The sequence below is a fragment of the Mauremys mutica genome, chromosome 3, assembly GCF_020497125.1.
Source record: "Mauremys mutica isolate MM-2020 ecotype Southern chromosome 3, ASM2049712v1, whole genome shotgun sequence".
NCBI classification, from domain to species: Eukaryota; Metazoa; Chordata; order Testudines; family Geoemydidae; genus Mauremys; species Mauremys mutica.
The window spans coordinates 22,779,791-23,035,036 of NC_059074.1; the positions used below are offsets into that span (position 1 = coordinate 22,779,791).

The following is a 255,246-nucleotide window of genomic DNA, read 5'->3' on the forward strand; positions in this document are numbered from 1 at the left end:
GGTTTCTGCATAAAGTTAAAATGCGGAATAATATGATTCCTGTATGACAGAAATTATGGCACTTACCATTTTCAGTCAGGGAAGCTGTTTCAGAGGAACTTAGAAAACTTGTTCAAAAGGACATTATTGAAGAGATTAACTCCTCAGAATGAGTTTCACCAATAGTAGTGATGCAGAAGAAGGGTAGAGGCATTCGCTTTTGTGTGGACTTAAGGGAGCCAAATAAAGCTATTGTGATTGACAGCCATCCTCTTCCTCACATAGAAGAAGTATTTGCAGAACTCTGTGGAGAAAATATGTTTTCTACTCTTGATTTGCAGAGCGCATACCACCGGGTTATGTTGCATGAAGATAGCAGAGACCTCACAGCATTTATTACACATGAGGGACTATTTTGTTTTAAACGTGTTCCATATGGTCTCGCATCAGCCCCAACTGCCTTCCAAAAAATGATGTCACTGATTCTGAAGAATCAACATGGAGTTCAGTGCTATTTGGATGATATTATCGTGTTTGGAAATACTACTGAAGAGCATGACAATAACCTGCAGTCTGTACTAAACTGCATCAGCAAAGCAGGCCTCAAACTCAATAGGTCCAAATGCAAATTTAGACAAACAGAACTCTCCTTTCTGGGGCATACAATTTCACAGGCTGGACTAAAACCTGATCCAGATCATATCCTGGCAATTTCAAATGCTCCTCCTCCAACAGATTTGCAAACCTTATGTTCCTTCTTGGGTCCTCCTGGTACGCAAAATTCATTCCCAGTTATGCTTCTGTCATTGAACTGTTATGAGAATTACTACAGAGAAGTTCAACCTTAGTGTGGACAGCGGATGCACAAGCTAGTTTCGAAACGGTGAAAGACTTGATTGTACATAGTCCAGTACTTGCACTATTCAGTCCTGCATTGCCCACAATTGTAACTACTGATGCTTCTGATTATGGACTTGGGGCTGTCCTCACACAACTTCATGAGAACAACACAGAGAGGACTGTTGCGTTTGCTTCAAGGACACTAAGTAATGCTGAGAGAAAATATTCTACAGTCGGAAAAAAAGCACTTGCTTGTGTCTGGGCTACTGAAAAATGGAGAACGTACCTGTGTGGCCACACGTTCAAGTTGAGCACAGACCACAGCCCTTTGATGACATTGCTCACCATGAAAGGACTGGGAAGAGCAGGATATCGTATTGCTAGATGGTCTGCAAGACTACTCTCTTTCAGTTATGAACTGGAATATAAGCCTGGAAACAAAAATGTGGTAGCTGATTGCCTTTCTTGCCTGCCTTTGCCTTCACCAGATGGTCCACCAGAGGATGAGGATGTAGTAGTAATGCCTTATTACAAGCACTCTTACTGCAGTTACAAGAGAACAATTTCAAGCTGCTTGTTCAGCGTGTCCAATTCAACAAAAACTACAGGAATTTCTGACAAAGAGATGGCCCAGTAACCCTAAAAACCTTGATCCAGTTTTGATGCCTTATTTTAGAGTTCGGGATGAACTTTCTTTGCTCGATGGCTGTGTGCTACGAGGTTCACACCAGCTACTTGTGCCAGAAGAATTACAGGCAAAACTCATACACCTGGCACAAGATATTCATCAAGGAATTGTCAGAACCAAACAACGACTATGGGATCTGTATTGGTGGCCAGGGATGGACTCTCAAACTGAAGCATTCATAAAATCCTGCGTCACTTGCTAAATGCATAAGACAGCAGTAAGAAGAACAGGAGTACTTGTGGCACCTTAGAGACTAACAAATTTATTTCAGCACGAGCTTTCGTGAGCTACAGCTCGCTTCTTCGGATGCATAGAATGGAACACACAGACAGGAGATATTTATACATACAGAGAACATGAAAAGGTGGAAATATGCCTACCAACAGGAAGAGTCTAATCAATTGAGATGAGCTATCATCAGCAGGAGAAAAAAAACCTTTTGAAGTGATAATTAAGATGACCCATAGAAGGTGTGAAGAGAACTTAACATAGGGAAATAGATTCAATTAGTGTAATGACCCAACCATTCCCAGTCTCTGTTTAAGCCTGAGTTAATTGTATCTAATTTGCATATTAATTTGAGTTCAGCAGTCTCTCTTTGAAGTCTGTTTTTGAAGTTTTTTTGTTGCAAAATTGCCACCTTCAAGTCTGTCACTGAGTGGTTAGAGAAGTGACATGTACCCCTCCATTACAGCCTGTTCCTCTTCCTGAATCTGCATGGGAAAAAGTGGCGATTGACATTGTAGGACCCTTTGATACTGCTCCAATTGACAGTTGTTATGCCATCACTTTAATAGACTAGTTCAGTAAATGGCCTGAGGTAGCGTTTACATCGCAAATCTCTTCTGCTACAGTAATTAAGTTCCTCTATTCAGTTTTTAGCAGGGAAGGTAACCCCAAAGAACTGGTTTCAGATAATGGTCATCAATTTACTTCCCTGGAGTCTGAAACTTTTCTAGCAGAGAGGAACATTTTACAAAGAAGATCATCCCTATATTACCCTCAAGCCAATGGGGAAATCGAACGGTTTAACAGAAGTTTGAAAGAGAGTTTGCAAATGGCTAAACTGGAAGGGCGATTGTGGATACCCTTCATTACTGATTTCTTGCAAGCATACCGGGCTACACGACATGCCACAACGCAAAGATTACTTGCAGAGTTACTGCATGGCAAACAGATGAATACTAAACTGAACATTGCTGGATTGTTAAAGGCACGACCTGAGGCCCCAACCGAGGATGATGTGGGAAAAACAGTTGAACAGAACCAAGCAAAGTATAAGGCTTTCACAGACAAGCGGCGGGGTGCTAAGGAACCAAAGTTTGAGTGTGGTTCCTTCATTAGAATATGAAAACCTGGAATTTTATGCAAAGGGGACCATAAATTCACAGCTCCTCTTAAAATCATAGAGAAGAAGGGACCTTCTGATGGGTGGGTATGGAATGCTTCTTGTCTTGCACCTGCCTATGCACCAAGAAGAGATTATGCCAACACCCAGTCTGCATTGGATGACTTCATCGTAGTATCAAAACAACAAGACATTGCATTGGAACCGGGGCTTAAGAGACGGCCTGTCAGACCCAGACGACCACCTGTCTGGACTAGAGACTATGTTATGTAGTATCTACAGTGTTTTCAGTGTAATATTTCTGCCAATAGTATAGTGTCTTGTTTCCTATTTGCTCCTGTGGTTAGAACAACATTTATTTTAATTGGGAGAGTTTCTTAAGAGAGGAAGGAATGTGGTGTTTAGATGTTGCTTGTGATTATTAGAACTGGGAGCACTGGCTGTTGGGAGTCTGAAAGGACAGGAAACAGGAAGGAGGGAGGAGGAGTTGAGGAGGCAGAGTGAGAGTTACAGAGGGTGCAGCAGCAGGTTGGTAAAGAGGTTTCCACTGTAAACATAAAGTCCTGTTGAAGTTTGTTAGTACCTTGCCTGGTTGATGCAACAGTGTGTTGGGATCTTAGGTGGTACCAGGTTAGGCAGCAGCTGAATAACAATTTTCAGAATGACAATGGTTCCAAAATGGTGGAATTGGACACCTGAAGAGGTGGATAGGCACCTAAATACCTTTGAGGATCTGGACCTACATGCCTAAGTCACTTTTGAAAATAGGACTTAAGCACTTAAGCCAGTTAGGTGGTTTTGAAAGTTTCAGTCTAAATGTAGTTGTGATATAATGTGTGGGAAGGGAATAAATACTATGAAGGGAATGGAGTGAGGAATATGATAGTTATAGCAATAATATCATATGTTTGGTTTCTCTACTTCAGTTGTCAAGAGTAATTTATCATATCAAATGATGGGCATGTATTCTGAGATTTTTTGCTTTTGGTTGGAGTTTATACATACAAACTTTTAAAAATAAGTAGGTTTTTAAGAATAATTTAAATAAATGAACATATTAAAACAAAGTACAAGCTTCACTCATAAGTACATTTTATAGGACATGTGTATATGTAAACATATATTGTCCTTATACCTTGTGCCCTGCAAAGATATTCTTTAGTATGGAGCAGTGAAAACATATAGAAAACAAAACCAGAAAAAGAAAGACCAGACAAGGAGAAGGAAGTGATACCAACTAAGACCAATGCAATCAGCAGTATATTAGTCTACCGCCCATTATTCAACCTAGGAGCATATTCCACTATAGAGTTATAAATGGCTGGCATATTCTATGTCTAGGGTGATATGATTGGAATAAGTGGGTAGAACTCGGTCAGTATAGAGGGCTAGTCATATGTATAAATATTTGCCTTGAAGAGTTCAGTGTGCAACATTTCCTGTTTTCAATAGCAAGCTATAATATTGTACTATGCTATAGGTTTTTAACTATAGATTTTATCCAGAATGTTGTGTTTAATGTTCTTCATGATAGGGAGAGCAATGTAGGTACAATATTTTAGCAATGTTTCAACTATTCTTTTTAAGGAAATACAGGTGCTGTTTCCTGTATTTAATATTCTTGCACCATAACATCTTCTGGAAAAAATATGTCTCTCTTAGCTGTTAGCTTTCCCATTCCCAAGAAAATTATTGGTTTTTAAAGTCTGTCTGGCTTAAGTCACAAGACAAAGGAGGCTAAGTGCCCATGTCACTTTTGAAAATAGAATTCAGATGCATTTGCTGGTCTCAGTAGAGCCTCTGGTGGATGTTTTTTCACACCACAGAAACACTGTGCAGCTGCATCCTCTGCACAAGACAGTCCTGCCACTCTTTGTAGACCACGAGGGAAGCTCTATAGTCTGGGTCCAGCTAATAATTTTTATTTCTTCCTTCCATGAACACTTCAAATGTTATTCTCTATGTGGTACAGTCTCCACGCACTGTGTACATGTACTCCTCTCCTGTTATGCAAGTATTGAAAGAATATGTCTTTGTCTTACATTTTAAGGTGTTGATAATGAACCTGGATCTTGTTCATGATAGATGTAGGAAGGAACCTTTGTTTTAGCATAACTATAGCTCTGCTAATATTTGGAATTATTTTTCTCACTTGTGAGAAGTCACATCCCAAGTCAGATAACTAATTAAGGCTCCACTCCTGCAATGAGATCCGAAGAAGTCAATATAAGTTGGGTGCCTGGTGCATCTTTAGACGGTGATATACATTGAAAAATCTGTCCCTTACTGTTTCCTATGGCTGTGGGTGATGGCCTTGAATAACCTTGTGAAAGTGAAAGTAAAGGTTTGCAAGATTAGGTCTTTAAAATGTTTAGGGGATCCTTCTGGATGAAAAGAGTTTTATAAAAGTAAATAAATCTGCATCATTAGATGGTTTTCATAAAATACCTAGAAGTTTATAGGTAAGAATAATGATGAAATGTTGGTGTGTTGTGTTCTATTTGGTATTGTTGTGAGGTGGTGCAATTATATGCCAAATGCACAGAAAACCTTTTTTGGTTATTATATTCAATGAACAAAGTTTATTTTCTAAACTGTTCAATATATGTGAAAAGAATTAATTAATCCTTTCTTGCTACGAGTCAGATTTTCCTTAGCAAATATCTATTGCCAGCTGTGCATGCTCCAAAACTTCTTTCGTAAGAAGTCTTTAATACCTAAAAACAGAAGATTAATATGGTAATTTCTATTCTATTTTACTACCTCTTATTCTCTTTCATTCATCTGTAACTGGCCAGTCATGCAGTCTCTGCACAGGTAAAGGCAAGAGCATCTAGAAATCACGACAAGATCATGCTTGTAATTAGAAAATAAGAATGAGTGAGAATTCACTGGCAACTAAGAAAATACAGTCAATCATTTTTTGTTGAATACATTTTTGGCGTTTTTTTGTTTGTTTTTTGTTTTGTTTTTGCATATCTACATTCTGGCATTTCAGCTCTTAATTTTTTTTAAATTCAAGCAACCTTTAAAACAAATAATTATGATTTTCAATACACTATTTATTTTACTTTGCATCATAATTAGGATCTTTTATTAATGATTGCACATTTACCAAGCGGAATTTTTTCCCATGCAAATCAACTGATGCAGATCCAAGCATCCCCTGCACAGAGCCTGCAGAAAATCTTTTGCACTTTATGTACAAGACCTACTCAAACTCAAAGTAACGTGTACAATGCTGAATTCAAAGGCACAAATGCCAGGAACAACAACTGCACTTCATCAAACTCAGGAAGAAGTAATGAGACTAGAAAGGGAGATTTTCCAAAAAAGAGTTTTTATTTCATCTGTAATATTGTTGATAAATTGAAATGCTACCATGTGAAATCCCAAAACTTTTTTGGCTAGAAAGGCAATCATACTTATATAGCAAGCCTGGGTTATAGTGGCTTGCCAAGCTTAGATCTTGTACAGATTAGTAAGGATATCTTTTAATGTCCTAATGATCTCTTAATGAAATACGCTTATAATCTTATGATTTGGTAAGGACTCACTGAACATCTTTCATATCATAACATACTGTTTGAAGCATGTTTCTTAACAATAATTAGTGCATACACAGTGCTTTTCTTCTTCGAGGAACTTTACAAACATTAACCAGTTGGTTAACTATCTAAGCACCCATCTGATGGCATGTACTATTTGTCTGGGTTCCAAGACACCCCTGGCAGCTTAGCTGAGGCCTGCCAGATAGAGTCCAGAACAGAAAACTCATTTTACCTACAAATTCTAGAGCATCTTACAACAAGGCAGGAAGGAGATGCCATGGAGTACATTACACCAAGGTTATGGCCACTTTGTACAAAGAATGTTTTACATGACATACAAAAATAGAATATACTTTTAAAACTTATCCAGAACTTTATACCTACATGAGTTCCTCTGCAGTGGGGGGAGATGGGGCAGCGTACCAAATAAGAACAAAACTAGAGATCATCCCTTCTTGACAAAGGCCCAGATCCACAAAAGCACTTAGGAGCCTACATTGCAGTTTTAGACTCCACTGCGATCCACAAACCCCACATTCAGCTGCCGCCAAACCCTGTAGACACCTAAACTTGCTCAGAGACTAATTTTTTGCTGTTAAAGTTTCCTAGGTGTCTAAGTTTCTGCCTCTGGGCAAGTACACTGCTGTCTAATGCTAGGCACCTGGGCACTATTTCACACCTAAACTGTAGTGTGATTCACAAACCAAGGGAAGATGGATGGACAAACTCCTATCTTCCCTGCAGGGACTGATCTAGGAGGTGGCCTGTGTGCACAACCTACTGGACTGGGGGCCATTCAAAATCCAGGAGGAGAAGTAGATGGTGGTGGTATCACTGCCCGTCTTATAACTTTTAGCCCAGTGGTTAGAGCATTCATCTGGGATGTGGGACACCTGTAGACCTCATTCCCCCTCTTCCTAAGAGGTGAAAGGCTTCCAACAGGGGTCTCTCCTCTCAGAAGAATGATCTAACCACTGAGCATTGGAATGTGGGGCTCCCTTAATCTCTTCCATTGAAACTGTTCCACTATGGATAAACAATTGAGAACCATTGGAGCAGGGGGACTGGACCTCTGGTGGGTGCCCTAATCACTTGGCTATAGAGTCTCTCTCTCTCTCTCTCTGGCACAATGACTATTTATACACAGTGGAATAACTTCAACAGGAAAGACTGAGGATGCCCCACATCAGAATATTCCATAACTCAGCGGTGTTGGGGTACCCTTAAAATTAACTAAAAACCAAAGCCTGAAAACCAGAGCACCTCAAAATTTGTAACAGGAAAAGCATTGATCAAACCGGGCTATAGAAAATTACAAAGGTTTTGGACTTGAAGTAAAATAAAAATTCCCTGATAAATTTGTGTTTGCAGAAGATAAGAAATGTTGAGATTAATCATAGTGTGCTCTCCAAAATACCACTACTAATAGATGAAGGGGGAGGATAATATACACATAGTAATCTTTAGCATTAAAATGAAGGATTGCTAACGATAAGATTACAAGCTTTGTTAACTATATTTTTAATAAATTGTGGTTATGGATAGTGAGTAAGTGATTAGATAAGGTAACACACAGGCCAAGGCTTTGCCTTGCATGAGTGTATTTTTGTTAATTTCTCTTTGATATAATTTCTTGATTTGTTTAAAATGATATTGCTGGCAAGATAAGTAATGTGCCGTGTTGGAAGATTTAAGCAAGAGACACAAACATGCAATGGTGAACTGCAAATTCAGCAGGGAAAATGTGGACATTAGGTAATTGAAGCTTGCACATGGGTAATGGATGGGTTATGTAAAAATCAATAGATAATGTGCTGAATGCTGATTGGAGGAAAATTGAGTAATGGCGAATGTGAAAATCTATGAGAATACAAATGAAAACAAGCCCAAAGCTGGCAATGTGCTGGACCAGAAACTGCAGAACACGGCTGAAGTGCCAGACCATGAGATCAGGTGAAATGACAACCATCAAGAAGGAAGGAAGGTCTTTTTGGTACCCCAGAATGTGGTAACTTGGGCCTATTTATCTGTTCTGTCTTGTCTGTTAGTACCTGTTTACCATAAATGTATGTCCAGTTACTGTAAGTGACAATTATTCTATCTGAAATTGTATTCAATGCAAAATCTGCTTAATCCTAAATTGGGTAAACTGTGACACAGTTTCCCACTCTACACTCCCCACAGTGGTTAAAGCACTCTCCTGAGAGGTATGGGGGAATCCCAGTTCCAACCCTTTCTTCCCATCAGGCAGAGAGAAACTGAACCTGGATCTCCCACTCCTAAGTGAGTGCTCTAATAAAAGTTATGAGACACTATCACCTTCTGCCATTGTGGGTGGAGTGAAGCAGGTGCCTAACTTATTCTCATAAGAAACAACCTGACTCTAGGAGAGGGTTCCTGGTTGTGGTTTGCAAGCAGGGATAAGTGCCTCCCTCCAGCCTTCAGAACCTAGGTGACAAACTCAATGGGAGAGACAAGGCTTGGACACACCCCATCTCATCAGCATTTCCCATTGGCTAGCTTCAACAGCTTCCAGCCTAGCATGCAGGCTTTTGTGGATCCCATTTTTGGGTGCCTACCTCCATGACTGTATAGAAGCCCAGGCTCCCACCCCAGACTTTGTGGATACCAGTGAATCCTGGTATTGTCCCAATGATCTTTTAGGTGTCTAAAAGTTAGGCATTGCAAAGCTCAGCGTCACAATGCCTAAGTCTCTTTGTGAATCTGGCCAAAAACCCTACTATTTTCATTTCTACCGGAACATCCAGAGTGAGGCCTTTTCTACTTGAAAGCAGAGCCAAAACTGCTCGCAGCTGAAACAAGTCCTCTCATTACTCCACACCAATGAGCCACTAGATCCCATTCTGTGACAGACATGCCACATTTCGATCAGATGCAGGTTTGAGCATTTATGACTGAAGGATCCCAGGAAAAGGGCTGAGCTGAATTGCTCTGCTTATGAAGTGAGACAAAGTCTGGGCCTGTATAAGAGAAGGAGAAAGGGCACAAGATGTTATCCATTACAGAGAGGACACTCTGCCAGCGTGAAAGTCTGGTGAAATCTCTCTGGACTGAACAGGTATGGCATGGACTGACCACTGGGTGAAAAACACCTTATTAGACAGGAAAGGAACTTATTAGCAAGTATAATCTGTAGATTGTGTTTTATATTTTTTCTTTTATCTGTCGCTATGTTTCCATATCCCTATATTTGCTTTTATATGAATTTTTATCTGAAGCTTTGTTAAATAAACTTCAATTTTGTTTCACTAGAAACACATGTTAGTACCTCATGTTAATGAAAGCATTGAACTGAGATGAAAGCAGTTAATTGGGTTGCACTGCTTCGGTGTACACTGCAGGTGACCAGAAGCCAAGGCACTGGGCATTCGAGTGTAACAATGTTGGGTGTCTAAATCGCTAGCCTGTACATGGAAAAAGCAGGACTCACAATAGTCCAGTGTGGTTTGTTTGTGTTTCCTGCTGCTGGTAGTTCAGGGCAAGTTTCCCCTGGTAGGCAGACAGGACTCCTTCATGCTGTAAGCAGGTGGTAACAATTCACTCTAGATACCATAGATATCCCCAAAAAGTGGGGATACCCAAATAAAAATGGACACATATGCTCTTGTAGTTTCATTATAGTTGATACTCAGCCTTAGAGGGGTGAAGAGAGGCTGTTGCTGGGGCTGGCTAATCCACTAGGCCTCATTGGCTGGCAGACATAAAACAGAAGGGGGCTTCTATAGCTTGGAAAAACTCAAGTTGAATCAGAGTGTACAGAGAATATATTCTGGAAAGGAAGGTTTTCAAAACTGGGACCTGTTTATACCAGAAAATGTGGAGAACTTTCTTTTGTGTTGTGGAGTTACTCCTTGCCAACATAAGTCTGTGGTAGGAGGAAAGGCTAACTAACTCACAGGAAGGTGAGTTAAGGGACTTGGATTAGATTTCTGGCCATGCCACAAAATTTTTGTGACCTTGGATGAGTTGTCAAAGGTGGTAATTAATTTTGGAGGACTTGTGCCTTTAGTGTGTTTATAGGGAGGAAATAGCGAGCATTTAAAATAGGTGATATAAAATTTTTATATTCTAAACTTTGGCTAAAAAGTCCATCCTGGTTCTGTGATTTAAAAAAAGCAATTTAACAAATGGAAAAAAAGGGGAAATAGATAGCAATGAATATAAATTAGAAGTTATGAAGTGTGGAAAACCAATAAAGGAAGCAAAAACATCAGGATAAGATCCGTTGCTGGCAGGACTAAAGTGTAAAGGACCAGGGCGTAGGCAGTCTTGCCTAGTGGTCACAGCTGGGCTGGTGTCACCAAGCCAAGGACAGCCAGGAGTCTGTAGTCAGTGAGCAGGTATCAAAGCAATTGTAAGTACAGAGATCGAGAATCAGGGTCAGAGTCAGGCTGGGATTGAAGACTGGAAATCAGGAGTAGCTATCACACTGGTGTCAGGAGGCAAGAGTCTGGGCAGGGACAGAGACTGGAAAGCAAAGTGAGGTTTGGTGCTGCAGCAAGCCAGAAGTCTGTGTGGTTGCCCAGACAGCTTCCTGGGGCACCATCAATGTTAAATAATTAGTGTGGGCCAAATCAGAGGGCTGCAGGATGCTGTCACTCTGGCTCCTTCAGGCAGTACCTCCTGTAGCACCTAATAGCCAGAGTGCTCTTTGGCTGTGGCTCTACATAGCTTCCCAGTGAGGATGTAAGGTGACCCAGGTTCTAGACCTATAGATCCTTAAATTATCCTCTTCCCTTCAGGTGCACCCTTCTTCTGGGTTGGCACCAAGCCCCACTGATCTTGATGAAATCCTTTTACTGAGTCAGAGGCATGGACATGGGGAGCAGGTTCCCAGGAGTACTCTTTGGGACCATAGCCTTTCCATTATATGAAGTAGGGCAGTTTCCCCCTCTACAATCTAGAGTAGAGGATAGCATGGACTATGTATCTCTCATGACCTTGTACCTGGACCAGTGGGGGCAGCTGTTGGGACCAGTTGGGAAAATGGTCCTTTGTGTAAAACTTCTAGAGTGATATGTGGAAAACAGGGTGTACCTTAAGGAAACCGGAAAGCTGTAATCTGAAAGTGATGGGACTGATTTCCTGACAAATCCAGAAAGGTCTGAAGAACTGATGGTCTAGCTTGTGGGACACCCTGTTCGTATGGAAATGCTTTGAGATGAACCAGACCTTTTGGCCCAGTGCAAAAGGTTGGCCTTCCTGGTGTCAATGGCTCACATATCATTTGTAGTCCTTTTTTTCCATGTTCAACGGGGTCCTTAAACTCCTCCTGGATGCACTGAATCCACTGGATCCAGTCAGTGACTGTTGGGTTCAAGGAGGCTGCTGGTAAAGCCAGATGGAAACAAGGGTGGAACCTATGATTTGAAAAAAAGGGACTCTGCCCCATGAGGTGTGGTCAGCATTATACAAGAATACAGCACAGGGTAGGAGGGAGGACCAATTTTCTTGATAGAGAAAGCACCTTAGGTATTGCACCTTAGGTATTGGTTCACCCTCTCAGTCTGCCCATCTGCCTAGAGATCATACACAGAGGAGGTAAAAGCATGAACGTGCACTGACCACAGAATTTTGTGCCAAAAGCCTCAGACAAACTGGGGGCCTCAGTAAAAGGTGATATGGTCCGGAAGCCCATGGAGACAGATAACATACACCACCAGGATTTGATTGTTTCAGAAGAGGGCAGGTGGTCTCAGGAGATAAAGTGCAGAATTTTCATCGATTGGTCTACAATGGTCAAGACCACTGTGTGGCTAGAGTCTGGGAGTTCCACTATGAAATCCAGGATAATCAAGGCCCAAGGATACCAGAGTACGGAGGAGCTTAGCAAATGGCATCTTGGTGTGTGCACACGGGTCACAAGTGTCAACATTGTCCTGGATTTTGCCTCACATACGAGATCACCAGAACAAACAGGAAGCTGTGCAGAAAGTGTTAAGTAAGCCAATGGAGTATCAAGGTAGAGGGGAAGCACCTCCAGCCAGGGATGCCCCGATTGAACGTATATGCACCTGACAACATATGTGATTCCATCCTGTATGGAGCATTGCATTTTGGTTCTGGTTTGCTCAGGTTGTTCCATCACTTCCTGGGCTAAAGGGTCATCCCACCAGGTGGATCAGATTAGATCCATCAGCTCTTGGTGTACCATGGCACTAAGGAAGTTCCAAGGTTTTAGGAGATTGGGTGATTCTTGGTTAGGCTCCTCACTGTCTTGGTAGCATTCCCCCTTTTGGGATAAGGCATCACCTTTCCCATATTTGAGTGATAGGTGATGATGAAGTCAAACAGAGACGAACAATGCCCACCTCAGCTGTCTTTGCTTCAAGCCTTGAGCCTTACACAGACATTAAAGGTTTTTATGATCAGCCTTTAGTGAAGGGCTCCCCTGAGGTGATGGCACCACTTTTCTAGTATTTTATAATTCTATTCTGTGTGGATGTGTGGATGAGTTTTCAAGGGTAGTACACTCAGGGTATGTCTACACTATGAAATTAGGTCGAATTTATAGAAGTCGATTTTTTAGGAAGCAATTTTATACAGTCAATTGTGTGTGTCCCCACTAAGCACATTAAGTCGGCGGAGTACGTCCACAGTACTGTGGCTAGCGTCGACTTCCAGAGCGTTGCACTGTGGGTAGCTATCCTATAGTTCCCGCAGTCTCTGCCGCCCATTGGAATTCTGGGTTGAGCTCGCAATGCCTGATGGGGCAAAAACATTGTCGCAGGTGGTTTTTGGTACATGTCGTCAGTCACCCCTCCCTCCATGAAAACAACGGCAGACAATTGTTTCATGCCTTTTTTCAGTGTGGGCGCTATGGCTTTCAGCAGACGGTCCAGTAGGACTGCTAACTGTCATCATCGAATGACCACTTCCGCTGCCACTCTGCTCTCCTGCTCTGGCTGCACACGGAGCAATAAGTTGGAAAAACTGGCATTCCAACCACTGCTTCCACTGCCACTCTGCTCTCTTGTCTCGATCAATAGCAAATTTCTCCATGTTCGCTGTCATGGGCTCCCACTTCTGCTGCAACTCTCATGAAACCACCTCGCAGGTCCTCTCATCGTTATCTATTCTCGTGGCATCTCTCTATAAATATCTATTCCATCATCCACCGCTTCTACTGCAACTCTGCTCTCCTGCAGACGCCATACCACAGCAAGCACGGAGCCTGCTCAGATTACCGCGGCAGTTATCACCGTTGTAAACACCTCACGCATTATCCTGCAATATATGCTAAACCAGAACCTGCAAAAGCAGGTGAGGAGGCGATGGCAGCACGGTGATGAGAGTGATGAGGACATGGACACAGACTTCTCTCAAAGCACGGGCCCTGGCAATGTCAACAACATGGTGGTAATGGGGCAGGTTCATGCCGGCCAACACCAATTCTGGGCCCGGGAAACAAGCACAGACTGGTGGGACCGCATAGTTTTGCAGGTCTGGGATGATTCCCAGTGGCTGCGAAACTTTTGCATGCGTAACGGCCCTTTCATGGAACTTTGTGACTTGCTTTCCCCTGCCCTGAAGCGCCAGAATACCAAGATGAGAGCAGCCCTCACAGTTCACAAGCGAGTGGCGATAGCCCTCTGGAAGCTTGCAACACCAGACAGCTACCAGTCAGTCAGGAATCAATTTGGAGTGGGCAAATATACTGTGGGGACTGCTGTGATCCAAGTAGCCAATGCAATCACTGAGCTGCTGCTATCAAGGGTAGTGACCCTGGGAAATGTGCAGGCCATAATGGATGGCTTTGCTGCAATGGGATTCCCTAACTGTGGTGGGGTGATAGACGCAACGCATATCCCTATCTTGGGGATGGAGCACCAAGGCAGCGAGTACATAAACCGAAAGGGGTACTTTTCAATGGTGCCGCAAGCACTGGTGGATCACAAGGGACGTTTCACCAACATCATTGTGGGATGGCCGGGAAAGGTACATGACGCTCTCATCTTCAGAAACTCTGGTCTATCTGAACAACTGCAGCAAGAGACTTACCTTCCAGACCAGAAAATTACCATTGGGGATGTTGAAATGCCTATAGTTATCCTTGGGGACCCAGCCTACCCCTTAATGCCATGGCTCATGAAGCCATACACAGGCACCCTGGACACTAGTCAGGAGCTGTTCAACTATAGCAAGTGCAGAATGGTGGTAGAATGTGCCTTTGGACGTTTAAAAGCACGCTGGTGCATTTTACTGACTTGGTTTGACCTCAGCGAAACCAATATTCCCATTGTTATTACTGCTTGCTGTGTGCTCCACAATATCTGTGAGAGTAAGGGGGAGACATTTATGGCGGGGTGGGAGGTTGAGGCAAATTGCCTGGCCGCTGATTATGCACAGCCAGACACCAGGGCAGTTAGAAGAGCACAGCAGGGTGCTCTGCACATCAGAGAAGCTTTGAAAACTAGTTTCATGCCTGGCCAAGCTACGGTGTGAGAGTTCTGTTTGTTTCTCCTTGATGAAAACCCGCCCCCTTGGTTCAATCTACTTCCCTGTAAAACAACTGCCCTCCTCTCCCCCCTTCGATCACCGCTTGCAGAGGCGATAAAGTCATTGTTGCTTCACATTCATGCGTTCTTTATTAATTCATCACACAAATAGGGGGATAACTGCCAAGGTAGCCTTGGAGGGGTTGGGGAGGAGGGAAGCACCAGGTGGGGTGGAGGAGGAGGGAAGGACAAGGCCACACTGCACTTCACAACTTATGGAATGCCAGCCTTCTGTTGCTTGGGCAATCCTCTGGGGTGGAGTGGTTGGGTGCCCGCAGCCACCCTCCCCGCGTTCTTGGGCATCTGGGTGAGGAGGCTATGGAACTTGTGGAGGAGGGTGGTCAGTTACACGGGGATGAAGCGGCAGTCTATGCTCCTGCAGCCTTTCCTGCAGCTCAACCATACACCCGAGCATATCAGTTTGATCCTCCAGTAGCCTCAGCATTGCCTCCTGCCTCCTCTCATCATGCTGCCACCTCCTCTCCTCTTGCTCCAGCCATCTATCCTCTCGCGCGTCCCTCCTGTCCTTGTGTTCATTTTGTGCTTTCCTGGACTCTGACATTGTCTGCCTCCACGCATTTTGCTAGGCTCTTTCAGTGCAGGAGGACTGCATGAGCTCAGAAAACATTTAATCGCAAGTGAGTTTTTTTCGCCTTCTTATCTGCACTGGCCTCTGGGACGGAGATGATAGAGGGAGCATTGAAACATTTGCAGCTGCGGTAGGAAAAAAAAGGGAGAGTAGTATTTAAAAAGACACATTTTAGAGAAAAAGGTCACATTTTGCCTCTTATATTGAGGGCCTGCTGGTTTGGTGTGAGAGATCACACACGCAGGGCCGGGCAACAGAATTTGGCTTGCAGGCAGCCATGGTAAGCTACAGGCTTTTGGTTTCTTTAAGTCTTCAGAGCAAATTAATCATTAAACACGCTTGCTTTTAAACCATGGATTATATTTACAAAGATACACTCACCGGAGGTCCCTTCTCCGCATTCAAGGTACAGGAGCCCGCCTTGGGAGGGTTGGGAGGGTATTGGCTCCACGGTGATAAACAGTTCCTGTCTGTAGGGGAAAACGGTTTCTCCGCTTGCTTGCTGTGCACTATTTTCAACCTCCTCCACCTCATCATCATCCTCATCCCCAAAATCCTCATCCCTGTTACGTGAGACTCCCCACTTGCAGGACTCCATGAACAGCGGTGGGGTAGTGGTGGGGGCACCCCCTAGAATGGCATGTAGCTCATCATAGAAGCAGCATGACTGGGGGTCTGACCCAGAGCAGTCATTTGCCTCTTTGGTTTTTTGGTAGGCTTGCCTCAGCTCCTTAAGTTTCATGAGGCACTGCTGTGGGTTCCTGCTATAGCCTCTGTCCTTCATGCCCTTGGAGATTTTTTCAAATATTCCGGCATTTCATCTTTTGGAACAGAGTTTGGATAGCACGGATTCGTCTCTCCATACGGCGATCAGAACCAGTAACACCTGTTCAGTCCATGCAGGAGCTCTTTTGCGATTCTGGGACTCCATGGTCACCTCTGCTGATGAGATCTGCATGGTCACCTGTGCTGATCAGCTTGCCACACTAACCAAACAGGAAATGAAATTCAAAAGTTCCCGGGGCTTTTCCTGTGTACCTGGCCAGTGCATCTGAGTTGAAAGTGCTGTCCAGAGTGGTAACAATGGAGCACTCTGGGATAGTTCCCGGAGGCCAATACCATCTAATTGCGTCCACACTACCCCAAATTCGACCCGGCGATGTTGATTTTAGCGCTAATCCTCTCATCAGGGAGGAGTACAGAAATCGATTTTAAGCACCCTTTAAGTCGACAAAAATGGCTTCGTCGTGTGGACGTGTGCAGGGATAAATCTATCTAAGGCTGCTAAATTTGACCTAAACTCGTAGTGTAGACCAGGGCTCAGGGTACTGCACTTGTTCTGGCCCATGCCTCTGAGAAAGTATAATCCCAATGGCTACATTGGATGCATCAGCTTCCGCTGTGAATGCCTGGCATTAAGGGTGTGCTTCCGTAGTCTTTCCAGGATGAAACAGACATGGTAACAATGCTGCTCAGGATTCTCTGAAAACACAAGAATGTCATCAAAATAAATGACTACATACAGGTCCAGGATGTCTCTAAACACATTGTTCACAAAGTGTTGAAAGGTTTCAGGGGCCTTGGTCAGACCAAATGACATTACTTAGTAGTCAACATGCACGTAGGGGGTTTGGAAGGCAGATTTCCATTTGTCTCCTGCACTAAAGGGCACTAGGTTGTAAGCCCGGAGAGAGCCAGTTTGGTAAAAATTCTAGCAGATAACGCATAATCTAGCAACTCCAAGGTTAGGCAGGGATACCGTGTTAGCAGTCCATTGTTTTTCTTAATGAAAAGGACCAGAGATCCTTCTGAGGGAAAGGAGCATCAGATAAAGCCTTTGGCCAGGTTTTCCTGGATGTATGCCACAAAGGGCTGCCAGGTATGGCGTGGACATTGCATAGATTAGTCCAGCGGTTCTAAAACTGGGGGTTGGGAGCCCAGAGTGGGTCAAAACCCCATTTTAAAGGGGTCGCCAGTGCTGGTTTAGACTTGCTGGGGCTCGGGGCCCAAGCCAAAGCCCAAGGGATTCAGTCCTGGGCAGCGGGGCTCAGGTTACAGGCCCCCTGGCTGGGGCTGACGCCATTGGGCTTCAGTTTTGACCCCTTCCCCACTCGAGGCGGTGGGGCTGAGGCTTTGGCCCCCTACCCAGGGTGGTGGGACTCGCATGGGCTCAAGCTTCGGTCTCCCCTTCTGGAGTCATGTAGTAATTTCTGGTGTCAGAAGGGGGCCGCAGTGAAGTTTGAGAATCCCTGGATTAGTTCATAAGAGGCAGTGGTAGTGTTGGTACAGAGATAACATGTCCTCATTTCCTCCCACCCCCCAGCATTCACATAATCCTGGTACTTATCAGGGAAATGGGGACTGACATGGGAATGGTTCCTTTTGGCTAGCTGCCACCATCCAGGGTTCCCTCACAGGTGGTGCCATCTCTGATCAGGTGCAGGAGCTTGGGTCCGGAGGGCTGGGACCAGCAGCATGCGTGCAGACCCTTTGGCAACATTCAGAGGGGAAGCCGATTCTCTTCTCGCTAGGAGATGCAAGGGTTGTGCAGGTGAAGTTGAGAATCAGGGGTGTAATGTAATGTTAAACCTAGTTCAGCCACTAGGTGGCGCTGTGGTTAAAAGATCTTATTTAAACAAACCTCAGTCATACCTAGTAGAGCATTAAAGGATCTTATGATGAACACATCTGGTATGTATAAGCAAGCTCTGTCGCCAATCCATATATCCATTTCTGCTGCAGAAGCACATAACCAGGGGAAAGTGTAGAGAACAAATCACACTGAATTGCAGCACTTCCCAGCATCCCTGGAGTATGGCCTCTAGGAGTACTGTTTCCTGTGTCACTGGCCCAGAGGATAGAACTGACCCATCTATCTTCTTCACAGGAACTGACATAGGCTTTAACCAGAGGGATTGGTTTTGGTGTCTATGAAATTATTGGTGGCCCCAGAATAGATCGTGGCCCACTGAGGAGGGAAAACCACTTGGCCCTATCCATGGTACATATAGCTCTGAATAGTGTTCAACACAATGAGACAACTGCTTGCTTTTATCTGTTATGATTTCACTGTTGTGTGATTTGAGAGGGCAACCTTGCTGACAGTGGGACCAAGAGCTTTCTTCAGGCCGTCATACATGACTTTGAGGTTTCCTGTGTCTGAGGCTGTTTGTATCTCTTCACAGAGATTGATCAAGTGACGACTTGCACAGCATCTGCTTGCTCACTGTACCTTGTTTTTTGTATGTCAAATTCTCACATTGATACTCTCTGTTGGCTTCTTGTTGTGTTCCAGCTAGGCTGTGTTCTTAATGTTGATGAAAGGTAATAGTTCCACTTCATTTTCTTCAAACCAGTCTTTTTTTGATGGTCTCTTTCCCCCAAATGTAGCTAAAGCTGTTTCATGGATTGTTGTTCTTAAATCTTCCCAAAATTCCTCTGCCTTCTCTGGTAACAACTTCCCATGCATGCTAAGTTCAAAAGCCTTCACAAACTCCGGGCATTTCCTCTGGTTTTCAGTGTTAATAACATTGATTTTGGGCTTGCTCGTAGGTTTTGTTCTATGTAGTTTCTTGGCTGGGATCATAGAATCATAGACTATCAGGTGTTGGAAGGGACCTCAAGAGGTCATCTAATCCAACCCCCTGCTCAAAGCAGGACCAATTCCCAACTAAATCATCCCAGCCAGGGCTTTGTCAAGCCTGACCTTAAAAACCTCTAAGGAAGGAGATTCCACCACCTCCCTAGGTAACTCATTCCAGTGCTTCACCACCCTCCTAGAGAAAAAGTTTTTCCTAATATCCATCCTAAACCTCCCCCACTGCAGCTTGAGGCCATTACTCCTTGTTCTGTCATCTGCTACCACCGAGACCAGTCTAGAGCCATCCTCTTTGGAATCCCCTTTCAGGTAGCTGAAAGCAGCTATCAAATCCCCCCTTCATTTTTCTCTTCTACAGACAAAACAATCCCAGTTCCCTCAGCCTCTCCTCATAAATCATGTGCTCCAGCCCCCTAATCATTTTTGTTGCCCTCCGCTGGACTCACTATATGCCCTCCACTGGACTCTTTCCAATTTTTCCACATGACCCTGTTTGAGGGGCAGTAGCCCAACTTGAGCCTGGAGTACAACCTTCTCTTCCTGAGACCGTGCTAGCTGCTCACAAAGTGTCTGATTTTCTGCTAAGAGCTGCATCACTTGGGCCCACAGCATGTGGTTCTCAGTTTGGAGTTGGGCTACTTGCTCCTGCAGATCCTGTACCCTAAAGGGTTCAGTGGGTGATGACAGACCCAACCCTTTCCATATCTCTGTTAAGGGGCTTCCACTGAGGGGATTGAAAAGGGTCTGGGCCAAACTGTAAGGAAAGGGGGCGTAGGGGTCTGGTCTTGTCTTGTGGTTACTGCTAGTCTGGTGTCACAGAGTTAAGGATAGTAAAGAGGCAGTAGTCAGCGAACAGGAATCAGAATAATTTCTAGAGCCGGGATGAAAAGACCAGGGTCAGGGTCAGAGATTGGAGATCAGAAAACTAGGTCTAGACCAAGCCAGAAGTCACAGTTGCCCTGACAGCTTTCTGGGACACTCTCCAGGATTAAACAGTAAACATGGGCCAAATCTGAGTGCAGGGTACTCCCCTTCAAGCAGTACTTCCTGTGGCATCTAATCTCCAAAGTGCTCTTTAGCTGCAGCTCTGCATGGCCTCCTGGTGGTGATGTGGAGATGTAAGTTACCCCAGGTTTCACAAACTCAGATTCTAGTCCCATGGACCCTTACATAAGGACATCTACAAGGAGTTTTAGATCTGTTAGGAACAAAAAGAAATCCTAATAATGATATGGGCACATTACTAGCTGCAGATGGTAAAATAATGAATGATAGAGAAAAGACAAAAATGTTCAAGGTAGTATTTCTGTTCTATATTTGGAAAGAAGCATGATGATGTACTTATATCGTATGAGAACAATGACATACATTCCAGTCTATTAGTAACAGAAGATGATGTTGGCCATCATATACTGAGGATAAATATTTTTAAATCAGCAGGCCTGGATAACTTGTACCCAAGAGTCCTAAAGAGTTGGCTGAGAAGCTCTCTGACCCGCTGATGTTAATTTTTAAATAAATCTTAGAAGCAGCAAAGAATCCTGTGGCACCTTATAGACTAACAGACGTTTTGCAGCATGAGCTTTCGTGGGTGAATACCCACTTCTTCGGATGCAAGTTGCCTTGCATCCGAAGAAGTGGGTATTCACCCACGAAAGCTCATGCTGCAAAACGTCTGTTAGTCTATAAGGTGCCACAGGATTCTTTGCTGCTTCTACAGAACCAGACTAACACGGCTACCCCTCTGATACTAAATAAATCTTGGAATATTAGGGCAATTCCAGAAGACTGGAAGAGTGCTAATGTGCCAATATTCAGAAAAGGTTGGTGGAATGATTACCTGGTATGGGGTTCAACTGACAAAGAATCAAAGGATAAAAATATAATACATGCCAGTCATCATGGTTTTATGAAAAATAAGTCTTGTCATATAAAAATGATTTCATTCTTTGATGAGAGTACAAGTTTGGTTGATAAAGGTAACTGTATAGATGTAATCTTCTTCTTCTTTAAGGTGTTTTGCATTTAGTATTGCAATATTGTCCATGGGAATCATTATCAAAAAGGGTATTACAGGTGGGGTTCTGCAGAGCCTAGTTCTAGGCTTGATGCTCTTCAACATTTTCAAATAATGATCTGGAAATAAATATAAAATCAGTGCTGATAAAATCTGTAGCGGACACAAAGATTGGCAAAATGGTAAATAAGGACAGGGCAGTCATAATGAGCTATCTGGATCACTTGGTAAACTGGGCCTATTCAAACAACATGTGATTTACTATAGCCAAATGAAGATTTAGGAACAAGGAGTAAGGGGCATGCCAACAGAACGGGAGATTGTATCCTGGAAAGCAATGACTCTGGAATGGATTTAAGGGTCATTGTGGACGAGCAACTCAAAGTGAGCTCCCCATCTGATGCGGTGGCAAAAAAGGCTAATGAAATCCTTGGATGTATAAACAAGGGAAGTGATATTACCTGTGTGTACAGCATTGGTGAGACCAATACTGAAATACTGAATCCACATTTTTAAAAGGAAGTTGAAAAATTGTACAGGGGCTAGAAAAGAACCACAAAAATTTGAGTGCTGGAGATTCATAGATTCCAAAGCTAGAAGGAACCATTTTGATCATTTAGTCTGACCTGTTGTATACAGGCCATAGAACTTTTCCAAAATAATTCCTAGAGCATATCTTTTAGAAAAACAGCCAATCTTGATTTAAAAGTTGTCAGTGATGGAGAATCTACCATGACCCTTAGTGAATTGATCTAATGGCTAAGTATGCTCAGTGTTAAAAACATATGCCTTGGTTCCAGTCTGAATTTGTCTAGATTCATGTTCTAGTGATTGGATCATGTTCTACCTTTTTCTGCTTGATTGAAGGGTTTGTTATTAAATATTTGTTCCTAATATAGCTATTTGTTCCTCACCTAGCTAGTTGGAGGTGAGGGATAGCTCAGTGGTTTGAGCATTGATCTGCTAAACCCCAGGGTTGTAAGTTCAATTCTTGAGGGGGGCCATCTAGAGCAAAAATCAGTACTTGGTCCTGCTTTTAAGGTGCCTTCCAGCTCTATGAGATAGGTATATCCCCTATTTTTTTTTTTACTTATAGACTGTAATTAGGGCCAGCTCCAGGCACCATCTTAGCAAGCAGGTGCTTGGGGTGGCCTCTCTGGAGAGGGGTGGCACGTCCAGGTATTCAGCGGCAATTCGGCAGAGGGTTCCTTGCTCCTCAGAGTGAAGGTCCTCCCGCTGAATTGCTGCAGATTGCGATCGTGGCTGCTTTTTTTTTTTTTGGCTGCTTGGGGCAGCAAAACCCCTGGAGCCAGCCCTGACTGTAATCATGTCATCCCTTAACCTTCATGTTGTTAAGCTAAATGATTGAGCTCCAAGTCTATCACTCTAAATCAGATGAATTAAGAAAATGCCTTAAAGTGAGAAACTCAGATTGTTTAGATTATCAAAAAAGATTGAGGTGACTTGATTAGTGTCTAAGTACATTCATAGTGTGAAAATACTGGGTACTAAAGGGCTCTGTAATATAACAAGAACCAGTAGTAGAAAGTTGAAGCCAGACAAATTCAAATTAGAAATTAGGTACTATATTTAGCAGTGAGGGTGATTAACCATTGGAACAAGCAATCAAGTGACTGGGTGGATTTTCCATCTCTTCAAGTCAAGATGGAAGATATTCTTTAGCTCAACGCAAGTTTTTGGCTCAGCACAGGAGTGCCTGGGTGAAACATAATGGCTTGGATATACTGGAAGTCAGATTAGATGATCTAATAATCCCCACTGGCCTTTAACTTTATAAACTATAGACCACTGACAACTCTGGACTTTGCTGCATCAGTTATTGGGCTCAATGAAGTTGGTGGCACTGGGATTGGAGAGTATTTAGGGACAAGGAAATGTGTAGGGGATGGAATTGGAGACACCATGTTTCTACCTAACTCTATTACATAATTATTTTAATGATTTGGGTAGTAAGATTTTGAATCCTTAAATGTTACCGCAATGCTCACGATGCTTCTGCACTGATGTCTAAAATGGAAAATGGATGAAAATAATCTTTGAAATCCTCTTAGACACTTCTCGTTTTCCAACCAAAGTAGCAAATCAGAGCGATTAAAAGTGGTTCCAGAAGAACCATGTTAAAAATAAGTCATTACTAATCTAGGGAAATATCTTGAGAAAGACTGGGCTTTTACGCAACATGTGATGATTTCTGGCAGGTCCGACCCTACTGGGAGGCAAAAGGAGCAGTTACACCCCCAAACAATCTTCAGGAGCCCCCAAATTATTTTTAGAGAGGCCAAAATATGTACAAACTTATCGAATATTAAGCTGTGGAAGTGACAATGATGGGGCTATATATACCCATCTGTCTGCTAAGTCATTTTTGCAATTGACAACTCCATGTTTTCATGTTTGTTTTTTAAATAGCAACATCCAGGACCCCCAAAATACCCACTTGCCAGCCCAATAAGGAGACTCTAGAACCAGCGCTAATACCCAATACAGAATAGATGATCAGCATCAAGAGAAAATTGCATCAGAGTCTCTCTACTGGCAAAATGTTCTGAAAAGGCTCATTGCCATTGTGAGAATGCTTGCTACCCAAAACCTAGCACTCTTGGCACTTCAGATCAGCTATATGTGCCAAACAATGGAAACTTCCTTAAAATTGTGGCGCTGATGGCTGAGTTTGATGCTGTACTCCAAGAGCATCTAAGAAGAGTCACCACCCAAGAGATGTACACACATGACTATCTTGGAAAAACAATTCAAAATGAGATCATACAGTTACTGGCAACAAAAGTCAAACAGAAGATTGTGGCAGATCTGAAGTCAGTAAGATATTACTCTGTTATTCTGGACTGCACACCTGACATCAGCCATACGGAACAAATTACTTTAATGGTGCATTTTGTAACAACAACAGAACCTAGTGAAAATGTCCCTGCAATGGTGACTGTCAGAGAGCATTTTCTAGAATTTATTGACATTGATGATACTACAGGAGCTGGTATGACAAATGTGCTGCTTAAAAATCTGAAAGATATGTGAATTGCGATAGTTGACATGGGAGGTCAGGGCTACGATAATGGTGCCAACTGAGAGGAAAGAACAGAGGAGTGCAGACATGGATCCAAGAGTTAAACCCTCAAGCTTTTTTTGTCCTATGCAGTTCTCATTCATTGAACTTAGTGGTCAGTTATGCAGCATCAGCTTCTAGTGAGGCTGCTGAATTTTTTAATGTAATTCAAAGCATCTATGTATTTTTCTCTGTATTAACTCATCAATTACAAATTTTGAAGCAACATCTGGGAACATCCTCTCTGACACTGAAACCACTGAGTGCCACATGATGGGAAAGTTGAGTGGAGGCGATAAAGCCTATCAAACACCAAATTGGGAAGATAGATGGTGCAAGAGTTGCCATTATGGAGGATAATGCTATGACAGGAACTGTTCATGGGAGAACTGTGGCAGAGGGAAGAGGGAAATGGAATCAGCAGAAACATACATAACTTCAAATTTCTGCGTGGCTTAGTGTTGTGGCATGACATACTGTTTGAAATAAATGTTGTAAGCAAGAAACTCCAAGGTGTTGACCTTGATATATCTGGAGCAATGGAACAACTGGACAAAGCAAAGTCATACCTACAGTCTTACCAGTCAGATGAGGGATTTCAAAACGTTCTGAAGAGTGCACAGAAGTTGGCAGAGGAACTTCACACTGAAGCTATTTTCCCACCCATTCAAGAATACAAGAGTCACCGAAGAAGAAGACATTTTGATTACGAGGCACGGGATAATCCCATAAGAGACCCCAAACAACAATTTAAAGTTGAATTCTTTAACCAGGTGCTAGATTGTGCAATACAGTCAGTTGAAGAACATTTCATGAAGCTCAAGGAACACAGCAGTATATTTGGGATGTTGTATGATATTCCAAAACTCCTCACTATACCTGAAGAAGACCTACACCAGCAATGCAGGGCACTAGAGACAGTGTTGACAGATGATGACATGCACGATATTGATGCGAGTGATTTAGGTGATGAACTGAAAGCCCTTTCAAGATACATTTCAGCAGGATCAACTCCAAAGGCTGTTCTGGAATATATGTGCACAAATAAGATGACCACTCTCTTTCCAAATGCTTTTGCTGCTCTGCGCATACTTCTAACACTTCCTGTAACAGTTGCCAGTGGAGAACACAGCTTCTCCAAGCTGAAGTTAATAAAAACACATCTACGCTCCACAACGACACAGGAGAGGCTGGTCAACCTTGCAATCATCTCAATAGAGCATGAGCTGGCCCAGACTGTTGACGTTTAGGAAGTAGTTCGAATCTTTGCAACCAAGAAGGCACGGAAAGCACCACTTTGATTATTCAAACAGATAAAAATGCCAGTGTTTACTATGGAGACAAGAAAAGTTATATTTGCTGTTCAGGCATTTGAAAGTTAAGTGTTACTTGAAATTTTTGAACAAGGCATTTTAAGTTGTTAGTTATTCTTTATTGGGGTAAGTAGCAGAGCAGTACCATGAGAGGAGTAGAACAGGAAGAAGGCAGAATTGAGACCTTTCAAAGTTTTGGCCCAAGCGAGGGGGCATGAGGGCATCATTTGAGCTCCCTGCCTCAGGTGCCAAAATGTTGTGGGCCATCCCTGGCTAGATGGACCTTTGATCTGACCCAGTATGGCCATTGTTATGTCAAGCATACTGACAAATGGATCTGGGAAGCATGTGTGATGGCTTTAAATATACTTCTTTCTGCCTCTTAAGATGGCAATTGTCTGCCCTGTATTCAGACAAAGTGTCTGTCCTAGGAGAAGTCTGCAAAAATCACACGTCTCCTAAACTGAATTCTTCAATATATGAAAATAGGGTAATGACAATATCTATCCACCAGATAGTTAAAGACTTGGAACTTCTGTATATTACCCCACGACCACTAGGAAAGGTTTGTTTCCTGTTCCTTGGGATTCAAAATGACTAAGAAAAGCCCAGTAATCTATTAAGTTAATGGACCAAATTTATTCTTTCTGTTACATGATGTAATTGATGGAACTAGAAACAGAATGTTAGTTATATTACATATTAGCTTTATATACACTTAAAACTGAAGATGTTATGATTAAAAACAATAGGTAAATTGCAACCAAATTACTTTTTTTGAATAGCTACACTGGTTATAAATTTTACACCTGCTTCCATAACTTCTTCACACAACTTCAAATTCTAGCTTTTCATTTTAGCTCAATCACCTCATTTATGTCAGCAATTGATCAACAGATTTTGATACCATTTTTTTAGAGACTGCTGGAAGGGTGTTTGTCTATTTTGTTTATCACTCCTGAAACCCAGCTATGATTCACTAGTTCAGCATTCTTTATATTGTATTAGACTTTTAAGACATTGCGCTAGGAATACATACGATGCTGAATGGTACAGTATACTCTTTATACTTCTATATAACAAGTGGATTAGTAATCTATTTTAAGAGCAAGAGCAAGCAGCTCTCCAATTCCAATCCTGATTCACTCTGGCCTTGGTTAGCCCAATTTATCTTTTTGCCTCAGCTTTCTCAGACTGTAAAGTAAAGGTAGTATCCTACTGGACAGTGTTGTCCAGAGGATTTTATAGCTTGGTACAAAGAAGAAACATCTGCATAACTGCTAAATATGATAGCCAATATTTTCAAAAGTTAGTTATAAAGCTAATCTCCCAAATCCATCTGATAATGTGACTTGATTTTCAAAACTGCTTAGCACCAAACAGTTCTCATGGATCTCTGATGTTCCCCATTTTAAAAATTTTGTCTCATTCTGCTTAATGAGCAAACTTAGCTATCAGAAAATAAAACTCTGACACTGTTTACACAAACTGCACTTGCATTTATGAGCATCAAGAATGAACTGCAGCTGCACATTTTTCCTGTAAAAGGGAGACAACCCTTCTGAAAATTTACCCCTTACATTAAGGCATTGTTATATCACAGGGGTTGGCTACCTTCGGCATGCAGCCCATCAGGGTAATCCACTGGCGGGCCGTGAGATATTTTGTTTACGTTGACTGTCCACAGGCACGGTCCCTCACAGCTCCCAGTGGCCACAGTTCACCGTTCCCAGCCAATGAGAGCTGCAGGCAGCAGCAGCCAGCATGTCCCTGCATCCTGCACCACTTCCTGCAGCTCCCATTGGCCGGGAATGATAAACCAAAGCCACTGGGAGCTGCAGGAGCCGTGCCTGCGGACGGTGAATGTAAACAAAATGCCTCGCGACCTGCCAGCGGATTACCCTGATGGGCCGCATGCCCAAGGTTGCTGACCCCTGTTATATGAAGACTAGTGCCACTTGCTATGATCAGAAAAGTGCTTACACTAAACCAGCACCTTTCTACTCTGATCTTCTCCATACGTGCTGGGTCATATGTATTTTGTTTACTGCTCTCTCCTATTAGTGTTAGTGTTGCTAATTCTTGTGATGTTTGGTGGTAGTCTTCAAGCTGCTGGAACTGTATGACTATATGAGAACCTCAGCTTTCTTTGAAAAATCAGAGTTTCTAACTCTCATGGTTGGAGAGAAACATTTAACTGTGAACGTCAGAAGACTTGAAAACTATAAGGAAAATACAAACCCATAGTTATTTATAATCTCATGATCTGGGGGGGCCTGACTCATTTTCAAATGCTTGGGGTTGGCAATGATGTAGTGTGCAAGAGAGGCAACACAGCTGTGAGAAAGGGAGAAATTATTTCCAGTCTTGTTCATCAGAAGAACTGTTGTCAACTGCCTGAATGCAAAATCTTTAGTGCTGGTGCTGAACGGCCCAAAAGAATTGGCTGTCAGATTGTAGGTCATTCTGCATCAAGCAAGGGGTGTGCTTAAGTTTACTACTGGTGTTCAGTGTTTTCCAAGATATTGTTAATGCCCTTGGGAGCCAGTGATTAGGACCCTAGTTTTGGATTTGAGAGATCCAGGTTCATTTCCCTGCTCTTTGGAAAGTCCCACCAGGCACCTATCTGCATCTTTAGGGGCTTAAAATACATTTAAAAATCTGACCCTTGGTGTCTTTGTGTCTCCACTTTCTATCGTGAAAAAGGAAATACTACTTCACAGGACTGTAGCAGGGATAACTACATTAAAAAATAGGAGGCATTCACAGACTATGGTGATGGGAGTCATATCAGTACTCAAAATAAGCAGGTAGATTCATTGAACTGGAATCATGGAAGATGAGGTGGTGTGCTCATTAGTACTTTCACTTTCCACAAGCTGAAATAGTATGGAAGAGACCTGCTGCCGTATTACTTCCAGCATTTTAAATGGCTTCATGGAATTAGGTGGGTGGAAACTCAAGGGGGGGAAAAAAACAGCCAAATAACCCAAGCCTCTTGGAATTTGTTAGCTGAGTTTTGTATGTAAATGCATGGTCCAAATAAAAAAGTTTAATATTAATTGATCCTACCTTTCTTGCCATTTTTCACCACTGCACAATGTTAAACACAAAGATTGCCAGTTCAGTTTATATAATGTTGTACAGATAAAATCTAAATCATAGTACTATGTTTTGAGTAAAGCAATTTTCCTCTCTCAGCTGACAAAATGAGGAGGTTGTGGTGGGTGGGGAATTGGATAGTCAAAAGAAAGGCACATCATATTTCAAATCTTCAACGAAGAATTGGTTGCAGCAAAAGGAAATGCCTCCAGCAAAGAGCACAAGCAGAAAACATGCTGATTTACACCTTGCATACCCCTGGACCCAATGCTTAATTTGTGCCATGGCACCTCTAAGCTTGGCAGTTCACAGCCCTGGCTCCTGATCAGCAGCCACCAGTCTCCCGTCGCCCAGCTCTGCAGGCAGTGCCACCACCATGATGCCACCTTTACTTTTGCGCTGCTGGTGGCGGCGGCGCTGCCTTCAAAGCTGGGTGGCTAGCCAGCAGCTGCTGCTCTCCAGCTGCCAGCTTGAGCCCTGGCACCTCTTTCATTACAAATTAAGCACAACCTGGGCCTCTTCCAGCCATGTATTGGGACCTCGCTGTATTGTGCATTAAACTACAGGCAATATATACTTTGATACCAATGAAGGACTGGGAAATCTGATAAAATTCTTGAATACCCACATTTTATTAATATACAAGTTGCATATCAAAAATGGTGGGGAAGGAGCGTCCAATGCGAGGTTACCCAATACGAAGCTGCTGATTTCTGAGTCTGAAGTAAGGAGTGCTCAGTTTCCATTCTTTTTCTTGGAAGCTTCAGCAGGGCAGAATTTCATAGAACTGACCCTGCCTTACTTTAGCCATCTCCCTCATGTCTGTTGAACGAGTCTCCCCAATGAAGTGAGCAATTCCAGGAGATCTGCTAGCAGGAAATTCCTTTCAGCAGAGTTGTCAGCAATGGAATGATTTGTCAAAATATCCTCCCAGAGGATTTCATGGGCAGGAACTCTGTATCAGTGGATTTGAGAAACTTCTGGGCTTGTACTTGCACAAGACCTGTAATCGCACCTCAGGTTATATACAGGGTCATCTTCAGACATTCATTCGTATGGCACCCTAAGTAGGCTCAACACATCAAATACAGGCCTTCCAGTTCAACAATACATACATATATTACATATAAGAATCAACTTTATCTAGACACACTCTAATTTGTAAATTGAATTAAATTCATTGTTAACCAAGGACATTCTCTTCTGTCGCATACTTACATAAACTTCTTATTCAAGTTGCATAGCCTTTATTCAAATAAGCTGAATTTTTAGGATTATTTCCCTGTCACAAAACCCACTGTATCCTGAATCCAAATGGTAAAATTAGGGTTAAAAATAGAATGTGATTTTTTTTTTAGCTTTCCACATGCAGCAGCCACAATCTCACCTAAGGGGTTCGCTGATGTTCTACTACATACTAGAAGCTCAGATCAGCAATGATTCCTGACAGCCAGCAACCTTGCAAATAAAAGGCCTTCAGACATGGAGGATAGGTCCATCATAGGCTATTGGTCAATGCGGTCAGGGATGCAACCCCATTCTCTGGGTGTCCCTAAACCTCCAGCTGCCAGAAGCTGGGACTGGATGACAGAGAACAGGTCACTCAAAATAGCCCTGTTCCGTTCACTCCTTCTAAAGTATCTGGCACTGGCCACCAGTGTTCCCTCTAATTTTTCGCACATGTGGGTGGAATGAATTTTGTTATGTGCACCAATATGGAGGAGATGTGTAACACATCACCTTCATATTGTGCACATAACAAAATTCATGTGGTGGAGGTGGGGCCGAGGGATTCAGAGTGTGGGAGGGGACTTATAGCTGGGGCAGAGGGTTGAGGTACATGGCTGGGAGTGTGGGCTCTGAGGTGGGACTGGGGATGAGAGGTTTGGGGTGCAGAAGGGTGCTCCGAGGCTACAGCAGGGAGAGAGAATGCCCTCCAGCTCTCTCTCCCCGCAGCAGCACCTGGGCTTGGGGGGAGAGGCACCTCTCCCCACCGCGGCAGCTCCAGGGCTGGAGATGCGGGATAGGTGCTCCTCCCACAGCTGCGGCAGGTCTGGGCTGGGACTGGGTTTGGGCTGGGGGAAGGGGCACCCCCACCCCAGCTTCAGCAGATTGGGGGCTGGGCTAGGTTGGGGCTGGGGGAGGAGTGCCTCTCCCCCAGCCACAGCAGGTCCCTGTTCGCCTCTGTGGTGCTAAATAGGCTGCTGCACAACTGCGCAACCGCGCAGCTTACAGGGAACTTAGCTGGCCACTGTCAGAGACAAGATACGGGGCTAGATGGACCACTGGTCTGACCCAATATGGCCATGTCATATTGTAAACACTGTTGTTGTTTTTTTAAAAATAACTGTGGATCTTAAATGAAGAAGCTTTTCAAAATGTTTGTGGAAGAAGGGTTCTCATAAAGGGATTCTGAAGTGAAGATCAAAGACTCCATAAGGTAGAATAGTATTGCTGAAATAGATTTTGTCTGCATCTGTCTCAGGGTGATTCCCAATACACTAGGACCCCATTTAGAGTGAGACCGATGTGGACCATAACGAGTACAGAGCTGTTAGGCTATTTTCTTAATTCTTAAAACTGAAACATATCTCTGGCGAGGGAGTATGCAAGCAGAGTTCCAAAACTGAAAATTGCACCTGCCACTGAGTAGACCAGTAAGATCAGTTTACCTTAAAAAGAGAGCTTGTCATGCTGGAGGGGCCATAACCCAGCTTCAAGGAAATGACTGGAGAAAGCCAGAGGGAAAGCCTACCATCTTCTGAAGTTTGTCCAGGACAAAGAAGGATAATGTTCTAATAAGATGGGGAACTTATGCTCCTCTGAAAAATACCTGCACAGAGAGAATTCTGAAGGAAGCCATGTAGCAAAAGTCAGTCAGCATTGCTAATCTGGAGGGAATACAAGAACCCCGATGAAATGACAATGTCATACTGATCCTGTCAAAAGTTGGAGGCAGTACTGCAATCCAGAGGGAAAGACAGAAGTCCTGTGAAGTCAGATGACAAAGAAAAGAAAAACGGTAGAAATCAGCTGGACAGAGCTAGACAAAGTGAACCAGTTAGTCTACATGTCCTAACTGACGCTATACAAGAACCAGAAGTTCCACATAAGAGCAAGCTCTTAGAGAAGATCAAGAGACAGAATTAACCAGAGGGAGCACTTGCGACTCTTGTGGAAGAAAGCAGTTCAGTGCTCAGAGGAAGCAAATGACATACAAAGAGAAATTGAAAAAGCAAATTTACTGCTTTACTGAGCACTGCATGCCTAAGCACTTATACTGTGCCCATCACAGGGTTATGTAACTTCACTCAATATCTTTCTCATCTCTGAGTTGAATTCCTGCTCTTAACAAACCTCTTTTCTGAATTGTTCCATTTCTTTGTGGACCCTTGACTAATATGGTTTGATTATTTAAGGTGAAAAATTGTTCCCTGTAACCGTAAAAAAAACCAAGTATTGGTTTTGGAAACAACAGAAGGGGTTGCATGTTTTAATCACTAAAATCACATTGCAGTCTGGCAGTAAAAAAAGTCTGAATTCACAAGAGCAAGGACACACTGTGGTGGGTTATATAACCCCCAAACAGGCTGAGGAGGTTTAATAAGGCACCAATGGGTCCAATCAACCCCACCCGGCTACACCTGTCATGTAGCATGTGTCAGGAGTGGTGAGAACTAAAAAGAGAGGGCTTAGGTCAGTTGAGGGATCATCAGGAAACAGAGCAGACCTCTGCTTCTCCCTGTGTGCAGGAAGCCTGGTTGCAGCCAGGAATCTGAGACAGCGCACCTGCCTCTCTGACGAGGTGAAGATGACTAAGTGACCCTTTGTTCACAGGCTATGAAGAGAAAGGTGAGGTCCTGCTGAATGACCCTCTTGAGGTCCATATTCTCTCCTATTTTAGGACTTTGATACCCTGGAAGGAGTGGAAGTGGAGCGTGTCTTAGCTGGAGGGCTAAGGCACTGGTCCTTGTGAAAGGTGGTGGCTAATTATCAGAGACCTTGAGGTGGGGGTATAATGACATGTTGAACTACAATTGGGTGCTGCAGAAACTGACCTTGCCACCTACAGCCAAGCCTTTAGTCTATTTCTGATGGATGGGAGTGGCAAGAGCTAAAAATACATTTAAAGGGGTGAAATTTGGGTCCCAGTAGGAATATTAATAGGCTTATTCACATAAGAGAAGTCAATCTGCTGTCAATTTTGCATTAAATGCTGAAAGGTACAGTTTACAAAGACCAAAATAAAGACTTGCTTCCTCCATATTTAAGCTGTTAAGATCAATGCTTATGTCCCATATCTCTGCATAAGGTAAATGGATGTTCGGTTCAACTTGACCTATTTTTTCTTATGTATGCCTAATCTTTGCATTTGTTTTGGCCAAAACTCACTAAAATAGCATCATTTCCCTAAATTATCATTTTCTAAATTAGAAAAGACAAGCCAAAAAAAATAAAATAAAAATCAAAGCTATCAATTCAGCACTGATAAACAATTGCACTGTAACAAACTAACATTAATATAACCAGAAAAAAACAATTATGCTATATCTGATTCATATAGCTCCTTTAATTATCAGATGCTTGAACTGAAAATTGTAGGACTAAACCTGCAGACCTTGTTCTAGCAGAACTCCCATTGGCTCAGACCTTATCTCTTCATCACTATTGAAATGCAGCCATCCTTGCCGTAAGAAAAGATTAAGTAGGGTACATCATAGGATAGAAGGGGTTTTGGCTGAAGAAGCTAGTGCAAACCCCCTTATTAGAAAAATGCTACTGTGATCATTGTGCCTGCTGCTTCATACTTTATGAATAAGGCTGCAAATCTTCCACAGAGGTCACGGATTCCATGACTTTCTGAGCCTTCTGGAGCGGCTGGTGTGGCTGACCTCAGGGCTGCCTGAACAGCTGGGAAAGCCCGAGGGTCAGCTGCACTGGCCGCTGCTTGGGTGGCCCCAGGCAGCTGGTCCCAGGTACTGCCCCAGAGCAGCGGTCCAGGAGCAGCAGCATTGCCCTGGGCCCCACCCAGCAGCAGGGCTCCTGGCTGCCCCCAACCTGGAGCAGCTGTGGCGGTAGCACCCTGAGCCACTCCTCCCCAGCAGCAGCAGTGGGGCCCTGGGCTGCCCCCTGCCCAGAGCAGCAGTGGCGGTGGGGCCCCAGGCTGCCTGGAGCAGCAGCAGCAGTAGGGCCCAGACCTCCCGGAGCAGGAGCAGCAGCATCCCCTGGAAAAAAAAAACCCACACAGAGAGCAGCAGCATCTGTGGGAGCACTCCTACCCCACAGCACCTAAGATGTAGTCACGGGTATTTTTAGTAAAAGTCACGGAGAGATCATGGGCCATGACTTTTTGGTTATTGCCCCTGACCTGTCCATGACTTACTAAAAATACCCATGAGTAAATCGTAGCCTTATTTATGAAATTAGACTTTACCTATTCAAGTCAATCTAATTATTGCATTGCTACCAAATGAAATATACAACATATGGCCTCTTCAGAGCCCTAACCTAGGCTAAGTGTAACAGTCTCACTATCCCAGAGCACCCATTCCTAGTCATGTTTATCTTCTGTAGTGGGATGATTGGCCCTCTGGAGTTCCACTGCGTCTAGGGCTGGATGTCCTTGAAGTTCCAAATAAAGTCCTTCATAAGCACTAAAGCACCAATATTTAACTCATGTCTTCAGCCCTGGTTGTGGGAAGGTGCATCCACCCTGGCAGACAGGAGGTCTCTGTCCATGTTATGTAGACACTGACTTACAGAACTGCTTCTGTTGAGGTCCTTTAAGGCTCATCAGTGGAGCTAGTGCTCCCCTGCAGATTGTCAGAGTTCCCTTCTTGGGAGAGGATCCCAGGCCTGGTCTTCTCCATTTTTACTCCCCTTTCACATACCACACTCTCCCCAGGTGTAGCTGGTAAGGTCAGTTAAGCACTTCAGGAGTACCAGGTGAGGTTACCACAACACTCCAACTCCTTTTAACCCCTTCTGGACCCAAGTGGAGTTAATACATCCCATCATACAAAAAAAAATATAGAGAATACGTTCATATGTTTAAGACATGACTGGAAGAGAGAGAGGTTATTTTGACTTTAAGTCTACTGGGAAACTTGAACAAAAGTTTTATTACAGGAGGCCTTTGCTGCATATTTCTCAAGACCAGTGTAACGATGCGGTTCTGGCGGGACCCAACTGAGAGTGCCAGTTCAGGACAAATTGCTTAAAACAGGGCAGTTACAGCCCAAGGCTGAGGTTTTTCCACCTCTAAGGCAAACCAAACCAGCCAGACAAAGGCTAACCACTGGCTAACCACAAGTCACACAAGCAATTCCCTTAGACACTCCAGTTTCCCAGTATCACCACCAGTGCCACTCGTTATGGGTACAAATAGTTATGAAAACCAATACCCCAATAAAGAAAAAAAAGGGTTCTCTCGATCCCAAAGAATCAAAGCCCCAGGTCAATATACAAATCAGATCTTACCCACAAATCATGCTGTTGCCAATCCTTTAGAATCTAAAATCTAAAGGTTTATTCATAAAAGGAAAAAGATATAAATGAGAGTTAGAATTGGTTAAATGGAATCAGTTACATACAGTAATGGCAAAGTTCTTGGATCAGGGTTGTAGCAGTGATAGAATAAACTGCAAGTTCAAATCAAGTCTCTGGAGTACATCCCCAGCTGGGATGGGTCATTCAGTCCTTTGGGTAGGGCAGGGGTACGCAACCTTTCAGAAGTGCTGTGCCGAGTCTTCATTTATTCACTCTCATTTAAGGTTTCGCGTGCCAGTAATACATTTTAACATTTTTAGAAGATCTCTTTCTATAAGTCTATAATATATAACTAAACTATTGTAGTATGTAAAGTAAATAAGGTTTTTAAAATGTTTAAGAAGCTTCATTTAAAATTAAATTAAAATGCAGAGCCCCCCCAGACTAGTGGCCAGGACCCGGGCAGTGTGAGTGCCACTGAAAATCAGCTCGTGTGCTGCCTTTGGCACGTGTGCCAGAGGTTGCCTACCCCTGGTGTAGAACTTCCATTTGTAGCAAAGTCCCTCCAGAGGTAAGAAGCAGGATTAAAGACCAGATGGAGATGAGGCATTAGCCTTTTATAGTCTTTTCCAGGGGTAAGAACACCTCTTTGTTCATACTGTGGGAAAATTACAGCAAAATGGAGTCTAGAGTCACATGGACAAGTTCCTGCATACTTTGCTGAGTTACAAGGGGTATCTGCCTTCTCTCAATGGGTCAGTTGTATAGCTGATGGTCCTTAATGGGCCATCAAGCAAGCTAGGCAGAGCTAATACCAGCTTGTCGGGGATGTCACCCAGAAGCATAGCATAAGTTTGAAGTACAGACAGTATAGAGCCAATATTCATAACTTCAACTACAAAAATGATACATGCATACAGGCATCATAACCAGCAACCTATAACCTGGTCTTAGACACCTCATTTGACCCCCTTTATACAAGATTTGGTGCCACTACAGGACTTTAGTTGCAACCATGTTCTATATGGTCCCAGATTATGTCAATAACGTCACAATCAGGACATAGGCTGCCTGTGTACACTGAGTTTTTGGCCTCAGGAGAGGAGTAGCAGGGTCAGAATCAAGCAGGATCAGGCTACCAGGAAGTCAGAGTCAAGCACCAAGTTGCAGGCAGCAGGCAAATAGAGTCAGGGACAAACCAGGATCAGAAGCCAGAGTCTAAGGTCTACTGCAAAGCAAGATCTGGAGTAGAAGCAAGCAGGCAGTCTGCATTATTGCTCAGACATGACCACTCTCTGGCTTCCTGGTTTATATACCAGCATAAGCGAATCAGTGGGCCATGCAAGCGCCACCACTGAGGCCCTGCTGGGTGGTACTTCCTGCAGAGCCTAGTTTCACAGGGTCCTCCAGCAGAAATCCACTCTAGGCTTCCAGTGGTAATGCAGAAGTGTCCACTTCTCCTCCCCTCCTCATAGCTTAGGTTCTAGTCCTGAAGGGGTTTTACAATATTGATCTTAAGGGAAAAAATGTTGTCCTAGTCAATCACATGACTGATTGGGTTAATAGAAGTGTTTGGAACATATCTAGTTTTTCAGTAGTATAGAATTTCACTGTCACACAGGCAGGGATCAAGATTAGAGCCAGAATGGTTGCCAGGACCTTTACCTTCCTGTGTCTATGCACAGTCACCACAATAACAGTCCGTGAATACAAAAATGTATAACATGAGCAAAGTTAAGCAGCACATGTTCTCAGGATGAACTCCATGGGTGAAATTCACCATTGTGCAGAGGTTCAACATAAAGCTTATTCAACACTTAAGCATTCAAAGTGTGACTTAAGCAATGCTTGGGTCTTGTGCTGGCCCTCCACGTAGAGGTCATGTCAGCACCTGAGCTCAAACCTGCACTTAATCAGAACATCTCTGATGAGAACTCCTGATTGTGGGGAGCACTTCTGCCCACACCCGAACGTGATTTATGGTTTCAATCTCACAGTATGATCCTCATTGTTCAGTTTTAGATAACAATGTGTTGGGGCAGGGAAGAAAATAGATCACTATTTGGATAGTTCTCAAACCTGTTTAAAAGTAGAGTTGTTTTCAAGACATGCAGTAATTCAATGTCCTATTTCATTCTGTAGTTCTCAGTTATTAAATACAGAGCAGTTAAAGTGTGAGTTATTCCAGTGCATGCAGCTGCATGAACAGTCATCTCCAGATATGTTTTATGCTGCTGGGTGCTTTGAAGAACCAAATGTCTCTCCAGTAAGTTTTACCAGCTATTTTCTCATGTGTTTAGTCAGTTCTAGCTAATTCTGTCTGTTGCTCTCCATGTATGTGCACTTTTTTTCCTTGTCTATGCTGTTTTAAAACTTATTTCCACTCATCTATGGGGCAAGATTAACAAAGACACTGCCATCTGTTCCTAGACAGAGTTTTCTGTCATACAACTGTTGACATATAAAGGGTATTTTATATTTTAGTTGGACACTAATTGTGCTTTCTTTGGATTAAATATTTTAAACTGAACTATGAAAATAGAGTTAAATGTATAGGTCACAGCAATTATTGCATTATTTACATTGCTAAACTACAAACACGCAGCCTCTGGCCCCCAGGGCCCTGGCCAGAAGAACCCATCTCCCATAGATTTATTTGGTGCTTTGAGATACTACCAACAAACTTCTAAAACTTTTCTGTATGCCACTGTGCCTGTGGTTCATTGCCAGGAAAAATATTCAAGGCCTATTTGTTTGGACGCTAATATTTCTCAAGCCTTCCTTGGTATCGGAGCACATAAAACGTACATATTTAGGGCCTGGTCCCAGTGAAGTCATGCAAAACACTTAGCAAACAGGATTGAACCCTTAAATAACTACACTGTTTTCATAGCATAAATTTTGTTCTATCGTTGTGCTAAATAAATGTGTTCATTTTGGAACCAATCCAACAAAGCACTTAAGCATGTGATTAACTTTAAGCATGTGAATAGTATTACTGGTTTCAATGGAACTATTCACACTTAGATGTAAGCTGTTTTGGCAAGGACCATCTTTTTGTTCTGTATTTGTGGAGCCCCTGTGGATCAGAGTTTTAAATATTTTAAAATGACAAGCAAATGAAAGTGATATTACGTATATTAAAGTTCAAAATCCCCTAACTTTCATTTCAAAAATTCCTGGAGCTAACTTTAACTTCATGTTAATGTAGAAAAACACACTAAAATATTGTTAGTGCCATTATTTGTATAAAATGAAATACTCATTTCAGTGCATACTTGTGGTGTACTCACGTATTATATTGTGTAGAGAAAGCTAACGTCGTTGCATCAAATTCTGTTTTCTCCACAATGATGTGGAATAAGAGGTCATTCCCACTTAATGTTTCCTTTTTTTATTTTAAATTTCTGAATTTTTGTCCTGTGAAGAGTTTTGGCCTTATATAATTCCTGCACATTCCATCATTGGGACTGTCAGACTTGTGTTGGGAAATTGGGCAATACATTTTTGAATCTTTCCACTGCCTCTAGGACAGCATTGGCAACCTTTGGCACGCAGCCCATCAGGGAAATCTGCTGGCGGGCCGGGCCAGTCTGTTTACCTGCAGTGTTCACAGGTTTGGCTCCCACTGGCTGCAGTTCGCTGTTCCAGGTCAATGGGGGCTGCAAGAAGCAGCGTGGGCCGAGGAATGTGCTGGCCGCCACTTCCTACAGCCCCCATTGGCCTGGAACAGTGAACCACGGCCAGTGGAAGCTGCGATCGGCAGAACCTGCGGATGCTGCAGGTTAAATTTTGAGCAATGGCATGCACAGGTAGACTTTTTCAAATAGATTTGTGTTCTGTAACAGATGCCATTCATTTATCATTAGAGAGACAAGATGGGGTGAGGTAATATCTTTTATTGGATCAACTTCTGTTTTTGAGAGAGACAAGCTTTTGAGCTACAAGGAACTCTTCTTCAGGTCTCAGAAAAGTACTCAGAGTGCCACACCTACATACAAGATTGAATAGATAGTTTAGCATAAGTAAGGGACATTCAAAGGTGAAGTGGCCCATTAACACCTCTGTAGTCATAAGACAAAAAGGAGGGTTTGCGGGTTAAGGATTATGGATTGTTGTAATAAACCATAAATCCAGTGTCTTCATTAAGACCATGATTTTTAATGTCTAGCAAAGTCATGAATTTAAGCTTCGAGGATCATCTTTTGAAAGTGTTGAGCAGGTTTCCTTTGACAATGAGAATGGATAGGTCAGATATAGAGTGATCACTTTGTGAAAGGTTTTCACCCACAGGCGACATGGTGTTTTTGTCTTTGATCGTTTTCCTTTTTTGAGTTCATTCAAGAATATAGTGATTGTCTAATTTAACCCACATAGTTATGGGGCATTTAGTGCACTGGACGAGGTACACCACATGTTGTGATAGGCATGTGTAGGACCGATGAATCTTGAAAGGTGTGCACTACAAGTGCAGCCTGCTGGCTGTCACCCTTATATACAATTTCCAGCCTACCCAGTTGTCTCTGATTGGTCGCTTTTCAGTGGTGTGACTTTCTCTCAGCCTCTGATTGGTTGGTCTTTCAATAGGGTGATATTCTCTGAGCCAATCAGCTACCAGCTACCTAGCTCACATGTACCTACATGTGCTTGGTGACACATACTTACATGTGCCTTCACCTGTTATGATGCCATCTTGGCTTCTAGGAGTTTCTAGAAGGTCCTAGGAAGTTCTAGAAGATCCTTCCCCACTCCTATGTCATCCTTATATATGCCATCTTGATCCACTATATTGGATTTTCTAAATTTAAACTATCATCAATTTCTACCTAACCAAAGCCTCAATTTTACAGCCAATTACTGTTCCATACAAAACAAAGTGTCCTGATACTGTCATCATCTTAATTATTTCAAATTGAGATATGTATTTTATGATTTTTAAACCCTTTGTTGATGCTTTTCTCTGTAAGGTGCTGTAAGATTTTTCAAAGCATAGATTCATAGGACTGCAAGGGATTGTGAGAGGTCATCTAGCCCAGTCCCCTGCACTCATGGCAGGACTAAGTATTATCCAGACCATTACTAACAGGTGTTTTCTAACCTGCTCTTAAAAATCTCCAATGATAGAGATTCCACAACCCCCCTAGGCAATTTATCCCAGTGCCTAACCAGGCTGACAATTAGGAAGTTTTTCCTTATGTCCTACCTAAAGCTCCTTTGCAGCTATTTATGCCCATTCCTTCGTCTCCTATTCTCAAGGTTAAGAAGAACAATTCTTCTCCTTCCTCCTTGCAGCAACCTTTTATGTGCTTGAAAACGGTTATCACGTCCCCTCTGTCTTCTCCTTTCCATACTAAACAAACTCAATTTTTTCAATCTTCCCTCATGGGTCATGTTTTCTAGACCTCTAATCATTTTTGTTGCATTTCTCTGGACTTTCTCCAATTTGTCCACATCTTTCCTGAAATGTGGCACTCAGAACTGGACACAATACTCCAGCTGAGGACTAATCAGTGTGGAGTAAGCGGAAGAATTACTTCTTGTGTCTTGCTTACACAACTCCTAATACATCCCAGAATGATGTTCACTTTTTTTGCAATAGTCGTACATTATTGATTCATATTTAGCTTGTGGTCCACTATGACCCCCAGATCCCTTTCTGCAGTACTCTTTCCTAGGTAGTCATTTCCCATTTTGTATGTGTGCAACTGATTGTTCCTTCCTAAATGCAGTACTTTGCATTTGTCGTTATTGACTTTCATCCTATTTACTTCAATTTCTCCAGTTTGTCCAGAGCATTTTGAATTTTAATCCTATCCTCCAAAGCACTTGCAACTCCTCCCAGCTTGGAATGATCTAAAAACTTTGTGTACTCTCTATTAGCTAAATCGTTGATGAAGTTATAGAACAGAACTGGACCCAGAACTGATCCCTGTGGGACCCCACTCATTATGCCCTTCCCACATGACTGAAAACCACTGATAACCACTCTCTGGGAATGGTTTTCCAAACAGTCATGCACCCACCTTATAGTAGCTCCAACTAGGTTGCATTTCCCTATTTTTTTTATGAGAAGGTGATAAGAGACAGTATCAAAAGCTTCGCTAAATTCAAGATACTACACTTATCTTAGCCAAAAGGCCGATGTCTACCACTTCCCCCAATCCACAAGGCTTGTTACCATGTCAAAGAAAGCTATCAGATTGGTTTGACACAATTTGTTCTTGACAAATTCATGCTGACTGTTACTTATCACCTTATTATCTTCTAGATGTTCGGAAACTGATTTGCTCCATTTTCTTTCCAGGTACAGAAGTTAAGATGACTGATCTGTAATTCCCCAGGTTGTCCTTATTTCCCTTTTTATAGATTGCCACTATGTTTGTCCTTTTCCAGTCTTCTGGAATTTCTCATGTCTTCCATGTCTTTTAAAAGATAATCGCTAATGGCTCAGATATCTCCTCAGTCAGCTCCTTGAGTATTCCAGGATGCATTTCATGAGGCCCTGGTGACTTGAAGACATTTAACTTGTCTAAGTAATTTTAACTTGTTCTTTCCCTATTTTAGCCTCTGATCCCACCTCATTTTCACTGGTATTCACTATGTCAAAATAGCAGAGACAGGGATGATGTAGTTTAGTTAGAATAGAAAATTCCAGAAGGTTCCAACAACGTATGTTTCTCTGACAGAATCTTTCATTTCTATTTCCCTATAGAAAAAGTGTTATCTTAAATGAAAAACATATACTGTCTTGAAATGTAGCCACCGTATGACAGTGATTGGGCCATTATTTGGGCCGAGGGTGAAGAGGTAGATGGTGTGTGTGCGCTGGGGACTGAACTAGGGTGGCCAGAGATTTTGTTAAATTAAAAGCGCTATCATAGATTAATGTAATTGGCATCTATGTTTTAGGGTAACAATGCCATGCAATTTTTAAGTCCTGTACCATATTTACAAAGTACACCCATGCAATAGCATAGGCTTTTAACTGATAGTATTTTCAATGTATATCACTGCATCTAGCTTTCTGATGACAGTCAAGATTTGTAACCCGGGGACTACAAGATAGTATTTTGATCAGCAATACACTAGGGCCCAGGCTGCCCTTTGAACTTTTTGATAAAAATGGAAGCAAGGTAATGCCAGTCATCACACTATGGATTCCAGAAAGGGAAACTTTAGTCAATGCTGCTCATAATTCTCAAATTATTGAGCTATATTGAGAAATAATAAGAAGAAATAATCCCTCATTTGAAGGAATGTTATTAATTATAATCCCAAGATTACTCCAAATTTTGTGTCCACTCTCTTTTATTGCTAAAAATAATTAACAATGAATAACAAATTACAAAACTGAAGATATAGAAAGAGGTCCTCATATTAAAGGAAGGAATCCCACAGCATTTTAAGTTCCCTGCATGAATAATTTTTGTGTTCCTCTTTTTGAGTCTGTCACACAGCGTTTTTGGGCCTTGACAGCTTAAAAAGTACTGCCAGTCACCCTGGGGCAGGTCCCAGCCAGACCGGACACCTTCGGGCACTGCTAGTCACGGGAAAGGGGCATGCAGGCTGCACCAGTGCGGTTCCTTTTCCCCTGTGAGGAGATGCAGGCAGTCAGGCCATGCTGACAAGGGCTCTTTGCAGGGGGGCAGCAGGGTCATGCGTTGGGGTGCCAGTGTCCCTGTGTGGGGTATGCAGGAGGGTGCCAGGTGCCTGCTGCTGTCCCCGAGGGCTACGCCAGCCACCCTGAGCGCAGCCTGCTGCCACCATGGGGGCCCTATCCCAGGGACCTAACTCCAGCTGGCACCAGGGCGCCCTGGTGGGGGGGGAGGGGGAGGCGCCGGCGCCACCATGTCCCTGGGCGCCGATCCCGCCCAGAGCCTCTGGAGAGACGCTGCGCGCGCCAGGCTCCCCCGCCCCGGTCTCTGAGCTTCCGCTGCCGGGCGGAAGAAGCCGGGACGCACCCTCCTTCCGCCCGGCCTGGCAGACGCCGCTCGGCTGCCGGCGCGTGCAGCCCAATGACCGCGGACATGCGGGGCGCCGGGGAAGGTACGTGCCGGGGGGGTCCGGCCCGGGGCTTTCCATCCCCGCTCGGCGGCTGCTGCCCAGCGCTTTCCGACTAGGGCGGGGCCCTGACCGGGGATAAGGCAATGGGAGGTGCCGTGCAGGGGACCCTGCTGCCTGCAGGGTGGTCAGTGCAGGGCTCCGGAGCTGTGCCCGGGATAACGCTGCTGCTCTTCTGATAGCTGATCAATTCCACTTCCAGATAATAGCCAAAGAACGGCGCGCGCCACGCACTGCTCGTGCAAAGAGCAGCGCTTCTTTGCAGGCTGGTTGCTGCAAGTAGACTATTATCATAGCGCCAGAAGCAATACTGCCTTACCGAATGATGTTGCATGCAGTGTATTCTCATACAACAAATAGTACAAGAAAAAATACTAATTGGAGCAATGTATTGCGTGCAATAATAGTGCTGGAATAATACATTATAGAGTAATATTGTGTACAGTAATTCTTACAGAATGATGATGCAGCTATACTAATTGTAGAATAATAGTGCATTAAATTTCTCATGTTATAACAATATTGCAAGAACTAATTTTATGCAGTTAGGCATTCAGAAAAATTGATGTAGTAATAATATTACCAGTTGTAATATTTTTTCTGTGATATTACTAATTCTAAAGGTAAAATCTCTCAGAATATTTATTATGTAAGTAGTCTCTTAAATGTACATGATGCCTCTATAAAACAAGAAGAAAAACTCCATGGCCCAGGTCCCTGTAAACAAAAGGTGGGACTGACAAAGGGACTTAGGCGTTGCAGTGCTGAGCATCACCCAGCATTTTACTTTTAGATGCCTAGAAAATCACAGGATCAGCACTGAGATCCACTAAGCCGGGGGTCTCAAACATGTGGGCTGCGGCCTGCCATAGGTGCTGACTCCACCAGCAGCCAAGCTCTCCTCCCCTCCTCCACCTACCCTCCAGAGCTTCCTGCCACCAAACAGCTATTTGGCAGCACTTAGGACTTTCCAGGAGGGAGTGGGGAGGAGGTGGAGAAGGGGCGGGGCTGGGGCGGGGATTTGGGGAAGGGGTTGGAATAGGGGCAGAGAGGGCCTGGAGTTGGGGCAGGGCCTCATGGAAGGGGTGGAGTGGGGGCAGGGTGGGGGGCAGAGTGGGGGGCTTTAACCGAAGTAATTCTAAAAGAAAATGAATGTTTTGTCATTTGAGTGAGGTGCATTACTGAGTGTTTATATTTTATTAAACCCCCTCTTCACATTACACTTTTTAAAAAGTTAATACATTGACTTTTAATAGCATACTATATTATCTTCATTTTTGACTATACTTTTGTATCATTGTATGAAAAGCTTTTAGTGATGCGGCCCACAGGCCAATGTGGTAGTCCTCATGTGGCCCTCATGGTGATTTGAGTTTGAGATCCCTGCACTAAGCCAAGTCAGGAGCTCAGGCTCCCTATACAATGCTCAGGGAGAGAGAGGCAACTTAGAATGCAATGCACAAAAGCTTGCTCACTAGGTGTGGAGTCCTAAGCCAGTAGTTTTCAACCACGGGTATGTGTTCCCCTGGGGGCTACTCAGAGGTCTTCCAGGGGCTTTCAACTTATGTAGATATTTGCCTAGTTTTACAACAGGCTACATAAAAAGCATAGCTAAGATGATCTCCCTTGGCCCACACCGCTTCCCGCAGCCCCCATTGGCCTGGAATGGCGAACCACGGCCAGTGGGAGCTGCGATCGGCCAAACCTGCGGACGCTGCAGGTAAACAAACCATCCCGGCCTGCCAGCGGATTTCCCTGATGGGCCACGTGCCAAAGGTTGCTGATCCCTGAATTAGTGCATGAATCCTGAAGCGGAGGTGAGTTTGTGCTCAAAGAGAAGGGCAGGGAGTGGAACGTGTAGTAAATGAGAGAGGGAGGAAGGCTTCAGCTATAGGATAATTTAGAGAGAAGGAATGAAAACTAAGGTTGAGAATGAGGGCCACATTCTCTTTTCCTGAGATAGGAGAGATTGATTTGCCACCAGGAAAATAATTGCTAATGAAGAGGGATGGAAGTTAGGCCCAAAGTATGAGTTAAATTGAAGCATCTATAACTCTTCAGTATGATAATTGCTTCCCCTCCTTGTAAACCACCATCCCCTCTTAAGACGGAGTGAGAGAAGAATTGTCTTCTATCCTTTGTGCTCTGAACTTCCTCTCTTAAAGCATTGACCACTCTTTCACTCAGCTCTCTCCATCAAACACATTTTTCTCTGATAGAAACTTTCATTTCTGTTTCCCTGTAGAAAAAGTGTTATCTTAAATGAAAAACACGCACTGTCTTGAAATGTGGCCATCGTATGACGGTGATTGGGGCATTATTTGGGCCAAGGGTGAAGAGGTAGAGGTGTGTGCGTGCTGGGGACTGAACTGGGGTGGCCAGAGCTTTGTAGGGTCCCTGTAACGGGAGGAGCCCAGTGGTTGTGCCAAGAAATTGGTACTGAAAGGGCTTTCCATCAGTGCAGCTGGCTTGGTGTGCTGGGAAGCTGAGTCATCAGCTTCAAGCATGGATACCTGGGCTTGAATATATCGCACCCAGAAGCAAAGTCCTAGGAGTTGAGAGTCTCGTTGCCAAGGTAGCGGCATGTCAACCACTCCCAGTGACATTACTGTCTTGAAGTGCGAAGGAGACCCTTCAAGCAACAGTACCTTAGTACAGAAGCACTGAACTACTCTCTACTTCAGGCCACCTGCTCAGCCTCAGTATTTCCACATAGTCTCCCTTTACCCCCACCCATGGATCATCAGAGCAGATAACTTCTCTCCTCCACCTCTCATATACACCGCCCTCTTCAACTCATATCCCATTTTCCTCCCATCTCTGTCATGCACGTCCCTGTTAGTTATCTGTATAGTGGTAGTACCTAAAAGCTACAGTCATGGACCAAGACCCCATTGTGCTAGGTGCTGTGTGCCCTCACAGCTCCACTGCACATCATATTTCCTCTTCCCATAATTCCAACACAGGTGGTCTCAGGGCCCACAGCAACCCCACATGCTCCCTGTCACAGGGTGGCTGGCCCCTCTCTATGAAGTAGGTCCAGCATCCCTGTACCAGAACAGTTCTCCCATTTGGCCAGCTAAGAGGGCGGGCTAGCACCTGGGGTCTATGGAGTATCAGAGACACAGCTAGTGAATAGAATCAGTGAGGAAAGGGCAGCTGAGAGCTTCCAGAGACTGTATGTTTGGGACCTAGGAAAAGGCTGAAGGTAGGAGAGCAGCAAGAGGGGTTTACTGAGTGGTGGTCCCCAAGTCAGAGAACTAGAGATAGAAGGATGAAGGCAGGAGGACCAATAGCCGAGGGAGGTGCCTGCTGGTTCTAAGCCAGAGAGCTGGAACCAAGGGCCAAAGAGGGCTGAATGCAGAGCAGCAGCAGAAGAGTTCACCTGCTGATCTCTTCAGGGGCGGAGAGCTGAATCCAGAGGAGCTATGAGAGGGCAGGAGGGGTAAGGGATGCTCCCCTGGCAAGGAGGCTCCCCAGCAGAGAGGCTGTGAGGGTTCTCATTGGGAAAAGTGAGGTTGCAGTCCAGTTGGAAGGGTGAGGGTGGCTGTTCTGGTACAAGGACAGAGGAGGATTGACAGAGAGTGTGAGCATGTTTGAAGATGCCAATGTGTGATGTATGGGGTGTTACTGGATGAGATGTTGGGTGATCTTAATGACTGTTTGCACTGGGGTGAGAAATGAACTATATGTGTTGAGACTTCATTCAGGATTAAATGACCTGTGTCTGGTAATAAACCGTGCTGATGGACTACTCGTGGATAAGCTTGCATGGAGTTATTGGGTTATCTGAGAAGGGAAACTGAGGCACAGATGCCTGTCAGGCTGTGTTCTGCCACAGGAGGGTGCTCCAGATGGGGCTGCCCAGTCACACTCCTCTCCCATGTTTAGCACTTTAAACGTTTAAACCAATCGATTCTGGTATTTACTAAGTCTGGGAGGGAAGTAGGAGGGGCATGGTAAGCAGCAAGAATATGCCCATGTTTGGGATGAGAGTGGAAATTTGTGGGTGGTGGAAGGGGAGTTATTTGAGGCTTATGAGAGGGGTATTGGATGCGTTTACTGCTTATTTCTTTGCTTCTTATGGTGTATTTGGTTGATATGTGGGATACAACATAATTTGACACCACACACAAACAAATACAATAAAAATGGTTAACTTTCAAGGCTTTCTTCATAAGTACAGCTCCTCTTGTAGTTGTGGGACTGAAAGATGTGCAGAAAGAAATCCCCTATTTGTCCACAGGCAGCAACAATGTGAGCTTTCCTGCTCTGCTTTGTCAAAGTGCTTTTGTGCCCATTCAAACATTGGCCTCTGCTGAGACTGCCCAAAGAGAACCACTGGTAGTTTTTTTCACATGGACATTTGTTCACAAGAACTGGAGTGAGACCAGCTACTCATTATGGCCCTGATAGTAATGGCTTTATTTCATTCATCGCTGATCTTGGTTGGATGTGAACCAATAATTGAAAGGTGAAGAATCTGTATTTGGTTGAAAATCCTCTGAGTGATTCTTGCAAGTTAAGTCTGCAGCCAAGTAATGGCATCACATAGCAGCTTGACTGTAATTAGGGTGACCAGACACCAAGTGTGAAAAATCGGGATGGGGTGGGGGGGTAATAGGAGCCTATATAAGAAAAAGACCCAAAAATTGGGACTGTCCCTATAAAATCGGGACATCTGGTCACCCTAACTGTAATACAGAAATGCCAGATAGAGGGGCAGTTACTATACGTGGAAAGGGAGATTGTTAGGGCATAATTCTTATTTCACTTACACTATTGTAATTTGGACTAGATTAAAGGTGCATCAGTGTAAATGGGAGGAAAACTGGGTAGATAGTAAAAATGACAATCTCCTCCCAGTGGGTAACTGGATGCACTGATTCCCCTAAATACTATAATCTGTCATCTAGAGACAGTGGCATCAATGGAGCAATCCTGATTTATGTCAGGTTTGTTTTTTGTTTTTGTTTTCTTTGTTACAGAACCAGGTTAAAAAAAACCACCCAAATTTCTTCGCTGACAATATTCAGCAGCCTGGAGCTAAAACCCTGGGCTCATGCAATATTATTACTGAGGATTGTTTCACAGGCAGTTTTTATTAGATACTAATTACAAGTGTTTGGTATAAGTTCTTATCTGCTTCATTGTCTTTCCTTCTAGCATCCATTTTTGCTTCCAAGCTGATACCACAGCACGCATGTGCTATAAAATCAAAGTCTTGCTGTATTAAAACTGTAGCAAAAAAGGCACTGTAAGCAACAAGACATGTTTCTGGCATAACAATCCAAACTAAATTTGTTGCATTCCTTCATTTTTGGTCTGATTTATGGACTGATCCCTCAAATCCTATTCATGTCAGTGGTCCTCATTCATGTCCCATTGGAGTTCTCAAGTGAAATTCCAGTCCCAGTGAAGTCAAAAGGAGAATTGCAATTGAATTCACTGGGTCCAGAATTTCACTGCTCCTGTGAGACTTGCTTCTGTGAATAAGATATTGTAGGATCAGATTATATGTAAACTCTTCAGAACAAGGCAGTTAGACCAGATTTTGAACTCTGTTGCCCAAGTGTAAAGCCCAGCTAATACCACTGACTCTCTAACAAAGCAACTACAATTTACTGAAGTTTGTAGATTTGTGAGTATTGAGCAATTTAATAAAGCAAAGGTAATGCATCCTTTATTTTGACAATCATTAGGTTTAATTATTTAATTACTATTTCTATTTGCATATTTGCCAAATGTTGATTAGCAAGGGTCTGCTGTAATTAAAACATTTGTCAAAATAAATGAACAAATTTATAGTTCAATATCCTTGTTCCACTTGCCCCATTTTTTCACAGATTTTGCAAAATTCAATAATTTGCAAAGGGACTTCCAATCATTACTATGAATTTGTAAGATCTGTTTTATTTCTCAATGATTAAGTCAAACCCAGAAAGTTTTAAACTGAACCATTTTTTAAAACAAATAGTTTTTCTTCACTCAAACTCTTTTGGTCTTAGGCAGTTGCTTATTGTGTCTTGCAACTTTATTTTAGAAAAATGTGTATTGACACAGTTGTTCATTTTAAAATAAGTACGTGCAAAGCATTGCATTAACTCTCACTATAGAGGAGATGTAAGAAAATGACTGGGAAAATCAGGTTTTGGTCCTACCAAATCTGTTAGGATTCCTTAAAGTAAACTGTGAAACAAAAACCAAGAAGTGTTGACTGTGCCTTTCACTGCACCTTGGATACTTAAAATCAACTTCATTATCTTTTGTGGGTAAATCAGGGCCTGGTGTTGGGAACTCTGGGTTCTATTTGTGTCTTTTAATGTAGGATTCTTCTGCCCTTTAGAAAGTCATGTCTGCCTTCTATTTTACAGAGAGAGAAACTAACACCACTCACCTCCTATGGTTCCTATGAGGCTTCATTCATTCATATTTGTAGAATGCTTTGAGATCCTAATATAGAAGATGCTGTATGAGAGTAAAATGTACAATGAATCTGTAACCCCTTGGGCCTTCATGCTTATCGCTGTGCTGCTTAACACACCCACACAGAAATTCAGGACAGCAGTGGGGAACAGAGCTCAGATGCTATTGCTGAAAAAGTATGCAGGCCACCCATACCCCTTGAGCTATCAGAAACTCTTGATTAATGCTATTTAAAAGAAAACATCGCATCCCCTCCCCCCATTCACTGCAATGAAAATTTAATTTGCTTACAGTCTAGTTCTGGTGGAACTCTGGACCTCATATAATCTGTATTGCTGACTCATTGTTTCAATTTAAATTGGAGCCTACAATCTGTTTTTCTACTTATTACCCTCATTTTCTTTTGATATTATGCTTTATATACAGTACTTAAGTACTCTGAAACAGCACTTTGTGAACATTTCAGTAAGTTTACATTTCTGTATCACTTTTTTTTTCTACTTTCAGGTGTATTTTTTTTCCTCCATCCAGATCTTGGCCTTCTCTACACACAGTTTGAACTGTGATTTTAATTAAAATCCAGTTCAGAAATTGATGTAGTTAAATTGGTGCAATGCCCCTGGGTATAGATATTCTTATTTCAAATTAAAAGTGTTCACACAAAGGGCGGCTGCACCAATTTCACATAAATTGATTTAGTGCTCCAACTGTGTTTAGACCTCTTCCTTAATGTTTTAAGAAAGGCCTGAGATCTGGATCTTAGACTGGAAGAATGGAAGGCCTAAACTAATGCCCATTGAAGCTAATGATAGTTTGCTCATTGATTTTGGTGAAGCCTTGACTGGTTCTGTTGTATTTCAATGGAATGTATAGGACCAGCATTAAAGGTATTAACATGACTCTGTAACTGTCCAACATTAAACAGTTTTAACCAAGGTTCAGCATTTGGTATACAGAAACCTCAGCCTGTTCAGTGTCATGGCAAATACACCATTAAAAATATTTAAAAACCTTTATTAAGGTTACAGAAAAAAGAGGGAGGGGAGAGAAAAGGTTAAAGTAGTGATCCCCAACCTTTTCGTCTAGCGGGGGCCAGACGAAGGACCGTGGCGGCAGTGGAGCATCCGCCGAAATGCTGCAGAATTTCTTTGGCGTTTCGGCGGCGATGCCTCTCGATGACGCCACTTGCTGCCGACAAGTGACGTCATTGAGAGGCATCGCTACCGAAACGCTGCAGAAATTCGGCGGCATTTCGGCAGATGCTCCACCGCCGGCCAGGATGCGGGCGCATTTAGATGCCCTTGCGGGCGCCGGGTTGGGGACCCCTGGGTTAAAGCATTTGAAATACAGAGTATTAAAAGCAAAACTTTTATTTTAACAACATCACTTGTTTCCTTTCTCTTTAGCTTCAGATGGGAAAAAACCCTTAGCTGGTAATAACTGTCCTTTTTTGGGGAAAAAGAGAAAAAGTTAGTTGAGATGGGCTGAAATTGTTGTTATCGCTATTGTTGTTTAAAGTCTGATTCCATTTCCTAGAGGATAGAACAAGGCAAACACGCATAAGAGGGGAGAGAAAAGAGCAAAACAGCAAAGATAGAAAATGCAGCTTCTGCCTCTGGTGTTGACTCTTTGTAGCAGCGAAGGTGTAGTCAGATACAGGCACGGTGCAAGGTTTTATCAGCCATTCTGATACCTGGCAAACTTGTACCATTATCGAGCTATTTAAGACATTTGGTCATAGGCTTACAGCAATATTGCAAAATATACAGGCTGTTTTGGCTAAACCGGACTTCTGTTAAACAGGAGGCAAAAGGAGAGAGATAGGAAAGAGAAGAAATAAGGTGGGGAAGGAAAAGGACACAAGGGGGGAGGGTGGGGAGAGTGACTAAACCTCACATGTGAGATGGTGTTTGGGATTTAGCCAGAGCTGGTGATGTCAATTGAGTTCTCTCTTTATCTCGATCTGGTCAAGACATCTCCTGGGATTAGGATGATGAAGGCCCAATGAAGTTATGTTGGATCCTGTGGTCCCAGGAAATGTTGAGGGGATGAGATGGGCCGTCATAATGGAAAGCTCACTCCTTTCTATTCTTTCAGTTGATAATAGTTGCATTCACCTCCCAAAGTCTCTCTTTTTTAAAGGACCCGAAAAGGGAGTGATGGCTGGAATTGCCCGTCCCTTCATTATTTTGTTCACCAGTTAGGCCTCATTTCCGACTCATCATATTTGGTTCCCGGATTTCCATTTCCACACTTCTTTTGTTTATCAGACATCATCTGAACACAGTCCTTGAGTTATCTCAATAGGCCTTTTCATTTGGATTAATTCAGTCTTTGTCTCACTTTTGCACCTTTTCCCATCAACATTCATTGTTATAAGTAATTGTGACACTTTATGAACTTTCACTTGTTTTTCACAGTTGAGCTTACGTTTAGGGTAAACTTGTAGGCCCATTTATCACAGTAGCCCCTGTGATGGTTCTCAGGGAACCCAAGATTCATTGTCACCTCTGCTTATAGTATGAGAGGGTCTTGCTTGTGTTTACCTGGGTGTTGGCTCCTTGACACTACCAGCTTGTTAATCACCCAAGCACACTCTTCTGAGCTATGCCAGCTCTTTCTTTGCCTTTTGGATTAACAGTGGGTGCACCCCAGTCCCTGAGTTCTTTTGAAGTGTTTCCCTGTAGTGTTCAGCCCTTTCTCCACTGAACAAAAATACCAGGTCTGCTGTCCCCAAAAAACCACTATACACACCAGCTTGTAGAATTCAACTCAGGATCAGCACCTTGCTTAATGTTACAGCACATAGATATATGAATAGGGAAAACAAGAATAGGTTTATTATCAAAGATTTAAATGTTAGTGAGTCAGAATATTGGCAGCAAAAGGTTGCATATGAAACAAAATCATAACATGCTTTCTAGAGACTAAACTTTAACAGGTTTAAAAGGAAGTATTTCTTCACACAACGCACAGTCAATCTGTGGAACTCCTTGCCAGAGGGTGTTGTGAAAGCCAAGACCATAAAAGTGTTCAAAAAAGAACTAGATAAATTCATGGAGGATAGGTCCATCAATGGCTATTAGCCAGGATGGGCACGGATGGTGTCCCTAGCCTCTGTTTGCCAGAAGCTGGGAATGGGCAACAGGGGATGATGGATCACTTGATGGTCACCTGTTCTGTTCATTCCCTCTTGGCACTGGCATTGGTCACTGTCGGAAGACAGGATACTGGGCTAGATGGACCTTTGGTCTGACCCAGTAGGGCTGTTCTTATGTTAGGTTAACCTCCTATCTCAAGAAATTTATCTCACCCCCAAAAGTCCTCTGCAGCATTTCGACCAAGGTTGGCTGATATCCCATTTTCATCAATGTAAACGCATTACCTATGTAAGTGTAGGAAAAGAGCGTGTCTTCTTTGCCTTCTCCTTATACTCCCCAAAGTTTGTCTGTGCATAGAGACAGTATAACCCCCCAGGGCTTCTTTTTCCTGAGTGCTCCTTCTCTGTTGACTTCATCTGTAAATGGGTATCCATTATGTTAGTTTTCAGTGTTTGATTTACATCTGACACAGAGAGAGGTGAATAAAGATATCTTTTCTGACAGAAAACCTGTGTTTTTTTTTAATTCTTGTGGTGGCTCATACCTTGATACATTTAAGACCTCACATGGCATTCTTTGGTGAATCAGAATATACATACCAGAATCAGGACATTGCTGTAACCTCTTTGCCAGTTGGCATTAAGGGTTTCTTGGGTAACAGCCCCCAGTGATGATATATGTATAAAATAACATTGAAACAGGGCCAAGCTTATGACTTTACAAGTCTTTTGGTTTGACAAATGCACCTGCCACTTCTTGATAAATGAGCCTTCTGGCAGACATTCATGTGTGTGTCATAGTTCATGTTGATGACAATTTTATTCATCTTAATTATCACTTCAAAAGTTTTTTTTCTCCTGCTGACGATAGCTCATCTCAATTGATTAGACTCTTCCTGTTGGAATGCATACTTCCACCTTTTCATGTTCTCTGTATGTATAAATATCTCCTGTCTGTGTGTTCCATTCTATGCATCCGAAGAAGTGAGCTGTAGCTCATGAAAGCTCATGCTGAAATAAATTTGTTAGTCTCTAAGGTGCCACAAGTACTCCTGTTCTTTTTGCGGATACAGACTAACACAGCTGCTACTCTGAAACTTATTCATAACTAGTGAGTTAATGAACACACACATCTTTTTGACTAATATTACAGATGTGTCTAGAGGTGAACAAAAGCTCCTGGTTAACAAAATTATCCAGTTCCCAGGTGACAGCCACTTGGATACTAGAAAGTGTCTAAATGATGAATATACATATTGGTTGTTATGTTTGTATGGCCCTTATATTTTCATATTATAGTGCATTGTTTTCTTTTCTATTGCTGTATTCAGACAATTAAAGAATTAAGAAAACACATTCAAATTAAATTTTGACACAGATATATAATTTCAACAAGCCAATGTAGCTTTAGATGATGAAGACCTTTCCTTGCATCCTATAAATATTCCCAGACAAAAACGACATTATAGTGGAAGTGAGGTTGAGGGTACACACAAGGGTGGGAGGCAGGGTACTGGACTGTGGCCTAAGAAATGTGGATTCTATTTCCAGTTTGACCACTGACTGGCTGTGATGTTGGGCAAGTAACTTCTTTGATGCTTTCCTCTGCCACCCGTTATCTGACTTGTCTATTTAGATCAGAAGGTCTTCAGGGTAGGGACTGTCTTTTACTATCTGTTTGGACAGCACCTACCACAACGAGGGCTCTGATCTCAGTTGGGCCTTACTTGAATACAAATTAGGGATGATGATGATAACACACATCATTATATCATGCTGATATCCCCTCCCATTCCGTGTTTAGTAAAACTGGTATGTTAGTCTTGTTGAGCCTGTCATGGGGTCCACTCACTGCAGGTGGAGCGCTGGAGATTAGCTCTTTCCAGATGTGAGGCCCCCCTTCTGCTGCTCACTGCACGCCTGGCTGCTGCTTTCTCTCTCTCTCTGGGGCTCAGTGTGACTTGGCTCTGCAGTCACCTCACTGTGCATGTTTCCCCCTTCTGGGGTCACAAAGCCTTTCCTTACCAGCCGTCTTCCCATTCACTTCCCCAGCGGCTGGTAGGGCAACCCAGGCCCACCCTCTATTCCGGGTTCCTGCTCAAAGACCCTCTGATGAGCAACTGAGGTCTGTCCCATTCTGGACCTTACTGCCTTTCACCTGAGCCTTTTCTAACCTTCTGGCTTCCCTCCTTTCCTGGGTTTGCCAGACCCAAAACTCCCTCTTCCCTCTAGGCTACTTGTTTCTGTAGCCCCAAACAGACCTCCCGTCTCCCATAGAGTAATTGCAGAATACTTCCCTGCAGCCCCTCTGTGCTATCAGCTCCCTGGCTTTATAGAAGCCCTGACTGTTGCTGCACAGGTGAGCTTCCCCTAATTAGGGCCTTTCTCTCCACCTAAATTCTTCCAGTTTGTAGCCGAATAGGTTAATTGGCTTAACTGGCTTCCATGAACCTCATCAGGGTAAGTGTGGGGTGAGCACCCCATCTCAGAGCTGCAGAGAGTAATTGTTATTCATAGTGAGGTTAAATGGGGGGGGGAAGACATAATTTTTACTACCTTACCATTGTTTCATGTAATGCCTAAGGGGGAAAATATTCTCTCTCCTTTTTTTTTTTTCCTTCCAGTTTGTTTTTAGTGTGCAGTTGTGCCTAATCAATGCACTGTTTCTTTCCTTTTAGACAAGGATCTGCCCATTATAGCCACCTGGGTAGAACCTTGCTCCCACAGAGAGCTCCCTGGATTTCCATGGCCTGCTTGCTTGGATCTGAATACAGGACCTGGTTCTTAGCTAGTCAGTTTTCCACTGTTAGTTTTGTTTTGGGTCTTTGCACTCAGTTTCAGGGGAGAGGAAAACATTCTTTAAAAAGTTAGGAATATGTCATGTAAAATCCATAATAACTGACAAAGGGAACTCAGAGACAGAATCAGTAACTTAAAGTACTTAAGACCAGATTTGATGCTGACAGCTTCACTTAAACGGTGATGCTGTGTTACGTCTGTTACTTGGTCAGTAGTGTCCACTTGCAATGATGTCTTGTCTTGTCTTATACAACATGTAGCATCTTCAGTATTAGTGTCTTCCACTTGTGGCTCTCAAAGCACTTTATAAACATTGTCATTTGCCACAGCTCTCCTTAACTTTCCTTATCACCATTTTATGGTGTGAGAAACTGAGGCACAGAAGTTATTGAGTGATTTGTCCAAGAAGTCACACACAGAGTTTGGAGCAAAGCATCTTTTGTGCATTAGCATAGAACCCAGTTGTCTTACTATGGCCACAGTTCAGCAAGGTACTTAAGCACATGCCTGGCTTTAAGCATCTGAGTCAGTGGGGTTACTCACATTGTTGAAAGTTTATCTTGTTGAATGAGGACCTCCTTGTCCTGTTTTAGTAAATATGAAGTAATACTTCTCTGTTATGTTTCTCCTGCTATTGGACCAAAAGTAAAAACTGTAAATATATAGCTTTGGGGGTGATTTCTCCTTGTCCAGAACGCCCCCTGTCAGTCTTTGCACTAGCAGCTTTACAATATGAGATGTATTGCAAGATGGAAGGACCCAGAGGTGTAGCAGGTGTAACAGCTGTACTGCGTTATAGCCTGATTGGGGGTGCATGACTCTGACATACACATTGATCAATTTAATGGCCTCTGTATCTTTATACAAATGTCTACAGTATACTAAAGCAGCTGTCACTGAATCAGGCCATTGTTTAGTTGAACACTGGACATGGGAACTGGGTTTCTTTGGTTATTTATGGTTTAATGATGGTGTGTAGTGCTGTGGTGCTAATCATACATAGATAATTACTGATATGTTATAACAGCCTCTTGTTCTGTTTAGCAGAGAGCACAAGACCAGGATCAGAAGAGCAGGTCCCTCTGTATGAAGAATTTATTTACTGTTGTGGAGCTGCTACTCAGGTCTTAAAGTGTGGGCCCTGGAAAGACCTCTTGGAAACTGAAAGTAAAACTCTCCCCAGGCTCTTATTTCTGATTATTCCAGGTAAGTTTAGAAAAAATGCAAAGCTCTAATTAAAAGGACACTGTCAGGTTAAAATTAAATATGACAAAATTACTCAATTTGTCACACAGGGAGTTTGAGGTAGAGGCAGGAATAGAACCCAAACTCCTGATGCTTTAATCACAAAAACATCCTTCATCTGGTTTCTTATGATCTATATTACAAGTAGTGCTTTACATGAATAAAACTGAAAATTTACGAAGTCTGATGTGCTCCTTATGCTATTTATTTGCTTTCTGCATCATATTTATCTTGAACAGCTGAAGCAGGAAGGCCAGTTTTGCTTCTCTTCCTGGTCTTTTTCACTTTGCAGATCTTGTCCTTTAGGGTAATACTGCCTTGTCAGCCTTGCACATATGTCCAGTGGATGATTAAATTCACAGGGAAGAGTTTCAGTTGCAATTTAAAAGAAAATAATTGATTACAATTTCTTCTTATGTGAGCTTTGTAATATTTTTCTTTAAGAAATCCTAGATTTTGAGCCTAAACTACCCTTTAAATCAACTGATATAACAAATATCCAAGATTATTACTTAAATTACATTATTAAATTTTGTGCAAATAAAACTGTTAACACTTGCCAGATTAAATAGAGTTAAGATTTAAGAGCCAAAATCTAGCTTCATTGAAATCAACGGGAGTTTTGCCATTGACTTCAGTGGAAGCAAGAGTTGTCCTCCAGTGATCCAGTATAGCACAACAATTATAATTATGTTGAGTGACTTCAATAGTGATTGCGTATATTGGGCTTGGGGGGGCAACTATTTTGGTACTTTTAACTCTCTTCTCTCCATCACAGTACTGTATTTTAGAGATAATGTTAATTGCCTGAGAAACAGTGAAGCAATGAATGACCCTTCTGGTTTTCCAGTTCCTTTTCATGTGTTTGACTAAAATCTTCTATCTGTAAGTATACTCTGGTGCTATAAATAACTACTCGGGGCAAGTCCAAAAAATTAATTGTTTGGAGTATGGTGTATTTGGAAACAAGTTGCATCATTAAAAATAGATGCTCTGATCTTACTTCAATGATAGTTGGCCTCTTAGCATCAGGCCTGTAAATGTTAATTGTGTGAAAATATATTAAACATGTATTAATTCTGGACTGTGATTGGCGAAAATCATATTGTATATTAAAAAAACCCACCCAATGCCTTAAAAACATTGTGTCCATTTCTATAGCAAAAAAGCATGCTGTTTCCATTGTTGGATTCTTATGCAAGGTTTTGGAAGCCTCCCCAAAAGTTGTGTGTATTTGATATTTCTGGGCATATCTCTTTGGGACTTGGGCACTGCATTTTGTGTGGTACCTACTGGAGTTGGATAATCATGTCATTTTAACACATCAGCTAATGTTAAAACTATCACTATTTAACTGATAGTTGAGAAATAATGCTCCTAATTAATTAATAAAAATCAGACAGCCACCTTTTCAAGGGTGAAGTAAGCACCAGCTAACACAAGTAAGGGTGGCAGAATCTGTTCCTGCAATGACCTCTGTATGGGCAGACCCCCACTGAAGTCAGCAGAGCTCTTCAAATGAGCAGGATTGGGACCAAAGTCTGTAGCATGCAGTCTGCTTTCAGTGGATATACTTCTGGAAGGCCAAAACAGATCTGCTGAATTAAATAAGTGTTGTCCCATCTTGTAGATGCTTTCCTGAACATTGCTCCTGCATTCAAGTGGTGAAGATGGGAAAAGAATTGTTATGTGTGAGGCAGTGGAGTGGCAGCAGTACATTGATATAGTTTCCGAGAGAACCATTCTGCAAAAACTTTGTAAACATCTTTTGGCCAAAGGAGCAGAAGTGAAATGTTCATAGCAACATTTGTCCTTGCGGTCTGGGAGGCTTTACTAACAGCTGATTCACGTTTTTACCATTTATTTTCAGTACAAATTGGAAGTTCCCCTGACTGTGAAAACAATTTTTTTTAAAAAGAAACAGGTTGCTAAACAAAATTTTGGACTAAGGAATAATGAATGATGGTGAGGGCATTTCCTGGCAGTCAGTAACCAGCTGGAGGAGCTGAGAGCCCTTGGCTCTCCCCCAGTCCCATAACCAGATGATTGTTTTTTCCGTTTTCACAGTTTATAGTAGCAATAATGACCTCCTGGTTCCTAGCAGTTAACAAAGTACCTTCTTACGTGTTAAAAAGTTAAAAATTGAATGACACTTTACCATGGATACAGTGATTTGTTTACAGGGCTAATCTTTGCTGTAGCAGTTAGCAGCTGTAGAGTAACCAACCAAGATTTGATTCTGATTAAGTATATACTGTATGTATTGTGGCAGAGCTCTGACCTTGCTCCCGTGGGTCCTGCGCTTCTAGGCAGTTTATGCTAGCGTCAGTGGCTTACTGTGACCTTCCACGTAGCCCTTCTCTCTCTAAGGCCAGGGTTACAGTCTACTGAGCCCTTTTCATCGTAGGCCTGCAAGGAGGTTGGTGAGACAACTCCCACAGTCTCTGTTGTCCCTGGGAGCTTATTTCAGAACAGTTTAGCCTCCTGTCCTGACAGGGGCCTGACTTCCCCTTCCAGGAGATGTTCCTGTAGTGGTGGGTTGGGGGGAACCCGGGCCCGCCCTCTACTCCGGGTTCCAATCCAGGGACCCTAATGGTAGCAGCTGTTGGCAGCCAACCTTCCACTGCCAGAGTTGCTACATTTCCCTGGGCCACTTCCCCACAGCTCTCCTGCTTCTCCCTTCTTCACCCTTACCTTAGGGCTCCCTTAACAATGGTTTGAGGGTGTGTTCATTAACCAGCCCTTCAGCCGTACTCCCTCTCCCCTGCCTGACTGGAGTGAGCCCTTTTTATAGTATCAGCAGGGCCTTAATTAGAGTCAGGTGGTCACATTAACTTAATGGCCTCACCTGACTCTTTGCAGGTTAATTAGAGTTAGGTGTTCTCATTAGCCTGGAGCAGCCCCTGCTCTGGTCAGTCAGGGAGCAGAAAACTGTTAATCCAGTGGCCAGTATATCTGCCTTCTGCTATTCTGCTGTACCCAACTGGCCTGGGTCTGTCACAGTATTAATTTCTCTTCAGGTGATTGCTAATATTTTTTTGACCTGAGATGTTAAATATTGACTGAAGCAAAGCAGATGTCGAGTTTTTCCTCCAAGCACTCAAAAGTTAGGAAATGCCGGAACTAAGGTTTCCTGTGTAACCTTCTTTTGTCCTCTTGTGAGTAGTATTATGACAGTCTTTAATTATGTGATTAGATACTATTTTTCCAAGCCCCTTTTCACCCCTGCTTCTCCCTTCCCCTTCAGCACTAGCCTTAGCCTGTCTCATGCACCCCTTGTTCCCATCCGTGTTCCTTGCCCTTTCCCAGCTCCTAGCTAGATCAGGAAAAAGTTTTCCCCTCCCATGAAATGTTTAGATTTTTCAGAAATGTTCCCATTCCACATCAGAATGAAACCAAGACCTTTCAATGTTTTTCATGAAAAACCAGAGGGAGATCTGCCCTAAAATAGCTGATAGCCAGTGGTTAGGGCACTCACCTGGGATGTGGGACATTCAGGCTGTGCTGCTCTCCTCCATCCCAGGCTATTCTGGGGTGGGTTTTAACCAGCAATTACATCCTGCACCTGGAAAGCCTTTCCCAATGGAAGTTTTTCGGTACATTCCCATGAAGAGTTTGGGGTTTTGACAAATTAGTATTTTATGACCCCCCCCACCCCCCAAAAAAGTTTTGTCTGAAAATTTCCAGCCAGCTCTATTCTTGACTCCTTTCCCCACCAACTGTAATTCTCCTCCTGTGCCATTCTCTCACCCCTCTGCATACAAGTCAAGGTGTTTCCTCTTCTCTGCCTGGGCACTAGCAGGGGGAGCACTGAGTGCACAGAGGAGACAGTCAGCCTGCGCTCGGTTCTGGCACCTAGCCCCACTCTGGCACACAGCAGCGGAGAGGAGCAATTGCAGGAGAAGCCCTGCTCAGTCTTGGGATGGGACATGTTCATTTGGTCTGTGGGGATGGTGCATGCACCGTCTGGTTAGTATATAGAGGCTGTGAGGGGGAGAGCATATGCTTGATGCAGACAGAATCTTTAGAGAAACTGTCCTCCAGATTCTTAATACTGAGCATATGCAAAGTGCTTTTTTTTCAGAGATTTATAACTAGGAATGATTTGGGCTCTTTTTTTTTTTTTTTTTTAGGACAGAAAAAGGCACATCGCTAACACCAGCATGACCCTCCTGCCAAATTTTAAGTCCCTGCTGCAAAGCATGGAGGCTCTAGAGTTTCTTGCCAAAACAATTGTAAGGTAGATTTAACATGGGCAAAACAACGCATTTCCCCCTCACCTCGTTCTCAGAAGCAGCTGAACTGTTTTAGCTGAAACTTTCCAAAAAGTGTGGAAAGTGCCTTAGGCCGATGACCAACATAAAACATTTCGGCCCCAACAGTTTGACAAAATTTTATATGTATACAACTGAAAACAGTCTTACAATTGAAAGTGTCTGGCAACTTTAACTATAGATATTGCTGCGTGAGGTGCCTATAATAGGACTCCACATTTTGTAGATTATTATATTCTGAATGTCTACCTGTTGACTCTTGTTTGTACCTCCGCTAGCACAGTGGCCCTTGATCCATGATTTACTGCAATACCAGACTTGCCAATCCCCAGTAATCAAAACTCATGTCAGCCCTCCTTCCCCCGCCACACCCTCAAATCATGAGATCAACTTAAAAAAAATAGATTTTTTTTTTAATGAGGTCTTTTGATTTGCCTTCTGATTCTTGGTCTTTGAGGTTTCACACTGTCAAGCATTTCTCTCCAACCATAAGATTATTTTTTTTAATGAGCTGAGATTCATCCCTCCAGGATCTAACACCAAACATTCTGAGAGACATGGTAAAAACCTGAGAATTGGTATAACTGCAGAAATAATCATCTGAAATATCTAGAAATCTTTCCATTATCGCTGTAAGCTTTTAAGAAATGTAACAGTTTTCCATTTGTAATTAACAGTAACAAGCTGGCATTGTTAGCATGAAATGTCCCAGTCTGGTAGCAGGGGCTGATACTGGGCTGACCTACTGACGCATGTGAATTCCTTTTGGGATCCAGGAGGTGGGCGGGCTCTGGGACCTCCCCCCAGTCTAAAGGAAGGATCCACTGGGCCTGGAAACCGAATGATTCCGGGGGACAACTAATGAAATAACAGGGACAGGAGTGAGGTCAAAGGGTCAAATGAAGGGAACCTGACGAGGACACCGAGCAGAGAACCCCGGACAGCGCCCACTGCTCCTCAAAGGCATCAAGGGAGCCAATGGACGCCGCCCAGAGGAACTCTGCCCGGATGCGTGAATGGACAGAGGATCGGAAATAGGCCCCACAGTCATAGGAGACCCCATCGGCCAACCGCCTCTCCCTGGTTTTATAAATTGCCGTTCTAGCCAGGGCCAGGAGGAGGTTGATCAGGAGGTCCCGTGGCAGTGTGGGGCCACGGATCGGGAGTGCATATATAAGGAGGTGAGGGGAAAAGTGCAACCAAAATCATAACAAAATATTTGTGAGGAGCCGGAATAGGGGCTGCAGCCTGGCACACTCCAAGTAAATGTGTGCCAGGGTTTTCCTCACGCCGCAAAAGGGGCAGGTGTCCAGGATAGGGGTAAACCGCGCTGGGGAGTATGAGACCTGAAGAGCCTGGAGAGCCTCATGCGCTGAGCGAGCGTCAGGGGATCCAGCCAGTCTCCCCGGTCGTAGTCCAGGAGGTCTCCAACTCTGGTGACTTCTGCCGGGACCAACCTCTGGCGCACCGCGGGGGACTCCGCCACCTGCACACAGAGCTGGGGGGATGTGTAGCAGGGGCTCTGCGAGGAGATCTGCCCCCTCGGTTGCCGCCACGGACCTGGTCTCTGAGCACAGCTTTCAGGTTCGGAGGAGGTCCTGGTAGAAGACCTGCAGCCCGGAGAGGTCTCGCGGAAGACCCCTCGGGTCGAGATAAAGGAGCTGCCAGTCGTATCGGAGCCCTCGGAAGCGGTGCAGGAAGGCGTGCGCCAATACTGTCCACACCAGACTTCCTGCACCATACAGGAGCCTCTGCAGGACCTGGAGGCGGAAGACAAGGGCCTGAGTGTGTAGACACTTCAGGCCGTGCTTTTTCTCTCCCCCCCCCGCCCCCCCCGGGGGCAGGTGGAGGACACCTGCAGGGACCCAGTGCAGCCCTGGCCAAAAGAACTTCAGAATCACTGTCCGGAAGTCGGCCAGGAAGGCCGGGGCCGGGACCAGGGTGTTGAGCCTGTACTAGAGCATGGACAGGACTAGTTGATTAAGCACCAGTGCCCTCCCTCGGAGGGATAGGCACCGGAGTAGTCCTGTCCATTTCCGGAGCAGCTCCGTCACCCTGCCTGTTAAACCGTACCAGTTTTCCGGTGGAGACGGATGCGTGGCAGAAAGGTAAACGCCGAGATAGAGCAGTGGACCTGTGCTCCATTGGATGGCCTGAAGCGCAGGTGGGAGGGAGCTTGCCTGCCACCCATCCCCAACCACCAGGCTAGAGCTCTTGACCCAGTTGACCCAGGAGGAGGAGGCTGCCAAGTAGACGACCTGGCAAGCCTCCACTCGTGCCAAGTCGCCCGAGTCCTGGACTACAAGGAGCATTAATCAAATACTAAAAGCATTAAGAATGGTAAGAAAATCTTATATAGTAGTCACAAGATTCAAAATAAATACTGATCTTCAAAAAAAAAAAAAAGTTGATTCCACCTCCTTACAGCACGTGGAACCCATATATGTATTTTGGACAAAACATGAAGAGTTCCACGGACCACAAAGCATTTGAGGTGTGGATGTCAGATAAGGTGGCTACATTCCATAGACGTTAAAGTAGTAACTCTTCGAAATCTAAAGGCATGTGAGTTGTTAGGCAGATGTTTCTCTCTGGGGGAAGGAAGATCTAGGGCAGCGGTGGGCAAACGTTTTGCCTGAGGGCCGCATCAGGTTTTATAAGTTGTATTGAGGGCTGGTTAGGAGATGGGGTCATGTCCCGGCCTATCTGCCCCCGCCACCTCCCGGGACTCCTGCCACTGACTGCCCCAACCCTTCCTCTCATTCCTGATGGCCCTCCCGTACCCCTGCCCCATCCAACCACCCCTTCTCCCTGTCCCTTGAGTGCCCCTCGCTCCCTCATCCAACCCCCCCTTCCTTTCTGACTTCCCCCCTGGCACCTCTGCCCCCATTCAACCCTCTATTCCCTCCCCTGACCGCCCCAACCCCTATCCACCCTCCCACCCCCTGACCACTACCCCGAACTCCCCTGCCCTCTAACCAACCCTCCTCTGCTCCCTGCCCCCTTACCGCGCTGCCTGGAGAACTGGTGGCTGTCGACGCTACAGCCGCGCCACCCAGCTGGAGCCAGGCCACGCCGCCGTCGCCGCTGCTGCCACGCAGCACAGAGACCGGGTCAGGCCGGGCTCCGCAGCTGTGCTGCCCCAGGATCTCACAGCCCCACCTCCCAGAGCATGCGCTGGTGGTGGAGCAAGCGAGCTCAGGCTGCGGGGGAGAGGCAACAGTGGGGGAGGGGCCAGGGCTAGCGTCCCGGGCCAGGAGCCCGGGGGCCGGGCAGGACGGTCCCGCGGGCCAGATGTGGTCCACGGGCCGTAGTTTGCCCACCTCTGATCTAGGTCTGAGTAGTCCTGAGAGAGGATCCCTGGGAAGAGAATTTATTGTTTTTGTTTAATAAAGCAAAACCCCAGGAAAGGAGTGCTTGCGGTACTTGCCCACGCTGTTCTTCCAAAGGAGAGCTCTTATCCTGCTGACCATGCAAATTGGATCAGGAAGGGTAGTCTGCTTTTTAAGGCATTTACCTGGGGTTTGGGAGACCTGGATTCAGTCCCCTGCTCTACTACAGACTTTCTGCATGATTTTGGCCAAGTCACTTAAATTGAGATCTTCAGAAGGTGGTTATGAGCCTAATTTCCATTGATTTCAATGGGCATTAGGCACCTAAATACCTTTGAGGATTTGGGCATTAGTCTTACTTATAACTTTTTCTTATAGTTCACAGTACACTAATAATAGTAATTATTATTAGCCTCCATTCACCACCTGTAAAATGGGGATAAAGGCATTTCCCTGCCTCACAGGGCTGCTGTGAAGATACACTGAAGGCTGAGAAGTGCTAAGATGCTACAGTATTGGGATCATATGCATATCTGAGAGCAAGATGAGAATTCCCCTAAAGTTGGGAAAGCTTTACTTTGAATCTGAAATATATCATGTGGTCCTATCTATGATTAATTTTTAGGATGGTTTTCATTCTTCGTTTCCATTAGCTACAGACTGGAGCAGGTCGAAAAATGAAAAAATTTGGCAGTATATGTTGAAATCATCTTTGTTCCGTGGATTTAGAAATGGAATGATGTTTTGGTGCCTGAAACTTTTCTTGAAGATTTCTCTCAATATGTTTGTATCTTTTGATCTTTCAGTTTTGTTTTGTTTTATTTTTTTCCACTCCCCACTGCTTTTCCTCTTTCCTTCTTTTTAATTTTACTGTTGGATACAATAGAATAAATGATGTCCAGGGGTTTTTTTCTTTCTTTTTTAACAAGCTGCGGGTTGTCCAAAGTTGAAGAAACTGTTTCAAAAAAACAGTTCAAAAGCTGCAAAAGGAAGAAAGAAAATGAAACAAACAAAATTCCCCAACATCATTCGTTCTGTTGAATTCAGCAGGAAAACCCAGGGGGTGGGGGGAAGGGCAGAGAGGAGAAAGGATGGGAGGAAAGAAAAAACGTGTGCGTGCAGGGCAATGGGTACTGTAACAGTGTACTGGCCTAAGAGGCAATGGACCAGCCCCTGTTAGCTTAGAACCCGCTAGTACAGCTGCCATCAAGGGGAACAGGAGGAGTAAGGAGTGAGGAACTGCTGCTCCTAGCTAGCAGTAGGAACAAGCTGTCCCCTGGGTGGCTACTGAACTCCTATTGAATTGTACAGAGTTGTATATAGATGGTGGTGGGAATGAACACAGGGAAATAAAAAGACACTGGGGTTTGCAAAGTAAGAGGTCTCTGGCTGATTTGTACCGCGAGCGATGAAGCGCTCGTCAACAGGTACATTTTTCATACCCAATTTATTGAAAAACATTTTTAATCTAAATTTTTTTTGACCAGCTCTACTTATAACTTTTCCTCCTTGGATTATTTTCTTTACTTTGTAGTTTATAATGTTCCAATAGCAGTAATTTACAATTCTCTACCTTTCATCCAAGGTTTTAAAAACATAAATTAACATCACAAAATTCCTGTGGGAAGTTTATAAAATGGTATTATATCCGTATCATAGATGGGTAAACTGAGACATGGAGAAGTAAGTCAGTGGCAAAGCCAAGAACAGGAGACACACCCCTGGCTCTGACCACCTGTTCAATGTAGTTAGCTGATTTAATGTAATATCAATTTTATTTTTCATAATTCAACCTTTCTGTCACTGTAAGTTCTTCTTCGAGTGATTGCTCCTATGCATTCCATGTAGGTGTGCGCGCCGCGTGTGCACGGCTCTTCGGAACATTTTTACCCTAGCAACTCTGGCGGGCCGGCTGGGCGCCCCCTGGAGTGGCGCCACCATGGCGCTGAATATATACCCCAGCCGGCCCGTCCGCTCCTCAGTTCCTTCTTACCGCCCGTGACGGCCAGTTGGAACAGTGGAGTGCTCCTTTACCTCCACAGCCCTAGCGTTTCTCTATTTCCTACGTGTAACATAGTTGGTTAAGTTAGTTTAGTTGTTAGATTAGTTGAATAAGTTTAGTTAGATATAGTATAGTAAGGGAATTAGGGGGGTTTAGCCCCTCTTCTTCCACAACCGGTGCGGGCTCATGCCCAAGGCACCGGGATTTAAGCCCTGTGTGGCTTGCCAGCGGCACATGCCTGTCGGGGACCCGCGCGACTCCTGCCTGTGCTGCCTCGGGGAGACCCATCGTCCAGATAAGTGTCCCATCTGCATGGCGTTTAAGCCGAGAACTAGAAAGGACTGGGACACTCGCCTAAAGCAGCTCCTTATGGAGGCGACACTTCAACCTCCCGCGCCAACCCCAGCGGCACCGAAGTCGTCATCGGCGCACAGCGCACCTGCGGCCCCGAGCCGCTCCGGTACCGAGGCTGCTCGAGCTCCGCAACCGGCACCGGCGTCCCGGCACCGTTCCCTCTCTCCAGCGAGGAAATGGAAGACGGCGCAGACGGCCTCTAAGCCGCATGCTCCGGGACCGCTTGCCCAGCCACCACCGGCACCTCCGGTACCGGCTGCGGCGGTGCACAAACCGTGCACGGTATCGTCGACTCCGGCGCCGCAAGAGCCGTTGAGTCCGGTACCACCCTGCTCCCCGGTGCCAACCGCGGTTGAGCTACAGCTCCCGTCCACGCCCGAGACCTTCTCGACAGCGAGAGAGCTCATCGAGCTCACAGAGGCACCGAGCCCCCGGCACCGCCGGTGCGGGCCGTTCAGTCAGCGGGCAAGCCGGCGATGATGCGGCCGCCTCCCCCTGACGGACGAGGTAGACGACGCTCCCGCTCCCGGTCCCGCAGACAGTCACCGCTACGCCGATCCAGGTCCCGGCACCGTTCACCATCGCGGTACCGCTCCCCGTCTCGGCACCGGTCGTAGTCCTGGTACCGCTCAACATCGCGGTACCGGTCGCACTCCCGGAGACGCTCCCGGTCCCGGTCACCCGACCGTCGGTACCGAGGGAGGTCCGGATCCCAGTACCGTTCCTGGCACCGCGACTCCCGAAGCCGCTCCCGACGCCGTCGGTCGAGGTCACAGTCGAGCTCCCGGCACCGGTCGAGCTCCCGGCACCGCAACAGTCGCTGGTCCCTGTGACGTTATTGATATAAATGGGGACCATATAGAACATGGGTTGCAACCAAGGTCCTGTAGTGGCACCAAACCTTGGGTAAAGGGGGTCATCTAAGGTGTCTAAGACCAGGTTCTGGGTTGCTGGTTATGATTATGCTGTCTGTATGTCTGCGTATCATTTTGTAGTTGAAGTTATAAGTATTGGCTCTGTAATGTCTGTATTCTGTATTATGCTCTGCCTCTGGGAAGTGTCCCAGACAAAGCTGATGTTAGCCCGGCATAGCTGGCTTGATGGCCCATTAAAGGGCCATCGGCTACACAATTGACCCATGGAGGGAAGGCAGACACGCCTTGTGACTCAGCAAAGTATGCAGGGACTGGCCCATGTGACTCCAGGCTCCATTTTGCTGTAATTTTCCACAGTGAAGACAAAGGGATTCTTACACCTGGAAAAGTCTATATAAGGCTAATGCCTCATCTCCATCTTGTCTTCAATCCTGCTTCTGACCTCTGGAAGGACGTTGCTACAAACTGAAGCTCTGCACGAAGGACTGTTGACCCATCCCAGCGGGGGATGTTCCAGAGACTTAATCTGAACCTGCAGTTTACTCCAGCACTGCTGCAAGCCTGAACTAAGAACTTTGCCATTACTGTATGTAATTGATTCCATTTAACCATTCTACCTCTCATCTCTACCTTTTTCCCTTTGTAAATAAACCTTTAGATTTTAGATTCTAAAGGATTGGCAACAGCGTGATTTGTGGGTAAGATCTGATGTGTATATTGACCTGGGTCTGGGGCTTGGTCCTTTGGGATCGAGGGAACCTTTTTCTTTTATTGGGGTGTTGGTTTTCATAACCATTCATCCCCAGGACGAGTGCACTGGTGGTGATGCTGGGAGACTGGAGTGTCTAAGGAAATTGCTTGTGTGACTTGTGGTTAGCCAGTGGGGTGAGACCAAAGTCCTTTTTGTCTGGCTGGTTTGGTTTGCCTTAGAGGTGGAAAAACCCCAGCCTAGGGCTGTGACTGCCCTGTTTAAGCAATTGGTCCTGATTTGGCACTTTCAGTTGGGTCCCGCCAGAATCGCTCCGTCACAGTCCCGCTCTCCATCCCGGCACCGCGATGACCGGCACCGATCCTCGGCACCGCCCAGGGACATACTGCCGGCATCCACGGCGCAATCTTTCAGCGCCTCTGCCCCGCCTTGGCCTTCTCGTCAGCCCTCAGTCACCTCTCAGGCGGGCAGCAGGAGAGATCTCCGGGCCGACCCCCAAGGCCAGGACCACGGACCGCAGCAGTGGGGTTTTTGGGTCCCCTGGGCCTACCACGAGCCTCAAGGACTCCCCTTTCCCCCGAGGCACGTGGGCGCCGAACATAGAGTGCCGGAGGCCATGGTGAGCAGGCCTCCCCCATCACCACTGGGCGAGGCCCCATCGCCACCTGGTCCAGCAGAGCATCCAGGGTCCGAGGCGGCTTCACACCCCCTGGAAGAACCAGCTCCAGAAGCTGTGGTCCAGGGTCTGTCCTCATCATCCTCGCCGGATGAGGCGGTGGCGGGGGCTTCTACAGCAGACCCCCCTCCTATTGACTTGCGGGCCCACCAAGACCACCTTCGCCGGGTGGCGAAGGCTATCGATCTCCCCGTGGCGGAGGTCCCAGAGGATGACGACCCGGTGACCAACATCATTGGAGCTGAGGCCCCGCTGCGGGTGGCCCTGCCCTTCATCTGCACCATACAGCGGAATGCCACTACCATCTGGCAGTCACCGGCGTCCGTCCCTCCCACCGCGCGTGGCGTGGAGCGCAAGTACTCGGTCCCGCCCACCGGATACGAGTACCTCTATACGCACCCGACTCCGGACTCCCTCGTGGTACAGTCCGTAAATGACCGGGAGAGGCATGGGCAGCCCGCTCCGGCGCCAAAATCCAAAGATGCACGGCGCATGGACCTGTTGGGCCGGAAGGTCTATTCGGCGGGTGGCCTCCAGCTCCGGATTGCCAACCAGATGGCTCTTCTCGCTCGTTACACCTTTGACATCTTGGTGTCCCTGGCGAAATTTTCGGAGCTGATCCCAACAGCATCACGTCAAGAGTTCTCGGCCCTCTTGGAAGAAGGCAGAAAAGCCTCCCGGTCCTCCATCCAGGCCGCTCTGGACTCGGCGGACTCAGGAGCCAGAACCCTGGCCTCCGGTGTGACCATGAGGCGTATCTCCTGGCTGCAGTCCTCCACCTTGCCGCCTGAGGTGCAGTACACCCTACAAGACCTCCTGTTCAACACTCTGGGTCTTTTCTCGGAGAAAACGCACTCCAGAATTCAGACCCTCAAAGATGGTCGAATTGCCATTCACACCTTGGGTATGCACACACCGGCTACCCAGAGGAGGTCATTTCGGCAGCAGCCCTACCGGCCCTTTACCCAGGCCAGGTCAAGGCCGTATAATAGTCGGCGTGCTAACTTGATCCGCCGTAGACCATCGGGCATCAGACGCAACCAGGCCCAGGCCCCTTCCAAGTCCCCTCAAGGGCCCAAACAGGCCTTTTGATGGGACGCCCGAGGACGGCCCATCAGTCTCTCTCCCGGATCCTACCCCATTATTTTACAACCACCTTTCCCACTTCCTTCCGGCGTGGTCCCAAATAACATCGGACAACTGGGTCCTTCGTACTATCCAGTATGGTTACCGCCTTCAGTTTGTTTCGCCCCCTCCTTCCCACCCACCTTCCCCGTCCCTCTTCAGGGACCCCTCTCACGAGCAATTCCTCCTACAAGAGGTCGAGACTCTGTTGAGCTTGGGTGCCATAGAGGAGGTGCCACACGACATGTGGGGCAGGGGATTTTATTCCCGATATTTTCTCATCCCCAAGGCGAAAGGAGGTCTCTGACCCATACTAGACCTCCGGGAGCTCAACAGGTACCTGCTCAAGCTCAAGTTTCACATGGTCACCCTGGGGACCATCATTCCCTCCCTGGATCCGGGAGACTGGTTTGCCGCCCTCGATATGAAGGATGTGTACTTCCATGTCGCGATTTACCCTCCCCATCGACGCTACCTGCGCTTCGTGGTCAACAGCGCGCACTACCAGTTTCGGCCTGTCTACCGCGCCAAGGGTCTTTACCAAGTGCATGGCAGTGGTTGCCGCAGCCCTCCGCCGTCGTCGCGCGCACTACCAGTTTGCGGTGCTACCCTTCGGCCTGTCTACTGCGCCAAGGGTCTTTACCAAGTGCATGGCAGTGGTTGCCGCAGCCCTCCGCCGTCGTCGCATACACGTCTACCCGTATCTCGACGACTGGCTGGTTCGCTGGACATCCCGACAGCTGGTAATGGACCAGATGACAGAAATACTATCTCTATTTCGGTTCCTGGGCCTTCTCATCAATGCCGAGAAGTCCACTTTAACTCCATCGCAACGAGTGGAGTTCATCGGAGCGGTCCTCGACTCCAGTTTGGCCAGGGCCTGCCTCCCTCGATCTCGGCACCAGACAATGGTCTCCATCATCCGGGACCTACACACCTTTCCCACGACGACGGTTCGGTCCTGCCTACGCCTCCTGGGCCACATGGCATCCTGCACATTCGTGACCACGCACGCCAGGCTGCGCCTTCGCCCATTTCAATCTTGGCTAGCGTCGGTGTACCGCCCGCATCGCGACCCCATAGACATGGTGGTCACGGTCACGAAGCCTACCCTCGATTCACTCAGCTGGTGGCTGGACCCAGAGGTCGTGTGTGCAGGAGTCCCGTTCCGCCCTCCTCGCCCATCCGTCACCCTGACCACGGATGCCTCGGCGTTGGGATGGGGGGCTCACCGGGGCGACCTTCACACCCAGGGTCTCTGTTCGCCCCAAGAGCTCTCCCTCCACATCAATGTCCGGGAGCTGCGAGCGATCCGCTTGGCATGTCTCGCCTTCCGCGCCCGTCTGCAAGGCCACTGCGTGGCGGTGTTCACGGACAACACGACGGCGATGTTCTATGTGAACAAGCAGGGCGGAGCCCGCTCCTCCCTGCTCTGCAAGGAAGCGATGCTCCTGTGGGACTTCTGCATGACCCACTCGATTCGCCTGGAAGCGTCTTTTCTTCCAGGAGTGCAGAACACGCTGGCCGACCATCTCAGCAGGTCGTTCCTCTCCCACGAGTGGTCTCTTCGTCCGGATGTGGTGCACACAATTTTCCGGAGGTGGGGGTTTCCCCAGATAGACCTGTTTGCCTCCAAGGAGAACAGGAAGTGCCACCTGTTTTGTTTGTACCAGGGTCGCTCTCCAGGCTCCCTGTCGGACGCATTCCTCTGCTCCTGGACGGATCACCTCCTCTACGCCTTCCCTCCGTTCCCGCTCATACACTGGGTGCTACTCAAGCTTCGGAGGGACAGGGCCCACGTAATACTCGTCGCTCCGGCCTGGCCGAGGCAGCACTGGTACACCCTGCTGCTCGAGCTCTCCATTCGGGATCCCATTCCCCTTCCGTTATGGCCGGACCTCATCACGCAGGACTTCGGCAGACTCTGCCACCCGAACCTACAGTCCCTCCATCTTACAGCTTGGTACCTGCGTGGTTGACCCATGCAGAGAGGGACTGTTCGGCGGCAGTACAGCAAGTCCTACTTGAAAGCAGGAAGCCTTCCACTCGCTCCACCTACCTCGCGAAATGGAAACGTTTCGCGCTCTGGTGCGATCAGCGCGGCCTTAATCCCTTCCTAGTCCCTATCCCTACAATCCTGGACTACCTCTGGTACCTTAAAGAACAAGGACTCGCGGTCTCCTCCTTGAAGGTGCACCTGGCAGCCGTGTCCGCCTTTCAGCCATCCATGGGAGGTCGGTCCATCTTCTCCAACCAGATGGTTTCCCGCTTCCTTAAAGGCCTGGACCGCTTGTACCCGCCGGTGCGCCGTCCTACCCCGACCTGGGATTTAAATCTCGTTCTGGCCAAGCTTATGGGACCGCCCTTCGAGCCCCTGGCCACGTGCTCGCTACTCTATCTCTCCTGGAAGACAGCCTTCCTCGTCGCAATTACATCGGCAAGACGAACTTCTGAGCTCCGTGCACTAACGGTTAGTCCACCATACACCGTCTTCCACGGAGACAAGGTGCAGCTTTGACCACACCCGGCCTTCCTCCCTAAGGTGGTGTCGGCCTTTCACCTCAATCAGGAGATCTTCCTTCCGGTCTTCTTCCCGAAGCCGCACGCCTCACCTCGTCAACAACAGCTTCACACCCTGGACGTCCGCAGTGGACGAAGCCCTTCCGGCGTTCGACCCAGCTGTTTGTAGTGGTTGCCGATCGCATGAAAGGCGAGCCGGTCTCCTCGCAGCGGATTTCCTCCTGGGTGACGGACATGCTATGAGCTTGCGCACGTGCCACCATGCCGCCTCACCGCTCACTCGACGAGAGCGCAAGCCTCGTCGGCCGCCTTCCTGGCCCATGTCCCCATCCAGGACATCTGTAGAGCGGCCACCTGGTCTTCTGTTCACACCTTTGCTTCCCACTACGCGTTGGTGCAGCAATCCAGAGATGATGCAGCCTTCGGCTCCGCAGTCTTACACTCTGCCACGTCTCACTCCGACCCCACCGCCTAGGTAAGGCTTGGGAATCACCTACATGGAATGCATAGGAGCAATCACTCGAAGAAGAAAAGACGGTTACTCACCGTTGTAACTGTTGTTCTTCGAGATGTGTTGCTCCTATCCATTCCAGACCCGCCCTCCTTCCCCACTGTCGGAGTAGCCGGCAAGAAGGAACTGAGGAGTGGACGGGCCGGCTGGGGTATATATCCAGCACCATAGCGGCGCCACTCCAGGGGGCGCCCAGCCGGCCCACCGGAGTTGCTAGGGTAAAAATGTTCCGAAGAGCCGTGCACGCGCGGCGCGCACACCTACATGGAATGGATAGGAGCAACACATCTCGAAGAACAACAGTTACTACGGTGAGTAACCGTCTTTTTTCTGCTTTAGTGTTGGCCTATGTATATAATTCAACAAAATCTCTATTAACTGTGGAACATCTAAGACACTGGAGCAGGCCTTGAAAAAATCTGGGATCTCTGATCACCTTGCAATATATTCACAGACATAAACATTCAGAATTAGGTGAGTTCCCCCCTCCACCCTGTTCTCCCACTAGCTTTTGTAAACTGTTTGAGCCACAAAATGATAAATAATTATTTCCCAGCACTGGAATTTTCACACTTGAAAGGTTTGTATTTATTGTTCGGTTCCTTTTATAGGGTGAGACAGTGCAAGAAAGGGCAAAAGGGTGGCTGAGTAGTGGGTTGATGAAAGGAAAATCCAGGCAAGAGCTGAAGGGTGAGTCTCGCCCTAGAAGCAGAGGATATGGAGCCAGGCACTCGCTGGTCTGAACCGAATATAGTTAGTTCTAATGTAGATGATGATTCATTGTTCTGCTTATTAGAATGATCTGGTGCATACTTTTCCAGTCTAATAAATTTCCAGCATATGACTTGTTTTATGTGTAATCAAATCAAACTGTTTTTAGAGTACAGAAAGGAAAGATACTAAAATGCTAAGGACCCTGCTCCTGCTCCCAACGGAGTCAATGGCAACTGGCCCAAGCTTTGCAGGGGATTTGGGAGTATGTCCTGTATATTTATTTCCTTTTCATTGTTTAATCAAAACCATACATAAAGAGTCAAATTGCTCCCAGCTTTGACTTGTAAATATGGAAGGTGATTCAAAAATACTGCCTGATCCTGCACTCATTGAGGTTGATAGCGAAAGTTTCATTGACTTCAGTGTTGCAGGATTAAACCCATGGACAGTGTCTTACAGCCGTTAAAATACATAGACTTTAGTGAAGTTAATCCTAATGTAACCATGACCAGCTGATGCATTTTTAAATAGGATTGTCCTTATCCACATTTGGTGCAAAATTTGTTTAATGTCACGTTAGGTTAGTTAATGCATTCTCTAACTCAGTACTTTTCCCCACTGTAGGCAAAGCCCAGACTGTTTTAGTATGAACACTTTTACTGCAGTATACTCTTCTGAAAAAAAGACACAATTAGACGTAGATTCTGCAGATGCTTATGCATATGTTCAATTTTACTACCATATACCTGTCCCATTGAAATCTGTGAGATTCACAGTAGTAAAGTTATGTATATTTGCTATCGCTCATTCTAGGGGATAGCATCAGACAAAGTCATGAAAAATTTATTTTGCGGAGTTGGTTTAGTGTAAAATTAGCAGTGGCATGTACCATCTACAATAGCAATATTTAACTCATTTGGCTTCATTGAACTGGGGCCCACGGAGTTTGATGGAAAGTTCTTGTTCTAAGAAAATCTGTCTATTTATGCATGTGTATTTATAAAACACGCAACTTAGTAAATAAATAGATTACAAACTTACATAACCTCTATGCTGTTTAGCTCAGACTTCACAAAGCTTTCCTTACATTTCATTGCAGGAGTACTTTGTAATAGCTCCATTCCAAACATCCTAACTCTTGATTTCATTGATGTAAATAGGGCAGTTTTGTCATCTTTGTGGTTTTATACCAGGAAGTTTAATTCATGGTTGATAACGCGTAATGTAAATCATAACATTTTTTGTGGTAAGGTGTGCTTGCACAAGTTTAATGCATTAATATACAAGAATCTTTTCAGATGTTTATTCTTTGCTGTGCATGTAGAATTCTCTCTTACTTGCCAAGTTTCCTGATCTGCTTGTTTGCAGTTGGATTGCTCCTAGGTTATTGGATCATGATATTGTTTTACCAGTACATGCAGTGATTTGGTAGTATTAAATTTCTTTTTTCATTGTAAGATTTAGCCTTTTAGGGAGCTCTTCTTAATCCAAGATTGTCACATGACAGCTGCTTATGGTTTTCTGTGCAACAAAAGATTGACATTCACTGCAAAGATGTTTTGAGGGCTTAGATCCTCATTCTGCTAGCACTTAGGGATGTGTGTAATTCTACTCGTATTAGTAGTCAGTGGGAATATTCACCTGAGTAAATTTGTCTTTGCAGGATTGAGGGCTTTAGTCACTTGTCATTCTCAAAGTAAAATGTTTTTAATTTTAGTAAATTCTCATTTAAAGTGAAGTACTTTTTAAAGCCTTCACTTCCATTCGATAATGTACAAAAATGGAAATATATTTCAATACAATTTGAATAACCTTTTATTTTCGCTTGCTCCGGATTTCAACTTTTCAAAGAGGAAAGGGTAAGGAATATCAGAGATTGCTGGATAAAATCCAGTCAGCTGCTTTCACAAATTATTCATTATATGAAGGGCTTTAGTGCACTTTGAATCAGGCCCCTGTTATCCCTGATTCAGCAAGACACTTAAGCACATGCCTAATCTTAAGCATATGAGGAGACCTATTGAAGTTAAAATGTTTTTTCTCACGTGATTAAAGTTAAGCATATGCTTAAGTACTTTCATCAGCCAGGGCATAGAAAAGTGAATAATAATCAGGGTGAGTAAGGGTGGCAGAATTGCCCCTTCATGCTATTTGGGAGTTATATCAATATTTTTTTCTTGAGCGCTTGTTGTTCTGACAACTGTCTGTACAATCAACCCTCGGTGTTGAGCGATGAAAGTGAAGTTTCTCTTTCCTTCCCTTCAGAGATTGCTACAGAAGCACTCACAGTCAGATGTTTATTGTTCACAGTTCTCACCATATGTTTTGCAGACACCGTTTATTACAAACCAAACAAAATTAACAACTGATAATAAGTGAGTCATGATTTTTGAATGTAGTGTTGAATGGATATGCCAGAAGATGGAGCTGTTTGAAAGATTAGCATAAATATATGTATCGTTTTGGGAAACTTTTTTGCTGCAAACAAAGAGAAAATCATCTCTAGAATGCACTACACGAGGTGCAAGCAGTTACTGAAGGCATATATAAACTTAATCAAACTCTTTTTTTGTAATAGTTATACTTCATGAAAGTCTGTTTTCAGACATTACCAGTGGAGTGTAAGGAGGCTGAATGTAACAGAATGGTTGATTGGCTTCAGGCTATTTTATCATGCCAAATGGACTCCTTCCTTTATTCATATTGTGCCTTAAAGTTTCTCTGCAAAGCATATCTATTGCCCAATTCTCAAGTGTGATATCTAAGTTGTAAATAATAATGTTCAATGACAATTAAGTAACAAATTAAAAATAAAAACATAATTCCCCCAGTACAATATAACATTAACACATCTCTCCCCTCCTCCAAAGGCATCTGCTCTGCTGATCCCAAGATTGGATTATCACCCATGTTCTCATGAAGCTGTTGTGTAGTGTATTGTCTGACTTTTTTTGTAGTAGTAGCAGAAGATCCTTGGATCTGTGAACAACACCAGATACGCTAAAGGCACTCAGTAAAAATAGCAGTAATCACAGTCCTTTTGTGCTTCAACTACTCAATCCATAAAATAGGGATAATAATTATCTGTGTGGCTGAGTTAAATAATGTTTGTAAAGTGATTTTGAGAGTCTCTGATGAAACCTACATAAGTGCAGTTGCTGTTGATGTTTAAATAATTTACGGATGCTTTGCATTTACAGGGTAAAATAATGTCCTGTTCTGTTCAGATTTTTATATCTTTGGCTGAGTAAATGTGAGGCCAAAGGAACATGCTTGTTTTTATATGGACACGTGCTAACTGATCTCTCAGCACTGTGCTCTCTGTATTTACCCTAAGTACTGACCCCTCTTACTGTGATATCCGAGTGCCTCACAATCTTTAATGTATTTATTCTCACAACAGCCCTCTGAGGAATGGAAGTGCTATTATCCCTATTTTACACAGGGAGAACTGAGGCACAGAGAGGCTAAATGACTTGCTGAATGTTACTCAGGAAGTCTGTGGCAAAGAAAATAATTTAACCCAGGTCTCCCAGATTAGCACCCTAACTGCTGACTCATCCTTCCTGACTGGATATACTGCTGAGACCGCCACATAGATATCCCATCATTAAACATGGCTGACTCGACTCCTAAACCTCAGTTCTTTTAATATCCCTATGAAGCACCTGGCATTGGCCACTGTCGGAGGACAACATACTAGATGGACCTTTGGTCTGACCCAATATGGCCGTTCTTATGTTCTTTCCTTCTGGTACTTTTTTGGTGTTTACTGCGTACCCAGAGAATTATGTTGGGGACTGGCAAGGGGATTCTCCACACAGTAATGTTCAGGGCAGTTAGTATTTCTGCTGTGATTAATCTGCTGAGCAGTCATAGATCAGCTGAAGGCAGTGTAATGACTCTGCCAAGAATTAATCTCTTCTGCTGTGCGGGGATGGATGGTGATTCTCCAGAAGAAGGGAGGTTCCTTGCCATGTGGGGAGGAGTGTGTCACAAAGGGTCTGGTGGCCCTGGGAGAAGTGTGGCATTTGGAAATAGTTGGCATAGTGGAGCCGAGCTGATGCTAGAGCCTAGAGATCCTAGCGCTTGGAGCACCTACAGTACTTGCCTTGGAACCTGTGGTGCAAAGACACACTACCAGACATCTAGAAGGGATGGAGGAGGCAGGGATGACACTATAGCACTCCAGCATCCCACAAGAGGGCAGTGATTGCTCCAGTTCTAGCATCCCTCGTGGCTTCTGCCAGAGAAAGTCAACTTTGGTTTGGTTTCCTCCAGGGCAGTTTTGCTAGTGGATGCTGTACCTAGTACATGACGCACTGTGGGGCACCAGAGAGGTTGAGACCATATTATGCAGCCCCAGTTGCCCCTTAGCAGGCTTCCTGATGTTTGTGGACCTTAAGAAAGTTGGGGTAAATTTAGTCCATTGGCTCTAGTGGTTTTGCTGATATCAGAATGTGGCTCTTCTTGTGTACTTTAAACATAACGTGCCATTACTAGTACTGCAGAGGAGCGACAGGAAGGGACTGATTGACAACGGGAAAAGAACCCCTACTGTTCTCTGGCATTTTGATATTTGTACTTAAATGAAACAACCAAAGGGAACGGATGACTCAGCACAGTTCAGTGCTTCAAGTTAATGACCAGAGAATTCATGCTGGTCAAATACCCCCGGGGGAGGAAAATAACTTCCTCCCCCTTCTCTCCGCCTTCCACAATTACAGTTGAGGGAAATAGATAGTTAAGTTATTAAGAACACAATTCTCTGCTACTGTGACATATACAGTACAGATAGCATCCTGCTGATTCCCATGCTAACTGAGAGGTATTGCAAATGATTGAATTTTGCAAACTTATAAATGAGGGGAAACAGACAACAACAAAAAGCCAGGGTAATTCTTCATTCTGCCCCCAAGCAGCAACGCTTCATCATTTATAAAGATACACCATTAACATGGCGCATATTAAAGCTGGCTAACTGATAGCTCTCAAAATGTAATTGTGGACGAGGAATCACCATCGAACGGGTGTGTTTCTAGTGGGGTCCCACAGTGGTTCTTGGTCCTGTGCTATTTAACATTTTTATTACTTTCGTAAAAGAAAACATAAAATCATCACTGATAAAGTTTGCAGATGACACAAACATTTGGAAGGTGATAAATAATGAAGAATACAGGTCACTAATTCAGAGCAATCTGGATCACTTGGTAAGCTGGGCTCAAACAAATAATATGCATTTTAATATAGTTAAATGTTAAATGTATACCTCTAGGAAAAAGGAATGTAGGCCATGCTTACAGGATGGGGGACTCTATCCTGGGAAGCGGTAACGCCGAAAAAGATTTGGGGGTCATGGAGGATAATCAGATGAACATCAGCTCCCAGATTGATGCTGTGGCCAAAAGAGCTAATGCAATCGTAGGGTGCATAATCAGAGGAATCTCAAGTAGAATTAGAGAGGTTATTTTACCTCTGTATTTGGCACTGATGCAGTTGCTGCAGGAATACTGTGTCCAGTTCTGGTGTCCACAATTCAAGAAGGATGTTGATAACTTGGAGAGGGTTCAGAGAGGAGCTAAATCTATGTAGCTTAACAAAGAGAAGGTTAAGGGGAGTCCTGTTCAGAGTCCCCAAGTACCTCCGTTGGGAACTAATGTATAATAATGGGTTTTTCAATCTAGCAAAGAAAAGCTATAACATGATCCAAGGGCTGGAAGTTGACACTAGACAAATTCAGACTGGAAATAAGGTGTAAATTTTTAACAGTGAAAGTAACTAACCATTGGAACAATTTACCGAAGGTCATGGTGGATTCCCAATCAGTGACAATTTTTAAATTAAGATTGAATGTTTTTCTAAAGGATCTGCACTAGAAATTATGTCACATGCGTTTGACAAAGTGGGTATTCACCCACAAAAGCTCATGCTCCAATACAGCTGTTAGTCTATCAGGTGCCACAGGACTCTGTTGCTTTTTACAGATTCAGACTAACACGGCTACCCCTCTGATATTAGGAGGGTAGTTCATGATCTATTATACCTATTTTCTGTGCCAATTTATATTATTTTTAATCAAAACAATGTGCTTTCTTTGATCAGCTTTTCCACAGTACAACCGCGGGTAGACTTAACTTGCATAAATATAATGACACAATACTCACTTTGCAGAACTTTAATAAGCGTTGTGGACAGGTAATGGATTGAGAAACCTGAGTTATGTGCCTACTAATGCCATGACTTGTTATGAGGCCTTGGGCAAGTCACTTTACGTCTGTCCTCATGAGTAAAATGGGAATAATTACACTTATCCTCTTGTATTAAGTGCTTTGAGAGCTACACATGACAAGCACTGTATGGGCTTCACTGGAAAGACTCCATTGAGTTCATTGGCTTTTGGATCAGGTCCTAAGAGTGCTAAATATTTGAGTAATACTGTATAATCTGACTGTTGCTGTGCTTTGTTTCAGCTGAGTCATCACACCGGCTTCCACTGCGTTTCAAGACAAGAAAAAAATCTTTCATTAAAAATAGGCTATGCATATTCCATGTTTCCTTCTTCCTCGGGCAGAAAGAGGCCTCTGTCAAACCTGAGTTCGGGATGCTACTTTTGTTTCCTTCCCCAGTGCTGCAGAAATCCTTCTGATGGGGCCCTGCAGAGATTGGGCTTTGTCAGGTTTGAGAGGGCAGGGCAGTGACCAGAAGGGTGAGTGACATCTGTGCTTTGCCAGGTTCTCCTCTACCAAATCTGAGGGATCCACATTTTGCATTGAAAACTTAATGCATTTTCTCCCTCTGCAGTTTGGATGGCCTCTGCCAATGGAGTGGGTCCTTGACTGTGGAACCTTTGAGAAGGATAGCTGCTGCAGGATGGGCTGGGCAACACGTCAGAGACAGGAGAGGGAAAAGCCCCTTGATTATAATATAAAACTTTAAGAATTTTCGAGCCATCCTTAGCCAGGGAGATGTTTTTTAAACAGTGGAATTTGTCCCATCAGTTGGCCCGTGAAGCAGAAGGAAAGAGGAAACTACCTGCTGTTAGATCTGGCTGTGGAGGGAATTCAGTTTTGGTGGAGTCAACATCTTGCATATATAAGAAGTTTAAAATGTTAGTAACTGCAGTATCAGTATATAATGTAGTTCTTCCTTCCTGGTCACTGCTGCTGGAAGTGCCTGAGCTGATACAGATCTGAAGTGACATTTAATACTTTGACCTGCTGATCTCTTTAAGTCACAGAAAGTAAACATGTCTTCCACTCACTGAATCTAATTAATGCATAGACCAGCCCTCATTCATCCCCTGGTGTAAGCCTGTAGGAGTCATGGAGTTATGCCTGGGATAAATCTGACACATTATTTTTTTTTAAATGTTCAAATTGTGAAATACTGATGAAGCTAAAAATTCAAAGTCAAAGCTGCCAATCTATTCTTTCCTTCTCCTGTACCTGTGTGTTGCAGTGCTCTCCAATGACTATGCTAGTATATATAATGGACAGCACTCCATAGTTATTCCTAAAGAAGTAAAAACTCTCATAATAAACAATAACTTGCATTTTCATCATGTCTTTCCATCGCTCAGTTTTAGGTTTTAGTACCCATTTCTAGTACCCAGGCTTCATCAGGTCAAAGGATTTCACAAGCACTAATAAGTTTAGCTTTGCAATACTCTTGCATGGTAGGGCAGTATTACAGATGGAGAAACCAAGGCACAGAGAAGTTGATTGAGATGAAAAAGATCACTCAGGAAGTCTGTGGCAGAGCCACTAATAGGAACCATCTTTCCCCCCAGTCCTTTGTCTGAACACTGATGTCAGTGGGAGTTTTGGCTGAGGTGAGTCAATAAGGAATACAGGTGTGAGTCTGTTATTAGACTTTAGGAAGCAAAGCCTAAGCTATTATCTTTTCTTTAGGACACAGGAGTGAGAGAGGATACCAAATTGCCTTTTGAGATCTCTGTAAAAGTACGGTGGTCCCTTGAAAGTTTTGAATATCCCAAAGGAATCTTCTCTTTTTTTTTTTAAGGAATGCAGACATAGTTTTTCTAACTTTCTTCCACTATTAATGTTAGTCCTTCTATGCATGTGCTTACTTTATGTCTATAAACTGGTTTATACTGAAACCAGGGGCGGCTCCAGGCCCCAGCACGCCAAGTGTGTGCTTGGGGCGGCAAGCCACTGGGGGCACTCTTCCGGTCGCCGCGAGGGCGGCAGGCAAGCTGCCTTCGGCGGCACCCCTACGGGAGGTCCGCCAAAGCTGCGGGACCAGCGGACCCTCTGCAGGCACGCCGCCGAAGGCAGCCTGCCTGCCGTGCTTGGGGCGGCAAAATGGCTAGAGCCGCCCCTGACTGAAACTATCAAAAACACAAACACTTTCCAGTTTTTGATATTCAGGCCCCTGGTACAAGGTTGGGAGACCTTCAGTTTACATTTGAAAACTTAAAATTCAAAGATGCAAAAAAATTAATTGCTTTCTCCCCCACCTCCACGAATTCCACACCAGTGGTGGATAAAATAATAGAACCATTTGCTATGCAATGTATGATAGTCAAATAAAATTGTGAGTACATTGTTTTTTAATGTTTTTAAGCCATAACTTTATTGCCTTATGCCATTCGGTGGAGAGAAATATAAGAGTTTGTCTGCCCATTTGTAGTATGTCCAACTCCATTTGGATTTATCTTGCCCTCTTCCGTTGTATTGGCTGCTACCAGTTTTGTTTCATTGGGTTATTTTTTTTTCCAACTTGCTCCATATACTTTATTAAAAATTATATTATACCGTATAACCAGATTCTGCCCAATATTAATTTTTGTGCCATTTGTGAGTCTCTTTTCTTCATTTCTCTTTTCAAGAAGATTGATTTCCCTTAGATCTGATTCGGCTTCATTAAAGCCAGTGGCAATGCTCCCACTGGCTTAGGACCCAACAAGTTTGGGAAGACTCCCATTGGCCTCAGTGGATTTTGGATCAGGCCATTTGAAAGGAGTAGGATCTAGCCACATCCTAAGTAACACTCTACATCACATTTACTGGCCTCCTAATTTTATCTTTTGTGTGATGATTTTATTTTAAAAAACAAACAGATAAACTGAGTTCTAGCTTTGAAGTCAGTTATTGTGCTTTTTGGTTAGGGACTAGTAAACCTAGAAAAGATTATCTGGAAATGTTTAAAGGGCATTCACAATTAGTCATTTGGAATATTTTTCCAGAATGCTACAGTAGAACCTGAGCGTAACGGACACTAGAGTTACGAACTGACCAGTCAACAACACAAGTTCAGTGGTTTGAGCATTGGCCTGCTAAACCCAGGGTTGTTAGTTCAATCCTTGAGGGGGGTCATTTAGGGATCTGGGGCAAAAATCTATTTGGGAATTGGTCCTGCTTTGAGCAGGGGGTTGGACTAGATGACCTCCTGAGGTCCCTTCCAATCCTGATATTCTATGAAAAATCATTTGGAACCAGAAGTGCAATGAGGCAGCAGCAGAGACCCAAAAATAATAATAAAAAAAGCAAATACAGCACTGCATTAAATGTAAACTACTTAAAAATGAAGGGAAAGCAGCATTTTTCTTCTGCATAGTAAAATTTCAAAGCTGTATTAAGTCAACGTTCAGTTATAAACTTTTGAAAGAACAACCATAATGTTTTGTTCAGAATTACGAACATTTCAGAGTTACAAATAACCTCCATTCCCCAAGTGTTTGTAACTGAGGTTCTACTGTATAAACAGATTAATTTCATAAGGTCATTGTCCTGCAGAGAATAAAATAGAAAAGTAATTGGATTACCTCAATACAGGTTGACTAATGTTTATTATATACATAATAAATATGTGTGTGTATATGTATATATGTGTATATATATATATATGTATGTATGTGTCTGTGTGTGTGTGTGTCTATATATATATATAATATATTTTATCAAATATCTGGGTGGTTTTGTTGGGTTTTTGGGTTATGTGTTTTTTTTCTTTATCTTTTGTATATTATCTGACTCAAAAAGTAATACAGAAACTAATATTAAAAATACCTTGGTCATTCAGCAGGGTGCCTGACTTATTTGAAAACAAGACTTGAATTTGACATTGTTTTAGATTTCAAATAGGAAAATTACAAGTTCATTAATTTCAAGGAAAAAAAGTTTATACTAGGATTTATTAAACCTATTTTCCCCTTATTCTTGTGTCCATAAAAGAGTATTCGTCCTGGGCCAGGTCTTCAGCTGGTATAAATCAGTGTAGCTCCATATCGAATGTTGCATTTATACCTCATGAGGATCTGGTCCTATATCTTTTTATTTAAGTTACATGGTACATTGCTACCTTGATATAACGCCACCCGCTAAACACGAATTTGGATATAATGCGGTAAAGCAGTGCTTCAGGGGGGCGGGGTTGCACACTTCGGTGGATCAAAGTAAGTTCAATATAACACGGTTTCACCTATAACACGGTAAGATTTTTTGGCTCTCAAGGACGGCATTATATTGAGGTAGAGGTGTACTATTTAGTGTCACCATCTGACTTTTGAGTGTTTACATATCAAGTCATTCAGTGGCCCTTTGGGAAGTTGTGAGGATCACCTTAAGAGACTACTGCATCCTGCTAAACTTTTATGCTGTCTGTCAGTCTGATAGCTTCCTCTTAACTTTTTTCTGCCTCTAATAAATATGAATTTGGAATATTGCAAAAGTTTCAGAAGGAATCAATTTATTAATTTACATCCCATGACTTGCCATGTTTATGTACATTTAAAATCTGGGTGAGTTGAAGGTAATTATTGAAATATGACATTGCACTTGATAAATGTAATGCACCTCTTCAGTACTGCTTACTAATGTCTATGTCCAAAGGTTTTGCAAAGGCATATCTGGGATTTCAAACTTCAGTTATCTGTAGCCTACAGTGGCATATGCTCTTACTCATACATGGAAAATCAGGATGCGCTGTTCTGTTGTGATTTCTAGCCCTCAGTCCATGGAATTGATTCACAGGCACAATTGGTTAGCTGGTTAGATTCAGGCATGTTAGTTAGGCTGGCAATGAGATCTCTCACAGGATGGTACAGACCTGATTCATCCTACAGATGGAATTTAAATATGTAGGCTTCCTACCGTGACCAGGTGTCCGGTTTTTGACTGGACCACCCACTTGAAAAGGGATCATGGCGGCTCTGGTCGGCACCGCTGACCAGGACGTTGACTGTCCGGTTGATGGCACCACACAGTGGGGCTGGCAGGCTCCTTGCTAGCCTCCGCGCAGCTGCCAGGAAGCTGCCAGCATGTCCCCACTCCGGCTCCTACGTGGAGGGGCAGCCAGGAGGTTCCCCATGCTGCCACCACCGCAAGTGCCGCCCTTCCAGCTCCCATTGGCTGGGAACTGTGGCTAATGGGAGCTGTGGAGGGTGGCACGTATGGACAGGACAGCACACAGAGCCACCTGGCTGTGCCTCTGTGTAGGAGCTGGAGAGGGGGACATGCCACTGCTTCTCAGAGCTGCTTGAGGTAAGCACTGGCGGGAGCCTGAACCCCTGACCCCCCTCCTGGGCCCCAGCCCCCTCCCCCAGTCCTGATCCCCCTCCCGCCCTCTGAATCCCTCAATCCCAGCCTGGAGCACCCTCCTGCACCCCAAACCCCTCATCCCCAAAGCCCGCACCCCTAGCTGGAGCCTTCATTCCCAACCCCGTGCCCCAGTCCTGATCCCCCTCCTGTCCTCTGAACCCCTCAGTCCCAGCCCGGAGCACCCTCCTGCACTCCAAAGCCCCAGCCCCACCCCAGCCCCGGCAGCCCCAGCCGGAGCCCTCACCCCCTCTCGCATCCCAACCCACTGTCTCAGCCTGGAGCTGCCTCTTGCACTCTGAACTCCTCATTTCTGGCTGCACCCCAGAGCCTGCACCCCCCGCCAGAGCCCTCACCCGAGCCCTCTGAGCCAGCCAGGTGAGAGTGAGTGAGTGAGGGTGGGGAGAGTGAGTGATAGAGGGGGGAGGGATGGACTGAGTGGGGGTGGGGCCTCAGAGAAGTGGCGGGGTGTGGGAGGGGTCCTGGAGGAGGGGCAGGGGGAGGGGCATGGATGTTCTGTTTTGTGCAAATTGAAAGTTGGCAACCCTAAGGCTGCCCACTGTTCTTTGATTACTTTGCCATGTGGGTTCTACATGCCTCTTCACACACAAAATAGCCTGATTCTTATCGCTATCTGGGCAAAAATTCAATATGTTTAGAGTTCAGGAGGGGAAGAAGTGGGAGCTTGGGGAATCTCAGGGACATAATAAGCTGTATTTACAGCAGGTGCTTGATAGAATCCCTTTGAGTTTTCCACTAGTCTGTAAATGTGGACAAGTGACTGTAGCCGCAAAATGCAGATTAGGTCCCCTGTTTACATAATGGAGGCAAAAACTATAAGGTACACTTCAACCGAGTTCATAGCGCCATAGTTATGATGGGTCAAAATGAAGCCCGCTTGCATGTGTTTCTGCTTAAGATACTTGCAGTTGCCTGCACTTTGGCTGTGTTTAAGGGAAAGAATAAAGGAGAGAGATCATCATGCCCTTGTATGTGCATACAGGTAAGAAATGAAAGTTAATTGACAAGAGCTAATTATGATGATCATTTGCATAAATATAATATACATTTGATATATCTTATTTGCAAGTCCTTTGCCCAGCATGTCATGGAAACCTCTGTTTCCCTTTAAGGCCTGATCCGTTTGTTTGAGGTTGTGTGGCAGCATTGCTATTGTTTATCAACAAAACATTGGGGCAGAACTCCAGATGGTGTAAATTGTCAGACCTCATAGCTAAATACCATGGGGAGAAAATACCAGATACTAAAGGGCTCTTTAATCTACCGGAGAATGACATAACAAGAACTCATGTCTGAAAGTTAAAGCCAGACAAATTTAAATTAAAAATAAAGCACACCTTTCTAACAATGCGAGTGATTAACAATTGGAACAAATTACCAAGGGAGGTGATGATTCTCCATCTCTTGAGATCTTTAAATCAAGACTGAATGTATGTCTGGATGATAGGCTTTAGCCATGCAAAAGTTTATTGAGCTAAATGCAGGGGTAAATGGGTGGAATTCTCTGGCCTGTCTTATACAGAAGGTCAGACTAGATGATATGATAGTTCCTTCTGGCCATAAATCCTATGAAACTGAGAGTTTATTTCTACTCCCCCAGTTTTTGTGCCATCTGCAAACTTTATCAATGGTTTTGTTTTCTTCCAGGTCACTAATAAAAATGTTCACTAGCGCAGGACCAAGAACTGATCCCTGCAGGACCCCACTAGAAACATCCATTAGATCAGTGTTTCCCAAACTCAGGATGCCGCTTGTGTAAGGAAAGCCCCTGGCAGGCCGGGCCAGTTTGTTTACCAGCCACGTCCGCAGGTCTGGCCAAGTGCAGCTCCCAGTGGCCGCAGTTCACTGCTCCAGGCCAGTGGGAGCTGCGGGAAGTGGTAGCCAGCACATCCTTCGGCCCGTGCCTCTTCCAGCAGCTCCCATTGGCCTGGAGCAGCAAACCACGACCAGTGGGAGCTGCGATCGGCTGGACCTGCGGACGCGGCAGGTAAACAAACCATGCCGTCCCGCCAGGTGCTTTCCCTACACAAGCGGCATCCCAAGTTTGGGAAACGCTGCATTAGATGATGATTCCCCATTTGCAATTACATTCTGAGGTCTATCAGTTAGCCAGCTCTTTATTCATTTAATGTGTGTCAATTTTATATCGTTCTATTTATTAATCAAAATGCTGTGCTGTACCAAGTCAAACATCTTACAGAAGTCTAAGTATTCCCGTGAACAGTGGTACCTTTATCAATCAAACTTGTAATCAAATCCAAGAAAACAAAATCAAAATATTTGTTTCTGTTGTGTTCACTCCTTATCAATAATTGATTTGATATTTTTGAAAATATAAAAACCATAACAAAGAAAGCACAGTTGGGGACATCTGCTTAATATGTACTTCTTCCTATTGCTTAGTCTTTGGAACTTGAAACTACCACCATACATGAATGATTCAGTTGCCCTGAGGTGGTTGAGAAATGATGTGTTGCTCAAATAAACTTGAGTACCCCGCAAATGGTGAAAGTTGATACAGCATATTGCATTCACTCAGGGTTTCCATTTTTCAACTGTTACTTGCTGGGATAAAGAAATTGAGATATGCTGCATGGTTTTTGTTTTGATGCTATTGGAAAATCTGTGGAATGGACAAATGAGCAGTAGTGCATTGCTCCAGGAGCATTTATCGTAATAAACTTTGGCAGTTCATCCCACAAAGTAAATAAAATTTAAACTGTTTAATTAGATAATATTTTGGTTGCAACAGAAGAGCTCCTAAAACTACAATTTTGGTCACAAACCAATGCACAGACTAAAACTCATTGTCTTTCATTGATATGATACTCCTGCCTAGGAAACATTTGTTACCTTGTAATTGTGATGCATGAAAATGCTTTGCTTAGATTCCTTTTGCACTAAAAACAACAACCCGGTCCCCAAAAAATCCTCCTTTACTGACAGACACCTGACTAGGTAAAGCTGCTGAACATTATGCTGGGGTGTAGAAGTTTGAAATACAATAGGTAATAAACTCCACTGGCTTGGGGATTGCAAATGTTACCCTTAACTGGATGCTTAAATTTGTCTCCGGTGAAGCTGGGAGTGTGCTTCCCTGTGTGGGTAGACAGACACATGGTAGCTCTGCTTGAGCTAGCATGCTGGATATAACGGTGTAGCTGGGGTGTCATAGGTGGCAGCTCAGGCTGGCCACCTGAGCATGAGCCCTCCTCGACCCCCTTGTTATGTACTTGAGCAGCTGGCCCAAGTTACTGCCTGTGCTACCCCAGTCATACTGCTATACTCAAGCATGCTAGCTTGAGCAGAGCTAGTGTGTGTCTGTCTACCCGTGCTCGGGCTGTAGACGTGCTCCGTGTGTGTCCGTCTACCCAGCTGCATTGTAGACATACTCTGAGAGGCTTCCATTTTGCACCACTTCTGAGGCTTCGGCATTGTGGCTTTTCGATCGTGAGTGAGGTGCTATTGTCTGCTGGCAGTTACACTGCTGCAAATCTGGAGCAACTCCATTGGAACTGAAAGCTCAGTAAGCATTTTGCTTATAACTATTCTTCAGTTTGCTATGGAATTTCTCTACTACTAACTACTAGCTGCTAACTATTCTCAGTTTGCTTTTTGTTGGTTAAAACCTTGACATGCTGTTGATTTCTCTTATTAAGAAGCTCACTTTGTGGCAATGGTTCTCATTTCTACCCTTGCAAGACATTTTTAAGTATCAGTAGCTATTTTAACAATTGACTGCCAGTATTTCTTTTATCCTGAGCAGGTGCTTATAATGAGCGTTCGGGGTGGGGCGCAGTTGCCTGCTTTTTATGAGTCTTATCTCTCTTCTCTGTCTAAAATAAACTTCAGGTAGCAGCTCCATTTATCAGAGGATAGAAATCTCCTTTGTCTCAGAAAGGCATTAGTCACAGGTGCCATGAGCTATAGAGAGGATTTAACACACAGCCTGACAACAACCCTATAAACACTTCAAACTTTCACTATTCTTCAGCGGGTGACTGAAGCATGAGAATACTTTCATACTAGCTGCCCTAGTTGATGATGGGAGAGAATGTGTAAAAGCTCTGGACATTGTAAGATTGTTTTTTTTCTCTTTAGTTGTTTTTGAGTTAATAAAGAAAATAGAAACGGGTTGAAAATGGATATTGGAAGCATTCGGAGAGGAAAATATCTGCTTTGAGGTTAACTGGATTCCTTGACCATAAAACACCTTAATGCATTGTATTTCAGAGTTGAAGTATAATGCAGGAACATTTCTCAGTGACCAGATACACTATATCTTTGGGTAGCTTCTTTCATCTTCCATCTTGCTGAAAGACAGGCTTCCTTTTTTGTAACGTGAGTTCAAGATGTTTGTCAAGTGGTGCCTAGAGTCCTTTTCAATATCTTTCTACCTCTCTACATGAAGCATTTTTAAGGAGTGCTGTATAATTAAAGCATTTCGGTAGTATGTATTTTTGCATCTTTTTTTATTTTCTCATAAATAATTGTTTAATCAAAAATCCTTTTTTTTGTTTTGTGTTTTGTGTTTTTTTGTTTTACTTGACATGTATGATGTAGCTCAGTTGTATAGAATTGAGACATTTAGAAATGGACACATTTTTAACTTTTCCTAATCATTTTTTCCAGATGCTAATATAAACCTTGTAGTGCTTCTTTGATTATACACACAATATTTTTATCGGTTTGCATTGTAATTTTGCTATTGAACATCATGGGCTTGAATACACAAAATCGTGTTGAGTGAAGTCTGTTTAGATCTGTACAGTTTAGTAACAATACATTTATTTTTAGAATAGTACTTCTATTAAACTTCAAACAGTCAGACCTAGCGCAAGCAATTAGCTAGAGATAAGTCAAAAAGAAAGTGCACATTCAACATATTTTCTAGGGAACACCTCTTTGCAGGGCAGTGTATTTACTGTATAATACTTGAAGAATAAAAGGGCTAACGTGAGAGCTTTAAAATAAATGAAAATATGCAGCACAGAAAGAAAAGGAGATGGAATAAACTTAGATCTGATCTACACACTTTTTTGTACCTGTAAAACTATTTTGCTTAGGTGTGTGGGTATTTTTATCAGAATAATTGTACAGGCACAACCCTTAGTGTGCACGCAGTTATGCTGATATAAAGGAGCCTTATACCAGGATTATTTCCCTTCCGGTGCCTTTATACTAGCGTAACTGCATCTATGTAAATATGGCTGTACTGGTATAACTGTACTGGTATAGTTACTGCTGTACAATTTTTGTCTGCAGAGAAGCTCTAAGTGGTGTTCTGCTGATAGCACCCACACTTTAAGTGCTACTGAAGGAAAACTTGCTGATATACCCTTAATGTCATGGTGCACTGTACACATTTTTAATGGGCTGTATTCTGAATTTCTCAGTCACCAAAGGCTGGAAGTTTAGCCTGAGAAATGGAATTAGTGAATGTTGAGTTTGGGTTTCACGCTATGTCCCTAAAAATAATAAATATTGTGAATGGAATTTTCAAAGGCCCCCTCAGGGAGTTAGGCATCTAAATCACATTCAGTTTCAATGGGAGTTAGTCCCGTGGAGTATTTGAAAATACCAGCCTGTATTTTTAAATAAGTATTGGTGATAATTAAAAAATATATATTACGGTGCTTCATCTTGAAATATACTTGAAAGCTGCTTCTAGTTTATAGGCATTGAGGTGCTGCATTGCCATCCCCAAGCAGCGACATTCATCTAAATAACATAACCCTTCGTGTGAAATAATTATGTTAATATAACACAAAAGTTGCAAAATTAATCACTGAAAAGACAGGAAATACCAAAGTTGAGGTTGCATGCCCAACAGATTTCATGCAATCTAATGAGCTGCCAGCGTGGACATGATCTAAAAATGTCTCATCTACTGGACCAAAAAATACCTTCACATTCCCAGTGTGACACATCAGCTTTTAAAGAGATAAAGGAATGTTATGAAGTTTCAGAGAATGGAGTAGCAGAACGTCTGGTATCTACATCAGTGTGATATGGAGAAATCATTGTGATGTTTTCATTCTGCACTCATCAGTGGGTTTCCCCAGAGCTAACTTTATATTGTCATTGGTATTTGTTAGTATATAAGGTAGGTATAATTTATATGAGTTTTCAGACACAGTTAACCGAAATCAAGAGGGTGGACAGGGAAAGCAGCTTGACCTTCAATGGAAATAGAGTTATTGCTTTCAGGGTGGGTAACAATGCACTTTTCACTGTGGTTACTCTCTCAACTTGTCAAAATATACGGTACCCATGGTCTGTAGAATTGAAGCAGTTTGGTACTGTAGTGAAATAAGGTGTACAGAAATATCAGAGGTACGAGACATAAGCAGGGGCGGCTCTAGGTTTTTGGCCGCCCCAAGCAGTCATGCCCGGGAGGCGCCCCCGAGCCGCGGGAGCAGCGGACCTCCCGCGGGCATGACTGCAGAGGGTCCACTGGTCGCGCGGCTCGGCTGGACCTCCCGCGGCTGCGGGCGGTTCGCAGGTCCGGCGGCTCCGGTTGAGCTGCCGCAGTCATGCCTGCGGGCGGTCCAGCCGAGCCGCGGGACCAGCGAACCGTCCGCAGCCATGCCTGCGGGAGGTCCACCGGAGCCGCCGGCCGAGCGTCCCCTCCGCAGTCATGCCTGCGGCAGGTCCGCTGCTCCCGGGGCTCCGGTGGACCTCCCGCAGGCATGACTGCGGCAGGTCCGCTGCTCCCGGGGCTCCGGTGGACCTCCCGCAGGCATGACTGCGGCAGCTCCGCCGGCCCAGCCTGCCGCCCCCCCGGGAAAGGGCCGCCCCAGGCAGGTGCTTGCCCCGCTGGGCTCTGGAGCCGGCCCTGGACATAAGAACATAAGAAGACGCAACAAATGTTTGTTTTGTACAGAACTGTGTTGTCATTTGTCAGTTGTTCTAAGATCAACATGAACACACTTGTGTGTTTTTCTTGTCAGGTAACCCAGGACTGGCAGGCTATTACAGGACCTTCATACGGGCATTATACCATGGACTAAACCGGCGGTACCCAGTTTGGGTTGTGAGCCATGCTGGGCACTGCAAGCCCCCTAATGGCATGGGAATGACACAAGGTACTGTACTGTAATTTGTAACTTACACAGATTTTACTATAGCAATGATTTGTCCTGCAAAACCTATGTTTATTAATATCACTTAACACTCCCTTGGCACTATTCATCTTTGGAATGCCCTGCAGACATTCCCTCAGAACAGCCTTGTGAGGGAGAAAGTACTGTGAGTGGTCTTATTATCGTCTCTAGGCTCCTCTACATGAGATAGCTGCTGTGGGTTCACTGAAACTGATTTAAACTGATCTTAGTTTTATTGTCGCAAGGAATGTAGACACTCTTAGTTCAGTTTAAAGCAGATTTATTTTGGTTTAGCATAAATCAATGAGGGATGGATTTAAGGTAATTGGAAATATTTTGGTCAGAAACCAAAAAATTAAAATGTCTATACGGTGATTTGCGCTGGTGCCACTAGATTTATCTTAAAACTGTTTTTAAATTGATCAGGGCAACTCTAGTGTGTAGACAAGACCTCTGTCTTATAGACAGAGGGAGGGATGAGAGAGAAGGAGCACAGTGAAACAGCCCTAGGCCATGGAAGTAGTATGGCCATATCCAAAACCAAGGACAAGGGTTCCTGGCTCCCAGGCCTACACCCTGACCAGTAAATGGTACTTCTCTGGTCTTAAATTACTTTCTTAACTCTTAGACAAACCTGAGCATTTGCTCTTTGTATTTACACCTGCATGAAGCAGTTTTCAGGATCAGGGACTTAACAGCAGAAATGTTTCAGGCCGCTTTCCTTACCATAGCATTTGCACCTGAGCTTTTGAGCCTTAGTATTTGCTTCTGTAATTTCAAGGTTGAAAGTGAAATCTGAAACCTAATGGTGTTTTTGTCAAATTGCTACTAATCATTCCGGTCAAATGTCAAACTCTAAGCCAAACATTAGCACTTTGGCAGTGGGAGATGAGAATTCCCCATGCTTCCAACTACTAGCCATACCATAATATATGTTAGGATCTGCACTTCCTGGTAAGCCTGCAGCACCATGGAGTTAATGAAAGTATAGAAAACTGTTGAGGGATGGCTACAGAAAAAAATTAATGAAACGATGCAAGGTTTTAGTGTAACTTCTTGTTTATTTTATTAGGAGCAGGAAGTTCAAATCTTATCAGTGTGAATTTAAAATTTATTTCAAAATATTCCTAAGGCAGCTTTTTCAAACTAGTCTTCTAGGAAATCTAAAAATGTTAATAATTTTTTAAAAATTTGTATTACTAAACTGATTTCTTGAGTAGGGCTGCAAGCTACACTCTGTGATAACACATTAAGAATGTAACAACAAAAATTCAGTTAATTTCTTATTAACCCGAGGGAAAATGCTAAACAGCTAGAAGTCCTCGAGTTAATCTCATTATCATAATCATAAACTGAGTGCAAGTGGGGAAACAGATGTTGGTCAGTGTTGGGAGAAAGGAGGAGAAGAGGAAATAATAAAAAAGTAAATTTTGAGTTATTAGAAGCTGATCCCCTTTCCTGCATTTGTTTATTGCAACAAATGCAGTGAACTAAATCATGAATTAATTGCAACTGCTTTATCTGAAAACTGCAAACTAAAGCCTCAAATGATGGATTAAGAAAAGAGGAAACCAGAATGAATCTCTTAAAAAAAAAAAAAAAAAAACCATTTGCGAAATGTATCTGAGGTGCTGCAGTGTGAATAACCCACCAAAGTGCCTTAAAGAGTCAGCACAAGGAAAATGCAGTCAGATCACACCTGCAAGTGTACAGTGCAAAAATATAAAATACTCATATTACACAATACACTCATGTTACACAATACACAGTTGAAAACTGAGGGAGGTGGGAAACCTCAGAAGAATGAAAATTCCTATTCATTTGTCAGGATGCCAAAAAAAAAAGTGTCTTCACTGCTGTGTAACACACACATGCAAGCGCATTCCTCTCTCAACGCTAGGGTATGGGTGACTTTTCCAGTGATACTGAGTTTGACTTAAACATCCTTACTGTTTCTTCATTGTGTTCGTTCAGTTTTCAGAAAACAATATTTTATATTAAGTTTGCTCTTTTCCAAAGAGGTCTAAAAGCCCATTAGAAATTATGGGGCAAATCCTGACTTCCTGTGTAAGGCTCAAGTAGCAGGGTGCCTTGTTTGGCCAAGGGGAATGGAAGGCTCTCCATAGACTGTGGGTCAAAATGGCTGCAGTCTCCAATATGGTATCTAAATCTTTTCTGCCCCTCACAAAGGGGTTTGGTGGGTACAGGTGATGGACCTGTTTTCTATGACCCTCCCCCTCTCATGCCTCCTACGTCAGCCCCCAACATACATCTTGCAGCATTCTGGATAATAAAACCCCTGAGGAACACAAATCTATAGGCACAGGCGGAAAGGATCCTGCTCTCTGCTGCTGTTATCTATTGGGCCCTGAATTTCTGGAGAGTAGAGTGCTAGAAACACAATTTAAGCCTATATAAATGCTGCAGGAGGATGGAAACCAGGTGGATAACTGACACACTACACAGCAATGGAGGAAAAGGAGAGTTTGCCCAAGAATACTAGGGCTTAGATCTTTTTTCTGTGGACTTTTTCACATCCCCAATAAGCACCAACAACCTCTAGTTTTAAGTTCTCATTTGAAAGACCCACACAAAGAATTTCAGGAAACCCAATTTCAATACAGACGCGCCTCGGGTTACGCAAACCTGACTTACAGAAATCCACAATTACAGAAAAAGTTCTGTAAGCTTTTTTTTTTTTTATATATATATATATTTTTTTTTTCAGAGATACATTCCCGACTTATGCAAAATTCGACTTACGCAAGGCGTTCTGGAACAGAGCGCATGCGTAAGTCGGGGAGCGTCTGTGCTTGGGGAGGGTGAAAGGATAAACTGATTATGCTAGTAATTAAACATGTGGTTCAAGAGTCTTTCAAATCTGAGCCTTAGAGCAGTAAAAAATGTGTTCTTTTCAAAACCTCACGCATCCTCAGAAGAAAGGAGGCGCCATCCCCTTGTTGCTCAGCCTTTTACACATAGAGGACAAAGTCTACCAGAGTATTTGTCGCCTTAGTGGAAAGATATTGTGGTCAGGCTGTAGTCTCTTAAAGAATCTCAGAAAGGATCTAAGGCTGTATTTTGCTCTGCTGTCAGCTGTCTAATCTTTCTCCCTTTCATGGGGCAAGGCCCCATTCCACAAAAGTGCAAGCAACATCTATGGTATTGCTACAAGAAGTTCTACTTGATATCTTACATGTTTGTAAAACGTTATGCTTTGGTGTAAGATTCCTCCGCTGATGTATCCTTTGAAATGGTGGTTCTTCATTCAGTTCTCCTCACACCCTCCTCCTACTTGACTGCTTGTCAGTCACCCATAGGGACTAGTACTTGAAGAAGAAGAGACCTTATAGTAACTGAAGGTTCTTTTGAGATCAAAGAACCTTGTGGTTCTTGTCTGTGTTCCGCTACCTATCCTCCTTCCCCTCTGCTTCGGACCATCTTTTGGATCGTGACAGAGAAGGAACTAAAGAGGCTGTTGGTCTGCCCCTTCCTGTATCTCCTAGGTCGGGGGCATGAGGTGAGTGAGGACATATATGTGGCCCAATGGACACGGCTTGCAAAATTTCAAAATCCACATGCTCCCGGCATGTGGAGTGCCTGCGTATGCCCAATGGAATACAGATCGGGCCATGCATGTTGAAGAACCTCCAGTTACTATAAGGTAAGTAACTTTCTCTTCCCTTTTGTAAGTTTCATTCTCTGTTTGTTTTCCTAATAGTCTAAGGAGAGCTGACAGATGCACCAGCATTCTGTACTTTCGAATAAGAGACACCGATGGTAACAAAATTGTTGTTAGCAGTGCATGTTGCTTAGCAATTTGATTGTGAATGAGATGTTAAATAACCCTGGCTGAGATGATTTAGTTGGGTTTGGTCCTGCTTTGAGCAGGGGGTTGGACTAGATGACCTCCTGAGGTCCCTTCCAACCCTGAGATTCTAACCCACCATTTGCTGCTATGGCTTCATGTAAAGCAGTAATCATATGGCATCTAGTAAAGGAGTTGTCTCCTGTTATCCTTGCCTCCTGATATGGATTGAAGCAAAGAGGCTTAGCATTGACCAATTTGCATGATGCTCCCAGTTCGGAGGTAGATATGTTGAGTTTTAACTGATTTAAGTTATATGTTTCTGAACGTTGAGTTTAATCAGTAATTCCGTATTATAATTCTACTTTTAGAAACCAGTTGTGCATAAATTATTCATAATTTTGACTTTCACTTAGCCAGAAATCAGTCTTCCCTCTTAGTCAAAAAGAGTGGCTCATCTTCCGGCTCAGCTGTTATAAAAATCCTTGTAGGCTGCACACTGCTGTGATTGTTCACTATATATAGCACCTGATGCTGGAGTGTTTAAAATTGCAAAAAGGAGAGCAGCTTATGAGCACTTTCTTGGACACACTGTTTAAAAATCAACATAATCTATATATGCTGTATAAACGTTTGCAGAATCTTAAAGGTGTTGCTTTTTCCTTTGCAGTGCCTAATATTGACACTTTGACTCATAGTTTTCCTAATGGTTAATGTGCTTGAGTCAGTCACACAGATGCTACCTATGAACGGCTTCTTTTATAATGTCATAAACACTGACTACTTATTTATCCTGGCAGTTTTGTCTGCTACGTGAAATGTATTATGATGCCTTTATGAGCTGTAAGTTTTTGGACATCAGTTGGTTAATTTCAATTTAAAATACAGGTTTGTAAGAAACAAAGGGGGAAAAAAGTATGAACCCAAACAGATCATAATTCAGATATAGCAATGTCTGCCTTTAATTTAAAATAAACAGTGAAAGTATACCCATAATTAGTTTATTTGTCCAAGTTTGTATGGCTTCTTTTAGCATGTCACTATTAAAAGGGATTTGCATTACTTTTCTTTGAGATTTCCGGTCACATTTTGATGAGAAATGTAATCTTCTACAGCTCACAGAGTAACATGTTAGGCTTTGAGAAAGTTTATTTAAACTACAAGTTAGTGCTTTTCCTATAAGAGGCTTTTAAAAATACATTGCAGCTCAAAGCCCTGGCTGTCAAAACAGAGGCTACTGCCTGAGAATGGATGTCAGTTTGTATTTTCATAGGGATTAAATAGGTGGGCCTTTGAGTTACTAGCAAGACTAAATGCGGGTAATGATGGTGTATAACTGGCATTTAGGGAGCAAATAGAGTAAAAATGTGCAGTGCTTGATATATGGAAAATGTTTACTCTGAAAAAGAACAGTGGGTAATTAAGAAAAGAATGGAGGGAAATGGTTCTCCAGGAAACAGTTAATTACTGAAAGAGAATAGTACAGATACTTTAGCATAACTTTGTAAATGATATGTAATTATTTTCAAATAACTTCTTTTTTAAAAAATTACAAAAGTTCACCAAAGATGCAAATGAGAATTGCTTGAGGAATGAGGTACCACTGCACATGAGTAAGTTGTGGCAGAAACTGGCTCTGTTTATACCTTGAAATGTCCATGCTGCTACCAAGAAATACAACCTGATTCTGATCTCACAGCATTGTAGCTCGGGAGCATCTCCATAATGTAAAACCTATTTGGGATCAGAATCTGGCTTAAAATAGTCTTTGCAGTCAAATTCCTCCTCTATTATTTTTCTTAAAATTAATTCGTATTGTTTGGAAAATGAGAGATGAATCTATTTATTTAGAAATGGAATTCCCGCCATCTTAAGTAGTTCAGTGGTCTTTTGTTTACTTCGTTATAATTTTCATCCACATTTTACAGGCCAGGATCTGGGGCACTGAGTCTTGTCCAAGTTCACGCTGGACGTCTGTGGAAGAGCTGGGAATTGAACCAAATCTCCATAGTCCCAGCCCATTGCCTCTGCCACTGTAGATCCTTTCTCCTGCATGCAAAGTGCCCATAGTGCTCCATAAATAATAACAAAAGGTGCAGACAGTATCAGGGTTGGTAGGAAAAAAGTCTCTTCTAAAGCATTCAAACTAAGTGCTTGTTCGTTCTTTTGAAACACTCCACTCTGCTTGGATTTTAACCCTGTCTTTATCTCCAGATACATTTGTATAAATAAAGTAGACACACATAAGCAGCCGTGCATTACAATTGCGTTCCACAAAGGTGTTTGATGACTTGATCAACAATAAGGAATACAATGTCCCAGGCCAGAATATGAATAAAAATCCAGTGTTTCTTCTTCCCAAAACCCCAAATGAAATTGTCTTCTGCAGATACTTTTCTGTGTTGCATTATAAGGTCAGAAAACTTCTATTTGAATTTTAAATCTTTAGCTTCTTTATTATTGGTTTATTAATGTATGGTAGTACCCATAATATGTTAGGTGCTATAGAAATATAAAGTAAGGTATGATCCCTGCCTTAACGAGTTTATAATCTAAGACATAAAGTAGACAGATGGACAGGTGGTACACCAAAGAGGTAAAACGGGTAAAGTGGTTATTGGTAAAACAATGTCTGATTGTCTATATATAAAACCATTATGTTATCTCCTGTCAACTATTCTATTGAAAGATGAATCTAGGCAAATTCAGACTACAAATAATGTTTCTTTTTTTAACAGTGTGTAATTAACCATCAGAACAGGGGTCGGCAGCCTTTCAGAAGTGGTGTCTTCATTTATACTCTCTAATTTAAGGCTTCGCGTGCCAGTAATACATTTTAACGTTTTTTTAGAAGGTCTCTCTATAAGTCTATATATTATATAACCAAACTACTGTTATAGGTAAAGTAAACAAGGTTTTCAAAATGTTTCAGAAGCTTTATTTAAAATTAAATTAAAATGCAGATCTTATTAGTTTAGTGTGATCCTTGCCCTTGCTTTTCCTTGCTGAGTTTTCCAATGTCTGGCGTGTATTTGGATACTTTAAGCTGCCCACAGGCTTCTGAGTGATCAGTTGTTAACCAGCTTCGAGAGGGATAGAGGGCAGATTTCATGTGTGAAAATACCTGTTCACACAGGTATGTAGATCCAAATGCTGAAAGCAGTTTTCTTCAAACAGTTAAATTTCATTGGCAGGGACGTCCAGCAGGTCAGAAGAGAGGCCCCACGATCTCTCTCGGTAGCTTCAAGTGCGCTCCGCAGATCCACAAACTTTGATGTCCACACTTCTGAGCTTTATAACTGAATGAGTTGCATTTTGAAATCTTCAACACCCATCCACTGAAATACAGACTTTTTTTTACAAGTCACTTTTGTTGAACTTTTCAGGTTTAATTAGAAAAGAAAGCATTGGGCCAAATTGCTGAAAATCTTGAAATCTCTCAGAAAATTCTGATTCCAGATCTTGCATGTACTTTGCAATCTCATCGACATTGACAGTGCAATGTGTCAATAGCTCTTTTATGAGTTGGAAGTAGCAGAAAGTAGAAGTTTGAATATCCCTCGAAAAAACTGCTAGTTTCACAACAAATGCTTCCAGGCTTTATAAAGATCCAGAACTGTTTGCCCTGCACCCTGGAGACAGAGGTTGAGTTCGTTTAGGTGAGCAGTGATATCAGTTAGAAACATGAGCTTACACAGCCATTTGTCATCATCCAGTTCGGGGTAGTTTTGTTCTTTTTCTGACAAAAAGGCCTTGATTGCATCAAAACAGTTTACAAAGCACACCAAAACCTTGCCACAACCTAGTCACCGAATGTTGCTGTGAAGTGGGATGTTGTTATAAGCACTATCCATCTCTTCTAGCAGTGCTTGAAATTGTCTGTGAGTCAAAGCAGATCGAGCAACAAGGAAATTCACAATTTGCACCACTGTATTCATCACATTATTAAGCTCTGAATTAGAAATTTTAGCACACAGGTTTTCTTGGTGGATGATACTGTGAAATTTGACTGTCAGATGGCCAATTTGATCTTCAAGTAACTTTACAAATCCCTTCTGTTTTCCTACCATGGCAGGAGCACCATCTGTTGTCTCACACAATATTTTTCTGATGTTAACTCCTTGTTCTTCAAAATGGTTTACAAAACTTTCCAGTATATCTTCCCCCTTTGTTGTGCCATGCAAGGGTTTTAGGCAGCAAAGTTCCTCTTGGATTTCATTGGAAGGACAATATCTTGCAACAACTGCCAAACGTGGAACATCGTTTATATCCACGCTCTCATCAACTGTAACACTAAACACTGCTGTGTCTTTCAATGCAGTCATCTGCTTTTCCTTAATGTTTTCTGCCATTTCACTTATGCGTCTCTCAAGTGTTCTGGCAGAGATGGGCAGTTCTTTTATTCTAGATATGATTTTATCATTGTTTGGCAAATCATTGAGCAAAATCTCTGAACTGCTGAGAAACTTTTTATATATTCCCCATCTGTAAACGGCTTTCCGTTTTTTGCAATGCACTGTGCAATCTTGTAACTTCCTTCTGTAGCTTGATTTTTACTTACACTTAAGCTTTTAAAAACACTGCTTTGCTTCTCATAGGCTGCTACTGCCTTTTTGATCGATTCAGTCTTGTCTGCTTCGTCAAGAAAGGTTTTCTCGTGCTTCGTTTCAAAATGTCGAACACTTGATGTGCGACAAACAACACTTTCATAACAGAAAACACAAATAGCACAGTCCTTCTTTTCAGTAAATCCAAATGTGACTGTCCAAGCAGGCTGAAATGATTGGACATCTAGCTTCGCTTTCTTAGGAGCTGCCATTTTGTCAGTTGTTCACTTAAATTCTCAGTGGGGAAAAAAATGGTGATAGAAGGCAGGCACAAGGTCAGATGCAGCGTGGTCTGAGAGACCCAATTTTAAGATGGGGGTGCAGAGCTGCACCCCCTCTTGCCTTGTGTGCAACCCTCACTGTCCCAGGCTGGGGACAGTACGCCACAGCAGGGAGGTTGCAGAGCACTGATCCAAGGCCAGAAGCAGAGCCCAGAGTGGCCTGCTGGGACTCCAGGCCGGAAAGCAGGCTGAGCAAGGCTGGAGATCCAGACCCCGGCTGGCAGCAGGTCAGTGACTGGAACCCCAGATCTGCAGCTGAGGTGAGTGGAGCTGGCTGCTGGTAGGGTTGAGCAGGGCCGGAGGCCTGGACCCTGTCTGGCAGGGGGCCTGTGCTGGAACTCCAACTGAAGCAAAGTGAGTGGGGCTGCGGCGGGGACCCCGGCTGGCCAGGGGCCAGCAGCGGGAACCCCAGAGAGGCGGCGGGCTGAGCGGCTCAGCCCACCTCCACTCTGGGGTTTCGGCTGCTAGCTCCTGCCAGCCGGGGTCTCAGCCAGCTGCCAGCCTGGGGTTCTTTCACCCAGGCGAGCAGCGGGCGCTGAGTGGGACCGGCGGCGGGACCCCGGCTGGCAAGGGGCCAGCAGCAGAAATCCCAGAGCGGCGGCGGGCTGAGCGGCTCAGCCCGCTGCCGCGTGCCATCAAAAATTGTCTTACGTGCCACAGGTTGCCGACCTCTGCATTAGAGCAATTTACCTAGAGATGTGCTGTATTATCCATCACTAGATATCTATTGTCAAGGGTTCCTTCCCCACTCTGAACTCTGGGGTACGGATGTGGGACCCATATGAAAGACCCCCCCTAAGCTTATTTTTACCAGCTTAAGTTAAAAAGTTCCCAAGGCACAAATTCCACCTTGCCTTGAACAGTATGCTGCCAACACCAAGTGATATAGACAAAGAATCAGGGAAAGGATCACTTGGAGTCCTATTCCCCCAAAATATTCTCCCAAGCCCTGCACCCGCCTTTCCTGGGGAAAGCTTGAAAATAATATCCTCACCAATTGGTACAGGCGAACACGGACCCAAACTCTTGGATCTTAAGAACAATGAAAAATCAATTGGGTTCTTAAAAGAAGAATTTTAATTAAAGAAAAGGTAAAAGAATCACCTCTGTAAAATCAGGATGGTAAGTACTTTACAGAATAACAAAACACTCAAAACCACAGAGGATTTCCCCGTTAGGCAAAACTTTAAAGTTACAAAAACAGGGATAAACCTCCCTCTTAGCATAAGGAAAATTCACAAGCTAAAACAAAAGATAACCTAATGAATTTCTTTGCTATTACCGGTACTTACTATTTCTGCAATATTAGATGCTTAGCTTAGATATGGCTTAGGGCAGGGAAAATACATCTCCCTGGTTTCTTGTTGACTCCGAGACACAGACAAAAAACCTTCCCCCACAGATCTGAAAGTATCTTCTCCCCTTATTGGTTCTTTTGGTTAGGTGCCACCCGGGTTATCTGACCTTTTTAACCCTTTACAGGTAAAAGAGGAATTAACCCTTTACAGGGTAAAGAGGGATTTTATGCTACCCTTAGCTGTATGTTTGACATCTATGAATCAAGATTGATTGACTTTCTTAACGATATGCTCTAATTCATCCAGATGTTATGGGTGAAATTCTTGATGCAGGAATTACTGGATGAAATTCCGTGGCCTCTGTTATGAGGGAAGACAGCTAAATGATCATGAGGGTTCCTTCTGGCCTTACAGTCTATGGATTGATAATCAGTCAGTTAATTTCATTTAAACTTCATGGTGGAAGAGCGTATTCATGAGCATGTTAAGGGTTGAGCCAAAGCCCTTGAAGGTTACTAGAAATCTCTTCATTGATTTCAGTGGGCTTTGGGTCAGGCCGTTAATATGGATAGGGTAGTCCAACACATTCAGAAAGTAGGTTGCATGCTTAAGTGGCAGCATGGAAGAAGGCCCAGGAAAGGATAGTGGGAGAAGCAGACAAACAGCACCTGAAGATATGGAGAGCTTTAGGTTACATCCTCCAAAATGGTAACGTTCTGATCAGTGTAAAACAATGATAGTGAAATGGGTTTGTATGTTCTCTCTTGCTCTATGGGAACATTTGGAAACTCTATGCTATGTTATTTCTTTGGTTAATTGCCTCTTGGCTCTGTTTTAGGATTTACTATCTGACAAAATGGAGTTTATGGGTCCATTTGTAAATCCTCTCTGTGTAACTAATATTGGAACAGATTCTGCCTTCGGTTACAATGATATAAATCCAGATCAACCCTAAATTAAGTCAACAGAGTTACTCTGGATTTACACTAGAGTAAATCAGGCGGAATCTGGCCTATTGTGTAATATGTTGGATCATTGTTTGTCTGCCAGATGACACAATATGAGGGTGTGCATGAATGACAGAGAAGGGCCATTCATTTGTATAATCCTATGATTAACTATTCTGCTAGGAAAATGGCTAAAATAGTAGTCTGAAGAAGACAAGGAACACTGTGTGCTATAATAAGGGAGTTGCATATTATTTTAGGATAGTGATTCCCAAACTGTGGTCTGTGGGCCACTGGTGGTTCCCAGGCACTTGCTGGTGGTCTGTGGAGAGCTGGTAGATCAGGCAGTGTTGGCTCTCACACTTGTTTCTACTTGCTGAGCTGTAGTAATGATAGCTAAGAATACATGCAGTACTTTTCTAATAATATTTTTGTGTGTGTAAGCAATTACCATGGTGGTCACTATGCCACCGCTAATGGGATTGTGGCCTGCACAATGGAAAATGTCAAGGGAAGTAATCCAATGGAAATGTCATATTACAGGAAAATCTAAATAGTAAATCAGTTGTAATAGTGACTAACTAACTTTGCTCTCGTTATTGTCTCTGTATAAGCAAGAAGGAGGGAGTTTATGTAAAAGGGTTTTAAGTCAGAATACATTGGCGACTTTATGGTTTTTAACGTATTTGGAAGCATGTCAAATGTTTTTAATGCTGGCTTGTTTTGAAAAATACCATCTCTTTGGGGTGACTGGGTGCTATTGACAAATTGTGGGTCCAGTGTTGAAATAAGTCAGCTAGACAACTCCTGAAACTTTAGTGACTCCCCTTCTGTGCTTCAGCAAAGAGTATATTTGAGATGTTGGATAGCAAGTGCAGTATTTAAAACATGTGGTCAGATTCAAAGGCTAAATATAAGGTGGTGTAAGGTCCACAATTGGTAGGTAGGTATAAAAGAGTTTTAGGTGGGTGATTTGGGTACTTAGTGGGCAGAAGACAGGGAAGTAGCAGAAGAAGCAACTAAAAAGTCTAAAAGTGTAAGGTCTTGTCTACACTACACAGTTTTGTCGTCAAAAGTCAGCTTTCATCAACAAAACAGTGGAGGTGTACACACAAATGTTCCTTCCACCGATGTAACTCCCCTGCTAGGCTGACATAATAAAACCACCTTGACGAGCGGCATAGAGCTTTTTGTGACGTAGTTAGAGTGACGCAGCATCAGTGTAGATACTGCGCTTGGTTATGTCACCCTAATTGGCCTCCAGGAGGTGTCCCATAATGCCCATCCTGACCGCTCTGGTCAGCAGTTTGAAATCCACTGCCCTGAAGGTACACAAGTATGTGCCCCTCCCCCATTTAAAGGCCCTGGAATTCCTCTTCCTGCTTGGCATGCACAGTTCACATAGCATCTTTCCAGCCAGCTATGCTGGCTTTCTGCAGCAGATGCTCTCCTGCATAGAGCATACCGGAGTTGCTGAGTCTATGGGGAGAGGAGGCTGTGCAGTCACAGCTTCGCTCCAGCTGTAGGAAATTTGATACCTACAGGCTGATTGCTAGTGCCATGCAGGAGAAGGGGCACGAGTGGGACACACACAAGTGCCATGCTAAGATCAAGGATCTGAAGCAGGTGTACTAGAAGGCAAGGGAGGCCAACCATCACTGTGATGCAGCGCTGAAGACATGCTGCTTCTATAAGGAGCTGGATGCCATCCTCAGCAGTGACCCCACCTCCACCCCCGAGAGCCTCGTTGATACTTCGGGGGGATTGGAGGCAGTGGCCAGCAGACTGAACCTCAGTGACGAAGTGATGGATGAAGTGGAGCTTGAGGATGATATGGAGCAAACAGCAGGGTCATCTGGTGGTGTGGCGAGTCAGGACCTCTTTTCCAGCACTCTGGCTCTGGCACGCAGGATGCAGGACAGGGAGGTCCGGTAAGTGCTCACTTTGCTTTGATACTGAATGGTGAAAGGAGTTTGAGCTCTCCTATACTTTGTTGTATGGTAGAAGAGGAATAAGGGACTGAAATTAACAATGGACCCTGTGCATCTTCGCAGTGGGTCCATGGGGGAAAAGTTTGTTAATAATGTACACAGGGATGTCCCTTTAATCCTCCATAGGGATCTCTAGGAAACTTTCCTGTAGGTATTCTACAATCCTCTGCTGAAGAAGGTTCATTGGTAGAGCAGCCTTGTTTCTCCCTCCTGCAGTAGGAAACTTTGCTGCACCACCCGGCAATTAATTCTGCAAGGACCAGAGCAGCGCACAGGCGAGCAGTGTACGGAACCGGTCTGGAGCCACACGCATGCAGGAGATGCCCCCTTGCATCCTGGGTTACCTTTAGGAGATGCAATCCCACCATTCAGTGCTTGTTTCCCTAGCCTATTACCAACAGTCCACTGTGGCAAGCTGCTCCATGAATGCCAGCAGTAATCTTGAACTCTTTGTTTCCATGGCACACAACTGGGCAGGCATCACCCATTCAAACTCTTGTTTCACAGCTCATGAAGTACTGCAAGACCAGCCATGTTGTGTTCATAGCGCCAAGGGCGGCTCTAGGTTTTTGGCCGCCCCAAGCAGTCATGCCCGGGAGGCGCCCCCGAGCCGCGGGAGCAGCGGACCTCCCGCGGGCATGACTGCAGAGGGTCCACTGGTCGCGCGGCTTGGCTGGACCTCCCGCAGCTGCGGGCGGTTCGCAGGTCCGGCGGCTCCGGTTGAGCTGCCGCAGGCATGCCTGCGGGCGGTCCAGCCGAGCCGCGGGACCAGCGAACCGTCCGCAGTCATGCCTGCGGGAGGTCCACTGGACCCGCCGGCCGAGCGTCCCCTCCGCAGTCATGCCTGCGGCAGGTCCGCTGCTCCCGGGGCTCCGGTGGACCTCCCGCAGGCATGACTGCGGCAGGTCCGCCGGCCCAGCCTGCCGCCCCCCCGGGAAAGGGCCGCCCCAGGCAGGGGCTTGCCCCGCTGGGCTCTGGAGCCGGCCCTGCATAGCGCTCATCACCATACTGGTCAGCAGCTCAGCATCCATGCTGTTAGGCAGAGATGGTTGGCACACAGTTCACAAGGACAGTTGAAAAATGATGCAAAACAAAGTAGGAAGCCCATGGAGTGATGGGATGGGAAGAACTGCATCACGGGACAGCGAGCACGTCCTAATGATGTACTGTGACACAGGGTGTTGAGTTGCACAGAGGGGTAGCTACCGACAATGCAACACTCTCGATGCTAGAGCACCAACTGTGGATGCTGTCCACCAACACAAAGAGCATTGTGTGGACGTGCACAACCAATGTTACTAAAGCAACTTATGATGGTCAACATAACTTAAGTCAACTTAACTCTGTAGTGTAGACATGGCCTAAATTAAACTACAGTGCCTAGACACACACACTTAATTTATGCCTGTTTACAACAACTTCTGCCCCCTAGGCATGCAAATTACATCAGTTGAGACCCAGATAGACTCCCTTACACCAAGATATATATCTGCAACTTAATTTATTGCTCAATTTAGCCTCCAAAATTTGTTCCCCAAGTTTATATTAGGACAGTTTTTTCTTTTCTGATATTGGTCATCATGAAAGCTGCTTATTCCTAGAATTGTGGATAGCATTGTGTACAAAGAAATGCAGCCAGGACCGAATTCTCGAATAATGGCATTTTTTGGCTGTGTTAAAGAAAACCAAATCATGAACCTGTTATCCAGGCAGAGTTAGGCAGGCTTCATTTGTGAGCATGGATTTTAAATATAGGTAGACGTTGAGCTTCCTGTTTATGTAGCTAGCTACTGCAAGTGATGATTCACTTTGAGCCCCTCACATGGGATTCATCACCAGTGAGCTATCCCACATCAATGCCCGTGCAGAGGAACTGGTGGTTTTCCCAGGACAGGGCAGGAACTGCCTCAACACAGACTAGTCATGCTGCCTATCTTGATGCTGCAATCTCTGTTGCTCAAAAAGCTTGTACTTCTCAGCCTTTTGAGGACTGGTTAAATCCTAAATGTACATCATGAATCATTAGAATTGATATAAATGTTGACATTTTTGTCATTGCTTGGCAATACTTATATTTCACTTTGTGGTTTTATTACTGGATGCTTATTTTAGGGAAACAAATGTACATTTCATTTTATGAACCCACTGGAATGTATTAAATTGAAATGTGTGAAAAGCAAATAGCCCTAGAGATGCTGCAAGGTTTTATTTACTGTGACTTTTTTCCCTTTGAGCCGCATGCAGTAAATTATTAATAAAGACCCAGATTGAGCAAGATACTTAAGCACATGCTGAACGACAATCATGTGAGTAGACCTAATGGTGATTCCTGGCACCCAATTAAAGTCAATGGCAAAACTCCCATTGACTTCCACAGAACCCCTTAGATGCTTAAAGCTCGGCAAGGGCTTAAGATCCTTGCTCAATCATGGTCAAAATGAATTAAATGGAATTTTGCAGCATGCATCAAGGAAATGTGTATCTTCATTTTCCTGTTTATTTTCTTAGCATCCCACCCAAACATTTAGTAACTTTAATGATAAAGCCAGATCTTACAATGTTGCGTATGTAGTTATTTACTTACTTGAACTGAAAGGCTACAGACTTGATTCAGATATTATTTGATATTGTGTGGACTTCAATGGAGTTATGCCCAATTTGTACTGGTGTGAGAAAAGACTCTGACTGTCTTCACTTGTATTGCTGCCATGTGAAAGATTTGCATTCTTGAGCTGTCTGTATCAAGGTTTTCTCCAATGTCCATCACCATAGTATCTTAGGGCTTATTTCTTAAAGAACGTCAACTGGTACATTTCTAACGCATTATTCAATATTTCACTATTTGTTAAAATAAACCTGCACTATTCATCCCAAATTACACATGAGCTTAGTATGTTTATATTTTTAAAGAATTGTTTGAAAGTGACAATTCCTGAATCCCTAAAATACTCTTTGAGATTCTTGTGTAGAAAATAAGAGGCATGTTAAAATTTGTTGATATCCATCCACTGTGGAGTTTAAACCCTTCACTGACTGCATTCCATGGAGCTTTGGAGCTAAGTTTTAGGATTGTTTATGGATCGTTTTCAGCCTTTCACCCCATGACACAGGTATGTTCTCCAGCTGATACCATCATCTCTAATTAGATGCAGATGGCTGTTTGTGCATGCACAAAAAAGTTTGAACCCTAAGGAACCCCATGAAAAGGTAACATTTGTGTCTTTGGTGTCCTGCCTTAGAAAATATGCCACAGTTCACTGAGTTGAGCAACAGCGTGATGTTTCAGTATATTTTGTTTGTGCCTTTACTGGCTTATTGTTGTTTTAAATGGATTAAGAATGAAATTTTGTTTAAATATAGTAAACAAGAGATTGGGGTTGGTGCGAAAGCATGTTGTTTCATTTTGATTTTGAGAACTTTCTCCCGGAAATCCAAGGCAGTTTGGACAATATATTTTACATCTGTAAGCAGAATGAGCTTGGACTATCCCCATTGCTCAGAATCATTCCAGGTGACTGAGATACACTGTATCTGCTTTTGTTGTGACTATTGTCTCTTCGTTCCCTACACAGGCTAGGTTTAAAATAAGAATCATTCATCAAGAACTCTGACTTATTAGCGTAAAGTTTCTATTTCGTGACTAGGACATTTAGATTTTTTTTCTGTTACCTGGTAGGTTGGGCACTGGGAATAAATAATGTTATAGAGACTTGATGGCATCAGTTCAACAACTGCTAATAGTGGTTTTCTTTTTATTTCACCTGCTCTACAGTGTCAAGAACCATTACAATATGAATTTGGAAATCTCCGTCTGTTAGTGCAAGAAACATTGCTTGATATATAATTGTTTGTTGGTAGTTATGTCTCTGAATATAAACCCATAACCTGTTGGGGGGGGGTGTTGGGGGTCATGGAGTTGCAAATTAAATTCAAATCTGGACCAATGCAAAGGAATGCATGCTGGAAGGAGTAACTCCAAGTAACAGAGAATTTATTGCATCCCTTGGTCGTCTCTTCCAATGATTAATTACTTTTACTACTAAAAACTAATTAGATAAACTACTAAAGGGGATTCTTTTAGAGCAGAGTTATGACATATTGGCAGCAGGGCTGCTGTCAGAGAATGCAGGAGGACAAATGGAAACAGTGTCCCAGGCTCAGACTGAGCAGGTTGATATTGCGGCTGTTCTGCCTGAGCTTTTTTTTTTTTTTTTTTTCTTTCTGATGCTTGACGGAACTACTACTAACCTGCCTGAAGTTACTTGCTTATGTGTTTTGCTGAAGAAAGGAGTCTGGGTGTCATAGTAGATCACAACTAATCATGAGTCAACCGTGTAACACCGTTGCAAAAAAAGCAAACATCATTCTGGGATGTATTAGCAGGAATGTTGTAAGCAAGACACGAGAAGTACCGTATATACTTGTTCATAAACTGAATATTTTTGGTAAAAAAGTGACGCATCAAAGAGCGGGCGTCGGCTTATAAAGGGGTCCATACCAAAATTTGATGATTTTAAACTCTATGGGAATCATTGAATTGAATATCTAATACATTGTCGTTTTGTTTACCTGGAGCGTCTGCAGGCATGGAGCCCCTCATCTCTCTGTGGTTGCGGTTTGCCATTCCCAGCCAATGAGGGGCTCCATGCCTGCAGACGCTCTAAGTAAACAAAACGTCCCAACCTGCCAGCAGCTTACTCTGACAGCCGGGAGCCAAAGTTTGCCAACCTCTGAAATCTAGGGTTGGCTTATGAAAGGGTCATACAGTTTTTGCTATTTTTACCTAACCATGTTGGGGGGTCGTCTTATAAATGAATGGGCTAATGAATGAGTATATACGGTAATTCTGCTCTATTCTGCACTGATTACGCCTCAACTGGGGTATTGTGTCCAATTCTGGGAGCCGCATTTCAGGAAAGATGTGGAAAAATTGAAGAAAGTCTAGAGAAGGGCAACAAAAATGATTAAAGGTCTAGAAAGCATGATCTATGAGAGAAGATTGAAAAAAATTGGGTTTGTTTAGTCTGGAGAAGAGAAGACCGAGAGGGCACATGATAACACTTTTCAAGTACATAAAAAGTTGTTACAAGACGGAGGGAGAAATATTGTTCTCTTTAACCTCTGAAGGTAGGAGAAGAAGCAGTGGGCTTAAATAGAAGCAAGGGTGATTTAGGTTGGACATTAGGAAAAACTTGCTAACTCTCGGGTTGGTTAAGCACTGGAATAAATTGTCAGGGATGGTCTAGATAATAGTTAATCCTGCCATGAGTCTGGATTAGATGACCTCTCAAGGTCCCTTCCAGCGCTATGATTCTATGATTAATGTACTAGAAGCACCTCAGAATCTTTAAAGATTGTGAGGTGCTCATATGCTACTGTATTGGGGGGTTGAGGGTGGGGGGAGCGTCAGCTAAACAGGAGGAATTGTCAGAGGTGCTCAATATTCACCTAATTTTTTGCTCCCAGTGAAGCAATGGTAAAACTCCCAGTTAGTTGGGCCTATGCTGAGCCCTTTTGAAAATCCTACCCGAAGCTTTACCTGTTTAAAATTGCAGACAACTGAATAGCGGACATAACTGAATTTTTAAAGTAGCCGTGAAAGCCCTGAAGTGATGTAAATGAAACTAAGTGTAGCTAACTAGCTACTGTAATACAGTTACTACGGTAACTGATTTAGTTAAGTTAGTTAAGTATATGTTTAATTCCTTTAAATACTAAACTTGGGCAATATTATATTAATAAAAGCATACAGAAAAAAGGCTAGTGGTGTAGTGCCCTCATTCATCTACATGTATTTGCTATTAAGACACTACTTTGTTAATCCTGTCTTTTAAGAAGATGCCTCCAGTAATAATAATGGATCATGCAAAAATTATTAATTATACAGTATTGTATCTGTTCCTTTTTTATCGGGGGACCATCACCTGCCCTTGCAGGCGATGCATTTTTCCCCTCTCTCTCATTGCAATTATTCAGCACTGGTGGGATGGTAAAGGAGTCTCTAAATGCCATAGCTCAGATCCTCAGTTTGTGTAACTTGATGTTGCACCATTGACCTCAGTGGATCTATGTCAGTTTGTACTCGCTCACAGTACTTCAGTAATGATTTTAGCTATGACCTTTTAAAAAAGTTTAACCCCGGTCTCTGCTATGACTAAGTGATGCATATAGTGTAGCGTGTCAGACAATGGAAGCCAGCTGGGAATCCCTGATTGCTGACCACTGCTCCCCTAAGGTGCCTACTCTAATGCTCACTGTTGGCATAAGTGGCACAAAATGAATTGAGCAGACTACAGAATCTGGCTCTCAGGGTCCAATCTCCCCTGCTTTATACTTTGTGTAGTCATTTATACATGTGCAAAGTGAGTGGAAAAACCACTGTTTTGATTTGGTAGCATTTTACACTCACTTTGTACTCACTTTGCATGGGTTCAAATCAGGGTGGATTTGATTTAAATCACTAGTCAGGAAGACTCCATTTAATCATGGATTTCTACATAAAAGTGCATTCTTGTTGGTTGTTATATCCTTAATACATATTCTTCACAACTCAGAGATAGATGTAGGTTGCATTTTTAGAAGGTACACACTATACATTTTTAAGTGATTTATTTTGAAAACTTTTCAGATTAGTTTTATAGCTATATTGGAAATGAATGATTGTTTGGTTATTTCATTGAACCAAAGGTAATTGAAGCAGATATTTATGAAGTTATTCAACAGGTTAATCATTAATATTTGGAGGAATTTCTTGCCATGCTGTAGTAGGAGGAGAACATCACCAGACAGACATTTAAATTGTTTTATTTACCATATATACTAGATCATAAGCCCATTCATTTATAAGCCGACCACCGCCCCCAAGATGGATAAGTAAAAATGGAAATTTTTTATGATCCATTCATAAGACGACCTTATAATTCAGGGGTCGGCAAACTTTGGCTTCCGGGCCATCACAATAAGCCGCTGGTGGGCTGAAACGCTTTGTTTACCTCAAGCGTCTGCAGGCACGGAGGTAAACCTAAGTAAACAAAGAGTCCTGGCCCGCCAGCAGCTTACCCTGACGGACCGCGACAGCAACTGGTGGGGGGAGAGAAGCTGGGCGTCAGGGGAGTAACCCCTGTGACCACCCCCCACATGACCCCACTCCTAGCCTGGGACCCCCACACTTTCCCCATCCCATTCCTTCCCACCTTAGCTGGGGCGGGCCAGGTGAGGATGTCTCTGGCCTGGCCAGAGCTGCTCCAGCAGGCTGGGCAGCGCAGCCACAGCCTGCTCCGGCAGGCTAGACCAGGCGGCATGGCTGCAACCTGCTCTGGCGGGCGGGACTGGGCGATGTGGCCGCAGCGTGCTCTGGCGGGGCCAGGCGACTTGGCCGCAGGCTGCCAGCCCTGGAGCTGCAGCTGCTTCGGAGGCTGGGGGGAGAGCAGCGTGGCCAGAAGCGGAGAGAGACTGGCCCCGCCTCTTCCCTTCTGGCTCTGCTGCCTCTCCTTGCTCCCTCTGTTGGAGGGATGGGCTGAGACCCACCTCTCCCTCTCTATACCCATTCATAAGCCGACCCCCTTCTCTGGTGCTTCCCTTTTTTACTAAAATAATTCGGCTTATGAACGAGCATATATGGTAACTAAAACAACGTTATGTATTCTGGATTTTTTTCTTCAACAGCAAATATATAATATTTTAACAAAACAAGCATATGAATTTTTGAATTTAGTTAAACATTCAAGTTTTTTAAAATCAGTTTTGTTTTTGTTAAAATTGTTTTTAACTAAAATAGTTAAATGAAATATTAAAAAAAAAATTTAATTGACTATGTCAGCCAGTTCAGCATGAGAAACTTAAAATATTGGCAGCAAAGAATCCTGTGGCACCTTATAGACTAACAGACGTTTTGGAGCATGAGCTTTCGTGGGTGAATACCCACTTCGTCGGATGCAAGTAGTGGAAATTTCCAGGGGCAGGTATATATATGCAAGCAAGAAGCAAGCTAGAGATAACGAGGTTAGTTCAATCAGGGAGGATGAGGCCCTGTTCTAGCAGTTGAGGTGTGAAAACCAAGGGAGGAGAAACTGGTTCTGTAGTTGGCAAGCCATTCACAGTCTTTGTTTAATCCTGAGCTGATGGTGTCAAATTTGCAGATGATCTGAAGCTCAGCAGTTTCTCTTTGAAGTCTGGTCCTGAAGTTTTTTTGCTGCAGGATGGCCACCTTAAGATCTGCTATTGTGTGGCCAGGGAGGTTGAAGTGTTCTCCTACAGGTTTTTGTATATTGCCATTCCTAATATCTGATTTGTGTCCATTTATCCTTTTCCGTAGAGACTGTCCAGTTTGGCTACCCCTCTGATACTTAAAATATTGGCTTCTGCAGCTAACTCAGTCGTCTTCACCTTCATTTTGCTGTTTGTCCATAATCTGGAAAAGAAAAATAAGCTTTCCTGCTTTTTCAGGTCCCAAACAATTTCTCAATTTGGAATGAATTAGTCCAAAGGAAGAAAATATTCTTTCTACACCGGCAGAAGAAGCTACTGCTGTTAAAAGTGAGATTATCACTTCAACAATCTCTGAATCCAAGTGCTTAAGTGACTTCCACCAGTTCACTGGTGTGATTTTCTTTAAAACATCATCAGCAAACATATTTCTTGAATGGTTCTTATTCCCAAACTGGGTCTCTTTTATGGCCTGCTGCCATTATAGATTTTCCCGTCTAGTGAGAGAATGATATGGTAGACCTCAAATCAATGAAGGCTACACTCACAAAGCCCTCAAGACTTCTGGAATATGCTGCTCAAACAGTTTCACTTTTGTTTCTACTGCCTGTCCCTCCCTTCTCATATTTATCTCCAGACTTCTTCTCCTTGTAAATCTATTCCACCCCAACAATCTTTCATTCATTGAACTATTTGAAACTTTGCACTTTTAGAGAGAGGTAAGGGATTGACACTGTGTACACAAATTTGCAGAGGGACAATAGGGTTAAGGTCTGTTATTTCTCATCTCTATATATGTATTATTTATTTATTTAAAAACATTTTTGCAGTTAACAAGCATGTTATCTCTGGAGACACAAATCCACAGTTTGAGAACTGCAAAACTAAGCATCTCTGATGGTATCTTCTAGACTGAGCACTGAGTCCCATTGGGTAGATAGAAAGATTAACCTAAATAATCTATACAGAAGCCCCTGGAACCTCATAAAATTGGGTCCCTAATCCATGATCTATTGGAACTTGTTTACAAAACTTTTCTTAAACATTAAATGAATATACTGTCTCATACTAGGGAATTGGAATGAATAATCCCTATTCCAGCTTACTTTGAGCTATAATGTATCTTAATTAAAACTATCTTTTTTCCTCAAAAAGCATTTTATCAAAAAAATCCAATTTAAATAAAAAAAATTCAAAAAAAAATTTAAATCATTGATTTTTATCCACCCTGGTTTAAGTGGCTACACATAGTGCAAGGCAGTGGATAATTGGAGTCTGTGGGTGAAATCCTGGCTCCATCAAAATCGAAGTCAGAATTCCCATTTATATCAGTGGGGCTCGGGTTCCAGCCTGTAGCTTATTTAAACAATGTAGGCTTATTTATTGATGTTTTATCAGCCTCTGTGTATGCCATTTAAAACAAGGAAGCATTCCAACCTTCAAATTATTATATAGCTTAGGGAAACAAAGCAATTTATGTTAACAACCAGGACAGTGCAATATACATTCTTCTACTGCCAATAGTTTTAAAATAAGGTGGCAGTGTAATCGAGAAGATTGCCATCCTGTTACCAAGAATCCAGTTCTTCTTTCATCATCCATGAAGAAAGAGCTGGTGGCTTTCAAGTGTCTGCAAAGATTCTTAGTCCTCTATCTAAGCTATAATGCTGCAGGTATGGCAATGCGCCAAAGACATTAGGATGGATTTATTTTTCTTGGAATTCTGCATTATGCCTGAAAGAGAGACCTAAGTGCTACTGTTGCAAAGTTGATCTTTCGTTGTACTTAACTAAGGGCTTTTGTTTTCATTCTACCAAGGTGAGGTATGCTACACAGAGCTCAGTTGAATTCACCTATGAATCACAAACGGTAAATCTGTAACAGGTTTGTGTTTGTACAAATGCAGACTGTTTTATTCATTCACATAAGCACACACTTTATGGTCATGCAAACTCCTAGGCATTCCCTGTGGTCTTGCAGAATCACAGTCTATTATATTGACAGAGCATTACTGATTCTGATCTTTGTTGTCCATGTCACAGGTCCAAAGATGAGCATATTGTTAGAGTTCTATGAAACACTAATAAAAGAGAGGTGTCAGCAGTAGCTATCCTGGCCTTGAATCGACTTCCTCTCAGTTCGTCGCTAGTTTCCTGTCTGTCTTGTTTAAAGAATTTAAAGTTCAAATTCTGTGTCTTCCCTTTATAGGCACTGCACAGTTCAGCTCTACCTGAATCTCCTCTCCTTCATCCCCGCCATTACTCCTGTGCGCTCATCTTCTCACAGTGTTGCTGTCCTTGCCGCTTTTTCCCATTCTCTCCATGGCTCCTCCTATTCCACGCCCTCACGATGGAGACGCGTCTTTTTTTCTCACCTCTCCTCCTGTCTTGTTTTCTTCATTCAAATCCAACCTGCAACTTTTCTCTTCACTTTCTGCTCTGGGGCTCTCTACCCCTCTTCCCTACTTCCATCTATTCAAACATATCAAAGCTTATAAGCTTTGTTCTTTATGGTCAGATTCTGCTAGTCTTATTTATGTTTGCCTGGTACCTTATTTACTGAGTAACCCCATTGACTCTGTCCTAAGTAATGCCACTCATGTTACTTTTTTTTTGTTTTAACCTTTATCCGATTACCCCCCTTCTTTCCTTTATGTGTTGTTCTCATGTACTGTCTGCCTAATTTAGGTTACAAATCCCTTGGGTGCAGGGATAGCCTCTGTTTTATTCTCTGTAAAGACAGTGCAGAAAATTTTAGAATTAATATCAGAGGGGTAGCCGTGTTAGTCTGGATCTGTAAAAAGCAACAGAGTCCTGTGGCACCTTATAGACTAACAGATGTATTGGAGCATAAGCTTTTCGAACTAACCTCATCATCTCTAGACTGATTCTTGCCTGCATATTTATACCTGCCTCTGGAAATTTCCACCACATGCGTCTGACGAAGTGGGTATTCACCCACGAAAGCTCATGTTTAGTCTATAAGGTGCCACAGGACTGTTTTGTCGCTTTTTAGAATTAATAATAGCTCTTGGATGGAAGTCACTATGGAAATACAGTACAAGGTGTTATTAAAACTGAAGTTTTTCTGCCTTTCCCCCAGTGAGTGATCAAACTTTGCCTGAATCTGATGGCAGAAATTTCCCTTTGTAAAACTGGAAGATATTTATGTCTGGCCAAATATAGGTAATAGGGTAATAATTGGAGATATACCAATCTCCTAGAACTGGAAGGGACCTCGAAAAGTCATCGAGTCCAGCCCCCTGCCTTCACTAGCAGGACCAATTTTTGCCCCAGATCCCTAAGTGGCCTCCTCAAGGATTGAACTCACAACCCTGGGTTTAGCAGGCCAATGCTCAAACCACTGAGCTATCCCTCCCCCATATTAAATGTTGATTTTACCACTATACAGAAGGAACACACCATTTTGTACGCCTCTGTCCAGGAATGCTATGTTACACCTCAGGCTGGTGACCCAACAGACTCAGATATCAGTGAAACAGTTTTCTCCTTTAAAACTGGACAGTACTTATGTTGTCCAAATACACAATAAAAATAAGACAATTCCTAAAGGCATAAGGTAAGAAATGTACTAGATTGCTGCCTGCCAGAGTCCAACTCAGGAGCTAGGGCTGGGAGGACTTTTGGGAAGGGCCTTTTACAGCACAATCAGATTGCTCAGCTGAAACATGGCCTTTCTCTGTGAGAAACCAAATAAAGATGGCTTCCGCTAAGCAGGTGGATCCTCCTCATCACATGGAGTAGACTCAGCGAGTTAGTGATGCCAGAAAATTGCAAGATTTCCACCATGTGACTTCCTCATTATTATTATTGTAATATATTATTTGTATTGTGATAGTCCTGAGAGACCCAGCTGAGGTCAGAGCCCTATTGTGCTGGGTGCGGTGTACCCATAAGAGACAGTTCCCATCTTGATGGTCTTGCTGCCTTCATCACTGACTTGGTTACATCTTTAAACAAGCATTTTCCTGCTTTATCTCTTGCTGCCCCCTCATGTTTGAGAAGAGCTCTCTATAAACATCCACAAAGCTACTTCCTTCTCTGCCTTTAAATCGCTACTTACCGCTCACTTTTTCCATGATGCCTCTAAAGAAACACGATGACAGTCAGGCAGCTGGTGTATTGAAACCACTGGATATTATGGTGACCAGTATTGTCTCCTTATGCTCCTGTTTGTCTGTGTCTCCACCTATTGTCTCTTGTCTTATATTCTTAGGGTGTAAATTCTTTGGGGCAAGGACTGCAGTGGGTTGTTTTTGTCCAGTTTGTACAGCAGGGACCTGATCCGTGACTGATGCCCCTAAGCGGTATGAATAAAAAGTCAGGATGAAATGAAGTATGATTGTCTCCATTTTCAAGATGAAGAATTGGTGCACACATAGATCAAGTGACTAGCTCATGATCACACAGGAAGTCTGGCAGAGCCAGGAATTGAACCCAAATCTCGTGTGTCTCAGTCCAGGCTCTAGAACCACAAACTGACTATCTGAGTTTTCCCTCCTCTATACCAGTTAACCTTCTGAGGTCAGTATGAGCTGCAACTTGATACAGTTTACAGGCATCTAAAATCAAAATCATAACTGGCTTCTGTGGACAGTTTGCAGAGAATGACATTCACTCAAAATGCCATCGGTTCATGTACATGGTTGGAACTCAAAGCAGCATTAAAAAATTCAGACCAAAATGTTCCAAGAGCAGACCTCTGTCTTCACCCACTGAAGGCCACTGTGCTGAGTAGGCAGAAGGCTTCCTCTGGTGTCCATGTAAAACAGAGAGAAGCTCTGGCAAGGGAACACAGGCAGCAAGCAGTGAATTGGCAATTTCCCATCAACAGCATCTGTTCCCTTTGTCCTCCTCTATTGCTGCAACAACAACTGGAAGGTGATTTGGGGGAGGGGACTGACTCATGATCAGTTGAAGCCAAACCAAGAGATGGGTGGAAACAAAAATGCCCAGCCGCATGTATGCTGTACAAAGAAAACGTGGGGCAAAGTCCCATACCTCTAAGGACCAGAGGGAAAGGTAGAGGCATCCTAAAATTGTTGGAGAAGGGGCAAATACTGATCCGTTGTCCTCCTCAGAGTTGCATAAAGGCATCAATGGGGAGTTTCAGCCTGGTGTTCTTTTGTGAGATGGCAGAGAAGATGGCAAGCCACTGGGCCTTCTCCCAGGAAGACTCACTGGTAGGAGGAAGCTTGTTTGGAGGTGGGGAGTTGTATATGAGTGTAGGATTGACTGAGGGACTTCATGTGATCCTTCATTGGAATTCTGACGAGTGTTCATGCCTCCTACTTCTAATTGGCTCAGGCCTCATTGGCCCTTTCAGTACTCTTTGAGGTAATTTTATATTAGCAGTTTGGTTTTATGTATACACTTCAGCTCCTCTTACGGTGCTGATGCTTGCCTGCCCTCCTCCCCACCAATGTTTATTTTATGGCCTTGAAAGCTCTAATAAATTATTAGGGCCTGGCTCCTCACTCTCCTACACCTTATGTAGTCCTATAACTCTTATAAAATTGGTTATAGTTATATGTTAGCTTTTTATACCCATATCCTTGGTAGTCCATCGATCCGATGATGACAAATCTGTGCAGATCATCTATTGTTGGTCTCATGGTGTGCCCTCTGATGACTGTACAAGCCAATTCTAGAGGTGCACATTTTGCTGCAGATGGTGCATGGGAAGTTCGCGGTCAGTGGATTGTGCGCTGCTGATGCTCTGTGACATCGTTCGCGTGCCTCTTGTAGACGCCGGCAGCGATCTTCCTCAAAGGCGATGCAGGTATTTCTACCTGTTGCACGCCACTGTGTTCTGTCGCTGGCGGCGTCCTCAAGGTCCCTAGGTTTGATACTGCTGTACTGCAGATTGGCTTTGATGGTGTCCTTGTAACGTTTCCGTGGGCGACCTATATGCCGGATGCCCTGGGAGAGCTCACCATGGAGAAGCTGGCGGGGGATTCTGTTGGAATCCATGCGGCTGACATGACCGGTCCAACGTAGCTGTGACTTCATGATCATCATTTCGATGCTTGTCATCTGGGCTCTCTTGAGGACCTCAAGATTGGGCACTTTGTCTTGCCAGCGGATCTTCATGATGTTGCGGAGGCAGCACATGTGGAATGCTTCGAGCTGCTTGATGTGACGCCTATATAGTGTCCATGTTTCGAAACCGTACAAAAGATATGAGAGAACAACAGCTCTGGACACAAGCAGTTTTGTTGACATCTGGCTGTTGTGGTGGTTTAAAACTTTGACACGCAGACAGCCAAGTGCCTGGCTTGCTTTGGATATTCGTGCGTTTGATCTCATTATCCAGTGATCCATCACTAGATATGACACTACCCAGGTATTTAAAGTTCTCCAATACTTTAAGCTGAGTGCCGTCAATGGAGATACTCGGGACAGAAGCATTTGATCCAGGTGCAGGTTGATGAAGAACTTCTGTCTTTTCGAGGCTGATAGTTAGTCCGAAGAGTTGTGAGGCCTCAGCAAACTTGTTGACAATGTGCTGAAGATCATTTTCAGTGTGAGCCATGAGGGCACAGTCATCGGCAAAGAGTGCCTCAAGAAGGAGTTTCATTGAACAGAATATGCACCTGTATGCTGTCTTCATAGATCTGACAAAGGCGTTTGATACCATCAACAGGGAAGCCCTTTGGACCATTCTAACACGACTTGGCTGCCCAAGAAAATTTGTCCAGATTATACGCCTTTTTCATGACAGCATGACAGGCGAAGTATTGTCTGCTGGAGCCACATCAGCCCCCTTCAGCATCACCAGTGGCGTGAAACAAGGATGTGTTCTCACTCCTGTCCTATTTAACCTGTTGTTTGCATGCGTCCTTAACCATGCAATGAAAGATCTGGACCGAGGTATATACTTGAAATACCGGCACGATGGTTCACTTTTTGACCTCCGTCGCCTGAATGCAAAGACTAAGACAATACCCATATCACACTTATTTTATATGAGGGTAAGTGATTATGCAAGGTGTAGGGAAGCACAGAATTGGACCACCAGAACGAATGTAACAATACCTGTACTGACTTCCCATTTGGGCAGTCATGGAGATTTAGTGCTCCAGAGGTCTGTGTTTTTATCTCTTAGGTCTTGATGTTCATCTCGGCAAAAGTAGCTCTCTGCTGATTATTAATTAGAGACGTTTTAAGTATGCAGAGCAAAATAGATACTAATGTGTATGCCTAGTTAATTTGTTTTGCTGTAATGAATTTTTATTTTAAAAAGAAATCTTTTTTTACTGCATTTGTTGTGATCACACAAATATGATTTATTTTTAATACAAGACCCGCTGAAAAACAAATTAGACAATAAAGAATATTATTGCAGATATGGAAAGCAAATATTTGGGAACAAAATGTAGATAGTCAATTTTATAAATTAAGATTCATATTATTTTTCTAATAAAGAAAATAATGCACATAAATCAGTCCTGAAAAAATGGAAATTTATTTGTGGAGGATACTTTTACAAAAAGTAATTACTCCAATAAACACTAATGAATGGTACGTTTATCTTAAATGTCTCATGAACAGTTCCCTAGGGGAGGAGGGCCCCGATTAAGATCTAAAGGTCAATCTAAAACACCATGCTTTAAGAACTTGTTCCTCATGTCAATAGGTTTTTTAAAAATATTTATTGAACATTCTTTCACGCTTCCCCCTGCCGTTACTTTGGCATTTTACAGTTTGCTAATATAAATTAGCTAGGGTTCAATAATTGAATTGGGCTGGGTAAAGCGTGCAGGCTTTAAGCAGTAGATCTATGGGGGATATGTTTTCCAAAAATGTGCCTGTATTTCACGTGCAAAGCAAAAACTGGCAGTTCAGTTTCTGAGTGCACAGTTCCATGGCTTTTAACATTTTTATTTTGGGTTTCTCAGTGGCAATAAATAAATAAAATCCTAGATTCCACGGCCAGAAGGGATCATTTTGATCATCTTGTCTGACCTCCTGTATAACACAGACCACAGATCTTTCCCCGAGTAATTCCTCGAGCACATCTTTTAGGAAAACATCCAATCTGGATTTCAAAATTGTCAGTGATGGGGAAGCCACCATGACCCTTGGTAAATTGTAATTGTATGACTAAATAAGAGCAAGAGCAGTGGGGTGGGTTAATGAGAAGGGAAAAGTTTAGGATTATCGACCTTGGCATCTAATTATGTAGCCAAACAGTGCTGATGTGTTTTCCCCATGTAATTCATATTTAGGGCTCCTATGGGGGGACCAAAACTTAACCCCTCACATACATTTCTGTTCCATAGCCAGTCATCATCACAGTCCCTGCCCTCTTAGCATTCCTTGGGTTTCACATTATCCCGACAGGGGCAAAGGAAAGGCAGGCTCAAAGTTATATTCTCCTCACGCTGGACTGGTTAATAAAGCATGGAAAGGGGAACACACTGTAACATTCAAAGGGAGTGGAGTTGACATATATCCCTCTGAACTAGATAAATTGTCCCTCTCTGAAACTCAGTGGCTCTTGGAGCAACTTTAGCTCCTCCCTCATGTTGTAGCACAGCCCTCCATTACTTTAGCATAGTTGCAAATAGATGAGTCTCTACTTGTGCTATAAGAGGACCTATTTCCAAGTTCTTTTTTTCCTTCTTACAGTGATGCATTAACCCTTTTTCTCCTTTCAAAAGTAGTACATTTTTTCCTACGTGATTTGTTAGCCCTTCATCACAGCTATGTTCTCCTGGATCCATGCTACCGTTGACCTATAGGGGTAGGCTTGTGACTATGGGAGATAGACCCTTCACCAGAGCCAGACAAAGAATATGGAAGTCACTGCTAGATGAAACATGTCAATGTGTTCAAAGCCAAATATAAACTCCACCTATTTGCCCACAATAGTATCCTACATTTCCAGAGTCATTCATTAAACAAAAGCCAAAGCAAAAATAAAACCAAAGCCTGCTTGATAGGAGGGAAGGAAACGAGAGAATATCATCATCTTTGGGAAAATGGGAAGTGCTCAGTGACGAAGGCCATATACATAGACTCAAAACTGAATAACATAACTGAATGGGTGGCTGAACTGGTTGATTATCTTAAAAGTAAAGTAGCTGATAGTATCTGCTTTTGTAGATATCTGACACTCTTTACTCTTCTATTTAAAAAAAATGAAAAGATAACTTTTCTCACAAGTGGCTGCCTCTAGCACTCCCCTAGATTATCTTCCCTTTATTTCAAAGAAAAGTCTATATTGTGTTTTAGCAGACCATGACTAAAATTTGGGGGTTATGGAATTACTGTATGAAGTCTTCAACTATGAATAAACATCCTGGGCCAGATTTCAAAGTTTGACCCTGGCAACTGCACAGAGATATTCATAGGTACCCAACTTAAGTGTTCAAAATCCTGTTGCCTAACTGGCCATGTGTGCATGAAAGTCCCTTATTTGCATGCACACTTCAGGGATTTACATGCAGAAATTAGGCATGTACAAAGGTAAGTGTACGATTTCATCCCTGCAAATCTTGCCTGCAGTGTCTTTTATGAACAACTAGTTTAAAAAAGATCCAGGATCTTGTAGACTTTGTAATGATATGCCCCTGTTTATGGTCTCTGTGTCAGTCTCATGGGAGTTGTTACTGTATGCTCATATGGCTGTATCAATTTTCTTCTCATCTAATTTCACTCACATACAACACCACCCCTCTTTCCCCCTCCAAAAAGGCTATTTCAAACCCAGAGTCCCATTCTTCTTAGCAAGGTTAACCAGACAACTACGGTAATCTCTGAACAAACACTTGAATTTAATCTATCATTATTTTCTGACTCTCGGTTTAATAGAGGTCAGAAAAAGAGATTCTTTAAAGCAATCACAAGCTTATTTTTCCAAAAGCACATCAGTAGATTAACATTTTGCCAAAGAAAATGCAGAAATACAGTATTTCTTTTAATACATTTCAGCTAAATAAAGTCTTAAGACTACATGGCTTGGCTCAGATAGGGTGTATTCAGCATAAGGTACAACTCATGTAACTTCTGCTATCTAAAAATTCAGCTTAAATGAGCTCCACTTCAGCCGTGCAATTTATTCCACACCTGAGGTGAAGTAGCTCGTCCTTTGCTCTCTTCTCTGATGTAAGGCCATTAGAGAGGGAACTGCCAATGTGTTTGTGCAAATCTCTTTGCTTATATAAAGATCCCATGTAAACATCACCACCCAAGAAATTCATTTTGATTTTGGACAATCCCTGGATGATTTTATTCTATAAAAATAAATAAATAATCATATAAACCAATGATATGACCCTGCTCCCATAGATTTCATTCCATTATAAAGGTAATGTTTGCACTGGAGAGACATTTTGAGATAACATGAGACAAACACAATTTTACATGGGGCCAAAAAAATAATAATAAATATAAATATATATGGGGATACATGATGATGTGGGATGGTTTAGAAGTCTTGGAGTTTGGAATGTGTGGATTATTCATGATTGGCAAAGCCGTGAGTGATTTCAGCATCTGCCAATAGGGGTTTTATGGGTCCAATCCAGTAAATTTCTTATTTGTTCAAATGCTGTTAACCATTGATTTGCGATTTTTCTTATTCAACTGTGAAAACAGCTATTGAAATCAGCAGGATTCCACACTGGCGCACATCTGCTTGTGGGATCAGGGCCATAGTTATTTTCCATGATGAAAGCAGTTTCATATTTCTCCCTTGTACTATTATGTTTAGAGATGAAAGTTACTAGAATAATCACTGCTGTTTAAACAAGGGAAGAAAATCTCATAGAAAAAATAGAAAATTTCAAACTGGTTTGTTCTATAGGTCACAGTCCTGCCGTCCTTAGTTCGATTTTCTATTGAAATTAATAGGTGTTTTACCTGAGTAAAGTGCAGGATCAAGGCATAATCTGTAATTTATTGAAAGTTAGCATATGGATCCTAGAAAACTCCAGTACATGCTTATCCTCCCATGCTGTGTTTGTCATACTTGTGTAATTTGGCTTCACAATATACCCGTGTTTTGAAAAGAAAAGAACATGCTTGCTGCCTAAAATTAGGCATCTAAATAAGTGGCCATCCTTTCAGTGGTTCTGAGCAGCCACAGCGCCTACTGAAATTAATGAGAGCTGTGGGTACCTTAGCAACTTATAGGTCAATTATTTGGGTGACTGAATATGGATTTAGGTGCCTATCTTTGGGAAGGCTAGTTTGAAAATGTTAGCACTATGTTTGCCCATAGTTGTTGATGTTGTGTGTATTACACAACTGTTTTAGTATGTCCATTGTATCAGGTAATGTACATATGCATGGTGAGCAACTTTCCCTGACCTGAAGTTTGTAATGTAGAAAGACACAGTATCTGAACCCCAAATGCTCAAAAATCATGACTCATGCCCCACAGAAAATCATGAGATAAATGTATTATTATTATTTATGCATGTTTTCTATTTGCCATCTGGTGTTTTGAGCTTTGTGGTACATATTTTTGAGCTTTTCTCTACAATACCGAGAGTTACAGATTTATTTTTATTTTATTTTATTTTATTTTATAAAATGAAAGCTGAGATTCACATAAAATCACTTCTTTCTAGGTACTGGGCCTTTAAGTAAAGCATCCGATATTACAAGACTCTCAATAAAATCTACAGAGCGAGCAACACAAGACAAATAAAGGATGGGATCAGAAACAGGCTTATAGAGAGAAACTGATTTGCTTAAGGTCCCACAGTAGGTTAGTGGAAGAGCCTGGAATAGAACTCTGGTCTACTGAGTTCTAGTGAAGTGTCACTCCCTACCCATGAACCACGCTGCTATTCTGCATCTGACATGTGCTGTCTGTACTTTTACTGAGATGAGTGAGGCGGCCAACTATCTCCTGCATGAAGTTAGGCTGCCGAATAAACAAAAAGTAGTAAAGACAATTTTTTTGCTAAAAACAATGTTTTGGCCTTAGGCCCTTATTTGAAGTTTTGGAAAACAGAACAAGCTTTTTCATTTTCCATTACCTGCAGAAAGCCTCATTGGCAAAACATTGCTTCTCATCTAATTTTCTGTCCCTCACATGTGTTTTAATAAAACCTTTTTTTCTTTTTTCATTTAAAGCAACCTAATATAAATCATACCAGGACAAGACCAATAACAGTTTTACTAGGAGTATTAGTTTGGTTGAACAAAGCCCTTTCTGTGGCAAACTCTCTGGTAATTTGCTTGAGGTTTGGGGCGGGGGGGAGATATTAGTATACAATATTTTCTTTTAACAATTATCATTTTGCATCAAAAGGTCATTTTATATAGGCAACCAAAAAGGTAGTCTAGTACAGTACCAGCTCATTCCATCTAAGAAAGTGGCTACTGCATGCACAGTAGCTACAGTACTTTAATGTGAAAAAATATATAGTATTTAAAACTGCTGACTGTGATTGACAAGAAATTGACTATATGTGGATTTAAAACTTTGATGGCAGCATTAGATGAACTATATTCTCATTTATGCTAAGCCCCCTTTATATTGTGGAAAGGGCCCTTAAAGAGGGTATAAATGTCATTTATTCTATGTATATTATTGTAAATGAATATTTGGCCCTGTTTACGTTTGTCTCTCTCCCTCTTTCTCTCTCTCTTTGGTAGTTAAATATATCTGAGTGCCTCACAGTCTTTAATGTATCTATCCTCACAAAACCCCTTCATGGTAGGGAGTTGCTACTATCCCAGTTTTACAGGTGGGGAACTGAGGCACTGAGACACTTGCCTGGGGTTACACAGAGTCTTTGGCGGAGCAGAGAATTAGCAGTGATTGGTGAAGTCTAAGAACTTGTGTAAATTTATTTACAAGTTTATTAAAGTGGACTTAAAACAGTGTGTGTGTGCGCGTGTGCATGCCTCTGTGTTTTTAAATGTGAGATTTTGGTAGGGTTATTTTGAAGGTGGGAAGCGTGGAGTTGAAGAAGTGGATTATATTATATTATGCACTGAAGGCCCTAAGGTTCATGGTCATTCTGACCTTTTCTGGAAAAAAAAGTTCCACAGCTGTGGTCTGTTTGGAGAAAAAGTACTATCTTGAGTGTGTTAGTTTTGATCCTTAGGTTGCTGGTTCTGTTGTTCATGTGGTACACCGCTGTTGTGGTAGGTCATGATCATACAAGGTAAATTGTCCCTGAGGAACCTGAGTCAGTCCATAGAGTATTTTGAAGATCAGGACCAAAGCCTTGAATTTAATCTTGAATTGAATGAAAAGCCATTGAAGAGAGAGGAACCGGGCTGGGGTGTTGTGCTCTCAGCTCCCGAGGTTGCTGAGTCCTTCCCTTTCCTCAGTTAGACGCAACATTTCACATCCTGTGGAGGTCATAACGAAGGTCTAAGTTTATCAGTGGGTGATCACTCAAAATTACAAATTATTTTCATTTCAGAGATGAGTTAGTGGAAATGCCCTTAAATAAAAGAATGTGTATTTGTTTTATTTTTCAGACACGGATATTAAAGAACTAGAGGATGTCTTTGGACTTCACGGACAAATTGAGCACAAGTTGGATTTCCTCAGAAAGAACGTGCCAAAAGATATGAAGCTTGTGCTGATTGGTCATTCAATCGGTTGCTACATCACCCTTGAAATGATGAAGAGGGCATCAGAACTTCAGGTATGTCAGCCTTGGGGAAGGGAAGCTGTATCGCTCAGCAGAGCATCCCCCACGCTTAGCATTTGATTGATCAACAAAGACGATAGTCGGATTCCACATCCTTTGTGTAGAAGCAGCATCCTCCCTACTTTCAGACCAAATTCTTATTGAAGTAAATGATGTTCAGTTATTTTTTGTGAGTGTCTGACTCCAGAAGAGAGGAGAGTGATACAGAAATATAGAATCTGATTTTTCCACTGTAAAGCACCGTGCTTAGCAATTTACACCCCTGCAAAAGCAGTATGGAGAACTGCTGCCAACTCAGAATAGTAGTAATTCCCTATTTGTGAGATGAGGTAGGTATTTGTGCAGGACTGATCTATCTCAAAGGATGCTGTGAACGTTAATTAACTTGAGTAGTCCGGTTTAGTAATTCATTAGTAAATGTCATTATTGGCAATGATGCAATTTGATATGTTTACATTTTAATAACATTATGCAATATATAATTTGAAGGGAAGATCACATAATATATTATGCGGCTGCATGTCATGGATAAGGTGGTTTTTTTTATTAAAAGGGATACTGCTAGCCAGTTTCAGGATCAACAGGCACCTAATTAATGTGTAAGGTAATATGTGTCAAAATGTTTTCATAATTCTTTAAAATTTCCTTGAACATTTATTTAATATTTAAACATCCGCTATCAGTGCCATGAATTCAAATAATAACCAATAGAATAATAGCCTAGTAAAATGAGGGCCTGATTCAGTCTCTAATTGCTACTGTAATACAAATGTTTAAGAATAAGAATACTTAGGGCTTCCATGGCGCTTTCATAACTTCAGAGCAATTTGCAAACATTAAACCTCACAAAATCCTAGTAAGCCAGAAAAGTAAATATTTCCATTTTACAGAAAGAGAAATGAAGGCCCAACAGTTAACTGGTTTGCACAAGGTTAGAAGGAGGTAGTGATGGTGCTAGGGTTAAAATTCCAGAGTTCCTTGCTAATAATCCTGTGCTGAGACCACTAGATATTTGACATCTGCATTGTGTTATTGCATGAGAACCCAAAACTGAAACTAGCTAATAACAAAAACTGACATTTTTTTTAAGGAAACTATTATAGATTAATCTGCTCTGACTGTCTGAAGATGAGTAAAATGCTAAATGTAAATGAAAAAAACATAAATTGTGAAAAATGAATTAGAGATTTAAAAATGTTTAATTATATCAAGTGTTAGTAGTAGAGTTAAGGACATTCTTTCTTTTTAAATGAAATACAAATGTACTGAAATTCTTGCTTTTGTGGCTTAGACCTAAGGTATGTCTACACTACAAAATTAGGTCGATTTACTAGAAGTCAATTTTTTAGAAATCGATTTGATACAGTCGATTGTGTGTCCCCCCACTAATCGCATTAAGTCGGCAGTGTGCGTCCACAGTACCGAGGCTAGCGTCGACCTTCGGAGCGTTGCACTGTAGTAGCTATCCCGTAGTTCCCGCAGTCTCCACCGCCCATTGGAATTCTGGATTGAGCTCCCAGTGCCTGATGGGGCAAAAACATTTCTGCGGGTGGTTCTGGATACGTTGCCAGGCCCCCCTCCCTTCCTCCCTCCCTCCTTCCGTGAAAGCAACGGCAGACAATCATTTTGAGCCTTATTTCCTCGGTTACCTGTGCAGACGACATAACATGGCAAGCATGGAGCCCGCACAGCTCACTGTCACCGTATGTCTCCTGGGTGCTGCTGGAAGATGCGGTACTGCAGTGCTACACAGCAGCATTGCCTTGCCTTGCCTTGCGGACAGCAGATGGTACAATACGACTGCTAGCCGTCATCGTTGTCCCATGGGTGCTCCTGGCCGGCCTTGGTGAGGTCGGTCAGGGGCTCCTGGACAAAAATGGGAGTGACTCCAGGTCATTCTCTTCTTTAAGCTTCATCTAATGGAGATTCAGTCCTGCCTGGAATGTCATGCCAGCTGGAGGCTTCTTCCTCAGGCTGCTCTCCCAGTCGGCAGCACCATGCGGTCGCACCTACCCCAGCCTACCCCTTGCTCCCTTGGCTTATGAAGCCTGGACAGTAGTGAGGAGCAGTTCATCTATAGGCTGAGCAAGTGCAGAATGGTGGTAGAATGTGCATTTGGACGTTTAAAAGTGCACTGGCACAGTTTACTGACTCGGTTAGACCTCAGCGAAACCAATATTCCCATCATTATTACTGCTTGCTGTGTGCTTCACAATATCTGTGAGAGTAAGGGGGAGACGTTTATGGCAGGGTGGGAGGTTGAGGCAAATCTCCTGGCCGCTGATTACGCACAGCCAGACCCCAGGGCAGTTAGAAGAGTACAGCAGGGCGCGCTGCGCATCAGAGAAGCTTTGAAAACCAGTTTCACGACAGGCCAGGCTACGATATGAACAGGGGCGGCTCTATGTTTTTCGCCGCCTCAAGCACAGCAGGCAGGCAGCTTTCGGTGGCGTGCCTGCAGGAGGTCCGCCGGTGCAGTGCCATCGGTGTCCCCGAAGCCGTGGGACCGGCAGACTGCCCGCTGGCGCACCTCCAAAAGCCGCCTGCCTGCCTGCCGCCCTCACAGCGACTGACAGGGTCCCCCCACCCCCGCTTGCCGCCCCAGGCACGCACTTGCTGCGCTGGTGCCTGGAGCTGCCCCTGGGTATGAAAGTTCTGTTTGTTTCTCCTCAATGAAAACCCGCCCCCTTGGTTTACTCTACTTCCCTGTAAGCCAACCACCCTCCCCTCCCTCCTTTGATCTCCGCTTGCAGAGGCAATAACATCATTGTTGTTTCAAATTCATGCGTTCTTTATGACTTCGTCATACAAATAGGGGAGTAACTGCCAAGGTAGCCCGGGAGGGGTGAGGGAAGAGGGAAGCACAGGGGTGGGGTAGTTGTAGGGGCACCTTCTAGAATGGCATGCAGCTCATCATAGAAGCGGCATGTCTGGGGCTCTGACCCAGAGCAGCCGTTTGTCTCTCTGGTTCTTTGGTAGGCTTCACGCAGCACTGCTGCGGGTCCATGTTATAACCTCTGTCCTTCATGCCCTTGGAGATTTTTTCAAACGTTCCGGCATTTCATCTTTTGGAACGGAGTTCTGATAGCACAGATTCGTCTCCCCATACAGCGATCAGATCCCATACCTCCCGTTCGGTCCATGCTGGTGCTCTTTTGCAATTCTGGGACTCTGTGGTCACCTCTGCTGATGAGATCTGCACAGTCACCTGTGCTGATCAGCTCGCTACACCTGCCAAACAGGAAATGAAATTCAAAAATTCGCAGGCCTTTTCCTGTCTACCTGGCCAGTGCATTGGAGTTGAGAGTGCTGTCCAGAGTGGTTACAATGGAGCACTCTGGGATAGCTCCTGGAGGCCAATACCGTCGAATTCCGTCCACACTACCCCAAATTCAACCCAGCAGGGTCTATTTCAGTGCTAATCCCATTGTCAGGGAGGAGTACAGAGATTGATTTTAAGAGCGCTTTAAGTCAACAAAAATGGCTTTGTCATGTGGACGGGTGCAGGGTTAAATCGATCTAACGCTGCTAAATTCAACCTAAACTCATAGTGTAGACCCAGGGCCTAGTTTAGGCAGAGAAGTTTATATGTGTGATGGGGGGAAGATCTCATATCTGATGTTGACTTTTTCCTTTATATCACAACATTTACAGTGAGCTCCTTTGTGTCTAATGTTTTCTAGATAGCAAGTGACTTCAGGCAGGGACAGTGTCCTTCCTTTGAATGTGAGTGCCTTAGCACACTGTCAACACTTAGCAATATATCATAAGAATTAATAATAGTGAGATTCTTTACTTCCCCTCCTCCCAAATATTCACCTCTTCTTTTATATTAACTCCCTACCAGGACAGGAGAGGGAATACAATGCTTATATATATATATATATTATATATATATATATAAAATCCATTCACTTCTTCATAACCATTTCCCCTGCCATTCAAGATTTTTCCCCCTCTAAAAGAAACAGCAATTTTTTTCAAAAAATGTAACATTAACTTAACCTGATCTATTTCCACAGGCATAACTCATTCTGTGATTATAAACAAAGTTTTCTGAAGGCACTTGTGTAACTGTTTTTTTCTTTTCAAGAAAGGAGTGTTCTAGAAAATATCATCATGTGCAGTAATTTTTCCAAAAATATCAACTTTTCTTTGGTCTCCATATGTATGATTTTTTTTTTACTCAAATTGTTTTATCTGGTTTCCATTAACTATGAATTGTTGAGTAATTTTTGTTACACCTGGCCCAGTGGATACTGGCAGCATGATATTTGTCAGTGTGTTGAAACTTTGGTATCTTTAGGACACTCGGAAACGGCACTGTGCAATGTGTGCTTGAAGTTAATATATGACACGCTACATTTAAGATGCATTTAACAATAGAAAAATATTTGTGTAAGCCAGAGTGTTGTGCAACCTTTGTCTTTTTGCCAAAAATAAGTTAACTGTTATGTTTTATAACGTATGAAGTGTGATAATAAGAAACTTGTGTTTCCATCTCCCTTTTTATTTTTACTGGAATATTTGATTCCCACAAGATTTCAAGCACATATGTGTAGTTTAGTAGCTAGATCATTTGGTTTTATTTTTGTATAGTTCTTTTGTGATATTCCTTTATTATATAAATTTTTGGTTTGGTCTTAAATTCACTGCTTTTTATGAACCTTTCATTGCTCATGTTTTACTGTTCTGATCTGGAGCTTAACATGTTGTATATATTCTAGCAGTTCACTAGTTTTTATATCCTTAGTGAATATTTAGCAGGTTTAATTTTTGGTACTTAGTTTAAAACACTCATAATCTAACCCAATGTTGTCCTCTTTATGAACAGTGATGAGAGAAACCTGATAGAATATGCTGGCAGGCATGAAAGGGAAGAAGTGAAATCTCTGTAGCATTGCCCTTCTGCCTCTCTTGCACTCCATGGTTCCTCGTCATCCAGAACTCTGGAGGCTTTAAGCTGTGCTAGAGTTTGACATCAGAGCTAGGAATAGGTTGGGGGTATTGTCAGAGATCACCCTATCGCCAGAGCAGCATCCCCTGCTGGCCTCAGTCCTCTTGTCAGCATTCCAAGTAGGAGTTTCTCTCTGTGTGATTGTTACTGTGTAGTACGGGAGACTCTACCAATGGTACCTCCAATGAGAAAAGGGGCAATGCAGGGGTGGGAATGACCCTCCAAAGGACTGCATTTTTCCCTTTTCTCCAGATGCTGAGTATCAGTATAAATGGACAGACAGTTAAATGAATGGCCTGGTTTATGGATATGTATTTAAGAATAGTCAAAGAGTACCCAAAGCAAGGAATAGGCTTTCCTTGTTAATGGATGGATGTATAAGTCTAAACAAATAAATATATTTTTTTTAATCCTGCTAATCTCTCAGCCTCAGTGATACTTTGTGATGGTGAGTTCCACAGGTTAATTGTGCACTGGGTAAAAAGAAAACTGATTCCTTTTAGCAGTTTGTTCTGCTGCCTCTTCTTTTTTTTTTATTTGGATGTCCTTATATTCTTGCATTAGGGGAGAGACAGAAAATGAGACAAGCCAATTTACCTTCACTGTGCCAGTCATTCCTTTGTGTTCATAGATTCTAAGGCCAGAAGGAACCACTGTGATCATTTATTCTGACCTGCATGACACGGGCAATAGAACTTCTCTTTGAACTAGAGCAAATGCCTTTACCGTGACCCTTCTTGGTAGTCTTCTCCAAACAAAAATGTGTGTGTGTGTGTGTTGACCAGAACTGAACACAAGTTTGAAGGCATCATTGACTGAAAACATTGTTATCCCATTCCATGTGCAAATTACCCTCAGCTCTTTATCCTGAGTGGTTACAGCTCATTTAGAATCCAGCAGCGTGTCTGAGTATTTCAAATTCTTCCTTCCAATGCATCTTGCGTTACATTAGTCAACACTGAATTCACCCACCCTGATGCAGTCCAATAACCCTGCTTTGTTGAGTCTCTCTGAAATTTATCATTATGACTAACTTAAATAATTTTGTGCCATATGCAAATTTTGTTGCAGTTCATCCCCTTTTTCAGATCATTAATAAATATATCAAACATGGCTAATATGGATTGTTGGGCACCTCACTGTTAACCTTTTGCCATGTTGAAAATTGATCATTTTGCCCATTCTTTGTTTGCTCTTTCTTATCTAGTTTCCAATACATGAGTGAATTTTGCCTCTCACCTCATTATTAGTTACGTTTCTTCACAGTCTTAGGGACTTAAAATCCCTCACTCTGTGACTATTATCTAAGACTTTGAAAATCCATATGCATCATTTCAACCAAATCTCCTGTGTCCATTCTTTATGTATGTATTTTATTTATTTTTTAACGCATCCAGAAAAATCGAGTAGATAAGAGAGACACAATTTTCCTTCACAGAAGTCACTCTCTGATTATTTAGGACCATATTGTGCTCATACAGATATTTTATCATTCCCTTTCATTTACGTGGTACTGAAAGAAGGCTTATTGGCCTACAATTCCAAGGTTGTTACTATCTTCTTTTTTCTTTTTCTTTTTTTTAATAACAGGATATATATTACCCTCCATTCTTCCACTTTAGGATCTGCCTTTAACCCCAAGAAATACAGCAATTCTTAAAGTTCTTGAGAGCATTTAGGATTAAAATCAAATTTGGGCAACCAACATGAATTCTTTCAAGTGGAATCTTCTGTATCCAAAGATTGGCCAGTCCAGCTGCCATGCAAAACAGAATGCCTGGTGTCAGCTACATTCCCTTCAGATCTCAGTCTCTCCTTGATGAAACTTTTCCTCTTGTATGTGCCTGCCCTTTTGTGACACGTTTCATTGAAAGAGGACACCTTTGCTCATGCCCCATCTGATGAGACCTCCAGAACCTCCTTAGCCTTTGCCACTCTCTTTAATGGTGTAGGGTTTTGCACGCTTTTACCTGTACAAGAAACTTTATTTAAAAATACGGAGAAAATTATAGTAAAAGAAAATAAATGGTTCGCATAACAATATATATAGATTTGCACTCATAAACTAAGTCAAAGCATCAATTAGAAGCAGATGGGGAAAAGGGGGAAAAGCAATTACCGGTCATTTAAATTAGCAACTATAAAGTATAGAAAATTGGGAAGCTGAAGATATCAGAGAAGAATGTGTGGCTGGGAAGGCTAAGGCCAATGAAGAGGAGTTTTAGTGTATTAGAAGCAACAGAAATCTTAGCAATGGTTTAGGCCCGTTATTAGATGGAGACGGTAAAAAGACGCAGAAAAGGCAGAAATGTTCAGTAAATATTTCTCTTTTGTATTTGGAAAAGCAGAATGATGTGCTTGTATCATGTGAGGATGATGTACTTTCCAGTCCATCAGTAACCAAGAAGGGTGCTAAACATAATCTACTAGGGATAAATATTTTAAATCTGAGGCCCCTGGTAACTTGCACCCAAGAATCTTAAAAGAGATGGCTTAGGATCTCTTATCTGCTGATACTAATTTTTTAATAAATTTTGAAATAACAAGGAAATTCCAGAAGACTGGAAGAGTGCTAATGTTAAATCGGTATTTTAAAAAAAGAACAAGTGGGATGACCTGGGTGTGAAATCATTTCCAGGAAAAATTATGGAAAACCTGATACAGGGTTTTATAAATAAAAAATTAGTGCTGTTGATTAATCGCAGTTAACTCACGCGATTAACTAAAAAAAAATAATTGAGATTAAAAAAATTAATCATGATTAATCGCAGTTTTAATCACACTGTTAAATAATAGAATACTAATTGAAATTTATTAAATATTTTGGATGTTTTTCTACATTTTCATATATATTGTATTCTGTGTTGTAATTGAAATTAAATTGTGTATTTTTATTACAAATATTTGCACTGTAAAACAATAAACAAAAGAAATAGTATTTTTCAATTCACCTCATACAAGTACTGTCGTGCAATCTCTTTGTCGTGAAAGTCCAACTTACAAATGTAGATATTTTTGGTTACATAACTGCACTCAAAAACAAAACAATGTAAAACTTCAGAGCCTACAAGTCCACTCCGTCCTACTTCTTGTTCAGCCAATCACTAAGACAAACAAGTTTGTTTACATTTACAGGAGATAATGCTGCCCTCTTCTTACTTACCATGTCACCAAGAAGTGAGAACAGGCATTTGCATGGCACTTTTGTAGCTGGCATTGCAAGGTATTTACGTGCCAGATATGTTAAACATTTGTATGCCTCTTCATGCTTCGGCCACCATTCCAGAGGACATGCTTCCATGCTGAGGATGCTCATTTAAAAAAAAAAAAAGCATTAATTAAATTTGTAACTGAACTCTTTGGGGGGAGAATTCTGTCTCCTGCTCTGTTTTACCTGCATTCTGCCATATATTTCATGTTATAGCAGTCTTGGATGGTGACCCAGCAGATGTTGTTTGTTTAAATAACATTTTCGCTGCAAATTCAACAAAATGCAAAGAAGGTACCAATGTGAGATTTCTAAAGATAGCTACAGCACTTGACCCAATATTTAAGAATCTGAAGTGCCTTCCAAAATCTGAGAGGGACGAGGTGTGGAGCATGCTTTCAGAAATCTTAAAAGAGTAACACTCCGATGCAGAAACTACAGAACCTGAACCACCACCAAAAAAAAAATCAACCTTCTGCTGGTGACATCTGACTCACATAATGAAAATGAGCATGCGTTGGTCCACACTGCTTTGGATTGTTATCGAGCAGAACCCATCATCATCATGGACGCATGTCCCCTGGAATGGTGGTTGAAGCATGATGGGACATATGACTCTTTTAGCGCATCTGGCATGTAAATATCGTGCAACACAGGCTACAATAGTGCCATGAGAATGCCTGTTCTCACTTTCAGGTGACATTGTGAATAAGAAGCGGGCAGCATTATTTCCTGGAAATGTAAACAAACTTGTTTGTCTGAGCGATTGGCTGAATAATAAGTAGGACTGAGTGGATTTGTAGGCTCTAAAATTTTACACTGTTTTATTTTTGAATGCAGTTTTTTTGTACATAATTCTACATTTGTAAATTCAACTTTCATGATAAAGAGATTGCACTACAGTACTTGTATTAGCTGAATTGAAAAATACGATTTCTGTTTTTTACAGTGCAAAAACTTGTAATCAAAAATCAATATAAAGTGAGCACTGTACACTTTGTATTATGTGTTGTAATTGAAATCAATATATTTGAAACTGTACAAAACATCCAAAAATATTTTAATAGATGGTATTCTATTATTGTTTAACGGTGCGATTAGTCGGAATTAATTTTTTTAGTTGTGCGATTAATCACGATTAATATTTTTAATTACTTGACAGCCCTATAATAAATTAGAGGATAGGAATATAATTAATGCCTGCCAACATGGCTTTATGAAAAATAGGTCTTGTCATACAAACCTGATTTCATTTTTTACAGGATTACAAGTTTGACTGATAAAGGTAACTACTTAAATGTACTATGCTTGCACTTTTGTAAGGCATTTGACTTAGTACTGCATGAGATTCTGATTTTAAAAATTAGCCCTACACAGTATCACGGCACACATTACATGAATTAAGAACTAGTTAACCGACAGTTCTTAAAAAGCAGCCGTCAGTGCAGGGAATCATCATCAAATGGGGATTGTTGTGGGGTGTGCCTGTCCTGTAGAGCCCCCATGTTGACTTAATGGAGTGCTTGTCACAGAGCCCTTTAAGAACTCCATATAATCCAGATGGTTGTAAAACAAAATTTCCCTGCTGGGGTTCTACTTCATTAAATCCGCAAATAACCCCTCACCCCCCCTTGGGCTTAGGGATCACACAGCCCTCTTCCTTGGGGCCTGTGGTCTCTGGGAAGAGTTCTCTCCCAGGAGAGCTTGTCCGTCTCTCTGAGCACCCTCCCTGCAACTGAGCCCTGGTGGCCTTTTTCAGGCCCAGATGGTCATTGTTTAATTCAAGTAGGAGTAGAGAGGTTATTTTACCTCTGTATTTGGCATTGGTGTAACCACTGCTGGAATACTGTGTCCAGATATGATATCCACAGTTCAAAAAGGATGTTGATAAATTGGAGCGGGTTCAGAGAAGAGCCATGAGAATAATTAATAGATTGAAAAACTTGCCTTATAGTTATAGACTCAAGGAGCTTAATCTGTTTAGTTTAACAAAGAGAAGGTTGTGGGGTGAGTTGATTAGTGTCTGTAAATACCTACACTGGGAACAAATATTTAATAATGGGCTTTTCAGTCTAGCAAACAAAGGTGTAAGATGATACAGTGGCTGGAAATTGAAGCTAGACAAATTTAGACTAGAAATAAGATGTAGATTTTTAACGGTGAGAGTAATTAACCATTGGAACAATTTACCATGGGTCGTGGTTATTCTCCATTACTGACCATTTTGAAATCAAGATCGGATCTTTTTTTCTAAAAGATAAGCCCTAGGAATTATTTTGGGAATGTTCTATGGCCTCTCTTAGACGGGAGGTCATACCCACAGAATGGAGAACTGTACCCTGAGAAGCAATGAGTCTTGAAAGAATTTAGGAGACATGGTGGACATTAACTCAACATGAGCTCCCACAGTTGTGCTGTGGCAAAAAGGAATAATGTGATCCCTTGATGTATAAAAAGGAGTAGGAGAAGGGAGATGATTTCACCTCTGTATATGTTACTGATGAGACAATACAGGACTACTGTGTACTGTTTCAGTGTCCACATTTTAAAAAGGATGTTGAAAAACTGGAGAGGATGCAGAAAAGAGCCGCAAAATTAACCAAGGGCTGCAGAAAATGTCTTACAGTGATAGAGCTCATTGTGTTTAATTTCTCAAAAAGAAGATTGAGAGGTGAATTGATTGCACGCTGTCATACCTATTTCTGTCTCCACACACAGAACTGCTCCTTTTGTTCCTCAGTAACAGCCTGTGGTAAACTTCCCTTTGATTTCAGTGGGAGCAGGGTTGGGTCATAAGAGAGGTAAATAACAAGTTAGTCACAATTTCTTTGCCAGGTGATGCATTATGATACAAAATTCAATCCACTGACCCCTTGAGTTAATAATTTAGATTCAATTGTGTTGAAAGCCTGATTATGAAGTTGGGAAGTATTTTCATAATGACAGGAAAGAAAGAAGTCACCAAAATATTAAATAAGGGCCTCTTAGAGAAAACAAAATTCTTTAGTATAGAATTGCTGGAAATCCAAGAGAGATGATGGGATCAAAAGAGGGAAATTTATTAACAATACATGAACTGCTAGAACTATCCTTATGTGAGTGTCTGACCTTCGAAATAATGAGAGACTGTTATCAGCAACATGGAAGGATAGGCGGAAAGAGTGAAAGGGTCATGAGGTTTTTATTTTTCTGATGAGATTATGACCCGTGAACATAAGCCAACAGGCACGTGGTGCCATCATTATAGAAAACACTTTCTGAAAGGAAACTTTAACTTAGCCGGTGTAAGAGTTCTTTGAATGAATTATGTAGTTAGAGAAGTAGACGGCAGATGAAAACCTGTGAAAGAAGCAAAGCAACGTCGTGACTGACAGAAAACACGAACACGGGTTTTGATCCCACTTCTGAGGTTTTCACTTCATACAAGGGGTTTGTAGTCACTGCATAGAGTCTAATTCAGTTATGGTGATCATCGCTTACAGTAGTCCGTTGTAATGATCACTTTCAGGAATCTTAGACTGCATTGACAGGTTTGCTTTTGATTGACAATTACAAAGCCTCTATTGCACTCACAGAACACATCTATCTCTGCCCGATTTTCTGCCTTTTGAACAGTGTCTCTGCCAGGAGTAGGCCAGTCGCAGACTTAAAGCATGGCAAAGAGTTCTGAGTAAGCATTTCCCTCAAAAGAAGCATCTCCTCTTACGCTGGGGGAACATGCCGTCTGTGATGTGTGGATCTGTGCGTCATGTGCTGGAACACTGGCACGGGAGAAACAAATTAATAGATTTTCTTGGCTTACACAGATTTGTTATATTTGATTTATACCTAAATGAGAAGTGGTAGACTCCTAACCAAGGACCATAGCGGATAGGTAAGAAAGAGACTTGACCATTGGTGCTCAGACCATTGTGAAAGGCGTGGTCTGAAAATATAGGGTGAATAGATAAGGAGACTGTAGTTTCATATTGATTGTTACTGGAATATTACAAAAAAAACAAATTAAGGAAAATGAACAGGGGGGAAAGAAAGCATCAAATGAAAAGGAAAAACAGAAAACAATAAGGAATAGTTTAACACAAAGCCAGTGACAGCAGGCACAGAACTGTTGCACAGATCAAAGTAGAAATAATATTTAACAAAAACAGTTCAAGAGGGGGGATTGTATAAAATAGCAAATAAAATTGCAATTGGAAAAACCCAAATAAAACATAGTGTAAAGCTAGACAAAGGAAAGGAGCATTTTTATAATCCTTATCTCCATCATGCCAGATAAATTCAACATATTTTAAACCATTAATGTTTGGCTGCTATATACTCATCCCCTTCCCATTATCAGCAGCCAGTAGGAAAATGAATGAGGAAAAAGGGGGAGAAACTAACATAATTTGGCCCTGATTCAACAAAGCACTTAAGCAGAGACTTAGGCACATGCTTAAGTATGTTGCTGAATTGGAAACTTTTTGTATTATAGCTGTTACTTTTCAGCAAAACCCGTTATCAAGTCTGTGTAAATGACAAATCTTTGAGAATCCTTGAAAGTAGGTGCAGGTGGACTGAGTCTGTCATTACACTAAAACTTAGTAGTTTGCGACCAACTATCACATCTGCAGATGCTGCAAAATCTACTTTGACAAAGGTATGAGGAGTATATTCTCCCACAGAATTCGGTTTGTTTATTTTGCCCATAAGCAGCAGAATAGCTGTGCTGAGAGGAACAGACATTCAACCAAGCTATAAGATCCTAGCGCAATCCTTCATCTATCTGGAAATAGCAAGAACTAATGTTAGATGATTTATTAAATCTGCCCAAATATAACAAATAAAATGTTAAGATCCTTGAAGCATCTAGGGAGTAAAAGCTCCTGCAAAAGTTTGTGGAGGAATTTGGACAAAAATTATGGAAGATGAGGGAAAATTCGGGGCAAACCTAAAGTTATCCTATTTGGGGAAAAAGCCGAAAGCAAGAACAAGCTATAGAGAGCTCACAACCAGCAAAGACTTCTTAGAGAGAGAGCATCTGCTGACCAAAATGGATAAATTTATGAGATCTCTTTCAATGGTATTAGATTGCAGATCCTGAAACCTTAAAGGCCTCAATCCTACTCCCTTCAACTAAAAAATGTGTCAGGGAATTTGGTGTGTTTTCTCATATTTACAGTCAGCAGTCATGCAGGGCTAGTTATGTAAGCGTCAGTGAATACAGATTCTCTCTCTGGGTGAATATGCATAATCTGAACTCATCCAAATTACCACATTCTCTATATAGCTCTCTCCATGAAAAGACTCTCTCTGTTACAAAGGAATGAAAAAATTGCAGTCAGATGACAGAAGAATGTGAAGTCAGTAAACTCCTTCGAGTATATGAAATAATTTCAGAGGACTCCAAATGTGGCAAGAGATACACAGACCTGTTAGAAGAGAAATGAATACATACTGATACTGTACATTAGGTAATATGCCTAAAGATGGAGTCAGAGAGCCAAATGTATCCCTAGTGCTTTCATTAGGGAGAGGTGTGGCTCCAACTCCTGAGACTCCTCGAAATCAGAGTCACGTGATCCATTGTCAGTCAGGAAATTAAGCCTATTGAGAACAGTTCCCACCTGTTCCCTATGGAGGTGTAAGAACATTGCATAGCAGCTCATTGGTGTCCTTAATGCTCTCAAATTCTATCTCTAGGCGGGGAGAGAAGACTTAATTCTGATATATAATGCAAGCATTAGTCACTAAACGTAGCACAGGCAAGAGTTCACAAATAAACTGGCCAATTGTATTTAACTCCCTATTATTTCAGTTATGCACACTGGTATATTATCTGATTTCTTCTAAAATGGGACAGGAGGATGTTTGCTTTAAAATTTCTAAAGAATTTAAACCAATGCTGTTGCCTAAAGATTTGCACTTTCTGATGTGGCAAACTGTAGCTCAGAGAGCTTTAAAGGCATAGGTCTCCTTTCTATTTGAGTACTGCATTAAAATGCTAATTTGGGGCTTGTTCTCATGAAGTGATGCTCTGCCAGTGCAAAGAGAGCTACTGTGTAGCTCCATCCACATGCTTCTGGAGGCAGGAATACACAGATTTTGGCCTGGTAAAACCCAGTTTTGTCATCCCAACTCCCAGGCTTCCTGTTTTAAGCTGCTTCTACAAGGTTGGAGTTTCCTTCAGTCTTTGGATTTTCCATCTTTTCTTCCTCTCCCATGATGAAGGGACTGCTGGGTCACGGAATGGATAGAGTATCCTCCACAGGGTGGCTCTAAAACCCAACAAGATAATTTTTTCCCTCTATGTCTGCACTAAGTTTGCCCAGCTCTCAGTCAGGTTACTCAGACTGGGCACTAGGCAGCGAGTTCATCCTTCATGCTATCCATACAGCTGACTGGAACTCAATGGCTGTTTGTTGAGCGGCAGTAGTACGTACTGTTTTCTTAGGTTCAAACAGTTCTCTGTAGAGACCTTAGTATGCATAGGTATCTACTATCTAAATCTGTTCATGCCTGGAACTGAGTGTTGGCTAGAAGCAGTGGAACATAAGGGTCAAGTGACCATGTAATAAATTTCAGTATAGTTTAGAAATACAAACCATTAAGACTAGGAGTATCTAGAACTCTTAAAGCTTCATATTAAGAAGGGATTACCTGTTTCAACTGTCCCTTTGTTGTATGCCCTCTGGGTCTTGGCTGACAAGATCTTAAACTTCTAACCCAAATCTCACTGTCCCCACAAACATAAAGTAAAGAGTTGAGGTAATCTTTGGGGTTCTTCAGGCTACTTGTCAGATGTTCTTTCCTGATTCTGTGTTCCAAAGAAGGGTTTCTTAAAATTAATCTTGACTCAGAATGATTTGTTTTATTCTCCTCACTAATATTTCAAGCTGTGTTTCCATTACACATAACCAGAACACAATTGCTCTGATTATGCTGTCCACATGGAAGCTGCAGTTCATCATGTTGTCAACACTTGAGGTGAGCAATTTAGACCTGTATTTGCTTGGTTGTGTTTAGTACCAGAACAAAAGAAATTTAGGCCACGTTTACACTTACCTGCTGGGTCGACGCGGCGAGTTTGACTGCTCGTAGTTCGAACTATCGCGTCTGATCTAGACGCGATAGTTCGAACCCCGGAAGCGCTAGTTCGAACTCCGGTACTCCACCGTGGCAGGAGGAGTTGCCGGAGTCGACCTTGGAGCCGCGGAGTTCGCTTCCGCGGCGTCTGGACAGGTAAGTAAGTCGAACTAGGGTAGTTCGAATTCAGCTACGTTATTCACGTAGCTGAATTCGCGTACCCTAGTTCGACCCCCGACCTTAGTGTAGACCAGGGCTCAGATAAAAAAGCAATGAGGATGAAGATGGCAAAATGATTGTAAATGAGTGGACAGAAAAGATAGATATATATTTTTAAAAAGTAAAATAGACACCCCTCATGTTAAATCCATTCCTCTTGCAATGCTCTGAACTACAACTATATGTCTTATCACCTAGTTCCTAGTCCACCTCTGTTGAAAACCAAGAAGGTAATCCAGGGGAAGGTTACAATAATGTGGAATTAGGGTTGAAAGGATATGGGTGTTTTAAATAAATTTTGAAATGTTAAGTGACTAGTTCCTGGATATTGCTCTATGCCTACAGTTGAAGACAGTAACTGCTTTCTAACCTACGCTGCCAAACATCTCTTCTTGAATGTTTTTTAAATTGGTGAAACAGCTTTTCAATCTGTACCCTGTCCTGCCAAGGTAGTGAACACCTCCTACAGTGTTGAGTGTCCTCGAATCCCAGTGAGTACTACTCTGAACCTTGCATAATCAGGTCCCAAGTTAGGAAAATGTATAGCTAACAAATCTTGAAGACGAAATTAAACTGATATCTGACAGGGTGATAATAAAAGACGAAGCTTGATGTGTTAGCTAAAGGTGATGCTAAATGCCAGGAATAAATGTGTAAAACAGATTAACAGAAAGCTACAATTGTATCCATTAGAAGATAACTAGGATGGGAGTACAAGGTTTTGTTTAACTCTTAAAAATGTTATGAGGGATAAATGTGCAAGGTTCTGAGTAGTAATCTATTTATTAATTTAAATCATCAGGCTGCCTTTGGTAAGAAACCTTGGAAAAAATAGAGAGAGGTTTCTTTAAAAGGACTTTCATGGGCATTGTCTTAGATTCATTAGGGTGACCAGATGTCCCGATTTTATAGGGACAGTCCCAATTTTGGGGTCTTTTTTTTATATAGGCTCCTATTACCCCCCACCCCCATCCTGATTTTTCACATTTGCTGTCTGGTCACCCTATAGATTCATAGACTTTAAGGTCAGAAAGGACCATCATGATCATCTAGACTGACCTCCTATACATTGTAGGCCACAGAACTTCACCTATCCACTCCTATAATAGACTCTGGCTGAGCTACTGAAGTCCTCAAATCATGGTTTAAAGTCTTCGTTACAGAGAATCCTCCTAAACCTGCAAGTGACCCATGGCCCATGCTGTAGAGAAAGGCAAAACCCCCCAGGCTCTCTGCCAGTCTCACCTGGGGGAAAATTTCTTCCCAACCCCATATATAGCAGTCAGTTAGACCCTGAGCATGTGGGCAAGACCCACCAGCCAGACACCTGGGAAAGACTTCTCTGTAATAACTCAGAACCCTCCCCATCTCTTCATCCTGTCCACTTTAAATTACAACCTGTACCACTTTCTGTAATCATGGCTATGGTTCACTTCTTTGTGTGTAGAAGCAATGTGATGAGCAAGATTTGTGTGTGTGTGTGCGCGCGCGCGCTTACACACAGTGTAGAAACATTGGAACAATACTGCTAAGAGCCTCTTAAAATCTAATTTTTGAAAACATTTATGTTTGTTGCATTGCTAAGGGAAACATCTGATTTCAAATAAATCTAAAAAACCAATTCTGGAATGTTACAAGACACTGAAATAACCAAACATAAAAACAGAAAAGGAGTAAAAATAGGAACTGAAAAGCAGAATCTGTGATCACTCATCGAAAATCCAGCTTAAACCTAATAGTGAAGGGGAAATGAAGAACTGAAAATAAAAAGAGGTCGAGAAGGGCAAATGAGAGAACAGGATTTATTAAGGCCTGTAGATTTGTACAGGTCTGTTCATTTTTGATCTCCCAATATTTGGATCCATGTTTTAATAACTAAATCAGATAGTTCCACAAAAAATGAAGGTGTCCTAAACACAGAGCACGAGGGGAAAAATGTGACAGACAATTAGAACTTTATGGCCAAGATTTTCAAAAGAGCACAGCACCCAAAATTGCAGCCAAATTTCCGAAAGAGCCGCTTATCCTGGGGTACTGAGCCTTTTTGAGAAGTGTCACAATGGGAGCTGCTGGGTGTTGAGCTCTTTTGAAAATCTGGCCCTATGTCTAGTAAATGCTCAAAATTCAGTGTTGAGACATGCTACCTATGTCTGGGAATTGTTGTTTTTCTGCATTTAGTATGTTTTCATAGAAATCTTAACAGAGCCAGCATTCTGCACTTTTTATATGAACTTGATTTAAAGAGAAGGGGGGAAAGGCAATTAAGACAAAATTCTCCCAGGCACTAAAACTCACACACACACAGGCACTTTATTTTAATGCTCCTAGCGCATAGCCTCTGAGCATATAGGGCATGGCCATTTCAGCGTGGCCAGTGAATCCCCAGGCCAGAACCTGTACCTAGAAGCTACACATGAAACCACGATTGCTTCTGTAGCCCTGAGTCGGGACCAAAAAGGTGGCACTGGTGCATCATGCTCTGCCCTTAGTTCCATTTCACACAACCCATTTACTTAAGCTGTGCACAGGGACCTGGACAGAATCTTCTAGCCAGTAGGGATCTTTAGGATGGGCATAATACTGTAGATAATTCTCTCAAGGTGTGCTAGGATGTTGCACTAGCAGTACTGTAAGACAGGAATCTGAGAAAAAAATATTAACATTGTCCACATCTGCTTATTACTGAACATGCTTCTTTGATTAGGAAGAAAACAAACATGGCATAGTGAAGAACACAAAGAATTGATTCCAAGATTGAATGATATGAAGTGTCAGGACACATTTAATTGTATTAATCTCTGTGCTATTGAAGAAACACTTCCTTGTGTTTAAAGAGTTTTCTGTCAGTGTTTCTGAGGTTCTGCCATGGAGGCCGGCATGTTCCCACTTACCAGTAGGAAGCAAAGGAAACTCGGGAACAAACTCATTCTTCATAGAAATCAGTGAGAAAAGCTCTGGACTTTGAATGTTGCATTTAGGCAAATTTTCATATATGTTACTGAAAATTTTTCAGGTAAATGTAATTTTGTTTTAAATTAACTTGTATTTTTTTCCTTTATTGGTACCTGATTTCCAGGAATTTCTGATGACTTTGACCTCTTTCTCTTATAGATCTTAAGGCCACAGGGATAATTAGGACTCTGTAGTCTGACAGTTTGCATAATGCAGGCCATAGAATTTCACCCAGTAATTCCTGTATGTATTTATCTATGATACTAACATGGCCCCACAGTATCTGAGTACCTCTCAGTTTTTCACATACCTCCTGTGAGGTAGGTGAATACCATTATCCCCATTAACACATGAGGTGCTCAAGCACAAAAAGTACTAGGACCCCTAGAGAATCCTGGAAACATTGCAATTCACAAAGCCTTGATTAGGCACTCAGGCTCCTATGCAATGAATGGGGGGAGAGAGAGAGACTGCGATTCACAAAAGCCAGCACGCTTGTCTGCCCCACCCCTCTCTCTGAGTTAGGTGCCTAAGTCCAGGCTGCACGAAGGTGCCTATCTCTGTTAGCCAGAATCCCTCTTGGGAATTAGGTGCCCATGTCGTTTTTCAGAAGAGGAGGCGAACCGTCTCCCTCATATCTTTTACCCCCATGGTGAGGGTATTCACCTGCAATGTGGGAGTCATCTGAGAGATCGAAGAGAGAGAGCGAGAGCACAAGCATGAGAGTGACTCTGTAGCCTGGTGATAAGAGCATGCACCTAGGATGTGGGAGACTGAGGATTTACTCCCCCTGCTTCAATGACTCTTTCATTGTTTATCCACAATGGAGCAGGTTCAACAAGGTAGACTGAGAGAGATGTGCATCAGAATATCCCATGATTCAGTGGTTAGGGCACTCACCTGAGAGGTGGCTGATCCCAGTTCAAATCTCTTCTCTTCCTTAGCTGAAGGAGCGACTTGGAGAGAGGATCTCCCACATCCCAGCTGAGTTCTGTAACCAGTGGGCTAAAAGTTATGAGGGAAGTCATCCTCCTCTTCTCCCCGACCTTGGCTGTTTTGTGACTACTTGCTTGAGGGGCCACCTCTGGTAGGTAGCCTCTGAGCACAACTACTAGATCAGGCCCCGCACATGATCTAGGCGGCCAAACGCCTATTTTCCCCTGGTTTGTGACTTGAGCTAGGGATTAGGTGGGAGAAAGGTGTCCCAGGCGTCTAGTATGCATCCTGGGAGGCAGAAACAAAGGCGCTGAAGGAACTTTTGGCAGCTAAGATTTTGCAGTAAAGTTTGTTTAGACGCTAGTCCTAAATGACTTGTTTAAAGTCACTCAAGAAGTCTGTCACAACAGGAAATTGAACCCTGACTTCTCGAGACCTAGATTAAAATCTTAACCGCTTCACGATACTTCCTTCTATCAAATCATATAACTTGTGATTGAAATAGAGCATATTGCGACGTTGCACTCCATAATGTTTTATGGAAATATGCTTATGAGTGTAAATATGATGTAACTGGAATATGCTTTATGCAAAAGGTCTCTCGTAAGGTATCATTACAAAGCTTATGATCTACTGAGTGTGTTCACCCTACTTGTATGAATGTTTCATTCTTGTATCTGAAACTAGGAATATGAAGTATAACTCTGAGATTCTATTGTAATTATGCAAAGTTGTGGGCCATTCATGGTGGTTTAGAATCTTGATGGCTCCCATCAGTGATGAGCTGCCAAAATCTTAACAACCGGTTCCCTATAAAAAGTTCTGATTTAAGGGGGGAGTGGGGGAGGGGCTGGGGCAGGGGGAGTGGGGGAGGGGCTGGGGCAGGGGGAGACATACCCGTGGGGCCGGGGGCCCCTGCAGGGCCTGGGGCAAATTGCCCCACTTGCCCCCCCCGGCAACCCTAGATCTTGCAGGCCCCCCCCCTTACCTTGCCGGCAGCTAAAAGCGGCAGCAGGACGACTCAGGAGCACAGCTGAGCTGCCCAGCTGGTGCTGGCGGCTGGCCCCGCTGCAGCTGGGGGAAAGCGGGGGAAGGGCCGGGGGAGCCTCAGCCTCCCCAGCTGGGAATCCTGGGAGCAACAGGATGGTCCGGCCCATGGACCGGAGTTCTTTGCCCACTCCCTGGCCCTTTAACAACCGGTTCTCCACGGAGGTCTAATTTTAGCAACCGGTTCTTGGGAACCTGCTCCAGCTCACCACTAGCTCCCATTGACTAGGACAACTGGTTGTAAATGGTCTGTTTACTTGCAAACCTTCCTGGGTACATGGGGCCCAGCCCTGGAAGAATGGAGGGGGTCTCACAGGACATGTGAACATGTCACTTGACATGAGAATCCATCTTAAACCTGGTGCTTTTCCATTTAGAAGGAGGGGTGGGAACCCAGAGAGACAAAAGATTCCTGCCTTGTGCCAAAGCTATAAAAGGGGGTGGAACAGAACAAAGGGAGTCCCAGACATGAGAGAGCCCCTGCTTTTACCTAACATGCCTGTTGGAACTAACAAGGACTGTACCAGGGGAAAGGATTGGGCCCAGGCTGGAAAGGAGTTTGGTCTGTGAAAAAAACCTATTGAAACATTTCTGAGGGTGAAATTTTCCTGTAATCAGTTACTTAATGTATTAGGCTTAGACTTGCATGTTTTGTTTTATTTTTCTTGGTAACTTACTTTGTTCTGTCTGTTATTACTTGGAACCACTTAAATCCTATTTTTTATATTTAATAAAATCACTTTTGTTTATTGATAAACCCAGAGTAAGTGATTAATACCTAGGGAAGCAAATAGCTGTGCATCTCTCTCTATCAGTGTTATAGAGGTCGGACAATTTATGAGTTTACCCTGTATAAGCTTTATACAGAGCAAAACGGATTTTTTGGGGGGTTTGGATCCCATTGGGAACTGGGTGTCTGGGTGCTGGAGATAGGTGACCTGCTGAGCAATTTTTGGTTAAAGCCTGCAGCTTTGGGGGCGTGGACCAGACCTGGGTCTCTGTTGCAGCAGACTAGCATGTCTGGCTCCACAAGGCAGGATTGTGTAGTCCCAAACTGGCAGGGAAAACGGGCTCAGAGGTAATCTCAGCACATCAGGTGACAGTCCCAAGTGGGTCTCTGTGACTGAACCCATCACACATATGTTTTAGAACGATATTCAATCACTGCAGGTGACTAGGGACAATGTTGTAAATTCTGCCACAGGCAGGATTTTCCACAGGCAGGGGTCATTGAAGCCGATATCTCACTATTGAGGGTAAGCAAGGGTGCATCTCCTGCATGCGTGCAGCTTCAGAGCTTAGTCCCTCTGCTCCTCACCTATGTGACACTTTGGTCCCTGCACAAGTGATTGCTGACTGGCTCGAGAAAGTTTCCTACAATGGGGGGAGGAACCAATCAGCTCTGCCAAGGAACCTTTGGCAGAGGATTGCCGAGTACGTCCAGGAAAGTTTCCTAAAGATTTCTCTGGAGGATTCCCATGAAATCTCTGTGTGCATTAACACACTGTTCTGCTGCACTGCTTAGCTACACAGGGGAATGTGAAGCACACGCAAACACAGCTAGTCTTATACATTTCTATCCCTTCACGCACTTCTAGAATACACAAAGCAAAGGCCAGCTGTACCTCATATAACCGAGCAGCATCAACTCAAAAAGGTCACTTACCTGGTCTCTCCTCTCCCATATCATGTGCCGGGACTGGCTAGACCTCTCCAGAGTGGAAATGAGGTTCTGACTCGCTGTGCCACCGGACGACCCTGCCATGGGCTCCACGTCATCCTCCAACTCGACCTCCTCATCCATGACTTCATCCTCGGGGCTGAGTCCACTGTCCACCATCTCCAGCTCTGCAGAAGTATCCATGGTGCTCTTGGTGGTGGCCGAGGATGGCATCCAACTCCTTATAGAAGAGTCAGGTCTTTGATGCAGCACCAGAGCAACGGTTTGTCTCCCTTGCCTTCTCATATGCCTGCCTCATAGCCTTTATCTTCAGATGGTACTGATGTATGTCCCATAAGTAGCCCTTATCCAGCATATCACGAGAAATCTGACCATAGATATTGAAGTTCCTACAGCTGGAGTGGAGCTGGGATTGCACAGCCTCCTCTCCCCACAGTGTCAGCAGATCCAGCGACTCAGGTGTGCTCCAAGCGAGGGAGCGTTTGCTGCGTGGAGCCACCATGGTCAGCTGGGAAGATGCGACATGAGCTCTCCACGCCAAGCAAACAGGAAGTGGAATTTCAAAAATTCCTGGTCCTTTAAAGGAACAGACGCCTCTATACCTTGGTGTAAGGCAGCGGAGTTCAAACCGCTGACCAGAGCAGTCAGGATGGGCATTATGGGACACCTCCTGGAGGCCATATGTAGCGACATAACCAAGTGCAGTGTCTACACTGACACTTTATCGGTATAACTTTGCTGCAAAAAGCTCTACGCCTCTCATCAAGTTGATTTTATTTTGTCGGCCCAGCAGGAGAGTTTTGTCAGCAGAAGGAGCATGGCAGTGCGTATACTTCCACTGTTTTGTCAATGAAACCTGACTTGTGTAGACAATACTTTATAGTGTAGACAAGGCTTTAGTGTCTAGCAGCTTTATGAATTTAAGCTCCCAGGCTTGTCTTTTGAAAATGTTATGCAGGTTTCCTTTGAGGATGACGACTGATAGGTCGGACAGAGTGAGCGCTTTGTGAAAAGCATTCACCCACGTGTGATAGGGTGTTTTGGTCTTTTATCATTTTCCTTTGTGGGTTCATTTGAGAGTGTAGTGATTGTCTGGTTTAACCCACATAGTTGTTGTCGGAACGTATAGTGCACTGGAGGTGGTAACACCACCTGTTCGTGGTAGCAGTGAAGATATGTCTACAGGTTTTGCATCAGGCAGGATCTGGTGCCACTTCCATATTTAGCCATAAAATAAGAAAATATAAGTTAAAAGAGAAATGTATTTACCTTCAAAATAATTTAAAATACATGTTGAACCTTGCCACAAAAATGGCAATATAAGTCCAATGTTTTTCCCTTTGATTCCAATGTTGTATTATTTAATTTTTAGCACCTCGTGGTTTGCTAGGTACTTAACTGTAAGCTCTTTCAGTCAGGTTCCAATTGTAGTGTCATATGAAAACAGAATGTCAATGTGCAATGCATTTCTTCCTCTGCCAACTTCTCTTAATTCCTGCCTGGTAGCAGGAAAATAGAAGCCTCTGAATAAGTGCTTTATTTTTTTCTCTTTAAGTGTACTATTACTTTGTTTTGCTTTGTTTCAAATGACAATTCCTATTGTTCGGACACAAGTCTAGTTAACTCTGACATTTTGAAAAACACTAGCATTTTCCCTTAATGTGGAATACAGCCTGAAATATTCTTTTAAGTGGAAATCCAGAAACCACAAATGTATTTAATGAACTTGTTAACTTTGGAATCATGTGTGAAAGTTCAATTAACACTAATGAAAATATGCTTCTAATAACAGTCATAGCATTTCTAGTCACTGGAAAATTTCTAAGCACACTCCATTTAATTTCGGCTTCTGCAATGAAGCATCACCCTTTATAGAAGTGGAATGCACTGAATCCTAATTGTTCTTGAAAGCATTAGCATGAATGTCTCCCCTTTAATAGAATTTAAAGAGCCTTCTGGTGCCTAGTCAAAGTAGGTATTTTCCTGAAAAAGAAAGTACAAAATCAAGGTTTTGATAAATCTTAAAAGTTAAACAGTGGATTTTTACATTGGAACGTATAGAGCTCAAACCTTTTAGTAGGTTATTCTTGTTTTCCTAGCTTGCGCAGCAAAAAGTGAATTCAGCACAAAACCTTTGTACAGCTGACTGTGATTTTAATTCAAACAGTGAATTTAGATGTGCTGTTTTAGCGTATGCTGCACCTTTTCCATTTAACCTGATAATTGAAGGTTTGAGTAGTCTGTAAACTTCCTTAGGAAACAAGCTTATATTTCCCCCTCTCCTGCATGCAGTGCTTGCAGTCCTGGGAAAGTCAATGGAGGGGTGGAAAAGGCAACTTAAAGAGCTCCACGGTGCAGCCCCTCCTTGTTCTCTTTCAAGTGTTGGCAATATTTAGGGTGTAAACTTTGTCTTAGGCCACGGTCCATGCTCTTGTTTTCTTTCTCCCTAGAACGAACTGCTTGAAAAACAGGAAACAGCACAAAGTTTTAGTTTTTACCCCCTTTAATTCTCTGTGCACACTTCCTGTCTCTCTCTCTCTCATATCTGAGCATAGCACAGATTTCACTAGTCAGGACTTGTTTTGCCGTTTGACTGGAGAATAAAACCCCATGTCGGTTAAATTTTAAAAATGTCTTAATGTACTAAGCTTGTTCTTCTGGAAGATGTCAGCTAATGTTTTCTCATAAGCTTGTTAAACTCTATGGCTGAAAGAAACTACCGATTTTGGTGACCAACCTCAACTGGGCCTGATCTTCAGGAAGTGCGGAGCACCTGCTCTCTGGAAATCAGGTCCTTTTAAAGTGCATCAGTGTGAGCATCTAAAAACGGAGGCATCAGAATCACTGCTCATTTATGGAAAATCTTGGTTTACATTTCTTAGCTGCTTCAGGAGATTCAAATTATAGGGCAGTCGTCCCCAAGCTTTTTACGTTGCCCTCCCCCATCCTTGTCCGTGCCCTCCACTTCCCTGCCCCACACCCCGAGGAGCTGCAGCCGGGAGTGGGGCTACAGTCAGAACCGAGGCTGGGGGTGCAGCTGCGAGTGGGCCAGGAACCAGGGCTGCCGCTGGGAGTGGGACTGGGAGAGGAGCCACAGCCGGGGGGCATGGGCAGTGGCCAGGGCCAGAGCTGGCAGCAGAGTGGGGCTGGGTGGCACTCCCTCCCCACCCCCCCTTGGGGCTGGCCTGGACCCCACCACGCCCCACCCCCTGAAAGTTCCTCTACACCCCACAATTTGGAGAACGCTGCTATAGGGTAAGGTTCTCCATTGTCCCTAATTGTGTATTCATTTACAGCAGTATAAAGTAAATACATTGCCATTGTGATTTAGTAGCCTTTTACACTCTCTGCTCTACGCCTGGTACTGGGCATCAAAGAATGTTTTCTTCATGTGGAGCCATCTCTCCATTTGTGAGCATTAAGGACACACTGTAGGGTCATCCCAAACAATAAGTCTACCAGAATATGGGTTGCAAGGATTGAATTTACCAGTGCATATACCTTATGGGTGCCTTGCAAACACAATGAAGTGATCTTGTGGGAGTGCTACACTATCCTACCCCACATTTTCAAAATGAAAATGGAAAGAATGTCTCCTGGAAAGTGGCAGCTGCTTTTTGACATTCATGGAATGGGAGAAGTGAAAGCTTTATGGTGTGTAACTGTGACACTGCATTCCAACATAAGCTTCTCCCTGTCCTTCTTCCAACCAATAAACCAATCTTCCTCCCTTTTCACTCTCTCCCCTCCTAAACTTCTGCTGTTTATGTGTTTTAATCATAATAGCAACAAATCCTTCCTTGCCGGCATTATCATACCGTTACAAATTTTGGCTGTCGCCTCTGGCACTTTCTTCAGAGTCAGGATGATATTGCCCGCTTTGATGGGACTTAATTCTGAGTGTAAAATACTGCTCTGTCAGTGAATATTTTCTACATTAAACTTTTCGGTCCAACAATAAGATACAGATTTTTGGGAGAACAGTTTTCTCATTATTACCAAAACCCATAAAAAGCTTTTTAAAAATGTTTTTAGGCGAGTCTTCACAGTTACCCAAATATTTATAGTACAGAATAATTTGCATTTCAGCCCTGCGAGACTTATAAATGTAATGCACAGTCTGTGAGTTTAATATTTGTAAAATACATACTTTAATAATTCACAAATAGTTCTGTATATAGTGTTAGCCCATAGAGTATTAACCAAAGGAGAAATATTTTGTACTGTCTATAAATTGCATTAAGGCTAGAACTCAAAATTGCATAGTGCAATTCCACATTCCATATGGCAAAGTTCTTGTTATGAGTACTTGCTTTTGGGGGGAAAAAATCAACCAATTTCAAAATACAGATGACCATTTTTTTTCCTGTTAAATTTCCCAATAGAATATTCTACTTAAATCATATTCTTTTCCTCCAGATTGACAGCAAATCAGATTGAAGTCAGTGGGGACTAATCGTTTGAGTAAGGTTTTTCATGTGCATAAGTAGGTTTTCACTCTTTGTCAGTGCAATTACCTACCCTCAGGTAATTGGTATTGAGATACAAGTTCTTTCCCTTGGGCTACAGAATCCAGCCCTCATCCATTGTAACCAAAGTCTTTGTCCTGTGATGTCCTATGGTGACCCATGTGAAATGAGTTGATGGTCGCAGTTCACTTTCCATTAGACAGGTGTCCACATTGCAAAACCATTGCCATAGTTGGCACTGACAGCCTTGTCGGGAGCTGCATCTGAGGCCCATGGACTCAGAAACTGATTCAAATCCCACTGACATCAGCATAGACTGAAGTAGTCACACCTCTACAAGAGGTGGTAATTGAGGGTGGGCAAAACCTGGTTTGCTGTTGCCCCTTCTGTACCGATTCTGTGGTGCAAGAGAAGATCTTTGGTGCTGTCAGCCTCTTGACTTGGGTGAGCTCTGTATTGACTCTAAAATATCCTAGATGGTAAGTCCTGTATTATCCTGGTAAATTATTCTATTAAATATATTTTATTCATATTGGTCTTGATTCTGCCCCACTGGAGGCAATGGGAGTTTTGCTGCTGATTTCAGTGGGAGCAGGATCACACCCATAACCACCATACGAAGAGTTGTGTAGCATCGGAAGCATCCTACGGAACAGTAAAGTCTCCAGTGTCCTGATTACAACTCAGCCATGTAAAGTCAATACACATTTATACTTACAGTTATTCTGTTGTGATTAGAAATACTGGCAACAAGTAGTTCTCTGCTGTCAGAAGCCAAAATGAGACACAGCATAAGATTTCTCTGCCTCTGGATTTTTTGCCCCGAAAGATACATTGTTACTGATGCTCATTTAATCTTGGATCTTCTATGAGATGACTGAGCTACACAAAATGGATGTTTCATAAAGTATTAGAAATTCCATGATAATGTAAGCGGAAAAGTCCGATGGTATTCAACAGATCTGGTGCAAAACACCACTGTACACAAGTATTACCCTGGTGTTTGGGACAGTTAGTGTAGCTATTGTCGTATGTTTTTAATAATGGTATGAAAAACAGCATCAGAGCTAAAACGCCAAAGACCTGATTCACATTTACCCTCAGGCCTCTTAACACTGTCAGAAAAATAAATAAGAATCAGGACCCAGGCTTCCAGCCTTCGTGACCAGATTCACGTTTACACTAAGGCAGCAGAAAGTGACATTAAAATGGACATACATTTTTTATCTCACTTTAGTGGAAATGAGAATCAAGAATTAAGAACTGGTTTTCTACCTTAGCATGTAGTCATTGTGCACTGCACAATATTCATTGTTATACTGAAGAGCTGCAGTCTAAAATACAAATACCTTTTTTTAAAAAAAAATGTTTGCCCCTGAGGTTTGTTTCTATCCAGGTGGAACTGCCAGGAAGTACTGTAGGCATAAGGCATGAACGACATACTTCAAATAAAATTGAATAATCTGGTGATGATCTTCTTTGTGTGTCCTCTGCATAGTGCCAGTCTTGGTGTTGTGCCAACCAGTTCATTCTGAACAATAGAATTCTAGCTAGCTCACATGCCTCCCTCGCCCCTCCCCTCAGTGAGCATCAACCGTTCCAGGGCAAGAGTATAAAAAGGGTATTGAGCTCCAGCCAGCTCAGTTCCTTCCGGTCATAACTATCTGAATGGATTAGGAACCACTCTGGGGTATTCCTGGACCTATAGCTGGTTTGGTTTTAGTTTGATAGTCAGTTAAATAGTTTTAATATTAATATTAGATCAGAGTAATTATAAGTTTTTTGGTGAAAGGAGGGTGGAACCAAAGAATAAGGCCCAGATTTAAAAGGTGCATGTCATACCTGTCTGTGTTCCCAGTGTCTGACAGACATGCCAGATGCCTGGCATGTTTGTGTGAGGGACACTCACTGCTGAAATGCTTAATTTGCTCAACCTTCAAAATATGAGCAAATCAGCAGAGGCAGAACAGGCTTCAAGCAATTTTACCACAAGAGGCTCAGTCAGCAAAACTGGCTGGAACCATGTGAGTGCAAGGTTCAGAAAAATCTGAGAGACCAGCTTCAGCTCTGTGAAGTTTTAGGGTTCAACTCAGACCAGTAAGGGGCTGTGTTACCACTTGACCTGTAACCTTGGGTGTGTTAAATGCTCTGCTGCTGCAGCTCACAGCTTGGATACCAACAGCCAGAACACAAGCAATGCCGTTCCAGCGTGTCTGTGTGCTGTGCAGCCCTGGCTTAACACTCTGACCCCAGCCAACACAACAGTCTGGGTTATTACTTGCAGGATGAGCCCAACACACTCCCAATCCCAAATTTCCCCAAAATCATCTGCCCTGAAGTGTCCAGCCCTCTCCTCAAACATTCAGAGACACAATGAGGTTTGTTGCTCCTTTAAAGAGACAAAAGTGCAGCTAATTATTTTAACTGCAGTTAATAATCTCTTCAATTCAAACACAGCGCTGGGTGGTTTAGAGTAAATGTAAAACAAGTTTATAAACAAAAAGAGAGGGGTTTTAAGTGACTTCAAATAAAAGGGATAATGACAAAAATGGCTACAAGCAAATAAAAGTAAACTGCTTTCTAGTGGTTAGGACTTAACAAGCTACCGTCTATGTTCAAGGTAGATCGGTGAGAATTTTTTCTTCTTTCCAGCCATGGCTCACGTTGTCTCAGTCAGGACCTTCCACAGAACTATAAGGTGCTAGCTAGTTTCCCCTTTCTTCCTAGGTGAAGGATAATGTAGGGGCATGCTGCCCCTCTCTTTGTAGTCCAGTAAACCTTTGAAAAGTCTCTCTCTCAAAGTTCATTGACCCTGCTTCAATAGGCAGGCTGATCTCATACTGTTTTCCCCTTCCTGTGGATTTCCCAGCCCCCTGCTGATTCATATGTAAATGAGGCTTCCAGTATTTTGATTCCATAATGCTTGCTTTACAGTGGAGACAGGTAAATAGCTCCCTTCCCTCTTGTCTGGTGGAAAACCTGTTTTCCTCTGTGTCTGGTCACAGACTTTAAAGCATAATATTAGTGAGTATCCATAATTCCTCATATAGTGTTAATGCATATATTTCATAATGATATTCATCACTAGGGTGTCAGAAGCTTTCATAGAAGATGTTACTCAATACACTTTTATAATACAGTAATATTGCATACAATCTGTTGATTCATTTATTTAGCATATGAGGTTCATATCTCCCCCACTTATTAGGTTGATAGCTTTGTTTACTATTTATGTATATGTACCTTCATTGTCTCTGCCTGACGACCAGGGTGGTCAAACAAGCATATACCCATTCCTTTGTCTAGGGGAGACTGTGCATATGCCTTGGAACCAAACACATTTAAGAATATAATTCTGGCACATATTCATAACTCTTTGTACACACCTTGAAAATAAATTACTTAAGAATATTAATGATTAGTGAGTTACTAGTTTTCAGTGGTATGTTACATGCCACCTTTGGGGTATATATTATGACAACAATGTGTCAGGTGTAGTGTGTGTGTCAGGCCTGAAAAGATATGCTGACACAATAGTGGACCAGCAATGGGCCTCTGTGGCATAGGCGCCACGCAAACTCACATGGAAAGAAAGATAAAGCCTCTCCCTTGATGTGCAGCACCAAAGGGTCCAATAGCAGGATGGATCCAAAGAGGAAAGCCTTTTCTACTGTTGTGTCAGCCTCTGTTTCTAGCACCAATCCTTTTCTCATGGACTCAGATATTATGGGGAACATGAATGCTCCATTCTTGTTGGTGTTGGCCTCTTTGAAAAGTGCCGATCCACAAGAGGAGGATCTACCTGGCTAGAGGGTCTTTAAGGAACCCACTGTGAGACCAGTGTCTCATGGTAGAGGCAGGAAACATTCTTCTTCATGTTGGATCCAGTTTCTGAAAATGAAAGCTAAGGAACTAATGGTTTGAGAGAGAGATAAAGATCCAATAACAGATATTGACATGACATTGCAACAAATAGCAGTTAGGGAACAGGTACTTAGATTGGCTCTGTCTCAGACTCTGTTGGTGATTACCCCAGGCATTGTAATTGAGCATCTCAATTGGATACTTCCCCAGGAAGAGAAGGAGACTTGAGGAAGTCAGGATTTTTCCATTATTCCCACCCTCCAACACTCCTGGATCTCCAGAAAAGAATTTTTCTCTATTCTGCTTTATTCAGCTTTGAAGATTGATATCTCCAGTTCCATCCGAACCGATCTGGCTCAGATCGCAGCATAGGCATGGATGAGAGGTCAGATCTGGAAAAAAACTGTTACAAGCAATCTCATACATCTGCATCAGAACTGTACGGACAAAGATATTTCCATCTGGCTTCAAATATGGGCTTTTGGCGCCTTGAGTTCAATGGTCTCTTTGACTATCTCCTGCTCCTTATCAAGATGTTCCTATGTACCGGAATAGAATTTTACCGATGCAGTACTGAGAGGGGTCACACTCCCTTTATTGGAAGGATTGCTGTTGCTGGTTGGGACAACCTGGAATGCCCCCTCAGCCTTTCAGCCTGCATCCAAAAAGACTGACAAATTGTACCAATTTCTTCAGGAAGGCTTTACATACTCATCCCTCTACTTCATTAGTAGAAGGGGCTGCATTACATAAGTCAAAGGATAGGCAAGTTCACTCTACTCCTTCTGATAAAGAAGGGGAAAGACTGGATGTCTTTGTGAGAAAATATTTTCTTCAGCTTCTTTATTAAGCATGTGAATAGCAAAGTATGAAGCTGTCATGGCTAGTTATCAATATCATTTATAGAGGGAAATGGTAACATTCCTGAATGCTCTGCCAGAGGAAATAAAATAAATAAATTAATGGAGATATCCTATTTTATCTCCTAGAGCTGGAAAGGACCTTGAAAGGTCATCAAGTCCAGCCCCCTGCCTTCACAAGCAGGACCAAGTACTGATTTTGCCCCAGATCTGTAAGTGGCCCCCTCAAAAGGATTGAACTCACAACCCTGAGTTTAGTAGGCCAATGCTCAAACCACTGAGCTATCCCTCCCCCCCTGAAAAGATTAACGAATGCTCTTTTAGAAGAGGGGCAAAATGAGGCTAAATACTAATTGAGAGCAGCATTTAACTCTTCAGATGCATCAGGTAGAGCAATAGCTTCAGCTATTGCATTAAGAAGACATGCTTGGCTGAGATCAGTGGGCCTTAAGAGACAAGGATGAGAATTCAGGAAGTTCCTTTTGAAGGAAATGGTTTATTTAACATACAGGCAGATGATGTGCTAGAGAAAATGAAGAATGTCAGATCTACAGCTACATCTTTGGAGGAATTTAATCCAACAAGAAGATCATCTTCAGTTCCATTTTTCCTGTATCAGAGACAATACCCACTTTCTTCATTGTTGGTTCCTTGCTTTTATCACCAGCCTCAGCAACATTCCTCCCAAGAACACCAGAAAAGGTAATTTAAACCTCACCGTAATAAAGGGAAATCTCACTCCTCCAAGATATCAGATTCAATATAATGAGATAGAGCTACCAGCCAGTCTTGTTATCCCTCTGTTTAGGGACCACCTGCCTATTTTTGCCATCAATGGGCATTAATAACATAGGAAAGGTAATTATTGCATGTGGTTATTTACTAGAGGTCAAATCCCTTTCTCCCACCAACCTTCCCTTCCCACCATCCTCATTTTATCATCAAACAAGGACCTGGTTCATTTGGGTTTGCTCAGAGAGGAAGTTCAGTCCCTATTATAATTGGGGTGATAGAGGGACAGGGAGGGATTTCCATTCATGTTGTTTTCTAATTAAGAAAAAAAAAGATGGAGGCTATCACCCTCTTTTGGATCTCAGGAGATTAAACACCTTTACAAATCATTTTTGTTTCCTCAAGTCATCTCTAACTTCTATAATCCCTTCCCTTTCCCTTCAGGATTGGTTTGCAGCTCTGGATTTAAAAGATGTGCATTTCCACATTGAATTATGGCCACATCATTGAAAATATCTCTTTTTCATGGTAGGAGAAAACCATTTTCAGTACAAGTTCCTCCCTTTTGATTTAGCTACAGCCCTGAAAGTGTTTACAAAATGCCTCTCTGTCATAGCGCGTATTTGAGAAAACAGGAGATTTATGTATATCCTTGCCTAGATGACTGGTTAATAAAAATGTCATCTAAGGAAGAGATCCTGTTACGTATAAAACAAATATGTTTAATTTTTGCCAAAATGGGATTATGCATAGATTTGGAAAAATCACTCTTAAATCCAACTCAAAGGATCTCTTTCATAGGGGCCAAATTGGACTTAACTGTAGCAAATTTCTTTCTCCTGGAAAAGGGTTTATAAAAACAAAATAGTCTTTACAGTTTCCTCAGCAGTAAATACTCTTCCTCCCCCTCCCCCTCTCTGGTTAATGGGTCTCTTTACATCAGTCTTTGAATGTGAGGTCTGCAACACTAATTAGCAAGAAATTACAAACCAGGCATAGATAATATGCATTGTAAATTGGTAATTCTACAGTATGTGTTAACAACACTGATGTGGTGGACATACAGTCTAACTGTGATGAAGGGTATGACATTCAATTTGCCTCTGCCACCAGTCATACATCTGATGCATCTGCTCTGAGATGAGGAGTCCACTTAAACAACAATCTTGTAGTCAGGCAGCACTGGTCACCAGGAAAAATGAAACTTCTTATCAGTGGGTTAGAACTGAGAGCAAACAGGCTGGCTCTCAAATCATTCCTACTTCAGGTCAGACAATGAGTTGATCAGGTGCCAACAGACCATATGACAGCATTATATAATCCAAACAAACAAGCTGGGGCTCATTCTCTATAATTGTCCAAAAAGGCAAGGAATCTTTGGTGTGTAGAACAAAGTGTTCGCTCAGTAGTGATTTGCATATCAGCAGAAGAAAAAAACTTTGCAAATCATCTGAGCAGATCAACTTCTCAAATGCACAAATGGTCTATAAAAGACAACATGGTAACACACCTCTTCAGGTGGTGAGGAAAGCCTGTAATGGATCTTTTTTTATCCAGCAGCAACAGAAGTGTCCAAAATTTTGCTCATGTGCAGGCAAAGATAGAGACCCAATAGCAGATGTGTTTCTGATAAGTTGGGGTCAAGGCCTCATGTATGCATTTCCCCTCATTCAGGGAGTGACAACCAAGACAGAGCCAGGGTAATTTGATTGCAACAGCTTAGGCCAGATAAAAGTAGTACCTGGACTTGATTCACATGTCCAGAGGGTTAATCAAACCTCTAGCATTAGTACTAGACATAATAGGGGAAGGTCTATCATCTGGATCTTCAGTCTCTTCATTTAATAGCATGGGGAATAAAACTCTGGGATTGTTAGCAAAGTCTTGCTCATTAGAGGTGGAAAATGTGCTGATAAATTCAAGGAAAAAATCCACATAAATATGTGATGGTCATAAATAGAAAAAGGTTTTGTTCTGGGTGTCCATGTATGATATAGATCCTTTTACGGCACCACTTAGTTACATACTTATTGTACCTTGAGAGTGGATACTTGATTATCTTCAGAGAAGGCTCACCTTTCAGCTATCGCAGCATACCATGACCTGTGGATGCTAAATCGGTCTTTTCTCCTGATGTTGTCAAGAGGTTCTTAAACAGTCCTAATAATCTCAATCAGGCATCCTACAGCATTTTTGGATTTGAACATAGTGCTTTCACAATTGATGACACCTCACTTTGAGCCTAGGAAAACCTGTACATTTTCCATCTGGTCTATTAGGATAGTTTTTTTGATAACTATTACTTCAGCAAGACACACAAATGAATTGCATGGCTGATCCACCATTAACTGTTTTTCATAAACTAATTCTTTGTACACGTCCAATGTTTTTACCAAAATTGGTTTCGGATTTTCACCTAACCTCTATCTAGATGGGTTAGACTGTGTATTAATGAATTTTTTAAATCGCTAGGTTTACCTCACCCTGAGGGAATTAGGGCATAGTCTACTAGATCAAAAGCAGTCTCTATAGCTCTTTAGGACATATCCCTTTAATAGAGATATGCAGAGTAGCAGGGTGGAGTTCAGTCCACACTTTCACTAAACACTACTCTTTAGATTTGGAACCTGATGCAAAATTTGACAAGGAAGCGTTACAGTCCTTATTCAGTTAGGACTCTCTGATACCAGCATCCTGGACCTAAATTACTGCTTGTTAATCTATCCCAAGAGTGGGAATATGCAGAGATACTCAAAGAAGAAATAAAGGTTACTTACATGTAACAGTTCTTTGCTATGAACTCTGCATGTTCACACTCCCTGCCAACCTTTCCCCATTGCTTCGGAGTCCTACTTCCAAAGTACCTGGGCCATAGGGCCATATCTTTTTTTTCTACCAAAACCACTGATACAGATTCCATATTCAAAATCTGAGAGTTTTGTTGATGGTAAAAGTTGATGCTGAAACTGAATTTGTCTCTTTCTTCTGTACGTGAACTGGCTGCACAGTCTTAACAGAAGCAAAATGTTGCTCCTTTTCAATAAGGTAACAAGTTTGGCTTGAAGACAATAGAGGAAGGATGAATGCTGCATAAGAACAAATATTTGTGCATAGTCATATTAACTATTATCATTACATATTAAATACCCTGTTTGAGTTTTCTGCCGGGCCTCCACATCTGTGTGTGCAAAACTGTGGAACTACATACATATGCCTGTACTTTGTGCAAATACATGTGGGGTTTGTGGGTGCAAAATCTAACACTCTTGTAGGTGACAGAACTGTTCAGTCAGGAGTGTTGGTGTTTACACCTGTGAATTATGTGTGTAGATATGTGCATGACAATTTTACATGAACATAAACGGAGGCTAAAAAAGTTATAAGGCATTTTGACTGTGTGTGTAGCATGGTCTCAAAAGAGGTGGGCACTAATTCTTCATGCCACTACCTTGGTTTTATTGCCAGTGCATGTCAGTCTCACTGAGGCTACAGTGCAAACTGAGAACCATGGACATAGAGGATGGAAAGCAACATTGTCCAGCACTTCCACATTCTTGCAATTGTATATAATAATGTGGGAAACACCCACCCAAGTGTTAAAGAACAGTCCCTAATGAGCGCTCCAGCGCATGGAAAAATCTGTGCTATATCTTCAACAATATGTCATAAGGAAAATTTCTTCCTGTACCCCACTTTTGGCCATCAGCTTAATCCTGTGCAAATAAGCAAAACTTACTGAGGTTAAGTTTTTAACTGGCGCTTTACCTTGAGCTATTACTATCTAATGAATTGTCTGTTCTTTTTCTCTGGAGTGCCAATGATGTGGATTCCCTGGAGAAGAGAATAATAAGCAATAATTTTCTCTCAGAGGGAAAAAGCCCTTCTTGTTGATGCTGAACTATAATAACAGTAAAGTATAAACAGCATTTTTACTTTCGGAGTTTGTTGTTTTACACTGTTACCGCAATAGCGTATAATTGTTGTCTTTCAAATACTTTTGCTTTCTCAAAGGAAGAGACTTAAAATAAGGAGTTTACAGACCTGTTTTAAGTGTACAAAACCACCTCTCTGAGTCCTGATCTTAACTGTGGCAATATGGCATGGGGAGAGTTGCAGTTTTTCAGGTAAATAGGTCTCTTAGTTCTGCTAGTGCCAGAAAATCCCCTGGGCTAATGGCCACGAGGATAGATCTCAAGATTCCCATTGTAAATTTCTTGAATCAAATGGCTTTGTTTTAGCCACTTGCTGTCCAGGATTTGTCTTGCTCCTTCTGTTTTCTTGAAAACTACAAATAAATGTGAGCCAACTCGAAGCTTGTGAACTGAGGGGCCTGTTTCATTGCTTAGTCACAAGATCATTCTTAGTATGATGAAAACCCCTGTCTTAAGTTACCTTATGTGTCATTGAGGCTGAGAGCTTAGTAATGTTCAGAAAAGGATTACACAGATTGATATGGCTAATGAGAACATCCACAGTTACAGCGGACAGGTTTTAAAAATAGGGATATAAACTCTCATGTCTGAGGCCAGAAGACAGTAAATAATTGACAGAAGTTAGAAAGAAACTTCACCTGGAAGCAAACTATTCCCTCATTGTCCATTGGGAAGCTTCTTGTACCTTACTCTGAAACTTTTCGTACTGGCCACTGTCTGAGATAGGAGACTGGACAAGAGGAGTCACTGGTCTGATCCCCTGTGATTTGTCGACAACAGAGCCCAACATTCCAAAACAAAATGTCTGAAAGCATTCTATGGATCCAAGGAAACTACTTTTTTGAAGTTTATAATTAGAGATGGACCCAAACCAGATCTTCAGTTCCAAACCAGCTGTTAATTTATTTTATTTATATTAATAAATCCATAGATCTGTATAATTGTTTATAATTTAATGTCTAGGTCCAATCCAAAATCAGGAAGAGCCTGTTTTCTGGTTCCACTTCAGATGTGACCAACATCTGACCATGACTCTGTCTTGAAGATGTACGCTAGCCTCAGCCCAACTAGATTCAAATATTCTCATCAGTGATAGGAGTACTGACTGTGACAGCCTAAGTCCCTTACACAATGAATAACTGTATACAAGAAGAAAAGTGGCATATATGGTTGATCTCGATAGAAAATATATTTGGGAATTTATTTGGAGACCTTTTCCAGTTGGGAGACCTGCCTCTTACCTCGGTGTTATAAATCTTAGCTATCTTATACAGTTAGACTAATGGAAACTTTTCAGGTTGTCTTTGAGAGTTGGATGTAGGGGGGAAGTAGAGAGTGGGGCTAAGGTTCAGCTGTGGTAGTGTAGAGAAGTTGTAGTAATGTTATGAGACCCTTTAATTGCAGATGTGTGTATATACCCCAAGGATATCCCAAGAGATACAATAATGGTCTCCCTTCTGTACAAAGAGGGAAGTTGAAATGAAACCAAACAGTATTACCTTCCAGAGGAACAAGAAGAGAGACTGGGTGTACGATTGGGAATGAGTCATAGAGTTTAAGGCCAGAAGGGACCCCCAGATCATTTAGTCAGACTGCCTGTTTATCACAGGCCACTGACACCACCCAGCACCTGCTCACTAAACCCAACAACCGGAATTAGGCCAAAGTATTTAAGCCCATTCCATTTTGATGGTTTTGTAACCCCTTGGATTATTTAACTAGTAAATGTTTTTTTGTTTTATTGAAACCTTTACTGATTGATTTTGAAAAACAAACAAACTGCCTGTAGTTGGATGAAAATGGTCCGAACAGATTTACTTTTGGATCAGTTGTCATCAGAGTACAGTTTTGTTGATCTGTTACCATGTAGTGATAACTAAATATGATTGTAGGATGCTGGTGGTTTTATTTATTTGCATAGTGGTAGAAGTATACTGGATGTTTCCCGTAGGCCTGGAAGGGATCTCCTGGGTCATCGAGTTCAGTCCCCTTCTATTGCAGGCAATCCCATCTTATAATCAAACACACATAAAAGAAGGCACCTGCAAAAAGAATTTGCGGTCTAGATAATTTGGGCTCCCATCTTGCAAACACACATGCTTAATGTTATTCATACAAGTAACCTCATTGACTTCAACTAGACTACTTACGTATAGAACATGCATCAATGTTTGTAGGATTGGGCCTGAGTTGCCAGATACTAATACTTAGTACTTGAATAATGTTTACATTTTAAAATTAATTACAAACATTAATTAGCTCTCAGCACTCTTATGATGTTGGTTATTATTATGAGTGGCACAAGTAGCAACACACAGTTTGCTCTACACTTCCCATTATATTAACTGTTTTCTTTTTCTTATTATGTCACCTAACTTTAATCATTCAGACTGAAATTTTTGCTACTGAGTGTCTGAGGCTGATTTTTTATTTTTTATTTCAGCAAAAATGGTTCAGCCATTTCTGAGAATGAGATTAGGCAAAACATAGTTTTGTCCTTGTTAACAAAGTGGTTGTAAGAATTTTTTAAACTCTGCCACGACCAAGCTTTCTAGCAGGGACTTGAAATTTGGCTGTGGGGTTGCCCTATTGTCAGAGACATGCCTTTTGCTCTTCCTGTGAAAAATTATTTGGATTTGGCCAAATTATGAACCTTTGGTGCTGGTGGGGGGAATCTCAGTTTATACATGCTCAGTAGAGGCTTGTATGCAGTGTTTTTGTAGCCATGTTGGTCCCATGATATTAGAGACTTGTTAGTCTAGCAGCTAAATTCTCTGAAGATTCCATCTGCACAGAGCATGCTTATGTCTTTTGCTATGTATATCAGTCTGTATGTGTACCATCTGCACGGAGCAACTGAGCACGCTCCATCTCGGGACTTCAGGGACGGAGCAGGACTTTACCTGCAATTGCTGCTCTAGGCTACTGTCACTCAGAACTGATAGCTGCAAGACCGTCTCTCCTGTGCTCTGTGTGCCCACCAAGGAGCAGGGGTAGAGGACAGCGAGGAGGAGGAGGAGGAAAGCGGCCTGATTTAGAATGAAGAGGGGTGAGGAATTGGGGTGGGTGGCAATGTGTGATGGTACCCAGAGTTGTGAGGAACCTTGCTACTACTTGCCCTTAGCATGAGGAAGCCTTGTCTAGGCCTGCCAGGGATCAGCTCCCTGACTACACCAGCCATAGGCAACACAAGCACTCCCCTCTCAGCATGCACAGGCTCTGCTGTCCCTCTGCAGGGATAAGCACATTCCAACCCCCAAGTCCTCAGAGCATCCCCCTTGAGTGTCCAGCTCCTGTTCTACTGGACTTCACAGATCTGCTGTTCCCCAATGGGACACCACTCCCGCTGACCAGTTTCACCTCAGGAGCAGCACTTCGCCCCACTCACAGCACTTCAACGTGTTTATAGTGAAAACAAGTAACAGTTTATTGAATAAAGAGCAGAGATTTGAGAAGAAGCAAGTAGAATTAATGGGAAACAGTTACATTTATATATTATTTGTAGAGCCTAAACTTAACTAACAAGACATTCCCCTGGCTTATAAAGATCGGCTCACCTGAAGTGTCTCTCCCAGCATTAAACAGCCAGCCCAGCTGTATTCTTCTGTTCATAAGATATGACAGCTGGCAACTTGTCCCCTCAGTGAAGGATAACCTGTGCACCCCCAGATGTAGATCTGACCAGCCACGGTCTTCACTTGTTTTTTCCTGTATAGACTCTGACCTAGAGTCTTTGCAATCACTTGATTAGCATTTTGCTTAGATTTAAACAGAAGTTCGTTGTGAATATACAATACTCAGTCTACATGTAGCCAGACAGGTAGATAAGTGAACCTTACCTGTAAGAAACTGGTTTGTCACCTTCAGGTAACCAGACCCAACTCACAGACCTTAAAACAATGGTCACCAAACTGTGGGGCGCACCTCCCCCAGTGGGGCCCAGAATGAGGTGCGGGGAAGAAGCGCCACCCAGTCCCGCTCTTCCCCCACTTCCACTCTGGCCAAGCTCCAGCTCTTGCTCTGGCCTCGGCCCTCGCCTCCAGGCCCTGCTCCCTGCCACGGTCCCAGGTGCAGCTCCGGCCTTGGCTCCTGGCCCTGGCTACGTGCTCAGCCCAGCTCCTGACCGCGAGTCTACTCCCACCCCAGCTCCCACCCACAGCTCCTTGAGGGCATGGATAGATTTCATTACCAGTAAGGGTGGACATGACAGAGAAAGTTTGGGGACTACTTCCTTAAGAGCATAATTTTCAGTATATATACACAACTCCTTAAATATTATCTGTATATAGAGTTTTGCAATGATTATGATGACCAGTGTGACACATTCTTACAGGACACTCTTTGATGAACATTATGTAGAGACCGGATCCAGGGGATCCCTATAGCACTGTGCCCTCTGCCAGTTGGTTCCTGGGTCACACTAGGGACATGGGGAGAGTGAGAACCCACTAGAGGATACAGAAAAGCAGGAGATGGATAGTAACAAGAAGGGGAAGGGAGACAGGAGCTGCTGAGGACAGGAGGCAAAGGGCTGGATAAAGGCAGAGGAAGGGGAGAGGTCTGGTGGGTATATAGTCAAAATATGTGGGGGGGGGGAATACGAGCAGATATTGGGAGCTCCAACAAGGGCAGAACAGGAGCAGAAGGAGATGGAGGCAGATGTGGGGGGGGAGGCAGGGACAAAAGCTTCTGATCACTAGACCATGCTCCCCCCCTCACCCCTCAGATCCTAGAATGGAACCAAGGAGTTCTGAGTTCCTCTGTTGTCAGCAAATAACTGAGAAGGCTACTAGCAAAGTGTGTATCTTATTCTTCTCTTGTGCTTGAGCCTCATATTATTGCTGCCAGTTATTCCATTAGCTGAAGTGGCAGAAGTCTCTTCTCTGGCTCTAAAAGTCCAAACTCTGCTGATGACTCATGTTACCATGCTTCCAGGTGATGGAATTTCTGATTTTTCAGTTAATTTCCTATGTTTTTTAAAGAAAACAATGTTAAAAGAATATTATGCTTACAAAGTTAAGTACTAAAAAGATAGAAAATATCAAACTTAAAGTTGCCTGTGCAAATAATAGCTGGTAAAATTTGCAGATGACACATAAATTGCTGAGGAAGAAAATAATAAGGGGGAAAGGCCAATTATACGGACTGACCTGGATCACTTGGGCTCATTTGAACAATATGATGGTTCTTGGGGTGCCCAGGACTGCAAGGTACCTTATTACCCTGTGATTGTGCTTAACTGGGTGTCAGCTCCATGACACCTCCAATCTGTTAGCCACCCAAACAATTGCAGGTTAACTATAGATGTACCCCAAGTCTCTTGGAAGCATTCCCCTGTAGTGTCCAGCCCTTTCTCTGGTGAACACTCACACACTTACCAGGTCAGCTGTTCCCAGAGGGACTGCATCCACATCAACTTGTATGATTCAACTCAGGATTACTGTTTTGCTTAACACCACAGCACTTAGATATATTTGTAGTGTAGAATAAGTTTATTAACAAAGAGCAGAAATTGAAAGATTCAAGTGGCCAGTGAGTAAGAGTATTGGAAACAAAAATAGTTACAAACAAAATCAATAGAGACTAAACTTAACTGGCTAACCTCCTGTCGTGAGCATTCTTATCTCATCCAAAGCCTTTTGCAGCATTTCCAACCAAGGCTGATTGTAGTATGGTTTTCATTAATGTAAAAGTGCTGTCCATTTATTTCCTAGGCACAGGACAAGGGGGTATCTTCCTGGTCTCCTATATATACCCCCAAAAGTTCATTCATTGTCTTCGCACACAGCCAGGCTAATCTCCACGGCTCGTTTTTTTCCTGTATACTCCTTTCCTGTTGACTCCATATGTGAACTGGGTTTCCACTAAGTTGACTTACAATGCTTAATTTACATACAGACAGAATGATACACATATTACCTCTTGTCTGGAAGAAAATCTGTTTTCCTCTTTGGTTGGTGACAGACTTTAAAACATCTTTTCAGTACATATGAACAACTCCTTAAATATCATCTGTACGTGCATCTTGCAATGATTACAAGGATTGGTGTGACATAAGCTTTTGTTAGAGACTTCACATGACCCTTTTTGGCAAACTAGAATGAACATGCCAGACCTGGTACATACCTGTAACCCCTATGCCCTGCCTTCTGTGCCCCTTTGACAGCTGGCATTAAGAGGTTCCTGGGTCACACATGCATTTTAATACAGCAAAATATAAGGTCCTGTTTCAAGGAACACATGGTCATGGGTAACAGTAGATTTTTTTTAAAAGAGAAAAACTTGAAATTTGTAATTTAAATTAAATACAGGTTTAGTTAAATAAATGTATTTAAAATTAAATTTGAATTTGACAGCTTATGTTAAGACATGAACTTATCATATATTAAAATCATTTAAATGAAATACATAAAGTAATTTTAAGCAGTAAGATCTGAGGCTTTAAAGAAAGTCACAGCTCTGACTAAGCCCCTGGAATCAGTTTTTTAACGTGCTAAACCAGCTTTTGGCAGCAGTAGCCTCTTCTACAGGTGCAGACAAAATATTTTCTTCCTTTCAGTTTATTCAGCTAATTCAGTTCAATGACTAATTCAAACTTAAGAAACAAGCTGGGAGTTGAAAAGCCAGAAAAGCTTGTTTTCTTCTTCCAGTTATAAAAATTAAGTGTGAGAGGATGACCTCTTCTAGTTCTAAAATCTTGCAGAACATGGTAAAATGAGTTTAGTTCACTAGCTTCAGATAAAACTTTAATGTATCAGTAACTTTTAAATGCAAAACATATTTTGATAAACTTTTTAGTAAACTTTTTTTACGTATCTACCACATTTGTATTAGTTTTATTTAATAAAAAATAAAATGCTGTTCTTGTACATTTTTAATTGAACTTCCATCTGAAAGGAGTTTGACATAAATCACAAGTAAAAATTAATCTAGTAAATAAAAAATGCATCATTCACCATGTTGTAACATAATACAAGTGTAAAAATTAAGAATCTGAATAAATATAAGTAGGGCTGTCAAATGATTTTTAAAATCACAATTAATCATGAGATAAAAATAGTCATGATTAATCGCAGTTTTAATCACACTGTAAAACAATAATAGAATACCAATTTAAATTTATTTAGGGCTGTCAATTAAAAAAATTGTGATTAATTGCACGATTAAAAAATTAATCATGATTAATTGCACGATTAATTGTGCTGTTAAACAATAAAAGAATAACACTTAAATATTTTGCATGTTTTCTACATTTTCAAATATATTGATTTCAATTACAACACAGAATACAAAATGTAGAGTGCTCACTTTATATTTATTTTTGTTACAAATATTTGCACTGTAAAAAACAAAACAAATAGTATTTTTCAATTCACCTAATACAAGTACTGTAGTGCAATCTCTTTATCGTGAAAGTTGAACTCACAAATGTAGAATTATGTTAAAAAAAAACCTGCATTCAAAAATAAAACAATGTAAAACTTTAGAACCTACAAGTCCAATCAGTCCCACTTTTTGTTTAGCCAATCGCTCAGACAAACAAGTTTGTTTACATTTGCAGAAGATAATGCTGCCTGCTTCATGTTTACAATGTCACCTGAAACTGAGAACAGGCATTTGCTTGGCGCTGTTGTAGCCAGCATCTCAAGATATTTACTGCCAGATGCGCTAAAGTCATACGTCCCTTGATGCTTCAACCACCATTCCAGAGGACATGCATCCATGCTGATGACAGGTTCTGCTTGATAACGATCCAAAGCAGTGTGGACCGACGCCTGTTCATTTTCATCATGTGAGTCAGATGCCACCAGCAGAAGGTTGATTTTCTTTTTTGATGGTTTGGTTTCTGTAGTTTCAGCATCAGAGTGCTACTCTTTTAAGACTTCTGAAAGCATGCTCCATAGCTCATCCCTCTCAGACTTTAGAAGGCACTTCAGATTCTTAAATCTTGGGTCAAGTGCTATAGCTATCTTTAGAAATGTCACATTGGTATCTTCTTTGCATTTTGTCAGATTTGCAGTGAAAGAGTTCTTAAAATGAACATGTGCTGGGTCATCATCTGAGGCTGCTGTAACATGAAATATATGGCAGAATGTGAGTAAAACAGAGCAGGAGACATACAATTCTTCCCCAAGAAGTTCAGTCAGAAATGTAATTAACACATTTTTTTTAATGAGTGTCGTCAGCATGGAAGCATGTCCTCTGGAATGATGGCCGAAGCATGAAGTGGCATATGAATCTTTAGTGCATCTAGCACATAAATATCTTGCAACGCCAGCTACAACATTGCTATGCAAATGCCTGTTCTCACTTTCGGGTGACATTGTAATTAAGAAATGGGCAGAATTATCTCCCGTAAATGTAAACAAACTTGTTTCTGTAATTGAAATTGATATATATTTGAAAATGTAGAAAAACATCCAAAAATATGTAATAAATTTCTAGTAGAATTCCACTGTTTAACAGTGTGATTAATTGCAATTAATTTTTTTAATCGCGATTTTTTTTGTTAATCGCGTAAGTTAACTGCGATTAATCAACAGCCCTAATTTTATTATAAATAATTTTGGATGTTTTTCAACATTTTCAAATATATTGATTTCAGTTATAACACAGAATACAAAGTATACAGAGTTCACTTTATATATTTTTATTACAAATATTTGCACAGTAAAAAAAGATAAAAGTAGTAGTATTTTTTAGTTTGCCTCATAGAAGTACTATAGTGCAATTTCTTTAACATGAAAGTGCTTTACAAACGTAGAATTTTTTTTACATGACTGCGCTCAAAAATAAAACAATGTAAAACTTGAGCCTACAAGTTCACTCAGTCCTCCTTCTTGTTCAGCCAATTGCTAAGACAAACAAGTTTGTTTACATTTACGGGAGATAAATGTGCCCGCTTCTTATTTACAATGTCACCTGAAAGTGAGAACAGGTATGCGCATGGCACTGTTGTAGCTGGTGTTGCAAGGTATTTACATGCCAGATATGTTAAACATTCGTATGTCCCTTCATGCTTCGACGCACCTTCATTTTCATCATCTGAGTCAGATGCTACCTACAGAAGGCTGATTTTCTTTTTTGGAGCTTCGCATTCTGTTGTTTCCGCATCATAGTGTTGCTCTTTTAAGACTTCTGTAAGAATGTTCCACACCTCGTCCCTCTCAGATTTTAGAAGGCACTTCAGAGTGTTAAATCACCCTAAATGCTGTAACTATCTTTAGAAATCTGATATTGGTACCTTCTTTGTGTTTTGTCAAATCTGCAGTGAAAGTGTTCTTAAATCAAACAACATATGCTGGGTTGCCATCTGAGACTGCCATAACACAAAATATATGGCAGAATGTGGGTAAAACCATGCAGCAGCAGACATACAATTCTTCCCCAGGGAGTTCAGTCACAAATCTGCAGGGCTCAAGTAGCGTTTCTAGCTTATGCAGTTTTTCAAAATCGCTACCTGTTGGCACTGATAGATTGTGCTTTTGAAGAGCTAATGTGGCTGTGATAGTGACTTTATTTCTAAGCAGGCAGTGAACCATACCCAATGTGGAGTTCCATCTGGTTGAAATATCTTGTACAAGAGGTTCTTGTTTCTGCCTATTTGCAGCTTGTTGTATTTCTAACTCTGTACTGTTAGCTGGACTGTATTTGAAATGACCCACATGTTTTCTACATTTTGCCAGCACATTTTCAAAGTCACTATCACTGAGCGCTACTATAATGTCTCTCTTCAGTATGTGTTACTGTTAAAACAAACTGCAGTGTCCATGCAGCATCAGTCAGGTATTCCATGACTCCAAGATAGCTTTGATTGCTCAAGGATGTCCAGTGATCACCAGTCAAAGCAACAGCTAGTGCATTTTTCAGAAGCTCTAAATTTGTAGTCTGCTCAATGTGATATAGGTCATGTATTTGTGTTGCAAAGGGTCCTCGGGAAGGCAAGGTGTATGACTAATTGGAAGATGCAATTTGAATAACATCTCTCAGCCTTCTATCATTTACAGTGTTAAGTGGTCTGCAGTCCATAGCTATCCACTTTGCAGTAGCATTGGTTAAGCTGCTGTACTTTGTTTGATCCATGGGCTTGCAGCGATCCTGAAACTCTGTAAACGTACGCTGTCATGACTGGTGGGATTCATTTGCTGTCAGTGGGTTATCTGTAACACAAGAACTGGAGGCAAAAGCATATTTAGCACATAGCTGGTACTGCAGATTTGAAGTACTTTGATGGTATTGAAACTCAGCTACAGATAACCGTCTTTTTATCCAGAGAACCTTCCAGAAGTTTTTTTAAAATAAATTTCCCATTCAAAGGACCTGAACTTTTGCTGCTTTTCTCCATTAACTTTTTCTGATATTTAATCACTCTAAATCATGAGAAAACAGTAGAACTATGCCAATGTCCATCAAGCAATGAAGTACAGTAAGTGAAGATGGTCAAAACAGAGGCGTGTGATTAATGCTTGTTAAAAAGAAGCATTAATTTGTTTTGTGTTAATCATGTATGTTAACTGCAATTAATGACTGCTTTAAAAAAAATTCTACATTTGGAAGTTGTACTTTCACGATAAAGGGATTGCACTACAAGTACTTGTATGAGGTGAATTGAAAAAATACTATTTCTTTTGTTTATCTTTTTTACAGTGCAAATATTTGTAATAAAAAATAATATAAAATGAGCACTGTACACTTTGTATTCTGTATTGTAATTGAAATCAATATATTTGACAATGTAGAAAAACATCCAAAAATATTTATAACAACTTTAAATTGGTATTCTATTATTGTTCAACAGTGTGATTAAAGCTGCAAATAATTGATTTTTTAAATCTAATTAATTTGTTTTGCTTTAATCACTTGAGTTAACTGATTAATTGACAGCCCTAAATATAAGTTAAGCTATATATAAGAATGGCCATGCTTGGTCAGAGTAGTGGTTCACCTAACCCTGTATCCCATTGCCTGACAGTGGCCAGATGCTTCAGAAGGAATGAATAAAATAGGGCAATTTCAAATGATCCATCTCCTGTCATCATTTGAAATAGTTGTGTCTGAGGATAAAGGCACAGAGCTCAGCAACCAGTTGTGCTGTGGCATCATCAGGGATACTGTTCCTGACAGCTTGTATTCCATCAGCGTGTGGGATGTTGGTGTAGAGAGCCTCTACATCCATGGTGGCCAGGATGGTGTTTTCTGGAAGGTCACCAATGCATTGTAGTTTCCTCAGGAAATCAGTGGTGTCACGGAGATAGCTGGGAGAGCTGGTGGCATAGGGTCTGAGTAGAGAGTCCACATATCCAGACAGTCCTTCAAATTTGATGACAATATATATCTCCAGATCAGTGGCACCGCTATGGGCACCCGCATGGCCCCACAATATGCCAATATTTTTATGGCTGACCTGGAACAACGCTTCCTCAGCTCCCGTCCACTCACGCCCCTTCTCTACCTACGCTACATTGATGACATCTTCATCATCTGGACCCATGGGAAGGAGACTCTGGAAAAATTCCACCACGATTTCAACAGCTTCCACCCCACCATCAACCTCAGCCTGGACCAATCTACACGGGAGGTCCACTTCCTAGACACTATGGTGCAAATAATTGATGGTCACATTAACACCACCCTATACCGAAAACCTACCGACTGCTATGCCTACCTTCATGCCTCCAGCTTCCATCCTGGGCACACCACAAGATCCATTGTCTACAGCCAAGCACTGAGGTACAACCGCATCTGCTCTAACCCCACAGACAGAGACCAACACCTACAAAATCTCCACCAAGCATTCTCAAAACTACAGTACCCGCACGAGGAAATAAGGAGACAGATCAACAGAGCCAGACGTGTACCCAGAAGCCTCCTACTGCAAGACAAACCCAAGAAAGAAACCAACAGGACTCCACTGGCCATCACATACAGTCCCCAGCTAAAACCCCTCCAGCGCATCATCAGGGATCTACAACCCATCCTGGAGAATGATCCCACACTTTCACAGGCCTTGGGTGGCAGGCCAGTCCTCGCCCACAGACAACCTGCCAACCTGAAGCATATTCTCACCAGCAACTGCACACCGCACCATAGTAACTCTAGCTCAGGAACCAATCCATGCAACAAACCTCGATGCCAACTCTGCCCACATATCTACACCAGCGACACCATCACAGGACCTAACCAGATCAGCCACACCATCACCGGTTCATTCACCTGCACGTCCACCAATGTAATATATGCCATCATATGCCAGCAATGCCCCTCTGCTATGTACATCGGCCAAACTGGACAGTCTCTAAGGAAAAGGATAAATGGACACAAATCAGATATTAGGAATGGCAATATACAAAAACCTGTAGGAGAACACTTCAACCTCCCTGGCCACACAATAGCAGATCTTAAGGTGGCCATCCTGCAGCAAAAAAACTTCAGGACCAGACTTCAAAGAGAAACTGCTGAGCTCCAGTTCATCTGCAAATTTGACACCATCAGCTCAGGATTAAACAAAGACTGTGAATGGCTTGCCAACTACAGAACCAGTTTCTCCTCTCTTGGTTTTCACTCAACTGCTAGAACAGGGCCTCATCCTCCCTGATTGAACTAACCTCGTTATCTCTAGCTTGCTTCTTGCTTGCATATATAAACCTGCCCCTGGAAATTTCCACCACTTGCATCCGAAGAAGTGGGTATTCACCCACGAAAGCTCATGCTGCAAAACGTCTGTTAGTCTATAAGGTGCCACAGGATTCTTTGCTGCTTTTACATGATTAAAATAGGTGATTTAAATTGTTTTGATTTAAATCAGTCCACTCTCTAATGTAGGGCACTACATAAGATAGGGTGAAGGTATCCTGCAATGTAGTGACACTGAAAAGGATTTAGGAGTCATGATAGAATAATTTAATCTGGGGACGTTATGGATTCTTCATCACTTGAAGTCTTTCAGTTGCAACTGAGTATGTTTCTAAAATATCTGCTATAGTTCAAACAGAAGTTGCAAAAAATACTGAGTAATGTTCTATGACCCTTGTTCTGCAGGAGGTCTGACTAGCTGATCACAATGGTCCCTTCTGGCTTTAGACATCTATGAGTCTCTAGATCAGTAGTTCAATTCCAGCTGAGATTGATAACAACCAAAACTCTTGATCATATTATAGCTGTTTTTTGGGTGCCTTCCCCTAAGGTATTTGGAGGTGAGGTTTGGAGTGTGGGATCTAGGTAGATCACCCTTCTCCCTTCAATTTCCTTTGGGCAGTGATGTGGTGCTGCTATAGAACGTTTCCCCTACCTGTGTAGTTGCTGGGAGTGACAGTTGCATCAGTGTCTCTAGTAGTAAATCAAAAATGCATTCTGCTCCTATTGTCAGCTAATTCTAATGAGCATTGGTATTGAGAAGGGTGCATTCTGTCCATTAAGAATTAGCCCCCAGATCTCACTGCAAAGAGGAAGAAGTAGTCACCTTCAGCCCCCTTTTAACACTCTCTGCCAAAGGCCTGTGTCTGGCATTGGAGGAGGTCAACCAGTCTCTCGGAGAAAGCAGTTGAGATGAACTCTCTTCCTGATCATGTCTAAGGTTAGAAGGATGGTCTTGGGGCTTGTTGAGGGGAATGCAGAGAAGGGGACTCACAGGTTTCCAAGTTTCACAGAAAACCTTAGCACATGCCCACTTGTTCACATATAGGGGCTGAGGTTCACCCCACACATTGAACCTTGAATCCAAGGCTAGATGTCACATAGCTCTGCATTGGGATCTGTTGCCCATGCTAAATCTAGCCAGCAAAGAATTGTAAGTTTGCATCTGGGTTGGGGGTGAATCGACTGGGGCCCAGGAACATCCCTAGGCCTAATGCCATATGGCACACATCTCAGAAATTGTTAAGTGTTTTTACATCCAAAGTTTACCTGGTAAACTGGGATTATGAGCAATTTGTATGTCAACCACTCTTTATCCTCACCTAAGGGTGGCTGGCTTTTATCCCTTGGTGTTGTGCCTTGGGCACAGTTGTTTGAATTAATGTATATATGTACATTTTTTAAAAATTACTGTCCAGAACTTGTAAATACATTTTCATCTTTGTCTAAGCACTTTACTGTATGCTGCTGTACTGCTGCCTTCACACCACTGCTCCCAAGCAGAGTACGGATTTGCTTGTGGGGAGGGAATTTCTTAAAAATGCATTCAGACAATTAATTGTTGTCTTTTTACTAAACTCCCCAGATGCTAGGAGATAAATTCTGCTTTTGAGAGTGTTTGTGTGTCTCCCGCTGGAGCTGTGTATGGGTGACTTGCAGGGCTCAGAGCATTTTCACCCTGATCCTGCCAATAATTATCACTGAGCATAGGGATCACTACCCTGAGAATTCCTTAGTTTCTGCGTTCTGAAAACTGAGTAACGGCGGCAGACTCTTTACTCAAGTGGCACTGGCAAGCAATGTCATCAAACAGTTAAATACATACAAAGAAGTTTACATTTTCTGGGGAGCAAAAATTCCTTAATCCCATTAGAAGAGAGTCAAGTGTATAATTTACAGTTTTGACACTTGCTTCCTAACAGTATATTTCCTGAGAATTGCATAGACTAGCCAGTTAAGGCTCACTTGTGAAACAATTTATGCTCTGCATGAGGTCGCTATTCATGTGCCAATGACTTCCATGGAAAATTCGTGCAATGTGCCTCTTTCTGTCACTTACACTAAACCGTTACTCATTAACATAGATTGCATGCTGTACAATGAGACATTTGGGAGGGGGAGAATAATGAAAACGAGGAGGATCCGGTACCAAGATGGAAACTGGGCTATTAATAAATGCAAAATATAGGAAATTAAAGTTGGATGTATAAAAAAATGTGTCTTAAGTGGGAAATTGTCTTGCTCCATGTAACAGCACGTACAGACGGGTTACATTTGGTAACATATGAATCTATTTGAACTAACCAACTACAAGAATATACACTGGCACTCCTGCACAGTACAACCCTCTTTCCCTCCAAAGTTTGGATTCATTACACAAACATGCTTTTTCTCCTTCAAGTTGTTTGCTGACTTTGTACTCCAGCAGTTCCACTTCTTCAGGAGTGTGATCTGGTGGTTACAGCAGAGGACTGGGAGCTAGGATGCCTGTGTTTGTATTCCTGGCTCTTTCATTTATACAGAATCCTCGAGCAAGTTGCTAAACTTCCCTGTACTTCAGTTTATCCATCTGTAAAATAGGTATAATGAGTAAGGATACGATTCTGTCATGGATGTAATGGATTCTGGAACTTTCCGGGACTTTTCTGGAGTAGGACAGGAGCAGCTGTCAGCACCGGGGCTGCTGGAGGAGCAACCCCCAGGCTGCCAGAACAGCTGGCCAGCAGTCAGCCCTGGGGCCACCAGAGCAGTGGCCGATGGCCAGGCCTGGGGCCACCGGAGAAGCAGTTCCAGAGCTGAAGCAGCAGCAGAGTTAGGTCAGCAGCGCTGCTGGAGCAGTGGCAGGTCTGAAGCAGCTGCCTGTGGGCTGCCCTGTTGCTGCCGGAGCAGGAGCCACCAGAACAGCAGCCAGCGGTCAGCCTCGGGGCCACTAGAGCACTGGCCAGTGGCCAACCCTGGGCCGCCAGGAAAGCGGCCACCAGACTAGCGGCTGGGGTTAGGTCAGCTCCATAGGGGCTGGAGCAGCAGTGCTCAGCCCCTGCCACGAGCAGCAGTGGAGCCCTTGTAGTGAAATAATTTTTAGATATTTGTATCTTTGTTCACATACTTTCCTGGCATCTTTTTTTTGTCCTAATTCTATTGTTCCCTGCCACACAATACTGTGGTTGTACTTATCTAATGTGAAGGTAAATGGCTAGCTAATATAACTAAAAAAATACTGACTTTAAATGTACAGTGCAAGGAAAACTCATTTAGAGCATTAAAAATCTTTTTATATTCAGAGAAAATTACAGTATCTCAACAGTTCTTGTGTGTAGATTTCAAATGAGATTGCAAGTGTTTAAAATATTGACAGAGAGTGCAAACTGCATTGGTGAGTCTAGAAAGTCTTGCTTTGATGAGAGAGAAAAATAAGAAAATGTCTGTTTTGTCATGTGCTTTAACTTGGATACCTTCTCTGCACAGCTGTGTTAATAAAGTAGGGTATATTTCCATGACCCTAGGGATTTTGCTTGCAGGTTCCTACATGCTGAGTAAAAGAAATGTTGATTAATGTGACACTCTCAAGTCAAATGTGGACTGTAGATTACCATTAAGTACATCATTATGTTATCTTTGAAAAATGTAGTAGGTTTCACCTGACAGATAATGGCTTTTCCTCTGCCACGGCAACAGATGAATAATAAACTAATACATGGGATGAACTAAAATATATCAAAATAAGTGTTATTTTTGACAGACAAACAGCCTTTGGTTTCCACAAATTCTTGAAGGAGTCAGTGATCTATTAAGAATGCTTTATGAAACTTCCTTACTGTATTTCTTTCCAGTCCTGTGATTTCAAAGTATGCCTTATTTCTACATGCTAACGTTTTTTTTTTAATATGGATCGATGGTGTGTGACTGCAGAATCTGCATGTGAGTTTTAGTATCATACGTGGATACAGCTTTACTGAACGTGGGTCACTGTAATGGATCAGTTATAAAAAGTAATGAATTGCTTCCTGTTTCTGCCGGCTGATTTGATCTCTAAGTTCATTGTAAACTGTGAGTTACATAACTGGTATGGAATCTGAGTCCTACATTCTTATGGTTAACGGTGATTACATTAACTGTTTGTACACTCCAAATAATTTAAAACAGGTTCTTCAGCAAGAGCCAAACAAGCTACAGAATATTTCTGCCTTAGAAGTGGAAGTGAACCGCAACCGCCATTGATTCTGTCACTAACATAGCGTGAGCCAGCAAGTCATTTCCAAGCCAGTTCCAGTTTCTGACAGGATGGGAACCACAGTTATGTCAATGGACTAGAACACTGCTGTTTTAAAACTGCAGTATCTCTGTGAAATGATATACACAGAGATAACTTGTCCATTTACAGCCAAGATACACAACTGATGAAACCTGGTGGGCTTAAAACAGAATTCACCTACTGTGGCAAGTCAGGTTTCTTCTTCGGAAGCAAAAAAAGTGTCACAATCTTTTTTATCACTTCAGTATCTGTGCATGTGCTCTCACACTCTTCTCTCTGCCCTCCCTTCTTTTTATATACAATTTTTACCTGGGTGACTGAATTTGCCACCTAAATAAGTGGCTGGATTTCAGATGAGCTGAGCATTCCTAGTTACCATTGGCTCCCATGGGAGGTATGGGAACTGCGCACCTCTGAAGACCATGTCATTTGTTTTGGTGCCTAAAGTTAAGTGTTACTCAAGTTTTAAAACACTGGTGTAACCTATCAGTTCTGCAACTTACCCCTCTGTAAAACATAAATAAATAAAGCTCAACTTCTGATCTCCTCCCCATACCTCTAGAAATTGTAGACACATCAGTAAAATAAGCCTTTGCATGTGCATGCATGTGTGATACTAACCCAGCTAGTGTAACTGTGTCTCTCAACACCAAGCGGGGTATTGTTGACCTCGCCTAATTTCTGTTGCAGTAAAACTAGAGTGCCTTGTTTTCACTGTGGTTTTCACAGGATAGCTCATGCATGTTAGTTACCCCGAAGTAAAAAATACACCTTCTTTAGCAGTGAAGAGAAGCCCAGAGTCTGTCTGTTTCTCTCTCTGGACCAAAAACCTTTTAGATAAAATTCTGTCAATACAGAAACTCCTTAAAACATTTTGGCTTAGATGAAATGAAGGTTCCAACCAGCTCTGTTTTTTAAGTTGGCATCATCCCTGGTAATTTTTGAAGCTGTTTGCACTTTTCCCTCTCCCAGGTAGATTGTGCCGTTTGCATTTGACTCTCTCTTGGAAAGTCAAGCTATAGGAAAAGAGAAGCATTATTTTGTTTATACATAGTTTACAGGCAGGATCAGTTTTCATTGTTTTAGACCAGTAACCAAACGCTGAGGATAGCAATTAATACTGAATGATCACATGAAGCCAATTGTAGCATTCAAAATAGTGCATTTATAGACCTTGCCTGAAAAAAAACTTGAAATTATTCTGGCTGTGTGATATGAAAAAGAGATTTACTGTGCTCTGCCCTGAGGGGTCACTCTTGCCCTTTCATATCTAGTTTCCCTATAATCTGTTTTATAAAATCTCCTATTGACCATGTGTCTGAGCTCAGGGATTACATTGTGACCGATAGCATCACTATATTCACACCCTACACATTATTATAATAATCTTAGTGTGAAACATGCCTGGTGAGGTATCATTTAAAAGGAATAACTCACTGATCATTAATATTCTTACATAATGTATGTACGATATGTGTATTAAGAGTTATGAACATAAGCTGAAATGATGACTTAAAAATGTTTACCAGACAAGTCTGGGAAGGGGGTAAATCGGTTTCTCAAAGACAAAGGACAATCTGGTGCCTCTAGCCTGGTGCCATCAAAGTTGATTGGACACTTGACAGGTTATTGCCATTCTTTGGCAACAAAGCAGGACAGGAACAGATTGCTCTGCATTCTAGCAAACAACATGGAACCTCTTTCACCACGAGACTCCATGTCTCTGTCCTCGCAGCTGGAATGAACTTTATTTAGGGGTAACCCCCAGGAAAATGCATTTCAGAAGGGTGAGTGAACTATAAAACTGAGGGGGCAAAAACACCCCAATCTCTCTCTCATTCACTCAATGCGCGTGCCTGGGGTGGCAAGCCGCGGGGGGTGGCCTGCTGGTCCCTGCGAGGGCGGTAGTCAGGCAGCCTTCAGCGGCTTGCCTGCATGAGGTCCGCCAGTCCCGCGGATTTGGCAGCAATTCGGCGGCGGGTACACCGAAGCTGTGGCACTGGCGAACCTCCCACAGGAAAAGCTGCCAAAGGCAGCCTGCCTGCCGTGTTTGGGGCAGCTAAAAAGTTAGAGCCGCCCCTGCATTCACTCACTCACCTGAGAAGACAAAGGAACCAGCCCTTTGACTCTGGGGGGAGATCCTGACCTGAGAATTTGGTCAGCCGTGTTGCTGGGAACCTATGGTAAGGATTTTACCTTGAACCAAGTCTAGCTTGTTAAAACGCATTGTAGTAGCTAAAAATTATTTTTATTTCTCTTGTAACCCTTTCTGATACTTGAATTTAATATCTGATACTTGAATTCACTTAACATCCTAGCTTCTTTTGTTAATAAACTTGTTTTATATTTTAATCTAACCCAATCCTGTGTTTAAAGTGAACTGTTTGGGAACTCCAGTTAAAGTAGCAAGCTGTTGAATATTGACCCTTTATAGGCACAACAGACCTTTAATATCTGAACAGCTCAGGAGAGGGCTGGATAGTGAAGAACACATATTCTTGGGGAAAATTTGGGACTGGGAGTGTGTTGGAACCACCCTGTAAGTAATAACCCAGGCTGGTGGAAGTCAGAGTATGACTGGAGTGTTGCTAACAGGTTCTGGGGCAGAACTGCTAGGCCAGGACTGTAGCTATACACAGACACTCAGGATGTGACCAGCACACAGTCTGGTTGTTTATGAGTGGCCCAGCTTGGGATATACCACAGCAAACCATTATCAGGCACCCAAGGTTACAGGACATACGGTGACACAGCCTCTCACTGGTCTGGATTGCATCCTGGAATGTGACATATATGTACCTGAAAAGCTATGGACTGATAGTATTAGACACCAGATCTCATAGGCAGTGGCATTGGAAACCTCCCTACACTTCCCTGCTAATGTCAGTCTGTTTTGGAGGGTGCAATATAATCAGGTTCTATGCCAGTTCATTCCTTGGCCTCCCAGTTCATGCTACCAGCAAGTTTGCCAGTTGCTTCTATTAGTGATATGCACACTACTCAGTTAGGAACTGGACTAGGAAATCAGTCCATTTCATATATACCATAAAAGAGCTGACAGATGGCAAAAACTTGCAGTTGCTGTGAAGATTTATATTGGACACCAAAAGGTGAAAGGGTCTGCATCCTATTATCAATCTGATGAACCATCCAGGTCTTTGAGCCTTGGATATTTAAGTGAGAAGTTGATGGTGATCGCACACAGCAAGCTGGCTGGGGACAAAACCAGAGAGGAAAAATTTGTATTTAAAATTTCACATAACTTACTTTTAATCGCAAGTGCATGTGCCATCTCTAGTGTTGAAACAATGCACCTTCACAAAATCTTTCAACTGAGGACCATAAAACACTTTGTATTTTATTATCATCACGCTTCAATAATGTGTGAGACTATAATGACCATTTTACATATAGGCAAACAGGCATGAAGGGTTAAGTGGCTTGACCAAGGAGATTCACAGAGTCACTGTCACAGTCTAGAATAGACTAGAACATAGGAGCCCAAAATATTTGTCCCCTGCTCTAACCACTACACTTACTACCTCTTTATGTAATAATATTTTCTGTGTGTCTTGGTTGATTTGGTACCATGAAAAATCTGTTGCCCAAAATATGAAGAATTATTTCCGTACATTGAGGGACAAGTAAACCTATATGCTTTAGTTAATACTGATAATAATAATTATAATACTTAGCACTTACACAGTGATTTACATTGTCAAACTGCCTGGCTGCCATTTAAAAGCTGGCTCTGCAACTTTAGTTATTTTAGTAGCATAAAACATATTCATATCTTTGGTTCTTCTAAGTGGATTCTACTAGTGTAAATGGCGTATTCTGTATATAGCGTGAGATGTGTTCTTGACGCTTCAAAATATTAATAAAATATAAGTGCAGTAGATGTTAGTGCATTCTGATTAGTTTCAGTAAGTATGCATTCAAAATAAAGGTAAATGTATACTCCAATGCAGATTCTGCATGGAACAGAAGCAACATATTTCTCCTATGAATATTTGTACCAACACAATAAGAATTTAAATCATCATTTATATTTTTGTCAGTTTTTTCCTCAGGTTATCTGCAAGTAAGTTAAAATTGAACTGTCTTCAAACAAATCTGGGACTCTGGATGCTGGCAGAGAGCTAATAAACAGTTGATGAGTGGTTGAGAAATACGTATATTTTAAAGCTCTCTTTGTATTATGTGCAGAACACACACACAAAGAAAAAGGAATTTGCCCTTAAATCCCTCATAGCTCCACCTTTTAAACTTGATACAGTACAATTTTTTAAAAAATATACATATATATCAATAACAGCACAGTACAGGAGAGGAAGGGACATAACTGCTTTCTAGGTTTTTCCTTCTCTTGCCTCTAAGCTTTAGCAACTTCTCTCAAAGCAGCTAATCCTGTATCTATAAACTGTAATGTCATAGGATTAATGTGTGGCTGAGAACATGGGTCAAATCTGCTTTAGATCACAAGAGTTTGAGTTCAGCGCCTAGCTGAAATATCACAAAACTACCACATAATTTAGTACAAGTTGCATTCCTATACACCAGCTGTTGGTTGCCTTTAATAAAAAGAGGCCCAGGATTGATTTTCACTGAGAGTATATTTTTCTTTGTCTGAAATTAAGGTAGTCTCAGCTGGTAGACTGTAGGGAGTTCTTAAAATGTTTGTGCCTTCGACATAAATAACCCTTTCAAAGTCCTATCTTAAATATAGGATAGAAAATATACTGTGACCTATTATTGGCATTTTCCATATTTCTTTTGTTACCTTATAAGGTCCTGATCCTGCAAGTTACTCTGCATGGCTGGGCCACCAAACCATAACTGAAGTCAGTGGGGCTCCACGGAGGCTGGGCATCTGCCCTTGCAGAGCAGTTTGCAGGATGTAGGTCTAATAGGCTGGGAAGAGAATTTAAAAACAAAATCCCACCCTAAATCGTACAATATGTGGAATAATTAAAAGAATCCTTGGAAATCTGAACAGTCTGATAACTGGGCAGAGGTAACTGCTTGCCTCTTCTACATTTATGCAGAGTACGTTGTGAAAGGCAGCAAGTCTCCCATAATTACCTAGCACTCCAACGTCCATAATATCTTTGGCTTAGTCTGCCTCCTTCATACTACTACCAGCTATTGCAGTTGTGTATCTTTACAGGTGTTTCCTAAACGAAAGCTCGTGTGATAGTCCAAGGTACTTGAAAAGGGAGTAACATCCCACAATAGATTTCTATAATATATTATATAAGAATATTTATCTCCTCAATAAAATAGAAATTAAAAATAGGCATCCGTTAAATGTTTCCTCTTAATGGTTGGTTCATATTATTTTTCTTTTTAGTCTGAGATCAGAGTGTTTTCAGTCCTTATGAGCTAAAATCACCATCCAGCTTAAAGATACATATGTTATAGAACAATATTGTGGGCTGTATTATGCAACATTAGACTAGCCCCAGTAAATGTGTTATGTCCTAGCACAGCGGAGTCCTGGTCCATGACCATGGCTCATAGGTCCTCTTTATTGGTAATACTAATAAATAGCGATAATAATCTTGTTTTAACTGTAGTTACAGCCCCACTTTACTATGGTTTGATGAACCTTTCGGTAGTTGCACTAACCACTGAAAAGACCAGGATGTGACAGCTATCATTTTGAAAAATCAGTTTTCTCCTGCAGGAAATAATTAATCAAATAAAATCATTAGAATAAAAAAACCTGCAAAGACACCAAAAAATGACTTTTCCTTTGTACTGCCCTCTTGTGGTATCACCGTCATCTCTACGTAACAATTGATTATGTTCAAAGCATTGGGCACTTGCTTCTAAATTGTACTTCGAGCCCAGTCTGGCACTGTGCTGAGCACCTCCAACTCCCACTAAAGTCAATAGGAGTTGAGGCCTCTCAGTATCTTGCAGAATCAGGCCCTTATTTGCTCCCTCCAAAAAAACTGGCCTTCCATGTAGCACACAAATATCTTTTCAAGTTAATAGTGCATCTGACAAACTTCATTTCACTTAAAAAGGAGCCTCATTTTAAAAAAAAAATCTCTCTTCCAGAATTTGATACGGTGCTAGAGGACTTTCCTGACAGTCTCTTTCTCATGGCTGTACAGGTTCTCCGCTCTGTGCTGCTGTTTCCAACAATAGAACGCATGGCTCAGTCCCCACAAGGCAAGCTCCTGACACCTGTGCTGTGCAAGCTTCGGTACATTCTGTACATGCCAGTCTACCTGCTGTCATTTCTCCCGGAAAGAGTCAAAACTTCCATGGTGCGGTTTGTGCTGCGAGGATTGAAATATCCTGATGAAGCTTCAATAGTTACCTCCCTAAATCTCTTCAGTGTGGATTGTGTTGGTGAGCAGAATATTTTTTTTTTACTATATCTACTTTTTATCCTACTGCTTCAACAAACAAGTGACCTAGCATGCTGTACAGGGCATGAGTCTTTAAAAACGAACTTGATGTTAAAACAGGAACAAATCTCTGATCAAATTTTAAAGAGAGGCAGGATTTGTATGTGTCCTGAAGTCCTTTTCTCTTGTCAAGTTAAGAATTCTGGAAAGGATACAGGGAAATTTGAACCTGGTCATAAAATAGTGCTCTGAATAGATCCATAAAATGATCCACAATATTTGGAGTTTTAAGAACCTTATCAGAACCGGGGAGTGAATTAAGTGGTTGAATGTCTTGAAAAATTCTTTTCTTAAACGGACACTGTTAGGTTAAAAATTATATTTTCCCAAAAATGTATTGAAAAAGAAAATCTTTACCTGTACTATTAACACCTTAAATTATTAAAAAGAATGCATTTTAAAATATAATTTACTTTACACCTTTGGAGTTTTTGTTTACCTTTTTCACTTCACCCAGTTTGGACAATGAAAATTTGGAAATTTGATACTGATGTTTGTTATAGTCAATTTTTTTCTTTCTGTCTGTAATTAACATTACAAAGTCCTTAGCGGGATGCTAGTAAATGCAGAAAAGAAAATCCTGCTGACGTTTACACACACGAGTAACTACACCCATGAGGAATTTCATTGATGCTTTACACGTATGAATTTTAAAATTCTCCAAAGAAAGGCAGAAAATCAAAATTCTTCATATGTTGTGAAATAAAATAAAATGCATATATAAACTTTGTACATCTTCTACGGACAAACGCAGCTTTTAGGTAGGGAATTATTCACCCAAATTCTGCTGAGCATTCCAAAATGAAAATCAAAGCATATTGTGGTGTTTTACACATTATTTCAATAAATTAACACTTGAAAACACTTTGATATAGAAACTGACATGCGGTGATCAAAAGAAGTGAATCTTTCAGAGACATTCTTATCTGACACCTAGACTTTCCAGTGTGTCCTGCCTGCTAAGAGATCGTTTAGACCCTAGTGCTGCAACGAGCTGTGCCAGGGTAGACCAAGTCACACTGACTTCAGTGCAACTCTGTGCAGGTGGAATAGTCTGCACTCGATCATCATTCGCAGGATGAAGGCCTTAGATAGTAAAGTATCTAGACAGGGAATCTCTCTGTTGTCTGTTCTGGACAGTGCCAAATGCATTGTCTTCAACAACAAATTGTAATATATAGTTCCAAGTAAGCAGTTAAGTAAATGAAGTTATAGGGGAATGGGAGTACTTGGAACTCACAGAATTAGGCTGAGTTACTAAACATTGTTCTCTAGGTAAGGGGCATGTCATCTTTTACAGGAGTTATCATCAACTTAGGAAGTAAATATAAGATCACAGTATGTTTTTGTGTTCCTTCCCTCAGTACCCCAGCCGTGGCAGGAACTCGATTCTAGGATGCGAACATCTCTGTATTACAGTAGTTTACATCGTGCTAAGTGCACTAGTTGCTTTAATTTAGCTAACATCTTCCCATGCAAAGAGACAATTCAGATGTAAGCAGCCAAGGATGTCCAACCTTATACCTTTAGGACATGCTGGTGTAAAATTGGTGTCGCTCCATTTACTTTATTGAGTTAAACCAGGTGAGGGTCTGGCCCTCTGAAGCCAGTCTTGCAAACCCTTACGTAAGTGGGTCTTATTGATGTGACTGTTCATTGGGCCACATCATGCCATCTGTTTTTAAGCAGAATTCCCCATTGATTTCAGCAAAGAGTACTGTTTGGAAACTGATGGCACTATGTGGCCCATTGACTTCAAAGGAACTATACACATAGGTTACCACTACCCGAGCAAGTTCGGTTTTACAGGATCAAACCCATAGGTCTTTTTTGTAGGGTCACAAACAGAAGAAAGAAGGATCATAGCATGTTCATCAGTTCAGCAAAAATATATTTAGCTCAGCAATCTGGCCTATTTAAATCTTGTTATATGTAACTACTCATCTGTAAACTAGTATAGCATATGAAACTGTCATAAATGTTGTTCTGATCGACTCCTCTGTCCTTTTAATAGCTATTAAATATGATTCAAAAATGTTCTGAAAATGAATTTGTTTCTCCTCTCCAGGAAGTTTGTGTTGACTCATTAAAAATACACATATTACCTTTGGCACATACGTCTGTTGAATTACTGCAATTGCAATAAAAGCTATGATTAAGGGCAAGAGAAAATGGTCAAAGTTTCCTTAAAAGTAGTGTGTCCATTAAAACAAACTAACCTGCCAGGGATTTGTTACCACATCCAAAGCTTAGTCACAACAATGTGTTTTCTCTCCGCTGAAAGGAAATGAGATTTATAAAACTTAATTATAACAAGACTTTGAGTTCCTATCCTGTTTTCACTAAAGTCAAGAGTAAATCTCCTTTCAGAGGGAGCAGAAAGAGGTCCTTAATGAGAATTGTCAACCAAAAAGATGAGTTTATGGAGATAGGAAGGTTGCATTCCTTTTTGCCCACCCCACTACTGATTGAAAATATATTTGCTTCTACCTGTGATCTAAAATAACATTTTGTTATTATTATGTATTTATTATTTAGAAACCCCAGTCAAAGATCAGGGCCCTTTTGTATTAGGCATTGTACTGACATACAGGGATAACAAAACAATAGTCCCTGCCCCAGGGCACTTACAATGTCCGTGCACACAGGAGGCAGCAAGAGGACAAACAGACAAATGGGGGAGGGTGGAAGAACAAGATAACAAAATAATGTACCTATAAAGATGCCATCTACAGTCCTGAAAGCGGTTTGCTAAAGGCTGACGCCAAATAATCAAAGACTTACAATGAAGTATTTTTGAGGAAAGCCATTTGAAGCGAAAATGTTATAAACTGCAAACTAATTTTAGGATTTGGAACCAAGTGTTTTGCACTAATGAAGAGACAGAAAAAATGTTACAGTATGAGTATGGGACTTTATTGGCCTTGCCATTATCTGAAACATAGACAATCATTAGGTTAGCAAGTGAAAATTAATTTGTAAATTCTCATACCTAATAAAAATAATGATAATATAAAACTGTCACTGTAATGTTTTGAAATCTGAAAATGTTTCTTCTGTGACATGGAAGCATGGGGTTTATGGTGACAGTAAACCACTCTATCTACATAGGACAGGATTTATTGTCCACTAGTTTGACTGGCAAACTTCCTCCATTTGTTTCTGTAAAATTTCCACAAAAGCACAGACATTACATAATGGGTAAACACTGCAAGGCTTTTTAGAGAGGCAGGCTTGTAGGTCAGAGGTTAACGTCTGGATGACAGCGAAGATACAGATAAGCACAATAGCAAGAAAAACCTCCAAATGGCCCATATGCTCGGTCATCCTTTGTGATCTTGAACCTGTGACTTCTCTTGAGGAATCTCCCTGTTTGTTTAACCTGTTTACAGGCCAGGAGAGTAGCTAAAATCTGTGGAGGGGATAGTTTGCTTTATGGGGTTTGGAAAGGATGGGGAGGAGTGAAAAAATCATAACTTGGAAAACAGCATTTGAAATTGTTTTAAAAGATCATAAAGAGTGGAGACAATAATCTTCCTTTCGCTATATTTGCTATATTCTAGAGGGCTGTGAGAGGATATAAAATGACATCTAAATATACTGAGCCACAGAGTTTGGATCCAAATCAAAACTTCTCCAAAGTTTGGACCTTTTTGGATCCAGGATTTGGGTTTGGCTCATTATAAAGTAAAATTTGTCAAAAGTGTCAGAGGCACTTGAAGGTAGTTAGGCAATTAGGTTGTTTTGAGACTTTTACCTCTCGGGGCAATTTTGACGTTTGAGTCTGGATCTGGGAAAGTTTGGGAATGCTCAGATCCCAGGATTTGTTTTTGATCCATCTATCTCTTTAAAACAAAGAGACATTAAATAATGGCATATTATCTACAGATGGTTCATTTTGTTGCATTCAGCAGAAAACAACAAGATGTGAGTATTCGAGGAAAGCTTTACCTTTATTGCCCGTTAGAAAAGCAGAACGTTTAGTGGTTAGCGAGGACTAGCTGTCAGGACTCCTGGGTTCTAACTGCAGCTCTGCCACTGACTTGCTGTCTTATCTGAATGAGTCATTTCCCCTCTCTGCCTCAGTTTTCTTATATATAAAATGGGAAGCTTCCTTGCTGGTAATGTTGTTGGAGCACTTTGAGATGAAAACATTACAGAAGTGCTAATTGAATGACAGCATCCAGTTCAGCCTGCCACACAAGAGCATTGTGAAAACTATTCAAAACTATTTAACATCCAGCTTTCCCAGACCTTTTTTTAATTTTAAATGTTTTTAAAAATATACTAGGTAGTTCGTTTACAAGTCTGTCATTTTAAATGATGAAATACAAATACTTTCCCCTTCAATGCTCAATGACAGTTTTCAGGCTTAGGAACCTAAAATTAGGCACCTAAATTATCTTACTTTTAAGCTTTATCTTTGCTTTGAAATGAAGACAGTATCATTTCCAGAATGTATTTGCTTGCATTGAAAAGACAGTCTTAACTCCTAAAAGACTATAGGCCAAATCATTAGCTTGTGTAAATGGGCGCAGCTCCGCTGAAGTGCACTGATCTGCCCGTAACAACCTGGAAACTAAAATTCCTGTACAGTTACAAGGGTGTTGCCTACAGTGTTCTGCTAATGCCTTTCCCCTTGATTCAAGGAAATAGTTTTCCTGTGGTGATAATGGTGGTGATGGTGTTATTGTTCATTACATTAGGACCTAGAGCCCTGATCACGATCAAGGTCCGATTGTGCTAGGCTCTGTACAAACACATAGTAAGAAACCATCCTGGCCACAGACAGACAAGACAAAGAATAAGGAGGGGAATCAGAAGCACAGAGAAGTATAGTGAGACACCCAAGGTCACACAGCAGGGCAGTTTCTTCGGATAATACTGTAAGCCTTAAATAACCCATTCCAGTATTATAGGAGAAACCGTTCCAAACTGTGGATTGTTACAGTTCATAGAATCATAGAATCTCAGGGTTGGAAGGGACCTCAGGAGATCATCTAGTCCAACCCCCTGCTCAAAGCAGGACCAAACCCAACTAAATCATCCCAGCCAGGGCTTTGTCAAGCCTGACCTTAAAAACCTCTAAGGAAGGAGATTCCACTACCTCCCTAGGTAACCCATTCCAGTTCTTCACCACCCTACTAGTGAAAAAGTTTTTCCTAATGTCCAACCTAAACCTCCCCCTCTGCAACTTGAGACCATTACTCCTTATTCTGTCATCTTCTACCACTGAGAACAGTCTAGATCCATCCTCTTTGGAACCCCCTTTCAGGTAGTTGTACAGTAGGAACCAGTGTGGCCATGGAGAGAGGTCTCCTCCCTCTTTCCCTTCCACCCTAGTGCACTCACGCAAGTGCTAGTCACGGTGGCAACCCTTAGGCTTCTCTAAGGGCAGGTCTACACTTGCAGTGGTGTGTAGAGTACAGACACTGCACGTCCAGCTAGCACAGGTATAAATAGCAGTGTAGAGAGTGAGGCACTGCTTAGGTGAGTAGAGTACAGATACACCAGCACCCTGTGCGTATATTCCCTAAACGGCTCTGTGCGTGTCCAAGCAGCGCCTTCCACATCTAGCCTGCTATTTTTCACAGTGTACTGTCCCACTGCCTCCCTGCTGCCAGAGCCTTTCCCTGCCACGGGAATCTTTCACTGCTGTCTCAGAGTGGCACAGCATCTGATCTCCCTCTCTTCTTACCTTCTGACTAATGGGGGTTAGGAAAGGACTTTCCCTTGGAGCAGGTCATTCCATACCTGCCTCCTGCAAGGTGTCTTAAATTTTTCCCCTAAATCTGCTGCTACCGACTACTGTCAAGAGACAGGACACTGGACTAGGCGGTCCACTGGGCTGACCCAGAATGGCAAATCCTATTCGCTCCTGCAGTCACAGAGCCTCCACAGGCCCTTCTGTGCGACCACAGTTGAGCCTTATTCGGCATGACATTTTAAATTATGATTGTAATATGTATTTTTGCGAGGCACTTAAGAGAGTGTTTCCTTACCTGTGGAAATACAGTAATATTTTATCACCTGCCTTCCAGGAAAAGGGGCCAAAGAATAACAGCCTTTCATATTTTCATGCTTCCTCTGCTACTGTTTATTTTCCTGTGCGATGCCTGACTAAAATGTTTGCTTAATGTTGTCAGACAACTCACCTTCCCCAGACAGCACTTAAACACGGACGGAAAAATCCCACATCTGCTTTATTCTCTCTGTGAGTGAACTAAAGTTTTCCCAATTTAGGAGTAGGATGCTCATATTAAATTATTGGAGGAAGGTGAATGACTTTTATATATTTACAGTCCTATTTATTTTTTAAGTCACTCTGCTTTCTAAATGTACCCCACTTCCAAAAGAAAGAGAGATCAAAGTTTAACAAGGGCATTTTATTACTTGTAAAAGCTTTTATTTTCCTACAGATGCCCTGTGCATGCATATAGGAAAAATAATACTAAGTCTGGAAAATGAACCAAATGGGCATATATATATATTATTTTCCAGATTTAGTATTCGTCTTCTTTTTCAAAGAAAAAATATATTAAATACTGTCAGTTTTAGTCTCATCATAAATATTACTCATAGGTCTTGAATGTTTTGATTAATGGGCCTGTTGATAATGTCCAAGAAGTACACAGCACCGTTTGGGATTTGTTTGGGGGTTTGTGTATTCACCGTTGCTGAGGTGTCATCCCTGGGAACTGAGTTAATTTGACAAACTGGTGATGAGTCGGGAGATACACTGCTACCAGACTGGAAGTGGGAGAAGAAAACCCTGCAGCATGGAGGAGGTGTTGAAAATAGGTATCTGCTGGTTAAATGGCAGCAGCTGTGGTCACTTTGTATGTTAGACAGTAGCAATAGTGACAGTCATCTCCATAGTGGGGCTTTGTTTGTTTTGAGTGTGACCCAAAGCCCACAGAATTCAGTGGAGAAACTCACATTGATTTCAACAGGCTTTGGAACAGACCTTTTCCTGTGCCTCTCTCAGTTCCACGAGGGTACGTCTAGAATAGAGTTTGTGGTCGTGTTGTTAATTGATTGGCAATTAACTTGATTTAGGTAGCAGCTTTGACAGTAGACACCCCACAAATGTTTTCTCCGGGGCACAAACATGTACCGCTTACTTTAGGGTACAATGGTTCCAACAAAGCTAACCACACTCAGGGGTAAACCTCAAACATTTGTGTCCTGGAGTAAACATTCGTGGGTGTATCTGGATGAGCATTTAGAAAGGCGCTAACTCACTCGGTTAAATACTGGTCCTTTGCAACAGGCTCCCAGATTCTAGCCTAGATGCATAGTGACATGTTAAGAGTATTTAAGCCAGCCTTGCCATGTATCATGAGTGTAGTGTTGGAAGGGTGATTTCAGTTACTGCTAATTGCTACAATCAGGTGAACAGGTATTTGAAGACAGCAGTACCAAGCCATCACTAGAATTGTGTTGTATGTATGGCGATTGGGGCTGGGAGTTCAACACTACAGAACATGGGAGTGAAATCAGCCCAAGCTGACTCAGGGAGGTGTAGGTTCACCTTCCCATGCTAATTAAAACTAATGTGCCTGAGTAGGAATTCACCTCCTTCGAAAGCAAATGGTAATCCAAGTGGTGCCCTCCATTATGGTTCCGCGAGGAAGGGTCAGCTTTAGGCCCTGATCCACAAAAACATTGAGATTGACTTCAATGGAGCTACTCACATGCTGAAATACTTGGCTAGAATGGGGCTTTGATTCTAGGGTGTCCAGATGTCCCAATTCTATAGGGACACTCCTGATTTTTGGGTCTTTTTCTTATATAGGCTCCTATTAGCCCCCACCCCATCCTGATTTTTCACACTTGCTGTCTGATCATCCTACTTGATTCCCATCAGAGCTCTGGCAGGAGCCTCTGCATGGAGCTGCTAAATTGGAATATCCGCTGCCCATTCTACTTTGTAGCCAGCCCTACCTCCTTTTGAGGTCCTTTCTGTGCCCTTCCTACACAATAAGTGAGGTTGTAGTTGGTTTCCACCATTAAAACCTAGACCCTCTACCAGAATTTCCATCACCAGGGCCGCCTTGCAGAGTATGCGAGAGTTTAAACTGGAGGTGAGTCTGATTGGTTAAGACTCAGTTCTCTCCATCAGTTGAAGTCAATGGGAGTTGACTCCAAGTAACTCAGAGCAGGAATAAGTGCACAGACATTTCAATTTCCGTCACGCACCCCACCCAGGCTGTGCATGCTGCAGTGCACAAAGCAAATGAATATTTTTCTCACTCCCTGACAAGGCATCCATTGTTTGTTAAAGCACCTGGATATAGTTGTTGAATAATGTTTTGTTTATTGTTGCCTTCAGCCCTGCTGTGCTTTTTTCAAGTGCTCCCGGCTAAATTTCGTGTTTAGTTGTGGTCTTGCTGTAACTTTAATATCAAGCAGATTGGAGAAGACGTTTATATTAAATGCAGCTATTATGCATGTTGGGGGGGAGTTATTATTATTATTATTCTACACTAATTAAACTGTTTTCATTTGAGACCCATGTGTAAACCAGCAAGGAAGCCAAAGCAAACGTTTACATCATGTAAATCTCCAAACACCAACATTTTTTTTTACTTTTATTTTTTTTTCATATTCCTACTTCAGTCATCCCTGGTACTAAACAGTTCCTTCTGTTTGATGCTTTAAACAGTAAATTATACAAAATTTCCAAGATTGCTGTTGGCAATAATTACAGATAGAAAATATGTTTTCCCCTTAGGAAATTACACTGCTGTTTGGTATTATTATTTCTTACCACCGTGTTCTGAGCTTTTCTAAGGAATGACAGAGATTGCTTCCTTGGGAGCAAAGGATAAACTGGAAAGGAAACTAGTGTTACACTCCTCTGAAGAACCTTACAATAAGATGGGCAACTTACCAGGAAAAAATGTGACCAGATGGTAGTATATTCCCTGAGGAAAACATATTTTCAAAGGCTAAATCTACTCCTTTCGGGTCATTTCAATTTGACATGGAACTCAACCTAAATTTGATTAATTACATTGCAATTTGGCTAATAGTGTCTCAGTAGTGAGAGGACGTTTAAGAGACAGGCAAACCATAATATGCAAATAAGCTACAGAGTACAGATGAGTGAGGGGGCTTGTAGTTCCACCCCTTTGGAAATAATTTTCATACGTCGGACTCTAATCATTTTTTTCCTTTCTGAGGGAAAGTGTGGCCAACAATCCAGTGCTTCTGAGCAACTTGGTGTTACACAGTTATAGAATCAAGAGACAAACTGTAAACTCTTTGGGGCAGGGATTGGATTTAGCACAGTGGGGCCAGAATCCAAGTCATTGCAGGATTTTCCGCCTTCGTACATTTTCTAGCATATTGTTCATTCTACCTTTAAATATGCCAGATGTTGGGAAGCACACTTTCAAGAACTTACTTATTTAAACATATTTCTTGTACAGTTTGCAACAATGTGGTACTATGAAATGATCACATTGCCAGTCAACCTTAGTAAGGGAGGCTTCCGAGAAGCATCATGAGGGAGGGAGGCTAAGAACTTTTGAGAAGGCTCTGCAGGCATCCCCTTTATGACATTGGACTTGAATAAGAATGTATCATTGCAGACTTCCATGTACGTAGTACTGCCAGCACCTAGGACTGTGGGGCCCTGATCCTGACTGGTGCCCTTGTACACTACCTTAACACACAAAAATAATACATATGAATGAAGTAACTCGTCCCACCATACAAAATCAATTATTCTCAACTTCATGTCAGCCCTTCCCCTCTCCCTAGTTCTTATTGGCTTCTGCAGAAAGCTGTTCAGTCCGTGCTGATCACTACCTGTCTCTAAGGCGATACCGCACATTTGTATTGTTTCTGTTACTGTGGCGCCTGGGAGCCCCAGTTATGGGCCAGGACCCCATTGTGCTAAGCACTGTACAAACGGAACAGCTGCAGAGAATAGCTGCTAAACATCAAGAGGTGATTACGTTGACCCAATAGGTTTAGACCCAGAAAACTAGCTGTAGCCACTCTTGTAAATCTTTACCTGGTGGGATAGAAATTATATTCTTCTGCCCCCCACGCCAGTTGGGTCTCTTGTAGCTCCATAGGCTGGCCCAGGAAAGACGGGGACTCTCATTTTGTCTAGGTTGCTGGAACATACAATGCCTGACAAGATATTGCTGAAAAATTATTTCAGAGTGCGTTGGTCATGGAATTTCTCATGCTAACTGGTACAGTATTGAGTTGCTAGGAACAGGGAAATTGCCAGACTGGATCAGACCAGAGGTCCATCTCGTCAAGTATTTGCCTCTAGCAAAGGCCAGGTGCATTTGAGGAAGCTGCAAGAAGCCCATGGAAGGCGGATGTGGGATAATCCTCCCCTCAGCATAGATCTCAAAGGGTTTGCCTACACAGCCCACAGCAGTGAGCCTGAGAGCCTGGGTCAACAGACTCGGACTCGCACTACGGTGCTAAAAATAGCTGTGTAGATGTTCAGGCTGAAGCTGGAACTCTGAAGCCTAAGGACAGAGGTGGGCTTCAGAACTTGAGTGGCCTGAGCTGTAGCATCTACACAGCTAGCTTCAGTGCTTCATGAGCCCACATCTGTTGACCCAGGCTCTGAGATGCTACCTGTATAGACATATCCTAATAGTTAGAGATTGGCTTATGCCCTGAAACACAAGTTTTAATATCCCTTCCAAAATTGTTGTTGCCGTTAATTACGATATCACTGGATGTTCTTTGATATCCATATACACATCCAATCCCTTTTTAAAGCTTGTTAAATTCTTGGCCTCAACAACTTCCTGTGGCAACGAGTTCTACAGTTTAATCACACATTGTGTGAAAAATATTTCCTTAGATTGGTTTTGAATTTTCCACCGTTTAGTGTCATTGAATGTCCCCTTGTTTTGTGTTAGAAATGAGTTGGCAGATGATTACTGGAGCTTACTGAAGGAAGCTCTGCTAAGGCCCGGTGGTATTTCAGATCGTTATTCAGAGGTAGAGATGATACTGAAAGGGAGGCGCTGCAAATGCCAGTGAGGACAGCGGCGTAATAGAAAAGCCTAGAAATGCAGGCAGCAAACAATGAAATACGATTCAGGCTGGAAAAATGCAGGCTAATAAAGTACATCTGTGGAAGAAAAAAAAAAAGCCTAAACACACATACTGTGTGGAAGGAGGCGGGTATCTGGAAAGCAGGAGTGCCAGAACTGATTGGGAGTGATAGTGGGCAGCAATCTGATAAGAGGTTGCCATGTGATATGGTGTCAAAATACCCCAATGCAAAGACACCATGTCATGGAGCAGGCAAAAGACTGGAGAGTAGAGTACGGGGAGCAGGAGCTCGGTGTGCCAATTTCCATGAGCTGGATTGTGCCTGGATTGGGCAGGTGTGTAAATGAGAAGGGTCAGGGATGAAGTGGCACAAGAAGCCTTCCCTCACCTCTGCTCCTCTGCACGTGTAGTGTCTGAACCTGTCTGGCGAGCAGTAGCACTAGCCTCCCAGCAAGGAGCGGGGGGAGGGGAGGGGCCGTGGCCCTTTCCCCCTCCTCCTGAGCCTGTGGGTGGGTGCTAGAACCGCTGCTGTGGGGGCGTGCTGCCACACTCACCCTGAGGAGGAACTTTGGCTGAGTCCAACAACCTTTTTTCTGATGCCCCTGCTGGAGCGTAGCTCTTCTTTGTACTCCCTTGCCTGGCTCCCACCAAATGCAGCCGGGAGGTCACACACACAATTGGATTCAAAGATTTCATGTGCCCATTTAAAAAAAAAAAAAACTTTCAGGCATAGCGTGGGCTGTCCCCTCACTCTCGCTATCGGTTAGTACAAGCAGAAGCTCAAACTAAGGAACTTCCAGCCGGAGTGGCTGAGCAGATTAGGCTTTTCATCGAGCCTGTTTCTGAGCCACCTCCAGGTTTGCGAGCAGCATTTGTTTCCCAGGCACCAATAAATTGCTTATCAAAATTGCTTTATTCTCCCTCATTACTGACCTATACCATAACTTTGAGCCACCTTTAATGAGCAGAATTCATGGGCTCAGTCAGTCCTGTTGGCGGGAGGATAGGCTGAGCGGAGCCAACAAGCGTGGGGGGAATGAAGTGCTCTCTAGAGCATGGGTAGCTCTGTGTAGTCCCACATTTGCGGTAGCCTGAAAGAACAAATGATGGGGCACCTGGTGTTAAAGTAGAAGGCCGGGGCTGTCTTCATGGCCGCTCATTTTTTGTTGGACAAGGAGTCTTCATATTTATTTCCTTAATTGCTTGGTCAACCAAGTGGAAAATAATTTTTCTTTGGATCTTCTCTATTGTTCCACTAGTGTGACATTGCTTTGTCTCTATTTTGTTATGTTACAGAGGACCCCAAATGCTTGGGCAACTAAGAGAACACTGTATTGTTTTTACATTTCTTTATTTATGTTGCTAAGTGTTTACTACATAGTGAGACAATGGGGACATGAGCTAAAGTCATGGCATCTCAAAGCACTGTTGCTTTTTACCTAATTCAGGGCTTATGTCCATCTCAAAATGTAACCACGTCTAAGTCTGAAGTGCTGCACTCTTGTATTCATAAATTGGTTTGACATGACTAGACCACATTTGTTTAGATTGTTTTTTGTAACAGATATGTTTCCAACTTGCCATGCATCACCACAAGAAACACAATGTGGCTCTTCAGTTTCCAACTGGAGTTTGCAATTAACTATTCCTGCTAATACAATGTTCCTGTTGCAAATCAGCAACCTAGTGGTATTTGCAGATTGCAACATTCAGTCACCAAGCAAAAAGCTAGGGGATTTCAAGAAAACACGCACATTCTGTTCAAACTATGGCAGTGAAGTAGAACGAAATCACATCTAAACTTAGCCGAGCTGAGTAGCATCATGTGTCCTGCATGAAAACTTGTACAGGTTTTAAAGTTTTAGGGCCATATCTTCAGTGCAGCTCCATTGACTATTATAGAGCTGCACTACAGATACACCAGCAGAGGATCTAGCTCTTGAACCTGAGAAATAAATACGGCAACTGGACTTCTTGTGCCATCAAAGCAGGGGAAATCTTTTATTTTGTACTTTACTTGCCTTACTGTATATTGGGGTAAATGAGGGGCGTTTGAACTTCAGCTCAGTAGATACAGATATTCATCTGACAATTGGTTAATTGAATCAGCATTAAATAGCCCGAAAGACTGAAAAGCTTGATTGATTTCAGTCACTGTGGTTTGTGAAAACTATTAATTTAGCCGATGGATATTAAGCCCTTGCGGTGACACTTTGGGTTAAAGAACTACCAATGATATAAAGCAGTCTTTTCTTTTCTGGGTCCTTGATTTGAGTCTAATCAGTGTTCCTGTGTCACAAAACCACCAGGAATAAATCAAACACATTTTGGCACAGTTAGCCGTCTCTGCTTAGCAAAGGCCTGAGACTAAATTGACACTGATGCTTAATCACCTCTAATTCATGGAGAGAGAGTGATCCTTCCAGGTCAGGAGAAGGGTCATTGGCAGGATCATGTGGAGAAACTTGCGCGGCAGTTAACTGCACTATACCTGACCTGCGAATAAATGAAGGACTTCCATTTTCACTTCCGCCATTGCCTTCACCTTTGCAGTATGATGTATATAAAGGCTATACATACCAAACTTTTTTTAAAAAAAAAGAAAATAGACAGGATTTACCAGCTCAAAATGGCTTTACATTTTAAAAGTGAAATGTGATTTTTAATGATAACTTTATTATTAGCTTTGGGGGGAGGGGGAGGTTATTAAACCGTAAAGTTTTGGTTCTGAATATAAAGGGACACCAACAACTTGCAAAGTAATCAGTTTAATAAAATATATTAAAAATTATTTCAGATACTATTACAGCTGTCTCCGATCACCCCCTGCCAATTTCTGGGAGTTTGTAACTACGTTGTCCTGTTTTTAAAAAAAAATTTCGCTCTGATTACTCTGTGAAAAACCCACATCATCAGAGGAAATTGACAGAGGTCCTGATCCTGCAAAGACTGATATATTCTTAACTTTATACTCTGTGAGTTGTCTCATTGAAGCCGGACTACTTACAGTGTGTCGAGATAAGCTTGTGTGCACATTTTTGTAGGATCATGGCCTAACCGATTATGCAGAAGAAACAATGAAACTGGCTGTGCACAGATCACTGTCATGTACACAAAATAAACAAACTGGACAAGTAGAAATATAGTTTGCGGGAGGGCGTGGGAGAGGTTGCTAACTTTTTTCTTTTTTAGTACTCTTAGATGTTACTTATAACCAGTGTAGGTAGAACAAATATCAGACATAAGTATGTTTTTTAATTTTACAGTGCGCCCCTTTAATGTCTGTAGAATATGTAGGAGACCAAGGCCTCAATTTCAAAAAATCTTATCTCCCATTTAGGCACTAAAATAACTGTTCCGAGTTTCAAAAGAGCCTGGTATGTTTCATGTTGATCTTGTTTGAAAATCTGGTTGTACCAGTGCCACAAAGGGAACTGCTGAGTGCTGAGCACTTCGGTAAATCTGACTTTGTTTAAGTCCCTAAATCTCAGCCGAGGCCTTGTCTACATGAGAAAGTTGCACCAGTTAAACTTAAATCCGTTTTTTAACCAGTGGAGTTACGCTGGTGCAAACCCCCGTGTAGACACTTTTATTTCAGAGTAAGAGTGGCTTATTTCAGTTCAACTTACATCAATTTCTAATCAATTTAAGATAAACCAAACTAATCCTGATTTAAACCAAAATGAGGCCCTGATCTTGAAAACACACAGGTTCTTAACGTAATGACTGTGAGAAGTCCTAAGGCTTCTAATGATAAGCACTTGTATCAGGATATGCAGGAATCAGGGTCTAACAGTATCCACACAGCCTGTTGCAGCAGTTTCACTAAATCCATTTAAAATTGCACTTTAATTAAATCAATGCAACTTTTCCATGTAGATGAGCCTAGACTTTGGCTGCTGTTGAGCACTTGAAAATTTTGCCCTTAGACCTCCTGTTGCAGGGCTTTTTAGTATTCAGGACAGCCGTTTATATTGAGTCCTCTTGTACTGGTTCTCTGTAATGTGCAGTATGTGAGGCAGTAGTGGAAATTTTTAAAGGGACATGGTCAAGTTTACGAACTTTGTTACTGTTTTTTTAAATTATCTTTTATAAATCCTAATTGATGGTAATCTGTGCTTATATAATGCTCTCCCAACTATTTCAAGGCTTTTTACAAACATTAACAAATTAATTCTCACACCACTCCCATCAAGCAACCCTGTATTATTATCAAACGGGGAAACTGGGGCACAAGGATTTTGTGACTGTTCCAAAGCCACAGAGGAATTCTGTGGCAGAGATGGGGAGATAATCCAGACCTCTTGATTCCTCATCCAACTCTTTATCTAAAAGATAATTATTATCTTTCACATTACTAAAAGATGTAAGGATTTTTAAAAAACATGTTGTTTTTAACTTTAGTTCGCCCTTAATAAACCAAATGTACCTGAACTCAGACATGCAATTTATTTCTGAGTGGCACTGCTCGCTCAGTGTTTCAAACTGCAACTTGGGTGCAAAGGTCAAAACCCCGATGTAACTTGGACACAGTCCTAAATTAGCAGCATAGTTCAGGCTCCGATCCTGCAAAGACTTATACACATGCTTAACTTTGCACACTGTGAGTAATCCCATTGATTTCTATGAAATTACTCACAGTACATAAAGTTAAGCATGTGCATATGTCCACATGACATGGGCCCTGCTTTGAACAAAAGAGGTACACTGCACTGTGCTTGTTTACATCATACCAGAAGTCGGGACAAACAGTAAGTATTGTTCCAGGTTACAGGACTCTAATAATGATTCTAGGCAGTTTCATAGACATTTTCAGACATAATAAGACATTTGGCTCTTGTCTCACACCATCCTAGCTGCAGAAATGGGTGACAAGCACCTAGGATGTGACCTCAATGGGGAGCCTCTCAGTGACCAATTTGACAGACATGTTCATTAATTTTGTGTGCCTCTGATTCTGGGTGTCCAACTCGCAGTCAGATTTTCAGAAGAGCCAAGCTTTCCACTCCCATAGACTTTGGTTAGGGCTGGATGTTCTCAGAAGAACCTGTTGAAAATCAGGCCTAAAGTTGGGCACAAAATTTAGTGGATACTTTTGAATAATTTTCTTTGAAAACAAAGCTCAGTGTTCTCCAAGTAAGGAAACAGCACAACATGTCAAGGTTAGCAGAGTGCGGAACTAGGAAGCGGTGGCAAAGGGAGATTTCTCCCTGAACTGTATGACTTTGTTTTTGAGAAAAATATCACTGTGAAGGATCCCAATTTGTCATATTGTAACAGCAAAGGGGAAAGAAAGCCGCTGATCCTGCCATAAAACAATATATCTGTACACCCAATTTTATTCATTCAGTAGCCACTTCACACTATACATATTTAATAAATAGAGTGCAGTATTGATGGTACATTATTTTAAAATGTTGGGATTTTCCGTTTGATTTAACCAGTTAATGGAAGTATGATCTAGCTCACAACATTCTTTAAGGCTTTGATGCTACTCTTAGTTTAAGCACATCTTAATTTTATGTCCACATGTGGACCAGTTCACTTCAATGGCACTACTTGCATGCATAAGTCTTTTCAAAGACTAGGCCTTAGATTGTTCCAGGGTAGGAAGCTGTTATGAAAGATGTCCGTGTCTGTTGTACATCTGTGCTGTGCATGTATTTTATTGCTGCAGTATATATTTATACCTGTACTTTTGCATTTAAACTACTAAATAGAATATTAATTATAAAAATATTTTTAAAAAATGTATTCTGTTATTATATTGGTCACCAAAGAAATAGCGGTAGGAAGGTGTGGTCAGTTTTTACTATCACAAGAAATTAAGGGACTGATTTTCACAAATGCTGAGCACCTACAGTTCCAATTGAAATCAGTCAACTTGTAGCTACTCAGTATCTTTGAAAGTCCAAACCCCAGGCATTTTTACTTGGTTGGCCCCTTGTAGAGAGGGGTGGTTTGGGATAGGGATGTGTGTGGTGAGGTGTTTTTAAATAAATGATGAATATTCATCATTCACCCAGTACACTGATGTTTTCTGTACCCTTTCCTTTTCGGTTGAGCATTTGAGTTATTTTCAGGTTAGATTTTTACATAAATATCTGGAGAAGTTGCTTTTTAAAATATCACCACTGGCCCTGATAAATTAATAATTAGGAAGAGGAGTAAATTCCACAATGTACTCCAAAAGCATTGGGTTTAAGAATTTAGGAATTGCCAGACTAGATCAGATCTGAGGCCCATCTTGTCCACTGTTCTGTCTCTGCCATTGGCCAGTGCCAGATGTTTCAGATTAAGGTGTAAGAACCCCTCAGTCTGCAGAAGTGGGATGATCTTCCCTCTACATTGTCTCTTCCAGATTTGTAATAGTTACAGACCGACTTAAACCCTTATGCATGAGATTTAACATCCCTTGCACCAAAAAAAAATGGTTATATGTTTTCCATATAAACGTGCAATCCCATTTTGAATCTTGTTAAGTTCTTCACCTCAACAACTTCCTGTGGCACTGAGTTCCAAGGTTTAATCACACTGTGTGTGGGAAAAGTATTTTTTTTAATTTTCCACCTTTTAATTGCACTGACTGCCCTCTTGTTCTTGTGTTATGAGACAGCAAAACCAGATGTTCCCAATCTACCTTCTCTATACCATATTTCATATATTGGTATCATGTCCTCTCTCATTCATTGCCTTATGTAAGTGAACAATCCCAGTCTTCTCAGTCTCTCTTTGTATGATTTTTTTATGCCTTAGATTATTCTTGCCACCTTTCTCCGAATCCACCTAGTTCTGCAATACCCTGTATCAGATGGGGTGACCAATACCGCACACAGTATTACAGATGAGGCTGCATCATTGATTTTATATAAAGACATTTCAGTATTCTCTGTATTATTCACCATCCCATTCCTTGTGCAACCTAACATCTTGTTTGCTTTTTTAACTGCAGCTGCACACTGAGCAGAGGTTTTCATTGAACTGTCTACAGTGCTATCCAGGTCCCTTATTTGAGCTGATACTGTTCAGTTAGAACCCTGTAAGAGGTGTCCAAATAGTTAAAAATTTTCCTCCTCACATGGTACTGTGTATTTATTGACCCTGAATTTCATTTGCCATTGCGTCGCCCTTTCACCTAACTTGTTTAGGTCTGTCTGAAGTGCCTCACAGTCTTGTCTGATCCTGACTAACCTAAATGACTTTTTGTCATCTGCAAATGTTGCTACCTCGGTACTCAGTCCCCTTTCCAGGTCATTAATAAATTTATGAAACAACACAGGACCTAATATGGAATCTTGAAGCAACTGCTGTTAACCTTTTGCCATTTAAGCTTACCCTTTGTTTTCTGTCTCGTCGCCAGTTTTTGATCCAGGCAACACTTTGCCTCTCATGCTGTTACTACTTATCTTCTTTATTAGCCTTTTCTGTGGAACTTTGTCAAAGGCCTTTTCGGAGTCTAAATAAATTATGTCAACTGGTTTTCCTTTATCCACTACTTCATTGACACATTCAAGAATTATAAGAGATTAGTGAAACATGATTTTCCTTTTCAGACTCCACGTTAGACAGACACCTTCCAGGTGTTTTGTTGTTCAGTTTTCAGTTATCATTTCAATCAATTTACCAGGTGCAGATGTAAGAGTTACCAGTCGATAATTCCCTGGTTCACCCCAGGGTCTTTTTAAAATATAGATACTCTCTCAATCTCTGGAACAGTGGCTATGTTTAATGAGATTACAATTTTTTTGTTAGCAGTTCAGCCATAAGCTCCTTTAGAACTCTTGGATACACTATCTGGGCCTGGTGACTTATGCTTTCTAAATGATCAGTTTGCTCCAGCAGTAATTTTTCTGGCACCTCAGACTCAGCAAATCTCATCCTTATTACGAGAAAAGAGCAGGTCCAAAGTAAGAATCTCCCCAGCATTCTAATTGATAAAGACCAGGCAAAGAAATCATTTGGCTTCTCAGCAATATCCTTATCTTCCTTATTTGTTCCCTTTAGCCCTGATGACCCTGCAGGCTCCCCAAGTCTATTGTAAGCTTCCTTCCTCTGATATACTTAAAGAATCTCTTGTTCTTTTTTTTTTTTTTACATCTTGAGCTAGTTATGTTGTGGTCACTGTTACCTAGGTCTTGGCTACACTTGCGAGTTACAGTGCAGTAAAGCCGCCCACAGCGCTGTACCTCACTCCCCGTTCACACTGGCAAGGCACGTACAGCACTGTATCTCCGCGGCCACAATGCTGCTGGTACTCCACCTCCCTGAGAGGCATAGAGATTATTGCACCACCGCTGCTGCACTGCGGCGCCAGTGTGGCCACCCAATGCACTCTGATTGGCCTCCAGAAGTATTCGGCAGTATTCCACAATGCCTGTTCTAGCCACTCTGGTCATCAGTTCGAACTCTACCGCCCTGGCTTCAGGTGACCAACTGTCAGACCTGCCCTTTGTATTCCCCGGGAATTTTAAAAATCTCCTTCCTGTTTGCTCAGCCAGGCATGGAGTTTCCAGGTGACCATGTCTCCACGTGTCAAGCGAGCTCCAATATAGAGCAATGGCGAGTTGCTGGACCTCATCAGTCATCGGCTAATAAGCATCCTGGAGCGCCAAGCAGACTCTATCCAGGAGCTTGTAGCCATGCTGGCAGATCACTACTGTGCCCGCACCCCCCCTGCAGCCCTTGTCCCAAAACTCTTTCCCTTGTGCCCCCATGTCACCTCCAACCCACTTTCCCCAAAATCCGGGTTCTTACCACCAGCAGCTGCCTCCAACATCTGTATCTTCAGCAGCCAGTCCTGAAAACTACGACCCTTACCCTCTGCACTCAACCCCATCACCATGCAGTATAGCCATCCTGAAGTGCAGCACTCATTGCACAGCACTCCAGACAGGACATACACAAATCTGTGATTGTACCATTCCCCACCCCACCCCCTTTGCCCTTTCTGATTCCCAAGAAGTTGTGTTTCTTTTCAATACATTAATTTTCTTTTCAATAAATGGATTCTTTGGCTTTGAAAACATTCTTTATTATTGCATAAACTAAAAGATACCTTAGCCCAGAAAAGAAACAGGCACTACAAATCAGCTTAGCAAACATAGATTCCTACTAACATTGTAAGCACTGCACTTCACTCCCGTGCAGGGCACCAGACATTACTGCTGGTTTTCAGCCTCAAATTGCTCCCTCAAGCCATCCCTAATCCTTGCAGCCCTGTGCTGTCCCCCTCTATTAGCCCTGCTCTCTGGCTGTGCAAATTCAGCCTCCAGGTGTTGAACCTCGGAGGTCCATGCCTGACTGAAGCTTTCACCCTTCCCTTCACAAATATTATGGAGGGTACAGCACCCAGATATAACCGCGGGATGCTGTGTTCGGCCAAGTCCAGCTTCCCATACAGAGATTGCCAGTGGCCCTTTAAACGGCCAAAAGCACACTCCAGTCATTTGGCACTGGCTCAGCCTGTAGTTGAACTGTTCCTTGCTGCTGTCAAGGCTCCCTGTGTAGGGTTTCATGAGCCATGACATTAACGGGTAAGCCAGGTCTCCAAGGATCACAATGGGCATTTCGACTTCCCCTACTGTGATCTTCCGCTCTGGGAAAAAGTCCCAGCCTGCAGCTTCCTGAACAGGCCAGTGTTCCAAAAGATGTGTGTGTCGTGCACCTTTCCGGGCCAGTCTGCATTAATGTCAGTGAAACGCCCACAGTGATCCACAAGCGCCTGGAGACCCATAGAGAAATACCCCTTCCGATTAACATACTCGGAGGCTAGGCGGGCTGGTGCCAGAATAGGAATATGCATCCCATCTATCGCCCCTCCACAGTTAGGGAAACCCATTTGTGCAAACCCATCCACAATGTCCTGCACGTTACCCAGAGTCACTGTTCTTCTGAGCAGGATGCGATTAATGGCCCTGCAAACTTGCATCCATACGATTCCAACGGTCGACTTTCCCACTCCAAACTGATTAGCAACCAATCGGTAGCTGTCTGGAGTTGCCAGCTTCCAGATTGCAATAGCCACCCGCTTCTCCACCGGCAGGGCAGCTCTCAGTCTCATGTCCTTGCGACGCAGGGTGGGGGAGAGCTCCTCACATGGTCTCATGAAAGTGGCTTTTCTCATCCGAAAGTTCTGCAGCCACTGCTCGTCATCCCAGACTTGCATGACGATGTGATCCCACCACTCAGTGCTTGTTTCTCGAGCCCAAAAGTGGCATTCCACGGTGCTGAGCATGTCCGTGAATGCCACAAGCAATTTTGTGTCGTACGCGTTACGCAACTCGATATCATCGTCGGACTCCTCACTGTCATTCTGGATCTTAAGGAATAGCTCGACTGCCAAACATGACGTGCTGGCAAAACTCGTCAGCATACTCCTCAGCAGTTCGGGCTCCATTTCCCGCAGACCGAAATGGAACACAGATCGCGCTGCACAGAAACCGTTGAAAGATGGCACCAAATGTGGACGGAAACACAGGGATTGCTGGGATGCAAAGCAATGCATCACGGGGTGTTGGGACAGGACCCAGAATGCCCCGCACCCCCCACCCCCTTCCTACAACCCACAGCGCCAGAATGAGAAGAGGTGCCCTGTGGGATAGCTGTGAGATAGCTGCTCATAATGCACTGCTCCCAATGCCACAAAAGTGGCCACGACAGTGCGCTGGTAGCTGTCAGTGTGGACAGACTGCAACGCTTTTCCTACTCAGCTGTACAAAGACAGGTTTAACTCACAGCGCTGTACAGCTGCAAGTGTAGCCATACCCCTAGTGGCACAGCCATTGTCACTTCTTGATTAGCTCCTATGTATTTCCTAAGACATCAAAAATAACCTCTCCTCTTGTGTGCTCTAGAACTGGCTATTCCAAGCAGTCACTGAAAGTGTCTAGTGTTAAAGTGTCAAGAAGTTGTTTCTCTAAACTTTGTCTTGTTGTGCTGTTTAACCCATTTATGCGGGCAGTTGAATTCCACCTTTATTACCATTTTGCTAGATTTTGCTGCCTCTTTGTAATCCTTCACTGCTGTGCACTCAGTTTCTTTTTCTTGATCCAGAGGCCGGTAGTGTAGCCCTACTGCTATATAGACATTCTCACAGCTCGGGGTTTGTACCCATATTGATTCTACTACATTTCCTATTTTTCTGTGCACATTAAAGCCAATGTTTTCAAAAATAGCCTCTGATCTGAGATGCCTTCAGCCTGATTTTCAGAGGTGCTGAGCAGCTACTACTCCACTGGAAGCCAGCCGAATCTGCAGGTGCTCAGCACTTCTGAAAGCCATGGTCCACGTGTCTACGGTTACCACACGTCCTGGTTTTCCTGGCTACGACCTCTTTTTTGATCCTCCACCCTCTCTCCAGGGGGACTTTTCAAATAAGAGGCAATGTCCGGAATTTTTGCAAGCAGATGTTGCAGCTCAGAAAGAGCTGTCTCCGTGTCCCGACTGGTCCCTTTCCTGCAGTCGTAGCTGATTGGTTCCTTCCTTGCAGCCACAGCTGCCCGATCCTGCCCACTCAGGCCCTGGCTCCCAGCCCTGGGGATGGGGAGAGGCAGGGAGGCTTTGACTGACAGCTGGCACTGCGTCCCGGGCCTGCACCAGCCACTTTATCACTGTGACAGGAAGTGACTCTGCCCCCCACCTCAAGAGCGAGGCCTCAGGTACCTGCTCCAGTACCACCACAGTACCCTTCCCAGTACTCACACACCCCTGCAGCGGCCCCCCAAATACTCCTTCCCAGTACACACACTCTTCCAGCACCCCTCAAGCCCCATCCCAGTACATGCACCCCTCCAGCACCCCCAAATATCCCTCCCAATACACACATACATCCCTCCAGCTCCCTCACCAGCACCCCCTGTCCCAGCAGTGTCCTCTGGGAACCTGAAATATGGTAACCCTAAAGGTGTCTCATTTTATGCACCCAAAATCATCAGTCGCATGTGAAAATTGTAGCCCAAGGCTCGGATTTTTGCAGGAGCCTATGGGAGTTTGGTTCTTAACTCCCACTGAATTTCGGTGGGAACTGGGCAGCCCCTGACTCTTTTCTTTTTGTTATGCAAGTGGTTGCTTCTGCATGTTTCTGCGCTCCCTGAAGAGGAAAAACACTCTTTGTGGGCAAATACCGCAACAGCAACCCAGTATGTCTCAACAGAACCCATCAGTGAGCAATCTGTCACCTCCTGAAGCAGAGATGGGAGAGAGGTTTGGCTAAGGTGGGAAGAGGACAGACAGGAGACTCTAAATAGGCTGCAGGCAGAAGACTTTAGATGTCTGCCCTTGCCCTAACTCAGTTTTGCTGTCACTGTTGGACTGAGCTGAGAACAGGAAATTGCATGCGGTGTCCCTAGCAAGATTGGCAAGTTCCACGTTGGTGGTCAGTAATATTTTTAATGTATATAGCCCCATTCATCACAATCCCAACAGGCTGGCTTCTGGTGCTCTTGAAAATTAGTGGCAAAACTCCCATGGACTTCAACTGAAGCCAGATCAAACTATACTCAAAGCACTGCTAGCAACCAGCCACCCTGGGAATGGCTGCCAGGAAGACATGGTTGGGAGGAGGGGCCATGGCCAGGTACGCCATCCACAGAGAGCCTCATGGGGTCTTTTATGTCCATAGTAAGCAGACAGGACCCTGTTTTTAGAAAGTCTCTCCTGAAAAACCAGCAGCCAGCATAGTATTAGCCTTCATGGATACCTGACCATTCCTTCCTCTGGTGAGGATTGCTTCTGACAGCCAGATAGCTTACAGTCTGTGCTAGTGCAGTACCTAGCACAAAGAGGTCCTGGGCTGTGATTGGAACCTCTCGGCACTACCACAATCCATAGAATAATAATAATAATAATTAACATTAACTCAGAATTACCTAACTTACAGAAGTATTGAGAAAATAAATTACTGTATATATTTGCAAAGTCCTTTGAAAATGAAAATGCTGTCTGAGTGCTGAGAATTCCATCCATTCCTTCTGATTATTCCAAAAGAGCATACTAAAGATCACACCGAAGAATATAATAATAATTAAGGAATACATTGCACCTTTTTCTTCACTAATAACTTTGAGTCAGGTAACCCTCTCAGAAAGTCGATAGCAAAGTGGCTGTGTCATATGAATAGTGAAAAGTGAATTTCACTGAAAATTATCTGATATGTTCCTTGATATTTTAGGGCACAAGGCCCAGTCCTGCGAATGCTTTCTATCAGCTGTGATGCTTTCTGTGGATTTTGCAGGATAATAAGTGTACAGCCAGGAGCATTTGTTTGCAGGATTGGGTCCATAGCTTGCTGTAAGTGTAAGAGATTTGCTTTCTAATTGCATTATTGTGCATTTCTTTTTCTGCAGCGAATGTCCTGTATATGGCAAGCCAAGAAATGATGAAGGTTGTGGAGAGAGACAGTACAACTATAAAACAAAATTTAAAGAAGGTACCGTTTAATCTTCAGATTTTGTGAGATGCCTAATCACTTGGGGACAACTTCTGTGTTCAGTTACACCAATGTAAATGCAGAGGAATCCCACTGGGCCTGATTTTGATTTCAGACCACTTTTACACCAGTGTAACTCCATTGACTTCAGAGGGGTTACTTCTGATGTACCCCAATATAAAAGAAGACTCAGACCTGTTGACTCTAATTACTCTGGCTTTACACCACTGTAACTGAGAGCAGAATCTGGTCCATGATATTTTCTACTTAAGATCAACTATTATTATTAGCTGAAAATGCCTGAGAACTTAAAAATTGGACAGTAACAGACCACAAATCCCAGTGATGATTGAACCTGATGATATGCTGAACAAAAAGAGCTCTCCAACATACTTGTAGCTTTATTTGTCACTTCACAGTAACTCAAGAGACATTCGAGGCTTCAGAGTGATGTTTGGTGTTTGTTTTGTCAGTGGTTATGTTGATTTGTGTGTCAGTTGCATTGTGCTGGGAGAATTGTGTAGATTTGTGTGGGTGACAAAGCAAGGGGTGTTTGGTGAGGAGCTACGTATTTGGGTTATTGTGTGTACTGGTTGTGGTGGTGTTTATGGGTATAGGTGGTTGTGTTGATTTGTGTCTGAGGAATTGTTCTGGAGGGTTTATGCTGATTTGTGGGTTGCAGTTTGGTGCATGGGTGTGGGCAGTTAAACCAAGTAGTCCACCATCTGAGCAGTCTCCCTCACAGAACCAATGAATTTGTTCCATGCAAATAAGCTGTAGAGTAAGTGTGGTGATTGGTTGGCATTCACCCAAGCGATCTGAAAGAACTCAAATGTGAAATTGCGGAACTATTAACTATGATTTGTAACCTGTCCTTTAAATCAGCTTCTGTACCCAGTTCTAGAGGTGATCCCGGCAATTACAGACTGGTAAGTCTAATGTCAGTACCAGGCAAATTAGTTGAAACAATAGTAAAGAATAAAATTGTCAGACACATAGAAGAACATAAATTGTTAGGAAAAAATTCAACATGGTTTCTGTAAAGGGAAATCGTGTCTTACTAATCTATTAGAGTTCTTTGACGGGGTCATCAAACATGTGGACAAGGGGAATCCAGTGGACATAGTGCACTTAGATATCCAGAAAGCCTTTGAAAAGGTCCCTCACCAAAGGCTCTTACGTAAATTAAGTTGTCATGGGATAAGAGGGAAGATCCTTTTATGGATTGAGGACTGGTTAAAAGACAGGGAACAAAGGGTAGGAATAAATGGTACATTTTCAGAATGGAGAGGGGTAACTAGTGGTGTTCCCCAAGGGTCAGTCTTAGGACCAATCCTATTCAACTTATTAATAAATGATCTGGAGAAACGGGTAAACAGAGAGCTGGCAAAGTTTTCAGACAATACTAAACTGCTCAAGATAGTTAAGACCAAAGCAGACTGTGAAGAACTTCGAAAAGATCTCACAAAATTAAGTGATTGGGCAACAAAATGGCAAATGAAATTTAACGTGGATAAATGTAAAGTAATGCACATTGGAAAAAATAACTATACATACAATATGATGGGAGCTAATTTAGCTACAACTAATCAGGAAAGAGATCTTGGAGTCATCGTGGATAGTTTTCTGAAGACATCCACACAGTGTGCAGTGGCAGTCAAAAAAGCAAAGAGGATGTTAGGAATCATTAAAAAGGGGATAGAGAATAAGACGGAGAATATCTTATTGCCCTTATGTAAATCCGTGGTGCGCTCACATCTTGAATACTGCGTACAGATGTGGTCTTCTCATCTGAAAAAAGATATACTGGCATTAGAAAAGGTTCAGAGAAGGGCAACTAAAATGATTAGGGGGTTGGAACAGGTCCCATATGAGGAGAGATTAAAGAGGCTAGGACTTTTCAGCTTGGAAAAGAGGACACTAAGAGGGGATATGACAGAGGTATATAAAATCATGAGTGGTGTGGAGAACGTGAATAAGAAAAAGTTATGTACTCGTTCCCATAATGAAATTAATGGGCAGCAGGTTTAAAACAAATAAAAGGAAGTTATTCACACAGTGCACAGTCAACCTGTGGAACTCCTTGCCTGAGGTGGTTGTGAAGGCTAGGACCATAACATGGTTTAAAAGAGAACTAGATAAATTCATGGAGTTTAAGTCCATTAATGGCTATTAGCCAGGATGGGTAAGGAATGGTGTCCCTAGCCTCTGTTGTCAGAGGGTGGAGATGGATGGCAGGAGAGAGATCACTTGATCATTACCTGTTAGGTTCACTCCCTCTGGGGCACCTGGCATTGGCCACTGTCGGCAGACAGGAAACTGGGCTGGATGGACCTTTGGTCTGACCCAGTATGGCCATTCTTATCTTGAGTTACCTCTGACATCACAATTGTCTCAAACTCTTTGCATGACATAGATACATGCCCTGCTGTCTCTCAGGCAGTGGTGCTGGAACAATTTTCATAGTGGGGGTGCTGAAGGCAGAAACCATGTATGTGGGCTGTTACTACTACTTCAAACCAGGGGGTGTGGCAGCCCCCTAGTTCCAGCACATCTGCACTCAGATGTAATTTGTAAAGTCAAAATGGCAGAGAACTTAAAAATTGGATCGTGACAGACTGCAAAATCCAATGATAATTGAACCTGGTGATATTCTGAATAAAAAGACCTCTCAGCCTTTTCTGTAGCTGTTTCCAGTGCTTCACACTGACTCAACAGACACAGTAGGCTCCAGAATGCTAATCCCGGAAACTTATATAGAATCAGATTCTGTGGGCTTGATTTTCCACTGCACCTGAAACAGCCCAGGCACATTGCAGAGGGGTCAGGGAGACAATAGTGACTCCCTGATCTTCAGCTGCTTGGCTCTGGTATAAGTTAAGGCCGGATGGGGCAACTTTGACTTACTCTGCTGAGGGACCTTACACCAATGGAGAATCAGGAGTAGCTCAGCCACGCCCCCTCCCTTCCCCATGCTTTTCACACTCTCCCTCCCTGGACCTGCAAGAGTGGTTTCCAGCACTTGACACTGGCAGGGATTCCCTCTCAACAGGGGGGGATTCTCCAGTGTAAATCTCCAGCTACTGTCGCCCACTGTGTGCCATGCAATGTAAGCAGGGCAAGGTGAACTTGGCAGATCATAGAATCCAACCATGTGTATTTTCTGTCAGTTGGTTAAGGTTAGATTTTGATTTTATGAGTCCCTTTTCTGCTGTGCGCTTCTAAATGCATTTTAATATTTTGCGCACTGGAAATAAAATACTGCTAGTTGGGGCCAGGTAACCAAAAATCTCCACTCACAGTCAGCAGTGCCATATCAATGCTGTCTGTCATTCCTTTCAACACAATTATTCCCTTAAACTGCCCAGACAGGCCTGGCGTGGATGCAGATAGAGAAGGTACAAGCTGCAATCTCAATGAATGCTACAGAAGAGTATGCGCCAGTTCTAATGTTCAAAAAAAAGTTGTCATGACACTCTCATCATGCAGCACTGGGCTTTATTTTATTTAACTCGGCCTTTGTGGGAAGGACAATTGTCCTGGCTCCCTTAGAGAGATTCTTAAAAAAGAAACCCAAGGCCTGATCCTTGCAGGTAGTCTCATTGACTTAAATAGAACTAATCATATGCTTGAGCCAAAGGTCATTAAAGCCACTGGAGACTCGCACTCATTTCGGTGTGCTTTGGATCACCCCCCATGTAAGTGAAGCTTTGCAGGTTACAATGGGACAGCTCCTGGTAATAACGTTAAGTAGTTATTTGCAAGACTGGACCTTAGGCACTTTTGGAAATTTTACCTTAATCACATGCTTAACTTTAAGCACGAGTAGACCCATTGACTTCAATGAGATCATCGATGTGCATTATGTGCTTTGCTGGGTCAGAGCCACAGTGCTTATCGCTAGGGCCCTACCAAATTCGCGGTCCATTTTGGTCAATTTTACAGTCCTAGGATTTTTTAAATCGTACATTTCATGATTTCAGCTATTTGAATCTGAAATTTCACATTGTTGTAATTGTAGGGGTCCTGACCCAAAAAGGGGTCACAAGTTTATTGTTGGGGGAGTTGCGGTATTGCTACCCTTACTGCCGCACTGCTGCTGGTATACTGCCGCACTGTCTTCAGAGCTGGGCAGCTGGAGAGCGGCTCTGTTGGCAGGAAGCCCACCTCTGAAGGCAGCACCTCCTCCCCCCCTCCCCAGCAGCAGCACAGAAGTAAGCATGGCAATACTATACCATGCCACCCTTGCTTCTGTGCTGCTGCCTGCAGAGCTGGGCCCTCAGTCAGCAGCTGCCACTCTCCAACCACCCTGCTGTGAAGGCAGCAGCACAGAAGCAAGGGTGGCATGGTATAGTATTGCCATGCTTATTTCTGTGCTGCTGCTGGCGGGTGTGGGGGTGCTGCCTTCAGAGCTGGGCACCTGGCCAACAGCCACTGCTCTCCAGCTGCTCAGCTCTGAAGACAGCGCAGAAGTGAGGGTGACAATACAGTGACCCACCCTGCAACTCCCTTTTGGGTCAGGACCCCCAAAATGCTGGTCTCCCCTGTGAAAGCTGTATCGTATAAGGTAAAAGCAAACAAAAGACCAGATTTCACAGGGGCAGACCAGATTTCACGGTCTATGAAGTGTTTTTCATGGCCATGAATTTGGAAGGGCCCTACTTATAGCTGTGTAGTTCCATTGAATTCAGTGGGACTGCTCACATGCTTCAGGTTACACACATGCTTATTTCCCTTGCTGAATCAGAACCTATGATAGTTTGCAGGTGCCTTTGTCTGCTTTAGTAAGTGTTTCTCTTGACACTGTCAACCTATGCAATGCCTTGGCATGCAGGAACCTTTGAAAACCTGTGTTAACTTTGTTTTATTGATTCCACTGTGTCGTCACATTTCTAAAATGGCAAATGTACCCAAGAAAATGAAATGTTGAGGCGAGGTTATAGGCAGCTGGCAAGCTGAAGAAGAAGCAGAAACAAATGTGAGGTTAAATACCTCTCTTTTTTTATTCTTCCTTCTAGTAATTTCTGGGAATGTGAGAATTAGGGGAAAAATCTGAGTTGGCCTTAAGTTAAATTGGAAGTATATTGACAGTAAAAGTGGGTTTAATTTATAAAGGTTGGAAGTTTATAAAAATAGGAACTATAGTCCAAGTTGCTATAGAGTTGGCAAGTTGTCGCTTTACAAAATTTATACTGTTTAGCAGTCAGTGTGATCATAAGTTAAAAGCCAACCTTAACACCTGACTGTGCCAGCTTCTGTGAAATAGAAAAGTTATTTCTGGATCATATTTTCATGTTGTGTTCTGAAGGAGAGGGAAGAAGAGACACTAAATTATTCCAGTCTCTCTCCGTCCAGATTTAAGTGTAATTCTTACTAGTTGGGGAGCAATAGAAAATATGGCTCTCTTCAGAACTAGGATTCCCAATCTAACAATGCTAATTGGTCAGATGTGTGTTTTGTGGGGGTTGGAACATTATTTGGGTCATTGGTTGAGGCATTTCACTTGCAGACTTCTAAAGAGGGAAAATATGCACATTCAATAGCAGTGGCAATGGAATTGTATGCAGAAAATGGAGATTTGCCTTTTTCCCATGTAATTATGGTGGGATTTTTTTTAAAATAGGGGCATGAACGTTGTTAATGAAAACCAGGCAGAGAGTGAATCTCCAATAGGCTCGGTATTGAAGCACTGTCAAGAGTTATGTTAAATTACAAAAGCCAGACAAAAAAGGGTAGCGTTTAGTGATGCAAGACTAACTTAGCTATGAGGGTTAATTATTGTTAGCTGATTATTCTTGAGCCAGCTGAACTGAGTTCCTTCACTGTAATAACACCTACTCCCTTTCCTAACAGAAACTGGAAGCACAGATACTGTACTAGAGGAAGTTTATTGTGATTTTTACAAAAAAGGAAGTGTGCTGTAATTCAATATTGGTAAAAGACGAATCAACACTGAACATCACAATCTTTGCAAGTGTAAGGAGAAGTCAGAAGAAAGGGTAAATGGCTATAGCAGATTTTCCACAAGGTAGCTGTGATAAGCAGTAATATTACTGCATAGTGTCCCCAAATGATATTTAATTCCTTTAAGTATATTCCTGGGCTTGTTTTGAGGCCTGGGCTTGTAAGTCTGACTTGTGACTTATCTTTATTCACATGAGCAGTCCTGTGGCCATCAATGGGAATGCACTCTTAAGAAAGGACTAATATCGCTCTTCTAGGACTTCCAAGAGGAGGCATTTAGTAAATTCTTGCACTCTGTTTTTATAGAAATTCTCCCAGTTTTTCTCCCATTATGTCACACCCAACGTGCAGTGGTTCATGGCTATTTTTTTCTGTGGGGCCTGACCCAGAGCCCACCCCTGCCCCATGGCTTCTGATCCTGAGCAGCCCAAGCCCGAACATCTACACAGCTATTTTTAGCACCATAGTATGTAAACCCAGGCTCTGAGACTAGGAACCTGCTTGCTGTGTAGACATACCCATAGTCCTAGATGAAGAACAATAGAGCCCAGTGTTATGAGCTGAGAACCAGGTCAGTTTCAGCTTTGCTCTGCCTAGCCTGGCCTTTGTCACTGGGGGTCACAGTGAGCTAGATGCTGCTGCCCTCACTCATCTTTCCCCTTCAATTGTCATGTTGAAGTCAATGGAACTGCTCGCGATGGACCAGACTTGGATATCCTTACTCAAGCTGAGTAGCACCCAACTCCGTGGCAATCCCAATGACAGAGGGGAGGTAAGGTCCTGTTGAATGTGAGTAAGGGTATCGGAATCTGGTCTGGAGTGAGCAAGGGCAGCAGAATCTGATCATATATTGCTGAAACTTCAACCGCGGTTTTCAAATCCTCGGTTTTTTATTTTGAAGTTTAGACAAACTTTCCTTATGAGATTGCATGTTACTGACACAGCTAAATATATATTGCAAAGCATTTTATTTAAGCTTTTAAAAATAATCTGTATTATGTAAGGGGCTGTTCCAGTCTCCCTTATTTATGGACAAATCCTATACATCCTTTATTAAAAGGATATTTTTTACCCCATAGCCTTTGAGTCTCAGGCACTGTAAGTAAATAGTTTTCTGTGTAATCTTTGGTCCACATGCATAGCTGCCTTTAGCATTATTAACAGATATTTTTGCATGAGGTTGCACTGAAGCAAAGAGAGAGCGAACAAACTTCCCTGTTGTCCAGACATATACATTCCATAACCCCTGATGGGAATTAGGCATGAACACCAAGGAGTCTACTACGCAGTGTATTCCATAGCATGAAACATATCGCAAATGCGAGGAAACACATGGCCTACAGAATCATGTGCTAAATAGCCACGTATACAGAATCCACTTTTCAGAACTCAGTACTTTCATCACACTGAAAGCTGGGTTTCAGTTGCCTTTCAGCTGTCAGTTTTTACAGAGAAGCTGATTTTATTTATTTAGGTTTCACAAAATCTAGTGCTTTCCTTAATGGTTTTTAAAAAAACAAAACACCACCACCACACAAATAATTAAGATCTGTCCCTTACAACTTTACCACAAGCCAGATGAGTAAGTATTACAAATAATGTCCTGTGCTGCAGATTGACAACCAGCCCATCTGCAAAGTCCCAGCAAACAAACAAAAATTGCTTTACAATCTGCCTGGAAAGTTAACAAATCTGGGCTCTGGCAAAGCTAGCTAGGCTGCAAGGTCCAAAGGCTTTGCCATCACACCCGTTGATCTCAACCGCAGCAATATCGCAGGGGGAGAGAGGCGATGTCTCAGAGACCAGCTCCCAAAATGTTTAGAGTATTATAGGTTAAAGCCAACACTTTGAATTCCACCCAGAAATGGATTGGTGAAGCCAAAACACTGCTGAGGCAAATCCAAAACTGGAAAAGAGCATCCCAGACCAATCCATTTCTGTCTCATTTATATGATGCTCTTGGCAGGAGAAGGAGGCACTTCCACAAATCCGTTTTGATGCATCTTGACTGAGACAAAAATTAATCCTGGGCTGAAGTCTTTTAAACCAAGTTCCACCCAAGAGCAAATTAGACTATTGACTAATTACTATGGAGAGACCCTTCAGCGAGGAACGCTGCTGCCTCACCCAGTGAATGCATGCGAGAGTAATAATAGAGTTAGCGTTTCTGACATCAGGATTTTACAATGAGGATACTGATCCTAGCTTGATTGCAGTGGCAATGTGCCGCCAATTTGTATCCACTCAGAGCCAGTCCTTTGTTCCGTGCCATCAGCTGCAGTGCTTGCCCAAGGAGTAGGGTTCTAAAGTTGTACTCTGTGTTGTGTACCAAATTCCAAAAAGATAAAGGAAACTGTGTTTAATCCAATCGGTATTTTTAACTGGTTTTGTTTGTTTGTTTTCGGTATTGACCTATCAGAGTCAGAGAAGAGGCATAAGGAAATTCGACCCTCGATAATTTATACTTTTTTTGAACTGTCATACATACTAAAATAAATGCCAATAGAGTCAACTGCAGGAAATCTTTACTGTTTTCTTAGAAACTCTTTAAGATGTAAACATCCTGTTGATATCAATCTCAGATTCTGCTAGTGTTTACACAGCAGCTGCTATCATTGTGCCAGGTCTGGCAGAGGAGCTGATAATACTGTGTGCAGACAACATTTAAGGAGTTAAGGTTAAAAATACTTAAGAGTAAAACAGCTTACAAGAACATTGTCGTTACTACTATATGAAACTCGAAAAATTCAACGTTAAGATTAAACTTAAACCCCAAAACTTTAAAATATTGAAATACCCAGTTAAAACCTTAACTCTGTCCCTGTAGAGAAATTCAGAGAAAAACCAGACAGCTCTGTTCATTCACAAGCAACAGGTGCCTCTCATGAGGGATCACATAAGCTAAAATGCCTTACCCACAGGATTACCAACTCTCACAACTTTATCATGTCTTGTGATATTTGAGGGCTTTTCTTAAAGCCCAATTACAGTAACTCCTCACTTAAAGTCATCCCAGTTAATGTTGTTTCATTGTTATGTTGCTGATCAATTAAGGAACATGCTCGTTTAAAGTTGCACAATGCTCCCTTCTAATGTCGTTTGGCAGCCGCCTGCTTTGTCCACTGCTTGCAGGAAGAGCAGCCCGTTGGAGCTAGCTGGTGGGGGCTTGGAACCAGGGTGGACCAGCAGCCCCTCTACCAGCTCCCCGCTCTCCTAAGTTCCCTGTGCAGCAGCTGCCCAGCAGGCTATCAATTGCAGCTGTCCCTCCTCCCACTGCCATGTGCTGCTCCTGCCCTCTGCCTTGGAGCTGCTCCCCGAGACTCCTGATCCTGGGGAGAAGCGGAGTGGCAGCGGCACGCTCAGGGGAGCAGGCGGAGCGGAGGTGAGCTGCGGTGGTGGGGGTGCAGGGAGGGCCACAGGAAGTAATCCTGGGGGGGTCAGAGGAACCGCTCCCCCCCCCAACTCACCTCCGCCTCCTCCCCCAAGCGTGCCGCCACTCCGCTTTCCCCCCCCCTCCCTCCCAGGCAAGGGAGGGGGGGTAGGAGGGGATCTGCGGTGCACCCAGGGGAGGAGGCGGGGCCGGGGATTTGGGGAAGGGGTTGAAATGGGGCGGGGAAGGGGCGGAGTTGGGGCGGGGCCAAGGGGGCGCAGGAAATTTTTTTTGCTTAGGGCGGCAAAAAACTTGGAGCCGGCCCTGCCTGGAGGTAAAGAAAGTCTTTTCCACAAAGTGCTAGCTGCAATGGAGAACGTTCGTCACCAAATTGTACAGCGGGACAGAGTTGCCGCAGGCTATAAAAGTAAAAGAATTGGGGAAAGGAGTAAAGGGCCATGAAGTGGGCCAGAGCCAGGTGATTGATCTTAAAAGGAAGGAGGGCATGTTTGAGTTGTGGAGGTCTGAGTGAGTTGGGATTAATGGCAAAGTTCATCTACAGTTTTCTTGGCAATGTAGTGTGGAGGTGAAGAGTTCCACTGTTTTACCCTTTACAGAGAGAATTTGAAAGCTATAAATGATCATTAGATCCCGAACTCCCATTGACTTTTCTAAGTTGGTGCCTTAATTCCATGTGTGCCTTTGAAAATCTCCCCCCACGATTGTGACCCACGATTGTATGGCACAATCCATTCAACACCGGGATTCAGGTAGCAGAACTGACTATCAGAAAACAAATTTGGATTCTAACAAAGTTCAGGAATTTCTAATTAGAATATTTACGAAAATAAATGCTTTTATATTAAAGTGCCATGTCTGGTAATCCCACCTATTGTTAAAATTACATAACACTGCCCATTGTGTTCAGCAGCTTAGTTGTGTTTATGTTAAACACGTGCACGCGCACCTAGATGTATAGCTTGTGTTAGTTATGTGTCCATTAAAGACTGGCTGATACAGCCACTATTCCACTGTGTCCAACATTTGGGTTGGTGAGCTTCAGTGAGAGGAAAACAAATGAGACACAAACACGTAACCGTTTGTGAAATGCCATCCATAATGAAATGTTAGCCCTTTGCCCGTCTCTACTCCAGTATACAATGAGGTGCATTTATTTCTATTTCAAATTGTTGCCGAATTGTTTAAAATTAAAACAATTGAAGCTTTTTTGTGATTGAAAACAATCTTGTTTGTCTCCTGATTTGTTTGTGTTGCTCAGTTATGCGCTGAAGCTCAGAAATGAAATATGCAACAAATGTAATTAATGTAATTGGACCAAGCTGTACATGTGACCCATTGAGAAATCAACATATTTTTCGTACTTGCATTCAGACATTTTAGCACAAAGCATCCGTTTTTGACCCATTCTTGCACATTTTCAAAATCTTACGACTTTGGCGTCTGTAACCCCTTGAAAAAGCAGTTATGAAAATTTGAGACGATACTGGAAGGGTTGTGAAATGATTTCTAAGCAAGAGACATTTTCACTTTCCTAGTAGAGAGGAAGATGCTCCATTGGTTACAGCATTAACTTAGGACTTTGGAGCCCTGGCTTCAGATTCCTGCTCTGCCAGAGACATCCTTTGTGACCTTGGACAACTCATTTACCGTCTCTTAGCCTTGGTTCCCCATCTGTAAATGGGGATAATACCTCACAGGGGTGTTGTGAAGATAAATACATTAAAGATTGTGAGGTGCTCAGATACTATGATAATAGGTATGGGATAAGTAGATAAAATAGACAGACAACATGTAGCATGTTTTGCACCAATTAACAGGTCCAGTTCCAACCTGATGATGATGAGGTAACCCAGCAACACATAAGAGCTAAAAGCAAAATCTCCTATCATTTTAGACAAAACCCTGGGCTGCAAGGCAACTGGGATGGGCTGCCAAGTCAGTATATATGTACCACACAGAGATATGCCAGTACCTATGCAGTACAGTGATTGGCACCCTCTAGATACCTAAATTAAATATAATAGGATAGATCCTTTGATTTCTGGACCTCTGTAAGCAGAAGCTCCTATTCTAGAAATGAATTAACTCCAGACACACAACTGGTTACTACACAACAGTCTAATGGGCTTAAGATGCATATTAAGTGAGATTGAATCCAATATATCTATTTTTCTTGTTCGTATTGGGCTAGGTAAGTGATGAACAGACCCTGCCGTTTTAGCCTGTGGCTGTACATGTTAAAAAATGTAATGCTTTTTAAGGCTCAATCCTGTAAAGGGACAACTCGTGCAACTAAAATTAAGCGCAGGCCTCGGTGTTTGCTACTCAGGACTTAAATGACATTGATGTTTTTGGTGTGTAACTGTTGCGGCATTAGTGAGTGATGGGACCCAAAAAAGTCTAACCAAGTGTTTTCTTCTGTTAGAGATCTCATAATTGGGGGAACTTTTCTGGTCAGTTCTTTGCATATGCAAGTGCCCTGACAGTTGCAGCAGATGTTGGATAACGGCATCTTGACAGTTACTGAAGCACTTTAGCAAAGAATCACGGCAATTTACCTTTTCTAGATCAGCTCCAGTATTTTTTTAGAGCCCGTCCCCATAGTTCCCTCCTCTCATAGCTTTGTTAAGAGCATGCAGAGAAGACAGGAGGATAAAATAATGGGCTCTGCCATTTTCATTTTCCTAACAGAGCGTAGCTCATTTTCTTTACCACATGTATAAGCATCTATCCTCTGGTAACATGTCATAGTTGTTGACTTGTGAACATTGTCCTATGATGATCCCACTGTACATTTAAATATAGAATGGTAGGATGAAAAAATATGCCTTTTTAAATTCCTTTTCCTTCTTACACTTCCGTTTAAACAATGAAGAACCTGTACAGTGTCTGATTAGGGATCGTTATGTCTTCATCACCAATGTGATGCCTGGAACAACGTTATCTGGTGGTTCAACATATTTCTTGGTGTATGGGAGAAAGAAGGTGGTATGTTTATATGTAAATTGTATCAGGCCAGGTCCTGAGCTGGTGTAAATTGATTTCAATGGAGCTGTGCCAGCAGAGGATCCGGCCTTTAGATTTAATTTTTCTTTATATATGGTAGTGTTAAAGAATATTTAATATGTGTATCCAGTCCCAACCTAACTGGTCATTTCTTACTAGACAGAATCATTGGAAAACTCTCCCTTAATACCATAGATTCTGTTAAGAAGCTTACAGTCTGCCCTGGTGAGGCATGGACTCGATGATCTAACGGGTTTAACAGGGTTTTCAATTTCAAATAATAATGAAAATCTTCACCCTTACTGAGTACTCGTCCAGATGATTTCAGAACACTTCACAAAGTATCATTATCCCTAGTTTTGCAGATGGGGAAACAGAGACATAGCGAGGTGAAGTGATTTTATCATGATCAGTAGCAGGACTGCTCGATCATGCCATTTCCCCTAATTTCTAGGATTCTGTGTTGTTCCTTTATTTGACTGGTGCTCCCTCCTTCCCTTTTCAAATGAATGTTTTCTCTGTGCTTTGATTTCTAGCTGATTTTTTATTATGGAGTTGCAGACAACTGGTGCCCACAACAGTATTTTGAAGAGATCAAGATGGATTTTCCGGATGGGGACATTCGGCTCTGTGAGAAGGGAATCCGCCATGCTTTTGTCCTAGATGCCAGCAGAGAGGTGGCGGCCATGATCACAGACTGGTTACAAGACATTCTGACCAGATTATAAACACTCATTCATTGAATAATGACAAGAAAAAAAAGTTACCCTTTGGTGAATGTGTAGTTCTCTGTCTGAGTCTGACCCTAATTTTTCTGTGCATTATAGATTATGGCTTGTTTTCTACTGAGACATCTTACAGAAGGATAAAGTCCCACTGACTGGTCTAAAGTATAGCTCCATCAGCACAATAATATTGGATCCCCATGCTGTACCAGCAGGGCTCTACAAGGCATTTCAGGGATTCTATCAATTCTAGAGCAGGACTTTACAGAGTATGGAATAATTATCAGCTGATAGCACTGTCCACAAAATTGGTATGAGAACCACCAAGACATCTCTCTGGACACATGGCTGGTAAGTGCTAGAAGAGCTAGATGTGAGAGCAGGGAAAGGACAGGCCTATGGTCAGAAGTGTCAAAGTGGAATGTCTCAAGTTAAATAGCTACATCCATATTCATCCACTTACATAAGTGGCGTGGTTCTCAGAGGTACTGCACACCCACTGCAGTCAATGGGAACTGCAGGTGTTCAGCACCTTTGAAAAATCAAGCCACTGTTGTCATGTGCCTAAATATAGATTTAAGTCCCTAACTCTAGAGGGATGCAAGGTTAAAACTTTTGACCCAAATGCACAAGTTGAATGAATTCACAATAAGAAAATGGCCAACATTTCTGTCACAACTGGATGTGCATATGAAATTTCATGAACCATTTTAAAACATATAGGCCCAGGTCCTCAGGTGGTGTAAATAAGCTCCATCAGTTTGTCAGTTTGTACCAGCTGAGGATCTGGTCCTTAGTCTAATACATTACTGATAAATACACTTCATCATCCTCATGCACACTCCTTCACCCTTTTATTTCACGTCAATCTAGATTGCAAAAAAAAAACTATCATTTGTGAAAATGACTCAAAGCTAAGAATGAAAACTCTGTAGGCATTGGGAGCATAAATTGCCAAGAGAGACAGGTGGAATCAGGAAAAACGTCCTAACAGTGAGATTGTGAAATAGTCTCTCAAAGGAAAAGATATAAGCCCAGTCCCCAGAGACACGTAAAAATAGAAAAAGCACTGGATAATATAGTGTAAGGAGCAATCTTTCCCTGGCAGGGAGATAGGTGACCTAATATGTCTTTTACTTCTCTGACTTGTATGATCCATTAAGAATTTAAATAAGGCACTAGGGGAGATGATAGGGAAGTCCTGTATGATGCAGGAGGTCAGACTGGATAACCCAAGAATTCTCTTCTTGCTGTTCCTTTATATGATTACACACACAGTCATTTCTGTTTAAGTTCCTTTGTTACTTTCTGGTATTTAAAGGCAAACTGTAGCAGAATCCAATTTCCTGTTTTTTGTGCACTTGTCTTCAGAACTCCAGGGCTGTATAACAGCTGGTACACTAATGAATTTATGGATGATGTTTGTGAATGATGTTAAATGAAACAGAAGATGATGCTTAAGGTTGAAATGTTAGACAATCTGTAGTGGCATAAGCTGAATGTGTGTGAGGCAATTGTCCAAGACTGTTCTGTGAAACTAAGATGGTTATTACAGGATCATAGAAGCCGCCTTCCCTCAGCAGGACCACAGTGGCACAATAGAATATATGTTGTTGCCTTATATGGTCATAACAACTGCAACACCAAAAATCACTGTGCTCATCTTTGAAATCTACAGTTATATGTGTGGTCAAACAGCCCCCAGATGCTGATATGCAGTCATTTTAGATGTTCTTTCTGCTGCGGCTTCTGAACCCATGTTCTGGCATAGATACTCCATGTGCAGGGTGAAGCATATATATGTATGTTAGCAGCAAATGTCAGCATTGAGTTCAGTAGATTCTTCTGTAATTACGTGTTGATGTGATTGAATAAATTGTTTGTTCCTTGCAGTATATTGAATTGAATAGCTGGGTATGGAATCAGTTTGTAAACATTCAGCTGTTTTAAGTGGCCCTTCCAGAGGTAGAAAATCTTGCCGTAACAAGAGACTACAAGCAACCACCGAAGCCTGGAAACTGAAAACCTGTGGTGTACTCTTGTTCACAGTGTATTATTCATATACAGAAGATGGGGAACTGACTTCACAATACATGAACTTTGTGTATTCTTTTTATATTGTTCCTCTCTTGTGCCCTGTTAAATGATGATAGTAAATCCCACTGAATGCACTGAGACCTATCATGTGGGTAGAGATGGTCAGTAACAGCCAGATCTGCTGCTGAATAATCCCGTATGACTTTATTAAATCTGTTTGCTCTAAAGCTAATGAGAATTTTATGAATCAATCAATTCCTTCCTCTTGGGAGCTGATTCCGCATGGCTGAAGTCTGGAAATACGCTATTCTGCTCAGTGCTAACAAGAAGGGGCCTAGTTTTCAGAAGTGCTGACCCCCCTCTCCGCCCCGCACCTCTTGTTGAAGCCAATGGGAACTAATCAGCACCTCTGAAAATCAAGCTTATGTGTTGTGCTGACTGATCTGATCTGCAGTATGAGAAATATTATTCTTTTCACGCTGAGAGCAGCAGGCTTTTCACCAGGAAAATCCAACTCCTCTGATGCTTAGAGGTTAGCCAAGATCCGAGGCACAGAACTTCCAAAGAGCGCATGGGTCAAACATGCCCGTTTACTGTAAGAATACAGTAAAACCTTGCTCATTTGCAGTAATGACTGGTGACCGATTGTAAATGAATTAATTTTGTGAATTAGGCCCTGATCCAGTCAAGCACTAAAGCTCATGTTTAACTCGTGAATAGCCCCATTAACTTCAACCCGGGACTTCAGCTGATGTTTAAGTGCTTTGCTGAGTAAGTATGAGATGTTGCATATCTAAAGGGAAACATAAGGCAAGTGTTTGGCTCAACTGGGGCCTTTTGGAGAAAGTGAGCAAACACAGTCAGAAAAGTACAAACATTTCTAGCAAAATGTACTTGCTTGCATTTTGACATCAATTATTTGGTTTTAATTATTCTACTTCATAACCTAGTGCCTGCAGAATTTTCAAAAACTACTACGTCACTTAGGAGCCGAATTTCCCATTTTCAAAAGTGACTTAGGCACATAGGAGCCTACATCCCAGTGAAAGTAAATGGATTTAAGCTCCTGAATCACCTAGACTATTTAATCTTTGCTGCCGACAGCACCTCTTTGTATGTGTTATAGTATCGGTGGTTTAGTGAGATTCCGCTATATAGGAGAAGTTTGCCTGATATGTGTACAGCAGTGATGGTGGAGATTTTGCACTGGGACATGAAGCTAAACAGGGAGGACAGTGTAGGTACACACACAGCAGAATCTGTCCTCTCCAGTTGTGCACATTTACATATTTAATCTTTTAGCGAATCAGTTCATATTGGCATCTTTTCTTCATCCCCCCTTTCACCACCCCCGAAGCCTAGCTAGCATGCGAACAAACACTCTGAACAAGAGACAAAGATTTATTGTTAGCACAGTTGCTCAAAACATTATTGGATTTGCGTAAACCTGCTGGACCCAGGAGACTGTCATGTAACTCTCCTTGTCACAGGTCACGCTCAGGTTCACAATTACAGCGAGATTCTGCGTCTCTTCGCTCACAGCAAAACGTTCTTTCTCAGCGTTTAGACAAAATAAGAATCCAGGGAGAGTTTGCGAGTGACCAGGCACCATTAAAGCAGTATATATTGCTAGAACAACTGATGGGATTTTAGTAAAAGCAAAAACTGTAGCGGCAGGAAATACAATCCGGTTGCCAGAAGTGATTGTTGCTCAAGGCGGCATCACGCAGAAGTTATGAAACAGGACAGTTCTCAAGCACAAGTGGGGCAGAGGCAGAAAAAGCCACTGCCTTTGCCTTGAGAGAGCCTCAATTAGAGATTATTTTCAAGTGTTCAAGCTGATGCTAAGTGAACTGGATTTTTCCATTTCGTATATTGCACGAAAGTACTTGCAAGAAAATAATTGTGCTGCGGTTTCCTACCAGTTTGCAGAGGCTAATAAATATAGCATGTTGTTTAAAACATGACTCATTTTTCAATGTGTAGTTTGTTGTTCAAATCCTTGCGGAAAAGTTCTCCACCACCCTCTATGAAGAAACTCAGAGTGTAAATGACAGCTGGGGAATGCTCCTTATTTTTCCTATTCACTAAAATCTTGATCTAATGTCCTTTAAAGCCCCCAACCTCTCAAATACACTACACTGTAGCCAATCTTCACAAAACTCCTTCGGTATGCAGGCCACATGGAATGGAGTTTGGCAGGGGAAAGGGCAATAGAGGCATTCCCAATGTCAGTGCTCAGTTTCTCGTTTTTATTGAAGGGAGAAACCTTTTAAAATTGCCAACAACATTTTTGTGCCAACTACACTTGTTGTTAGGAGGAATAATGTTCACAGTTTGGGCTGTCCTATATACTTCATTTATTGTTCCTTCTGTATGGGTCCCTTTTCACTAGCAAAACAGGTGAGTCTATGCATAAGAGACCAGACAAGTGTGAAAGTCAAAGGGATATCAAATGCAGATTATTGGTCAAGGACCCAATACAGCAAATCACTTAAGCATGTGCCTAACTTTAAGCACATGAATAGCCTCCTGGAAATCAATGAGATCATTCAAGTGCTTAAAGTTACACGGGGGCTTAAGTGCTTTCCTGAAGTGGGGCCCAGGATAGGGGGCACTGTGTAAAAGTCCTTTTACATGTTAATCTTATCTCGAATTTACAGCAGACGTGAGTGAAGATTTTAAGAGAAAAGGAAAACAAGGTCTGTGGCTCACCAGATGGGGGTTTCCTTCTGTTATCATAACCCTATGGGCTTGCACCAGGCAATTTCCAAAACAGGACAGAGCCAAACACAGCGACATTCCTTTGGAAATTTCCACTTTGTGGGAGAGAAAATTGAAGTACTTGCATAAATGAAACAATGCCCAGGTAATATTTAACTAGTGAACACAGACTGAGCCGTACCTCCTGTGCTATACTTTATACAAAAGCCCTCCCAAATCATCTCCCCAGACATCTCTTGGAGTTCACTAAAATGTATAGAACTGCATGGGGTATGACAGGAAACACTCCAGTTAAGTCTCTACATGGGTATAAGAGCCTGATCCAAAGCCCATTAAAATAAGCTGCAGTCTGGAAAATGCCAGCATTGTAAGAGTTAAATACTTCAGGCAAACTTCTAGAGTCTGATCTGCATATGTTTCTCTCTGGCTTTGAAAAGTGATGTTGGTCTGTTGTGAATGAAACACATATCTGATGCCTTTCAGGATTTTTCCATGCTCCCAAATGTGACTTACTCCAGATAAACACGCTTACAATATTGTAGATGGTAAAGTTCAAGTAGGAGGCATTCTTAATAATACACCACTCTTTCATCTTGTGTAAATCACTTAGCGGGTGTCCACTTTATGAACACAGGTGAGAGCAATTCATTCTCTACACCTTGATTTTTCTGGCAATTGTGTTTATGCGACTATTACACCAAATATAAATGTCCCACTGAAAACACATGCAGCAAAAATTCTCACATAGATATTGGACAATCCCATAATGAATGTAGTCCCCAGAAAGGAAAAGAAATCCTACGAAAACCTTTCCTAACTCATGCATCCCATGAAATTAAACGTTAACCTAAAAAGGATTTTTGGAAGGGCTTTGCCAAAATAGCTTTTTTGTTATGTATAAAAGGAGCCTGACATTTCAAAAAATAAAAATGAAGAAAGAAGAAAAAATGAAGGAAGACCAAAATCCAAAGGATGCTTAATTATAAAAATCACTTAATACAAAATTTGCTGCCTAAATACTATGTGATCTAATGTCTACAAACTATCACTAGAGCTGATCAAAAAATTCCCAAAGCAATTCATTAAAAAAAAAATTCTAAAATGTTTCCTTTTTTCTCCAAATTTTGAATTCAAAATTTCATCCACATTTTCAAATTCAGTTTGTTTTGATCAGATATTAAATCATGCATATTTGTCACCTGGATATCACTGGCATCATATGTGTGTGAGAAATAAATTACAGAGCCATGTGATGGATGCAGTTGTCAGTCACGTTTTACTGTGTCACCTGCACTCTGCCCCCTCCTTTGGGACAGCTGTTAACATTTCTAGACTCTGAGCAGTCTCCGAGAGTTGCCTTTTGTCAATCAGCCATAAAGACATTTCCTTCTTTCCCCCTTTCTACTCTTAACACTTGATACTGTGAGGTAATAATCATCCTAGACCTGATACATCTAGGCACATAACTTCATACCAGGGGGACTACTCGTCCTTAAAAGTAAGCACGTACTTGGTCATTTGCTCCATAGGAGCCAATGTGATTGGCACCTTGCAGGATCAAGCCTTCAGTGAGAGCATGGCTTGGCCTAAGGTTGGGAATGGGCAACAGGGAAAAACTCAGTTTAACTCTCCGGGCCTTATTTTCACTGACACTTGTGTAAATCAAGAGTAACTGCAATGAAATCACAAGAGTTACTCTGGTGGAAAACTCCTGTAAGTGGGAGGAGTATCCAGGTGCGTAGAGTCCAGTTCAAGGGTGGGAAGAGCATTAGATGCCCAACTCCCATTGAAAGACAATGGAGTTGGGCCCTTAATTCTTTTTTGGCCACCCTTTCTCATACCTGGCTAGCGTGTGCTCTCCCATCTGCCCTGAGTAAGAGGTGGGGGGGTAGCTACACCACCCAGAGCACACAAGATGACCCCTCACATGGGTCATCAGGGTTTGAACAGGTGACATTCAGCACCACAGCACAACCATCAACTGTTTGAACGAAAGGAGTAATCCCTTTAGACCCTGAGACACTTCCCACTAAAGTCAGTGGAGAAGCTTCTATTGATTAATTGTGAGTTGCCACCAAAGTAGGTGGGCCATTATTAGTCGCAGACCAGACAGCAGGGATGTGACACACCCTCCTTGCTCTGCCCCTTGATATAGACCAGAGTGTGGATTAGAAAGGAAGAAGTCGTTCATTTTACACTGCATTTGGTTTTGCTTTTAATATCCCAGATAAACCAGGAAGTGCAGACACTTTAGAGCTACAACTAGAGCAGTGAAGGATGTTCATAACCAACCGTGTTCCATTTTTCAACACACAAAAATCCTCCAAAGGAAGAAAAATTTCCAGAAAAAACATATCCATAAAATATTTAATAAACTTAGCTGTACAAAATATTAAAAAGGTTAATGAAGCGTATACAAGAATGCGTATTTAACAAATATATACTGCTATAAAATATATTCAAGAAAATATAGATTGCTGTTTACAGTTCATTTACAGTTCAATATGTACAATTCTATTTAAACTTTAGAATACATACACACAATGCATTTACACCATCAGTTACAGAACTGTCTTCGGTAGAAACGTATCGCATAGTCAGACCTGGAAAAGGTGAGCAAAATGAACGTATAGTTTTGGAGGCATATACAGGGATATGAGAGAAAATACTGTTTTCAGACCCGAGTTATATGAGAGGTACATACTGGAACAAGGACCCTCAGATTCTTTTCTAGGCCTTCTTTAATCAGAGAGAAAAACATATAAATAAAGCTATGGCTGATCAAAACAGAGTCTTATTTTGCTGCAAATATTGTTTTCTTACTTGAAAGAATGCAATTGCAATGATAGTAAATTCGGTAATGGAGCAGGCTTGGACGAACATTTCTCTTGGGGTCATTAGGAATATGGAGCATGTGGAGGGGTGTTTTCTGCAAAAAAAATGCATCAAATTCTTGCTCAGGGAAAAAGTCCAGAATTTAAAATATGTAACAGTATGAAATTTGCCCCAAAATTTTCAGCTGAAGTTAACAAACAGACTTCAGTCACTTTTATTCCAAATTAAGAGTGTCCACACACAGACCCGCACCAAAAATAGCTAAATTGGTTTTAGGAAACAGATGTAGTTAAATGGGGGAAGGCTTGTGAATAAACCAGCCCTAAGTGTACGCTTGGAAATTTTGGTCTTTATTCTTTTTAAGTTAAGAGGGAGAAAATGAATGATGCATTGGAGAATCTCACCTGACTTTCCAAATGTATAGGGTGTATAGGCTTTTTTGAAGTTCATGGCAAAACTCCCAGTAGGGCCAGGATTTTAACCCATGATCTGATTCTGATCATTCTTACATTGGTATAAATCAGGAGTAACTCTGCTGAGGTTAATGGAGATACACCAGGTTACAAATGATGTCAGATCCTAGTCAGGCACTTTGGCTTCCATTCAGCAGAGCATCCCTATTCAGCAAAGCACTTAAGCGTATGATTAATTTTCAGAACACATTTAAATCCCACAGATGTCAGATTGCTTCAAAGTTAAGCATGTGCTTGAGAGCTTTGCTGCTCAGGGTCATAGTGTTCCTGTTTAGCATGCTCTGTGAGTTCTAACACACTCTCTGTCTTTGGTTATGAGAAGCCTTCCATGCCTTGAAAAACCAGGCCCCCCAAAATATAAAAATAGGCTAGAAAGTAATGATGAAGAAAGACAAGGCACAAATCCAAAACATTGAAAGTGAAATGCCGTTCGTGACTTTGGGCCATGACTGAGATCAAGGTTTGGTTTATAACATTCAAAACCAAACTATTTAAAAACCATCTAGACTTGCAATACTATTTTTAATTCCCAAATTTCTATCCTATACCATCTGGTCATAGTTTCAGTATAATTGTGAGCCTGATTCTGATCTCCTTTGCACCAGTCTGAGTCAGGCCTGCCTCCAATAAAGTAAATAAATTTACATTGGTGGAAAACCACTGCAGATAAGGAGCAAATCAACCCTAGTACCCGTAAATAGTCTTTAAGTATTAGAGCAGCGAGTTCTAATAATGGCTGAGTGCTCCGAAAGCTTTGTAAAATGCCAAGTTCTGCCTTTCCACTCTGCCAGCCTGACTGCAGATCTCTCTTTAATCCCCAATACTGAAAAGGTGACCATCAACCCTTTGGGCCAAACGCTTTTCTGGTGTAAATCAGCATAGCTCCATTGAAGTCAAGGGAACCATTCTGGCTACAGCAGCTGAAGATCTGGCCCCAGTGATTTACCTGAAGAGGAAACAGCTGCTAAGGGTCCCAAGCTGCAGAACATGTCATCATATTACTAGCAACTGATGATGTAAACTATGGAAAAATACATGAAGGGAAGGGGAAAAACAAATATCCCCCCGATGGGACATTACTGACTGTTCAGAGCCAATGAAATGGGGGGGGGGATTTTTTAGCTTCCCTCTTTTCAAATAAATCACTGATAAAAACCTAGGATAGTACAGCAGGATTGACGTGTGTCACACGTTACACTGTAGCCTAAGCAGTTTTATGTTTTCTATGACACAATCTGAATCCAACCTCTTTTATCCATAATATGGTGCATTACTAAGCACAAGTCAAGGCGCATTATGCAAAGCTAGCTATGTCCTATGCAAGTCTGCCTGTTTGGGATCTTAAAAAAATTAAGAGTCAGATCTTCCACTGGTGTAAGTCACCCGTTGAGGATCTAGCTCTACATTGCTCAGCCATTATTAGCACTCGATGTCCTAGTGCAAAGCAAACAATTAAACCCATTCCAACCTCGGGTATACAAATGGCATGGGGATATTGACTAATTTGGTATATTTGGCCTCTCTGGGTCTGAGTCAAAGCCAATGGAAGTCAAGTGGAGTCCTTCCATGGGCTTTCAGATCAGACCGTTGGGTAGCTAGTGGGAGCTGGGGGACACGACCCTATTTTGAAGGACAGGGAGGATTGAACAGTACAGAATTCAGATTGTCATTGTTTTCTCCTTTGCTCAGACGTTTTTTTCTCCTCAGCACAGCCTCATTGCCCCTATGGAAATAAAAATAGCCGCTGTTGTTACAGTGCTGGCTACAAGGACAACAGGAAGCCACCATGTTTCCAGATGGACTCGCTCCAAAGTAGGTACATAGCCTTCATCACTGCCACAGCTCTTAGCATTTATGATGCCTGTGTCAGGGAGGCATATTAGAAGTGGAGTTAGGTCTTTTGTGTATGAATTTTAGTGATTTTAAATGAAAGGTAGATGCCTCACCTCGTTCAATATTACACATGAAAGTGTGAAACCGATCCTACTTCTATTGAACTCAGTGGTAAAACTCCCATTAGCTTCAGCGGGCAGAAGCAACCCCTAATTCATCACATCCGTTCTCAGGGCTGATTCACCACTGTGTTAGTCCAATTGTAACTCCATGAAATGACGTGCAAGTGGAGCAAGAGACTGGTGAATCAGACCCCCTTATCTCTGATTGCCTGTAAGGCCTCAGTCCTGCAAATACTAATGCATGTGCCAAACTTTATGCATGAGGATCTCAGTGGGATCACTCAGGTACAAAAATTAAGCATGTGCCCAAGAGCTTTCAGGCTTGGGGCCTAAAGCTGTAAAGGGAAAGATGATTTGTTTGCTTTGGAAAGAGAAAGTGAAGAATACAGCAAAATATGAACATTACAGACTATCCAGTCCCAGTCCCGCGGATTCAGTGGCACGCCTGCGGGAGGTCCGCCGAAGCTGCGGGAGCAGCGGACCCTCCGCAGGCATGCCGCCGAAGGCAACCTGCCTGCTGCCCTCGCGGCGACCAGCAGAGCGCCCCCCGTGGCTTGCCGCCCCAGGCACGTGCTTGGCGTGCTGGTGCCTGGAGCCGCCTCTGTACACACTACCACTTATGTCTGTATAACTTATGTCACTCAGAGGTGTGAATAAGTCACCTCCTGAGCGACGTTAGTTACACCGACCTCAGCGCCAGTGTGGACATAGCTACTGCCGCTCGCGGGGGCTGGAGTAATTAGGTCAACAGAAGAGCTTTCTCCCATCAGCTTAGAACATCTGTACTAGCAGTGCTGCAGCTGCTCCACTGTAAGCTCTGTAATGTAGCCATAGCCTCTGTGTTTTGTTATTATTGTGCATCTGTCCATTTCTGGTTCTGGTCATTAAGAGAATTCCAGGCATCATAGATCTAGTCAAGGAAATACATTTTGGGCCTGAATCTGAGCCACTTACCCCACTGTCAGCTAGGAATAATTTAGCTGAAGTCCATACAGCTCTATCAGCGCAAAACTGCTGTAAGATAAGAATCTGTCACTACAGATTTTTCTTTGTCTATGTCAGTGATTACACCTTTTCCTTCTATGCTTGTCTCTTCTATTTCACATAAAACGTTTTTATTATAGTCTTGTTTCTTTAAGAACATTTTAAAAAAAAATCCGTGAGAGGAAGAAAGAAGGTTTAAACGTTCTGGAAAAAGTGATTTTTGCCAGTAATCAGCTTAGACATCATAATGATTAGCAAGTTAACTTTGGCACAAACCCATTTTGCCTTCAACGATCCTGCCCTGCCATTCCGTAGAACACATGTGCCTGTGTACACAACAATACTCCTGAGGTTTTAGGACTCCATTCAGGAATGTACTTAAGCACATGCTTAAGTTCCATTGGTTTCAACGGGCTTAAAGTTAGGCACATGCGTCAGCATTTTCCTGAATGCTTCCCTGAATTTGAGCATTAGTGCCTCCAAATCAAATGGTAACAATTTGCAAGTTTCCTTTCGCCTTTGTGAACTATATCCCATGGAGGGGAGAATGGAGCCAACAAATTGTAAATACACAGTTCTTTTCAAATGCTTAATATTTCTAGCTTAGCTGTAATTATATTCTGCAGATAAAAACAGTGCTGAAGGTCAAATAAATCCTGCTGTAGAATATTCTCTGCATGGAAACTGTGGCTTTTTTATTGGAAAGGTTGTATAAACACTGCAGATTGAGAACCTGTAATTATCCATTGAAATCACTCTAAACCTACTGAATTCACATTTGTTCATGTTCATACTCCACTATCCTATTTATAATGCTTAGACGTGCCCAAAAAGTTAGCCCGGGCAAGAAGTATCTGATCAAAAAGACATTCTTAGCTGACTGTTTTTATTACTTCAAATGTTATTGTTGTGGCTTTGATTAAAAGGAAAATGAGAGGACCAGTGGTTAGCACATTGGCTGCAGACTTGGGAAACATGGTTTCAATTCCTGGCTCTGCCACACACTTCCTCCATGACCTTGGGAAAGGCACTTAGTCTCTCTCTGTGCACCAGTTCTCCACCTGTACAATGGGGATAATATCACTGCCCTACCAGGCAGGGGTACTGGAAGAATAAATACATTAATGACTGTGAGGTGCTCAGATACTACAGTGGTAAGGACCACATCAGTACCATAGATAGTGATTCTTCCTAGCGCACTGCTTGCCTTGATGTATGTCATTAGCTGTTGTGGCTATAAACACTGAGTGGAAGCCAGGCCGTACAATATTTAAGTCCCACTAAAGGCCTGAGGAAATTGAAACCTCAGGACTTGGGTGGGACATACGTGACACAGAGGCCGTGTGCAGGCTCTCTGCACCAGGGGAATTTCACCCACCACTTTAGAGTGATGGGGGCAGGATCAGCACGGGCATGTCATTTTATCTTCAAATATTGCCAGGGAAGGATTGTTAGGGCTCTGCGGATAAAATGGGGTTTAGGTCCCTATTTTCCAGAAGCGATCAGCAGATTTTCTCTGGCTACTTCCAGTATTTTGCAGCTGCTTTGGAGTGATGTTGTAAAATTCTACACACAGAGACAGTTGGCAACAGATTGCAAACAGGTGAACTAAGGGAACAGAACTGATGGCCTTTGGCTCCAAAATCGGCATCTACAGGAATAATGCTGAGCAATGCTCCCTCCACTAAAAGACAGTTGTACGCTTAAACACACAGAACGTATCCCAGCTCCACTTCATCCTATTTCCGCCTTCCCTGCCTTCTTTCTGGACTTACACCTGGGATACATTTGACCCCAAGGACCTGATTTCTATCTCACTTACACCCGTCTTTTGCTGATTAACTGCAATGGAGTTCATCCTGGCTTATTCATGTGAGTGAAAGAAATATTAGGCCCCAAAGGGGAAATCCTGTCCCCCTCAAAGTCAGTGAGAGGTTTGCAATTGACTTCAATAGAGCCAGGATTTCACCTTTGGTGTTTAAATCCTGCATCTATAGAGCAGGCGTATGGAGAACAGTCACAAGGAGCTGTGGCCTCGTGTACTTGCAGATCTTACGGTAATTTGCAAGAATATGTATTTCACTCTCTCTTTACACCTCTATGCTGCAATAAGAGATATTCCTGTTGAGAACAGAAATAATTACCCTGTGCAAAATAGTCAGGTGCCAGTCCAGATTAATGCCATTACCTGCAGTGAAATCACTCAGGATTTACTCTGGTACAACAGAGAACCACCTCTAGCCTGTTGAACAAAAAGATTAACTCTTTTCTTGCTCCATGCTTAGAACATGAGCATTTTTGCAGATCCCATCTTAATGAACAGATCAAGTCCTGGCCTTCAGTGAGGAATACAACAATAAATGTCTTGTTGCCAAAACGCACTAAAAGCTCCTCTGCCACTACAGAAAGTCAAGGGGAATTTCAGAGCAGCTACACTTTCAAATAAAAAGATAAATGTGTTTTTGTTCCCCACTTTTTCTTGCCCAGTGATTGCTATTCCAGTGAAATTCTCCTTTTTGCAGGCAAAAAAGAGGGCAGAAAAGCTTCTTTTCTGAAGGATGTGCAGCTGTAGTTTTCTCTGTCTAAAACCAAATGCACCTACCTAACAGGCAGCCACAGACAGCAAATTGGAGACTGGTTCTAATATAAACGAACAATGGATATCATCACAGCCTCTCTCACTGTGCCTTAAACTCACCCCCATTTTTTTTAAATGTCGTGATCATGAAAGATGCCAGACAGAACTCAAGAGACTAAATTCTACTGTTTATCCACAGACAAGGCAAAGTATTCACTACGGGCAGAACAATGCAGGTTTTCACTACACTGTCCTGCCAATGCATGTCAGTCTATTTTAGTGTATGTCTACACTGCACAGTAAGCCTGGGCTTTGATTCAGGTTTGAGCCCAAGCCCTCCTTCTGTTCATACACAAATCAGTCCAGCTCGGGTCAGCAGAGCCCAAGTCCCACTGTGACTCAAGTCCAAGTCCTACCATTTTGCAGTGTGGACACAGGTCAAGCCACAGACCTGAGTCAGAGGGTCTGAGTAGTTCAGTACAGCTGTGAGACCTAAGTCCAGCAACTGTAAACGTGGGTTTATAATACAGTGTGGATGCTCAAGCATGGGCTTGGAAATACTAAGTCCTCAAGCCCAAGCCCCACAGACCCAGCCTTAGTGTGCAGTGTAGCCATATCATTAGATTTTGCTACACTTGTCTAACCTTGTTCTGGAGGGACCATCTCTAGCACTGAGAAGTGAGTTCAGGGCCTATTCTTTCCTTGCCAACAGGAAATGTCAATTAATGTCACTTGTGGCAGTGGCCTTTGGCAATACAGACCCTTGTCTGTTTAGAAATTGGTTAGAGGCTACCAGCTTCTTTGACAAGGTAGCCATCAGCTGGCAATGACTTCCTGCATCTGTATATAGAGCTCAGCTAGGTTTGAACCAGCTTTGAACTGCCACCACTAATATTTTTGGAAAATAGAGAAGTGGGGGTGAGGGGGAGTGTTTGAGCAGTGGGAAAAAATATCGAGCAGCCAGTAGTGTTTGAAAAATTAGGCACTTAAGAGTCTCAGCAACATTGTAAATTACATGATATTTCTAGGACAAATTGCTTCAGAGAAGTTCATGTCAGCCTCCTTGCTTTTAATAACTTCTTCTAACTTTTATCGTTAATAACACTGAAACTGGAAACAAACCCGTGAACTCTCCAGCTGACCTTTACTGAAGCACTTGCTATGGCTTATCCTCATGAAATTCATGTCGCCTGGCTAGCGTTATTTACAAACCTCAAACCACTGAGAGTCAGGTCCAGCTGAAAAAAACATGAAATCCAAAATAGAAAACACCCACCACACACCACTGGCAAGAAGTCAAGTCTTCCTTTACACTGTTAACCTCTGTGTCTTGAAGTAATCCCAGTGTAAGAATATGCCAGACTTAGCACTTGTTTACATTCATTCTGATGTATGGAGCTGGTGTAAATCCAGAGTAGCCCCATTGAAGTTAATAGAGTTAAACTAGATTTACAGGGAGCAGAATTTGCCCCACTGAATCTTAGCTTTGCAGACTTAAAGGCCCAGATCTTCAGGTGATGTAATGACAGACCTATGCAAACCTATACCAGCTGAGGATCTAGCCCAGAGTCTGTTTTGTTATTATTAATATTGCCTGGTTTATGCTCTATAACTGTATTGTCTTCTCAGGGTATTTGTTATAATTAGAACTGACCCCAAACCAATCTTGTAGATCCAAACTCTTCTGAACTTTGAAATAGTTTGGATCCCAACCTAGTTCTTTGAGGTTACTCCCTCTCTCTACAATAGCACAAATCAAATTGGATCCAAGCACCCCTGAGCTTTGGGAAAGTTTGGCTTCAGATCTAGACCCAAACGTTGCCACTTAAACCCATATATAGTTACAAAATTGATTTAACTCCTACAGAAGCAAACTCCTGTAGCTACCAGGCATTGCTATTAATTTGGCAATATTTTAGCTAGTACTAGAAAACGTATTGTATTTTCTCAAAAAACGATTAAATTGCCACCAAGATGTGCAAATAAGATTCTAATCTCAGCCAACAGAGCTAAGAAATCCAGAATTTGTGGCCAACTGCTGCCCTCTTTTGCATAGATGTAATAGAGGCCAACAGTCAGGTCCATGGTGTCAATTTCTGCCCTTTCACTGAGGCATGAGTATCTCAGACTTAAGACCATAAGTGCTATTCAGGTCTGGATTGCTTACATTACTTTGGGGTACTACAAAGTGCTTCTATTTAACTATATATATATATATAGAGAGAGAGAGAGAGAGAGTAAGGGGGGGGAGGGGATTAGGCTGTGGTTCAGTCTTCTACAAACCTATATGTAGCCACAAGCAAACTGTTCACCTTTTATGGTCAGAGTGTAAATATTAGTGAATGTTTCACTCAAGTACTTTTTGGCCCCAGAGTGAGTATGTAAAAATGGGACTCAAACTGTTTATAAATCATTATAAAGGCATTGGCTGGGGGGGGGGAGCCTAATTAAATGGTTGACTTTTCTCTGAGAAACTCCAGATTTTGTTTTAATTCTGTCAAAAAAATTAAAAACGGGTATTTTAAGTCTTTGGCCCTGATTGTGCACTCATGTTGGTGTCACTCAGAAGCAACTCATTAAAGTCAATGGAGTTTCATAGATTCATATATGTTAAGGAACCATTATGATAATCTAGTCAGAATTCCTGTATAAGAGACCAGAGAACATTGTGCACTAATATCTCCATCTAGCCCAGACCTTGTGAGTTATAGCAGCTTTTTAGAAAGATATTCAGTCTTGATTTAAATACTTCAGCCAATGTAGAAACCATCACTTCACTAGGTAAATTGTTCCAATGGTTAATTACGGTAAATTACCTTTACTGTTAAAAATGTGCACCTTCTTTCTAGTCTGCATTTGTCTAGCTTCAGCTTCCAAACATTGGATCTCATTGTGCCTTTTTCTGCTAGTTTAAAGAGCCTTCTCCTTTGGGAAATCTCTTCCCCTGGTAGGTACTTGTAGCCCATGATGAAGTTACACCTTAACTTTCTCTTGAATGAACTAAATAGATTGAGCTCTTACAGTGAGAGACTTAAGGGAGGCTTTCCAAACCTTTAATCATTCTTGTAGCTTTTTTCTGAATCCTCTCCAATTTTTTCAACAAGTGTAATTTACACAAATGTAAAACCAGACTCAAACCCTGGGAATTTAAACTTAGCCCTCCCAGTGCCCTATAAAGTCAAGATGTGATTGAAGCTTAATGGGAGCTTTGCCTGCAAAAGGGCAGCAGGATGAGGCCTGAAGTCTAGTTTCTGTCCCCTTAACCCAACAAGCAGGTTCTCAATAGTTAAAATTCTTCAGGGGCTTCTTGGCAATTTGTCATTTTTGTTCCTGATTATGTGTCCACTATTCATCACTTAATTGAGAATGAATAGTATAATGGCAAAAAGGTGCTTACTGATGTGAGTATCTCCATTTAAACTGAAAAGACTGGGTAAATTTTGTCCCATTGCAGACAAATCATTTGCAAAGTTACATAGTTTGGAAATTGTTGCAATTTTAAGAGCTTATAGAAAGCATCTCAAGCCAGTCAATGTATATTGGTTTTACATTCCTAACACTTGTGTCAGTTTCACCTCACCTGCACCATTGTTTGAATAGGTCCCTAAGATGCATGGGCATGATTCAACTATCACTTACATCAACTTTACACCGGTTTAACTCCATTAAGTTACTCCTGATGTACACTGGAGTGAGAGCAAAGTACTACTAGCCTTTCTCCATTCTATAGCATCATATGACAGATACTCGGGACCAAAATCTGCTCTCATTTAAATGAGTGAAAATCTGGAGGAACTCCATCCACTTCCATGGAGTGACTCCATATTATCATTTGTACAAGAGACATTGTGCATTGGTGGTCGTACAGTGCAGTGTGGGAGTTAAAATGATTGAAACCTAATAACAGAGTATATAGAAAAATGTTTCAAGGGTGAGAACTGGCGCTCCTTTTTCCCAAGGTAAATTTGTACAGCCATGTTACAAAATCTTAAAGAAGGGAGTTTAAATTCACACTGACTAATCAAAGCGGATCGTAGAATGTTGGTATAATCTAGGGGGTGGGATGTGGGTAGCAAAACCTGTAGTTTGTGTCAACAGAGAAGTGTCAAAACCTAATGTCAACAAGCAACGTGAACAGACGCTGCGGCAGTTTCAACAAGGAAGAAAGAGAGCGAGCGAGCCTGTATTATTACCATAACGGATTCTCCTCAGCTGACCTTCTAGACTGGGCGGGACAGCAAATGTTTGGGTAAATATATTAGAGCTTGATTGTAATTCCAGGAAAAACAGTCACGGATTTTTTTCCCCTTTTAAAGTGCCCATTTGTGTGATGTTTCAGCACAATATTTAGGATCAAGTTGGGATGCAAGTATACCGCGTCTGGGGACAGCCAGTCGCACCCAGGCAATGATCCTGCTTCCAATGTCCCATCTTCTCCATGCACGTTAGATACTGTATGCAGAGTGTTAAGTAGCAGACCCAGGCTGCTTAGACACAGCAGACCGTGCGTCTCCAGGAGGACTGTAATTCATCCTCCGTTACAGGTACACACACACATATATATAAAAAATAGGCCTGGCTGCTGGGATAATGGGGCTGCAGAAATTGCTACCTGCAGCCACATGTTTCGACCACCATGTCCTCGTATTGTTTGTAAACCACGTTGTTCCCGGAGTCTATGTAGAGGATGCTGATGGGGCTGAGTTTGGAAGGCACGCAGCAGCTGGGAGGCGTGGACTCGGGGTCCATGGAGTTCATCAGCGTCTGGATGATGGCGTGGTTGGTAGGCTCCAGGTGGGACCTCAAGGGGAAATCGCAGATCCCCTCGCAGTGGTACGCCTCGTAATCCAGAGGGGCGATTATCCAGTCATCCCAGCCCAGCTCCTTGAAATTAACATGCAGGGCCTTCCTGCTGCACCGTGTCTTTGCCTTCTTGCCCCCACCTCTCCCCCCAGCCCGGGCGGCGATTGTGGTCCTGCGCCTCCGCCTGGGTTGAGAGGGCGTTTCCTGGCCAGGATCGGGGGGCTCCAAGAACGGGGGGCTGCCCAGGGCTTTCACCTGATCCCTGATCTCCTTGAAGAGATTCTCCTTCCTCTTGCTGTGCGAAAAGGCCACCAGGAGGGCTCTCTCGTGGGGCGGGGGCGGGGGCTTGCTGAAGCCCAGCTGCCCGGGGGGCAGAGGTCTCCCGGACTGATCCGACACGATCCTCAGCACGAAGCACAGCCGCTGGCCCGAGCCGGGTTGCTCTCTCCAGTCCCTCATGGCTTCCCACACGTCAAACACCTCCCAGCGGGGCGAGCCCGAGTCGAGAATGTCCGCAGCCCGGGAGTCCCACAGCCGGGGCGGCCGCTCTGCGCCGGGGCAGGCGGAGAGCAGCAGGCGGTGAAGGGCTCCCTCTCGGGACAGGGCTAAACTCCGGTTCGCGGGGGGCTTCCGGAGGACGCGGAGCTCAGCGCCCACCAGCTCGTCCGTCTCCGGCAGGCTGGAGACATCGAAGAGGTACATCTGGCCGGCCTCTGCCGGGGAGTCATCTGGAAGAGAGAAAACAAAGGCAAACTGAGGCAGGGCTGGGGAGGGAGAGAGATCCCGGATTACAGAGGCAGCGGGCGTTAGCTCCAGCAAGGGGCCTGCCGGGGGAACGGGGCAGGCAAACGACCCCTCGCTGCTGCAGTGCCCATCCCGGCTGGGCACGGGGTGGATGGAGCCTCCTGCTTTCAAAGGAGGGTTTGTATGTTCCTGCCGCGCGGCTCCTTTCCAGCGCCTCCGCGATCGCGGAGTCCTTGCGCGAGGGTGGATTTTCTGAGAACGGGATTAACAATCTACCGGGCTTCCCGGGTGCTGCAGGGCCCCCGGGGAGCCCCCGGCAGCCTTGCCTCGGGAGTGGGACACTGGCTGTGAAACGAGCAGGCTCTGCAATACCCATAAAAAACCTGGAGCGAAAGCCACAATCTGTAATTCGATGCCCATTTAGCAGGTTCTCAAGGATTTAGTTTCTCTCTCTCTCTCTCCCCCCCCCCCCCGCCCTTCCCAAGTTAAACATTTTGAAATCTGTCAGGGCAATTTAACTCATATCTAGCTAGCTAGAAAAAAAAGGATATAACTTGAATTTTGTGTGTATGTGTGTGAATGGAATCCCTTGTGAGTCAGATTGAAACCCAAACTCCTGTTCCGAGCCATACTTGAATATTTACTGGGAGTAATTAAAGGAGCTAGATGTGAAGAAAACAAAATTAAAAGGAAGGGCGAGAAAAAGAAGGAGATGGTTGTGAACCCCTAAAGCTACCCCTTCCCCCCTCCCCCAGAAATCTGATCCTCAGATGTTGCAAGTTCTGAACCTCGCCTCACACAGCACAGCAGCCACTTGCTGGGGAAGTGAATATTGTCCCAGCAACGAGGCTAATTGTGTGAAGTATTTGTACATTTATATCTTCTCTTACACTGAGGACGACTGAGTCGAAAGCCATTGTCCCTGGTAGCCGACAGAAAATCTGAGTGTTGCTTTGATTCACCATTGAAGAGGAGGAGAATCCCTGGTTCTTTACTCCAAAGAGGGAAATCAACCCATTTTGGTGCGTTCTCTGATATAGTATTTTTTTTCTCATCGTCATTTTTAAAACAGATTTAAAATTCCTGCGAAAGGCAGATAAGGAGATCCCTTTGAAGAGCTCATCTGGTTTCGTTTTGCTCTGAAACTCCCAGATACTGTGCAGACTTTCCTCAGCATTAAGCGATTTGCGCTCACACGACGGCTGAGCTGCAGAAAAGTTTGCTCGATAAATATCAGATCGAAGGCTTAAGGGGTCTTTTGTTGCGCGTGATACGGGGACGGATTGTTCATTTAAGCACGATCGCTGAGTGTTTCAAAAGGTTGAGCCAGCGGGTTTTAAGTAGAAATCCCGATTTCCGTTTAAAAGCTGATAGCGCGCCATAGCCTATTGACATACGTATTTCAATGATAATAATTGATTAATAATTAAGAACAGAATGGTGACATTTATTTTTAAGCTAAACCTCCCAATGATTTAACCGAAACAGATACAAAACCAGGGGTGTCTATTTATGCGTATTCAAGAGCCTTCTAGTCCTATAGCTAGGGGAGCCTAAAATGCGTATTTTAGTTCATGTTAAATAATATTCAAGATTATATTAATATTGTTATATTTTATTTATATAATAAACCAGATTGTGTCTTTTTTTTTCAAGCAGAACTCACGACAATAGCAACGGGAAATCTATGGCACTGTCTTGTCCAGTAATAAATCATAATAGATACACATCCTGAATTCTATTTAACAGGAGCTAATGTGTACATTTTAGGCTCCCTAAGGAGACTTGGCCACCTCAGAATATAGAGTTGTACAGTTTTGTGTCTGTATGTCAGAATATAACGTAAATAAAATAACCTGTTTGTCAGAATAAAACAAGGCGTTTTAATTTGGCCATTGACTCTCATCTTTTGGACTATAATTCGAGCGATTTAGCTGCTTTCATTTGACAGTTTTCATTTGACAGTCACTCTCCAGCAGATCTGTCTTCATTAGGGAAAATTGCATTTGCTAGATACCAACTAAGTCCAGGCAGCAATTCCGGAGCTATCTTTAGAGTTTTGCTGTGTTGAGCGCTTTAACTGGCCACGATTTTTAATCTAATCTAGCTAGCTAACTATCCACAAACTTTCATCCTGATCTAAATCTATTTTTACAGCCCAGCTTGTCCGTTTCAAACTTCCCAGACCAGTCAAAACTGTAATTTCGTTACATCATAAATAAAAATTAAAGCGCGCTCATTTTTATTGGCAGGGGAAGGCGTTTAGCTGCCCTGCTCGGTGTTTATGGAGCCCACCCCAGAGCAATAGATTCGCGTGTAATATTCCGGGACAAAAACTGTACCGCCGTTTGGGGGCGAGCAGAGATCATTTGACAACGCTGCCTAAGGCATTTAGCGACCAACTCCTCGGAGCAAACAGGGAGCTGCTCATTCGAGCCCGAAGCATCAGCGATTGCAATCGGTTGTGGCTTGTCGGTTTCAGCCCCCAGCCATGCGGGTGCTCTGCTAAGGAGGACCCAGGCTCTGCCCCGGCACCACCCCCATGCCACTGCCCAGGGCATGACGATCCAAACGGCTTGCGCCTTTCCAGCTTCAGTGAGTTACATTGGTCTCCATCTCCGCTGCGATGACCGCAGCGGAGATTAACACAAACCAGATGACAAATGCGCCAAACCCAGCAACCCAAAGGTCTGCTGAGGTCCCCGCCTTTCCGAGCTCGCCCCTGGAATCAGAGATGCCAGTAAGAATAAGAATAATTAATAATCAAGGGGAGAGAGCAAAAACCGGCCAGATACTCACCCACGGGCCAACCGGGCGCCCGCTGGAGAGAAGGGTGGCCAGACTCCCGCACGCCGGGGCTGCCTGAGCGCCAGCCCCAAGCGATGGCACCGCGGGGCGAGTCGCTGCGGAAGGCGCGGAGAGGTCTGTGGCTGTGCACGGTGCTGGAGGAGGGGTCCCACCCGGGAAGGCCGCGGCTGGAGCTGGGTAGCAGGTCAGTCTGGGGGTGGGATGGGAGGGGGGCTAGCCACGGGGGAGTCTGGGAGACCCTGGTCCCTTTCCCCGCACAGCCCGGAGGAGAGGAGACAGTGCCCCCTTTTACTCCCCTCCTCCCGCGGCCCCCCGCCTTCCTCCCAGAAGGGGAGCAGCAGGACAGGGCCCCCCGGGATCTTTGACGCCTCTCCTTCCTGCCTCCGCCTCTTTCTCCGCCACACCTGCCTCCTCCAGTCCAGGAGCCGGCCACCCTGCAGCGTTCCCACTCTCCTGCCCAGGCTGGCAGCGCGTCCGCGGCCCTCCAGTGCGCCCACCCCGCCACACGGCAGGGCCCCTTCCCTCTACAAGCCGTGGCCACTCGCCGGTTTACACTGATGAGCTGGGAAAGTGGGGCAGGGAGTGGATGGAGGGAGAGGAGGGAGGATTGATTTTCTTGACCCCCCACGCCCCCACCGATCCAGAGTATGCGGGTGGAGGTGGTGGGCAATCGGTGGGACACAGGAAACCCTGAAAAACTCTTTTCATTTCAATAGCTGTTTAAATAGCAGTGCTGGTTATTCTGGGGGTTGTGTCTGAAACACCTTGCCCTGGAAATAAAGCGTGAAAGGAAACAGGTCTAAATATGGTAGGCTTCAGGAATTTGAGTGTCATCCCTTGCGCAGGGGCCATGCTAATCTTCTCTGTATCCTTCCAATTTTAGTATGGAAACAGATCTAGGAAGGCAGATACAGCTGTTAGACTAGGATGAGATAGATTGGGTTAGGATTAGGGTTACATAAATCTATAGATTAGGGTAAAGTAGATCAGGATGCCATTAGATGGCTCGTATTAGGAGCATATGTTTTAGGATTAGCGCGTGCTATTAGACTAGGATGAGAGATCTCAGGATTCGCTGGATCTATTAGATTAGGGACCGAGAGCTGGAGATTAGCTCCAGATGTTAGATTAGGACTACAAGGCTCCGGATTAAATGATATGCGGATTAACCCGTTCCGTGGCCTGACACAGCCACGTCCCTTGCCCTCCCCTCTCCTGTGAGACCCCAGCTGTCCCACTGCGCGCACCCCGAGTTTCATTCGCTTGCTCGGTGAGCAGAGGAGCGGCCCCGGGCCAGGGGAGCCCGCCCTGCTCCCTCCCTCCCCCAGGGACCCTGCCTCTGCCCGGGCCAAGCGCACAGGTGCCTGCGCCGCTGCTCCAGCTGTTCCTCCACGACTCACCTCCGGCCGCCAGGTCCGCGAAGCCCGTGACCGTATCGGCGCGGCTCCGGCCGCTGCTGGCGGCCGCCCCGGGCGGCTCGGGGGCGGCCAGGCTCCGGTAGAGGGACACCATGTACTGGTGGGGCACCACCGTGCCGTTCCGCAGAGCCCCTGCGCCGCGGCGTCCAGCCTCCCTCTGCCTCGGGAGCCTCCCCTGCGAGGCAGCTGCGAGTGGCCCTGGGCTGCCGGCTCCTGGCGAGCCCCTCACCGCAGCCGCCTCCAGCCCGTCCCGGGGGCGGCAGGCGCTCAGCACCCACAGGCAAAGGGCCGCAGCCGCCCTCAGATCCATGCTGTCAGCGGGCTCCGCTCGGCGAGGAGAGCCTTGTGCAGGGGCTTTGATGGCTTTGGAAACTCCCCGGTTGCTTTTTAACATTGTGTTAATCAGCGAGCGAGAGCCTTAGCCCCTGCACAGCGCCCCCTGCCGAGCTCTCTGGGGTTAGCGCCCCCCGCACACACACACCTTCCAGCTCTCCTACCGCCCACCCTGCTGCTCCACGGTATATTGGCAAACGCCAGAAGAGAGACCCAAACATTTAATCATTTATTTTTCTTTTCAAATTCCTTCCCTTCCCCCCCCCTTTTCCTTTGGAATCCGTCGGAAATACCGCGACTCTGTTATGCCCCGGGCTAACGCCTTGTTTCCAGGTAGGCAATTTTTTTTTCACAGTTGGCATTAATCCTTAAAACTAGTCGGATACCGAAAATTCAGGCGAGAGGACTGTGAAATGAACAGAAATGTGAAGAAGGGGTTTCACCCAGGATCTGGAGAAAACCATGTTTCCCCAAAGGGTGACACGCATTAACCAAGGGTGGGAGAAAAATAGTATGTATTTGATTTATAAATAGTGGAGGAATTAATTTTAATCTGCTTTTAAAGTGGTTTCTTATTTTTACTTTTCTATTTTAATCCTGATTTTGGAAAATACTATTTTTTTTAAAATAAGGCAATATAACTGGAGATAGAACAGTTATAATAGCAGCAAACAGTCTGCGTGTTTAGAAGAGAGGTAGAAATGTCCTATTTAAAAACCCAGCCTATGAAAGAATAGGAAAGAAAGTAGCAGAAACTCTTGACAATAATGTACTTTTTACAAATTGAAAAGTAGAGCAGTGCGGTGTTCTAAATACAGTATTGCAACGCAGTGTAATTAATTTATGTTTATTTTTACTAATATTGGAGATCGTGTAGTTTTTTAGAAAGCACGTTAAACAACACGAGAAGGGGGTCATTAAAGAAGCATGTTGCCGTTTTCATTTAGCGTGAGGGTTGAAACGAGCCCAAATGCAAAGTAGAGGTTGTGATTATTTAAAGTGGAGATAGTTTATCTTCGTTTATAATTCTTTCTTGAAAGACAAAAATAAAGCAAAACAAAACTTAAGTCTGCCTGAGTGTGAATGTTTTCCCTTGTACCGAGGGTTTCCTTGGTAAAATTCAGATGTTTCCTTGGATCCTGATTAAAATAACAAACTGCGATATTTACTAGGATGTTATTTCAAGTTTTCTTCAGCGGCTTTCTGGTTATGTCTGTTGCGATTTCTCAACAAATACAAAAACAAGCGCTGCGATGATTTATTTAAGGAATGTAGGTGTTTAGCCAAACCAAACATTTTTCTCCCCCCAAACAATCATTTATCAAGAGCATTTGTCACTAAAGTATTTAGGATTTAGAAAAAAAATTACAGGTGCTTTGTCACTATATTAAAAGCAAATTTTTATGTCAGGCAGCTAGATTTGTTCTGTACTTACAAGTAGCATGATGCAACAGAAACAGTTCCAGTGACAACCTCCCGATGAAATTATAGTCCATGCTAAATAAAGTACAAAATCTCCTGAAAACGGGACTATTTATACACTACTCTGGTTCTGCATTGCTCTCTGCATCGCTCGCTGTGTAATTCAGCAGCCACTGAGAATAATAGTCCAAAAGGGGGGAGGGGGGAGAGAGACTTGGTTAACTGTTTTTCTTCTCTGAGATACTTATTATAACGGGACTGCAGCGGTTTCAGAAGCGAAAGGTCACTTTAAAAAGCATCTGTCAACATCCTTCATTGGTTGGCATAATCTCTCTGGGGTTTGGGTCGAAAGCTTTGTGTCTCCCCCTCCCCCTGGGTGTTACACTTTGTCTTACTGTACTTTACAAAGTCAGGATAAAGGGTTGATTTGGAAGTCAGGGGAAAGTCCCCCTCCCATCTCTCTGGAGGTCTCCAGCTCTGCGGAGTTCTGTGGGGATGCGGCCGCCTGTTGCAATGCCAGGGTGCGCTTTTTCCAGACCAACAGAACAGAAATGCCTTGGAGCAGTACATAGTTTTGGTTCAGTGTTTCTGGGTCTGCCAAGACGATTGCAACGGCTCTTCCATAACGTCAAGAGGATTGTGTGTCGGTGGGGGGAGAAGGTTATTGGGGGGGGGGGGGCTGACTGCAAAAATATTGCGATGTATTGAAATCCTCCTGGCTCAGCTCGGGAAGGCGGCGCCGACCTTTGCGGGCATTCACTACGGTAGAACAACGTGCACATCAGACACACCCGGAGGAGCCCGTAGTTAAGTCCCTGAGTAACTTCGGCGCGTGTCCTGCCTCCCCAGCAATAGGTTAGAGGCTGAGCTGGGCGATCGGTGTTTTGGGTGGCCCGAGGTGCCAGGGGAAGCTCGTTTAAATCCAAGCCCCTCCTCGGAGTGCAACCCCCGGGTGCCTGCCGGCGCCCCGCCTCGCACATGCTTTCCGCCTCCCAAGGTGTTTCATTATCCCAGCGCTTCTGGCTTTCGGTGAGACCCACCCCCCGCCCCATTCCCGTGCCTTGGCTGGGCAGCGGGGGGCGCAGCTCAGCCCCTCCGGCGTGCGGATCACACGCCTAACCCTCGCACAGAGAGAGCCTGGACGCCGAGGTCAGAGGGCCACGCAGGCAAATCGCGCTGTGTCGGAGTGTGGGGACGGGTGGTGGGACCCCCTAGGGCGCGTTTCTAGTACAAGGAAAGCAGGGATCACAGCTCCAGTCATTTAGTCTAAGGGATCGCCTGGGTCCAGAGACAACCCCTCTCCTCCAGGAGGCGGGGTCCTCCTCTTTCCTTCTGCTCCCTGGGCTGCAGAGGGCGCCCGGCTAGTCCTATGGGACCTACTTCCGGGGGGACAAAGCGGCTCCTTGTCCTTTCAGCCCCACGGCGAGGGAGCGGGACTTACCACGCGTGGGAACGTAGCGCTTTTGCTCCATTCATGCCGGTAACACCCCACCCACCTGCCCATTCAACAGTTCCCACCGGCCGCCTGATGTAGCAAAGTTCTAAGGATCCACGTCAGAGGCTGTCTAATTGCTGGGAGGATTCACGTGAGAACTGCAGGAGAACCCACCGTTTTTCAGAAAAGAGCCACAGTACAAAACCCCCGGTCAGCCGAACCCAGTTACTGATCATGTTTCTAATCCGTTTGAAGTCTCGGAGTTAAAACAGAAACAATATTAACCTCACTCACTGCCATTGAGTAACTTGCCCTGGCGAGGTTTATTGAGAGATTTCACTGTTTATATTTGCCTGAGTTCATCATCTGCCTTGTTGTGATGCTGCCACATTACTGTAACCAAAGAGCCACAGACTTTAACCATCATAGTAAATAAAAACAACGGAAGCCAGATTTGTTCTTGGGGGAGGGTGCGATTTGAGCAACAAACAGATAGGGTCAGTTCCCCAGATGGTGTAAATCTGCATGGCTGCACAAGGGACCTATGCTGCTATGCACCGGCTGGAGATCTGACCCGAGTAGTTTAATTCTCCACTCGCAATCTGGAGTGACTCCACTGAGTTCGATGGAACTGTACTGCTATAAAGCCAGTGAAAATAAGAATCAACCCCCCCCCCCCACAAACCCTGACTGCCCAAAGCTAAGGGATGCACATTATAAATCCAACATTCTGTCCTCTCTATCAATTTGCATCTAGCAGAGGAGCAAAAGTGCAGAGTTTCCCATCTGTTCTGCATTGCAGCGTTGGCTAAATCCTTTTGGGCTTTCTTGAATTTCCATCAGCCCAGCCCAGTCCAGCTGCAGGACCTTCCAGAGCTGCAGCGGCCCAGAGGTTCCTGAAGTGCAGCCTCTCACCCTCTAGCTCTTTCCTGCTCCTTGGACAGATCTGCTTTCCTTCCTTTACTAGGAGTGCAAACTTTTTGCGCATAACTTTGTGCTGGCAGGTGGCCACCCCCACCAACCCCCTTCCAAAGCCCAAATTAACACACGGCAGCAGCAGAAATTGGAGAGGAAAGGCCACGGTTTTATTTTACAACTCAATTAGCAAGTTTATACAGAGAAAACACCCTTACAACCAGGAGAGATTTTATATCCATTGGCCCTTGCCAGCAAACAGATCTGTTCCAATAGAGAATAACATCCCTTTCCACTTGAGGGCGCTCTCACTTGCCAATCATAAAAGGATCTGTCCCTCCCCTTAGCCCTTCACAGATAGAAGTTAAAGATAATGGGCCAATCCTACCCTGATGTAAACTAGAATGATTGCATCATTATTTAGCTTCAATAAATGGCCACAGTCTGGAGGGCGTAAACCAAGATGTTCTGAGGTATTGCCTCATGCTTAACAGAGTAACCCCTCCTCTCTTCATCAAGCTACCAAGTGATTTAGCTGGAGTGAGGGTAAGGAATTCTTGTCGACCCTGGATTTATTTTTATAAACATTATATGCAACTGATTCTCTTTCCTCTAACTGTCCTTGTTTCCCATAGATTTGGCCAATCTGCAGCCTCTCCCACCCAAACTCACGACCATTCCTCAGAGGAAACATCTCCTGTTCTGACCTCACTCTCACCTGTGCTGGCAACTCTCCAACTGATTGAAAATTGGCTCCACCACTCCATCACAATCTCAGTGCACTCTCTAGCACCTCCACCTCACTTGATTGATTTGTTCTACTGAGCCCTCCTTTGCTGACTCAGCTCCCACAACCCTGTGTCTTGAGCCCCAAAATGCTACTCTGGTCCCTGCCTTTAATCAATTTGCCCCTATCAACACACATACTGTAGTGAAGCAGATGTTTGAGGCGGGAGCAGATGGCTGCTCCATTACTTAGGGCCTTAGGACTGGAGCCCAGAGGAGGGAAAAGGCATCATCTCCCCTGTACCACAGTATTTCCTGGATGGGGACAATCCTGAGACACAGGGTGGAGGATTATTTGCAGATCCCAGTGAGAGGGCTGCACTGATGGAAGAGCTGTCTCTAGAGGCTCTGTCCCAAGGGGAGAAAGCTTGGCTTTTGGTTAACCCCAGAAAAGGAGGTTTTTTTATGTGCCAACAGGGCCAAATAATAAAATCACCCTACCAGCCCAAGAAAGACCATCTCCCAAGGCGAGAAACTGAGGCACCAATGCAAAACTGCAAGGCAGCAGCTGCACATCTGTCATCGGAGTGGTAAGCCACATCCTCACAGCTCTATATCTCCCTCCATGCTGGAATTTCCTGCCCTTAGCAGCTATTAATGCAATAAACATAAACAGAATTGACACTACCCTTCAAACCTCATAAGCCAAGATGATTACCACCAGCTAAGCATCTACTTCCAAATTACTGCATGGACAGCTCTGCTGGCAATGGAGCAGCATCATCATTTTGTGTCTAAAATCTGCCAATGCCTCTTTTCATCACTTGTTTCAACTAAAAGCTGAGCTGCTCTCTTAGAAAAAAATAGACCTTCAATTAGCTACTGATTACTAGATAAAAATAGGCTGGGGGCTGAACACCTTACTAGATTGCACAAGGCACCATGTTCCCCCTGTGAGCATGTTGAACTGATGAATAAGCACCAATAAAACATCACAAGTAAACTTCTTGGTGAAGGCTGCCAATTTACAAATCCTTCGTTCACAGAACAATCAGAGTAAAGGCATGTCTTCATAGGGAAAAAAATATTTTTACATCAAGATGGTGAACTCAAGGTAGCTGTCTCCCCAAGGCAGTGTCATTTGTACCTTGATGCAGCTAGTCAAGGTAAGCCCAGGTTGGGGTTCAGCGTAAATTACACTGCCTTGTCTCCATTAGGATTTTACAAAGATAGCTACCTTGAGTTCTCCATCTTGATGTAAAGACTCACCTATTTTTTGCAATAAAGACATAGCTGTGACCCTAAGCTCCCCTTTGTTCACACCTGATATGTTACTGCAATGAGGTTTGCACTAAATATGCCTTGTCCCAAGGTATCCTTTGAAAACTAATAGGCCATTGGTCCTTAATATCATTGTAAAATACACGCGTTAACCTTATAAGTGATGTTATGAATTCCCTTTGTATAATGAGAACCCATATAAGGAGACAGCCTAGCCTATAGAGGTGATAAACTGGTCTCTCTTAGATAAAGGAATGTGGGTTTACCTCAATTTACAAATTAGTCATAAACAAAGCTATCAAGCAAACAAGCAGGGGATGTCTTGAGCCTGAACTCAAGAGACAGAACATTTACCTGGCTTCTGCACCCCAGAGAGACAAGGCCAAGGAGGCCTTCCTAACTTTGAGAACAAAGACAATTCTATGGGACTATAAGGGACAGAGAGAGGCTCCATCTTTATCTGTCACCTAAGAAGACAAGAGAGACCAGCACCTTGTACATCTGTGGAAGGTCCTGAATGAGCCTGCCAGCCATGCTGGACAAAGAATAATTGGTGAGATAAACCATCTTAAACAAAGATTATATCTTGCTAGATTACGTTTTAGACGTGTGTTTTCACTTGTATTTCCTTGTAACCATCCCTACCTTTATTTCTTGTACAGTAACTCCTCACTTAAAGTCGTCCCGGTTAATGTTTCATTGCTACGTTGCTGATCAATTAGGGAACATGCCCGGTTAAAGTTGTGCAATGCTCCCTTATAATGTTGTTTGGCAGCCACCTGCTTTGTCCACTGCTTGCAGAAAGAGCAGCCCGCTGGAGCTAGTGGAGAGGCTTGGAACTAGGGTAGACTGTGAGCTCCCGCTATCAGTTCCCTGTGTGGCAGCGGCCTAGCAGGCTATCAATTTTAATTTTTTTTTAAATAATTGGAGATATACCAATCTCCTAGAACTGGAAGGGACCTTGAAAGGTCATTGAGTCCAGCCCCCTGCCTTCACTAGCAGGACCAATTTTTGCCCCAGATCCCTAAGTGGCCCCCTCAAGGATTGAACTCATAACCCTGGGTTTAGTAGGCCAATGCTCAAACCACTGAGCTATCCCTCCCCCTGCTGGGCAGTTTAGCTGTCCCTCCCCCCACTGCCATGTGCTGCTCCTGCCCTCTGCCCTGGAGCTGATCCTGGGTGCATCCTGCTTGCTGTGCAGGGGGGTGGGAGAAAGGGTTGCTAATAGCAGGGTGTCCCCCTTCCCCCTCTCCTGTACCTTATCTCCACAGAGAAGTGGGGGGGATGACACAACAGGGCTCAGGATGGAGGGATTGTGCTGGCAGCAGCTGCTGTCTCAACTTGCAGATCTACTTAAAAAGTCAGTGTACTTAGAGTGGGGTCAGCGTATGTAAAGGGGCAATGTGCATCTCCTTCTCTCACACACACACAGTGTGTGTCTCTGTCTCTCTCTCTGCCATGTTATCTCCTCTCCCTCCATTTGTGCTGCCTTGTAGAGTGTGAGGCTACATTAATAGCAATGTGTTACCCCTTGAGGGCTCAGCCGAGTGCTAGTTCATCATTTAGCAGTAAGGCATTCCCTGGGAAATATCCCACCCTCTTCCACCCTCTAACTTCACCACCTCAGCCAAGCTTCACAATCATCATTGCTGGGTACAGTATTAAATTGTTTGTTTA

General features: G+C 42.9%; 2 protein-coding genes and 1 pseudogene across 3 annotated transcripts; 1 reads left to right on the forward strand and 2 right to left on the reverse strand.

Moving 5' to 3' along the window:
• The first annotated feature begins 43,036 nt into the window (after positions 1–43,036).
• LDAH (lipid droplet associated hydrolase) lies at positions 43,037–228,051 on the forward strand. 2 transcript variants are annotated; one of them, XM_045011873.1, is made up of 7 exons: positions 43,037–43,161; positions 56,549–56,707; positions 92,371–92,505; positions 127,136–127,305; positions 186,244–186,484; positions 210,930–211,012; positions 223,910–228,051. In XM_045011873.1, exons 1-7 carry the CDS (start codon positions 43,131–43,133, stop codon positions 224,099–224,101), a joined length of 1,011 nt encoding a protein of 336 aa, XP_044867808.1. In that variant the 5' UTR covers positions 43,037–43,130; the 3' UTR covers positions 224,102–228,051. The 2 variants fall into 2 exon arrangements, with proteins under 2 accessions (XP_044867808.1, XP_044867807.1); XM_045011872.1 differs by having other exon boundaries at positions 43,039–43,161; positions 56,546–56,707.
• A 14,241-nt stretch (positions 228,052–242,292) lies between these two features.
• Positions 242,293–247,767, reverse strand: GDF7 (growth differentiation factor 7). The gene is made up of 2 exons (XM_045011709.1): positions 247,440–247,767; positions 242,293–243,215 (listed from the first exon to the last, which is right to left on the reverse strand). The coding sequence occupies exons 1-2, from the start codon at positions 247,765–247,767 to the stop codon at positions 242,293–242,295; spliced, it is 1,251 nt and encodes a 416-aa protein (XP_044867644.1).
• LOC123367718 lies at positions 246,839–246,937 on the reverse strand (annotated as a pseudogene).
• Positions 247,768–255,246: the final 7,479 nt, after the last annotated feature.

What these genes read in the sequence shown, in the direction of transcription:
- GDF7 (XM_045011709.1), bottom strand. Translation starts at nt 247,767, where the DNA reads ATGGATCTGAGGGCGGCTGCGGCCCTTTGCCTGTGGGTGCTGAGCGCC. An exon ending in CGCGGACCTGGCGGCCGGAG is followed by an intron (nt 243,216 to 247,439) that starts GTGAGTCGTGGA and finishes TCTCTCTTCCAG; the next exon opens with ATGACTCCCCGGCAGAGGCC.
- LDAH (XM_045011872.1), top strand. Translation starts at nt 43,131, where the DNA reads ATGACCGCGGACATGCGGGGCGCCGGGGAAG. An exon ending in TGGCATGGGAATGACACAAG is followed by an intron (nt 92,506 to 127,135) that starts GTACTGTACTGT and finishes TTTATTTTTCAG; the next exon opens with ACACGGATATTAAAGAACTA. An exon ending in AGAGGGCATCAGAACTTCAG is followed by an intron (nt 127,306 to 186,243) that starts GTATGTCAGCCT and finishes ATGGCTGTACAG; the next exon opens with GTTCTCCGCTCTGTGCTGCT.